This window comes from Rhamphochromis sp. 'chilingali', assembly GCF_963969265.1.
Source record: "Rhamphochromis sp. 'chilingali' genome assembly, chromosome: 1".
NCBI lineage: Eukaryota > Metazoa > Chordata > Actinopteri > Cichliformes > Cichlidae > Rhamphochromis > Rhamphochromis sp. 'chilingali'.
The window spans coordinates 30,245,819-30,534,176 of NC_137929.1; the positions used below are offsets into that span (position 1 = coordinate 30,245,819).

At 41.1% G+C, this 288,358-nt stretch overlaps 4 protein-coding genes across 5 annotated transcripts; 1 reads left to right on the top strand and 3 right to left on the bottom strand.

The window, feature by feature from the left end:
* Positions 1 to 12,027: 12,027 nt before the first annotated feature.
* On the bottom strand, positions 12,028 to 196,098 carry LOC308395135 (glucosidase 2 subunit beta-like). Its single transcript, XM_080879830.1, has 15 exons — positions 195,959 to 196,098; positions 195,509 to 195,625; positions 193,804 to 193,899; positions 189,181 to 189,238; positions 188,137 to 188,254; positions 183,325 to 183,454; positions 174,948 to 175,017; positions 170,568 to 170,646; positions 135,176 to 135,262; positions 119,543 to 119,612; positions 66,170 to 66,239; positions 64,472 to 64,561; positions 39,229 to 39,300; positions 16,262 to 16,361; positions 12,028 to 12,806 (listed from the first exon to the last, which is right to left on the bottom strand). The coding sequence occupies exons 1-15, from the start codon at positions 196,038 to 196,040 to the stop codon at positions 12,669 to 12,671; spliced, it is 1,377 nt and encodes a 458-aa protein (XP_080735956.1). The 5' UTR covers positions 196,041 to 196,098; the 3' UTR covers positions 12,028 to 12,668.
* An 807-nt stretch (positions 196,099 to 196,905) lies between these two features.
* Positions 196,906 to 198,436, bottom strand: LOC308395145 (doublesex- and mab-3-related transcription factor A1-like). Its single transcript, XM_080879843.1, is given in 4 exon segments — positions 196,906 to 197,020; positions 197,022 to 197,050; positions 197,053 to 197,667; positions 197,822 to 198,436. Coding segments are annotated over 4 exon segments (1,233 nt in total). The 5' UTR covers positions 198,300 to 198,436; the 3' UTR covers positions 196,906 to 196,909.
* Positions 198,437 to 236,267: 37,831 nt separating this feature from the next.
* Positions 236,268 to 238,066, top strand: LOC308402750 (fatty acid-binding protein, intestinal-like). The gene is made up of 4 exons (XM_080891840.1): positions 236,268 to 236,594; positions 236,897 to 237,069; positions 237,360 to 237,467; positions 237,554 to 238,066. Exons 1-4 carry the CDS (start codon positions 236,528 to 236,530, stop codon positions 237,602 to 237,604), a joined length of 399 nt encoding a protein of 132 aa, XP_080747966.1. The 5' UTR covers positions 236,268 to 236,527; the 3' UTR covers positions 237,605 to 238,066.
* Positions 238,067 to 244,418: 6,352 nt separating this feature from the next.
* LOC308386805 (RNA-binding protein with multiple splicing-like) lies at positions 244,419 to 285,010 on the bottom strand. 2 transcript variants are annotated; one of them, XM_080866601.1, is made up of 9 exons: positions 284,483 to 285,010; positions 271,078 to 271,155; positions 270,324 to 270,362; positions 267,783 to 267,845; positions 264,491 to 264,641; positions 261,306 to 261,433; positions 257,651 to 257,714; positions 247,292 to 247,411; positions 244,419 to 246,796 (listed from the first exon to the last, which is right to left on the bottom strand). In XM_080866601.1, the coding sequence occupies exons 1-7, from the start codon at positions 284,543 to 284,545 to the stop codon at positions 257,652 to 257,654; spliced, it is 585 nt and encodes a 194-aa protein (XP_080722727.1). In that variant the 5' UTR covers positions 284,546 to 285,010; the 3' UTR covers positions 244,419 to 246,796; positions 247,292 to 247,411; position 257,651. The 2 variants fall into 2 exon arrangements, with proteins under 2 accessions (XP_080722727.1, XP_080722726.1); XM_080866600.1 differs by having other exon boundaries at positions 257,645 to 257,714; positions 284,483 to 285,009.
* Between the last annotated feature and the right edge of the window lie 3,348 nt (positions 285,011 to 288,358).

Genomic DNA, 288,358 nt, shown 5'->3' on the forward strand with positions numbered 1-288,358 from the left:
TCTTTGCTGATCCTCACTCTCATGCTCTGTCATTTCAAGATGTAGGAAAGGGGATCACATACACAAAAATGCTGCCCATACAGCTAACAAATAAAAACAATCCACATTATGTTCTTTAAAAAAATATATCATATTGGGAAACATATAACCCTACTGATTAAGAGCCATGTGACTATGATAGACCTATATCAAGCCAATGATCAACTGATCCATCAATCGGGCTCTGGTACATGTCAGCTGAGAGCTGGAAGATTAATTTGAGATGCAGCTCAGCACTGTGTTCATGTTTGTTTGTTTTTTTAAATATAGGGCAGCTGATTGTAGGCCTGTGAGTTTTAAATGACTACAAATTAAATTTATTGTAATGACGGTGGTTATCCAAATAATAAGCTAAAACATTCCTACGAATTGTAGCTCAATTATGCATGCACACACACGCACATTAGCTAGCTCCAGAGGTGTGGACTCGAGTCACATGACTTGGACTCGAGTCAGACTCGAGTCATTAATTTTATGACTTTAGACTTGACTTGAAAAAATGTTCTAAGACTTGTGACTTGACTTGGACTTTTACACCAATGACTTGGGACTTGAATTGGACTTGAACCGGTTTACTTGAAAAGACTTGATATTTTACCCCAAATATAAAATTTAACATGCATATTATATAGAGATTGAAAATGTGACGTCATTCACGGGTAGAACCGCAAAGGATTCTGGGAACTCGTGGCAAGCGGTACTAGCGCACGCAGGCTTTCAATTGAAATCAGTCACACAGCGATAAAAAGAAACACAAAAATGTCAAGAAGCTGTTGTATTATTAACTACAATAGCCGGTCGCATGACAGCCACGGGAAGCCGACGGGTAAAGAGATCGGTTGTTATCGGATTATGTCGTTGAAGAGAAATTGTTCGAGCCATGTTTCCGAAGTAACAAAGATGCGACGGATGGCCTGGATTGCAGCCATTCAAAGATCAAATATAACGTCCCAGAACACTCCAGCTCACAGGTTAGTCTGCTCCAAGCATTTACACGAAGGTCAGTCTGCTGTTGTAGTTAATGCGTCATTTTTCTTAACATAATTGGTGATATAGGTTACAAGCAAGTCTGGCGCTGAACAGAAATGGTCCGCTATGCTCCTTTATTTATTGTGCATAAATAGTGAATTGTCCTGACACAATATTGCGTTTCGCTTCTGTTATTATGGTACATTGACAAAAACATATACTTTTATTCACAGGATAAAACAGGTTTTTTGTATCACTAATTGTCCAGTGCGATTACAGCATACAATATTATTGTCACTGCTACATTTCTGTGATGGGTACCAGAAATTATTTCCACTACTAATTAATTACCGTTGAGCTCAAAGGTCCTATTAATAAACGGTTAACGAATGTGTATTTATGACGACGATTTGTGAGATTGGTAAACTTATGATACGTACGATGGTCTTTCGTTCTACACGGTGCATTTCAAGGTCCTGCACCCATCCGTCGGTAAACTGTACCTGGGCTTGTTGCAGTGACCTGAAGTTACTAAACTTCACGAGTGTATGCACTCACTCCAAGAACCGTATAATTATAAATATGCATATAAATATGCTACGATGAGATAGCTGACTTCATCTAACTAGCAAATGTTGTCCAGGCTACGTTGGTGATGCAGTTTTTTTAATGTGTATGATATTTTTGTCATGCGATTTTAAAGCTGGTGTTGTGCCAAAAAGTGATTGTCTGCCAAAAAGTGATTTCCGGTATTTGCCAAAAAGCGATTGCACATATTTAAAGTGCTATAAGTAACTTGTTGGGCTATAATATGTTAAACATATGTCAAATGCATCCCTTATGGATGACATAAAGTCATCTTGAGCCACAAACAACATTCGTGTAGCAAGATACAAGCCGCAATCAGTTTTTGGCAGCGACTTTTATATAACCTTTATTTATGCAGTAAAAAAAATCTCATTAACATTAAAAATGTATTTTGTAAGAGTAAGTTGCCCAACAGGACAGCAGAAATGGCAGCAAATATTACAATAGTTCTGTAAAAATATTTTAAGTGGGGATAAAGGACCGGATTGGTTATAATGTAAGTACAAGTTGTAAAGATACTTAAAAAACAGATAATTTTTTAATTCTTTATGTAACCCCTTTGTATCCCCTGTTCACCGAAGTCTATTTACGAACATACGTAAAGATATTACACATAAAAAATACACAGAAACACTGGAAATCACTTTTTGGCAGACAATCACTTTTTGGCACACCGGTCCTACAACCGCATCCAAGAATAACATGCAGCTTATCTCAGAACTGTCGGTGAAAATTATTCTTGGAGCTAGGTTTAATTGAGCTGCATTTTAAAGAGGTGCAATTTCACAATTTGTGTATATTTTCTAAGTTCACTATTTTGTCATGTGTTGAGAAAAACACAGATTTAAAAATTACATGGTCTAATATTTACATTTAGCATAACTGCAACATACTTTTTTTTTTTTTTTTTTTAAAGACTCGAAAGGACTTGAAATTCAAAATTTCAGACTTGTGACTTGACTCGGACTTTTACACCAGTGACTTGAGACTCGACTCTGACTTGCCTGACATTACTTGAGACTTGACTTGAGACTTGAGGATAAAGACTTGAGACTTACTTGAGACTTGCAAAACAATGACTTGGTCCCACCTCTGGCTAGCTCCATCTTATTTTAATATCAGGCTAACCAATGGCAGTGACAATATCTTAGCCAAACTAATAACCTTAACACACATGAAAAATAAGAAGGCAATATTGTACACATAGTTGTAAAACTTCTTACCTCAATGTGTTTTTTAGATTAGACGCTGAAGTCTTGTAAGTTGAAACGACTGTAGAGGTCAAACAAAGTTTGCACTGCATCTGGACGCTGTCTCCATTTCTTCCTCTGTACATGAAAATTCCTCCAGGTACGCGTCCTCCGTCTTTTCTACGTCGTTTTCATGGCTGACAGTGTTGTCCTCTGTCTCCATTTTGGCTTCTTTGTCTCCAAATCTTCCGTCTATAAAGTAGTTTGTACTCCACCATTTAGCAGCTCTAGCCACCTGTGCCTGCTGCTGCAGCGGAGTTTATTCTTTGCTTACGTTTTAAATTGGTGAGGTTGCGATTGCACGGCCTTATTGGCTGCAAAAATGCAGACGAAAGGTTTGAATATTAATTCAAATTGTGGGCGTACTCAGTAGCGACTTTTGATTTTATAAGTAGCGAAGTAGATTACATAGTGCAAGTTGTACTCAAGTATGAGTAAAATTACACACTTGAAAAATTACTCTTAAAAGTACAAGTACCCAAAAAATCTACCTAATTACAGTAACGTGAGTATTTGTAATTCATTACTTCCACCCCTGGTAACTAGTTACTAGGGAAAGTAACTTTGGTTTTACTCAGAATTCTCTTGTTAATGTGTTGCTTCCGTAACTGGATACCCAGCAAGATTGCCAGGCTTCTAGCTTGCTTACTTGCCACAGTGCACTGTGCCACCTACCAATAGAAAGGAAAAAATAATGTGCACATTTCCACGAGAGAAATCCCACGCCTGGACCGTCGTTGACCGCCGCATGATTCTAGCCTACGTCACAGCGTCATGTGCGCCTTTTACATCCAACACAAAAACTGCAGTCGTGGTGCTTTGATTGTACTCAGAACTCGGACATTCTGACTTCCGAATAGGAAGATGTAGGTAACACCAGACTGCAGATGAGCTGCATACAGGGCTGGACTGGGACCAAAAAATCATCCCGGGCATTTTGACTAGAGACCAGCCCACCATTATAGCAAAAATCATAAAGCCTTTGAATGAAAATAAACACTGTTGTGACAGTGATGTACACTGTTCTGATGGTATATATGTATCAATCTATCAATCGTTTGTTGCAAGACTCAGATAATTATTTTTTTAAAAGTGAGACATTTTAAATGAGAATAAGAAAGAAAAGTATTTCTTTGTGCCCACCTCTCCCTGTTAATGCCCTACATGCCCCCCTGGCAACACTTTGCTAGACCCGCCCCTGCACAGTTACCAGCTGTCAGCTACTTAGAAAAGGATCCTGGTGTTATTTGTCTCTCAGAAACAGTTCATAACTTCCCTTCAACTCATTCATGTCACCTAAAAGGTAAACCTGTTTCTCCATCACAGCTCTGATGATTCAGTAAGGACATCTCCTGGTTTCATCTTCATGTTTCCCTCTCATCACATAACCAAACCGACATCATGACCAGCAGCTTTACAGCTGTGGCTCCAGCAAACATCAGCTGATACTAGAAATTAATATTAAATAAATTCTAACAACAACTGATCTAACGTGCTGCTGTTGTTTAGCGCGACATCCGGTGGTTTCCTCTTTCTGGCGCAAAGTGGGCGATAAATAAACAGAGAAAAGCTGATCAGCTGATCATTGATCAGTTTCATGATTGAAGTAGAAACAGGAGAGGGAGGGTGAGAGAATGAGAGAAGAGGAGGCAGCTGTGCAGCAAAGACACAGAATAACTCCAGCTTTGTGACTTTTTCATTGTAGCTGAAGTCCGGGACAAACTGTTCCTTTACACCTCAATAAGAAACGCTTAATATTTTTCTCTGAATACGAGACGATTCCGTTTTTTACGGGACAGTTGGCAACTCTAATAATTAACCTTATGAACAAAATAAAGTTCAACATCATTAACTTCATAGCACCACCCAGCTGTATAGAAACTCCGTCATGCTAGCTAGCACGCAGTACGTAAAAAGTCAGAATAACGAAAATAAACTCCACCTAAACTTGGTTCATATCTGACCCAGAGAGACTGCAGGTCATAACTTCTTACCTGAAGCTCAGTTCACACTTGGACCGGCGGCTGCCTCGGGTCTCTTTTCCTTCTGCGTCCCTTTTCCTTCATCCACCTGCTGGCCTCCACCACTTGCTAATGTTACTGAATCTGTGGAAGCTCCGCGATAGCCACCACACGAAGTAACGAGTAACGACCCTATCTAAATCCCAGTAACGACTAACGCGTTCCTGATTTTGGCATAATAACTAGTTACTGTGCTCGTTACCACAATAATAACGTAGTTACTGTAACGCGTTACTTAATAACGCGTTAGTCCCAACACTGCTGACAACACACGACTTTGACAGCAGGTGGGTGTGGCTTCAGTTTCTTCCTGTGAAAAGGGTGTTTTTCCTCCCCACTGTCACCAAGTGCTTGCTCATAGTGCTCCATCTGATTATCTGATTTCCTGTGGCGCACGCTGTATACAGCGATTGCCTCAAACTTAAGATTAGTCAGCACCTTTAATGCTTATTTCACCCGTCATCGCTCCAGTTTGTCAGATTTCACACCCGTTCGTCGCTCTGTGGTTGACACTCTGTCATTTAGGTTTGCTAATGTAGGCTATAAATACACAGGTACTCCAAAGATTACAAGGTTCCTTTTTGACTTATTTATACCCAATCTGGCACAATGTAAACCACCGATCATGTGCTTTTGTTGTTTTTTTGTTCTGTTACCTCCTGTGATCTCTCCCCACTGCTCGAATAAACTGTGGAAAGAAAAGCAACAAACTGAGAGCGGAGATAAAAATGGGTCTGTGATAACAAAACAACAACAAAAAGATTAAAATTCACTCATTCAAAAAAGCCACGTTTAGTTTCTGCTCCCTGATTACTCTTTGAATAAACTAAATCCCTGTTGCAAACACGGCAACAAAGGTGTGACATTATTAAGTTTTATGTAAATTAGGAGTCGCTCCAAACACCGCTAACTCTGCGATATCCCTGTCGGTTAATTTCAATTTGTAATGTGTGTTCATTCCTTTCTGCCTGTCTTTGTTTGATATATGCTGTCACAGCGCTGACGTGTTCCTCTTTGCAAGTTTAGGTTCCTTTCAGTAATGAAGCTGCACTTTGGGAGGACAGGCTCTGTTGAGCTGGGTTGTTGTTCATTGGGTGAAAACACTCACGTTGTGTGGCAGCTTTCGCTAATGCACTTTTATTGAAAATGATGATTCTATGTGAGTTAGGAAAAGGCAACCATGCATTTTTGGCTTCCCAGGCCCTGAACTTCCTCTCCACCAGCCTCCTCTCCTCTAAGTGGGAGCAGCCAACTGCGGGAGGCTCCTGGTAACCACATGCTATCACAGCTCGGCCTTCCAGCCTCCAACCGCGACACGCTTACACTCATCCACTCCACAGGGGAAGTGTTGAGCCTCGCTCGCCGACGTGAGAGCACAAACACAGAAACATTCACCCTCCACCAGATAGACAGCGCTGCTTATAACCCCCTCCCTCCTCCACCAGCTTCACATCTCTCTCTCTCTCTGCTCCTCCCATTACTATTTGCTACTCGTGTAGTTTGTCTCCTCCTCTGAAAGAGCAGTTTTCCCTGAAGCATCGTCCGGGTCGCTGTCATTTTTATTTTTACTGCTGTTTATTTGACTGCGTATCTTCCTCCTCCCCCTTCTCTGCCCCACCCTCCGTCAATATTAGTCTTTGTTCATCTGCATCTCTAATTCTCTCACTGCATTTCTTACAGTGTCAGTGCAGTTATTGTTTTTCTCAAACACTGTGCAGTAAAAATAAAAAAAAGTCTGACTAGAAGTCACCCTTAGCTTCTCCCAATTGCCAATTAAGGCACAGAGGAGCAAAAGTAACGTTAGACTGTAACGTTCTGAAAGGGGAAGACATTCTGCGTCTTACAAATGAAAGGTAGATTTCATAAGTAATAAACCTACTGAACCCAGTGAGTTCTGCTGTTCCAGCCTTATTTGATCTGCCGTGACCAGAAGCTTATTTAGAACATTTTAATGAGTCGGCTCATTACCAAAAGGAAAGACTTTTCAATACTTGTGCTCGTGCTAGCATTATCATTACAGGTTCAGGCTGGAGCTGATAGTCAGAAGTTTAACGTTAGCGATGGAATGACTGATGTGAAAGCAGCTAAGACAAACGCAGACAACTTTGCTGAGCTCAGTATCCCTTTTTCAACCTTTTAATGGCCTCCATCTTTATTGTGTCCTCAGCAGAGCACTCTACACAACTGTGCTTATTTTATCTGCCTACCACCCAACAGCAGGGGATATAAACTAGTGACTAGCTTATTAACATAGTCTGCAACTGCCTGCTGACCAACAGGCAGCTGGGGACAAATAAGCACTGCGAGAATGAGTGCTGTGAAATCAACAGCTGAAGGCTCAGTGACACGTGCCTAGAGACCTGTCAGTGACTCCCTGTTAACTGCCAACTGGTTGGGGAGTGTTTGCTGGAGTTTCCAACCAATTATTCACCAATTATAACCTCTGACTAACCAGTCAAGGAAATACACATTTTCTCAATTAAATTTTATTAATATAGCACCAAATCACAAAAACAGTTGCCCCAAGCTGCTTTATAGTGTAAGCTAAAGGCCCTGACAAACACCCCCCCCCCCCCCCCCCCTCCAAAGAAAAAAAATAAAAAAATAAAAAATGAGACAACCTCCTATTAGGAGCACATGGCGACAGTGGGAAGGGAAAACTCCCTTTTAACATGAAGAAACATCAGGCAGAACCAGGCTCAGGGAGGAAGACAGGACAAAGTACACACAAGACAACCAGATCCTGACGTATATCTTGATATATCAAGATCTGGATATTTAAATCCAGTTCTTTAACCTCCTCGGACCTGGCGTCCACATATGTGGACGTCACATTTTGGGTTATTTAGACCAAAATACTAAATTTTGCTCTACAAGGGCCTGATATCCACTTACGAGGACATTATACTGCTACTGTTCTATCAAAATTTTAGACGAATACCCTCATTTGGGACTCTTATTTTTCTTGAAAACAAAAATAAGGTAAAAAAAAAATCTGGTAATTCTTTGTTTTTACATTCATCGGGCCCCAATATGTCCAAATATCAAAGAGAAATTAAAAATGCATGCCGTGGAAGAATTCGGGTCTTAGGAGGTTAAACAAGTTTATGCATATAAAGCACACTGTTTAACAGTCCAATGCCAAACTAGTTAGCAACTTAATGTGAAGGCCCTGCACCATCATCCCCTCAGCTGTGATACTATGAAAACAATAGAGGAGCTCTATGGGACAAAGCATCTTTTTCAGAACTGATATTTTTATATTATATAATTTTTTATATTTTCAAAAAATTAGCAGCACATACTGGACAACATACCGATATTCCTGTGACAAATGTGCCAATGAGGATCCAGCTGGTTTGCAACAGAACTTACATATATGCAGTGGGCAGAAAACAAGTATCTGAGGTTTCTTAATGCTTCTCATACCTTTGAACCACAAAAGAAGAGTATTTATTTTCTTGCAGGATTATGTAAAAACTGATTTAAGAAGAATGTACAGTAATGAATGGCAGATTAAATTCATCAAATTAATCGATTAAATGCATCTATTCTAAAGAAGAAATGATCGCACAGACTTGTTTGGAAGTAAAACAGTATCGTGTCAGAGCTTTGAGTTGTATCAGGAAGTGCACACCTGAACACACAAACTGTATTCACTGTACTCTCACAAACACCTTTGTTTGTGCAAAATCTGTAGGCTAGAGGCTGACGGTGAAGCGTCAGTATCGTGACTGAATAGACTGGAGTAAGTGCGGACACGAGGGAGCTGGATGTGACTGTCGCACGCCGACTCAACGCCAAGGCCCTTTTTTTCACTCTCGGCCCCGAGGGTATAACTGGCCTCCCTTCAAAGGAGGAAGCTTAAAAACAATCTCCAAAAGAGTGAAAGCGGTGCTGGGTTGTGGTGGGCGTCAGTCAACCAGTCAGTCAGTCAGGCAAGAGCCCCGCTGTCTCCCACTCCAGAGAACAAGGTACCTTGAACTAGTTTCTACAAAGCTGAGTCGGAGATTTAATGCAATATAAAGCCTCTGGGTCCTTTTAGCAATTTGGAGTCAACACACAAATACGCCCACACTCAACTGGAAAGACTTTCCATCCCTGCCCCTTCATGTGCAAATGTGCTGAATGGAGGTGTGTAAGTATGTGCTAGCAAGTGTCTGTGTGTGCTCAGCTTCCCTACTGAGTCCTTCCCACTACTCCCTCCTTCCCTTTTCTGATCTGCTGCAGCACATCATTGGCTGTTCGGCTATAAAAAAAAAAAAAAAAAAAACAGTACAGAAACACACAGTGCTAGCTTTTTTTTTCCTTTTTTTAATAACTGTCCATTTAAACCGCAATCTTCCAATGTGTTTCCCACCCACGCTGTGTGGGGTGAAGCACGCAAGTAATTTACCACATGATGATCATTCAGCAAAGTGGGGAGTTGTTAATACCCTGCAGATTGTCAAATCTGTTCCTTTGTGAGAACAGGTTTTATCCGTGGAAAAGTTCTCGATGACACCCAATCACATGATCACCATATGGCGATGCCGCAATATAAAGTTTTTCTCCAGATGCCAGAAATGAAATGTTGACTCCTGCAGTAGCAGACAGAGGGCTGCTCTTGACACTGTCTGGGTGATTGGCAGTATTTCCAGCTGCTGCCAGACTTGGGAGCCTGTGAAGGCTGAATGTTGTTATGCTGACATCAGCTTTGGCATCTGTTGCATATTTGAAGTAAGGGAACAGATTAAAATCCTCAAACACTGTGTTGTTTCCTGGAGATTGTAGGGACACACAGTGGATTATCCATCCATCCTATTTTATCCAGTTGAGGGTCACAGTGGGGCTGGAGCCTTTCCAGGTGTGATGGGGCGAGAGGTGGACAAATCATGTTTTTGGTCTTTGGGAAGTACTCAGTGCCCCAGCAGGTGGATTCGAACCCATGATCTTGCTATGAGCTGATGGTGCTAGCTATTGTAACACCATGTAACACCACCATGTTTTGATATAGGAGAATACAATAATTTTACTGTGAGCTGTCAGATTGAGCTGTATTAACATAATGTGTTTAGTTCCACTCTGAATGCAGAGTGTGCATATGTGTGTTACATATTTTACTGGCTTTGAGAAGTTCTGGCAGAAATGTCCTTTGTCTGACTTGTTTTGCACCTTCAATAAAATTGACAGCTATTCTGAAAACTGAAGCTGAAAGCAAATAGTTTGATTCGCCATCAACCAGTGTGTGCGGATGGGAGCCGACGCCGGATAAATAAAAAGCAACAGTCCCTGGGCTACAGAGCCTGAGGCTATTGCATTGCTAGCAGGCAAACAGCCACCTAGCTGCCCCAGCAGGGTAGGAATATATCAGGCAGCCTATTGGATACCTGACAGCTGATTTAGCTCCCCCTTAATGAGCAGAGGGCTCCGCTGCAGAAACTCCACAATCTGTTACATAACAACATCACAGACAGCACACCCTGTACGATGCAGACCGCTGAGGACGGTGGACTCCTTTGAAAACGAGCCGCGCTACGTTCAGTAAAAAAAATAAATCCTACGATAATAAATGAAAATGTAAATATACAGAAAGATGTGTGGCTAATGTAATAAATGCAGTTGGAGAATATACTCCTGTGTGTTTAAGAAATGAGTTTTCAAGTGAGCCAGTTAGGAGGAAAAAAAAACATAGCGATGCCACTATTTTTATTGGCAAGGTTTTTTATTATGTTTTATGATTATGTCAGTCTTCAGTTAAAAAAATACTGGAATGTACACTGCTTGGAGGATATGGCTGACTTCAGTTCATTGTTCATACTGAGTAGAAACTGTAGCCAATAATTATTTAAATCACCTCTTAATACTTTCTTAAATATTGACTTCCACACTCGTTGGAGGCAACGCTAATCTGTAAAAACTGTTTTGTACTCACTGAACTTGGACTGGACCTCTTTTGTTCTCATGTTTTTGTGGTTAGAAACATTCCAGCATTGTAAAAATAGATGGTTGGCAAACGGTTGCTGGAGGTTGCTTGCTGTCGCTAGGCAAAAATGGCAACAAAGAGGTGCACGGTGCTGCAACTAAAACCACCTCACAATTTATTGGGTCGCTGTGGTCGCCAGCAGCATGGAAGATACCGACTTGGTTGCAAACACACAACTATTTGCTAGTTGGTACTGACACTATGAAATGTGCAACACAAAGTGGAAACGGAGACTGTTTGCCTTTATGTCAAAGTTGAAATGTGCTGGTTTCGGCAGAAAGGCACAACTTTTACTTTGAAAGTGAAGAGTTTCCATTTTTAGTTTGTGCATCCAAAGATACGTACACGGGTATTTTTGTAAACTGAGATTTTCTGTTTTTGTTTACATGTAAAAATAAAAAACGAAGTCAAAAGCTGTCAAGGACATAACAAAGCAACAGGTGGTGGTATAATCCTAACTGTGTAGAAAGGTTGGCCAATCAGAAGTCTAGAAGAGGAAACAAAGATGGAGTCTTTCTAAATGGAGGGGCAGTAACTGTGTGTGTATATGTAAGAGTGTAAAAACTGCAGATAGTAAGATTAACAGCAACAGTGTTTTGTTCATATCCGCCAATGTAGAAATTCATCTCATGTACGCACAGCGTCATCATAAAAGGCGCACACCTTTGACGTAGCGTGACTAAATCTCAGTTTTCCTCGTCCACAAGTAAACGCAAAAAACGAGTTTTCTAAAATCTCAATCCTGGCAGGAATTTATAAAAATCTCGGTCTTCAGTGATCGAAAACGCCGTTTACGTGTGGACGAAAGGCCCAAATGCATAGAAACAGCTGTTTTCAAAAATACTTGCATACATGTGGACGTAGTCCAAGTTTCGCTACCGCTTGGCAAGTAGTTGGTGAGTGTTTGTAAACAAGTTGGTGTCCACCAAAGCAAATGTGGAATACACAATCTTCTATAAGTGATCAGAGGTTGCTCGGAGGTTGCCAACCAGTCTCTAGGCCTGTGTGACTGAAGCCTATAAGAGCTGGGTATTGTTGGTTTCAGGAGTAGTAAGATACATTTATTGGGAACTGTTTTCATCTGTGGAACGACACACATTTGGTACTGAATTGTTACAGTAAAGGGACTATAAATTATAAAGTACATGTTTACTGCAATGAGGAAAAATGTCAACCAGAGCGACAACTCTTTTTTGTTTTGTAGTTTTCACAGAATCATTTAGCTTTATGCTAAACTGCACCAGGAAACGGCTGAACATGCAGCTCCTTCTGGGAAGATCATCTGATTTATTTATAAGTTTCATTTGCTCAACATAAGAAACATACAACATATCCTCGATGTTAAGGAAGGCTATTTTTATAAGGCAGTCATTATAATGAAGAGCAAGGACACAGTCCTTTTATTTGTGCATATTACTGAGCAGTTATTTAAAACGGCAATTACATTAGCAGAAATGTGTTTAGACCCTACAATAGATTGGGTTTCACTTTCTCCCATTATTTACACAGTAATATTGCTTATTGCTGAGCATTGAGTGCAAACACTTACAGGGAATACACAGTAATGTTGAACACGTTGCGTTAACTAAATCATTCAGTAAATGCTCTATTTAGATATTAAAGTGTAACAGCAAGAAAGCAGCACTGTAACAATCAATGGAAACTAAAGTGGCTACTGAAAACCAGACTCTGACCTTAGCCAGACTGCCTTGGAAGTATATATGTTCTGACAACACATGTCAGAGGGGACCCTCAGGACCCCAGCCTGTCACCGCGGGCCAGCAGAAGAGAGGAAGGGGTCCAAGTTATTCTGGGCTAGGCCAGTAAGGGAATGGGTCACAGTTCACTGTGTATACCCTGCTGCTTTAGCACCGGCTGACAGGCCACAGGAGTCTGAAAGTCCATGATGTACTGGCATTTGCTGGGCTCTTTCACTGATCGCAAGGCTGTCTCCGTTCCGCATGTCAGTGTGACCTAGAAAAGCACAAAGAAAGAGAAGTTGAGGTTGAGAAGAGCCATTGTTAGCCTGAGTCAAGAGCCGTGGCAGTTTGATCACACAAAGGGAGCTGATTAAAGTTGACCTGCCACTTGTTTTACAACTTCTCTTAAAGTTTTGCGAAGAAGTGGGGCTTGCTACAAATGACAAAATTATACAGAAGGAACCGCTGACTTGTTGTGACTTTGCGTGAAGCAAAGTGTTTCTGTGAGTAAGAGCGAGCGTGGATTTATGGGACACCGCCGCTGTCGTCCCCGCGAGCGAACAGGACAGGGGGAGGATGCGATTACTGCTGTCACGACTTTAATAGGTGACTTTGACGCCCCCTGCAAGAGAACGGAGGGGAAAACAACTTCTTTTACTTGGGAGTGGTTTCCATGGCAACCCCTCTCATCATTCAGCACCCTGAACAGACAATCCCTTTGGCGAACAAAAGCACCTGAAGAGGCAGAGATGGGAACCTGGCAGGTATTGTTGTGCAGAAGTTTCAGGCTAGTAGAAGTGGTGATTTGGCTTTGTCCCGTAGGGAGACTAAAATAGTCTTTTGTTATGTCACTTAGTATCTTGTTGCACTGAGATATTAAGTGGGTGTGCGCTGCTTGATGAGACAAAGTCTTTTCTGTCACGCTTGTCCATGAGTATTAGCGGTCTGGTTTTAATTTGCAGGTGAAGGAGCGATAGCTCAGTCTTGGTGGCGATTTATCCTTTGATACACTACATGTAATAATGTAAGACAGCAGTAGTAGAAAACACATCTTACGAGGAAGTGTGGAAGAATTGGTTGATTAACAGGCAGTTATGCAGCACTGTGGGAAATCCAGATCCATGGATTTTAGACTTTGGCCCATAAAAGGGACCACAGAGCAAGACAGATCGGATTCTGCATTAATTGTCTGGAAGCCCCTAAACCGTACATTTTACAGTGACGCCACAACACGTGATTAGTCACCGGGGCAGCTATAGCTCAGGACGTAGAGCAGGTTATCGATCAAATGAAGGTTTGGTGGTTCGATCCCTCGCTGCTCCAGTCTGCATACCCGATGTATTCTTCATCATATGCTATGACTTGTTTTGGTCAGCTAGTTCTCCTCTGTGGGGATATGACCCTTGAAAGTTTTACAGTTTTCTTCACTGAAAACTTTCCTCTGTGAATGTAAAGCTTACAGCTAGGGCCAGAACAGGTGACCCTAAACTATCCCTATGGTATGCTGCAGGTAGGCTGGTGGGGGCTGCTGATCATGCACTGAGCATTTCTTCTTCACTCCCCATATGTTTTTACATCACTGCTGCTTCTCATTAAATGTTTTCTCTCTACCACAGCTTGTTTTGCCCAGTCTCCCTGTGCTCTGAACCCTCAATTGAATGGGTTGCAGTTTCTAACAGAGATTAAATGTGTTATTCAGCCCTGAAAATGTCAGCGCTGTACTTACGAGTGCTCAAAAATGCTGAGAAAAATAAGTCAAATAAAAGCACTAAAATTTCAAACCATGCTTAAGTACATGCAGGGCCTGTAATCTGCAAAAGCTTCATAGTATGAAAGTTAAATTTTGCAAACTCCCATTAAATATACTAAAAATATTATTCTGGAGGAAAAACACCCTCTGTGCTTTTCCTTTTTGATAAAACTCATAGTTAGAGCTGGATCAGGTGACCCTGAATCCTTACTGTAGTTTTGCTGCAATAAGCCTGGACTGCTAGGAGCTTCCCATGATGCACTGGTTCTTCTTCAGTCACTGTGTTTATACACCACTCTGGATTTAATCATTAGTGTTTATTAATCTCTGGCTTTTTCCTACAGTGTGTCTTTTGTCCTGGCTCCCTCTTCTCCTCCCCAACCAGTTGGGGCAGATAGCCGCCCCTCCCTGACCCTGGTTCTGCCAGAGGTCACGGGGGTCATGTGATTGTCAGGGTTTTTGTCTATATTATTGTAGGGTCTTTGCCTTATAATATAAATAGCCTTGAGGTGACTGCTGTTGTGTTCTTGTTGGCTTAGGTTTTCTCTTCAAACTCTTAAAACAAGTGGTTTGGTCACCTGTTCAGGGGTTTATTACCCACGTATTTAGCAACGCTAACCCACACTCAGAGTTCAGCAGTTCATTCTGTGACTACAATACTGTCAAAATCACAGTCAGTGCCGCAAAAAGCAGATCGCAAATGTAATAATCTGGAATTATCCATGAATGAGTCAATGACCGGAGCTGGTTTAGATCCGGCTGTGGTAGCTGTAGCTCGTGCTTAATGACCACCGACACAGAATTAATAACTGAAAGAGTTGAGTTCACCTTTCCCCACAGACACACAAGATAAACTGTGCACCGCTTGAATTTGGATTACCCCAATATCCACCAGCAAAACAATACATCACTGGCGCCTCTTCTCCAGCATACATGATGGTACGCTGCAATGAAAGAGTGTGCTACCCAAAGCTGAGGTTCAGCCTTTCAAATATAATGAGCGTCTACTTCTGACAAGACTTTATTTATGCCGTCTGCGCAGAGTTAGGGGGTCGTATCAAAGGACTTCAATTTAGTGTTTTCAAAGGGGGGCCTGGATGGCATGAGTACATGCATTTGCAAATGACATTTATTGGACTGATTTGAAGAGGGGGCCAGGCACAGAAAACCAGATGATTAAATGTCCTTTATTTTTAACTGAGCAAATTTCTCACACACAAATGCAAATGGATGTCATAAAGACTGGCTGAGAGAGGGCATGATGCTGGGAATATGTCGAAGAGGAGAATGCTGCAGAAGAATGCAAACGGAGCAGCAACATTAACCATGAAAACCAGTGCAGACTGACAAAGAGTGTGCGTGTCGGGGGGGTAAGTCACTTTCAATCACTTGGCTCTGGACATAACATATTTTTGCCAGGCTGCTGAGCACGCCATGAGGACTGATTGACTCGATCCTGATTGTTGAAATGCTCATGCCCGGGATGAGGCAGACCGGGACACAGATCTCATTTTATTTCCTGGTTAACAGAAGGAGCTCAGTTTGCCTGTTTCCTTTAGTTTTCTCTTAGTGCAGTGTCCATTTACCCCGCTCTGACTTGGCGTCGAGTCAAGTGTTCATCTTGTTGCTTTCCCTAGAACTACAATAAGATTTGCAGCCTTGCCTGCATGTGCAGGGTGGTAGCTCTGCTCCTGGTACCCTGCTTATAAAACAAGAGGAAACATTAGTGTAATTACTAAATTATTCTCCAACTGAATTCAAATAAAATAGGCTCTCTATCCCATCTTTTATTTTGGGTGGAGTTATAATGAGTTGTGCACAGCCTTCATCCTTCCATCTGCTTGTCTGTCAGTGTGTGCGTATACCATTTGTTCATTTGAATATCTGTTATTCATGTCTGCCTCTTGGTTCTCTCATTACTGTAAGAGGGTTTGGGCTGTAAAGGATGATTAAAGATATATACAGTTTGTTGTGCTTACTGTAGTACTGCGTGAACCTCCTTGCCAGCAGGGCTCTCCATTCTCATAGACCATCTGACTGTAGTGGTTCTTTGGCTTTCCTGTCCACATCCCCCACATCCTGAAAAATGTTAAAAATGAAATGACGTAAGACATAATATGTTATTTTACTTACAGGTACAGTGTGTAAAATTTCACCACTAGATGTCAGTGCATCGCCGATTGCATTCAACAGAGTTCTGTTTGCTTTCTCCTTCAAATTTAAGTGCATTATTGTCGTTACGGTGGCTGCTGCAGGACAAACATGTTTTAGTCAGCCGAGAGAGAGAATTATTTAGATTGTACCCCATGTATCCAACAGGCACAACGTGTAAAAACACATTTTTAGTACAAACTATATTTGAATAATATCAACACTTTACAATAAATCGGGAATTTAAAAAAACATCAATTAAATATTTTGCAGTATTTTATGTTTTCACCCTCCCGAGCAGTGATGGGAATAACGACGTTACTTTTTTCAGTAACGAGTAATCTAACTTATTACTATCGTTACAACGCCGTTACCGTTACTAACTAGAAAATGCGGTGCAGTTGCGTTACTGTTTTTCAACAAACAGACGGCTGAAGCTGTGTTCAGCTTACTGCACCTTATATCAGTTGCACGGAAGTCGCTGTAAGTAATCTGGGCGCTACAGCTTTAAGCAGCTGCGCGCGCTCCCGCGGACGGTAATCACGATCACTGCCCCCTTAGCCTGGAGCTAAGGGGGCAAAACAATCACATGAGTGCTGCTGTTGGACTGAGGAAGAATAAAGTAGTCATGGTAAGCCAATCACATGACCACTTCAAGATGACAAAGCAACAAGGTGATATATACCAGTTTTTAAATTGTGTTGATAGGCCACGTCGGGAGATTTGGCTGTTTAGGAAGAGCGGGAAGTTTTAGGGGTGACGGCAAGAGAGAGAGAGAGCGAGTGGACAGAAATATTCGGAGTGGCACAAATAATTTGTGGCATCTTATTGAATGCAGAACAGCTGATTGTTATCTAAATAGTTTGAAATGGTTATTAAAAAAAGAGGGTAAAAGGTGAATGGCTGCAAATAACTTTGTTTACAAAACTTGTGCATATGATTTTAAAATTGACAATTTCTATTAGTTAGTTATAGTTATAAAATATGATTCAATAAACATATTTGTGGTTGTTACAGTGAAAAATAGAACTTTTTCTACTCAGATTTTAAGTTTTTGTCTGATTTTAGATCAATTGTGTTAATACAGTACATCAAAATGAAAACATAACTGTAAATTCAGACACGTGAGGTTGTGCTGAAAAGAATGAGACCAAACAAAGCAAAGTAAATAGTTTTTAAAGGTGAAATGTGGAGGGAAAATCAAAAGTAGTTAAAAATGGCCAATTATACCCTGGACCCCAGAGGGTTAGACTTTTTTTTTTTAAGTAACACAATAGTTACTTTTCAAGTAATTAATTACTTTTAGAATCTTGTAACAGTTACTAACTCAGTTACTTTTTTGAAGAAGTAACTAGCAACTATAATTAATTATCTTTTCAAAGTAACTTGCCCAACACTGCTCCCGAGTCTACAGCTTTGGCCACTGCTCATCAGTAGTGACTGTATTCCAATAATAAAGAGTCTGGATCCACCACAGAGTCTACTGCTTCCTAGGTAGGCTGTCAGTCCACTGTTTACCTCAGCTGCCTATGCCGGGTCAAAAACAGCCGTGTCTATAATGATTGATACGACTCAATGAGTCAGTGACGCTTACTTCTGTCTGATGATATTGATACTGAAGATATCGTGGGCTTTTCTGTCAGTAAGCGCTGCTGTTATTGTCGCTGTTAGCTAGCGTTGCTGAAACGGTTTTTGAAATGGATCTAACGCTGGATCTTAGTGAATGATGCTTGGTAAACTTAGCTGGCTGCTGTTTAGTCAGCTTGCTTTTCAGCTGTCCAGAGATGGGAGGGTCACAGGAGTAATCTGATTTATCTAATTTGGTAATAAGCACATTTTTTGTGTTAGAACTCGAACTTCAGTTCAGGAGATGAGGCCTGAGGTGAAGAGGAAGAGGTTGACATTTTGATGCCAGTGACGTTGTCTTTTTCCTTCGTGTTTTTCCTTCTTTGGCGAAGCGGACCTCTTCTCCATAAAAGTAAAACACAAGTAAGATTCCTCATATTTTGAAGGTTCAGTGAATGTTCCTCCACTACAAGTGGACACCTTCGAGTTCCCCTCTGCATTTCGAATATTACATATTTGACCACCTCTAGTCACATAGGTAAAACACAAATGGGTGGAAGGGCAATGTCCACCTCGGCCACTGTGTTCAAGATGACGGGGCAACATGACAGCGTCTTCAAAAGAGCGCCCACTTGTATGTATTTTTAATAGATGTTTTTGAGAACACATCAAACACTAATCAATGTATATTTGAATATAATATTATTTTTTCTATTAAATAACCTAAAAAAACGACTTAATGCACCTTTAAGTTTGTGCATGTGTGTCTTAAAAATGGTCTTTTAAGAGTTAACCAGGACCAACTCCGTCAAAAAAAACACAACTTTTTTCCTTTTTTGTGAACACCACTCAGTTGGCTTATTGAAAAACACTTTCTCTCAGCGAAAATAAAAAGCTGGCAAGATGGGCAGCCTGGCAGTGCCCTTGTTTGGTTCCTGGCACAGGCAATCACATCCCCTCTCCTGTTCAACAATGGAGGGGAAATATTAATTACCGTTTTGTCAGAATTAATACTGTGTGCAGGAGGGAAGGAGAAGAGGAAAACAGAGAAGCCTATCTCGAATGAGGCTGTGCCTGCCCAGTGCTAGCTAATTACATTCTCACCAAACATTTCAAGGGGAGTTATGAAAACCAAAGCAAACCAGGGTGCCAGTGGACTCCATCCAACACAGTAGTGACAGATGCCATTTCATTATGTTTTTACTGGCTAACTTCCTCTGATCTTTTGTTGAGCTCGAGCAGCTTCTTTGAGGTGGTGTCAACTGTAGCGGCGCTGGTGGTAAGCACTGATTTTTTTAAAAAAAAGATTGTAATCCTGTTGAGGGGGTGGAGGGGGAGTCTCGGTGCATGACTGACTGAAGATTTTATTGAAATATGTCTTGCTCTGATCTCTTGCCTTCTTGTTCCAGCTAGGAACTATTTTCCTGTCAAGACAAAGCACGAGTAATAGAATCAATCTTTGCCTCACTTTCCGGAAAACACACAGCAAATGGGGAAAAATAAACCTGCAGCCCCTCCCCCCTCTAATGGCTTGTTGGTCTTCTATTAATCAGCCAAGATAAAGAGCTGCAAAAAGCTATAAATTCAAAGTATTGTTTTAATTTGCACAAGTGCATCTGTCACCAATCCTGTCACAAGGACCCAGCCCTTGATCAATGTGCTTGCACTGACGCAGGGGATTAACATAGCAAGAGCTGCTCTGAGTATTGCGTTTAGTATTATGAAGGCTAATCTGCTTTATTTCATGACCTATTATAATATTTTTATTGGTGGTCCTAATTGATCTCAGTAGGATATTACGCTGACAGCTTGACATTGAGTAAAGTGCATTGCTCTTAAGCTCAACAACAACAAAAATTTGTTAGTTTTTTCGTTTTTGACCCAAGTTACCATAAATCTTAAACGACACACATGAAATAATAATAATTGTTATTATAGTCATAATGAGAGGCTGTAAACAAATAAAGGACTCTCTATTCTGGGTGTTTAAGTTGTTTCCAAGAAACAAACCTTTGACCTTGACAAGAGAAAATATGGAGTGATCTGATTTCAAAAACACTCTCCTGCTCGTACGGACACACGGCCGTCTTCAGGTCCCCGAGTGTGACTTTTCTGCTCTCCTTGATGCGCATGGCTTATTTAAGACGCCCGAACGGGTCAGTCGAAGGTGAATTGCTCACACAAGTGGGAGCCGGCTCGGGACCGAGCGCCTCGCCTGTTTCCTTTGAGCCTGTTTGATTGGGTTTTAGCACTCAGTTAGCATCAGGAGGCCCTCGAATGGATTGCTGTCAGGGCCGGCAGACATGCCAAGTGGAGAAAGCGACAGCGCTCCTGCTCTCGTTGCGAGTTGACCGGCGATCCCTTGCGCATCACTTCTGCGCCGGCTCATCCATCGCGACCTCCTCCAGCCCCCCAACCCCCCTAACACGCACACACAGCTCATTCCCTCGCCTCACCTTCTTTCACTTCCTTCCTTAATCTCCATTCTCACTCTGTCAGCTCTCTCGTGCCCCAGGAGGCAGCATAGGCCCCCGTCAATTAGGCTTGAGTTATTGCTGAGATATAGCCAACACAATCCAGTGTTCCAGTCGGGAGATGGAATCTTATTGACAGATCATTCCCCGTAATAATACCTACTCGCAGTCGGTATTGGCAGGCCGTTTTATAAAACCATTCCACACTTATCAACAGACTAGTGCACTGCCAGGTGTTCACACCTGTGTAAAGAAGCTTAATTTCAAGACACCAGGGTGCATAAACATTACTATATGTTACTCTGACCCCGTGACAGACAATATAGCTGAACCCAAATGTGCAAATTGACCCCTCTGGCTCAGTGACAACTTCATTTTCTCATCCAATTTGTCACAGTTTGGCTTTAAGCTGCAGCCATGACACAAATCATGCTCGCTCACACTTGTAGCAGCAGGGTCAGTCTCCTTAAATGATCTGCTTTACTATATGTATTTTCTTGTTGGCTGATCTACTGCACCTGTTTGAACAGAGCTACAGAGATTCCAAACATTACTATTCAAACAGCGACGAGAAACAAACAAAAAAACCAGACGTCTTTTTCTGGTTTTAGAAGAATAGCGTGGATGAACATATTTTGAGTATGTAAATAGATTAGCGCTGCCAGCGGAGGGTAGAAATCCATTTCCAACCACAGAAAACGAGGGTCCACAAAGCCAGACTTCCTTTTTAATGATTAATGATGGAAGATATTGAAGCCATGCTCTTTTTCAGGCTTAAAACGTCCACAATCTTATTTCCAGATATCTGCGTTACAATCCTTTCTTTGTCTGGCCTCTCTTAATGCTATAAAAGGCACCTTCCATCAAAGATAAACCTGTAATAGCAGCGTATCCGGCCAGCTAAAACTATTATCCATACATCTAGTTTGCATTGCTGGTGAGATGGTAAGCCTCGGAGAATCCAGACATGCCTCTTACCCGTGCACATTAGGGAGCCAATTTCATTTAATTTGGTCTCCACTAAGGTGTGATATCTATTGATATACTGAAAAGCAGGTGGAGTTGTGATTTCATTTAATCCAGTGCCCACAAACAGGCCTGCTGTGTGTGTTTATATGTATATATTAGAAACGATGGGGGTGGGACTACAATATGTTGTTGATTATCCAAACTGTCACTTCAGGAATTTGAAACAATACTTTATAGCTGTCAGAGCAGTTTGTTTTTTTTTTTGTTTTAATATATATAATCTAATCCTCATGAAGAGTAATTAGCATTAAAAGAGCTGATTAGGCCCCTTTTCTTCTTCTGATAATGACTTGAGCTGATATAAGCTCCTCTTATTTCTCAAAAATGATGTGGTCGCCAGCGATTCTGTTTTAAACTTCATCGCAGTGCTAATCCGTATGCCTCGAGTGATAAATCCCGAAGATCCACGGCTAATCTTGCTCAACAATGACAGGAGAGTTATCCCCTCTGATACAGCCACAAATCAGCCTTTCAGAAGCAATTATCATTTTGGACAACTCTACTCTGGTGCTGAAACACCCTGCAGATACCGAGCGGGAGGAGAATCTGGGCCAGAAGTGTATTTTTGCATGCCTTAATGGGCATGTCAGTGTGTGACCAGGCCTTCACTGGAGAGGACCATCAGGAAGAGAAGACCACGGTGGCCTCTTTTAGAATCTTTCCTCAACTATTTTTGCCTACAGAGGTTTCTTTGTATATATGTAGACATTAGAAAGCTGAAGTCAGTGACACGAAGCATCAACCAATGCATTAAAACCAAACTACCTGCATAGAGTATATGCATTCATTAAACATGCTTCACATACAGTTAAATGAAAAAGAAAGTAACCCTCCTTCTCTATCGCGACATACGTGAAACTTTAATCATAACATGTTACATCATTATTAAGGCAGTGTAGGATCATCTTGACAGAGAACCGAAAAAAAGGCAGAAACAACAACAAGTTGTGTGAAGGTGCGGTCATACTAAATAGAGACTTTTAGAATTCTGTTTTTGTCTACCCATCCATCCATTCGCTTCCGCTTATCCTTTTCAGCCTATCCCAGCTGTCTTATGGCGAGAATCGGGGTACACTTGGAGAGGTCGCAGGGCTAACATATAGACGGAGACAACCAATCGCACTCACATTCACTCCCCCATTCATACTTATGGGCAATTTAGTGTTTCCAATTAACCTAACCCCACTAAGTGCATGTCTTTGGACTGTGGGAGGAAGTACCCGGGGAGAACCCACACAGTCATACAAAGGACGCATGCTTAAATACCATTGGTTATAACAGTTAAAGGGCACATAGTGCAAGTTTCCAGCAAATGACTAAAACCAAATTCAACAGTCGGTTAAATCTCTCGTTAGACTCTCCAGTTTAGACTTTACTTTGATAAGTGGAAGTTCAATCACTTTTTTTCTCTTAAGACAAAATAAGTATGAGTTTTCAATAAAAAACTCATACTGGTATTCTTCAAAATGCAATCCTCTCTTCTACAAATGGCTTTCATGTGAGCGCCGTGATTAAACATGATGACTTTCACTACCGACAGAACGAGAAAGTCTTGATTGAATCTGCAGTGTTTCAGAATGAAGAGTATTTAATGACCACGTGCTTGAAGCCACAAATATTCGCGGCTATTTTAGGTTCTCACTGGGCTTAGTCGAGGTTAGTGAAAGATTGTAGTTCATTAAAAACAAAGTGAACACAAAGACACCTAAAAAAGGACGTGTTTACTTTTACATTTACTCAAAGGACAAGCTACAAAAACGCAGCAGAGACATTAAACAATCAGGTAGCAATTACATCTCACTGCAAGCGTGTCTGGCAACAAGAAACAGTCGAATTAAAACACAACCGTCACGCCAATTTACCGACAGATAAACGGCTTCAGAGGCGACTCCCATCAGTTTCTGTTACAGAGAGCATCGACATCAAGCCCGCTCCTTCAGAAGCGCTCTATTCATTTGCAGCCATGAAGCGACAGGAACTGTCACATCAGATATGCCAGCTCAGCGTCAAATTACTCATAAAAACTTCTTCAACAACCGGCTCCTTACACTGAATCCTCACCACCTGCAGTACTAATGAAATACAGTACCTATGTTAAGATGGTGTAATGTCTGCGCTTATTACTGTCACCTTCCCACTGTAGCATCCACTCATTAGCTGCCGCAGCAAATGAATTATGCCTCACAGCTATGCTTTTTGCTGCTTTAACACGGGGTCTGGAGCAGCACGTTAGTCCCCTCACTATGCAGTTAATTCCGTAATCATTTACAGCATGAGAGGGGCCAGGGCACCGGCAGGTAGAGAGAGTAATTTGGACGCTGGTGGTTTCATTTGGATTTTGCGAAACGGCGCCATAAAATGGAAAAGAGGGGAAAAAGAAAAGGTTTCATCTCGTAGCAAAGCAGCAGAAGCAGCAGCAGGCATTGCTATAACCTTTACTTCCTCATGTCAGGTCACCAATCAGAGAGCAGCCTTCTGAGATGAGCCCATGCACTGTCATTACTGTGCCAGTGTCTCCTCTCACCCTCCGACCACCCACGGTGCCCAGCACCTTAATAAATAATTCATAGGCAAAGGAACCTGTGAAGGGCACATGCTCAGTCAGGGCTTTGCTTTCCATTTGTTTCACATGACTGACACACAAAGAAGACACATTGCCTTTTTTCAAGCATATTTGCGATGCAAGTTTTCAGAACCGGACTGAGATGCATCGTTACGCGTAACGGCGTACGAACGAACTCACCTTCAGCACGCGGGCTACGTGAAGACACGCTTCTTTGTTCTGCCGCACACTTCTCCTAAGGTGGAGCGCGCTGACCCACGTCATCGCTGTGGAATTGTAAAACACGACAGGCGCGGCGAGTTGCGTTTTGCATTCGCCGCACAGACGGCACGCCGAGGCCATTTTATGCGCGGTTATGAAGCAGAGTCGGGGTGCATATTTCATCAACACCTCCTGACAGATATGAATCAGGGCTGATGTCAAACCCAAATCAGTATTCTGTTAACAGCTCACTTGTGCCTCATTAACGACTGGGCTAGATGTTGCCATGACTACCCAGCAGAAAGGCCATCGGGGGTTCACAGTGTCAGCTCCCCACTCCCCATCACTTTAACCCTCTCCTCAGACACACAAGAGTCATTACCCCTTGATAGCGCGTGGGCTGTTAAGTGCAGGGACCATATATCATAAAAACATTAGGAACAGATATATATATTTATATATAGGTCTTTCATTTCTTATATCAGTGAGGGTGTTATATAAATGAATTCCTGTATCTGCCTGGCTGTCAGAGTGGGCTGCACTAGTGTACTATTGTATGATCCTGCGGGCTGCCATGTTTCCAGGTAAAGAGGGCCCCTCTCCTCACTAATGGCACTCCAGCGAATGACCTTGACAGCTTGAAAACGAGCACATTAAGTAGAACACTTAAATGTATAATTATGCACTTGTTCCAGTGGAACTGTCGCTGCTCTGTAGGTTAAATCATTATGGCTTAGATAAGATGAAACAAATAAATAATTAAAATACTTTTTTTTTTTTTTTTTTTTACCCGCTCTCTCTCTCTCTCCTCCACAACTGCCTATCAAAACAATTAAGGGATTGGCTTTGATATGAACACATGAAAGGGAGCATCCCTGCACTCATTAAGTGAGCGCATAAAAATATAGAAGAGCGGAGCAACAGTCATTAGTCTTTTTGCCACGCGTGGATATGCAGCGCGCCTACTTTCCACGTGACGGGTCGACTATTATGCATTAACGCTGAACTCGCTTGCAACAAGAAACTTTGCAAATAATTTAAAAAAAAAAGGGGAAATATTAGCTCTAGAAAAAGGTGAGAGTTCTTCAAAAGGATCGGCCTGCTGTAAATATAACCCAGGTGCGATGTCGAGCGTACGGAGACATTGTAATGCCGCTAAGTTCTAACAATAAACAAGTTATATTTGCTCGCATATAAGCGAACCACCTGCAGCAGCACGGTGGGTGTTGAAGGACTAAACACTATGCCATAACATTAGTCAGAAAATATCGTTTTATGCATAATGCCAAGTCTATATCGAGCCAAAATTTAAGAGGGAATCCGCGACTTGAACGAAGCAAAGCGGCTGAAAGGCCGTTTTTATAAGAGTTATTTGTGTTTATTAGTCTGTGGCGACAATGTGTGTTTCTGCTGTACGGATATCCTATTGATCTAGCCCACCCACTGCCTCCCAAAATTAAACTGTTGATGTAAGCAACACAATTTGTAACAATGCAAATTATACAAAATTTAATCTTGGGGAAAGCAGCCTTTACAGTTTACACTGGGTTCAGTACTGCCAAAGGGCTGGAGCTGTGAAACTGCTGCATTTATAATAATGTTGATTCATTTTTGTTGTCCTCCATATATACATACAGAGAGAGAGAGTATGTCTAGGTGGAGGCTTAAAAATTCCCATGAGACCTAGCCAGTTAAATGTCACCAGTTCAACAGAACAAGGACATGGGTGAGCTGAGGGGCCGTGGCAGTGGGAAAGAGAGTGAATATTGAGTGCGTTAAACATATAAACAACATCTTAAACCCATTAACGTCAAGTGTATCATATTTGGTAGATGAGTTTTTGTGAGCGTTGAGACCTCTACATCATCAGTGTGATTTTTTTTTTTTTCCCCACATAAAATGTAAATAAAGAGTACAATAAAGCAGTAAATGTAGTAGAAATGATTATTTTTAAATACACATTTTCAGTTGGTTGAATAAAGACAAGTTTCAAAAAATTAGACTTTTCTGTCTAATATTTCATGGTTCTGGCTTTGCGTGGCCATGAGGATGTGTGTGGTTATTATAGATGTGGAGGATGTAGGTTATGTCTATGTGCATGCTGCTCCTCTGCAGCCTTTTTGTTGGAGGTAACGTTAAAAATTCAACTAGAGTCACTAAAATTCTGAATCCTAACATTTCTCACGAACACGTTACACAGATTTGTGAAATCTTTGGAAAAAAAAAACTTTCCAAAAAATCAGCTAATAGCACCCTGAAAATGACACATTATTAGATCATATTTTCATTCGTAGCCACCAATCCAAGTAAGGTTATTTCGTCGGGAGACGACGATGTGCATCGCTCCTGTCTCGGGTCGATGTTCAGTTGCTTTGTGCTCATTTGTAATCTGCTAGTGCTCAAGTGGTTTTACAGTAATAATCTTAAAACTCCCTCATGATTGCTGTGCAATGAAATGGCCACCTATCGAGATAATTAGCGACGGTGCTTTTCTCCTGTTTATGCGTGTGCAGCGCTGCAGAAAACTACAAGTGAATAGTAATCAATCTAAAAATGAGAACGGAGCGATATGTTTTCCATCAGGACCTCATTCCTTTCTAATGCTTCTAAAAAGACGTGGCGCTTTTCAGCTGTATTCATGAAGAACTGACTCTTATCGATCCACTGAGCATATTTCATATTACCATGGTCGTATGAAAAGAGTGGCCTCTCCTTTCTTAGGTTTGTGCTAATAAATTTGCTCAAACTAGTGCCTGAAGGCATTTGAATAGCTGCATTTTTTTTGTCAGTATCTGGGAAGATTTTCCTCCATAACGTTCTGGTGATCTTTTGTGTGGTCATGTGGTCAACATGGGGTCACGTAAGTGAGCCTAGCCACAGGTGTGAGAAAACGCTAGCCCGAGAAAACGCCACTCTGGAAGCGGCATACGTACGTCTGCCGCATACCGGCACAAACAGCCACCCTATTTGTATTTTTCACGGTGGCCAGCACATCCCACTCTCTCTGGGGTTGCTCTGCGCTGTCATTTCAACTGCCTGGCTCCTTCGCAGTGGGCATACACAGTCATTCACTGTGGTTTCAATGTTGCTAGGCTACCTCACTTCTCCACTGTTTTCTGTTTGAAAATCTACTGTTCAATAAAGCAGTTCAAGGGAGACCTGTGGGTTTGAATACTGAGCAATATGAACCAGCAGGAGTAACTGACAACACTAATAGCCTTTTTTTTTCTCTTCCCCCCGTTTCACAATACTCTTTCTTTTTCTCCCTTGACTCGATAGCACACTAGCACAATCTGCGCCTACCTCTACAGCCCATGCATCGGCTTCAATCATAATATTCATATAGTGCAACATTTATAACCTTTCCTTATTACATTTCCCTATTTTGAAAGTGTGAGCCTGAGTCATAGGTGTGGTGTAAATCTTCCCTTTGTAGTCTTCCACTGTTCTTTTATGGCTTGTCTGCTTATAGTCGCCCAGCAGCGTGTCTAGGAGTTATTATTATTCTTGTTTTGTCTATCCTGTTTTCAGCTTTGGATGCTGGGCGCATTCCAAGCTTGGACTGTCAAACACAGCGTGTTTCCAAGGGCAAAGGGTGAGCAAGCAAGCTGCTCGCCGGCCCCTGCAATGCTTTTTTGTTCCCTCCCTCCTCGTGTGCTTTCAATGATGATGAGTGTAGAGCGGTCTGACCCCGGCACAATAGAAGGCCCAGCTCCTTGAACTTTGCGGGGCAACATACGCTGGCCCCCATGACCCTGACTGCGTGGCCACCTGATTTCCCCGGAGTCCCAAAACAAAAACTCATTGGATGACCCCTCGACTGATCCCGTCCTCCTTCGCAGATACATTTAAATCATCCCATCCTCCTCTGTCTGCAGGAAAACGCATCTTTATTAATAAGACACCGTCACTCCCTTAATGCATTTTCTTCCTCTTTTGGTTTTGTGTGGCCACACGTTTCAAATCTTTACTAGGATTTGTGGGTTTTTTTACATTGTTTAGAATCTTTTGGCGCAAATTGTTTAATGTTAAGAAATTAGTTTGTGTTTGTTGGTACCACTACAGCTCAATCTGTTTCCGTGTGGTTAGCCTAGTGCGAGTTTAAAGGCACCTTCATAAATATTTCTGATTTATTACAGCCTGACATTGTGATGACGGCATACCTTCCAGAGATGGGTTTTCTGTAACTGTTGTGGATATAAAGAAAAACAGGGGGGTTTAAACATTAGGCTAACTGCTTAAATGTTGACAAAGCACTTTGTGGAAACTCTTTTAAAAGTTAAATATGTTTAATGCAGTAAAAGGCTAAAGCTTGAAGGAATCTTTGGTCCTGATTCCAGTTTTATCAGCAGCATGAAATTAGAAAACAACAAAAGAAGCTGCTAGTTTCCCAAATCCATTTTAATTTTTATATCGTCAAATAACAACAAAAATCGCCTCGTGTCACTTTATACTGTAAGGTAAAGACCCTACAATCATAGAGAGACAGAAGCTGAACAATGAGATGACCCCTTATAAGGAAGCACTAGGTGACAGTGGGAAGGAAAAACTCCCTTTTAACAGGAAGAAACCTCCGGTAGAACCAGGGAGGGGCAGCCGCCTGGAGCAGTGGGGCAGACTGACTTAAAAATGGTAAATGAACTTAATTAGCGCCTTTCTACTCAATTTGAGCGCTCAAAGCACATTCTACTACGAGTCTGATTCGCCCCGTCACATTATTTGATCTGCTATCTAACAAACGCACTCAGATAAACGTACTCAGTCCACTCAGGGTTCGGTATCTTGCCCACGGATACTTCGACACATGGATCAATCCACCGACCTTCATATAGGTAGATAACCTGCTGACCACCTGAGGCACCAAATAGCTCATCACTGAGGGAAAACTAAACTACCTGGTTTACTTAGGCCTCAGTGACACAGGCCCAGAGCCTGTGAGTGAGAGTGTCTCAGACTGCTTGCACACATCTTCTGTGCTCAGTATAGATGACTCCTGCAATCTGCTAATGACCACAGCAATCACTAAGAGATTTTTGGTGCAGAACCCGCAACTACTCGCCAACTGGTTGGGAATACGCAATTTTCAATCAATCAATCAATCTTTATTTATAAAGCACTTTTCATACAGAAAAAATGTAGCACAAAGTGCTTTACATAGTTAAAAGCAGCCCACCCCACCCTCCAACTCACTCCCCACACTCTCAATACACATATATCCCCACACACACGCGCACACTTAAAGAGTAAAAATTGGGCTGGGCTCGCATGAGCCAAGTGAGGAAACATTATAACAGGGAGCCGTCTGCACCGGGAGCCGGTCACAGACCGCAGCCTCCGGGCTGGGCACACAGCAGGAGGGAGGCCAAGGAGCCCCCCAGCCAGGCTGAGAGGACCCCAGAGACCCAGCAGCCACGGTCAATAACAGCCCCGGTGCAGAGAGCGCCCTCCGAGGAAACACTGGAGATATGACGCAATACGATATATACAGGGTAAAATGATAAAATAAATAAGAACAGGATACAATATAAATATAAATATAAATAGAGTAAGAAGATTAAAAAATGAATAAGAATAAAATCAAAAAAATATTAGGTAAATCCTAAATTAATAATAGAATAACAGGATAGAATAAATAAGCATAAAAAATAAATAAACGCTAAGTAAAAGCTAAATTAAAAAGGTGGGTCTTGAGCCTGTTCTTAAAAACATGTACGTTCTCTGCGGCCCTGAGCTCCTCCGGCAGGCTGTTCCACAGACGAGGACCATACCACTGAAACGCTGCCTCTCCGTGAGTATGTGTCCTGACTTTAGGGACAATCAAAAGGCCAGTACCAGAGGACCTCAGGGTCCGCGAGGGTTCGTATGGTAAAAGCAGATCTGAGAGATAAGAAGGCCCAAGACCATTAAGACATTTAAAAACCAACTTTAAAATCGATCCTGAAACACACGGGGAGCCAGTGCAGCGATTCTAAAACCGGTGTAATGTGGGCCCGCCCTCTGGTCTTCGTCAGCACACGAGCTGCCGAGTTTTGCAAGAGTTGTAAAGTTGAAATATTCTTCTTAGGAAGACCAGAGAGCAGGGCATTACAGTAATCAATGCGACTGGTAATAAAAGCATGCATCAACATCTCCGTGTTGGCCCGAGAGAGAATAGGGCGGACTCTGGCTATATTTTTTAGATGATAAAATCCAATTTTGGTTACATGTTTAACATGTGGGATAAAACCAAGCTCAGAGTCGTAAATAACACCCAGGTTTTTCACTTGTAGCGAAGGACATAGTGAAAATGCCTCTAATTTAGACAAGAGTTTCTCTCTCTGAGCCTCAGGACCGACAATTAAAACTTCAGTTTTGTCCTGGTTAAGCTGTAAAAAGTTTTCTACCATCCAAGATCTTATATCCAAGATACAGTTAAAAAGGGCATCCATTGGTCTGGTGTCATCAGGAGACACGGAGATGTACAGCTGCGTGTCATCAGCGTAACTGTGGAAGTTCACTCCATGCCTCCTGATGACACTGCCGAGAGGCAACATATACAAATTAAAAAGTACAGGGCCTAAAACCGACCCTTGAGGCACACCACATGTCATTCTATGGATCTTAGAGGAGCATGTATCCATACTCACCATAAAAGTTCTGTCAGAGAGATAGGAAGTGAACCAGTTGTGTACAGCACCAGAGAGGCCCACCATGTGTTTTAGTCTGTTTAAAAGAATAGCGTGGTCTACTGTATCAAAGGCTGCGCTTAGATCCAGTAGCACCAGGACTGAGAGCTTTTGGGAGTCCCAGTTACATCTAAGATCATTTAAAACCTTTAGGAGAGCCGTCTCTGTGCTGTGGTTCACCCTAAATCCAGACTGGAATATCTCCAGGATCTGTCTATCATTGAGAAAATCAGTAATCTGAGTAAAAACAAGTTTTTCTAAGACTTTACTTAAAAATGGTAAGTTGGATACAGGTCTGTAGTTATTAAAATCATTACAATCCAAATTGCTCTTCTTCAGAAGGGGCCTCACCACCGCCGTTTTAAAGGCAGCAGGGAAGACACCCAACTGAAGAGAGCAATTCATCATGTATAAAAGCTCAGCCTCAAAAAATCCATAAAGTGTTTTAAAGAGTGAAGAGGGGATTGGATCTAAAAGACATGTGGTGGGTCTCACTGTGGAGAAAACCTTCTGAAAGTTCTCAGCATTAACCAGGACAAAGCTGTCCAGTGTCTCCTCAGGTACAATCGAGCCCTCAGATGTGTTTACAATCATATCGCGATTAGATAAAATATCAGATCTGATGGCGCTGATTTTTCCCCTGAAGTGGTCTGCAAACTGCTCACAGAGCGAGTCTGTGGGGTTTCTTTGGGAGCTGTTAAAATCAGGGTTAAATAAATGATCTATGGTGGAAAAGAGGACCTTGGGATTATTTTTGTTAATACTGATTATTTTGGCGAAGTATGAATTTCTTGACTTCCTTAATGTATTATTGTACATTTTAAGTTGCTCGGAAAATATTTGATGGTTGATATTATTTTTAGTTTTCCTCCATCTCCTTTCTGCTGCCCTGCAATTCCTTTTGAGTTTTTTGACTTCTTCGTTTCTCCAGGGTGATGCATGTTTTACGTTAATCTTTTTGGTGGTGAGTGGAGCAACGGAGTCAAGGCTTTTCTTCAGTTTGCTGTTAAAATAACTAAAAATCAAATCGCAGGGTGCAGGTAAAATCACAGGGGGGCATTTGACTAAAACCCTGGTAAAATTTGCAGCCACTTCAGAGGTTAGATAGCGCCTCCTCACAGTTCGCACCGAGGTCTTCTGCTGAATAAAACCGGTGATGTTAAAAAACACACAGTAGTGGTCAGAGACAGCCAAGTCAACAACAGAGGACACGCTGGTGGACAGCCCATGGGTGATGACCAGGTCCAGAGTGTGTCCTCTGTTGTGAGTCGGCTGCGTGACGTGCTGGGTAAAATCCAAACAGTGAAGAATGTTTAAGAATTATTTTGATGCAGGGTCAGAAGGATTATCTATGTGCAGGTTAAAATCACCGGTTAAAATTATCATGTTATATTTTGAATGTATGTTTGTTAAAAATTCTGAGAATTCCTTGATAAAAGCAGCGCTGTCTTTGGGTGGTCTATAAAGTGTGACAGATAAAACTGGAGGGCTGCTGAAAACAATAGCATGGAATTCGAAAGTGGTAAAATGATCAAATAAAATTTGTTTGGTGGTGAGTGTGTTGTTGGTTAAAGATGCAGTCCCACCACCTCTCTTACCACTTCTAATAGAAAAAGAGAAAGTAAAATTTGGTGGGGAGGCCTCAGTGAGAACAACTGGTGCATCCGAGCCCAGCCATGTTTCAGTTAAAAATAAACAGTCAAGTTTATTATCTAAAATTAAATCATTAATAATAAAAGACTTGTTCGACAGAGAGCGTACATTTAAAAGTGCCATACTGATTGAGACTGGTGGATTTTTGACAATAGAGTTGAATGGATGTTGATATTTTTGAAGAGGCCGGAGGTTATTAATGTTTTTGGAGTTACTGGATTTATGATAATTCTGTCGCTCTCTGTTTGTGATTATGACGGGTTTTGTGTTGACTGTGGGAGAGAAAGGTCCTAGTCCAGAGTTTTGTGTATTACTGTTTATGTGGAACAAATATAGGAGCTGGGACCAGGGGAACATCAGTCAGTGGCAGACAGTGGCGATGTGCGGGAGTGCTGTACGCCAAATGCCAAATTGGCGGACAGCAAACGGCGTCCCCAGGCGTTGAGGTGGAGCCCGTCTGCCCCAAAAAGATGCCTCCTCTCCCAGAAGGCATCAAAGTTGTTAATAAAACCCACGCCGTGGGAGATGCAGGCAGAGGAAAGCCAGGTGTTAAGGCTGAGCAGCCGGCTGAAACGGCCTATCCCTCTGCCACAGGTGGGGGTGGGCCCAGAGATAAAAGCACTCACCTGCAACTGACCAAGGAGGCTGAAGAGTTCGAGGAAGTCCAACTTCAGCAGCTCAGATTGCTGTTTGGGGATGTCATTGGTGCCGATGTGGATGATGAGCCGGTTAACCTGTGGGTGGGATGCCAGAATGTTGGGAATTCTGTCCACTATGTCAACAACAGTGGCTCCCGGGAACGACAGCGTGAGCGCCCCCCTTATCCGCACGTTCCTGACGATGGAATCCCCGAGGACCAGCGTGGAGAGAGGAAGTGCCACCGGGGGCTGTTGGCCATCTGAGACGCCCGCGCCGCGACACCGGGGGTGTTCAGATGGAGATGCGCCAGCCGGACTGCGTGAGTGACTCCCAGGTAGCCGCGCCGTGGGTCCTCTTCTCCGAGGAGCCGGGGTAAAGCACAGCTCTCTGCGGTGAGTTTGCACCACAGCGTCGGGTTGCCCGCCGCGGCTCCGGGGGCGTAGTGGTGGAGATGGCGCAGACCTCAGCGACACAGCGGGATGGCGAGGGCTAGCGGTCAGAGGAGGAAAGTCCACAGGATCCAGGACATTGAATTTATTCTCCAATACTACCGCACCGGAGGGGTGAGGGTGCGAGAGACGGATCCTCCTGCCCCCTCTGCAGCCACCGCGCGTCTCAACCATGGTCCATGGCGCTGGTTGGAGTGGAGTGGAGCTGACCAGAGCCTTGGGTCTGGCCCCTAGCTGAAACCAGGAGTTCTCGTCCTTGGCAGAAGCACCAGCGACGCAAGTTGAGAGCCTGTGTTGACTGTTGGCGGGATCTTGGGACACAGCAGCTGGATGGTGCACTGTGTCGGCTAGCTCAGCGCTAGTAGCGGTGGTTTGAGCTTTGCCAAGGAGGATCGTGTCAAGTTTGCATTCAGCCCCCTGGATTTGGTATAGCGTGGATATCCTTTGTTCCAGCTCGATCACTTTTTGGCTCAGGTTGATGCAGCTTTCACAGCTGGATGTTGAGGTAAGTGGTGCCATTCCGGAATCTCGTACCGGCGACAGCGTCAAAAACAAAAACAGACACTGCCACTTTAGCTTACGTTAGCTAAAAAGTCAGTCACACTGTGCTTTACCGGACATGTATTTATTGTATAACACGTTATATAATTTGTCTACTGGTCGAATAAATAGCTTGCTGGCAAGGTGGCGGTGTTTAATCCTGTATTTTCCCCCGTGACCCGTGCGACTGGGGCCTTGGGTCAGCACTAACTGGATGACACAGCAGGACAATAACCTTAAACATTAAAGCAACTCTAGCACACAATTATTTTCAACAAAGAAAATCTGTGTTTTGGAGCGGTCCAGTCAGAGCCCAGACATCCAGCCATTCACACCAGACACACTAAGAATATGGCTAAACTGAAGCAGTTCTCTAAGGAAGAACGGTCCAAATTTCCTCCCACGTTGTAAGGAGTGATCTCAATACCACATTGGCTTTTTGGAAATTAATGTGACATGCTGGTGACAATATGATCAATGTTCTGTTTGTTAACACAGTATTAATTCTCTGCATGTGGTGTTTCTCCATCAAACAAATTGTAACGGCAGTGCTTGCAATACCTCACATAAGCACAGAGGTAGCAAGAGATCTGCCCGCGTGCGTCTCTGTTTGGACTTTTCCAGAAGCATTTAGCAGCTCTGCATTTGCTGTCTTGTCAATGTACCTAGCATGTCTGCCCTTTGAGGAGGAGGGCGGGGGTGGGTACCGCGGGGACATTATGAAGATGGACGACGCTGTCACGTTGGGATAGTGTTTGTAGCAATGCAAGCATTTTCTCCTATTCTATTATCATTATCATGGCTGATGTTAGTGTTACAATAGCCATTTCAGGAAGCGCTTGTGACGCCGAGGCCGAAAGGCAGGAAAGCTAAATGGAAAACAGAGATATTGGAATTCAAGAGGTGAATATGTGTTGTATAATATCTGCGTTTACAGATAATTGGAAGCACAGAGTGACTGCTGTGCCTTATGAAATCTTTGGCAGTGTGTGGCCACAATATAAGAGCGAGCAGCTGCAAAAGAAAGCGTTGCCAGGTTGATTTATTGTTCCTCGCAAACATTTGTGTAGTTAATGGTCTAACGCCAAGCTATGCTGCAAAACCAAGCATGAAGGAAGGTTAAGGCTCAGGGTACAATTTCAACTTTTATGAGCCGTGACACACTTCGCAAACTGTGCAGGCCGTGAGCCGTAATCGAAATTCGGCAGCGGCGCCATCAATTTAATGCCGCGGAAACGTAACACGACTAATCCAAATTAGTCAGAAAATCGTACGAGCGAGTATTAGCAATGTCATCGCCAGGGCAGCCACGCTTCCAGTGGGAGGCCGCGCATGGTAATGCTGTTTCTCTGACACCACCGCCACCTCTTCTCTGTCTCACATGGTTGTCCTTTAGGATGCTGGAGCAGGTGTGATAAATGCTGCCGTTTAAATCAAAGCACTCCCCTCTCCCTCCTCACCCCCTCTAGGGAGAAAGAGGAGGCCTCCATGCAGATTGATATCAGGAGGCTCGGCCACATCCTGCAAGGCCTGACTGATGGTCTGTCTGGATAAAAAAATGAACTTTATACCCACCATGCGAGCTATGATTCATGTGCCTCCCCTCCCCCTTGCCTCAGCTGAAAGCAGTCCACCTTCACTACACGCACTCTGGAAACAGTATAGTACATCATATAGAGCCGCACAGCCCGCCTACACCCAGAAAATACCAATGAGGTACATGTGATAACAACTTATATTAAGCTAGCATTATTATTTTTCTCTGACTTCTATGGAAAAATCCAACATTGTGTTTAGTCTTAGTCATCAGTGTGAAAAAACGCTGGAATGTGGGGAAAAAATAAATAAATATACATTTGAAATCTGTCCCTCGAGTCCTGTTTGGCAGAGATTTTGGCGTGTTTGACCATTGATTTCGTTTAGTCCTTCTGCCCTTCCATACCATGATGAGTGACAGGCAGGCAGAAGCGCTGGGGTCACATTACTCACAGTTAGCATTCTGTTCTTCCTCTTTCCTGCGCTAAAAACATGGTGAAGCATTGCACTTTACGCTCCAAAAGTGAGCATAGTGTGGGAGTTGATGGTGGAAAAAAAGAAAAGAAGAAGAAGAAAACAGCTCTGCTTTAGATTCCAATTAATTTTCCACCTGAAAGGGAAAAACCCCCCACTGTATCTGCACGGAAGAATAATTGCAGTTAAATTATCTCGAGTCTTACCTAATGGCCTAATGGCATCGCATCTCAAAGCAGACAAAATGTTTTGACTCCGTGTCGCAAATTTTCCACGGCCATTTCAGACCTTTTTATTATCCGTCCGCAAAACAAGTTGTTAGTCTGTGTGGTCGCTGAGTGGAAAAAAACACCAGCTGACGTGGATCATAAAAGCTTTTTGCATAGGTGTCAGTGTGGATGGAATAGGTTTTCCATAATTGCAGCCTATAAAAGTGTCAGGTGACGGACAGCCAAGGCTAATGAGAGAGTGGAAAAGGACAGTGAGGCGACATCCCATAATAGGGCTGAACGATATATCGCATTTGCGATAATATCGCGACATGATCAAGTGCAATTTTCTAACCGCAAAGGCTGCGATTATACTCTGGACATGTCCAAATTCATGGGCTGCATCCTCCTGAGGCCGCATTTGTAGACCGATTACGTCACAGCGACGTGCCGAAGGCTGTCCAAATTACTACCATATCCCAGAATTCATAGCGCGGCCCAGCCAAACTCCAGTTTCCAGCAATGGCGGCCGCTACTGAGTTTTAAAATTACTCATACTAATCTTTCTGGGTCACAAAATAAACTTTTAACATATTTTCAGGCGAGAAAGTAGTTGTGTAAACATCAAATATCTGCTCGGTTTATCAAGATATCCCATATTTGCAAAAGTGCTTCGACGTTTTCAGAGGCGTCTGCTACCCACCAGCTCGACAGCTAGCCGGGAGCTCGAGGGTTACTGATGCGGCCGAGAACGGCACAACTCCCGGCACATCATTTTCAGATCACCGCGGAGTTTCGCTGCTCGGGTTAAACGTAATATATAAGTCACTTAGACAACCTAAAAATGTTATTGTTGGGCTTTTTTCAGTGTTTTGTTTGTTCGTGAGTAAATCGGTTTGGCTGAGATTAAAGTTATTAGATTAGATAAAATAAAACTTTATTAATCCCCCGGGTGGGTTCCTCCTTGGTTTTCACACAGCTGACTAAACGTCAAACAGAAAACTTATTAAACAGAAGTATGAGACAGTCGAGAATTTACACCAGTGTCTGGTTATATTTTAGATAGCAAGAAGCAGACGGCCGAGTTTATTAAACTCCACCGAGACAGCGGTGACGCTAATCAGAAGGCTAGACCGTCCAATTTCACGCCTTTAAATTTTAAAGGCGTGTTTGTGTGTGTGTTTATACAATTGCTATTATGTTTGCACTTTATGTGTAATGTTACTGACTGCAGAGATCAGTAAGATGTGTGTATTTTTTATTTATTAGTTTTATTTATTTAATATTATTTTTTAATTGAATGACTGTCTAGTAGTTCACAGATGTCGAAAAACTGAGTGTGGTAAAGCCACTGATTTTTTTTATGTATATTTCTGCAATCTGCACATTGTACTGACTTTCATTTTAATGTTTACACCAGGGTTCCTTGTCAGCACTTTATGCTCAGATGTTTGTAAGCTAAAAATAAACTATTGTGTATGTTCAAATATACTGTTGTGATTGAAGAAGTTAAATAAAAATGTCAGTCATCAATTCATGCATCACCTCATGTCATCATAACAGAGGTCTGTCTTCCAGGAAAGAACAGTTTAAAATTAATCTAATATAGTATTGGCCATACTATATGATGTATTGCTTGTCTTTGTTTAATAATACAGAAGACAAAGACCTTAAAAAATAATCGCATATCGCATCGCAATCGCAATATTGGGGCAAAAAATCGCAATTAGATTATTTTCCATAATCGTTCAGCCCTATCCCATAATTATCACCTTAAATCAAAAATTCATAAGAGAAGAAAAAGTAAGTAAATAAACAGGAAAAAACCATCCGTTTGATGTATGCTTTCTTTTTTCTTCTTGTTTTTGACAGAGATGTTACGGTGAAGAGAAAGGTGAGGTGATGTGGTCGCCGAAGCAAAACTAATGACTGAATAACAGCCAGCGTTTAAAGTCACATGCAAGATAAAAATACAATCAAGCAGTAGATATTTCACTGGTATATACTGCTTAACAGCAGATAGATCTCCAAAGAATCAAAATAAAAACGTTTATGACAATTAAAGGTGCATTTCAGTGGGGACTGAGTGGCTTCTTTCATAGCACACGGCCTTCTTGATGCACACCTGTGTCCAACAGTTGACAAAGACATTCCCCAAGGGTAAGGTAAAAGACCAGAATGTAAACCTTTTGATGAAATTGAAACCCTTGGAGGCTGAGGAAATATAACCCCACCAGTCTATGAAAGCTGCTCCGTTTTGTCATTGATCAAAAAGTATTAAAAATATAATAAAGATCTGTTAGTGACTGATTAAAGGTCATACGAAGCTAACAGAGATTGAATAACAATAAAAAAGAATCAATAGTGCAAATATTGGTCTTAGGGTAACTTCATATGAGCACTGTAACAATGATTAAAGAGCTTTCTGGGGAGTGCAGGGGTGGGATTTGTTTCAGGTCAAATCGTGAAATGAACAATGCTGTCACTGAATTTATCTAATTGGTATAAATAAGACAAAATGCCCTTCTTGGCTTTTAGTGCATGATGAAAGCCCAGGGGAGGGAAAATGTATGTGAATTGTACTAGAAGTGCTTTGTGGCTTCATATTAAAATATTGACTATGCTCTGCTATAGAATCTCAGGCCACAGTACTCAGAGTACTGCTAAGCGCTTTGGAAAGATGTCGTTCTATAAACTGTCTTTAATTTTTTCCCACCTGATCGCAGACATACCCCGGCTGGTCAGTGATTGGGATTTTAACTGTGTGCACAAAAGAAACAGTGATTGAGGTACTTACCCTAATGAGACCTCTACTCCTGCCGTGCTCTTTTGTGTAACTTGATTGAATGGGCACAGGGTATAATTATACCTGCAGAGACAAAATGAAAACCAAAACGTACTCACTAAACTGTAGATTTTAGCTGGTCCCAGATAAAAGTTCAAGTTAGTAACCATCACAGTTCTCAGGACCATTCTACATCAGGGCAAATACTCCTTAGGACAAAAGGAACCTTTGAGTGATGTACTATCATGGCATAAGCAAAGATATTGGTGCAACACCGGCAACCACCATATATACAAAAGAAATTAGCAAGGACATTTTGAAAGCACTCTGGACGATGTTACATTTTATGCAAAAAATAGCTCTAAAGATCTAGAGGTTTTCTAGTAAAGTCCAGGCTTTATTAGGGGTTTATTTTGACTTATCAAAGGAAAAAAACAAATGGCAGCATTTTCTGTGAACTACGTGGGATAGATGAAGATGAACAAAGATTATAAAACAGTAAAAGACCACAGCAACCAAAGAATATCTTTTGTTGATGATGGTAATATCAGCACAAATTATCTGTAAGTCAGGTTTTTGGAGGTTATCAGGAGCAGCAGCAGGAGCTGTAGTGTACCCCTAGGAAGCATCTGTCAAAGGTAAGTCCTTGTATCCTTGTATAAAAGACAGTACAGGTGCTCTTTTTATAATATACTTCACAGTGTCTACTAACAATGGACAAAAACATTTCAACTATAAGCTGCCATCAGTCCAACTTCAGACAAACAACAAAAACCCAGCACACTGTTACCGTATATAACATTGTATATTTAGCAATGTAGAGAAAATAGTGAGATGTTATTTTAAAAGAGCACAAAGTCAGTGCCATTAGCCACACGTCCATTTCCAGTTAAATTGTTTTGCTGAAACCGCACACAAAAAGTACAGAACTCTGAACCCGGTGTTATCTCACTTACATAGCTGTACATAGCTGCTGCTGTACATACTGCCAGCTAGCTAATATGCTGGCATTAGCATACTCACTTGCAGTGTGAAATGAAACAAAGTCCCATAGGGAATGCAATTCTCGGGGGCCCACCTCAGTGGACAGTTACCCTCATGAAGCCCTTGAGGGTGCATATATCTAATTTGGCAAGTTGTTCATGGGCACAGCCAACATACTCAACCCTGCTGCTCAACCCACAAATGCATTTTCCTTATGTGGCACCATTCAAGGGGAAATAAACAGGTCTTCCAACCGTATAACATTTATTGCCAAGAAGTGTTGTTAAAACAAAGAAACCATTGACCAAACTTTTGTGCCAAGTTTAGTTGAACATTTAGCATGTACTCCAGTAGCTGGTGGAGACTAAACCTCTCTGGATGCAACAAAAGAATTACAATTACATAACGATATTTCAAAGTTATGGTTACTCTGAAAAACTTGACAAAATAATTCCCATAGCTGACACAAGCAGAATTTAAAGCAAGTTATAGTCAATACTCTAGAAGTCAACTAAATCAAAGCTATCTTGTCTAGTCTGTCCTGGCTCAATGGCTCCCACCAGTGACAAAAGATGCCACTATCATCACTAATCTACTAACAAACTGATCAAAGACAATCATGGTGAAACTTACAGGAGAAAAGCCGGCCTGGTTTGCTTCCTTGACATCCGAACTATTACAGTGGCTGTTATGAGAGGATGCCCACAGTCGAAACAAGAGGAGAGACAATGAGTGAGGGAGGGTGGAGGGAACGAAAATGGCTATGGTGTAAAAAAAATAAATAGACGTGGGCTGGGAAGTGTAAGGGCGACGAAGAACCGTGTGCGAGAATAGGAAGATGAAAGAAATGAAAACGATGAACATCAGAGACAGCGGGGCAGAAAAGAGGTAAGTGATTGGCTGTCGAGTTCATTTGCTCTTATTTACACTTGCTTGCGGATTGAATTAAATACGGCTCATTTTTGAGACTTTTATTTAGTCATTCATCCTTTCATGTCTGCCCTGTATTTCACAAACATAAGGAGAAAAAATAACGAGCATCTGCAGCATTACTATGATGTCGGCAAGAAATGCAGCCCCACATGTCTCAACAACTCTTGGATTGACTGCAATGGAATTTGGTACATTTATGGTGCATTCATGCAGTAGTGATAATACTTTGTGTTGCAAAATATTGCCTCATTTTTTATTTCTTGGCTGACACAGGGACCTCTGCATAAAGGGAAGCACACAACACTCAAGCTTTACATTAAATGAGATTTATTTATAAGGGTCTATATGCACAGCAGGATCAAGAGTGAGTCAACAAGAGGTCAGACTTAGTGAAGGAAACAATGTTTTGTGATTGAGTTTGAAATTAATTTAATCCTTAAGAGTTACAACACAAACTTTGATGAAAATGTTAACCTCGATTTAGCCTTATGTACCTTCCTAGCTTACCTTTGTAAGCTAGGATGCAAAATAATGACATTCAACAATAACGCCTAGAGTGCATTTCATTCATTGGCACCTTTCTTACGCAGAATAATAAAAACTGTCTGCTGTCCAGGTATTTAGCTGCTAGTCTATTCACGCTGCAGGACTCACGGCCAATTGTAGCCCAATCATCTTTCTGCTCGCCTCCTTTAAACCAATCAGCCTTCACTCTGCATCCTTTAAATCCCACTGTTTGTCTTTCATTCTTCCTTGCAGACTCTTTTGTCCATCCCACCTCCACCAAAGCCTCCATGTGATCCCTTAATACCATCAGGGTCTAGACAGTCCTGCTCTAATTCCTATCACTTCTGGGATTTCATTCTGCTGTGATGGGCCATCAGCATCTAACCACCAAATAGCATAATTGAGTTCTGCAGATCAATAATTAATGTTCAATTCCTTCTAATGGCTTCTTTGCTTGGGATCATTGCTCTGCTGCATGATCCAGTCTGGGCCAAGCTTGAACTATTGGACACACGACCTCACATCTGACGCTACAATACTTATTATTGCATTGCAGACTGTAAGAAGCTCAAGTCCTGCAGCTGCAAAACCACCCAAATCATCACACCTCCACCATCATGCTTTACAGTCAATATGAGGTGTTTGTGCCGTGGTTTGGTTTTTGGCTGGACATCTCCACTTTGGTTTTATCTCTCCGAACGACATTGTTCCACGTCTCGTGGTTTGTTCAGATGTAGCTTTGTTGTTTTAAGGGAGAACAAGCAAACTGCTAAATCATCTGCTCTTATGGTCACACTAATAATCAAGCAAGTGGAATGATTATCAGCACCCGGCTGCTCTAACAAAGGTCTATATTTTTTTTTCCCCATGACTATGTATGACCAACACAAAGTATTTCTTTGTGCTGTTCAAAACCCACATCTTGACTTTCACTATTAACCAATCAGTATTTGACATTCTAACTTTAACCACTGATTGTTTATTCGGACGTCTTCTTGATCCACTCTTTCCTGCTGTGTATACAGAACCCTGTAATGGGTCAATAGCATTGTTATTATCACAATATATTTAAAAATCACAAATGCAACATTAAATATGTTGCCACTTTACATTTTAAAATTAAAGAAATATGTTTAAAAGAGTTGTGGACTAATTTATTAAATTTTTATTTACATAGTTGTCATAAGTGCTGTAGCTGAATGCTTTGTTTGCACGCTCATATTAAACATTAGCATGTGATTATCCCAAAGTTGTATCTAATATGGGTGTAGGCTCTGCTTCCCAGAATCTACACCCAGAATATTCAGCTCCGAAGTCACATGAAAAGTCAGCAGGAGACCTACAACTGAATTAAGTTCAATGAGGACCTCATGTAACTGGTTTCTATCATGATCCGATAAAAGCAAAACTGATTGCCAAATAGGACAATGTGATATGTGCCAAGTAGCTTCCCATGCTAAATAAAATAATAATTAATAAATTTGAATTCCCTCTCGACATTGGCTTCATTGTTCCTTATACAAGCCAGGAGATTCATTAAGTTTGTAAAGCAGGTGTTTCAGCAACAACAAACATCCTCATCTGAACTCTGAAACAGATGGCACCTGATAGACAGAAGCACAGTGAGCACAAAGAAGGGGGTGGCGGTGGAAAAGTACGAAATGAAAACGCTATCAAATGAGTCCCAGAAGGGAGTACCCCTCTATGTCCGTACCTCTTTTCTCCCTCTCTTACCCTCAAGGCAAAGCCATCTATCCCTGTACACTTTTGCTGACACGCCATCACTGTGCCAAAAGAAATAAAAATACGGCCAGGCTATTTGTGTGTGAGGACACTGTGATTTGACCTTGGATGCTCTTCTCCGTGTGGCAGCCTGCAAGAAAACAAAGCAGGCATAGCAACACAGAAAATGTGTCGCTGGGTAAAAAAAAATTGATTAGAGATTAGAAATGCCGAGCAGACTGTGCTGCAGGTTGATTAGCTGCCTGTCTGCAAGACAGACACTTCACATTTTCCCATGTTATATAAATGGGACATAGCAGAAAGGTCGAAGAGGCACATTTACACAAACTGTCTCTGGCTATCCTAAGCAAATGAGCACAGTGTGACATGAAGGAGGAAGTATTCGTGAGATGGATGGGCAGTGACAAAGGCTTTGAGGAGAAGAGACTGACAGTGCTGGAAATATAAGACTAAGAAGGAGCCAGGAGAACAAAGACAGAGGGAAGGGCAAGACAGAAGGATAAAAAGAATAAAAGTGCGCAAAAGAGAGTAGGAGGGAATCAAAGTGTGCTGGTGGTGACGCTCTGCATATGAATCACCAACTGCACAGGCCTCGAATATGACAGATGATGACGTGCAACACGGGAGACTCTGAGTGGAGGATGCAAAAGAAAGAGAGAAGCAAAGGGAGAACACAATAGGTGACTAAATAAATCTTTGAAAATGATTAGAAGCAGAAAATCAGAAACGACAAGACTGATCCTCCCATTAAGGGCCTGAACTCCAACGCCCACCGCTCGATCTACGACCTTGTTCCAATGCAGCTCTGGCACTAGCCACAATAAGTTGGTAACACTGTGTCAAACTTTGGCAGGTGTTCTAGGGCCTGAAGGTACACATTTACAGAATAAATATCTTAGATGCAACCACTTAGCCCCTCAGGCTTTATTTCATGCTTCACCGGATCAGCAGGCTCAGTTCACTCATAAATCTGTTGATTTCATAAAGAAAAACTAGTTCTGTATTGAAATTCTCCCCAGTTTAACTCAATTTACATATAACACACAATCACAAAGATTAGTCTTAATGGTGGACGAATTAAGATATTCCAACCATCACACTAATAAATTAGTGAACCTTTGTATGTGATTGTCTGTTCATCTGGACAACTGGTTATTCAAACTACTTTAAACTTGCCCGTTCTATTGTTAGGGACATGACTAAGTGCATTATTGAGTGTCAGGTTGTTTGCACGATGGGTACACCAAAAACCTGCCTATGGCTACTATGGTTACCAGCAGATTGCCGCAGCTAGCTGTAGTTTGCAAGGAAGGAGCCGATTTGCAACCATTAATCAACTACTGTCCAGGTGGGAGGTATTTGGTGCAGCACCAAATACCTCTTTCACGGAGCAACCTCTGGCAACCACTCACCAAGTGCTTGGGGAGTACACATTTCTAGCTAGCAACCAGTGGTTTCCGGAAGGTCGCCGACCGGTCTCTATATTTCACAGAAAGAGTTTTAAAGAAATTCAATAATAATATATATGCTTGGAATTATTTAGAAAACACTGAAATGTTTACAAACTACCTGTGTAACCTAAATGGAGAACTTTAAGTGCCACTGTAAATTGTGTTCTGTTAAATATGCGCCTTATTTTCATGTCATTTTTGCTAAATGATTGAAGGGGAACAATTAAGCTAATAGGGCTTCACTAGCTTTGTTTTTTCTTCCAGATGCCTCAAAAATATGTGTTTTATCTAATTGAACTTTTTTTAACAGTAGGAAAAAAATACTTGGACTAAAACGAGGTCTGACACCCGTGCACCACCAGGAAATGCTGGATTACACCAGACTTTTTCGTATATTTCGACATTGTTGTGTCAGTTAAGTCGGTGAGCATATTCATAACAAACATCAAAAGTATGAAAAAAGCAACATTGTTAGAAACTGGAAACAACCTTTAACAATCAAATGTTAATTAGCGTTCCGAGACAATCCCTCAACTAGTTCTCACTGGGGATACGCAGGAAAAAAGGTGAGCATATTTATTCCTCAGTCCACTGAGATCCAGAGAAGAGCGAAAGTGAAGGGAGAGAAAGACAGCAATTAAGCACTTCTCCCACTAGACTGCTATGTGACGGTGTGGGTGGAGTTCACTAGAGGTGACACTGCAACACAGCAACATCAACACTAGCTACAGGTAACACTGTGTACACTCTGCTGGCATGCCAGGAGTCAAAGGTGATTCGGCAATATAAAGTGGTGTGGCTAATTGTTTATTAGCAAACTTTAAGGGAAACCAACACTATTCATCTTGATAGCATACAGCAACCTTAGGTCACAGTAAATACAATGTGTTTCTGCAGTTGTGTAACAGGTTATGCTCTAGATAGCTTTATTTACTTGAGTCATCCTAATGTTGTTGATAATATTTTAAAATTCACAATATTTTGTCATCACACAGGACAGTGCAAAGTCTTGAGCATTCCCTCATTTCTTCATATTTTGTTAGAAAAACGAGACATAGATGCTGTGGTTTACTGAGACGTGCGTGCACAGAAAAATGCAAATAGGAGTTTGTAAAATTGTAACGAGATTGAAAGTCAATACTTGGTGTGACCAATTTTATTATTCAACACTGCCTGAACTCAAGCTTTCTCGTAGCTTTCTCTCAAATCTTTTCTCTGGATGTCAGCCGCCTTTTGTTCCATTCTTTGTCAAGATGATCCCACACTGCTAATGTTGAGGTCCGGGCTCTTGGGATGCCAGCCCATGACTGATAGTGCTCCATTGTGTGTTTTTCTATCCAGTTATGCTTTTACTGCACTGGCAGTGTGTTTGAGGTTATTGTCATGTCAAAGAAAGAAGCTCTTGCCAGTCAGATTCTTTCCCGATGTTATCTTAGGTTTCTCAATATGTGACGGTACTTTTCTGCACTAATAATTCTATTAATTTCGATGAGATCTCCAGCAATCCTGGCTGAAATGCAGCCCTAAACCACGACAGAGCCTCCACCATGTTTGACAGATGGCATTTATAAAGTAATGTCAAGTGTTTGGTGGATTTATATTTCCTGTTTCTCAGGGCTATGACTGTCAGATATCGTTTATTTGCTGTAGATTGTTTCTTTTTTAGTCCAGCTGCTTCTTCTTTTGCTTCCACTTATTCAAGTTCCTCAAACATTTTAAGGACAAACTGCACACCATGCATGCCATGATGTGTCAAGCATTTAACTAACAGCTCTTTGGGAATCATCCTGTTACTGTATGTCTGTAAAACTGTGTTACCTTTAGAATTTTTCATAGATGCAACTAAAGAAATGCAAAATATTTTTGAAAAATTCGTTTGTTGTTGTTTCCACAGGTGCACAGTATGACTGTGCAATAACAAGTTATCTTATCTTGTTAACTTGTCTTTTAATCCCATAAGTCAGCAGCCTTTCATATGCTTTAATGATTAATAGGTAATTATTATCTATTAAATGTCTAAACAAACAATAAAAAATGGACTGGACTGAAAATGAGGGAAAAAAACAGCCAATGTCCAAAGAAAAACTTGAAAAACTAGGATTGCCCAAAGAACTAGTTCTCAAGAGCACCTTAAGACATTAAAACAAAACTCTGGCTCCCTGCAAGCAAAATATGAAGACAAACAATGTTGTTCAGAATATGTAATATGTGCCATTTCTTATTTTAGCCAAAATAACAGTCGTATCATTGTCTAAGTGAGTAATCAAGAGAGACAGAAAGGAACAGGGAATCATTACTTTGACTTTTTCCAGAGACTGCAAAATTACAATTGCTGACAGTCACAAATGAAATAATTAATCAAATAATACATAATAGAAAGAGAAAGAAACTAATATAAGCAAGACTTTCAAATAATATCTGCCTCATCCGAACAGAAAAAATAAAGAAAATTGACATGCTGACTACTTTGGGAGATAATTATTTTAGTTTTTTTTTTCTGTTTTACTGGCCCCAAGGTTTTCACAGAGGTGAGTCAATATTGCGTCGTGATAACCTTGAAAAAAAATGAATCCAATTTCAATCTCTACTTAAATTCAGGACAGACTGATGTAACAGATGTAGCGCACTTTTTTCATAACTGATTATCAATTTAGAAAAACTGCTTTGAGTTATAGGTAAAATGGCTTTAAACCACTTAGACATAAATTAGGTAAGAAGATATGAATGGACAGCAGGCAGTCAGCTACAGCTTAGTTAAGAACAAAGACTTGACACATGGGCACTCTGCTAGCCCAGCTTGAAAGCTTCAATGATGGAAATACGTCTGAAAGCTACAGCATACACCTGAGTATTAGCCCTGCATAAATCTCAGATTACAGTGCAACCTAACTTCTTAAACGTTAAGCTATTTTGCTCTTGACTGATACATTTTATAAACTAAGCCAGCAAGACTGTATTGATTGATTGATCTCTCAGTCCCAAAGCAGATAGAGTATAGTGTAGTACGCAGAGTATTTCCCAGGACCAAAAACATGTACATGTTGGCTCACGAGCTGTACAGTAGAAACTTTTCACTCTTAGAAACTTAAGGTCAGTCAAAATCTTTTTTTCAATCACATTCACACACATGAATGTTCATGCAGAATTACATATTTTGTTTTTATTCACAGTCCACAATTCAATCTGACCCTATTGTAAAGTCATAGAGGCAGTCTATCCTGCCTGTCAATTAACCAGCGGCTCCAGCTTTAAGCCGCTTTGTCAACAAGTCTTCACATTGTTGAAGTGTCTTTGGTGCAGGTTGTAGTTACAAATGCACCTCTCTCACCCAGCTGATCTCAACATCAATTCTAAAGGGTGACATAGAATATATTTACCTGCTATATAATATAATGCTACAGTACCGCACAAACACCACATATAGTTGTGTATAGTGTATATAGTGTATAGTTTCAAATAGAGTAGATGGGCACCTGGAAAATTCCCTATTTCCTGCACCAAATTTGCATTAGTAAATTCCTCTCTGTTTAAGTCTAACTAAGTCTAAGTCTAACTAACTACAACCTTACAGCTTCCATAGAACTTTAGAGGGTAAGTAGCAGCCGGGTACTGCTAATCAAATAATCCTGATTAACCGATCATGGCTGATCTGTAAAGCCAAAGTTCTGACTGTAGCATTCTGATGTCTTAAAACAATTCCCAGCTGTGGAAGTCTCAGCGAATTCACCCAAAAGTAAGGCTGCACAGAAACTACAAAAAACCCAAGAGCTATATCTCAAACTCTACAATCCTCAGTTATCATGTTAAATGTTAAACTTCATGACAGTACAGTTAAAAAAAGACTGAACAAGTGTGGCTTGTTAGGAAGGTGAAGAACGCACAAGACTTCTGGAACAACATCCTTTGGATAGATGAGAGCAAAGTGGAGATGTTTGGCCATAATGAACAGCACCGTATACAACACCTCGTACCAACTATCAAACACGGTGGTGGAGGTGTGATGATTTGGGCTTGTTTTGCAGCCACAGGACCTCGAGACCTTGCAGTCATTGAGTTGACCATGCACTCCTCTGTATACCAAAGTATTCTACAGTCAAATGTGAGGCCATCTCTCCAACAGCTAAACCTCACTGAAGTGAAGCAAAATTGTAAAATGTGTCAAAACTTAACCACAATGATGGGAGAGACTGGTAAAGAAGTTATTGTTGCTAAAGGTGGCTCTACAAGCTACTGAATCATGGGTAGTTTTTCACAGCATTGCACAAATCTTCTAATTCTGCTGCCTTTTAACTGGAGAGTTATTGCCTTTTATTCGACAGCAAATCATTATGACTAAAAATGAGTAAAATTCCAGCATTTAACATATGTGCATTATTGATGACTGTCATGATTGATTTTTAATACGTTTCATGATATCACTTTGACAGCTCCTTTAGCCAGAGTCCAATATTCAAATAATAGTTTCACAAAAGTGCAGATAAAAATGTGCAAACAGTATACGACAAACACATAGCATATACACTTTAAATAAGCAAGTATGCACATGATGTTTGTGTAACACTTTAATGTTAAGATTCCAACTGTGACTTATGTTTAATTGATTTGACTAATTAAACTGCTTTGGAACTATTTTACCTCACCATTATATTGTATTATATTTTCATTATATTGTAAGTAGAGGCCTATTCTTACCTTATGAGCTATTTCATTTTCTTGCTATAGTGTTTTTTCTCTCTCCCCAGGACAGCATCTAATATGAGAGCACCTGCTACCAGAGATGAAGGTGGGAGAGAGGCCATTTGATTTATGTCTCGGTTGTTAAAAAAAAGGGTTCTGCAGTGTTTGGGTCTCTTTCCTACAGTAAAAGTTTCAAATTGCTACCATGGAGAGAGTTTTATTTTTATCCTAAATTTCATCTCATCAGCTCTCAAGCACAATTATGGAGTCAGATTCCAGTATTGTAGCTAATATTAGGACTATTTAAAATTCAATTTCCGGGCTCATATATTTTCAAAAAGAGCATTGCGATCACATCGTTTCTCCACACTGTAATCCTGGCAGCCCAAAGAGTCATACTAAAGCCACTTTTGAAGTAGAGACTTTTTCTTCTGGGAAGGTGAATGCATAGTGTAAACCTCTGCCACATAAGTTACCCTGAAGAAACATAAAACAGAGAATGTAAGAGCCTCTTTTGCTTAGATGCCTTACCTCGATTTAAAGAGAAAAAAAGAAGAAGGAAGTATTAGCTCAAAATTGAAGCCAATTTAGTTTTTAGAGCTATCACTGAGGCTAATGAGGCAAATAGCCCCTGGCAGATCATTTAGAGCTACATTCTCCTTCCATGTCTGAAGATGTCACTTTATTATCATTGCTGCCATTTTCCTCTCAAAATAGTTGAAGGCTGACTTATACAAAAAGGGAACAGCATAAAAAAGTCTCTTCTCAAAATTTCTGAAACATTAAGGCAGGGGTGTCGAACTCCAGGCCTCGAGGGCCGGTGTCCTGCAGGTTTTAGATATCACCCTGGGTCAACACACCTGAATCAAGTGATCAGTTCATTACCAGGCCTCTGGAGAACTTCAAGACATGTTGAGGAGGACATTTAGCCATTTAAATCAGCTGTGTTGGACCAAGGACACATCTAAAAGCTGCAGGACACCGGCCCTTGAGGCCTGGAGTTCGACACCCGTGCATTAAGGTGTTCTGAGGGTAAAACAATCACATGTAGATATAACTACATTTAATTACATTTGTATTACATTGGATGCAACTATAAAGTCTCAATGAGGCACTCACATTGACAGAAACAAGCACTTCCTGATGGCTGCAGCCAAAAAAACACCACTACATCACAAAAAGTGCTCAGAAACTGCTTGAGGAACACAACACAAAGCCCAAGGTGCTGACCTGGCCTCAACTCCCCAGATCCCAATCCAATTTAAAATGGGAAAGATGTGGCTCAAAAAGCCAGATTCGGCCATACAGAGGACCCAAAGCATCCGCTACCACAAACCACAGGACACCTCCAGGCATTCTCTGTCCATGCCCTGATGGATAAGAGCTGCTCTGGTGGTATATGGTGGACCTCCACAATAATAGGCAATAATTGTAGCTTAGCAGTATTTATGGTCTTCCTCAAACTTAAGACCTCTACCAGAGATCTGGGATGTATGTCCAATTCTAGGAGTGGAGTCAGACTGAGCCGTAACCTGAATATGCTAGAACCAGGTTTGGAGGTCACAGGCCTTAATGTTCCTATTAAGACTGGGACCACTTTCATCTTCACCTTCCATATCTGTTTAACTTGTCCCTTTAGGCAGTGACACCTTTCATATTTTCTCATGCTCCTTCATCCTGACATTACAGTCAGCTGGTATTGCCATATCAATCACAACTGCTGTCTTTTTCCTTGTCAACCATCACCATATCTGGTTGGCTCGCCACCAGCTCTGAAACCTTGGTTGTTCTTTTGTAGGTATGTCACAGTGCGACTCCATTTTCCGAGTACGCTGTCCTGACTCACATCCTTTACATTGCTGCACTGTGTAAATGGTCTCATGACCCCATTTGCACAGCCTGCAAAGTGAGACCCTTCTGCTTAGGGCTTTTTCTCTCGCTGTCCTGATCAGAAACTCCATGATGTCCTTCAGGCTGGACTTTTGAAGTTCCTGGTAGGATTTCTTGAGGTCAACCAGTTCCTCTATTACGCCAATGATAGATCCAATGAATGGGCTTGGTCTTTTACAATACATCATCTTCATCCTCATCATTCTCTGGTTTTTGCTGCCTGAGGCACTCTCTTGGCAGTTTGTCCCTGGTGCCCATCTTCTTGATGTATTTATGGATTCTCTGTATTTCATCTTGGGCAGTATCCCCCTATCTCTTTCATTGTTTGCCTACTCTTAGGGGGCTGGACTTTGCGTGAAGTGTTGATATTATTTCTAACATTTAACTGGCTTCACAGCACCTGTTTTATCCTTTGGAGGTATTTTGGTGCAACTGAGCTGACTTTTCTTTAGTCCTGGATACAGGCCTGTGAAACAGTCAGGCATGTATCCATGTCTGCTATGCTGCCTTCTGTTAATTCTTGGTTTCTATTAAATTACCATTAAACTGACAATATAGGATAGAATGTATAGATTTATGTTTATATAGACACACACACACACACACAAACAAATATACTCTGCTACCAGAAAACAAAAGAGCCTACGTAGGTGTAGAACTAGTCTTATTTAATAATTATTTCACTTTTCCTCCTCAACTGTGTAACAAACTGTTCTCAACACCAAAATGTGTTAGTAAATCTACTTTAACATGACTTAAGGTGATAATTAGAGTTCCCACATTAAAAGTGAAAATAAAAACCAAGCCTACAATCAGAGGCTTAGAGAGCGACTGTGAAACATCTGTTCTCACAACACTCAGGCTCACTTCATCTAAAGCCTCCCTTATGCACAATAAGGTTCATGTTTAAAGGGTGCACTAAAAACAAATGAGCGTAGTTTGCACTCGTATGGTTTATTCGTATCACACATAACATGTAAACACAATTGCTGGATGTTCAGCATGCTGAACATGTCCAGTTCCAATAGTCAAAGTCAACAACTTAAAGTTACAAAGTTAAAGATACAACAGGAAAAAGGTCAAAATCTCCATCTAGAAAACGGCTAGTCAATAAGCTCAGTCTTAAAATATAACCCACTTCTTCCCAACATACTTTCTCTTTCTGTCTTAAAATGCACATTACCAGCAATGTGCAGTGGGTAAAATGCCATTCATAACCCGCTACACAGTAATAGTAAAAATAATGATTGTATCCATGTTTGCACATGTTAGTTATTGCGTATTTTATTCATTTATGTATTTTTAACTATATTAGGAATTCATATTGTGTCTATTGTCTGTATTGAAGCTGTGACAATTTCATTTCCTGCAAATGATTAATAAAGGATCTAACACGTATAATAAGCTATAAGTGTTTGCATCACAAAGGTTTGGTCACAGTATATTTTTACCATATTACCTTTGGTTTAACTGTGAAATGAAATAACACCATAATGATAACTCTTCTTCTTTAAAATAACTCTGCTTTCTATAATTTTATTTCATCATCTGACATTTAAAATAAAGCAGTTTTCAAATGGATGATTTACAATTTCCATTAACAGTTTGTGTCTGTGTATTTGAACAGCATAACGTGTTTTTTCAGGGTGAAAAGTTAAGATGTGTTTCCTCTGGCTGTTAAATATCCCTCTCACTTACAAGTATCTCAACTCTAGATCCGGTTCAATAATTCAGCCCGATTCATACCAGACCTTTCCCGTTCTCAACGCACATTAAATGGGTCATGTGGACGAAAGTCTCAACCCCATTTCTGAACAAAAACTGCTCAAGGCCAGAAGGTCAGAACTATCAAAGCAAATACAAAGTCTTCAGTAATTTCAGCCCTAAATGTCAAAGAGTGTGAAGAAGAAGCTTCTTTTCACAGTTGGTGCACTTGTTTCTCTTTTTTCCAGTTGAAGTCTGTCTCAAAACAATTTTCCAATGCCCATTTGAACATTGCAACATGCTTTGCATTGTAATGCAGGTGAAGAGCAGGTCATTTTTCATGTATTAAAGTATGTGACAGGAGACAAACCCCAGAGGCTTGTTTCTGTGTACTCTCTACAGTCACATGTAAAACTAGTGTTACGACTGTTGTCGTACTGTTGTTTCATATCTGAGTGTGCAGGTGACTCTCTGTGATTGGTGGATCCAAGGGACGGATTGATTGGCTAACGACCTGGAGATGGCTTATATGATGACACCGTCATGGACGGCCAGTCATTCATCCTCGGCTTACCTCAACCGGCAGACTTTATGTTACCTGTCCAGCGCTGTTTCATGTAGGAGTGGACTACCTTTTTTATTTGATTATCATTTTCTCATGTTTTTGTTAGTTAGGGAGATAAGTCATTGTCATTTGCTTTGATTCTTTTTGTAGGTAAGTTTGGTACATCCTTTAGAGGGGCTCCTTTTGTTTGTTGCTTTGGCATTAGGTCCACCCCAAAGCTATGGTCCACTCCTGTCCTTTGTTAAAATTCACTCACTGTAAATAAGTCACCAACAAATTGTACTTGTTGTGTGATGTGCTGCTTGGGATCAGACGGGGATGGATCACCCTAATGTTATGGCCCTAATGTTATGGTCTGGCCACCCCTAGACAGGCCATAACACTAGCCACACCCCATGGTTCAAAAGCTTGTAGAAGCACCCTTAGCAGCAATAGATTTTGCATGACTTTACCAGTCTGTCACATCATTGTGGCTTTTTGGCTAACTCTTCTTCACAATGTTGCTTCAGTTCATTTACACGAGTTTGTTCATGTTCAGCTCTCTTCGAGATCCCACCGCAGCATTTCCACCAGGTTGAGGTCTTGACTTTGACGGTTCCATTGTGGCACCTTGATTCTTTTCTTTTTTAGCTATTGTGTTGTAGATGTGCTGCTGGGCTTGGGCCAAGTTTTAGCTATCAGACAGTTGAATCTAGAATACTTTATTACTCAGTGGAGTGCATGGTCGCCTCAGGGACTGTAAGGTGCACAGATCCTGTGGTTGCAAAACAAGCCCAAATCATCACACCTCCAACCCCATGCTTGATGGCTAGCATGAGGTGTTGGTTGGTGCTGGTATGATGTTTTCGATTTTCACCAAACATAATGTTGTGTATCATAGACAAACACATCGACTTTGGTCTCATCTGTCCAAGGGACATTGTTCCATAAGTCTTGTTTGCTTAGATGTAACTTTACAAATCTAAGTACATGTTCTTTTTAAAGAGACGAGGCTTTCTTTCAACAAACCGTCAGAACGTCTGCTTTTATAGAGCTGTGCACACTTACTGCTAATCAGTTAATCAAGTGCACTGGATTAACAGCAATTAGGATTAGCAGTAATTCCTACAGAGGGAGTTAGGGTGTACTTAGTTTTTCAACTTTATGGCTCCTTTTACTATCTGTCCTTAGCAGCTCGGGAAAAAGAGGCTATCCTGGGGAAATTCTACTAAAAGCAAACCATTAAAGTCTTAGATTTGTCCAAGGACTGGATTTAATCTTCCATTTAAGATAAAAAATGCATTATAAATTGAACTTTAAATATCACTTTGAATAGGAAATAAAAAGATGGATTTAAAAATGTGTTAATTTGTGTATAACCACTAATACGACTATAGACTATCAGAAACAACAGAGTTTTCCACAAACCCCAAAACAGAAACCTTGGCCTCGAAACTCGAAACAGTCCAAGTGTGAGCTGTACTTTAGGATTCACGTGTAACACTGGAAATATCATATTTTTGTGGAGCTAGTGAGAGACAGCCATTTCTCAAGCAAGCTGCAACCCCAACCGTTAGAGTCGAAACAACTCATTGTAATGCATCATCCGAAGGAAAAATATTTGTGTAGGATGGAAATTACATTTTCACAGGAGTTCTTACAGTCACTGAATTGGATCATATTAGATTTGATTAGATAAGATAAACTCAGTTGATCTTGCTAGGAGGTTCAGGTTGCCACAGCAGGAACTGCAAATGAGACACAGCTTTAGAATGACTGGAAGATAAACACTGCTTTACAGAGAGATTGTAATTTTTATACACCAAGACACTTTGTTGTCTCTCTTTTGGGTTTTATTGATTCTTATGTAATGCTTAATCCTATCCTGGGTCTCCCTGTTAAATGTATTAAAGTTTTCATTGTCAGTTTTAGTTTAAATCATAGTTTCCAGTCCTGCAGAGAATAATTGCACTTTTCTCGTAAGGGTGCCAATACATACGCCAGGAAGGATTTCACTGTTCTGCCTACTTATCAGCTACTTTAAATTTACAATAAAAAAGAACCAGTAGGGGGCTAAACCATTCCTTGGGAAGCTCTCTCTCACACTTGAATATTTACAGTACAAACTAAACAGCTGGGGAAAAACTCATTTTCCAACAAGTTATTCCGTGTGACATATTTATGTGCTGTTCAGTGCTCAGGCTGTGGTTCTCCAAATTAAAAGAATGTGAGGTTGTCTAACTAACAATGGAGTATCCACAGGAATGTGACACACACTAACAAAAAGTAGGTAAATAAAAGCTGACTTTAAATAATTTAATTAATGGAAAATTTCCATGTAATTTTGTTAGACAGGCACAATGTAAAATGCTACATGTAATAGAATATGGTCAAGTTAAATTGACTTGATGGGTATCGACTCAATTTATAAAAAGCAACATTACCAACCTTAACAATTAAGTATTTGAATTAATAAACCTTTGATTTTATATATTTCTCTTCTGTTTTACTCAAAATTATTGCTTCATGTTTACGAGGTTTGGATAACAACTTAATATTTTGTTAGCGTTTGCCTGAAATACCCTGAAATCTGAAAACACTGCACCGCCCTGTGTATTTATAGGTCTGCTCGGTTTGCTATGTGTTGGTAGCAACTCTTCATGTTTTTGAGTATTATGCACTCTGATGTAAGTTCAATGCCAGTGCAACAGCAAGCACAGCTTGCAAAGCAATCACAAGGCAAAACCTATCATACATGTTATATGTTATTGTATCATATAATGATAATGATCTCATAAAGGAGATTAACTTCACTTCAGTCTGCTCTCAGTAAAAACAGGAAGTCCTCTTTTTTTTAAGTGGGCTTAACCAAAAGTCTCCAAGAAGTTGATCCTGACTTTTTAAAGACGACCAGCCCACACACACTCATCGTCCAGTTCACTGGCCATAGATTGGCAACCTGAAGGCTGACAAGGTGTGACAATTTTATGACCACACCAGACACACTCGGTCCTGCTGCCAGCTCACAGGTTTATGGACCTACAGAAAACTCTTGCTTCTTCAGATGGCCACCCCTGCTGTGGACTGGGCAGAATCTCCAAGTGTGTTCAGATGCTTACAGGAAGAGACCAGCATCCTGGCAGCCAAAGTCTTTGTTGATCACAATTGAGCAAGCGAGGCGGTGATTCAACAGCAAAATAAGTTGGCTTTTTTTTTCTCAGCATGGCTTCTAGGATTCAGAAGACTACATCTTCTCCAAACTTACAGAAATATCATCAAACAGATATATTTATTTGAATGTGTGCTTTTGGCCATCTGACGAAACCAAACTCAACATCCCGAACAAAGCAAAGGAAGACAAGCTTTTAGGTTTGTTTTGGTCTGCTCTTCTGGGATAAAACAGCCTTATTTAATATCTGCTAAAAGCTCGGGGTATAGTCATCAGATACTTGCTGAGTTTGTTTTCGTGCTCGGTGATAATGGATGAACGGTGTACAGTTTTTAGAGCTTTTTAGTGAAAATAGCTGTATGGTTATATCAGCTGAGAGACTGTAAAAACTGTAAAGATGCACAGTGAAAACCCAAAACAAGCTAAAGGAATATAACACTTCCTATAACTGAAGGGAGTAACACCCCAAACATCTTCAAATACTGTTCTGATGCACACAGCTAGTATCAGGTAGAACACCTTTTTCCCTTCAGAGCTGCTCTAATGCTTCACGGCACAGATTCAACAAGGTGCTAGAGATTGTGGTCCATATTGACTTGATAGTATCACACAGTTGCTGCACAGTTGCATCCATGATGAGAATCTCCTGTTCCTCCACATCACAAAGCTGCTCTACTGATTTCAGATCTGGTGACTGTGGAGGTCATTTGAGTCCTCGTTTGTTTAGCCAGCAAACTATAGCCTCAGTGTCCTGAGTGTCATCTGCTGCTGCTGTGGCCCATCTGCCTCAAGCTACAAGGTACTGTGCATTCAGAGATGCTATTCTGCACCTTAGTGTAACCAGTGGTTATTTGAGCGACTGTTGCCTTCCTGCTAACTCAAAACATTCTCCTTTGGCCTCTGACGTCAACAAGGCATTTTCTCCAGGACGTTTTCCCTTCAGACCAATTCCTGTAAACTCTAGAGATGGTTTTGTGGGGAAAATCCCAGTAGATCTGCAGCTTCTGAGATACTCAAACCAGCTCATCTGGTACCAACAATTATGCCACGTTCAACCTGGCTGATGATTGTATATTAAGAAGAGTTCTTCAGCTGTCTGCTTAAAGATATAAGCTTTAAAATGCTATCATCTCTGACACTGCATAATGCAAATCTTTAAGCAGACGAGAGCAATCCTTCTGCCTCCGTAGTTATTGACAGTTGGACAAACGTGACCTTTTGAAGTTAATTAACCGCATGAGCAGCTCCCTAAGAGTGATGTTAAATTTCATGCTTTAATGTAACAACAGCATCTGTGGCACATCTATCATCATTTAAAAGCTAAGGGTCTGACGAAGTGCTCGTGCTCCAAGGCATGGACCTGCTTATGCAGCTGTGGCAGCACAAGCACATTTTAACAAGATCCCAATTAGGTTAGCTGCAACTTTTGCCTTTCTGCCCCCTTTATAAGCCGGGACAAACAAGGATTTCATGTAGTTTTTGTTTCTTCAGTGTATCTGCTAGAAGAGCAACAGGCTGCCATGCTTCATGTTAAAGACCGGTACAGTGAATGACTGGCAAATGATTTGCAGCAAAAACGCTTTCTGAAATTAGCTTTTCTGTTTCTAGCATCTCGCTGATGTCCACTGGCAGACGGCAAATAGTTTACTGTCTAAAAAAGCCCACTGGTCCTGTCAAACCCAATTTGCAAATAGACAATATTTGTGCTAAGACGCTATGAAATCTACTTCATAAATCTATATGGCTCTTCATTTCCATGTTACGCTCAGCAGACACATCTAGGACTCCACACCACCCGCATTGCCATGGTTTAGATCCAATTTAAAACAGCTCCCTCTAGGCTATCCTGGTGAATTCCCTTTCTTCACTGGAAGAACCCGGCGAACTGTTAAGGCCATGTGATGTTCTGCAGACAGTTGGAAGTGTCACTTGTGCTGCGTTATCCTTCTCTCTTTCTCTGTCAAAGCTGAACAACAGTGGCAGGCATGACTCACTGAAGAGCTGTACTTTCTAATGACACAAGAGCGGAGGCTGAGTCAATCTGACCTGACAGTCTTGCATAAATCACGGGCCTTCGATTTAAGTTGCTTTGAGGAGTGTCAACAAATCCACAGGAGGAATATTAGGCTCTGCTGTAGGTAGGGACTCCGCCTCTGAGAACTCATTATGGGGTGTCTCCCTTCATGCTGTGCCAGGCTGTGTTGACTGAATTGCCAGGCTTATTTTGGATTCGCTGGCAGAAGCTCGCGTTTTAAATTCCCGGCTTGTGATAAGGCCTCCGACAGCACCCTAAAGACCATTTCAGGGGAAAATACGTGGATTTTTTAATGGCTAAATTTCTGGAGGTAAACTTCAGTACAGTACTTTGAATGTGATGTAATATAAAAAGAGGAGCTTCAGGTATGGAGAGAGGGGCTTGGGAGTGCAGCAATAAAGGCCATTAAATGATAATGCAGCAAGAATAAGTTCTCTTTGTAAGCTTTTATTCGTTTTGTTTAGAGTCTTTAGAGAAACTGATGAGAAGGCAATGTGGAGAGTGCTACTACACAGCATTTAGCTTCCAATCTCACAGTTAATCATTCCACTTGAAAGTGTTTCACAACAAAAGACTGTTTTCTTTTCTCACCTACTTTGAAATCAAAGTAATTATATATTTTTTTCTCCCATAGGGACAAACAAGAAAGGCCTTCAAGCCCTAGTTTGCACAAGCGATTCACACCATCATGAGGCAAGGCGGCGACGATGCAGAGGTCTCAGGAAAAAAGAAAGAAAAGAGGGCCCACGTTTACAAAGACGAAAGCAGAAATCTCAGCTGGCACCTTCCAATACAGATGAGACTCACTTTTAATAACAAGCTCTGAATGCAACATACGAGCGTGACCAAATCCAGTTTATACAGTTTAGTCTCAATGGGGTCGTCTCATCAACTGCTATCATCTCCCTACACAAACCCCGCCCAAGCACCAACTGGATCCCATCCATTTAAATAATGCACAGCTATTAGTCATATTAAAGACAGGCAACATTTCAGCACAGCAAACTTTTATGGCTTCGGGCACTTATCTTCGATATTGGCTGCCACTCAAGAAAGGATGGAGCAATTTAATCAAATGTGAGAGATCTGAACACCAGGGAGGGCGCTTGTAAGACGGTTTCAACTGACGATCAAGAAGCGGGAAAGAGAAGTGTGTTATTCTGCTCCATCATTGGAGAGGAATTGTAGCTTTGCTACTTGAGGGCATGGGAGGGAGAGTTATAGAAAGCTGTTGGTTTATGTGTCTGTCAATGTCATGTCTTTTCAGGATCACAGTTCAAGGCAAACAGCAAGGATAAAGAGGGGCAGGGAGGGGAACTGGTACATTGGAGAGAGGGTGCTGGTAGGTCAACTGAGTTGACGCAAGTAGATATTGTGCTCTTCGGTGGTTTCAAGGATGAAAAATAACAGAATGTAAGATGCCAATAGGCCAGGGAGAGCATACTGTGGGTTTCTGTGCAAAAGGCTGAAGGTGTGAGACTGAGAGAAATAGGCTAACTTGATAAATGTGCAAAGAATTGGAGTCAAAATATGAGCAAAAATAATCCGTCCCATCTTTCTTTTGGCTGTGGGAGCAGAAATTATTTTACCGGTACTGATAATTTTGCCACTGATAATGGCACTGAGGCGTTTCAATGTTAGCAGATGATATATATTTAATGAGAATAGCTCAAAGATATAACATGAATTTGATGGCTACATATGATACACTACAGGTCGCAGGCTGATGTTTGTCAAAGACGCATAAAATAATGATCTTTAGTTGGAGATGAGAGCTAGTTACACCCAATACAGTACAACATGGAACATGGAACATTTATTTTACTTCAGCAAAGTCGACGTTAGGCATAACAAACATGACAGGTTTCAAAATGTACGTTTAATAAGAAAAATAACTAATGCTGTGACTTGAGGATACAGCAAGTAAAATTTAGGTAATTTAGGTAATTAGCTAATGCTACTAGCATAGTAGCATTAGCGGCTTCCATGAAGTGGATGATCTTATTTATTAATTAATTTACATTTTTTTATGTTATTTTAGCTGCAGCAAACAGTATAATCAGTTAAGCTGAGTGATCGTAGAATTACTAAAAGGCAACTAGAGATTAATTTGAAGAAATACACACATTTTTCATTTGTTCCTTCAACCTTTGCTGTTTTATGCAACTAAAAAATGATACCATCCATACAGCCTTTGGGTGTTATGTGACTGATAATCGCCTATTCCATAAACTCCCATGGCTTGTTTCACGTATGTCTTCAGGGCTCGCAAAATCGCCCTGGGGCTAGCGATTTTTCCAGTCGGGCTACCAAAATCTCTCTCTGCCCTTCCCGTCGGGCTATCGCAGGAAGGAAAAATATATGTCAATGCTTTTGCATTCTTTCGGAAATGTAGCTGGGTAATTATGTCATTGGCATCGGTGAGCCACTGTCAATATGTGACATATTGAAATCGCGTTTGAATTTGCGCTTGTTTTTTGCTTTCACTTTGCAATCGCGCGAACTGTGTATAGAGAGCGACAGCACTGATTGGTGAGTGACAATAATTTGCGCACCAATTCCTCTGACATCGTCTTATCAATTGTTACCTTACTATGCAAACATGACAAGTGAAATCTCCCGCAGCTTAAACATGTGAGAGGTTGATCGCGCAGAGAATCGCTGAGCTTATGTGAGTGCGTGTGTAAAAGCAGCAGGATATATATTTCAGTTCTGCTGAGCCAAATAAGACAGGTCAGGGTGAAGAAGTGACAGCCAAAGAAAAGCTTACCACAAAACGGAGAAGTTATGACAAATCAGACTATAAGGCAAAAAGAAAGTGCAGCTTTATGGTTTCATGGACAAAAGAATTTCTGTGGCTGCAATATGACGAGCTAAATAACCAGGGCTGCACATAAGTGGTCCGCAGGTGCGCATTCGCTGTCAAAATAAAAAACGCGCACCAGATAAGAAGTTGCAACGCGTGTTTGCATACATAAGATTTTCTGGAGGAGGACAGACATTTGTTTAGAACTCTTAAAGATGTCGAAGAAGCTCCTTTAAGCAATTACTTTGGTGTTCCTCCACCTCCAAAGAAATGTCAGAAGGAGTCCGAACCACAAAAGAAGCACGTATTCTCAGACAAGTGGTTGCAGGAGGTGAGCTGGCTTCAAACAAATGATGAACGCACAGAGATGTGGTGCAGAATATGCCGTGAAAATCCCACTCTAGGACAAAAACAGCCTTTATATGGACGCAAACGCGCGCTGCACTTCTTATCTGGTGCGCGTCTTTTATTTTGACAGCGAATGCGCACATGCGGACCACTTATGTGCACCCGTGTAAATAACATAATGTTCTGCCGGGTGTGTTGTTGGTTTTCCCTCGATTCCTGAGTCGACAAGCGCCTTTGTTACTGGGACCAGTCATTTTAAGAAAGGCCCCCATTAGAAATGCATTATTGCTCAGTCTGCAATATCTTTCCCAGAACAAACACCAACTGCAAATAACAGACTAAAGATAAACCTGAAAGATCTGTTTAGAACAGCTACTATGTTGCAAAGAGTGAACTACCACTGGCACAATGTAGCCGTCTTTGCAAACTTCAAACAGCAAACTGCCTCGATCTTGGTTCCACTTACCCGTGACTTCAGTGGAAATTTCAGATTCAGGATCTGACACAGACTGATTCATGTCCTACACAGTTCTTACAAGTTCATAGAAATTTCTGTTTAATTAGAACCAAGTGTTTGAGTTGATGATTGTCATTTTTATACAATGTTGTAATTTGTTTTAACTATTTTTTGATTAATGTTTTGTTTCCGTTACAATATTATACATTAAAGTATAATATTGTAACGGAAACAAAACATCAATCAAAAAATTGGTCTTTTTTTATTCGGGCTGGTCTTTTGGTCATTTAGGCTCTTTTGGATCTCCGGTGGTAAAGCTCAATAAATAATATAGGAGCCACCTTCCCATCCCTTTAGCGTGAAATTAAACCATTTTTCAAGCAGTGTGAAATATTGTTATGTAAAACTATCATGTAATGTAAAAACCCTGAGACGAATCTTCTTCTGGCGTACATGCAAGAAGTTCATCTTTGCTTTTCAGATTTTGCCTCCTAAATGGCAAATTAAGCAAACAAATCACACTGGTGAATAAGGGCATGGGAAAACCACTGATTCCAAGGATGTCTGAAAATGTATTCGCAGTGCAGATCTCTTAGTGCAGATCTCAGATAATTTTCTTTCAAAATTGCAACCACCCACAGACTTCTAAAGCTCCAGCTGGCAAGCAATCCTGAGGAGAACAGATTCTACCCCAGCAGGGGCCATAGGGATGCAGCAGGAGAGAGTAAAAGAAGCTCATTCTGTTGATTAAATTTAGTTGATTTAGCTGCTTGGCTTCTCCAGGGTGACTTGGAGCTCACAAATTATCAATCTTAAATGGTGGATCTTTACGAGATGGTTCACATTCCTTATAGACACAATTTGTTTTAATACAGTTGTGCAAGACAAGAAGTTGATTTTTGCGAGTTCTCTTGAAAACAGACTGACTTCCACATCCAGGGAGTTTACGCTCAACTTGAGGCACAGAGGTAAAACACAAGTAATAAAAACAAAGTGTTAAAGGCTTTAATGTTTCAAGTAACAGCCTTTAATCGTGACAAGTGCGCTGCAACAACGAAACGTGATTTTTAATATGTAGCGTTTGCTTTGAGCTTTTTAACTGCAGAGGCCAAACAGATACAACCGGCACAGGTGCAATGACACCTTGTTTCAATCGTGTTACAAAATGTTACAAGCACTGACAGGACACCCATAGGATGGGATGCCACGTTTGGTGTCGACACTGATAAAATAAAGCTTGAGGCTCAAGCCTTAGGATGAAACGACAGCTAGTTTGTTTTTCTGTTACCAGATAAAACGATTCTTCGTTTCGTTGGCAGGAAACGTTATTACAATTAAAAATGGTTGCACGGTGCACATTTTGTGCTTTGTAAAAGGTTGCACGGATCTATGCACCAAGTCTGGTTTTCATACATTAGAGCATGGTCATATAAAAGACCAATACGTGAGTCATATACTCTATGTCACTGATGCTTTCAGTTCACCCTGATCCAAGGCCTCCAACAATAAAAAAGAAGGCACACGGTTTAAAAAGTTACTAGACAAAATCTAAAATCCACCTTCAACCCATTGGCAGCTGGGGCCCCAAAGACTCCAATATAAAAACAATACACACGAGACCAAAGTGGAGATGTTTGGCCATAATGTGCAGCACCACGTTAGGAACTAAACACAGCATAACAGCACAAACACCTCATACCGACTGTAAAGCACGGCGGTGGAGGTGTGATGAGTTGGGTTTGTTTTGCAGCCACAGGACCGGGACATCTTGCACTCACAGAGTCGACCGTGAAGTCCTCTGAATACCAAAGTGTTTTAAGGTCAAATGCTAACTAACGCCCGCAAAACTCAAAGAACAACTGAAGCAACTCTGTAAGGAAGAGTGGGGCAAAATCCCTCCACGACAATGTGAGAGACTGATAAAGCAAGATGACATTAGGCTGCACTTGGTTTTTCACATGACTGTTCAAGAAAAGGCAGAAGCACTCCAGGTCTGTCAGTACTTACTCATATACTTTCAGCTTGTAACACTGGCCGTTCAAAAACAGAAATTCCCAGTCTGTTCCGTAGTCTATGGCCAACTTCTTCTGTAAGTCACTGAGGAAACCAAAATAAACAGAAACACAGATCAGAAGCACATCTGAAGCTAGTTTTGGAAGTTACAATACAGATTACATAAAGTTCCTCAGTTCCATCAGGAAAGACAACAAAACTCATGGTATTTTTAAGCAAATCATTTAAGAAGAAATCCATGAAAAAAAAATTTTCAACTAAACCTGAACAGAATCCTTTTTATGTTTTAAGACAACACTCTTCAATTCAATTTGTTGTCACTCCTTGACAGGCTGCTTTAATAACTTCTGCATGACTCACAACTGTGCTGACAAAGTAGCTTTATTTTCCTTGCTCCTTCTAGCGACTAACGTCTCAGATATTGTGCTGATGAGGTGGCCCGTTAAAGCCCATTTCTATGCAGTGTCTCTAATTATCCGAGCCAGTAAGGGCTGCTCTTCTTCGCTAATCGCAAATAAGGCAAGTGAGCCCTATCTCTAACAGCACACAGGCCCTCATTTCCATATTCATAACCCAGAATTGCTAATGGGGTTAACAAATGTTTAGGGAGGGTGATTGTTCCGCTTGAGGTTGATAAGGCAGGGGGTAGGGGGACGATTCGGGGTCAGGAAAGCGTTGTGGGTTGCGTAACCGTGTGCGCGTGTGATTCTCGGTGGGGCAGGGGTCGTAACATTCACGCGCAGAGTCAATTTTTGTGGAAATTGCTCTCTTCAGCGCAAAATGTATGGACTAATTAGAAGTAGACCTCGATATCATGTGACTTCTAAAAGGTATGAACGAGAAAAATGCGCAAGGCCGGGACACGGGGGAGAAAATCACATCCGAGTCCTCAAACACAAATGACAGTGAGTAATTTGGCTAGAGGCAATTAAAGCAAGGTGGACAATGAATAATTAGAACAAATGAAGTCATGCCAGCTCCTGTCCCCCTGCATCCACCCTCCTCCTCCTCTCTCAAGCAAGTGTTTGGTTGAGGGGAAAAAAGGCTGACCTTTTGGTAAGTGCCACCTCTGTAGTTGGCACTCCTCTCTCCCTACTGTAATGAACAGTTTGGGGGCCTAAGGGCCACAGAAGCTACTTATCAGCAATTGCTGGCTGGCTCTGAGCTCTGTGAAAACATCTGAGAGGGAGCAAAAGAAACTGTGCGTGGATTTTACTCCTCAGCTGTTGTAAGCATGACAGAAGAGCGAGGAGCAGAATGAATCCTATAAAATCGTTTTTTTCTTTACTAAAAAGTAGTTGCAATTTCTCTCTTTAAAAAGCCAGAGAGGGTTGTGGGTAATTCCCAGCCAGACGGAGACTCTTCTGCTCACACTAAGTCAGAAGAAGACCACCCAGCAGAGTACAGAAGACAGCCAATAGTGTTTGTTTTTCTTCATTAGCATTAGCCTTAGGTATCACACAGTGCATATTCACCACAGTGCTTCTTTCCATACTATGTTAGCACAGAAGGATGGAGTCTATTTTAAGGCTTGGTGAAATTACAGTCACGCTCCTGCTTGCGATCAAAAAACAAAAACTGTGAGAGGCAAATGCCTCATCTGCAAAAAGTGCAAAATGTTGAGGATTTAGCCACACGTATGCCGCAGTAGGCGCTAACCTCTGCCTCTGTTGCTTTCTTTTTTAGCCTCACCTTATTTCCATGTTGACTGTCTCGTAAGCTTCTTCCACTTTCTTCAGATTGGTCGCCTCCCACTCTGCAGCTAGATAAAACAAAAGGTCAGACAAATTAACAATGCAGAGTTGTTGCATCTCAGCAGCTGTGTGTTGCCAAACAGTGGGCTCTTGGTGGATCTAAGACTGTGAGAAGAGCAGTGCTGCGCGTAAACAGGGAAATGCTATTTTCAGGTGCGCTAAGTGCCAACAGGCAGGCTTATTAGGCTCTTCACATTGTGCTAACTGAGACAGGGAGGAAAGAGAAGTCAGAGGGAGTGTTAGAGCAGCAAAGGTAGCTCACTTTATCATACCAAAATGTTCCAAGTATGACAAGAATTTCTGGAAAAATGAGTGTTAACAGAATCAGGATGAAGTATAATTCAACTCATGAAAAACAACATGTTTGTATCTGCCTAAAGTGGCTGATCTCTCTATAAAAATATAATTAATTAATGTATTTGTTACCACTTACTCACAGTGGTATATGTCTAATTCCACATTCACATTCCGGAGTTCTCCTTTCAATCATGTTACTGTTACTTTGCAGCAAAATGCTTCAGCATCCTCACTAGTGAATAGCTTAGATTTTCTTTCTGTCAGTTTTTCAGGTGTTTTTCACCGAAAGCAGCCATGTGTTAAAGAAAGGTATGAGACATGTTGAAATAGAACTGGATAGACAATACCTTCCTCTGGGTTTCAGTGCATATCATAATTTTGCCCAAAACATCGGCGCAATCTGGATTTAGGTTACTGTTTTGTATTCTGAAATTTGAGGGTTTTTTTCACATTATCTTTTAGGATAATTGTAAAGTTTAAATAAGAAACCTTTTGTTCTTTGAATGTTACATTTCCAATATGTGACCTGGTAAAACATAGTGCACAAAAGAGAACTGTCAAAACAATAGTGGGAGATAAACATTTAATGACACTGATATAACTTTTTATTGTTAACTTATTTATTGTAATTTGCACCTTGCAGGTATTAGTGACTTTACTTTGTAACACACACAAAAAATCAACCTGAAAGACACTCAGGTTCTGCCGTGACCATGATCAAAACATCCTGTTGTGTGGAGCACTGGTTAAATAATTGACATTTACACACCTCTGAAGGCATCATCGTAAAAGTGGGGGGGGGGGGAATCAACACAGTATAGCATCACGATATTTTGCCTAGCAATATTGTATGGACACAGGGACGCAAAATATTAGTATTTTCTTAAATACATTAAAATACTCTGGGAATAATACAAACATGCACCACTACAGTAACTGCCAACTTGACCCCATATCAGAGTGCAGCTTTTAGTGATAATTCTGTATGGTTGAAAATCTCATTTTGCTGTACAAAAATAACTGAACTTTATTGGATAAAAGAGATATTGGCAAAGTTTAAAATTAAGGACATAATTTGATGGCCACCCTTCCACTGACACCATTTCTGATGAGGCTTCAGTGAACAGTAGATGGATTAACTGTTGGACCAGATCACAGGCAGTAAAAAGACACTGACATAGCTTTCTAGGTGGAAAAATGAATCCAATGGGCTTCATTTTTTCCCGTGATGGCGACAATTATGGTTGGAAATACTTCAATCTGATAGAAATCTATGGGAATATGGCTTTCTGATTTGACCCCTGCAAAAGGTTCCTGTTCAGTTGATAGTCTTAGTCGTTCATTCTGCGTCATACTGAAAAGAAAACTTAAATATATTTTATATATCTTGATCGTGGCATGTCAAACACATCTCCTTAGTCAATGAGCAAATGGTTTCTAATTCAGATCCACTCTTCCATGTCACATCAGTTTTTTTCTCACAACTAAGTATGTGATAGCAAAACTATATCAAAATGGGAATTCAGAAAACAAGGGATAATACAATACCCATCTCTTATCTGCTGTGTCTGCTATCTTTCTTTTTCTCTAAGGACATGACTTTCAGATATTGTTCAACTACTGTAGAGAGGTTTTTAAGCCTACTACTTCTCCTTCTGTCTGCCTCAAACTTTTTTATGGACATAATGGACAACAAGCCATTCTGGTTGAACACCTGGGAATCACCTTGTTGGTGCAAAAATACTATTTCACATTTGTCAGGCTGGATTACATTTTTGTTTCCCTGGAAACAAAATAGAAAAGGGAAAATACCACAGGTAACACATACAACTTCACACACAAGCACAATGGACTCAGTAAAGAAAAAGCTAATTCTGTTCAGCAGGCAGACATAGAAATTGAATTACTACTCAAAAATAAGGAGCTAAAATACACATACCACATATAGAAACGTATCAAGATGAAACAGACTATGACATAACCTTGTCTGAGGTCACTATTTGTCAACTGCCCCTAAGAGTTTGTAGCCTCCCATGGAAATGATAGCTTAGTCACATGTTTAAAGATGTCTGTCTTTGTATAAAGACACGCTGATTGCTCTAAGCCTTTTTGGGAAGGTTTCCAGAACTCTCTCAAGAGCCACGAGGAAATGCAACATCAGCCTCAAATATAATATCTCCAAGAACCCAACTTCATCTTCTTAGGCTCCAGTTAGGATGTTGTTGAAACAAAGCCCATCTTTTCCCTGAAAAGATCTTCTCTCCCCTTTTCAAGGACCGTTTTGCTTGAATAGCTCAGGGAATAACACTGGTTTATCCTTCATAGGAAGAATGCGATTGGAAGTGAGAGTTTTGAGGTTGGAGGAAATTCATCCATCAATTACTGATGCAAAACTGAGACAAGTTTTATTTATGTTGTGCAAACAATGACAACAGTTGCCTCAAGGTGCTTTATATTCTAAGGAAAAGACCCCACAATAATCGTGAGAAATCCCAACAATCAGACCACCTCCTGCAAGTACTTGGTGACAGTGGGAAGGAAAATCTCCCTTTTTACAGGATGAAGCCTCTGGCACAGTTTATCTTCATCCTTTGTCGATCTGGACAGGACAAAGACACACTGTAGAAGAGAGCCAGTGTTTAATAATCTATACAAAGTGAACTGGAACCAAAAGTTCAACACTGAAAAGACCAGAGACACTATCAAAAGTACCAAAAAGAGATTTCAACGTGCCACCAACCTCCTTTTCTTGTGGAAAAGAAATGGGCTGTTTGGAAAATTTGTGAAAATGTATCAAATAACTTCTACTTTCATGCTACGATAATAAAATAACTAAAATAACTGCAGACAACAACAAACTTCTTTTGGTTGCACTGCAACACTTAGAGTGAAAGAAAGTGCAACTCGCACACAGACACACACAAACACACCACACGTCCGCAACTCCTCGACACCACCTGCCCTCCTCCAAAAACACTCAGAGACTTTGAAAGTAGGCAGGTATGTTAATGTGAAGTGACACCTGCTCACTGGCTTCGAGCTACAAGTGAATTTATCAGGACGTGGTTTCAGTTCCAGTCGGATCCTTTCATAAAACGGTCGGTAAAACCCAAAATAACGTGACGATGGGCTGATGGGCACCATGACAACATCTCAAAAGTTTAAAATTTTTATTAAAAATACCCAAAATTGTAGAAATACAGAAATAATATTTCATAGCTTCCAAAAGCCTTGAACAAACGTGTGATGTGCATATAAAATACTTGATTTAAGCCACCAACTACGTTTTGGGGAGGGGGGGGGTCTGTTTAAGGAGGCGCTGACACCCCAGTGAAAGTGTAAGGGAATCATTTAATTAGTAAACCATAGTGTCTCTGACTGAGCATGAACAAAAGGGGCTGAAGAGCTGAAAAGGAGATAAGATGGCAGACAATAGAAGTGACAAGACTCCCGTTTGACTAGTGCTGATGGACACGGGGATTTACTGGGGTTTCTGTGAGTGGACGGGTTCGTCTCTGACGTCGAAGGAACTCTCTGGGGCCCGGCGCCGTGGCAACAGAAAGGAATGTGTATGCAGTGAGGACCGCGTGTGAGAAGCTGTGACAGCCCTGGCCTGAATACCAATTAGGATGTTCCTTGCATGTGGTCTCAGCTGGTTGCCCATGAAGACCCCCCCCCTCCACACACCTCACCTCACCCCACCCCACACACACACATCCACCCACCCCTACACACATAATTCCCTCAGCACCTATTTCTTGCCAAACCTAGTACAGATGTGATGTGTCTAAGAGGCAAGCTGTGATTTACCATGCTGTAATGGCTATTTTTATAGCACCACGATGGGGAGATCTCACTTTGACTCACCCCCAAACCCCTCGGACTCTTTCAGAAAATCGCAGCCTCACACACAAAGCACGGTCTCTCAGCCTGCTCCTACTCTCACAATCTCTTGCCCTGTTTCTCTCTCTCTCTCATACAAACACGCGCAGCAATCATCAAGCTCAGCAATGACAAAAGGAGACGCAGAATCCCGAGAGGGTGACATTTGACCCCCTTGCCGCAGCCCAGTTGTATATGGAGAGAGGAGGGGAAAAGCAGCCAGGCGTACAGAAGCACCCAGAGCAGAAAACACAGGGAGCACAAAGCCTACTGAACGGTTTCTGCACCCGTCAGGCCCGACATCACCTGAAGCCAGTGTACAGTACGCAGAAAAGACCTCAGGTTTAATTATTGCAATGATTAGATCAGCAGTCACATGATCACATGGGTGTAATTGCATCATAAGTGCAAGTCTGAATTTAGGAATTGCAACGCATGGGTACAAATGTGTAAGAAAAAGGGGGAAAAAAGCTTTCTCTGCAATAGAAAAACATACAAATCGAAGCTAAACTGACCGGTGACTGACATTTTTCCACTTCAGCAAGTGTGCTGTACTTCACTAGGAGCTGTCAAGAGGGGCTGTTAAATCACAGAGGCCGTGTACACAAATAGAAGAGGAGGAACGCACTGCATAGTATAGTCTTCCGACCAAACTCTCCCGTGTATTCGTACCTTGAGCCCAGAAGAACGGAGATTTTTTGTTTACATGTGAGCGGCTCAATAGGCAAGGTGTTTCTCCTGCAGCTCTAAGAAAAGAAGCCGGTGCAGCATGCGAGCTGCAGCCGGGCTCAACAAAACAAAGGCGCTGCAGCGAGGCCACCCTTGAACCCCGCGCTCGCGCGAGCAGCCGGCTACTTCAGCGAGATTATCTCGGCTAACAGGCAGGAATGTAGGAGTTTGTTGTCTGTAAAAGTCTGCTCTTTAAAATAAAGACTGGCAGCATGCTTAAGCTCTGGCATTGATTCCTTTTTACTTTCCTTTATAACCTCTTTTGCTCCCCGCCATCTATCATCCAACCCCCCCCCCCCCCCCCCAACCTTTTTTTTTGTATTTTCATTTTGACTTTAACATTCTCCTCGCCTTCAATATTTTCAGCTTGAGCTCCTGAGAGTCTTCCTGTCACCCTCGCTACCTCCCCCTCTCTCCGAGCTCCATTTTTCTCGGTTTTCTCTGCTCGGGTAAAGAACTCGTTCTGACTGCAGAGAGGGGAGGATGAAAATATAGGTTGAGGATCCCTGTAATGAAATGTTTATGGCAGGTTGTAACAATGAACAAGAGACCTTTCAGATACCGTCAGCTGGGCTGTGATAGCACTAATAGCCACCTGCTGGAATTGAACGCGAGCGTCTAGAGGAGCAAATTACTCTGTTTTCCTTGAAGTGAAAATGTTATCAAAGTTAATTCAACAAAGGTAATAAGAGAGGCATGGCTTAATTAAAAAAAGAAAAACCTGAACAAATGTTTGCATTTTAATCGCGCACAGAGCGTGCAGAGCTAACATTTGTAAGCCTTTAACTATAAGTTTAAGTGAAACGCACTTTTAAACGTTATATTTCTCTCTCTTTATCCGTCCAAATCCCACAAATGATTGTGAAACTGCAGCACAGGCTGCTGAGAGTTGAGAAGAGGTCAGTCTCGCCCCCTGCATAATCGTTGTGTTGGAGTGTCTGATTGTATTAGGGTTGAGTGAATAACAGTAGCTGGCAGAAATAGCATCATGTTTTGAACTATCAGTGCAATTCATAGCCTTGTGACTGACTCAGTTTGTATTCATTCTCCCACACTCTCCTGCACCTCTCTTTTTTTTCCTCCGCAGTGGTTGAAGGACAGGCGCAGCGTCACGGCGAGCACGTACTAAAATTAAGAATGGATCCATTCACTGGCCAGCTGTCATCATACCAAACGACTGAAGCCAACACTGCAGATTGATGACTGAGAGGCAGTCAGATGTTTAACTGTAAAGCTGCATTATCTGCTGTACCTAAACAATATGTAATATGTAATATAAATGGATCAGATCGACTTACAGCTTTAATGTAACCGTAAACACTGTGCACGAGTTAGTGCTAAGACGATTGCAGCAGTTTATTATTAACACCTAGTGTATCATAGTTAATATATGAGTTGTTGTGAGTTAAGTAAGCACAATCAGTCCATATACAGAAAAGGCAATGACCTTGTTTGACAGATGAGACCAATAACACTTAGATTAAATCACAGTAACCTAAAAGTCTCTAAGTTATAAGTAGAAGAATCAAACAAAGGTACAAAACCAGGTAAGCCAAGAGGCATTTAAATGTCAAGTCTGCTCAAATACGGCAAAAATCATAATTACTGTACAATTATTTGGGTCATAATGAGATTGTTAGCTATTAAACCTTTTCAAAATAACAAAATTGTCCTTATAATTTAGCGCATTTCCTTAAACTTTTATTACACTTCAACTGCATAAATAAAGTAAATGAATGTGAAGTAAACCTAGCACAGCCTGGCAGGGAGTCAATTTTGATTTTTATGGATATGAGAAAGGAAGTGTGTAAAAAGTACTCCATAACAGACTGTGGGACAATAATTGCTCTGTCTTGATTATATTGCCTTAATTGGTGGAAGGCAGAAATTTTAATTGAAATCAAAAGCCCATTAATTGCACAGCCTTATTAGACAGCATTGCTCTCACAATCAGTATTACGCACGAGTGAAATGGTTAAAATGTACAACTGTACAATTAATGCATTCAAATAGGCCTGCTGCGTTTCCTGTCATATATTTGTATACGTATTCTGCTACAATGGTGGTTGCTGATGGTTAACATGGGCAAAGTAGCCCTTTGAGCCAAAAGCTTCACGCTGCTCTAAACACTCAGTTTACAGCAGTTTTTCCACTCCTGGCTCTTTCTGAGCAATGAATCAGTACGAGCCAGGAGGATACTCAAAAGTAAAAATAAAGAGCTGGGAATGAGCAGAAGGGGTCTCCTTTAAAATCATAAAGGTTTTTGGATTAACAGTCCTGGACAGCTTGAAGTGGAAGCAGGTTTTGCATTGCCTAGTTTAATGGCTCGCATCAGCTAAGCAGTCAATCTTTCCTGGTAGTTTTAGAGCATTCACTGTCAAACCAAACAAGTTTATCACCAAAAAGAGGACTTTTTTTTTCTGTCACTGTAAAACTGCAGAACCAGAAATGAGGAAAGCGTCCGGTTAACAGCTTCATATTCAGCTAAAACCACGACAGTGGGGTCAATCTTCTCACCCAACTATGAGCGAGAAAAATGTTAAATGCACAGCACGTTTTACAATACGAGATATTGATAGTATAGCGTTCGTATAATAGCGCTTAAGTGCATTTAAATGCAGCAATCAGGGTCTGGCGCTCCCATAATCACGGCGATGCGTAATCACTGTTTAACATTTAAACGGAGAAGGGGGCCCAATGAACAGAATAAACAGCCTGTGTGGAGTGAGTTCGCTCTGTAACAACTGGGTGCTGTTTATGAATATGTATGATGTAACAAACGCCTAGGAGCTGACCTACTTCTGTGTCTCCTCTGCTCATGACTTGGTCCCCTTCCGGGGTAACTCTGTCATCTGTCATCCTGTAATAGCAGGAAGCATGCGACTCCCATGTACAAATCAACATCCACCCGTTTGATGGTTTTGCAAGTGATAATCACCGTCTGTTGAGGGAAAACGCTTCAATAGGTGGCTGTGCAGTCGTAGGAATATTCAGGACCTGGCGATGTTGGGTCTTTTTATCCACTCCGCACACACATTAACCTGGGCTTTCACAAGTTTCTGCTCACCGAAATGTGAGCAGAAACATCAACAAGCATCCAAATCGCGTCAAAAATGCAAACGGCTGACGTTTGGATGTTTACTTAAACAGTCGTGTCACGTGAATAGGCGGGAAATGCAGGGAATGGAGTAAATGTGTGACGGACAAGTAAGTACGAGCAGACAAAAGAGAGCTCTCGACATAACTGGGGCTGCACACTGGAGAGCACTTGTCTGCACCATCTCATAAAATATCTTTACCCAGGATCATCTTGGTATGGTGCCAAACGCGGTTAGCTTCAGGAGCTGGGAAAGCACACAAAAAAAAATCTATTTCAGACAACACGAGAGACAGAAAGCTGGCAGCTGCTCAAATCAGACTTCCAACATTTGATAAGTGAAAACGGGCTAATTTTGTGCATCCCTCGAACGGTTGCAGTCCAATACATTGCTCCCGTGGCTATGAAAACGCACGGGCGAGGCCGAGCGAGGGGTGAGAGGCAAATCGTTTCAACCTCTCGACAGCTTAATGGAAGAAGAGGAGAAAAACGCAGTAGTAACTCATTCTATGGCAGAAAGGAAGCCCGGTGCACTTTTTCCACCCCGCTCCTCTCTCGTGTCGATCGAGCACTCGAGGTGAGACAATTACGCCTCAAGGACGCGTCAACCTCGGTTGGGGTCAGAGGTCGCCGCGAAGGCAACCCATCCTCCCCTCTGATTCTGTTTAACATTTCACATCTAATATAGGAAGTGCTGAACAGACCCTTAAATTAAGATCAGCCCTCTGCTCTCTCACAAACTGAACCTCAGCTGCCTCACAAGCCAATTCATTTGCTGAGAGTGCTGAGACGCATTGGCTTTAAAAAAATGAAAATAAAATAACTGGTCACCCCAGCGTGGACCGAGGGACACTGTGAAGCGTTCGCACGTGGGAGACTGAAGTGTAGGAGTGCAATTTATATAAAGAGCTGTTATGCCCGTGGCTCTAACACGCGATTAATGTTAAATAACGAACCTAAAGAAGAGCGCTTGGCGGGTATTGTTAGTGTTTAATAAGAACACAGTCTTCTAGATTTCAGTAGGTATGTGGTCCAAACACGCTCATATTCCTCTCTCTTTTATCGCGCCCGTGAAAGTTTGCTATTTTTAGCGACGCCCTCATATCTGTAGATGCAACCTTTCTAAATTAGATCAAAGTGAACCCTGCCTCACAGTACTCTTATATGTTAAGCTAATTTGTTTACTACAGCTACTAAGGGCGAACATCTAAACAAGTTGACAAAAATAGCACCCTGGATCGAAGAGCTGTGACTTCACGCGCCCTGAGGATGTCAGAAAAGCCTCTCCACGCATTTGAGGTCACGTAACGGGTGATTGTTGAGTTTTCGCAGGTCGTGTGGAAAGCTCTCTCTGAGATTGTGGTTGTTCCAAGTTTTTGGTTGGGTCACTTGGTGGATACAAAGTTTGAGCCCGAGCATGATTCTGCCAGAGGTTTCTTTCTGTTAAAAAGGACGTTTTTCCTTTCCTCTCTCGACAAGTGTTTGCTCATAGGTGGTCATTAGTTTGTTGGTGTTTTCTCTCTGTTATTGTGGGGTCTTTACCTTATCATATAAAGCACCTTGGGGCAACTGCTGCTGTGATTTGCTGCTATATAAATGAAACTGAATTGAATTGAACTGTAATTGAATTGAAAGGAGGAGGTGAAGGAGGATGGCTCACCGAGAGTATTGCCACAGTGCAAGGTAGACCACCTTGTCTTAGCAGCATCTCCACTACCATCAATCTGGGATATAGAGCAACAACATGACACACATTTAATAAAGTTAGTGTCTTGATGTAAGCTAAGATCAACCACATCAAGATCTGGGTTGTTTACAAGCTCGGTTAAACATTTGTGATGACATGAAGTGTTTGAGGTCATATAGATGAGATCAAATAAAGCAGGGTCAGTGGTGGAGCAGTGGCTCTGGGTTTGAATCCACTGAGCAGCTGAGGTCGCTCTGTGTGGATGCTTTTTAGCTTAACTGGTGATTCTTAATCCGGTCGTTAAGTGATGACGTGACGAATCCTACTTCCGGGTCTAAAGTAGTCTGCGTTTAATATGGCTTTTGTGTTGTTAACATGTTTAATGTTTTGTATTTTCTTCTATTTAATCTCAAAAAGCTCCTAAAACAATCAGTGATCACTGTTGACCTCCCTTGGCTTTTATTACCGCTAATCATTTATTTAAGCTCAGTTTTTAAAACCTTAGGATGTAGCTACAGCCCAGCCCATGCAGCAGTATATGAATGACTAACCTCGTATTGTGGATGGATTATCTCAGTTGTTCTCCTGGCTGAAGTTTGGTCCTTTTACAGCATCCTGCCATGCGATTACATTTGTTCCTGACCACCGAGAACACTCACGTTAACTTTTATCGAGTGGAAAAAAAGTTAGCTTGTTTATATTATGCTAACATAGCTGTGTCGCTAGCGGTCACGTAGCACAAAATTATATACCAGCTAGCCCAACTTCAGTAACCCTACAAACGTCACTGCTGTTTAGTTTTCTGTCTTCATTTATGTTGGAAGTGATAACAGAGCTGTACGTTTTAATTTGTTTCCAGAACCCCGCAGTCAGGACATGCTATATTGTATTTAGATAGAAGCTAGCGAGCTAACTCCCTGCTAACTTCTAACTCCGTTAAATGTCATAAATTCCGTTTTCATGGATGCCTGGATGTTAAACTCAATTGTTACACCTGGTAGAGCAGAACGCTGATCATTTTATTAAAGATGAAAGACTTTAGACAGTTTTTCAACTCTCAGTAATGCCATAGTGATCGTTTGATATATGGACCTGCAGCGGAGTTTAGACCCAGACACGGCTAGTGACGTCAGACTTAACGACCGGATTGACCTATTAGAGCACTTCGCTCTCGCTCTGCGGGCCTACTTGTTGTTCCTAGAGTATTTAAAAGTAGAATGGGAGGGAGAGCCTTCAGTTTTCAGGGCCCTCTTCTGTGGAACTAGCTTCCAGTTTGGATTCGGGAGACAGACACTATCTCTACTTTCAAGATTAGGCTTAAAACTTTCCTTTTTGCTAAAGCATATAGTTAGGGCTGGACCAGGTGACCCTGAATCCTCCCTTAGTTATGCTGCAATAGACGTAGGCTGCCGGGGATTCCCATGATGCATTGAGTTTTTCCTTTCCAGTCACCTTTCTCACTCACTATGTATTAATAGACCTCTCTGCATTGAATCATATCTGTTATTAACCTCTGTCTCTCTTCTACAGCATGTCTTTTATCCTGTCTTCCTTCTCTCACTCCAACCGGTCGCAGCAGATGGCCGCGCCCCTCCCTGAGCCTGGTTCTGCCGGAGGTTTCTTCCTGTTAAAAGGGAGTTTTTCCTTCCCACTGTCGCCAAAGTGCTTGCTCATAGGGGGTCATATGAATGTTGGGTTTTTCTCTGTATCTATGAAGCGCCTTGAGGCGACTTTTGTTGTGATTTGGCGCTATATAAATAAAATTGAATTGAATTGAATTGACTGTTGGTGTGGATGTAAGCACGAATGGTCGGCTGTCTGATAGATGGTGATTGTATATGCTTTGATAGTTTCATATCTATTTCAGAGTGCAATGTCATAGCCATGGAGCGAACACTGCTGGAGACTAAAGTTACATCTGGGTGTCTGGGGCCTGGGGTAACAAATTAGCATGTTTTGAACAAAAATGTTTGTTTCCACTGCAGGCAAACGCCGACATTTTTAGCACATTGTTATTTATATCCACAATTACAGCTGCAGCGCAAAATGATGCATTTACATTAAGGTTACCTTTTTCAGGCAGGGCCTGGCTGAGGTGAAGGTGTGACAGTAATAGCTGCCCCATTATTGATGGCTGGGAACAAACAGAGTTTCGTGTTTATTTATTTATATATTTTATATTTATTTCAATAAATATGAAACTAGGTTAGGGTTCAGTTTTAGGCAGAGAAAGCACAGCAAAGTTATTATCCACCCAGAGCAGGAGAGCAACAGCTGCTGTTTTAGTATGCCAAAACCACTTGGAAAAACTACCCAGTGACCCACAGCACGCTATAATAGTGGAACCAGTGAAAATAATGGAAATGTACTCACTTGTGTTCATAAAAATCATTTGCCTGTCACAGCAAAGGCTTTTTTTTAAACATATTGAAATATGTATTACATTAGGATTATGAGTCAATGTGCCCTCGAAAGAGAGATATTGCACTTAGTGGTTTTTCCAGATTTAATAAAGATAACACGAGTGCTTGCTTAAAAGGGAATCTTCCTTTTTTTCCCCCTCCTCCATCAGATTATGTAATGTAAAGTGCCCTAAGATGACTAATGCTGTAAATTAATGCCAGTCAAAAACACAAGTATTAATCTGAACTAAGGAGAAAAGAAGTTTTGTGTAGTTTTGGAGAAAACTCCACACTTGCTCGGAGCACACAGGAGGAGATGGTGCAGAAATGTGGTCAACCGAAACCGCAGCGCCCTGCTAGACTGTCAGCGGCACTCCCCCTGCCGCGGCCCGCAGTGAGCCGAAGTACCGAACAAAGAAAATCCCACTGACACCTCAGGAAAACACCACTGTTCCTGCATGAAGATTGAGTGTGGGAGCTAGAGCAGTGGCAAATCTGCTAACTGATACCCATTTAACTGGCAGGATATGAGCTGGGTGCAAAAAAAAAAAAAAAAAGGCATCCAGAGTGGCAGTTAGCAGTTTATAATCTGTGGCAGACATAGACTCTGCTTGCTGTAAGTGGCTACTGGGCAGCTCAATCGGCAGAGTGGCCCCGAACAAGCAGCATTAGCACTGCGGATCGCACTGCGGCTCTGTGAGAAACAGATGAAGTAGCACAAAGGTCGGCGCCCACAAGAGCGAACGCAGTCAGCTTACAGCTCAGCAAAGACCGACTGAAACAGGCCGGGTAGTGATAGCACCACGGACAGCGCCAGTTTGCAACCGTCTACGTCAGCACCATGGAGAGTTCTCGCTGAGCACACGCCAAGGAAAACAGACCGCGCAACTCGCTGAACTACACTCACAATATAATGTCACTGCAGATAAAGAGTCTAGACACTTCTGGAGTCACACCACATGTGACCTGAACATTTAGGCTGCGTCTGACATAAACAAAAACAACAGCAAAAAATGCCATCCTGTCCTTAAAGGGAGTCATTTCTGGAGACACAACTGCACTCCAAGCGGTGCTGTGATAACGTCCCTCCAAAGGGGACTTTTTCAGGACATGTCAGACAAATCTGTGAACGAAAAGGCGAGCGGGGAGGGGAGGCAAACCATGCGCGCGCACACAACTGAGACAACTGAGGCAACAACAAAGAGAAGCTGCAAGTGTGACAGAGGTAGCCTGTAGAATAACAGCGAGTATGGGGGAAGGGGGGTGTTAGTGTGCGTTTTTCTGGTAGGGGATGGGGGATTGGCATTAAGAAGCCCGGGAGATGTTTTTCTGGAAAGTGGCTGGTTTGGAGAGGCAGCAGCTGCTGTTGGACTAAACTGAGCATCAATGACTGTCTAATCCAAGCGAGGCCACTATCAGCACAGCGAGGGCGCTGCCGAGCAGCAGCTCCACCAGCTCCAACGTGCCCGAGGAGGGGGAGGGAGTAGACGCAGACAAGCCCGGTGACCTATGGTCTTCCTGCAGGCGACAGCTTCTTGCAAATAAGCTATATGCATTTATATGTGTGCTACTGCATGTGTGTGTGCGGCCCTGACACGCAGCTAGCTGCACGCTGCATCGGTCGGTCTAATCAGGGGGAAAGAGGAAGAGGGAAGAACGACAAGTGTGAGTCAAGTCGTCACGCAACGGCTGGCGATACACTCCGGGATAGCTCTCACCAGCCCCGAAGCGCAGCTCTTTATAGCAGCGAGCTCGCTTTTGACACACTCTCACAAAAGCACACAATGAGAGGATGATGACACTGCACCTGCATTTTCATCAGCAGGAGCAGAAATGGATATTTTTGCAGGATGGACATACACCGGCCAGCTTTCAGATCAGTGTTGGAGAACTTTCAGGCTACACTTTATTGATTTATGAGCCAAACAGTAAAAGTAGAAAGTCCTAGGCTTGTACGCTAATGCGGGATTATGTAATTGCTAAACTTTTGCATCATGTTAAGTCTCTGTAACCGCGCCAGTCATCAGTTTCAAAATACACAAGTGCTTTAGCTTAACTATTCTATCTTTACTCCTCAAAGGGGCTTTTTCCCTTTTTTCCAACACAGACCCATCTGCCTCATTTACTTTTACAACCGTCCTCAAACCCCAGTGGGATGAGCGTGTTACCTCCTTCTCTCCTGGCAGTGTCACAATTATGATCAAAAGCTGCCTGTATGTGCGCGTATGCATGCTTTGTGTGTGTGTGTGTGTGTGTGTGTGTGTGTGTGTGTGTGTGTGTGTGTGTGTGTGTGTGTGTGTGTGTGTGTGTGTGTGTGTGTGTGTGTGTGTGTGAGGGACAAGTGTGGACAAAACAAATGGTGAAGCCAACACCAAACCCTCTTGTGTCACTTAATTATTTTCAGTGCTCCAGATGCTGTCTCTGACTGAGTACACAGCTTAAGACTTTGCTCAAGGCAGTGCTTTGCGAAGGCGTCCCGGCCCTTTAAATAATACTGCAACTGAAGGCGAGGGATGGGGCAACAATGATACAGCAGCCACAGCCCTGATGGCAATTATTTAGACGTCCACTTGCTAATTATAATAGAGGATGACAGGTGCCCAAAACAATTTGGGCGCAAACTGCCTGTGAGCTTCTGCGTGTGGTTGTCTCTGCTTATGGTTACAGATAAAGATAGCCAAGCCAGTGTCTCATCAAGCAATCATCTCTTACTTTGAGCCGGGCTGTGCTGCGGTTGATGCTTTCTGATGAGCATCTTGTTACTGAGATGCTGCATGCTGGCATATTCACCGTTTTCCTGAAGGTAATTCAAGAAAACTGTCTTCTGAAATACTGTTTTTCTCGCACCTAAGAGGTGCAAGAAAAGGGGATTTAAGAACCTTTTCTTTAAATTCAATTTAAAATGACACCAGTTTTGTTTGTCTATCATTTTCATGAATAAATATTTAATCACTTGGACTACAAGCTATTAGTATTTAGTATTTATTTAGTATTTATTTATTTATTGTCATTGTCAAGAACAATGAAATTGCGTTTGGGGCTTCCATACAACCCAAAAAAAAAAGAAGAAAATAATAAATACCCCTTAAAACCCAAGTGTACATATTTAACCCAGTGTGACTCCAATGCAATAAGACAATCCTTAGCAATAATGTTCGTAGAAATTCAGACAAAGACCTGAGAAACATGACAAAATACAACAATGCAACCCATTCAATATTATTGTACTGTGAGATATGATATCAGATATGATAGTTATCTATTTAAGAAAGAGGGGGGGGGGGGGGCAGGAGGGGGAAGAGAATAAAGATATGATGCACCAATGCAGACCAGTTCATTGCTATTAAGAAGTTGGATATGGTTATTGTCCGTGAGAGGGGGGCAGAGAGTTCAGGAGCCTCACAGCCTGTGGATACAGGCTGTTGGCCAGTCTGGATGTTCTGGCCTGTATAGACCTGTACCTTCTCCCTGAGGGCAGCAGATGGAAAAGGTGGCGCGCAGGGTGATGTTGGTCCCGCAGGATACTGTGCACCCTCCTCAGACAGCGAGTGGGGAAGATATAACTGATCTCTGGCAGACTTGTTCCAATAATTCTGCCAGCTTCTTTCACCACCCGCTGGAGTGCTTGCTGATCGGCCTTGGTGCAGCTGGGGAACCACACTAGAAATCCATACGTCAGAACGCTGCTGATGGCACAGTTGTAGAAGTTCAACATCAGAGATCTGGGAATGTGTGCGCTCCGCAGTCTCCTCAGGTAGTAGAGGCGCTGTTGGGCCTTCCGTGCAACTGAGGTGATATGGTTGCCCCAGGACAGGTCCTCGGTCACAGTTACCCCCAAGAATTTAAAACTGCTCACCCTCTCCACCGCCTCACTGCCAATGAAGAGAGGCAGATGGTTGTTATGACCCCTCTTCCGGAAATCTACAATGATCTCCTTGGTCTTTTTGGTGTTTAAGACCAAGTTATTGTCGTGGCACCATGACTCTAGTTGTTGCACCTCTGTCCTATAGTTTGTCTCATCATTGTTGGATATAAGTCCGAGCACTGTAGTGTCATCTGCAAACTTAACAATGAGATTGGACGCGCAGGAGGAAATACAGTCATGGGTGAAGAGAGTGTATAGCAGAGGGCTCAGAACACACCCCTGAGGGGCACCGGTGTTGACCACAAGGGTGGAAGAGGTGTTCTTACCCACTCTGACACTCTGTCTACGGTTAGTGAGGAAGTCCACAATCCAGTTGCACAGAGAGGAGTTAAGTCCCAGTTGGTGGAGTTTGGGACGGAGTTTGTATGGCCGGATGGTATTAAAAGCCGAGCTGTAGTCTACAAAGAGGAGCCGTGCATAGGTGTTCCTGTGTTCCAAGTGCTTCAGTAATGTGTGCAGCACTGTGGCGATCGCATCCTCGGTTGACCGGTTCTCCCTGTATGCAAACTGGTGCGAGTCCAGGGATGGTGGAAAAGCAGCTCTGATGTGTTTAATGACCAGTCTCTCCAGGCATTTGGCGGGAATGGGGGTGAGTGCCACAGGTCTGAAATCATTCAGACATGTGACATTTGACTGTTTTGGGATGGGAACGATGGTTGCTGCTTTGAAACAGGATGGTACCAGTGAACAGGACAACGAGGTGTTATATATAGAGGTGAAGACGTCCGCCAGGTCCGCAGCACAGTCTTTTAGCACCCGGCCCAGCACTCCATCCGGCCCGGCCGCCTTCCTGGTGTTAATGCTCCGGAACACACGCCTCAGCTCATGAGTGCTCAGGACCGGAGCAGGGTCGGTTGAGGGGAGAGGGGACAGGACAGGGTCGGTGTTCTCCCTGTCAAAATGGGCATAAAAGAGATTTAGATCCTCAGCCAGAGTAGAACTGTCGGCTGAGGGTGATGGTGTTCTTCTTTTGTAGTCCGTGATAGCCCTGATGCCCTCCCAGACCTGCCTTGGGTTTGTGTTGTTCTCAAACCTGGCCTCGATACGCCTCCTGTGCTGCTGCTTGGCAGTCTTGATGCCTCTTCTCAGGTTGGCCCTGGCAGCACTGTATGCCTCCTGGTCCCCGGATTTGAAAGCGTTGTTCCTTGTTCGAATAAGTTGTTGAACTCCGTGTGTCATCCAGGGTGGATTATTAGGGAACACACGGAATCGTTTCCAAGTTGTTACATTGTCCACACAGAAACAGATGTAGTCCAAGACAGTGGAGGTGTAACTGTCCAATGCGACACGATTGTCAGTGTCCTGCACCTTGAATACATCCCAGTCTGTGCAGTGGAAACAGTCCTGAAGCATCGGAATAGCGTCCTGCGGCCATGTTCTCACGGTTTTGGTTGTAATCCCAGTGCTCTTGATCTTTTGTGTGTATATTGGGTGTAGCAGAAGGGAGAGATGGTCTGACAGACCCAGGTGGGGATAAGCCTGGGCTCTGTACGCATTCGCCATGTTGGTGTACACCTGGTCCAACGTTCTATCTCCTCTGGTAGCACACTTCACATTACGGTGGAAATTGTGAAGTACAGATTTCAGGTCCGCGTGGTTAAAATCCCCAGCCGCAATAAAGACACTGTCCGGGTGTGCTACCAGGCTGTTATTGATGCTGCTGCTCAATTGTGCTAACGCTAGCTTAGCATTAGCATCTGGTGGAATGTAAACAGCGCAGATGTAAACGGCAGAAAATTCCCGAGGGAGTAAATCAAAACCAATGCATGCATTCACATGATTTACGCAAAATGCCGCATTGGATAACAATGGTATCCAATACAGCTGTTTTATTACATGTAATGCAGTGTGAGTCATTTATCTAGATGCAGCACAATATGAGCATAACTAAATAAGAAAGGTAAGTGTCTGTGAAGCTTCTCAGTCATCCAGGTCATCGTAGTCAAAGGAGCTTGTAAAGAAAAGCATCTGGACTTCTTTAAGTTGCTTGAAGATAGGGCTGCTCAATTAATCAAATTTTAATCACGATTACGATCTGGGCTTTCAACGATCATTAAAAATGACTGAGCCGATTATTAGCCCCTCCCTCGTGCTTTACTCTCGCGCTGCTCCGTGTGGCAAATCGAGCGCACCTCTCTGCATTTCGAACACGCATCACAACAATTAAGAGGACCCGAGGGAAGCTCGGAAAGCTAAGCAGAAGTTATTTGGAGAGGAGAGTGACTGCCGTTGGTTGAAAAGAGAGGTAAAAAAAAAAACTTCAGTGGTGTGGAAACATTATGGGTTGGCGGAGTTAGACGTGGATCAAGTAGACAGTGTGTAAACTTTGCTACGGTGTCATAGCTGCACCACAGAGCAACACTGCAAAGTTCACTAAACATAGATGTTTACATTTTTCATTTATTTTTTATATTGCAAACATTTGCACTGTTATCAGTATTTGCACACTATTTTATATTATTTTTTAAAGTCATTATTCAATACATTGTTATTGTTAACCCTTTAAATCCCTGTAGAACCGGAACCGCGTAAGTTAGCGCAATAATTTGTTTTGCATATGAAACCAGAGGAGTTGTACTTACATCTTATGCCATCAGCTTGTCCTGGGTCACGGTTTCCTTCCACATAAAGCTTTGGAAAAATTGCATAAACAGCGCTTGCAGCAACAAAAACATAATATTCCAGAAACACACTTTGCCGATCCGATCAGCTGTTTGTAACACTTCCCACATTGAAAAAGACGTCAACTGGAACTATCGCATGTCCGCCATTTCCTGTCCGGAACCGGAAGTGACGTCATTTTCGCAGAAAATGTAGTTTTTTACTTGTAGGCCTTAAAAGCCTATTCGAGTTCTAAGCATTCCAGAAACTATTCAGAAAAGTATAGAGTCAAACATGACATGTTTTTATAAGTCATGTTTGACTCTATACTTTTCTGAATAGTTTCTGGGGTGCTTAGAACTCAAATTGCACTGCTGGAAATATTTTATTTTGATGCACATGCTGTTTTCTTTGCAAATTTGCATCATAGGATTGTTTTTTGTTTTTCTTGCAGTATATAAAAATTGCTGTATCTCCAAAATAAAACTATGAAGACACTCAAAATAAATTTCCTGTGGTGGGAAACTATTTTTTTTTTTTGTATTTAAAGTTTTGAGGGATAAGCCTCTTAAATTTCCCCAAGTAGAAATATATGTAAAAAAAACAAAAACGATTTTCAATTTTTTTGTAGTTTATTGCACTTTTTTGCAATTAATGTAATTACTATGGACTTAATGCATACATATTATTAAAATATGGGCTATAACAGTTGTATTGATGTATAGCAACTTGAAATGCTCCCAAAAATGGCCCTACAGCATGTAAAAAAAATAATATAAGCTCTGGCGGACTTGGTTCTATGGTAGGTCTTAAAGGGTTAAATAAATATCGTCAAAAAATCGAGATCTCAATTTCAGTGAAAATAATCGTGATTATCATTTTTGCCATAATCGAGCAGCCCTACTTGAAGACATTTCACCTCTCATCCGAGAAGCTTCTTCAATTCAAGACAGGAAAGTAGCCAAAAAGCAGGAAGTGTATTTTACTGCATTTCTGTGTCCGCAGTGGTAAGTCTGGTCAGTCAAATTGGTGGTGGAATTAGTTTCATTGTGTTGACACTCAGTGTCAGGTATGTTGTGGTAATATTATTTTGTCCTATGTCTAACAATTATCTATTTTCCTCTTGCCTGCCTGCTTCTTGTCTCATTTAGGCAATAAACTCACCATAGTGTGGAGGAGCGAGCAGACTTAAAAGGTTTTTTTAAAAACTCTTTGTAGGAGGTTAAACTTAAAAATGGGATAATCATACATAGTACAACATTGACTGTGTGTTCACCCTCTTTCCTTCAAGTACTTCAGAAAATAAGGCATCGATTTTCTCAAACGAGATTACTTCTGCATAGAGCTGGGCGATATGAGATTTTTTCATATCACGATATGTTTTTTTCATTTCAGGCGATAACGATATCTATCACGATATAAGCCAAATAACTATATTTGTAAGATTTAAATGTGCCGTTGCTCACAAGTAAAATGTGAAATAATCAGCAGCTTGTTTTTATTTAAATATTTATTTCCCATAATAAGTTCAACAGGGTAGATGTACTTAAGGAACATGAGACTTTTTCAGATAAATAAAGGCAAATATTGCAAACTACACAAAAGGCAGCCGCTAAAGCGTTTAAGTTTCAAAATAGAACAAACGAAACAGACTAAATTGTCAATTCCACTTAGAAACAAAATATTAATTCTAAAAATAAATCTTAGTTTGTTTTACAGAAGAACAGACAAAACTGACTAACTTTTGTCAATATCAAATAAACTGAGAACTAAAAGGAAATTCTCAATCTCTCCTTGTTGTATAGCTTAGCTTTTCAAACACTTTTAACAGTTACTTTAGTCTGACAAAAGCCGAATGACGAATTAGCGCTTCCAGTCAGAGACTGAGGCTACGTCCACACGTACACGGGTATTTTTGAAAACGGAGATTTTCCGTTTTCGTTTTAAAAAATAATCCCGTCCACACATAAAGGCAGAAATGAAGGAAAACGCTGCTATGAACATGCCAAAGCAGCAGGTGGCGCTAGATTCCTAACCGTGCAGAAATGTTGGCCAATCAGAAGTCTAGAAGCCTCGGTGGGAAAAAGTAAACAAAGCTGGGGCATAGAAGCAGAACCGAGTCGTATGTGTGGACGGACAGTAACTGTGTGTATATGTAAGCATTTAAACACTGCAGAGAGTAGAATTAACAGTAACAGTATTGTAGAAATTCATTTCACCGAAACAATAACGTGGCGCACAGTGTGACGCATGCACCAGTTTATTGTATTTCCAGACTTGCTTTCGGCACAATTTACAGTGCAGCTACTCTGTTTTTTGTCAGACTTGAAATAGCCGAAATACCTTCAAACTACGGAACTTCTATGGCTCTTCCGTTCGACAATCTCTCCGGCATTGGAACCATCATCTGTTTTCTCTTAAGGTCACGCTCGGTTGATTTTTCTAGTCGGCACACTCATTTCCTCCATTACGCGCTGGCTCCATTCCCAAACAAACACACGTGCGCCTTGGCACTTGTGCTGTACGTAACAAGTCACGCGACGTGACGCTGCGGCTGTGATTGGTTCGGCTCTGCGCTACTTAATTTGGATTGGCTGACCTTTTTTTTTTTTTTTTTTTTAAGAGGACAAGAGCGGCGAGGTCTATCGCGATAGCTTAATTTCTCTATCGAGTAAAAGCGATACATATCGTTATCGTTCTATCGCCCAGCTCTACTTCTGCATGAGGGAAAACCTGGTCGCTGGACATTTTCATGAAATGTCTTCAAAGCATGAAAAGAAGGCAGCTGGACCACTAGCGTTTTATTTTGTTTGTTTGCTTTTACCTGAGACTGTCCACAAGTTGTTCTGGAAGTGAAGAAGTCTCTTGGCTGAGAGGCGCTAGAGAAGCCCATCTGCCTTTTTTTCAAGCTATCACGACTACCATGATGTGAATGACAGAGAACCTAGACTGTCATCTAAGAAGCTGGTATCACCATTAGAGGTGGGCGGATAAAGTAACAGTATGAAATTCAGTATTGATACCGGTCCTGAAGTTACTCGGTATTGGACCGATACCAGAATCTGCAGTGTCACACACCACTTCTCTCTGCAGATAAGTCCTGAACAAAACCATCCAATCATTTGTGTTGTCATCATGTATCCCAATAGCCCTCTTGCTGAGACACACCAAGCACCATTAAACACACAGGCATGCAGTCATACACACTAAATTAGCCACACAAGAACCCTTCCCATGGGACAGAAGAAATAGGGGGTGGGAGGTGGCAGAGGGTATATCCAATCACTGAAATCAAGGCAGCTGACTGGTGAATAATGAATATAAATTGAATGCTCTCCACTTGCATTGCCGTGCACGGCTTCAGTGAGTGGGAGACGGAGCTGATACACAGCTATTGACATGATGGGGTGATTGTGGGGTGTGTTTATACATGCTTAAGATAGGACTGTATTATTGTCTGTCATTTTGTCTGCTTCTTTCCTTTATGGCTTTCCAGTGTATCTGTGTGTGTGTGTGTGTGTGTGTGTGTGTGTGTGTGTGTGTGTGTGTGTGTGTGTGTGTGTGTGTGTGTGTGTGTGTGCCAGTCTGAGTGTGCGTATGTGCTTCTCCGTGTCTGTGAATGAGCCCTATTGACATCCTCTACTGTGACCCTCTGACTCCTGACAACTCCAATCAGTAGGATGAGTGGGAGGTGCAGGGAGGCAGTGTGAGTCCACAGCAAACTGCTATGTTGAGGGTGTGTGTGTGTGTAAGAGAGGAGTCAGCGTGTGTGTGCGTGCGTGCGTGCGTGTGCGAGCAAAGATATAAGAGGTTTGCACATAAATTGGTCCTATCCAGGTACAAATTCAGAAAAGGCGAGAAAGTTTGATACTCATGTGATGCACTGTTTTGTACATACTGCAGTTTAAGTTGTTACACTGGAGGTAATGGTGAGTCTAGATTCACTCTAAGCTTTATAAAAATTACAACACATCATTTTTCAGTTTTATCTGACAACCTAAAATCTAAAACGTGGAGATTTTGAAGTAAAGCGGAGCTACCCGCAGGCAAAGTCGTCGGCTCCGAGTCTGACATCATGCAATATGTCACCTCCTATTATGCTGGCAATTATCTATTAGCACCATTGCTTGCACTGGGGTTTGTGAGAGTCACATGCCAAACAGTGTGACCTGCCATTTTCTATCAACAAGGTCCAGATTTAGATTCCACATTAGTCCCTGCATGATGCCAGGCGCCTGTGTGAATGAGGGAGAGGAAAACCGTTGCACTTTGCTTAACACAAACACAATCCCAGATGGTTTTCTTCTCTGCTCAAGAGGAGAGCGAACCTGACGCTGTTCGCACACACGTATGTGTGATATTTAACAAACACCCCAAAAGGGAAAAGAAACACACACTATCATTCTCCTCCAGCCGGATAAACCGTCATTCAGTCTCCTGTTATCCTGGGGAAGATGTGACTATACAGATGTGTCACTATTTCCTTTCTTTTAGTCTGTAGAATGGCATTGGGCTCATTTCAAGGCACAACTCTGACAATGCTGGCAGGATAGTCTCTTACAGTGTGTGATATATCTTTTTGTTGTCGGGCATTACAGCCTCGCTATCAGCACGCTACTATGCTAACTAGCAGGTAGCACTGCATTTGGCACTTTCTAGGATAATTGTTCTAATTCATGCATAACACATGCTTTTACTCAATCAGTAACTATAAACAGGTAGCTTTGCAGTGCATGTCATTGCCAGCAGAAACACTAAAGGACAGTTTGTCTTAAAACCACACAATAAATGAATGAGTCTGCAATCATGTTTTCTGTTCTGTCCCGTTCTTTTTTGTATATGTGTGTTTTTTTGCTGCTGATACAACCAAATTTCCCCTTCTGGGACAATTAAAGGATTATTCTATCTAAAATGAACGTATTTGGTGAAGTTTGATGTCATTATTTAATTGTGTTAACCAAATGTAATTAGTATTCCAAACCAACAAGTTCTTAAACCTCCCAGCTGAATAGTCTAACAAGCATGTTGGCTAACCAGGCCTTTTTCTTTATCCTCCTCATCATCTTGTACTGCCAGCCTCATGCCCGAGCTGCCTAAATCAATATTAAGACTTTTTGAGGTCCTGTGACCACCCTGGGTCTATCTTACTTGTTATCAGTACAAAATTCAAAAGCCAGCATCTATCATATGTACATGGGGGGAATTATTTTTTGAAACCCATCTGAATTTGTATGTTTGCTCACTTACAAAGGACTGACAAGTCGTTATTATGATATTGTCATAGAGAAAGACTAACCAAAACACACTACATACAAGTTATAAATTGTTTTGCATGTCAATGAGTGAAATATGCACTTGATCCCCAAACAAAACATGACTTAGTACTTGGTGGAGAAACTCTTGTTTCCCAAGCAAAGCAGTGAGATGTTTCTTGTAGTTGGTCTTGAGGATTTTGGTCTACAGAAACTCTTTATGCTTCAGGTTTCTTGGCTCAACTCCCTCCACAGATTTCCTATAGGATTGAGGTTTGGAGACGGGCTAGGACACTCCATGACCTTCTTTAGTCACACCTTTGTTGCCTTGATGGTATGTTTTGGCTCACTGTCATGCTGGAAGACCCATCCATGACCCATCTTCAGTGTTCTGGCTGAGGGAAGGAGGTTCTCGTCCAATATTTTAAAGTACATCCAACAGAAAAACAGCCCCAAAGCACAACGTTTCCACCTTCGTGCTTGAATTTGGGGATGCTGTTCTCTGGGTTATAGTCAGCATTTCTCTTTCTCCTAACACGTCGGGTTGGGTTGACGCCAAATAGCTTGATTTTGGTTTCATCTGACCACATCACTTTCTCCCAAGCCTTCTCTGAATCACTTAAATGTTTAATGAAAAACTTAATACAGGCCTTTATATTTTCTACTCTCCAATTTTATCAGTCTGTGTGAATTGTAGTGAACTGGCAAGAGTGGCACATGGTGTGGTCTTCTGCTGCTCTAGCCCATCCACTTCAACGTTCAACATGTTGTGTGTTCAAAGATGCTCATCTGCATACGTTGGTTTTATCAAGTGGTGATTTGAGTTACTGTTGCCTTCCTATCATCAACCTCTTACATTAACAAGGCGTTTTTATCCAGGGAACTGCTGCTCGCTGAATATTTTCACTTTTACCGACCATTCTCTTTGTGTGGGAAAATCCATCCCAGAAGGTCAGCATATTGTGAACTACTCAGACCAACAACCGTATCACATTCAGAGTCACTTAATCACCTTTCTTCCCCAAAGTGATGCTTTTTTTTACCTAACGCATATACAAACGAGTCATAAAGATGATGTCTTTTATGAAAGAAGGCCAGATAAAAGCCACATTCTGCACATGGTACACTTAGTGTGATACATAATTAAATAAATAAAAAATCTGGGTGCTAAACCTACAGCGCTAACATGTTAGACTCCGAAAATAAGTCACACAAACTGTTAAAATCCTTCATCAAGCTAAATCATAAACATTTTGCTTTCAAAACTACAATAGCTGGGCTCTTTAGTCCCCAAGAGCTTACAGTGTTGATTAAAGAGGAGGTGATGCAACATGGTGGTAAACAGCTAGCATTAAATTTTAGCCAATTTTAAAAAACACAAACAGACAAAAAAACAAAACAATATAAGTTTTTGGTTGAAATATTACTTTTTTATATATTTCCAAATAAATGCTAGATTTGACTTATTTCCAAATCACTGCATTGTGTTTTTTTAATTTACACGTTTAAGAAACAGGGCTGCGTAAATCAGCCCTACAGCTACATGTTTTTTTTTTATCAGCCATTTCCTGTTGAAAGACAATTATGTTTATCAGAGCTTTGTGCATGTATTAAACCAACTGAATCAAATATGTAGCATGCTGAATGTTATTCAGACAAATAGGTTTTAGTTTGCACGCACAAAAACAAAAACTTGCCTCTGCTCCAAGTTCTCATTTTTCTCTCATAACACAAAGGAAAAGAATGAGTTAGCGCGCTTGCTGAGCACACAAAAGTCAGGTGGCCAATCTGAGCGCAGATTGAAAGGGCAACAGAAGGTGTGTGATTTATGCTTAATCCAAGCACTGTGTCTCATAAGGCTGTAACTGCACTTTCATTTCAGGGAGTAGTTTGTTAGCCACGGGGAGCCCTGTAAAAACCCCTGCTTGGTGCGATGATATAGTAGAGGTATGCCTTACTCGTGCTACACCTCAGCTTTGCAGGTAGACCCGCTTCACATTTCTACAAGGGCAGAATTAAAATGTGTTCCGCTGCAGAGGTCCTTCATGAGAGGTTTAATATATGTTTCACCTGCATGACATATCAGGCAATAACAGGCTTTCCGTCGTTTACAACCAAACATGATTTTTTTTTTCCTGCCAGCAGTCTCGGGCTTTCAGGCACTCTTTCATAGGCACGTAAAAAGCATCACATTATAAATTCCCTGGTCTATTATTACCTTTGCTGTAATGGCACATCCCACACAGCCGGTGCCAAAGAGCTCCGCTTGGGAACAGGCCCAAGGCACTGTGTTACACCAGTTACACCTAAGTAACTGCATTGTAGTGATTGAAATTTGAAAACCTCGAGACCTCATTTTTCTTTTACTCTGTATGTCACACTCCTGTTCTATCTGTAGTTGCTCATTCGCTGACTAGCGCTTACTCTATCTTGCTTTTTCTCTCTTTTTTTTACGCTGAGGACATGTAGAGTCACTCTGGGTTTGTCGCGGGGTTCAAAAGCGCACTAAAATTTATGAATTACAAACTAAAGACCGGAATTCTCAAGCGCACAATTGTCACAACAATAACACAAACCAACAAGAAAAAAAGAAGTCATAGTTTGGCCTTGAACAACATGCTACAAGGGGGCATAACTAGGAAACAAGTTCTTGTATGTGTTTAGAAAAGAAGGCAAAGGTAGCACTAGGATAGCCAATTAGCGACACAGGCTTTGTTGTTCATAAATAAAATGGAGCCACCGGTTCTGCAGAAGCATTTTAAATGCTGCCACAGCACACTGAATTTTTATTTCCCCAACCTCTGCCGCAGTGTCTAGTATCTCATTTCTCATTCACATGTAAGTACAATCGTGTTTTGAAACATAATATCGGAGTGCTTCACTGTCCCATTGGCATAAGTGCAAACAGCCATGGTAAAATCTGAAGTAATGAAGCGATGCTTTGCAGGGGGAGCGGCGCTGCCCCCTCGATACGCAGCGCTCTGAGACACTACAGTGTAAACTACACAGATATGATTGAATTGTCTAATCCAATTACACGAAGAAAGCGCTGTTCATTTAAAGTGTACATTAAGCTCCAATTTGGAGACTATTTTCTGATTAGCAGACTAATTGTTGCGTCTTGTCGATTTGCGCTACCTAACGTGATCCCGGCGCTGTCAATCAAGGCCGCGACTTCTGGACTGTCAATCACCGCGAGCCCGACATGCAAATCGTACGGAAACACACCCTTCACGTAGACTCAGAGTATCCAAGTCGGTGCATTGAGCTCGCTTACATTTGTTTATCCATAGTTGTATTTAACAGCCTTGACATTTACCAAAATTGATTTCTTTCACAGCCTTGCATTTGTTTGAACATACAACGGCGATGACTCTGTAATCCCATTTTAATTAGAAAGATGTAGCAAGCATGCTAAGCTCACACGCTCTATTCCCTGCAGCGATGCCACACTGGCGAGGAATCAATCACCAAGGCACCGGTTGCCGGGGCAACAAACAGGGGGCTTCTTCACTACTGTCTAAGTGGTAAATGATTGCCAGTGTAACTCATTGGTGGATGTGAGGAGTTTTTATCTGTCTGTCTGCACCCCCCACCCCCACCCCCACCCCGCATATACAGCGAGTTAATTAAAAGCAGCCGACATGAAATACATTTAAATATGAGCAGGAATGAAACATACAGTACAAATTGAATGCCCACGTCAAGGGGGTTTGAGGTTGGGCGTGGAGTGGGGGTGGGGTGGTAGCGGAAAGGCAATAGTGAAAAATGAATATGCAGTGTGAGGGAGGTGTGAAATGAAGAAAAACACACACACACGCTCGAGGAGCCTGGTGAATGGAGCAAGAGAGGGAGGGGTGTGAGGAGCCAGGTGACTCCAGAGCGTTTTCTGATTTTATGTCAGACTGTCGGTTTCAAAACTCTCGAACCAGGCACTGCTCACACTGTTTTTAGTTCATTTTCACCCTAACAGCCGTCAAGCTTTCCTTATAACTGTGCAGCTCATTCTTTGCTGTAGCACAGATTTTACATATTTACTCGCAATGCTCTTAATAGGGTATTAAAATATCTGCATATGGATACTGTACTTTATACAGCTATTTTATAGTATCGTATTGTGTGTTACAGGGTAGGGCTGATGTTTTCTGCCTTTCATTATAAAGATGAAAATCCAGTATATTGGTGTAAATGCCTTTCACACTGGTATACAGTGTTACAGTTAGCCATTTTGACTTTTAACAAGCACTAGCCAATATATCCAATATATAACATACCACTACAATATTGCAAGTATTCGCTTACAATACTTACTGAAAAACACACAAAAAATGAAAATAATGTCACAGATTTTAGTCTTCCTTGTAAAAATTACAAGTATTTTTGGGCATTGGTACAGGAGTCTAAACACAACTCTGAGTCAGTTGTTTGTTTACAGTAACACCTGTTCTGAAATTGCTAAATCATGTCCCTGACCACTCAGATAATAATACAGAAAGATGAAATCTAAATTAAATCTACACATTTTTCTGCAATAAAAGAAATAGCTCTAAACAAACCCATGAGTAACCAGTGAAAAATACAAACCTATAACAACTCTGGTGGCAGCTAGTAGTTTTGGATGTGGAAGCCACCTACTTTAGTGTATTACAAATACTCATGAAAATTAACATATTTTGAAATAGTGGGGAACAAGAGTGCTGGAAAAGTTGATATAGTACAACTCTGCACAACACGGCCACCCAGCACAGGATTTGTTATTTCAACATTTCGACTTTTGTCGGAGCTTCATGCACAGCAGGGTTTGCATGGAGGCTGAATAAATGTGAAGGCACCCACTGCTGCACAACTGCTTGTTTATACTCAGGTTCACAATGAGAAGTTTGCAAAACTAAAACTGATCATACTGACAAACCAACAGCACACCTTCCAAACTCTGTCTCTCATACATAAATTAGAGAGCAACCACATTTCTGCCACTATCTGCCATCTTTATAATTTAGCCGCATCATCTTATAATGAAAAACACACTGTACTGTATTATGCTTACATGACTCTGGCACATATATTCCATATAGCAACCCAATCAATTATCAATTAATTCTACATCATTAAAAGGAAACCAATTGTAATCATTTCTAACAAAACGGTACTTCTGGATCCTACTAGAGTAGCTTTGCATGACTCACAGTTTAATATAACCCTACATGGGGAAAATACAGGGACATCTACACATTACAGCCACAGGAGTTGTTTGAACCCCACGCCATGAAGCTGCCGGCACATTGTTTTTGAGTCACTATGCACCTCAGGACTCTGATGCTTTCTATGGTCTGCCACTTCGTTGCCGTGGTTCCTACATACTGCAATATTATCACTTACACCTGATCGTGGAATATCTAGGAGGAAAGACATTTAATGAACTGATTTGTGTCCAATGTGGCATCCTATCACAGCACCACACTCGAATTCAGTGAGTTCTTCTTTACTGCATGGATAAGTGCTTGATTTTATACACCTGTGCAATGGGACTGAAAAGCAAGGCTTCATGACAGCGGGTAGCTCCGCATGTTTGATTTGGCAGATTTTTTACACCGGATGCCCTTCCTGACACAGCTGGGGCTCTTTCGCTTGTTAGCCGACTGTATAAACCACTACATTACGGAGCCCCGCCAATGGGACTGTAAACATCTGAATTCAAAGATAAAGAGGTACACTATATACACTATATTAACTATGTTCATATAGTTCAGTTCAGTTCAGTTCATTTTTATTTCAAACATTTCAAACATGTGCCTTCACAATCATTACAAAATATCATTCCATTATTTGTTTGAAAAGGAGTAGGCTGAAGTATTTACTTATTTGTCCCTACCCCCTCAAGTTTTACCTCTCATTCATTTAATTTTTTTTTTTGTCTTAAATTAAACAAACAACATATGAAACATATGAAGTAAAACAAAACATAACATACATAAATCAAAAACAAGAAATTAGCAAGCCCCACCACAGTATAGTTTCTTTCATATGAAAAATACAGAATGTGTATATTTGCAGATACACAAGTTATGGAAAAACAACAAACCAAAACAAAACAAAAAAACAAAAAAACAACCAAAAAAGAACCGCAACACCATTACCAGCAACATTACCATCCTGGGTTAACCCCGTTTTCTTCATTCTTATACTTATTTAAAATTAGGTTTTTATATTTTACTTTAAACTGTTTTATGTTTTGACTGTCTTTTATTTCTTCTGTTAGACTGTTCCATAATTTAACTCCTGCAATTGAGATTGACATAGTTCTTAAAGTTGTTCTAGCACTTTGTATTTTTAAATTCCATTTCCCTCTTAAGTTATACCCACCTTCTCTTTCTATGAACAATTTACAGATTTCTTTGGGAAGCAATTTATTTCTGACTTTATACATTATTTGCGCTGTTTTAAGCTTCACCAAGTCTTGGAATTTAATAGCTTGCATTTTGACAAAGAGTGCATTTGTATGGTCCCTGTACCCTACATTATTTATTAATCTAATGGCCCTTTTCTGTATTATAGTTATTGTTTGTGTGTTACTTTTGTATGTGTTTCCCCAGACCTCTACACAGTAGCTCATATATGGCAGTAGTAAAGCACAGTATAAAATGTGCAGTGCTTTCTGATCCAACATATGCTTTGCTTTTCCCAGGACGGCAATGCCCCGTGCCAATTTCCCCCGAACATAAGTAATGTGTGGCTTCCAACAGAGCTTGTGGTCAATGATCACCCCAAGAAATTTTATTTCATTTACTCTTTCTAAATATACATTGTCAACACATATTTCTACTTCGATGTTTTTCTTTTGGTTTCCAAACAACATAAATTTGGTTTTATCTAGATTCAATGATAATTTATTTATATCAAACCACTTCTTTAATATCGTTAATTCCTGTGTGATCATTTCCAAAACCTGTGGCAATTCCCCACCTGCACACAGTATATTTGTGTCATCTGCAAATATTACAAACTTTAAAATCTCCGATACTCTGCAGATATCATTTAAGTACATAATAAACATTTTTGGACCCAGTACTGAACCTTGAGGTACTCCACAAGCTATATCCATCAAATTAGATTTATATTCATTTATTTGTACATATTGTTGCCTATTCCCTACATAGCTTTTTAACCATTCCAAAACCACTCCCCTAAACCCGTACTTTTCCAGTTTTTTTAATAGAATTTCATGATTAACAGTATCAAACGCCTTCTTTAGATCTAAGAAAACTCCGAGCGCATACCTCTTATTATCCATACATTCCGTTATCTTTTCCATTAGATCTATCAGTGCCAAAGCTGTTGATCTGTTGTTTCTGAACCCATACTGACTATCTGTCATTAATTCATATTTTTCCACAAAACTGTCAAATCTTTTTATGAAGACTTTTTCCAGTATCTTAGAGAACTGGGAGAGTATTGACACTGGTCTATAGTTTGTAAAATGATGTCTTTCACCGGTTTTGTAAATGGGAATAACTTTAGCAACTTTCATTTTTTGTGGAAAAACTCCTTTTTGAAACGACAAGTTGAATATATATTTTAATGGTTTTACGATACCATCAATAACTGTCTTTACCGTTACCATATCAATATCATTCCAGTCTGTACTGGTTTTGTTCTTAAGTCCTCTAACCATGTCATAAATCTCTTTCTCTTCCACTGCTCTTAAAAACATTGAGCTACTATTCCTTTCAATATTTTCACCAGTGTCCCTTTCTATTCCATCAACCTTTATTTCTTCTGCCAGTTTTGGCCCTATGTTTACGAAGAATTCATTAAAGCCATTTACTATCTCCTCCATGTTATTAATACTTCTTGTCCCTTCTATAAAGTACCCAGGGTAATCATTATTCCTTGTTTCATTTTTGATTATTCTGTTTAATACATTCCATATATCTCTTGTGTTATATTTATTGTGTTCTAACCTTTTAATGTAATACTCTCTTTTACAGGATCTCATTATATTAGTTAATTTATTTTTGTAAGTTTTATACTTCATTTCAGTTTCTATTGTTCTCTTTTTTATGAATTCTCGATATAAGGTATTCTTTTTTTTGCTGGCATTTTGTAGTCCTTTTGTCATCCATGGTCTTCCTGCATAGTTGTGTTTCCTATTGATTTCAATTACTGGGCAGTTTTTATCAAGTAATGTGTTAAATGTTCTTAAAAATCCTTCGTAAGCTTTATTAACTTCTGTTTGTTCATATACAATATTCCAATCTTGCTTTAAAAGTTCATTTCTAAGACAATTTAAGGTCTTCTCTGTTCTTATTCTTTTGTAAATAATCTTATGTCCATCGTTGTTCACTTTATAATGGCAATTATACGATGCAAAGACTGGTAAATGGTCACTTATATCATTGATTAACAGCCCACTTTTTATCTTTCCTTCTATTATATTTGTAAATATATTATCTAATAGAGTTGCACAATGAGATGTTATTCTGGTCGGTCTTGTTATCAGTGGAAATAAACCGATGCTGTACATGGAATCAATAAATTCTTCTGTACTCTTATTATGATTTGGATTCAATAAGTCAATATTAAAGTCCCCACAAATAAACATTCTTTTCTGATTTATATTTGTAAATAAGTCCTCCATATTATCCTTAAATATCTCAATCTTAGATCCTGGTGTTCTATATATACAACTGACAATTAGGTTTTTCCTTTTTTCTATAATTATTTCCACTGATAAACATTCCATCACTCCATCAATAACAGTTGTCATTCTTCCCATTCTTTTGTACTTTAGGTTTTTATCAATGTAAAGTGCCACCCCACCTCCTTTCTTGTTGATCCTGTCTACATGAAGGAATTCATATCCATTTATTTTAAAGTCTTCTTCTTTTCCAGGAGTTATCCAGGTCTCCGATATGGCTATCACATTGAATGGCTGTTCAAACTGTGTTATGTAGTCTTTGATGGATTGAAAGTTTGCATATAAGCTTCGACTATTAAAGTGAACCATTGTTATACCCTGTTCTACCTTGAATTCCTTTTTAAGTTGCTCATTTGTATAATAATTGCATTCATTTGTCTTATTGTTAAAGAAATTACAATCAGGATCTATGTTGCTGTCATACATCAATGTCTTATTTTCAATATCTATATGAGTTGTTAGTTGAAAATTGTCAGACATCTGCGTTGGTTGTGCACTTGGACGGTCACATCATATTTAGCACTGCTTTGCATTTATCAGTTATATTTTTCTAGTTCAGTCATCTCTTTGATGACTAGAACCTTAGCCTGCTCTGGTGTTCCATTTAACTTAATGAATATTTTACAGTCTGACGTCCAAGTTGACTGTATTTTCTTCTGTTTTCTTAATATTCTTGCTTGTCTTGCAATGTCTGCATTTTTCTTGATTAGGTGTTCATTTAAATAAACATTTGTACCTTTTAGCTTTCTTCCTTGCTTGAGCAGTTCTTTTTTCTGTTTTCTATTAACAAAACGAATGATAATGGCAGGTATTTGATTTTTTCTCGGAAGAGGATGGCATCCTTCAATATTTTTACTGTCCATTTCTATACCTTTGCTTTTAAAGAAGGCCATTACCTGCTCTTCCAAAGAGCGTAGCTCTTGCTCGGGTGGCTCCCCTCTCTCTGCTGCTGCTACCCGTGCGTATGTCTGATGCTTGGTTTCCAGTCCTGTCACTATCACATCATTTACTCTTGAATATTGTTCCAGATCTGACACCCGTCCTTCCAGCATAGCAATCTTCTTGTCCTTTTCCTCGCTCTGCCTTCTTAGTTCTTTAATATCATCCATTAAATTGAGTATCAGTTTTTGTTGTTTTGAAATTGTTGTTATTTCTTCAGACATAAAGTTTAGGGATTTCTTTATGTCCTCCAGTTCCTCCTCATTAACATTGCTCCTCTTAGGCGGCATCTTAACGCTCCTGGGCCTGGTGGAGCAGGAGGATCCTGGGCCTAGTGGCTGCTGGAGGATCCTGGGCCTGGTGGAGCAGGAGGATCCTGGGCCTGGTGGAGCAGGAGGATCCTGGGCCTAGTGGCTGCTGGAAGAGCCTGGGCCTGGTGGCTGCTGGAAGAGCCTGGGCCTGGTGGAGCAGGAGGATCCTGGGCCTAGTGGCTGCTGGAAGAGCCTGGGCCTGGTGGCTGCTGGAAGAGCCTGGGCCTGGTGGCTGCTGCAGGATCCTGGGCCTGGTGGCTGCTGGAGGATCCTGGGCCTGGTGGCTGCTGGAAGAGCCTGGGCCTGGTGGCTGCTGGAGGATCCTGGGCCTGGTGGAGCAGGAGGATCCTGGGCCTAGTGGCTGCTGGAAGAGCCTGGGCCTGGTGGCTGCTGGAAGAGCCTGGGCCTGGTGGCTGCTGCAGGATCCTGGGCCTGGTGGAGCAGGAGGATCCTGGGCCTAGTGGCTGCTGGAAGAGCCTGGGCCTGGTGGCTGCTGCAGGATCCTGGGCCTGGTGGAGCAGGAGGATCCTGGGCCTAGTGGCTGCTGGAAGAGCCTGGGCCTGAGAGAACCAGGAAGAAGGATTTTTCGAGGCTCGCCAAAACTTTGTTCCGTCAAGATCCTCTCCTTCCTCACCCTTCCTTTGTCCAGTTCAGCTTTTGGGATTACTCTGCTGCTAAAATTGTTGTGTTTTTCAACAGAGTCTGGAGTGTCCTGCAGGCAGAGTCAGCTTCACTGTGCACACCAGTGTGAGTGGTGCTGAAACAAGGAACTCCAGCCTGGTATAGTGTATCCTATAGTGTGCAGCTGCTCAGCCTCTGTCTGTAATTAGCCATGTTGCTATCCTTAAGCCAGCTTTCTTCTGACTGGTCGCCACTTTAAAACTTGAGGTTTGAAAACCAGGTGGGTGGAGCTGCTGTGCTCACAGTCAGAGGAGTTGGCCTGAGATGACCATTAATAAAGATTTCTGTTCTCAGTGTTAGAAAACACTGTCTGAAACAGCACATTTATTATAGTACACTCTGAAGTCTGAGCTCATAAGGATTATTGGTAGACACTCTGAAGTCATTATTTAACATTGTGACAGTATATAATGCAGAGATGTAGAAGATGGGAAATAAGGATGGCCCTGATTTAAATCGAAATTGAAATTTTTTACCTAACTTAATGGGTTTGTACGAAGGATGCAGTAAACGGTTAGTTCCACCTAATGTTTTTTCTTTTGGAAACAGAAAACAAGCGTTGCCTGTGCCTAATCCTGCCAGTGAAAATAACATCATTTTGCAGCACTTGGGATGCCCTGGACTAAGCAATGGCTCTCCATCAAGCGCTTTAGAAACAGAGCACAGATCACATTGGCCTGACAATAAAATGGTGTACACACCAGCAAACTCAGGTTGTCCATCTGGCAGCAGGCGCTGCCTGTCTATCCACTGGGATCATTCCTTCCTACTCTTCTGCCTCCCACCACTGTCTCTCCAATTAAAAGTTACACATCAGCCTCAAGTCTGAGCCAGACTTCCAGATGGTTGGAATGATAGAGCAAGCTTTTTCTTCTGTTGCATTGTCAGCGGAGAAATCAGTTACCTGTGTGTCTATTTTCCAAAAGTGCTGTGCAGTTGGGTGGTTGGCGGCTGCTTTGGGAATTGAGCCGAGTTCTCGTGCTTAGTTAAATCTCCAAACTGTGCTCTGTACTTTCAGACACAGAAGCTCGGAGCTGAGTGAGGAACTGCAGATTTCAAATGCTAATGCTGAGCCACATTTTGTTCCCTTTTAGGTTAGATGAGACTGTTTGTTTTTCAGTTTTGCTTTCACCGTTTCTCCTGACATTAAAAGGGACACCGAGACTTTTGTTGAAATGTGAAGAAATGCCAATTACAACTCTGCATTCTGACATAATAGGTTGCAATTTAAGTTGCACTCCCAGCATACGGTGAAGCAAACGTTTCTCTATGATCGGCTGGAGTGAGAAAGCTGAATATCACAAGCACTCATCCGACTGTCTCCATTTATTTCCTAGCTAGCTTTCAGACGATGATGTGCATTAAGCTGTCAGCGACCAAATACCGCAGATATATTATATATATATTTTTTAACCATTACTGCATCCACCGTTTGTTATCTCGCACGTGTTTTAAACGCAGTTGACAAGTAAATCCCACAGCTCAGTATTTGTGCTGCCTCCTTGTGAAAATCTTCCTGTGTATGAACAACGAGCACATCTCTTAAGACCGCAAGACTGCAGCCCTCACAACACAGAACCTTACTTAAACAGCTGAGAACTTAATCATAGCAAGCACAGGTAGAGCAAAGACAGCACAAAGGAGAATACGCCATGCTGGTATGGTCAGCATCTTCTCAGTGTATTCATACCAAAGCCAGCAGAGCATCATCAGTTCCAACTGCATCCTGCAGCTCACACAATCCCGTGTGGGAGACAACTTATGGTTTCTGTGTATCATTAACAGGCTGGCAGCCACCTGTCTTCGTGATGTGCTATGCTTGGATTTTTTAATTCCTCAATAACTGTGAGTTTTGATCCAATGTCATCTGACAGGCACGTCTAATGAATAACAGATCCCGCCAACAGCCCAGTTTTTAAAGCAACATGGGACTTTAGATGAAATCCATCCAACGGTTTCTTGAACTGTTTTACAGTCGGCTGGTGCCAGGATACATTGTAACAGAACTTGAAAGCCTCACGCAGTCAAGTTGAATATCACTGTAGTAGATCAGAAGAAAACAGAAGAAGATGGTTGTGTATATATCCAATAGGTAATTTCAGTTTTAATTTCTCCTTTTTCGAAAGAAACCAATTCAATTGGTTTAAGCTTCTGACCAGGATCCCTCCTGGTGAGGTGAGGTGTTCCGGGCATGTGCCACTGGGTGGAGGCCTCTCAGCTGGGAACGCCTCTGTGTTTCCTCGGATAAGCTGGAAGAGATGGATGGGGAGAGAGGTCTAGGGTTCTCTGCTTAGACTGTTGCCTCAGTGACTTGGCCCCAGATAAGCAGAAGAAGATGGATGGATGGATGGAATTTCAGTTTTAAAATAGAGAACATAAACTTTTATTAAGGTCCGAACATAAGCCTGTTTTAAGTCAATTTCATCAATTTTCATGCAAAATGTAAAATTAGTTTAATTCCTTCAAACAACACTCACACCTAAGACTGTTAGTCTGCTGGGGAAAAGCTGATTACAAACAGGAAGCTAAATGAAAAACCTCCTTGTGATTGCTTTGGTTGATAGCAGATTGCTGTGGTTGCCCGTCGTTTGCATTGAGAACGTAGGGCTGTTCGATATAACGATATATTTCGGATCACGATATAAAAACGTCTACCGTTTCATTTTACGCTATCGTTTGTTTCGTGGTGTCGCAAAATAAACCGTTTACAGCAATATTTTTCATCATTTCGATAGTCACTCTAGAATTTCTTAAAGTTCTCTCTGTCTCTTATATTTAATATAAACACACTACGGACAGACAACCGACTGTTTTTATGCGTTGTCGTTAGCAACAACGACGGAAAAACACGTTGCGTGGCTCCACCGTCCACTTGTTTATTTCCCACATAAACCTTTCGCAATAAAGCTTCAGATGCTATTGAGATTTTTCAAAATAAACGGAATCGAGTGAAATAGTATGCAGAGTGTTTACGGACGAGAAGCTAAAAAGAGCTGTCAGGTGCTAAAAAATAAACCTTAGAACAGCCTTTTCCCCGCATCACGCCATGTAATAAATACTCACAAAGAAAATTGCAGCCGTTTCAACCTATCTAACACTTGGCTCCAGGTACACGACGCCCAGCTGAAAACACTTCACGCAAGTTGAGTTGCCCAAGATTCACAGACTTTACAGAAAAAGTAAACTTTTGGTGATATACATCGTTGTCGGGACGATAATTGTCTTATATCGGGATATGAGATTTTGGTCATATTGCACAGCCCTAGGAGGATGCTAACCTCTCTACAATTGCTTGTTAGCTAGACTGAGCAGCAGTGAAACCTGAAAAGGTGTGATGCAAACTGGAAGCAACGTTCAAAGTAAAAGATTTGCCGTATCACTGAAATCGACATGGTTACTTTGAACAGGAGCAGTAGCCTTTTGCGGTTTATGTCACACTCTTTACAGTTTCTCTACCGCTTAGCAGGCAGTTGGCGAGTGTTTACGCCGTCTTCCAATGCAAACTATGGGCTCGTGACCAAACGCAAACTAAAGATTTTCAGTGCAGCCTATTTACATCGTTGCACCCAGTTTCACCTAGCAACAGCAAGCAATCTCTAGCAACCACTCGCTAGCCAACTGGGAAATACACATTTTTCACTAGCCGCCTAGAGACCAGGTGCCTTACACTTTTATCCAACTAATTATGGCTGTCAACCTTAATTTGTTAATCAACAAATGAGGAAACACAAAAAAACAGAAGCTAAAAATTGTTCCTGTTTTTCAAATATGCAGTCTTGCTGCTTTCTTTTCTATGTACGATAGCCAATGTTAGCACTCATTAGCTTAACTATTGTTTGTCGCTAAAGTGCAGCAGTCGCCAAGCAGTAATATTTCAGGGAGGTTATTTTCAGTGTCAGTTTAAATGACCAAACATTATGAGCTGCTGTGGCGTTTGGCTGCCTGTATGGCAGGAATAGAAGTAAGGGTGTTTGCATGCAGTGCCATGCAGTATACTAGCTGCTGTGACAAAAGGGTATGCACTCGCTTTTACATTATAAATAACAGAACGGAAACTGGCAGAAGAGCAAAAGAAAGCCTGTTGTTGTTGTTTCATGTTCAAGCTGGGCAATTCATATAATGATGTGACATCATGAATGAAAAGGTGCCTTCCAATGCAATGCTTTTGCTGACTGAGCTAACCAGATCATCAAAACCCAACAAAGAAACAGACGCCAGTTATGCAGCAACAAAATCTTCCAGAAATAATAGGAAGTAAGGTCACATGATAATTAAAAATGTGTATCGTTTCATCTTTGCCATATTTTCAGAGTACAAATCAATACAAGCCACCACGCTGGCATTCAGCAGGGTCACCACTCAATGATCTATTTGTGTCTTCTTCTGTCTCCTCCGTCAAGCTCATTACCAGCAAAATGTGGGCTGAGGGTGAACTGTGTGGCTGAGCCTCAAGTATGTGCCCCTAATAAGTGCTAAAGCAGTGTGGTGGGCAGTGAGGGAGAATGCAAGGTGATAATTGAGAGCACAACAGTCATTTACAATATGTGTATGGGCTCAAAATGTGGTCATAAATATTTTGTACTTGTAAAAAAGATTTGTATGTGTAAAAAAGATTTGTGTGTGCGTAAAAAAGATTTGTATGTGTAAAAAGAATTTGTGTGTGCGTAAAAAAGATTTGTATGTGTAAAAAGAATTTGTGTGTGCGTAAAAAAGATTTGTATGTGTAAAAAAGATTTGTGTGTGCGTAAAAAAGATTTGTATGTGTAAAAAAGATTTGTGTGTGCGTAAAAAAGATTTGTGTGTGCGTAAAAAAGATTTGTATGTGTAAAAAGAATTTGTGTGTGCGTAAAAAAGATTTGTATGTGTAAAAAGAATTTGTGTGTGCGTAAAAAAGATTTGTATGTGTAAAAAAGATTTGTGTGTGCGTAAAAAAGATTTGTATGTGTAAAAAGAATTTGTGTGTGCGTAAAAAAGATTTGTGTGTGGACTTAGAAAAAAAAACCCTGCAAGTTACAAGTACGGATTTTTGACCCTATTTTTCTTCCCTTCATCTGATTGGTCAATGTCATGTCAATCACAAATGTAACAATCCAATCAGAGAACAGATGGGTTTGGCTGTCGGAGGGGCGCTGTTTTGAACTGCAGGTCCTTGAAGGGTGATACCGTTTGAAGCTGGAGGATCGCTATATAAATATCCGATAGCAGTTAGGTCCCCTAACTTTCAGTAGCTGTTGAAAGGATAAAGTTGTGGTATATCAGTGGTTAGAAATAACATTATTACTTTAGGATTAATTTAACACAAAGTCAGGGCTGACCCAGGACCATTGCTGTGAGTCACAGTGCGCAGCATAAAAGTCCTTTCATATCGGACGCAGGATGTGCTGCTAATGCTAACTGCTAACTAAAAGCAAAGGATCCAGAATTTGTTACGCTGGCTGCTGGGCTCTGTGGGTTTTTGCAGCAGCTCTACCTGTACTAGATGCACCTGCTCCTTGTCTTTTCTATCTCTGACTTTATGTCCTCTACAAGAGTTTTTTTTTTTGCTAGTTCTTCAAATGTTCAATAAAAACATGTATGCTAATTCATAACGAAGAAAGCTTTGTAATGAAGACTGTCATTTCCAAAACACTGCCCGCCCCCACCCCGCGGTCCGCAGCGCTGTTGAAAAGGCTGTGGAAGTCCCTGTATTAAACACGTAGACCTGTGACACAAAAATCACCAAACTCGGACGACCACAGACTGTTTTCCTTCGTGGTGATGAAGGAAAAGGCTGGGTTGGCATGTAAAAGGGCATTTATTCCCTTCAAAGACCTGCAGTTCAAAAAAAGCGCCCCTCGACAGCCAAACCCATCTGTTCTCTGATTGGATTGTTACATTTGTGATTGATGTGACATTGACCAATCAGATGAAGGGAAGAAAAATAGGGTCAAAAATCCGTACTTGTAACTTGCAGGGGTTTTTTTTCTAAGTCCACACACAAATCTTTTTTACGCACACACAAATCTTTTTTACACATACAAATCTTTTTTACGCACACACAAATCTTTTTTACACATACAAATCTTTTTTACGCACACACAAATCTTTTTTACACATACAAATCTTTTTTACGCACACACAAATTCTTTTTACACACACAAATTCTTTTTACACATACAAATCTTTTTTACGCACACACAAATTCTTTTTACACACACAAATTCTTTTTACACATACAAATCTTTTTTACGCACACACAAATCTTTTTTACGCACACAAATCTTTTTTACACATACAAATCTTTTTTACGCACACACAAATCTTTTTTACACATACAAATCTTTTTTACAAGTACAAAATATTTATGACCACATTTTGAGCCCATACATGTGCACCCTTTGTTTTAAATGTAGCATGCATTTCAGGCATCCATAGTAACAGTAAGTACTACATGCATATATACATACATACTAGGGGTGCAACGATATTCGTATCGATATTGAACCGTTCGATACAGTGCTTTCGGTTCGGTACGCATATGTATCGAACAATACAACATTTGTAATTTATTTTATCAACTTTCCTTCTGACGATGCTGTCTGTGTTGAGCGCTCAGTGAATCTGCGTTCGACTACTCCGCCTAGGCTGCACTGTCGAGCGCAGATCCACTGAGCGCTCAACACAGACAGCATAGTCAGAAGGAAGAGCGCAGGGCAAGCTAGCAAGACAGAAGTTAAGCTCTCCTTGCAAGATGGACCTCCCCCACTCTCATTCAGATCTGGTGTTTGGAATTATTTTGGTTTTCATGTGACGTATGACCCTGAAGGTAAGCGAGTCATGGACTAAAGTAAAACAGTATGTTGGATGTGCCACGCAATGCTTAATTACATGGGTGGGAACTAGTGTGTTAGCGCAGTTAGCTCGTTAACATGTTGGCCGTCTAGCCCCATGCACGGGGCGATCGGCGGTAGCTCGTTAACGGAGATTTGCCGTGTTGTGGCGTTAAGGTCATTTCAACGAGATTAACCTGAAAGCACTAGTGGGAACACAACGAATATGACTGCACATTTACGCCGACATCATCCTAGTGCAAAGACAAAAACAACAAGCATGCTACTAACTTTAGCCGAGTCATTTAGACAGCTGTTAGCACATGATTCTCCTTATGCTGCTGAGAATATAGCCCAGAAGAAGCGTATAGTATAGCTTTTATTTTGGAAAGAGACATTTCTCTGTAATAAACTCTCTTTTCCAAAGATGAGTGATTCCTCAATCAGATACAGGGCTTGCAAAATCGCTAGCCCGACGTCCTGGGGCTAGCGATTTTTTCAGTCGGGCTACCAAAATCTATCTCTTCCCTGCCCGTCGGGCTATTGTAGGAAGGAAAAATATATGTCAATGCTTTTGCATTCTTTCAGAAATGTAGCTGGGTAATTATGTCATTGGCATCGGTGAGCCACTGTCAATATGTGACATATTGAAATCGCGTTTGAATTTGCGCTTGTTTTTTTGCTTTCACTTTGCAATCGTGCGAACTGTGTATAGAGAGCGACAGCACTGATCTGTGAGTGATGATAATTTGTGCACCAATTCCTCTGACATCGTCTTATTAATCGTTAGCTTACTATGCAAACATGACAAGTGAAATCTCCCGCAGCTTAAACATGTGAGAGGTTGATCGCGCAGAGAATCGCTGAGCTTATGTGAGTCCGTGTGTAAAAGCAGCAGGATTTATATTTTAGTTCTGCTGAGCCAAATAAGACAGGTCAGGGTGAAGAAGTGACAGCCAAAGAAAAGCTTACCACAAAACGGAGAAGTTATGACAAATGAGACTATAAGGCAAAAAGAAAGTGCAGCTTTATGGTTTCATGGACAAAAGAATTTCTGTTGCTGCAATATGACGAGCTAAATAACCAGGGCTGCACATAAGTGGTCCGCAGGTGCGCATTCGCTGTCAAAATAAAAAACACGCACAAGGGTTAGGGTTAAATTTAAAAACTGTACTTTTGAGTTAAAATATATATTTATAATTTTAATAAGTGACAAATTAAAAAGGCATGAACATTTTTTTTGTATCGAAAAAATATCGAACCGTGACACCAAAGTATCGAACCGAACCGAACCGAACCGTGAATTTTGTGTATCGTTGCACCCCTAATACATACATAATTAAATTACCAGTACTGCTAATTTAAGGTAGCTGTGGCATAAACCTTACATTTGGTGGTGGACTAATACATCTTATATATATACATAAACTTAAACTAAACCTTACCAGATTACCAGACCTCGACAGATTTCTAAACATATTTCAACACAATGTTGAGCAGAAATGCTGACAGCCAGAAACGAGGAAAAACCAAAAATTATGTTACAATTTCATATAAACCACACGTACAAAGATACTGGGAACCCATCTCAATTGAACAAATCAATATAACAATGTAACAACCTCAATTATATCTTGCACACGGGGAGACGAGACCGTTTTGGAGGGAGATAATCTTGACTGAATAGATCAAAGTGAAGGGAGTAGATTGAGTCCACAAAGGTTTGACATGAGTTTGCGTGCATCTGAAATCTCAATTACGCTACTTTATTAAATTGATCTATCAGTAAACCCCTCCCTTATAGAAGTGCCTAATAATAGCTAAGCAACGATGGCAAGTATGTCTCAGTTTGGTTACTTATTTTAGTGCATTTTCATTTAGTCCACTGTGACCTTACTTGGGTAGTGCATATGTTTGGAAAGGTAGCACTGTCTCAAACTGAACACAGCGATTAGGGCACTTAATAAAAGAGACATTTATAATGAATGAGTGTGCTTGTATTGCTGGCTACTGCAATTTGCGAACATTTGCAACATGTTGTGCTTTGGAACAAACATATTAACTTAAATGCATAACCACTGAATCACTTTACATCATAGTCAATATGAGGTTTCAACTGCAAATCTGCTACTGCTAGCTAGCTAGTGCTGATGACGTATTGTCCTGAAATTAGATAAATGAAATAGTCTGATGGTGCCGCTTTTTCTGCTGCATGTACAACACGGTGAACAGAACAGAGAAGTGTTTAGCTCTCAAATTTTTTGCCTGCATCCAGGTACTCTCATAGCACTCAATGTAGCCGTACCTGAGAGTGAAACGAGTGCACTAAAAATAGCAAATGTAAGTATGGATGCATGCAATCTGATAATCTACAGTAATGACAATATTTAAACTGAAATGCATGTATATTGCTTAAAAGTATCTTCTTAACGAGCCTTTCCGGAAAAAAAGCACAACATTATAAGAAAATGATCAAGCAATGTATTTATCTGCTCTATTATAACATGCTGTCATTAGCATATTCAGTTATCTACCCTCCTTAGGCACTTGCAGTCCCCAAACAGAACTGCGATGCTGTTAATAGTAATAAGCTTTTTTCCTTTGTTCTTCTGTTGCTCCGTGATCGTTCAAAATTGTACCGAAAACTGAAGAAAATGATTTCAGACAAACAAAAATATATATAAATTTATCTAAGCTTAGCAGAAAGACACACAATACCAAATCCAGGTAATCGCTGCTACCAAATCAAATCATTTCATACTCCAAATAATGAACTGCCACTTTTAAATTACAGGTATTTACAGTACTTTTCTCCCAGAATAGCAAAGAGTCTTTGTTGTGCCAGCGAACAAGGGAGGTCAAAACAAAGCCATTTATCTCTGTTGAGTTGGAAATTAACTTCTGCCTCCGAGCAATTCGACCTAGTAAGAACCCTGTTATGCTGCTGACCTCTCGGGCAACGTGCGAGTGTGTGCGTGTGGCAAAAATAGCACGGTGGTGGATGTATAACTTCAGCCGATTAATATCACATTGTTGACATGACACAACCGAGAAACAACGAAACGATCTTTTAGTCATTCAAACTGCAGGATGAAGAAGGGACATGAATAGCATGTAAAATATGAAGGTACAGACAATACAGACAATAAAAATGTGTCGCAGGACTTCCTCTATCAAAAAATGAAGCAAATGGGCAACAGTAGCAGTGTGGCACTCACTAACTGTGTACACACGTATGTGAAATGCATATTTGCACAGCGATATCTCTTTACACATTACATAACCATGATATACTGTGCATATAAGAGGAAAGTGCTGCTTCTAAAGATATCCCTGAGAAGCCTAGACAGCACTTCTTGCTGGAAAAAAAAAATCAATAAAGCATGTCTGTGGTTTTGTGTTGAAGCTTTAAAAATTGCAAGAAACTAAAAACTCTTTTATAAATCAGAAAATTATAAAGAATACACATGGGGACTGCCCACTCACAATTTTCTGAATTACTTGTAGAAGATACGCACAAGGATTTCTGCTCATCTAAGTTTAAGAGAAGGCAGATAAGCCTCTGGATTCTCTGTTCAACACCTGATTATATTTCTCGGTCTTTTCTCTCTCTCTTTTTTTAGCAAGTTCTTCATAGTTCACAGGCACACGTGTAAAAATCCCTGAAGGTGTAGCCAATCTGATCTAATACCCTAAGACTCAGAAGTGCAAATGTCTTAAAAAGACTAAAGTTCTTCTTCTGGGATTGATTAAACCCCTAAATTCTCATCTGTGTCTCTAAATTCTATACTAGTGCTATTCCCATAAAAATAATGCCTATGCACAGATCTATGATCGTGCCGGCAGCCCTCATTCTCTTACTGACAGGTTTAGCAGCCACGGGGAAGGAGACATATGATTGTCCACACTGTTACGATGTGTGCATTTACTGCTTAATTTGTAAACCAAGAGGTCAAGTACCAGAGAAGGTGCTCTGGATTAGTTGGGCAACTTTCAGCTAGAGTATCTTAATGAGTTCCCGTCAACACGTTGGAGCAGAGGAAGAGCAAAAGACACAGACGAGGTGAAACAGAGAGCAGAGAACAGCAGCAAAACTTCATGAGGAGTCGCACACTGAGCTGAAACAAAACAGGTGGGCCATCAACCAATTAGAGAGGTTTAGTCAACAAATCAAAGCGTCCCAAAACTGATCCCAGTGGATCCATCGGCATGTGAGTGTGTGCATACAATAAATGATGTGCTACATAAGCATCAGTCCATTAGATTACATAAACCAGCGGTCTCCAACCCCTGGGTCTCCAACCCCCAAGGCCACCAGTCCATGAGTCGTTTGGTACCAGGCTCAGGTGTGAAATTAATGGTTTTCAGGGTTTTTATTGTTATTTTTTAATGGTTTTTATCATTAAATCTTCTTCTTTTTTTTTGGTACCGGTACTGGTTTTATTTTGCTGTATTTATCCGCGACACCTTAAAGGCCGGTCCGTGAAAATATTGTCAGACATAAACCGGTCCGTGGCGCAAAAAAGGTTGGGGACCGCTGACATAAACAACATGAAACATCCTGTGGTTTATGTAAAATGTTAAAGGCTTTTGCACAATCATTGTCTCTGATACAGGTCTCATTTCTCAGCGTCAAAGTCAGAACAACCTGTAAATATAACTACAAAGTTCGACAAGAAAAACTTGCATACTGTAGCTTTAAGATATCACCAGTTGTGGTGGCTTTTGTCTGCTCATCCACTTTACAGCTCCGCAAGCCTGAAGAGATCAATTTTCTGAGCTCTGCTCCCTTTTCTGTGGCCTCAGAGATTCTGTTATAGGGGATAATTGTTGTCTCCCATACATTCATACTAGCTGTAGGGACCTACGTGGAAAAGTACATGAAATGCAGTGCAGAAAAATCAATACAACCATGCTAATTGGACTCTCAGCAGGGAGGGAGGAAATGGCTGCGACTCGCACCCATTTCTACAATCCAGCGATGATGAAGAGCCAAATTGCATGTGACACATTAGACAGTGTACTGCTTAGTTACCAATAAAAAAATTAATTGTTTTAAGATCTAACTGCTTCCCATCTTAGCGTCAGATCAAAAAAAAGCGCTCACGCAGTATTCCCATTATAAATGAACAGATTCAAAAAACAACCTATTCTACTTTTCTATTCTACGCCGGTGTTTAGACAGACCGTCTACTTCCTTACTTTGTTATATTAATATAGCAACACAGCATATAACCTACTTATCGAACGCTCTCAGTTTGAAACCCCCTGGAATACGTCCGCACCTTGTTACTATGCTAAACATGTGATGTCCTACCAATGAATTACATAAAACAAACAAATCCCCTAAGAACAGAAAATTAAATGGATAAATACGTCTCAGTGATAGGAGACATGGCTGTAACCGAGAACATAATGAAAACAATGGCAGCGCATTGCAAAAGCAAATGTAAGATGCTAATTAAATCCCCTGAGTAGGTTGTGAAAGCGTCTAAATGACGCATAGTTTACCATCCAACGGGCATTAGTTTAACTATCGGTATTATTGTAATACATCTGTGCTCTAATAGTAGAGCCAGGACAAATATTTGAGGTTTGGCCACAAATGACAAAGCAATAACATTTTCTTGAATATATCTGTGAAGGTTCTCAGTCATCCAGGTCATCGTAGTCAAAGGAGCTTGCAAAGAAAAGCGCCTGGACTTCTTTAAGTTACTTGAAGACGTTTCACCTCTCATCCGAGAAGCTTCTTCAGTTCTAAGGTCAAATGGTGGAGAGTCCCAGATAGGTCCCACTAGGTTTATATCTGGGACTCTCCACCATTTGACCTTAGAACTGAAGAAGCTTCTCGGATGAGAGGTGAAACGTCTTCAAGTAACTTAAAGAAGTCCAGGCGCTTTTCTTTGCAAGCTCCTTTGACTTTCTTGAATATACTTTATTAAAAAGTTTCTTCTTGATAAAAATAGCCAAATATCTCACCTGTTTAAGCTCAGTCCCCCTAAAGCCCCCGGTTGTGGTATTTATTGTAAAAAAAACAAATCTGGTGCCATTTTCTGGAAGGTTGTCAAGCATAGCACACTCACAGAAGAGGCCACCTACTATTACTACGGCTCAAAACAGATGCTGGATTTGTTTTTCTCCTGTTCTGTTGCAATGAATTTGGTAGATTTGGAGGAATTTGTAAAACAGGTTTAAAAACATGACTGACTCATAGATTTATAGCCTTTAGTTATTCTCATATTCAGCTTTAATTAGGCAAAAGTACATTTTTGTAACATCGTTCACAGAGATCAGTGGTTTGTGGAGGGTTTTTGTCCCGGGTAGAAATGGTGAATAATGGCCTGGTTTGGAGAAAAGCACTTAATGAATGTATTAATACACCTGTGATAAAAGTCAAAAAGGTTTAAAATTTAAAATGACTGAATTCAAGAATTTATGACCAAATCATCGGTCGCTCACTAAAATTAAGAAATTAATCAAGTATAATGTTCAACCACCAAAACAAATTTAGAAATTCAAGCAAATAACTGTGATTTGACATCATAATAATAATAATAAAATAATAAAACATTTTTTTCTCCTTTTCTATAAGTTAACAACAGTAACAATATTTTAGCAATAAAACTATCATTTTGATTAAAGAGCGTGGACATACTGGTGGGTTAACCGTTACAGAAACAGATATTAGTCATTTCTAATTTAGGTCAACGGTGGCTCAAAGCTTACATTGGGTGGTGATCTAATGGATTTGTTAAGCACTGTAAATATCTAAAACAGTAGAACTGTAAAAAATTGTAAAAATCTTGACGTACCTCAAATCAAAAAGTAATCAAGGTTATATGTGACCATATGCCAGCTTATAGTTCCCAGTATTCTCGCCTATAGATACAGAACAACACTAAAACTGTATGTATTTCCTAATAAAACTTGGGAAATGATGGTAACCTGGGTATTTTGAGTTCATGCTGTATATGTCACAGAGCAGAATGCACATATTCAGTTCCTCTGTAAACAAGCCAGCCTCACCAGAACACATTTAATGGTTTTAGCAGCTATGAAAGAACCAAGAAATCGCCCGACATCCCTAATTTTCTAAATCTAAAGAAAACCGGTAAAATGACTGGCTGTTGGCTGCCTTTGTGCATCCACTGTATGTTGGCGTCTGTGGTTCGGATTGTTTCTCTCGCTCTCTTTCAGACTCTGAATCAGCAGGTCCCTTCGGTAAACAAGGCAGAGTGATTGTTGGATTTGCATATTCCTGAATAAATTATATTTCATTTCTGAGATAAGCGGTGCACTACTGTTTGGTAGCTTTTCCTCCTCCTTCTCTTCTGCCTCCTCTCTACGCCATTCACGCATGCTGCCACGAATTAACCCTGATCATGAGGGACCGTGGCGAGTAAGAAAGTGCTGCTCAAAATTCATGTTTTCGGCGGAAGGAAAATCATGCCATTGGCCCCCGGTGGGGCCCAGACTGCCAACTACGTGTATGGTTAATCAGGGCTGATAATGATTCATGCCCATGTCTGCCACCAAGGAGAAGGATGGGAGCCACGCTTAGTGGTGTGAGATGGGGCTAGAAAGCCAGGGAGGAGAGGAGGTGGAGATTAAAGAGGCTGAAGCTACAGTTGGAGATGGAGGTGGAGAAGAGAAATGGGAAGATAAGGACAGTAGTGGAGAGGAGGCGACTCCCAAAGACGAGTCCGTGAAGGAAGGCAACGAAGGAATGCAAAAGAAGTCTAATCCGCTGGATTAGGCTGTTTAATGTGGGAGCAAATCACTATTTTGTGTGTGTGTGTGTGTGTGTGTGTGTGTGTGTGTGTGTGTGTGTGTGTGTGTGTGTGTGTGCGTGCGTGCGTGCGTGCGTGCGTGCGTGCGTGCGTGCGTGTGTGTGTGTGCAGCCAGACCAGCATATGGACATGTGTGCATATTCACAAAACTGTGTCTAATGGGCCTGGGTGAATGAGGTTCTTCATATGAACACATCTACAGACTGTAACCCCTTTTTAATTACAGCCCTGGCATGCTGAAGAAGCGACCACGAGGGAAGAAAAAAAAGAAACCTTCCATTAAACCACATGTAGGTCCAACACCCACCTCAATCGGTTCAGCTGATGGCTGCTTTTTTATTTCTCCCCCTAATTCCTCTCACTTCCTTGGGAGAATTGGGCTGGTGGTATTTTGGCTGTGAAAAGGAAACCATCGGACGGCAGGGGCATGAATATTCCAAATGACTAATGTTGCACATGCTTATTTTTGACATATCTGGCTTCCGCAGGGAAATAAAACACTTCTAATGCAGGGGGACCATCTGTTATCTGTTGCTGGTGTTTCAGAGCAGGCGGATTCGGTGCTCGCTCTTGTACGTGCGCGCACACACACACACATTAAGGATACACACAGGCATACAGATACACGCGCAGGAACGCGGGCAGACAGATCGACATGTTCTCACGCAGCGGGAGATGTGTCGTGCGTAGCCGGTACGACACATGCGCACACACACGTACTAACAGCAGAATCCGTCGGGAGCATGCACAACAGACACGCTCTAAACTCCTATACAAATTGAACACTCCTTTTCTTCCCCCTTTTTTCTTTTATTCAGTGTGTTTGTCAAATGCACTGTAAATCACGGGGTGTAGGTGACTGGGAATGCACACAATTTTTATACTGGCCATAAATATTCTGGCCTGTCTCTTCTCTGCAGCTGGAGCAGGATAATATGCTGGCAGTGTAAAGGGGGGGAGGATAGACTAGATGCACTAGATTCTCTCTTAGATTGGTTTGAAACTGTGGTCAAAGTAATAGTTGCAAGAGGTATAGTAAACAAAGCTCTTGCATGCATGGATTACCTGTTTGTTATTTTCAGAAAATAGCTTCTGGGTGTGCCATAATACCCCTGTTCAGGCAATAAGGCGTTCTGGATAGCTAGATTTGCCTCAACAATATGTGATGTGTTTGAAAAGAGTCCACAGCACAGCTAACAGTGCAAAGATTTTAGATAAAGTGCAAAGTAACCACTGAAATAATTAAATTGTAACACAGATATTGTTAAAGGTAACCTGGATTTTTTATTTAAATAAAATAAATATATTACATACAGTAACATAATATATAAATGCATATTCTATACTGTATATAAATGATGGCAGGACCCACATTGCTGTCACTTATTTATCTGTCCTGTTGGGGGCGCTGTGTAAGACACTCAGACCTATGCTATGATTGTTTTTTTAAACCATATTGGAGTCCATGCTGTTATCACATAACGCCTCTTAGCTTTATTAACAAGATGCACCACACAGACACAGATACCTGCTAATTGGTGTGAAGATATTAATTACATTTAAACTGAAATTTCTCTCCTGTGGAGGGTGTTAGTAGAATTAACCACAAGTTTATTTTAAATTGGTAGAGCAAAAAGATGTTTGCAGGATGGGTTAGCAAAGCGCAATTATGTCATAGACACAGGCAATATTAACTACATCATTACCAGACATTATCTGGGCTTCCTTATTAGTAACTCATCTATACTACAAGCCTCTGAAACTGATCACTTCCTTCTTTGTATACAAAGATGTGACAGACGTGTTATTCTCCATATATGAAGCTTTGTGGAGTTACTGCTTACAGTCCACTAAATACCCTGATGTAAATGAAGGCCTTGTTTGTCTTGTGAGGTTCATTTGTATTGTCTGCGATCGCTGCTGTTGTGTGCTCCTCGCTGTTTGCAGTGTTTGACATAAAACTGATAAATATTGGGGGCTTAGTTCTGACGCTATTTGGACTCCCACACCTGGTTCAGCTTTAGAAGGATTTTAATTGGCTGTGCATCACTGCTGTAATGTTACACTCTCACCCCTGGTGGAAGTTTGCGATTGGTGATCCCGCGTTTTTGTGTTTTGTCTGATTAAAATCCTGTTGAAGGTTTGTGTGCTCCTATCGAGCTGTTATGAAGTTGACAATTAGATACAGACAGCACAACCCTTTTTTTCTACCAGGGCACAAACATCCTGACTTCTGCTCTGAAGTCGGCAATTTTAACAAGAGCGTCAAGAGTGGGAGTTGACTCATTTTTGGAGCCGACTTTAAGTGCCTGTTTTTTTATTTTTGGCACTTCCACATCGGCCTCATTTTTTCAGCCACAGATTCTATTAACATTTATAAAACGTACCAATCGTGACGTTTTCGGCTACAGACATGGACCGATTTCGGTTAAAGCTGCTGAAACGCGTGCAGCACACATTTGACTTCCAAGAAAATCAAGACCAAACAGAAAAAATAAATATTTTTGTCTTTGAAGAATGTGGTTATTATGAATTTTCCAGAGCACACCATGATCTTTTTTAAATGCTTAGTTTTTAAATGTACTTTAACAAGTGTGTAACGCTGTAAAAACAAGTGCAAAGTGCAGGCTTTTATTATATGCACTGTTGAAACACATTTTAATATACTTGACATAAATTTGAGCGTAATTAGTTTATTTATGTGGCTACAGTACATGTGTATTATTCATCTCATTGTTTAGGCAATTTATTTTAATGTTTAGTCAAAAATATATAGTGAAAAAAATAATTTTTTTTTTAACCGTAGGACACTATCGGGTGATTTTCACCCGAGCAAATATATTTGATTTTCAATATGTCTTGTTTGTCTGTGTCATGGATCCTTGTGTAGCTTCAGCATTGTCTTTGACATCTTCGAAGGCGTGGGTGTTTCCCTAACCCAAAGCCCACTTTCTCCTACAGGCATGTGTTCGGGCGATTTTTACCCGGCAATAGTGATAGAGGATGAAGTAGGTTTTGGGTGGATTTCACCCAGTGATAGTGTTAGTGTATAAAATCAGGTGATCTTGCCGCATCTCAAGTCCCGATCTGTAGCGTGCTTGACATCCCTACCGCGGCACACTTGCAGGTGAGGCCAGACCAGTGGCAGCAGTAAGCAGTAGCCCCTTAGGGAGGTGCGCTGACTGCCCTGCAGGAGTGGACAGGAAGTGTGTCCACGCCATTACTACCCTGCGTCTATTTACTGCATGTAAGGAATAGGTAAGTAAGAGTGGGCCTGGAATTTGCATGTCATACTTATTTAGTGCAGTGATTATGACAAAATATCACAAAGTGGTGATTTCCAGGGGAATTCATATGATGAAAAAAATATTTTAGTCAACCGGTCATTTCCTCATGACTGGTCATTCTCCTGCAGCTGTTCGTGTGTCGAGACTGTGCTCAAATGTCCCAGGAATGGGTGGACCAAAGACCAACTTTCCAGTGTCATTATTTTTTTGTTTAGGATTTTTTTTTATTGTCAAATTCCTAATTTTTCAGAAATTTTTGAGCATTTTTTAGGCCCCCCCCCATGACACCACTTCTTCATTTTGTTAGACATGGCACAGTTGAAAATAAAAGAAGACCACTCCAATTTGTCATGTGTTGTCAGATTTTGATATATTTTGATGCCAAGTACTTTTTGGGTATATTATATTGGGTAAAAACCACCTGGCGTTAATAATGGTGTTACGATTTATAGCGATAGTGTTCTAGGGTTAAATGAATGCTTATTCAGGTCAATTTTAATTTGACTTATTTGTAAGTGATCCAGTCGTCTGAAAAGTGTCTCCTCTCCGTTAGTCGAGCCCTTTTTACCATGAACAAGTATCTGTGATTGCACCTTAATTTCAGGGAAGCTGTGCAAATCCTCTAAACACAATGCAATTACACACACCCTGTAGTTGATCCATTGTGGATACATTGTTAAAATAGTATCGCATTAATTAAAATAGGCCAACAAACCTGTCAGCTCTTGTGTGGAGGGTAAAAATCTAACAGAAAAAGAGATTAATGTATTCTGAGAAATCAACTCATAAGCATGTGCAGCACTGAGAGGCTTGCTACGAACATTATCTTGTGGCTACTTTGTGGTGAATCTTTAAAAGAGGGGTTTTAAATTGTGAGGGGAAGGGGCGAGGTCACTAGAGCAGTGGTAAGGTTTAATAACTCACCTCTGTCAGCTGCCTTTAAGTGAGGATCTTCACTGGAAAGACTGCCTGGAGCACCCTGCGTGTCTTTGATCTACAAGCACATAATGGAAGCAGAGAGGGGAGAGAAAACAAGGTCAAAGATCTGCACACTTGTGAGACCTTGGGTATCACCTGCGTTAATGTATAAAGCGACAACAAAGGCGCCCGTGGATGTGTGCGTGTGTAAGACATGAGAAGCTATTTTTTTTTTCTTTTTTAAGATCATTTCAACTCAGGTCCATGACTCTAATATACACCTCCCACCAGAGAGAGGAGACACTTGTTTTAAAATACATGGTTCCTCTCTGTGCTCAAAGAGGCTCCCGGGAGCCTCTGCAAGACAGTTTAATGATGAAAGACAACATGTCTGGATGCAAGTGTTCGCTTTCAGATCGCAGGGGAAAAACAGGAAAAAGCCAAAACTATTTTGGGTCTTTAATTTTCTTTTAAAAGATGCCACGTTCATTTCTAAAGATTCAAACCGCGTCGAGGAGCCTCACCTCACGCAAGGTAGGTTTAGATACAGTAATCGCCTAATCCCTCCCAGAATAAATATTTTTGGAGTATTAAGCTGTGGCAGCAAAACATATGAAAAATATGAAATCTCAAAATATTTATGTTTATCTGTAGCTGGGAATCTACCTGAGGTTAGGAAACGTGGATTATTTCAGTCGAGCTGTATTCTGTTGTTGATGCTTGTAGGCATTCTGTATTAAAAAGAACATTTTGCAAAACACGCACTCTTTCTGGAGCTATCATGATGTTGAGGAGGACTAAATATGACAAGATTCCCACATATGGGATGGAGGAAATATAGGTCTGATTTGATGACTTGTCGCATGCTGCATGCTGTCACATTTTTTTCCTTCACTGGAAACCAGACTGTAAACTCAACTGTGCGAGTGAGAGGCGTTGCCAAATGCAGTGTGACTCACCACCTCTGAGGAGAACAAAAACCTGCTTAAGATCACGGTGACATCGCATGCAGTGTTTGCAGTTCCGAATATTTTTGACAGATTGGACTGAATACAAATGTGAAAATTGTCATGCAAGAAAGGGAAAAAAGAAAAAAACCTTAAGAGAACATGTCACCGAGTAACTCTGTTTGACAAGCATTTTAAAGAAACAACACACAACGTTACTCCCATGAAGCTTTGTGAGCTCAGGTTCTGAAATCTTCAAATCTGCCAGGGAATTTGTACTGAACCTATTCGATTGAAATTATGCTATTTTATGTGTTAGAAATCAGCAGGGATAGCATAAAGCAGGATCGACAGACGCAGGAACCTGTATTTTGAAGCCTTGATAACAGCTTTCATCCCACTGCCATCTTTTTTTTTGTTAGAGCCAAAAGTGACCATATTCAGAGAATATGCTGGAGTGCTAAATTATTTGCTAATGCTTGTGACCTTGGTTAACAAGGTAAGGCTTAAGACATAGATCCCTGCTTATTGCATTTCAGCTACTCCTTTGTTACCGCAGCAGATAGCTCCACATGTTTGATTTAGCAGACTTTTACACAGACACCCTTCCCAAAAGAAGGTTTGGAATTGAACCAGCAGCCTTTCACTTGCATTTAAAGAATGTTCCAAACAGGACATTTATTAAAAAAGGAAAAAAAAATACAATAGACACTATAGACACAAACGTCAATGAGCAACACCTGCACTGGTTAGCAATGTGTTAGCACAGTTAGCACTGTGTTAGCACAATTAGCACTGTAGCTTCACTGTCGCTAGCAGGTTCTGGGTTTGAACCTTCTGACTGGCAGGGCCTTTCTGCATGGAGTTTGCATGTTCTCCCCTGCACAGGTTTAGTCTGGCATAGCTAAAGCCCCGCCCCCACAGTCCAGTCCAAGCACATGCATATTAGGCTAACTGCTGATTGTGCTATGATGTCAACTATGATGACAACTCGTTAGCTAATGAGTGTGCCGTTTCACACCACAGATAATCCTTCATTCAATCAATCCTTCAAACAACTTTTCGATTAAATGACCTGACATGATCGACCGATTTCATAAACTCAGCAGGTTTGTGTCAACTCAGAAAGCAGTTTCACCATCGACTTCTATAGGACCGGAAGTATTTTTGTAACCACAGCTATCACCATCTGGTGGCCTTTAGACAGAATTCAGGGAGGGACTTCTGCATTAGCATCTATGGGCAATATGGACCCATTCCCTGACGCTAAACTTAATAAGCAGTCAACAAACCTGAAAACAGATGGATTAAAACCATTTATTCTACCATGCTATATTTTGGGTATTTTATCGTGCATTTTCAGAGTCAGCCTCTAGTACCTTTTTGATAAACTGCAGTTCTGGTCAAACATTTCCTACTTTTTTTAAGCCTCTGAGCTGTCAAACTGTGAACATACAAATGCCAGTACAAAAGGAAAAATACAAAAAACAAAGCTGAAATGATAAAAAAAAAACAAAAAACACAAGGTCAGCCAAGTAGTAGCTCACCCAACTCACCATGAAATGACAAACGCAACACTGATGTTGAGAGACACTTTGAACATCCATTAGGTAACCATTGTGCACATGTTTGATTAAAGTCTGACCAATAACTGTGAACTTTGGACGGACAGGTCGATGGATGGACCAGTCATTTGACTGGATGTGCTAAAAATCCCCAATCTACAAATCCCAATGAAGTGCATCGGTGTTTCAAGGACACAGGAGCTGATGCATTTATTATCAACACATTTACAGCTCACTAAACAGATTACTCATTAAAGTTTTCTCATTATGCTAACAGGAAACATAATTCAAGCACTATTATGTTGTTTTTAGTTGCATACAAATGCAATTTCTAAAGAGTAACAGTTGAAAACACAAAATAGCTGCTTTAAATGATTAATTCTTCTTCGTTCACCTTTTTTCACTCCCTGTGTGTTTATGCATCACTCTGCATTTAATTATGAATTATTATTAATCTCTTGGTCTCTCCCACAGCGTGTCTTTTGTCCTGTCTCCCTCCCCTCACCACTAACCTGTCTCAGCAGATGTCTGCCCCTCCCAGAGCCTGGTTCTGCCGGAGGTTTCTTCCTGTTGAAAGGAAGTTTTTCCTTCCTACTGTCACCAAATCCTTGCTCATATGGGTCGTCTGACTGTTTCAGTTTTCTCTGTATTATTGTAGGGTCTTAATGCCTTAATGTGTTATCTAAATAAATTGGAATTTAATTTCTTAAAATGGTTCAGTATACAAAAAGTGAGGAGAGCTTAAATTTTAGAATCGCAATACCAAACATGTTGGCTAGTTACTACAATTAAATATTATGTGGGGACAAAAATAATTTATGCTAGCTTGCTAATATGCAGTATGCAATGTAAATGACATAACATACTGTGCTAGTCAGTAACTTGGTCTAGATGACCAGTGAATATATCCATGTATGCTTTATTTTTATTGAATATATAAAATATATTTCAATCCTTTATCCTTTTCCATTCATTTAAAAATCCAGCTAGTATTGCGGAGTTATAAATAGATACAGTATCTTCGTGACAATGGTCAAGGTTCGCCTAACCACAAAGACCTCAACAAGACAAGTTTCCTGCACGTAATGTGGTATTACCACAGGCAGAAATGATGGAAGCTTCACTTCAAGTGCAGTCTTCTCATTCTACCTATCTCTTCACATCCACATCATTCTCCAGTTGTTTGTGTCTGAGAGTGAGACACTGGCAGAGTAAAGCCTTCAAGCAGCCAAATACGCTGCTCTCAGAAATCAGCCGGCACAAGAAAACAGAGGCTTGCTCTTGAAAACTGTCTGCCTTTGAAGGATCTTTATTCTCCGCTCCCCAGCTGCTGGAGATGCGTGTAACTGCTTAGACATACAATGGGTGCATCGCGGGTATTTGTCCATGGAGAGCTGGGCCCAGTAAATGAAAAGAGGGGCACACATACCCAGGAAGCAGCTAATTAATTGACAAGCAGATATTTCGGAATTTATAATCATCAAACAGACTTCATTTTGTTCCCCCACCACCATCCTCGCCAACCCGTTATCCCAGGCGACTTACTTAAGAGACTTATCTTATAAATACAGCCCTAATCAAAATAAATGACTAAAAGCTCTGAGGGAGTTGAAGGCTATACACATTTACATCAGAGGAACTGATGCAATTTAAACAGCCGCCTCAGCACCGCTGAGTTAGGTTCAAATCACAGAGAATCCTAACTTATGTAATACTTCCACTGTTTTTTCTTTTCTTTTCTTTTTTTTTTGGTTGTTGTTGTTGCTCAGTTTGGCAGACCTATATTCATGACAGCCAACTAGGAGAGACAGAGCCTCCCTCTATGTGTGTGTTACACTGAATTCCCACAGCAGCATTCGTGTGCTGTGAGTGTATCATATTATAAAGATTTTTTTTCTCACATGCTTTTGTGTCTATTTGACTTCACCGTGTGTGTGTTTGTGCTCGGTGCACATCTGTGGGATTGCCCATCTCTCAGCATTGGTTCAATGCTTAATATTCTTCCTTCTGTTTCCTACCGGGTATACATTTCTTGTAAAATGTAGCAGTGAGAGCGTTTTAACAGCCAGTGGCTTACAGGATCATTTACAGCTGGTCATTGACTGTCTGGCTGAGAAGCAGAGTGGCTGATGGATAGATTGTCAAAGTTTCACCTCGGTCCAAGTTTTGATGGATATGTTATAGCCACAAAGCCCAATATAACAGACTGCACAGACTGTGAAGCCGCAACTCACCGAGTATAAAAGCCCAACAGCTTTCTGTTGATTTAAAGGGAAGCTGTTAGAGAAATTTAATACACCAGCTTCATCTGTACCGAAGTCATGTTTAGGATTAATGTGGAGACAGCAGTGTTTATGACACGACGTGTATCTTTGCACAGGAACCGAGGGGCAACGGCTCAGTGTTTGCACAGCTCCTCTGCCTCTTGACACTGTTGATAACACAAAGTGAACATGACTGCGGCATTTGTAGAATCAGCAGTGTGGAGTAAAGGAGGATCGACGTTGTCACGACTTAGAGTCAGCAAACCCATTTTACCATCCGACCAACCGAACTCAAGTCATTGCACTCTACTGGTAAAATCGGTTGTTTTTCATGTGTTGTCTTACAAAGAAGGACCATAAGAAGAAAATAAGAACGTCGGCTCACAGCACATCACAGTTTACAGATTACCGTCCTGTGTGAAGCATAAAAAGAAACAATCTTAATCTTGAGCACAGTTTGGGTGAAGATCCATTAGCTGACTAAACTGTGCTAAGAGTAGTGACTTGTGAATTGTGGGTGGTATGAGCCATGGTACGAGCTCAGTGGTCCATCAGTGAGATGAGCTAAGAAGATGGATTGCTAAATAGAGCATTTTCTGATTTGTCAAATCAAAAGCGCAATCAAATCTTAGAGAAAGTAGCTTCAGTCTTAAAACAAATCCAAATTTCTGCTGGTTGGGCTATGACAACCAATGCAACCTCTTCTCTAAGGATGAGGATATACAGCAAAGATCCTTTGCAAAGGCGACTCTAGAAGCCTGGAGATTTGTTGAGATGACAATTCGCAGATCATGCCCGCTGAATTCAGTTTGGTTTCTGTAATTACTATGGAAAACATTTGTGTATCACATTTAAAGCTGAAGATCAAATCAGCACGTTTCATTTACTTTGACCCAACAAGTTATGCACAGTGAACTCAATGCAAAAGCTGCAATCGTGACATTTGCTGAAATCACGTGATTCACACTATTGTTCAGTCTGCTGCCTTATGACTTCGGTGCCCACTAGGTGTCATACCATAACCCTCAGTAACCAGATGTCCTGTTGCTGTAAATTATACATGGAACAAAAATGCTAATTTTATACACAGTTTATAACCTAAATGATGCTGATTCCCTGTTGACATTATGTGGCGCTGAGTTTGATCAAATATTTGACGATTAGATTAAACGCAGCACCAGGGATGCTACTGAAATTTTGTGGGTGGCACCAATTTGCCAAATCCACTAGCACGACCCATAAGATATGAAAGTCTTCATCACGTCGGATGTGTGTGTCAAGTTTCATAACTTCTCAAGCTTTCTTGGCCCCTCAGCAATAACTTCCTCTTTCATGGTGATTCATCATTCCACCAGGTGGAAATGAAAATTCACAACTTTCACAGAGAAGCATCGTCAAGGTCTGAAGTTCATTTAAATCACTTTTGAGGTGGATGTGGTAAACCTCTCTACTTTCAAGGTTAGGCTTAAGACTCTTCTTTATGATAAAGCATCTAGTTAGGGTTGGATCACGTGATCCCGTATCTGCCTTTAGTTATGCTGCAATGGGTCTAGGCTGCTGGGGGCTTCCCATGATGCACTGATTGTTTCTTCATCACCACCTTTTGGCAAGCTTTTTGTTTATACCAGTCAAAGCAGATGGCTGCCTATACCTATGGCTGGTTCTGCCGGAGGTTGCTTCCTGTTAAAGGGGAGTTTGTCCTTCCCACTGTCACCAAGCGCTTGCTCATGGGGGTTGTCTGATTGTTGGTGTTTTAACTGTACTGTAGTGTCTTTACAATATGAAGCACCCTAAGATGCTGTGATTTGGCGCTACATAAATATAATAGAATTGAATTGAATGGAACCTATAAAGAGAGGTTCATCAAAGTATAAAAGGCCTCCTGTCAGCTTTGTGGTAGTCTAACTATTGCTGGCTACTGGTGTATAGGTGTGTTCAGGTAAGGCAAAGGTGAAATTTGTTGAAAGTTACAGCAATTTTGTGCTTTATGGTAAAATATCGAAATCATGCTATTTGATGCAAACTCACTGTTTTCAAGAATAAGTAATCCAACCTCCTTATAGCTTTCCTGACCAAGTTTTAGATGGCCCAGGTCAACCTGCTTAGATCAGTGCATTAAAGTTCAAAACATGTCATTTCCTGTCAGTAGGAATTGCCACTGACCGTTATCAAACATGAAAAGTCTGGTCTAGATTCTACAGTTTAATGATGACTGAACTTCTTTACCCGCACCAAAAATATTAAAGTGCTCTGTCTTTCCGTTCATTCTGTTTAACTTGGCCACATTTTAGGATCTGATGCTGGCAGAATTTAAGAGTAGATCAAGGCAGCACAGGCAGTGTGTGCTGGTGGAAGAGTCCATATGTGTGTCTGAGAGACAGCGTGTGTCCTCTGCAAGAGGTAAAATAATGACAGGCGAGAACGGATGGCTGGTGACGCGGTGACGAGGAAAGTGCCACATATTTTGGGCCTCAGGCTGGGCAGATGTGAAAAATCTTCCCCCCGGTTGCCTTCTCCACTCTTCCTCGCACCACCCCTCCCTGCGACGCTGCTCAAACAAAGGACACAGACGCCCTAAGTGGTTTTCTTTTTCCGATCCCATACGTGTCTGCTGGCGCTTTCGCTCTTCTGTATCTCGAGCTCGCAGCGAGAATAGTGACAGAATGAGTCACGGTGGTTTTTTAACAAGCCAATCTTTTGATTAATTTTAATGGCACTTGCTAACAAAATCTTCTTTCACTGGGAGAGAACGTTCTTATTATCACACGTTAAGTTGTGTTTTTGCATGAGATGAAATTATCTTTGACAGAGAGAAATATTACGATTCCAGATGTGCATTTTGCACCTTTTACTGTGTGAGTCATGCCTTCTGGGAAGTGGCACATAGTGTCGGCATACAGTGTACAAGCTACTGCGATGAACTATTAAAAAGAAAAACGCGGTGCAGAATCCAGAGACTCCAGGTGAGATAACACAGACTATTAAGGTTAGTTAAACCCGCATTTCTCTGCACGTATATATCAGAAGGTGATGGCTATCAGCGCTGAGAAAAACAGCAGCTTGTGCGACGCACTCGCACTTTCAGGTCATGCCAGTTGGCTCCTCAAAAGCGTGACAGCGATGAGATCCAGACAGAACAGGAACAAGAAAGTAAAAGAGCAGAAGGGGAGAACATGGCAGCCAAGAACTACCACTTCAACATCAAACGAATGTTGTCACAACAGAGCAACAGAGCCACCCCTTTTAACTGTGACACCATTCAGCTGCTCATCACGCTGAGCGGGGCAAGGCGGAAAGCTACTGTAAGTCAAGCACAAGCACGGTGTTTATTAAATCAGAGAGCTGGGAGCGGAGAAAAGTGTGCATACTGTCTAAGCGGCGTTAGAAAGGCGGCCTTTTTCCTCATCCCTCCATGAAAATGAAAGTTGGGAAGGGAAATGAAGTGTGTCTTCCAATGACGGTAACGGCGATCAGCGAAGCTTGAGAAATATGGTTTTGAGAGCTTGGTGCTGGAGTTTGTAAGAGCCAAAAGAAACAATATATGTGATAATCTAGAGGCATCATTTAATGGTTTCAGATTTCACAGAACGGTGCGGCTTTTTCGAAATCAGAAGGGAGAAACGGGGCTGTGAAGGTTGATGACGTAGCCATTTATGTAAATGTGTAAGTTGCTGAAAGAAGCAGTTAAGTTTCTCTATAATCTTTAAGGCGGGTAATCGTATCATTTAGTGCTATAAATGATTCAGCCTGTGGGAAGGGAAAAAAAAAACAGATTTTTATCCATATGTTGGCATTTTAGCTAACAGTGTCAGATGGATCAGCAGAAGTTCTGTAGTCATGCTAAATTTTAAAGAAACAGCTAAATGATCAGGAGCCAGACTCTCAGCTGAAAGAACTGTTGTATCTCTGACAGAAGGAAAACGTGAGGCAGGAAAAAAAGAAGAAGTAGGAGTGTCGGGGAGGCAGACCGAAAAGAAAGGCTGTCTCCTAGCGGACGCCGGCGTGCGGGGCTTGTCAGTCGTCATCGCGTGCCACTCTCCTTGTGAAACTGAGGCAATATACCCCATGAAATATTCACCAAAGTTGTTTTTGCTTAAAAAGGAGTGGCGAGGGGAGGGGGTGGCGGGGAGATGAGGAAAATGTGCTACTATAGATAGATGGAGAGTCCCCCAAATGCTTTTGATGTCAAGCTTGCTCAGGCTTTTTTACATGGGGTGCGACGGGGACACCAGCAGGGGGTCCATTAAATGTTCACACAAATGTACCCTTAACAGCACATCAGTCTCCACAGCCTGAGCTCCCAGTCCCCGACATAGTCTTCTAATTCTGCTGTAATCTTTATATATCCAAAGCTTTTGCTACTGATTCTTCTTTTTCTTTATTTGCATTGTGATGTTTGATAGATGTGGCACACTGGGAAAACAAGCACTGTTAGTCTATTATGGGTAAATTACATACTGAGGATTTATTGCTTTTAAATATTTCAACTCAAAAACTGTACATTTACTGCCAGTCAAATCAGTGATATCGAACTGCAGTTACCACCAGCTTTAAACACAAGTGTTCTTTCAAATCCAAAACCCAGAAATACAACGAAAACAAAACAAATAAGTAAGAAAGTTGATGTGCGAGCTTTTAGTGGGCTGCACAAATTCCTCCTGAAATGTTATTTACTGTAACTAAGGCCAGCAGTGATGTTGCAATTCTATGAAAAGACAAATGAGGGAAGGTTAACGTCATTTAAAAATGTACAAAAAAACAAAAAAAGACTGAATAATTAGGTCCTAATTAGGCTTAGGAGAGTTGGTGATTCATTAGCCGTGTTTGCTTTCGACGCAGCAAGTGCTGTCACGGCTTTTGTATCTGTGACTACCTCCGTTGCCGGGATGAGCATTGTGCAGGGGACGTAAGCATGGCGTGGAATAACAACATGCCATTAGCTGCTGCAGCTGCTGCGAACGCTTTCAATACAACACAACTGCACACGGTCCCTTTGTGTGTGTGTAATAAGGTCAAGACTGTCAGTTTTGACGTAGCACATTGTATAACACACCCCTCTCCTGATCAGGAGTTTCAATGTGGGCGTCTCAGGAAAATGAAAGAAGGGTAACATATGTAGTTGGGTTTTAGACGTATCTGGACAGCGACAAAAAATTATCTGTATTCTGCTGATGCTTAGCCAAGCTGCTGTTTTCAGTTTGAGGGACCTCATGCCGTGATCACACGTCTCTCCGTGTTCCTTTTTAACTTGAAGCCGGAGTTTCGGAGTTTCAGAGTTTCAGATATCACACCCCAGTTGTCCGTGTTCCAGTACTAGCAGAAAAAGCTGCAGCAGGTTCATGGAGTTAAGCTGCCCAGGGCTCTGTGTACAAGCCCAGCTCCAAAAAAGTTGTCACGCTGTGTAAAGCGGAATTTATGGTCCAGCAGAGGTAGCACAGGGACGGCCTCTCTGCCAGGTGCAGGCGGGGTACAAAGTATGCCGATGTGTGTGAGCCACTCTTGCTTGTGCTGTTGTTGGTCCGTCAGCCAACTGTGGAGGAAATCGAAGCTATAACATAGAAACAGCTGAAGTGGAACCAAGTGTTAAAAACTATGAAGTGTCCACTGCAGCCACCGTCTCTGCTTTTCCTGCTGTATTTTTTCATCTTTTAAGTTTTTTTGGCGGTTCTCCTGTTCCCAGTGAACTCTGCTGTTGGCCCCTCCCCTCCCCAGGCCCTTTTGTTAACCACTCATCATCCGTAGACCCTTCATCTGCTTCCACCGACGTGCAGTCAGGATCTTGGAGGTCTGAGGATTGTGGTTAAAATGTAAATAAAAGCTAAATTTAATAATGTGCAAATCTCATAAACTCACATTTTCTCAATACCAGAACATAGAAAACATATCAAATGTCCCACTTTCATAAAAAACACCGGCTCATTTCAACTTTAACGGCAACAACACATATTATAAAAAGTTGTGACAGGGCCATGTTTACCACTCTGTAGCATCCTCGCTTCTACTGGCAAACAGTCTGCAAACATCTGGGAACTGAGCGGACCAGCTGCTGGATTTACAGGAGAGGACTGTGTCCCATTCTCGTCTGATCCTACTGTAGGTCTTGATCTCCTTTTTTAAAATTTTTAATTTCATGTTGCTACAACTGGTTTTAGTCAGCAACTCGACACCCGGGGTCTTCTACTATGGAGCCATGCTGTTGTAATAGGATGGTGGTGCTTTTGGATCATGTTTTTTGCATGTCAGAGCCTTTAGCCTGGATTTGTGGATGTCGTGGTTAGCTCTGTTCATGCACAGTGATTCCTGGGCCCATGCAGTTGCTTCCATGAGAGACTCATGCCTGTTTATAAGTGCTGCCCTTACAGCTTACCAGTATGTTTTTTTGGCCACACCTAAAGAGCTGTTTCTAAAGGCTTGGTTTCACTTCTGCAGACTGAGAACGGCCCGAGAGCCTCTCGGACCCCATGCTGTGGCTTCACAGTAGCAGCTTCCAGATGCAAATGCCAGCCCTTTTAGTTGCTTAATTGATGAAGACACATCAAAGGAATAGCCCACACATGTCCATAAAAAAGCTTTTGAGTCAATTGTTCAATTACCTTTTGGTTCCTTGGGGGGAAAAGGTAGCTTCATATTAAATTAGCTGTATTTCCTTAACACTTTCTCCAATTTTGAAGCGAATAGCCTCAAATTAAAGCTGAGAATCTGCACTCCAAGCCCACATTCATCATGTAACTGTAACACGAATGCTTCGGTAAGCAGCTGAAACTGAGCATATGGCTAGAAGGTAATGGCTGTGACGGAGAGGCTTGATTGCATATTGAAGAGCCGATATGGAAACTCAGATGATTACAGGTAGATCGCAACCTCTTGACAATCTAAGTATCATACTGATGTTTAAGTGGCATACAGAAGCTGTGAGCTTCCAACGGCAAAGCATCTTCATGAAAATGCATTACGAGATCACAATCAGTCCACGCGCACATTTGTAGCGGTTTTTCAGATATCCGCAACGTCACAGCAAGTAAAATACTTTGAGAAAAAACAGTGGAGAGGTCAATAAAGAGTTCCTCTCGCATCTCAAAAAGAGGAAAGAAATCACTTAAACTGTAAATCAGTAGCACAGGAGGACAGTACAGTAAAAAAAAAAAAGTCATTCCTACCTAATAGCACATTAGCACCTAAGCACAATGAACAGAAAGCAGCTTGTGCTCATTTAGTAACACACACACACAAAAAGCTTTTGTGCGCCACATACGGTTGTATTTATAGGTACAACGACAGTTTGTAGGATGGCCTCGACCTTTTGGCTATCACGTGCTCTGTGGCCGTGGCCATGAATAAATATTATAATACCCACTAGAGTACTAAAATCTCAATGTTTATGTAGCTCTTTGTATTCAGTGAAAGGTAACAAACACTCATCATCTTCAGCATCTTAGGGTTCACAGAAAAATGAACATCTGCATAGCTCGAGGGCCATATCTGGACACTTCTACCAAGCAAGACTCTCAATGTCTGCTTGCCTGCATTGTGGCTGTATAATAGTGAAAGGAAGGGATTGGACTTAATAGAAAGAGAAGCAGGTATAAGAGGTAGGAAACCTTTTCACTCTTAGCCTAGCTGGTCTTTACGTTCGGCTCGTTTTTGCCTTTTCTGGTTATATTGATGCGCCGTGGTTTGTTTTGTTTGAAGCTAATGGCGATCCAACGAAAGAATGAACAGTAAACAAATAGACAGACTCAAAACTGATTGAATGGGAGCTCACATATATTACAGCCATTCCACGTCCACAGTATAGAACCGCAAAGTTGGGAAGTTGGGAATTCAGTGCTTCCTGAGCACCAAGTGAATCTCGTCTACATGACCATCAGTCTCAGTAAGCATAACGTGTACAAAGACGAATGCGTTGTCAGAGCGACAGGGTTGTTTATTCGCTGTTCGGTAAAGTGCTTCATCATATAAAGCGTTACCGCACCTAGCTGGCATAAAAAATGTATTCATTTGTTATCAGCCATGGAATTCCTTCTTTTATCAGTAATGATAATAGAGTCGATTTTAACATTCAGATAATTGTTACAGGGGTAAAATAAAAGGCTGTTCTGGTAACTTTTATGGCACATCAACTTTTCTGCTAGCAATAATCCTGCAAATAAAATGAATCCATTTTCAGTCTGTATGTGTTTCAATGGTGTTTTAATGAAAAGCGGCGAGGCAGGGGTTTGCCTTATAATTCATATTCTGTGATGGAGCAACACCGAGATAAGCCAGGCGGATGGTGACATGTAATCTGAACCCCACTGTTTTTTTTTGGGGGGGGGAGTTGTCTATGGAAATGACTAGCTTCTTATCGGTGGAGTGGGTTATTTGAGCAGATTCTCGCTGTGGCTTAGTGAAGGGACTCAATCACCACTGCCCAGCGATATGCCTCACTTTCGTCCCCCGTCATCCCCCCTTCATCTTTTTATCTGAGGAAAGGAAATGAAAGGATGGTATCTGGTACTCTCCGCGTCCTCGGTTTAGGAGATGGAGAGGAGCGGACATTTTCTTTTAGGCTTTAACTCGCTGATGAAAACATGCGGTCTATAAACCTGCGCTCTGAAAAGAAATACACTGGCAATTTATTGACTCTGGATGTGCACCGACTCAAAAAGGAAGTAGTTATGAGGTAATTTGTGGTGTGACAGCTGCATTTATAACTCTGGAGTAATCAAGCTTTTACACATTTTGGTTAAAGGAACACCATTTTTCCTCATTTTCTGATTATCTTCTGGGCTTTTTCTCTTGTCTCCACATTTTTCTTGGAGGTTATTGCACACAGCCACTGGAGATGATGCTTTTGTTTTTCTGTGTACGTGTACAGTATGCGGTTAATGTAGGAAAATGTTTTTTAATTTGCAGGTAGAAATGGGTTTTGGGTGTGGAGAAGAGCAAAAATGGGACAGACAGAAAGGCTTGAGAAGTTTGCAGTCCACAGTAGGTATATAAAGGGAGGGCCCAGTGACAGATGTCAGGGCTCGGTCATGCATCATTTATTAGTCGGTAAATTTCAGGGGAATCACAGCGTTCGCTGGTTTCTCTACAAGAGGCAGAGTAAATGTACCCTGTCCGACTACTTTGGTGAACCTTAAAAGGCGACTCACACTATTTTGCCTCCTTGACAGTTTTGTCCTAAACTAGGAGAAACTATTGCAATGCCTTTATGTCAGGCTGGAATTGGACTTCTGTAAAAACACACAACAATTTTGAAGGTTGCAGAGCCTCCAAATCTCACCTGTGTCTTACATCAGAAGAGGTTGTGACAAGAAGCCAGACTGATACAGGAATAAAGCAAGGTTAAGGCTTTACAGCTTAAGTTGGGAGCTCTGTTAGGGCATCATTCAGCACCGTAATGATTCATCTGAATGATAACATCAGCACATTAGCACAAGTATAAAATCCCACTCTACTGTATGATTTAAAAGCACCAACATTAGTTAACAAGGATTAAACCTGTCTGTGTGACCAAATCTGGTGTATTTACATGACAAATTTAAGTGCTTATGTTAATTAACGTGCGCTGTCCCCTTTAAAGAAACATAACCAAGGAGCTGAGCTGTGTGCCATTAGTTTTACAGGGTTTTAGGGGTACTGCAGGAGAATTTCTAGAGTCCTCCTTGTTCCTGTGAGCTGATAGGAAGGCAACAGTCAGTCAAGTGACAAATAACCACGTAGCCAAGTTATGCAGAAGAGAATCTCTGAACAGATCATACCTTGACACAGATGGGCTACAGCAGCACGAGACCACACTTGGCTAAGAACAGGAAACTGAGGCTACAGTTTGTACATGCTCACCAAAATTAGAAAATAGAACAAAAAATGTAATCTGGTAAGAAGAGTCTCAATTTCTGCTGCAAAATCCAGCTGGTAGTGTCAGAATTTCATGTAAACAACATAAAAGCATGGATCCATCCTCCCTTGTAACAGTTCGGGCTGGTGTTGGTAGTTTCACGGTGTAGGGGATGTTTTCTATGTGAAGTTCAACACATAGACAACACATCCAAAAAGATATAGTCTGCTGAGTTTTAGTGTAACTGAGACGTAATATACACAATAAAAAGGTAGAATATATATATATTAGTGCTGTCAAAATTATCGCGTTAATTGTTAAGATCAACGCGAAATGTTTAATGCATTAAAAAAATTTAACGCTGATTTTGTTTTTTTATTAATTTCCTGTAATCTAAGACCTCTGGAGGAGGGGGCAACAGTGTGCTATGCTGGCGTTTGGCCTGACAGAAATGATTAGAAGAAGAAGAAGAAGTGACACCATGCTACTATCTAGCTAACACTAGCTAACACACGCAAGCATGGACGAGGGCGGACTTTTGGGTGGAAAGTTTCTCTTTAAGAAGTTGCCTGAGAGAAATGTGAGAGAAAAGGTAACCAATTCCTTGGTTGTTTGGATAGCTAAAAACTGCCGACCAGTTAGCATAGTAGAAGATGATGGACTGAGAGAAGTCATTCGTGCTGCATCAGGAGATGAGTGTTACAATCTGCCCTCGAGAGGAACCATTGTGTCGAGACTGCACACTTTGTATGGGGACCAGAGGGCTCAGCAGTCCAGCAAGCTTGTGCAAGTAAGGAATGTCGCTCTCACCGGAGACCACTGGACTTCGGTGAACAACGATAATTACTTAAAATATAAAGAATAAAAAAATGTAATTGGAGCCAGGCTATTAATAAAGTAATTGAGATTAATCGCAATTAATAACAGAAAATTGTGAGATTAGTTAGTTAATTTTTTTATTTCTATTGACAGCACTAATATATATATATTAAGAAAGATAGAAAAAAGATGGCTGATAGAATTAAAAAAAGAGCTCTTACTTTGACAGTGTCGCCTCTCGTCAGGACGTCCCAGAGTGTGCTCTGAAACTTGGAGAGATCCATCCTGTGACCTCTGTCCAACAAAGCCTGGGAGTGAGAGGAAAATCAAAAAGGTGAATCAAAGCGTGACAAACATGAGTCTGAGCACCCGAAAACAGCTTTCCAAAGACATTCAATGTGCAACCGTATCATATAAATTAGTTGAAAACAGCCCACATTACCAGCACTCAGTATATGAAGTTCCTAATAAATAAATAAAAAATTCAATATGACGGGCACCGCAAATATGCACATCTCCCCCTAAAGCACATATGCATTCTGACAGACCTCAGGTTGCACACAAGCTGGTAATCTTGCATCTGTTGTGCAGTGTGCCTGGTGGCCCCACAGGTATAGGCTTATAAAAAGTGCCTTACATAACTGATAATAAACTGCACATCATCCATCTCCCATTCAGCTCACCTCCCAATAATCCCCGCTGCCATATCTGCTTATCTATTCAAGTCACCCTCTCATTAAATCAGCTTTTACAGCCAAATGGAAGAAGTTTACTACTCATAGAAGTCAAATACCATTCATCATGAGGAAGGCTGTAGTTATACAGATATAGACTGCATGTTTTAATTCACTGGAGGACAAACGCATCCTTCCTCCTATCTCAATAAACATAGACTCCTGCAGAAATAAATAAATAAATAAATAAAATAAGGTGGGGGGAAAAATTGACAGGCGAATTAATCTGCTGCCTTTTGCCTGCCGAAATGGAAGTCAGTGAGGCGGCGCATACCAGTGGGTGCCCATCAGTCACAAGACCTTGTGCGGGGCCCGAAAACAGCTGAATGTGATGCCACTGCACATTGGGAGGTAAAGGATGGTGACAGAGAAGTTGGTACAGCTTTCAGTGTTTATTCATCTGAAACAGTGTCCCCTGGAAGCCATTTTGGCAGCAATGTATCACAGCAGGCGCTGACCTTTAGATGCTATGCACAATTAAGCTAAGCTAATAAACACAACTGCGGATCTGGACTCGTGGAACGGAAGGCAGGTGGCTGTGAATCACGCTGGACACGTGAATGGCAGAAAGCTCACTTGGGTGGTGTTTTCAGAGCGAAAACTGAAATGTGTTTGTTATGGAGGAAATGAGCTGAATTTCGAGCTTTGTCTGGTGCTGTAGAGGCTTTCTGATGTTCCGGGTGGCCTCTACGCAGAGTACAGAATTGTCCACGCGCTCAACTGAAGCAGTCCTTCGCTAACACAACATACAGTAACCTTGCCTTGACAGCTTAGTTAGTTAGTTAAGGTTTTAGTTAATGGTTCTTGTAAGAACTGCATTGGGCTGTCTAGACATTAGTATTGTGTAAGAAAAGGAAACCTGGCAAGTCTTTTTTTTTCTCTCAACTTTTTGGCTTCAATAATATTCATATTGTCAGTTACCTCATCATATTAACCACGACAAACAGATGTACTGACGAAGTGTACACGTGCAGGAACACAAGTGCCTGACTTTTGCCATTTTCAGAAGTTGCCCTTTCTTGGCACACACCAGGTAATGATCTTCTACAGAAGCATTTTCACCACAGGAAACACTATATTTGATCTACGTGAAAGCGTTTCCTGCAAAGCATGTAGGAGGGGGTGCACCTGCTACCAGATCCCTGGTACAAAATCTGCTTAATATCCAGGTGTGCACATGTAAGAATAGCGCAGTTAGCAGTCAGATTAATTCACAGCACACAATTAGACAAGTGTGGGGACATCATTTTTCCTGCCTCTTACAGGAAAAATGATGTCCACACACTAGGTGGTACTCCTGTCTGAACTAAACACAGTTGAACAGAAAAATTTGCTATCATGTGCAACATGTCTTCTTCTACTTCTTCTTTCAGTTAATCTCTTTATTTATTTATTTATTTATTTATTTATTTATTTATTTATTTATTTTTTTGTCATGGCATAAATGATTAACAATACAGAAGAAGTTTGCAATCATTTAACAGTGACTGAGTCTTAAAAAACAGATTAGGGTTGCAACAGGGCTTCAAGTGTCAGGGTTCTTGTAATCTATATAAAATATAGAGATAATTGGAGATTACAGAGTTTTATAACATATGTGAATACATTTCATTAGTAAACAAACAAACAAACAATCTTTGTCTCAAACTGAGTCTGTTGGGATCTGGTCACGCTTCACGCTCTCAAAATTTCTGCAGTGCATGTTCTTTTTCTCAACATCCAGCTTTGCAAGGGTATCTGTAGGATGCAGACGTAATTTCATGTGTCTGTCTTGTTTGTGTCTGAGTGTTGGGGGAGTTGGTGTTGTCTGTATTTATTCAGTTACACGTCTGATTCCAGGCTGCGGCCGTTCAATTTAAGACTTAAACGGCTCGCAGCCGTGTGTTTACCTGCTTTCTTTCACGAGCAGATAGATCTCCTTCTAGGTTTATATGGGTAAAACTTGCTTTACTGTTTCTGCAAAGACTCAAGAGAGTCCTTAGCTCACAGCCTCAATAAGCATGACCAAAAGCGTGCCTGATTGCCACTGGGACTTTACATTTTCTTTTTTTTTCTTTTTTCTTTTTTTTGGCCTGTCCCGTTTGGCTCTTTTGCCATCAGAATTGTTGTCTAAAGGCAAAGAAAGATGCCCAACGGATTTACTTTACCAAACTGACCATCCCAGCCTTGCCGTAATGGTCCATTTGATTCACCTTTTATTGTTTATTTTATTTTCACTTAATGAATACGGGACAGACTTGACTGGGGGAAAGAAGGGGAGAAAGAAAGAGGGAAAGAGAAACAGCTGAGAAGAGGGACGGGGGAGAAGGGCAAAAGACAAAAACCAACAGAACGGGCAGAGAAAAAAAAAATGCATATATCAATCACCTGGATCACCTGCTGAGAAAGAAAAAAGAAAGCAAGCAGAAGAGAACAAGAGTAATAGAATAAACAACATCACAATGATATATGGGAATATGACAGTAAATACTAAATGTTAAACATTATTGTGCAGCACATAAGATCAACAGAACACAGTGTGCTTTGAGGTAGGAGCCAAAAAGGGTGTAGTTTGTGGGTGTGATCACCCGTGTGTACACCTGTGAGCATGGACGCGCTTGTTTTTTGTTTTTTAAAAGGTTCCTTCATGTAATAATCTGCTAGAGGGTGTGGGGGGGCCACAGCCCCATCCTCCAGGGCGTGAAGCAGGTGTGGAGGAGATCAAAACTCCAGACATCCAGAGGCCCCCAGAACACAAGAGACCAAGGAAGACCAACAGAGGGGCAGCTGCGCCACTGTCCCGGAAAGAGCTGAGGAGAGTCCCAGATGAGGGCTCACTCAGCAGCCGCGGAGCAGAAGCCAGGGGGAGTTGCAGTGACGCGCCCGTGAGCTCCGCCGGCAGCCAGCTGCGCCTGAGTGACCGAGCCCCAGGCCGAGAGGCCGGGGACACCCCACCTCCGAAGTGGCCCGAGCGAGCCCCAGGCTCCAGGCCCCGATAAGCGGCCGCCAAGGAGTGAGCCGGTGTGTACCTGGACGCCCATCCCCAGACACAAAGAACCACCAACGCACCGATGTCTGAGGGGGTCCGCCACTGGCAGGGGAAGTGGTGGTAGGGGGAGATAGGCCTCCAAACCTTGGAGGGCCTGAGATGTCCCCAGAGAGGTGGCGCCTGACACCCAACCTGACATATAGACACAGACATACAGGCACACACAGATACAAACATCCATTCCCACCCTCATGCTCTCATATGCACTTACTCCACACTCAACCAACGTGGAGACAGACATAAAGAGACGTTGTACACACGATCACACTCCCCAAGCGTACTCTACAAACCGGGTCTAGGTGCCCCCGCCCCTGGAGGGGGGAACTGCACCCAGACCCAGGTGGTGTTTCCCTTTTCCCTGCGGTGGGGGGAGGCAGACCGCCCCGACTCCGCAGCAGCAGGAAGGCTCCACACTCCAGACCGCAGTCGGACGGCCAACTCCTCCTCCTAGTCCTAGCCCCCCTGCTCCAGCAGGTCGCAGAGAATGGGGGTGAGAGAAGACTCCAAACCTCCCTCCACCCGCTCATTGTAATGTTGATGCATGTGTGTTCTAAGGTGCATTTAAAACCCAGGAGGGCTTGGAGCTACCTGCCAGAGAGCAGCAGGTAAGCGCATGGTCCCTCCTGCTAGCCCTCAATGTCTACGTGTATTTAAAATTGAGAGGTGGGCAACGATGCCAGGGGTGGGGTGTACACCCTGATGGTACTTTGGACTCCGTGTATCGTGCCCACCCCCAAGATCCTATATGTATGTGTAATGAGAGTGTGAGTAATGTGAATGTCTAAGTTGTGGGATAAAATTGAGGCAGAGGCAGCCAGAAGGGGACAGAGGGGGGGGGTAGCCTCCTCTGCACCCTGGTGACATACCCCTACTCCAAGGCCCTGCATGTGTGGGTGGTTGTGGTGGAGCGGGAAGAGGGAGGCAGCTGGAGATGGGGAGGGAAGGAAGGGAGGGGCAAGTGACCCCTCCCTGGGGCCAGCTCCCCCGCTGACCCCAGTAGGCACCCCCATACTCCGCGACCCGCCAGGGAAAGGGGGCCCAGGCCCATCCAGACCGGGCCCAGTGCAGCAGCGCCGCCCGGCCCCACAGAGCCCGGGACAGTCCACCCAACCCCACCACAGAGAAAACTGCACCCACCCCACCATCCACTCATCTTCCAGACTACATAAGACAATAAACACCCAGGCTGAGATCTTCCTCCACCTCTCCTGTATCTCCCCCTCCTGCAGAGGGAGCTCCTGAGGAGAGGAAAGCTCCTGCAAGATGTGACAATCTCCCCCACCAGTTGAAGAGCCCCCCAGGTGGCTCGACGCACCGGCGGCACCCTGCTCCAGGGCTGGGCCCCCATGCACCCACCCGCCCACAACCCCGGCAACACACCAACCAGGACCCAAGCCCCCGAGGCCCGGTCCGGGTCCCAGCCCAGAGACGGAGCGCCCCCAGAACCTCACGCCCATCCCGGACCCACCCAGGGGCAGCCAGGCTACCAGGTCAGTAACCCACGTCCGTCAGCACAGACCCTCCCCTAGCCCCGCTGCACGCAGCCGCGAGGAAACAGTCACCTGAGAGCCAACAGAGCCCCTAACCGGACATGACCGCTACCCCGGGTTGAGCCCCCCAAGGAAGATGCCTCCGGGGAACCCCCCGACGCCCTAAGCCTGTCCCTACCCCCACACCAATCACAACAGTGAAGGCGAGACCAAACTATGACCCCCCACCCCCACTAGGTGATGGAGCTGATCAAAGGAGCCCAGAGCAATTGATCTGATGTGGTGGCAGAGGCTGTATCAAGACTAATGTAATCTAATAGATAATTTCTATATTGGTTAGAATTAAGATTATTTTTATTTTTCCAGTTCATGAGGACTGTTTTCTTGGCTATGCATAGGGCAGTGAAAACCATATGGGCGATATTCTTTTCTGAAGTGACATTATCTAAGCTGCCCAACAAACACACTAAGGGGGAAGTTGGAATGTTACATTTCAGACACTTCGAGAAGTCTTCACATATCTCGCGCCAAAACTTCTGAACTGGTGGACAGAACCAAAGAGCGTGGATATAATTGTCCGGTGAATTGGTTTGGCAGTGTGAGCAGTTGTTGGTAGACGAAAAGCCCATCTTGAACATCCGATGACCTGTATAGTGCACTCTATGTAATATTTTGTATTGAATTAATTGAAGACTGGGATTTCTAATTAGATGAAAGGTTTTTAAGCAAATCTGAGACCAGAAGTTTAGGTCTAAGTTAACTGATAAATCCGCTTCCCATTTTGCAATAGGAAGTGATATTGATTCATCTGTTTTAGAAAGCATTCTGTATATTTTGGATAGTAATTTGGGGGGTTTAAGAGTAAGAAATTGAACCACACTTGGTGGTGTTTGTAGTTCAACTTGACCCGGTTTAAATTTCTTTTTTACTATGGATTTAATTTGTTGATATTCTAAAAATCTTTTCTTGTTGATCCCATATTGTGTAACTAGTCCGTCAAATGAAATAAATTCTGTTCCTTCTAGTATATGTTCTAAATATTTGATTCCTTTATCACTCCAATCTGAAAAGTTTATCATATTATTGTTTTGTAATATGTCAGGGTTGTTCCAGATAGGTGTACGTTTGCATGGGATTAATGAAGACGCCGTCAATTTTAGAAACTCCCACCATGCTGTCAGAGAAGAGCTGATGTTGATGCTTTTAAAGCATTCATGTCGTTGGATGTTTGAGCTGATAAATGGTAGGTCTGAGATCTCTAGATTATTGCAGAGTGCTTGTTCTACATCTAGCCAAGGTTCATCTAAGAGGGTGTGTTTTAGCCATCCTGAGATAAACTGAAGCCTGTTGGCTAAGAAGTAGTGCTGAAAGTTAGGCAGTTCTAGTCCTCCTTTATCCTTGGTCTTTTGTAGTGTTTTTAAGCTTATACGTGGGGGTTTATTTTTCCAAAGGAATTTGGACATACATGAATCTAGAGATCTGAACCAATCTTGTGGCGGTTTAGTTGGGATCATTGAGAATAAATAATTTATTTTTGGTAAGACCATCATTTTTATAGCGGCAACCCTTCCCATGAGTGATATGGGTAGACATTTCCATCTAGCCAGATCATCTTCTACCTTCTTTAAAAGTGGGATATGGTTTAATTTAGTTAGATCTGCAAGCTTGGGAGAAACATTAATACCTAAATATTTTATATTTCCCGATTGCAGTGGTGTAGAAGAGGAATTATGGAAGGAGCAATTAATCGGTAGGACTGTAGATTTTGACCAGTTAATTGAGTAATCTGATATTCTTGCAAAAGAGTTTATCAATTCAATCACCCCAGAGATATTGGTTTGTGAATTTTGGAGAAAGAGTAACACATCATCCGTATAAAGGCTGATTTTATGTTCCACGTTCTTGCATTTTATGCCCTTAATTACTGAATTCTGTCTAATTGCTGCTGCTAGTGGTTCAATAAAAATTGCAAATAGTGAAGGGGAGAGTGGGCATCCCTGCCTGGTGCCCCTCAAGAGACAGAAGCTGGAGGATGTCTGGTCATTTGTTCTAACACAAGCTGTTGGGGAATTATATAATATTTTTAACCAGTTTATGAAAGAGGATCCAAAACCAAATTTGTGTAAAGTTGCAAATAGAAATTTCCAGTTAACTCTGTCAAATGCTTTTTCTGCGTCTAAAGAGAATATTGTAGTTTCTAGGTTTTTACTGTATGAGTAGTCTATCAAATTAAGTAATCTACGTGTATTTGTTGATGAGTGCCTACCTTTTATGAAACCAGTTTGGTCAGGATGAATTAAGAGGGGGGTTATTTTCTCCAGTCTCTTTGAGAGAGCTTTGCAGATTATTTTAAGGTCTACATTTATAAGGGATATTGGACGATAGCTTGAGGGATATACAGGGTCTTTGCCTGGTTTTAGCAGGAGATTAATGTTTGCAGAATTCATATTTGATGGAAGTCTGCCCTTTTCTTTAATTTCCAACAACGTTCTGTAGAAAACTGGTGCTAGAATCGACCAGAATTCTTTGTAGAATTCTGCAGGAAAGCCATCTGGACCTGGAGCCTTATTATTGTGCATACTTATCAGGGCTTCCTGGAGTTCACCTGGTGTCAGTGGTGAATCCAGTGCCATTGCTTGAGTGTCCAATAATTTTGGAAGAGTTATGTTGTTATGTTGTCCAAAAACTGATCAATTTCTTTTTTAGATCAATTTTCAGTTAATCTCTTTAAAGGTAACCACAGCAGATCATCTTGCTCCATCTCACCTTTTCCTCAGCATCCTCCTCTGTCACACCAACTCTCTGCGTGTCCTCCGTCACTATATCCTCAAACCTCCTCTGAGGTCTTCCTCTTTTCCTCCTGCCTGGCAGTTCAATATATCCACTATCCCTCTTCTGCACATGTCCATCTCAGCGTTGCTTCTCTAACCTTTTCCCCAAACTGCTTGGCCTAAACTGTCCCTCTAATGTACTCATTTCTAATCTTGTCCATTCTGCTTGCTCCCAAAAATCTGAACATCTTCAGTTCGGCCTCCTGTCTTTCTGTCGGTGCCTCCGTCTCCAAACAACACACGACATCAGGTCTCACTACCAACTTGTAAATCTTCCCTTTTATCCTGCTATCCTTCTGTCATAAATCATCCTTGACACTCATCTCCACCCTGGGTGCCTCTCTTCATCACCTCTCTTGTGTGCAGTACATTGCTTTGGGTGGTTGACCCTAGGTAATTAAACTCAACCACTGGTACACCTGTCTCCCTCTCATGAACACACACGTTCTGTCTCATTTCTACTGACTTTCATTCCTCTTATCTCCACAGCATACCTCCACCTCTCCAGGCTCTCTTTCACCTGCTTCCTACTATCACTACAGATCACAATGCAATCTGCAAACATAATAGTCCACAGAGACTCCTGTCTGTCACTCTTACCACACACTCCTGTCCTCATACGTGTCCTGCAATACCCTCACATACCTCTCTGCCACTCGTGACCTCCTCACGCAGTACCACAGTTCCTGGCACTCGATCATATGTTTTCTCCACATCCACAGAAACAGAGCTCAGCTCCTTCTGACCATTTCTATACTTCTCCATCAACTCTCTCAAAGCAAACATCACCTTTAGTGCTCTTTCTCACTCATCGTGACCTTTTTCGCAACCTAGCTTCAACAATCTTTCCCGTATCTTCATGGTAAGGTTCATCAGCTTTATCTCTTTGTAGTTCCTACAGCTCTGCACATCACCCTATTCTTTAAACTCAGTACTAGTACACTTCTTCTCCAATCCTCAGACGTCCTCTCACTCTCCAGGACTGTGTCAAACAATATGCTCTCTGACCTCTCTCCTACACAGGCATGAGCTACAAGTGAGGTAGAATATTCTGACCTGAGAGTCTCGACATTTTCAGAAGTTCACGTGTAGAAACATCTGGATCCAGGGTTCTCAAAGAGTGAGAGGCCATCGGTAGCTCCCAGTAACAACTTATGAGCCCCATGATTGCATCAAAGTAGGAATGCACATAACATTTATCCGCGCTCTATATGCCATCACGTCGTAGCGCGTAATCAAATTCAGGGAAAGTATCTTTCCACTTCAACACCTTTCCATTAGTCATCACGACAGAGTAACCTTGAAACGTAATAGCGAGACGCCCATTACATTTCCCTCCACCAAATACAGCTGCACAAAGAAATGTAAGATTCATGGTTATGTGAAAATTCGCCAACAGTTCTGAGAAATAAGCTCCACACTTCATATAGTCAAACGAACGCACGGGCTGATGAATCAGTATGCAAAGATATTGCCTTACAAGAGAAAAGAGCTCAAATAACATGGTTACATACTTTGCTATGTTATTTGATAGATCCAGCCGGTCCCAGAAGCACAGTTCTACAAATACCATTTATATCTACCTGGCAAGAGAATATTGGGTTTCTAGTCAAAGTTATGAAATGTATCACCTTGCAAATATGTGAAAAGAGCACAAACAAAAAGATGAGACATCCATTACCATGAACCCACACAACTGAAAATATTACCACTCCCACGCCGTATTAGTACATAAGGCATAGAGGATTGTACACATGCATGAGTAGAAAGTCACACAGGTAATAAAGCTGCAGCTACTTTTGTTTATTTGCCTCATGTACGAGTCCCTCTCCCTTCATTTAGGCTTTTATCCTTTGCTCAGTCGGGTACCCGGCAACAAATACACAGACACAGTACGTTGTTCAGACAAAGCAGTACTTACAAGTTAGGCGCCACACCAGCTTCCACAGTTAGCATGGTGAAATTTTCAGCAGTAAGCAATACCACTTAATGTTTTAATTATCATTAAAAAAAACTGTGTTTGATCATCAAACTTTTATCAGTCACGGAAAACAGTGTCCTCATTTACCCAAAGGCAAGTGCACAGGTGCAGCATGCAACGTGGGTTTGCTTTGAATCTAAAAAAACACAGCTCAAGGCAGTGAGGGAGCTCTAGAGATTTCTCAGCCTTCTAAGAGGACCAACCCCTCTTTCTCTTTTCTCAGACTGTACATCCTCGATTCCTTTTCGCGTGTTTTTAGCCCTTGCCACTAGAGATGGAGGCGGGGAGAGAGAGGAGTCGGGCAACAGGTATGTAACAAAATGAGACATCCTTGCTTCGGAGCCATCGTTTTAAAAGCAGTGTCAATTAAATGTGACATGTAGCACACAGCTGCATTGTGCTGTTTGCTTTTTCTTTTTTGTGATCGCAGATGTCAGATAGGCGCGACAGTGTTTGTGACAGCATATATATATTTAGGCCCACTTTTAATGAAATTCCCAATGCAGCACAAAGTGACAAGAGTGTACAGACACACTTTTTTTTTTTTTGGAATCACACACATATACAGTGAAGGGCAGAAAGTCTGACAAGAAAAGACACATCTGAAGTTTGGCTGCAAGCTGGAGTTTAAAAGAGCACTGAGGGCGACTTGAGCTAAGATGGTCACCCTGTCTGCAGAATGAAAACAGCTTCGTGGCCACAACCGCAGGCTTTAAAGGAAATGCAGGCTGAGTTCATGTTTAGCCGAGTGCACGATGTGGGGACTTTGGAGCAGGGGAAGAATGTCAGGGTTTGTCTCTTTAACTCGCTAACAGCTTGTCAAGTATGTAAGCGGAAGCTCTCGGTGTCTGCGGACTAGTTATGTACATCAAACTGCTTCTAAAATATCCTCAATGAGAGAGACACACTGTAGACCCATGGGTGACAAACTCTTTTTATGACGTGGGCCACAAACAGCCCACTTTGAACTTAAACGGGCCGGACTGGTGAAACTCCTGTATAGAAGTTTAACTACGCATTTAAAATCCCTGATATATATTAATATAAGATAAAGAAGTGCAGTTCCAGCAAATGAAGGAAATCTGTCAACACAAACAAATAAATGTGTGAAATATGACTTTTTTTATATATATTGAGAGAATCTGAAAATTCTACAGCAGAAAGTGAAAAAACATGAACTTTTCTGTAATTTAATCTATTACTTCATTACTTTGATGCAGTATGAATGGCAATGGGAGAGCTCCCTAAACCTGTGAAAACACAGTTAAAAGTCCAAAATCTATGCCAGGAACGTCAAACTAATTTTACATCGTGGGCCACATAACAGATCACTTTGATCTCAAGTGGGTTGGACGAGTGAAATTCCCCCTTTCGATCATAAGGAAGATTAACCACACATTTAATCTCAGAGTTAATATAAGATTTAAGAAGTGCAATTTCAACGGGACGTCACAGTTTTTATACAAGATGATGAGATCGTGCCGGAGTAAATGAACAAAATCTGTCAGCATGACTCTTTTGGCTTTAATTGTAAAAAATCAATAAATACGTAAAATTACAGAAAAACAATCCTGATCGCTCATTGCACAGACTGTGATGTCACTACAAAACAGCTTGCTAATTCATAGAAAATGTTGTTTTTGTACAAAACAATAACAAAAACAGACATTTCTACAATAGATTCTAAAGAACTGGAACTTTTCAGTCATTTAAATGTTTATTTATCACTTCAAATTTTCCAAAGCCACACAGCAGGCCAGACTGGATTCTTTGCTGGGCCAATTCTAGCCCCCGAGCCTTATATTTGACATCCCTGCTGTTGGCTCTTATATACATGTCGGTTGTTTGGGCTCCTTGTCCTTTTGGGTACTTTCTTCTTGACACTCGAAATGCAACTTTCTGTTTTGGTTACTACAGGCGTTATGAATAATTGCTGGTGATCCCATTCGACAGAGATGAGCAGGAACGTGGAATAAAGTAGTGAGCAGCAAATTGCCCGAGGCATCGAGAACACCGGTCATCTCAGCCGTTACTGCAGTGTAGGGGTGCACCCCCCCCTCCCGTCTCGCCGTTCAATCTGAAGCCCAGATGGGTTTCACTGAAACCTTCCCCGGAAATAATCAGCTCTGACCATACTGGAACAAGTAAGTCTGGATTCAAAGTTAATTTGGTGATCAGAGATTATTCAGGCAAACCTTGAGTGATTGCATCGCACTGCTCTGTGAAATTACGCTATTATTCTACCCCAGCAGAGGGGGGGGGAAGGAAATTCTACACTGTGAAAAAGTTATTGCCTCGCCTTTTGAGAAATAACACAGTTGTGTGGAAGATAAGGTGAAAATGAGTCACAAATATGAATAATTTCGCAATATCAGGCTGAATTTCTTTTTTAAATTTTCAACATTCACTGCGTGATCCTCTCTGTTAATCCAAGAAAATGGAAAGGGAATCAAGGGAGAGTGATAGCAGTCAACTGTGGGAAGAGACGGCAGCCTATTTGTTGACAGCTTATTAAAATGTAACTAGTTCAGGGGAGCTTTTTAAAAACTAAATGCTTGTTTACAGTAATTGTTACTTAAGCATCAATTGATACAGCTGAAGCTGATAAGCCATATAATAATCCTGCAATGTGCCAGGCTGATTAGACCACCTGAGGCACAGTAATTAGGTAAAGGATAATCAAACTTAATACTCTAAAGCTTTTTGACTAACTTCTGTGAGGCAGGATATTTTAGAGACATACTGATGTAGTACAGTTTTGTGTTCATTCCAAGTCTTTGCTTATTCAAACTGTTGATCTTGAATTTAATGTTATCAGACTTCTGTAGGTTCAGCTTGGAACATGTAAATTGAGGGATAAAACAGTGCAAAGCAAAGTTTCTTCTTTACACTGACAAACTATTTTAGATTTATTTCATTTCCAGTCAAAAGTCCTGATTGTTTGGGTTAAAAAATGGTGCTAAGTTAATCATTGATTTGTAATTTAGTCAATTAACCCGAGAGTGTCATTGACTGCAATTTGGTTTAAAAAAAATCTCTCCTATATATATCTCTCTTTTTAGATATTACAGACGATTCAAATACTCAACTTTAAAACTAGGGATGGGTATCGTTTAGGTTTTATCCGATACCAGTACCAAATCGGTACTTTTGAAACGGTGCCGGTGCTTAAACGGTGCTCAAACCGGTGCTTAAAGAATGGAGAACACAAACTTTGTCCAAAAACCTCTCATGTTCAGCTGTTTTTTTGTAAAAAGATAACAATGTTAGCCTTTTCTGCAGCTATAGGGCATATATGGTATCCCTCTTGGCTGGAAGCAGTGCTTAAACAATGGAAAAAACACAAACTTTGTCCAAAAACCTCTCATGTTTAGCTGTTTCCCACTTTTTCTTTGGTCATTTTAGCCTTTTTGGCCAGGGTGAAGGGAGTATCTGCCATCAAACAAGAAGACAGCCGCATGTAATTACGACGGTGTTTGCTAGTTCACCTTACATGCATTAATGTAATAACGTGGTTAGCCTACTCAACGTAAATTACACACGAACCACATTAAGCTACTCACGCAGAGAAGAACGGCTGCTGCTGCCATCATCATCCGTCATCATTTCTGCTACACTGGCAGGGCTAGGGGCCAGGACTCTCCTCTTCGGGTTTTTGGGGGATGTTGCTCCGGGTCCGATAACAGGCACCACACCCGCAGAAGATGTGCTCGGTGTGAGGTCTTGCAGCAAGCTATCAAATACGGTGCATTTCTCGGCTTTTAACAAAATGCTATATGTTGCCAGGTGTTTCATCAGATTCGAGGTGTTACCTCCTTTGCACATTATCAGCTTAAAGCACTTGTTGCAGGCTGCTGAGTTTGCAGAACGTACATACCTGGGCCCGCCTATTACGCTTGCAAAGGTAAAATGATTGGCTAGAATCCAAAGTGTATGACATCTCAGGGAAAAAAAGCACCAAAATGTGCGCTGCTTTTCGGTCTGGTTACTACCGTTTATGTCAGAACCATACCGGTACCCATCCCTATTTAAAACTGAAGTATTGATCAATAATGTAATATCACAGTATATATATACACAGAAGAGCGCCTCTGAATCCACAACAAACAATGAAGCAGATGGGCTATGGCAGCAGAAGACCACACCACAAGCCTGTCAGCTAAGAACAGGATATATGCTGTTTTCAACCAAAACTGGACAACAGACGATTGGAAAAACATTGCCTGGACTGATGAGCTTTGATTTTTACTGCAACTACGACATTCAGGTGACACTTCAGTCAGATTTTGGAGTAAAGAACAAAAAAGCTTCAGGTTGGTGATGGTGGTGTAATTGAATGGGTCACAAACTGTGTGATGCTATCATGTTAACATGGACCAAAATTGCTAACAAATGTTTCCAGCACCTTGTTGAATCTATTTATACTTTATTAGCTGTACCTAATAAAGTGTCCACAGATTATCTCGCATATTATCTACAATTTAGAAACTGTGCTCACTAGAGATGAAATAAAATCCTTCCGCTCAATAGCAATGCTAACTAAATGTATTTGCTAGTGGCTCATTTTAGCACCCATAGCTGTTAAAAAGCTAAATTTAGCTAGCTTTGCAAACTACTGTAAAGCACATTGTTAGCATTAGCAATATTATAGCCTAAAACTAATACAGATGCTAGCACAATTGGCTAAGAGGCAACCCTGCACGATTAATTGTTTCTCCCTCCTCTACGGGCAGAGAGCATTAAAAAGGACAAGGTATTTGTTGCATGGTCTCCATGACCCTTTTCTACTTGCTAACACTTCACATTGACCAAAAAATAATAACCATATTCATTATGAAAATAATTTTTAATTGAAGACCTAAAGTCTATACTGCACAATGAAAAAAATAACCTTCAAACTTTAAGGCTATAGAAAAGTATTTTCTTTACATCAGGAATATTGCATTTCTCTTCTGCACTAACTTGTCATCATCAGCCCACCTATGCACGCAATTACACCAGGCATATTTCCAGCAAAGCCTGATTTCAAGCTTTAATCATAGGGAGAGAAAAAAGGTGTTGTAAGATTCTTTAATCATGTTAATGAACAGTTCCTCTTTTCTTAAGATAAAAAAAGACGGGCAGATGGATCGATATATAGCATCACATCAGTCCATATTCTCCTCAGTATCTGGGCCCGGGGAACATTTCATAAAGGCCATAGGGTCGGCTTATCACGGAGCTAAATGCCAATGTAATTATTAGTGTCTGGAGATAGTGGAAAGGGAAGCACATCCTGCGGCAGTACACCATATTTAATTAATAAATGTCACTCTGTAGAGGGAGTGAAGGGAGTGAAGGGAGTGCGTGAGAAACGAGAAAAGAAGCGGGGAGGGAGAGAGTCAGAGTGACAGCAATACTGATCCTGACTTAAGTGCACAAGCAAACAGCCACATCTGGTACATGTAGAAATGCACTGGGTAACAAAACACAGGTTGCTGAGATTATACAAGCGCGACAACAAGAGTCACATCGGGTCCAGTGTTAAGTCGCTGTTATAAAACATGCGACAACAAGCTGGAAGAAATACTCGGCATACCCTTTCTTTCACAACCGCTTACATATTGCAGCTAATTGGCGACACTGATTTGCAAATAAGGTGTGATGTTCTTACAGCAAACAGAACATTAAAGGTACGGGAGATGGCTCCCGAGGTGGGATCACAGAATACTTCACTTTCTACATTTTTGCACTTGAACTCTGGACAGCGTTGCGAGAATGAGGTCAGGAAATGGTTCAAACCTGCCCTTTGACACATCTATGAAAGAAACACAATTACCTGTAGCATACTCGGGGGTATTCGCAGGGTACAGACTAAGGAGCTACCTAACAATTATTTAGCTACTGTCATTAAGGAGCTTGGAAAGAAAAGTGTCTGGACTTCTTTAAGTTGTTTGAAGACATTACACCTCTCATCTGAGAAGCTTCTTCAGTTCTAAGGTCAAATGGTGGAGAGTCCCAGATTTAAGGCCTATAGGAGTGTCCCCCAAAAGGGACAAAGGACCTCCTAATGATCCTCTACCTAATCACACGAGCCAAGGTGTGAAAACGGGTGTAGGTCACAATCAGCCAAGGTTTCGGGTGAACTCATTGTGAAGCCTAGCCCCACCCTGTCATGTGATTTCCTGAAGTCAGAAGGCCCAGGACATGAGTGGGAATTAAGGCGTCTGGGAAGGGATCTCAAAACTGGGTTATAGATGTAACCAACGCCTATGTTCAAAGATGGTGGTTCACAGTGGACACAGATGGCTTCTTTCACTCCTCTTTCAAATCATAGGTGAAACCAACTAACTCCTCACATACACAGTCTTGAAAAATCTGGCCCCATCATAGCTTTAAATCTCATAGGACCATACTGTCACAATAAAGCACTTTGCTCTCAGACTGCAGGCTTACTTCTGGTTTCTCGAGTTTCTAGAAGTAGAATGGGAGGCAGAGCCTTCAGCTTTTTCCTGTGGAACCTTCTCCCAGTTTGGGTTCAGAAGGCAGACACTCTACTTTTAAGATTAGCCTTAAACTTTCCTTCTTGATAAAGTTTATAGTTAGGTCTAACTCAAATGTGTTTGAACTACCCTTTAGTTATGCTTCTATAGGCTCAGGCTGTTGAAGGCTTCCCATGGTGCACTGAGCATTTCTTCTCCACTCCCCTCTTTTCACTCCTCATGTGCTTACACACCACTGAAAACATTTCATTTAATACAAACCACACGTTGATAACGTTTGATATTACAGGAAAATAAGCTCAAAACTGTTGACAACTTCTAATTATGAACATCAGCAAAATCCAGAAGGCATTTTTTTAATGTGTTAATCAAAAACACAACAGTTTACTCAGTTAAATAAAATTAGCCTTACAACAAATTTGTGGCAGCAAATAAGATAAGATAAGATAAGATAAGATAAGATAAGATAACCTTTATTAGTCCCACACGTGGGAAATTTGTTTTGTCACAGCAGGAAGTGGACAGTGCAAAAGTTATGACGCAAAAATTAGAATACAATAAGAATAAATACAGTACACAGCTGTACAGAATAGAATAAAATAAAATACTATATACAGTAGAATAAAATAAAATAAATATACAATAAGATAAAAATAGAATACAAATACAAATACTATATACAACTGAGTAAAAATACAACGATGACAGAAAGGATTATTGCACTTAGTATTAAGTCGGTATTAAATATGGTCGGAATGAAATGTGACGGGAGCTTTTTCAAAATATAATGAAGAAATATTGCTGTTAATGAATGTAGGTGCAAACTGAGACACAAAATATCCATACAGAACCACTTTAAAGCAGCACTTGGCTCGCATTCAGGAAAGATTGTCATTTAATACAGAGCAAGCCCAGAGGAAGACACAACTTGTTTAGTGATTACAATTCTGTCAAAGTCACCACCTTTCTCTTAAACAATTTGCCTTTTGTGTCTAAACGACACAAAAAGATTCAAACCTCAGTCTTTGGTGTCAAATTCTGCCCCCTGGCAGCCGCCATCCACCAATCAACGCACATAGCGGAAACACTTCCTACTGTGGAGGAAAATGTTGCCAGGAAACATAATTCAAGCTGCAGTTTTCCCTCAGCAATGTCATTGGGAAAACAAATTGGTATTATTAGTATTTCTAGGAGAAAAGGGTTGAAATTGTCATCATTGACACTTAATTCTCAGGAGGAAAGAAAAGGGAAAAAATCCAGTTATGAAATTCTGGTCTTCGCTTGCTCTCGCATGCCTTGCGTGATTGACAGCTTCATTAATTAGCTAGTTAGACTTGAAAGAATGGCAGAGTCCTAGCAATGAGATGAGCGTGGAATATTACAGGAGTAGACGGCAATTTAGCTTCATTTTTCATCATAAAAAGAAACTGAGAGAGCATTTGTATGCAGTAAACATTTCAGCCAGGCATCTAGATATACTGAGCTTGGTAAACAACAAGTAATACACAGACTGGAAATAGACCTGTGTTTGACATGTATGTAATAACATATTATGAGAGGTTAGGTTAGATTTGACACACTTTCTAACAATATTCTAACACAGTGGTTCTTAACCTTGTTGGAGGTACCGAACCCCACCAGCTTCATATGTGCATTCACTGAACCCCTCTTTAGTGAAAAATAAAATGTGATTTTTTTACTGGTGCACAAAATGAGCCATGCATGTCATGGCGAAGGCTCTGCCGAACCCCTGAGACCGACTCACCGAACCCCTAGGGTTCGATCGAACCCAGGTTAAGAACCACTGTTCTAACACTTATATCCACTATAATATACCACTATCTGTGTAGCAAATCAAACATTAACATTAATTTGGATCAAATAATGAATTCAGTGCTAATAGCAATCCTTTCCAATGTCTACCATTCATATTACTTAGCTCTCAGACACACAGGCCTAGAGATTGGCCAGCTAGATTACTAGAGAAAAATGTTTGTTCCCAACCAGTCAGCGAATGGTTTGTAAAGTTTGCTGACTGTCACTAGGTGAAAGTAGTATATGGTACTGCACCAAAGATTCCTTTGGTTACTATTTGTTATGATTGGTAGTTAAACTTGAAAAATGTTAGACGTGTTGAATGTGTTGTTTGTAGCACTACTTTTAACCTTCTAGGACCTGGCGTCCACATATGTGGACATCACATTTTGGGTTGTATAGACCAAAATACAAAATTTTTCTCTACAAGGACCTGATGTCCACTTACGAGGACGTTATACTGCCACTGTCCTATCGAAATTTAAAGCGAATGTCCTCATATGTGGATCTCATTTTTCTCAGAAACAAAAATCAGGTAAAAAATAAAAAATAAAGAAATCGCGTATTTTTTTGTTTTTACATTCATCAGGTCCCAATCAGCCCAAATAGCAAAGAGAAATTAAAAATGCATGCCATGAAAGAGTTCGGGTCTTCGGGGGTTAATGGGAAGGTGAACATTCTTACATTTTCAGCTTCCATCAGACGATTTCAAGTTTTACTATCATTCGTCAAGTAATTAGTGTGATTTTGCACACAAGCTGGTGTCTTCCATTCGAACCGCAGCTATCCGCTAGTAACCGAACCAGCAACTGCCAGGCATTCAGCAACAGACAGCAACCTTCAAGAACCACTCGCCAACTGGTTGGGGAATATGTGTTTCTGTCTAAATTTTCTGGCACTTTTGCCAAATCTTTAAGTCTTTCGGGGTAGAGTACTCAAAACATGTCGTTTGGGCCTCTCAGCGAATAATTTAAACCTGCGGACGGCAGCCGTGAGGATGACAGATGACTGCCAACAATTTAGCCAACACTGAAGAGGACAGCTTAACAATTATCCTAAAATTAGAAAAGTCTAGCAAGTTTTTAGGATGTTAGGATGCTTTTATAACACTTTTCCTATCTTATGTTTTCATAGTACTTCATTTTATACAAGTTATGAAGTTTTTGTAACATTCCCCCAGGTCAGGAAAATCTATTGAACATTTTAAAACTTTTCTCAGAGCATTTTAAGTTCTGTGCCCTGATCTAGTTTTATTTTACATAATTTTCGCTTTCCTTTGATTGAATTATGCATTAATATGCTTTTTGCCTTTGAACGTTTTCATTTGCTGCTTGCTGAGGCACTTTGTAACCCCGGTTCTGAAAAGTGCTGTAAAAATAAGCATTTATTTTGCTTACCGCTGAAATAAATGCAGAAGCTAGAGACGCGCGCACTGGTGCCACTGCTGTTGGGAAACAAAAATCCGAGTCCCCCCCGTCCTACTTTGGTGAAGGTCGTAGGGGGTCAGGCGTCCTGTCTCTTTGCTTTTCCTGCTGTCTGGGACTCAGGCAGCGTGTCAAGCAAGACGCCAGCTTCCATGTTGCACCCCTCCCAACCCCCCTCCGCTGCTTCCTTTGCCCCCTTCAATCAGCCTGGAGTGCTACCTGAGTCATGACTACACCTGGGACCCTCTTGCCTCGCTGTCATTGAATCAGCTGCTGACACCAAGCCCATATCCTGCAGATTTTGTTTTCTGCCCACATATTAACGCTGAGCAGTCTGCAGAATAGAAAAAGTAGATGAGAGAAAATAGATCAAGGTCCTGGAAAGCCGCAAAAAAAAGAAAAAAAAAAGATGTCTCTAAATGTTTCGTATGCAACAATTTCTATCCCTCTCACACATTTCTTCTGAAGGCGACACTCCTCGGCACACAGAAGTGGGTATTCTTGTTTGGAAACAATAGCAGGCGTGCTTCTGAGGCAACTGTTAAGCTATTGCAAAGCAGATGCTTTTTTCTCTCGCCAATCAATTTAACACCTACACCTCCCCTCTCCTCCCTCACGCTGGCTTTGGCTCATCAGTTTTAAATGGCACAAGGCATTCTTGCATTGTTCTTTTGACTTACTCAGAGGACGAGAAATGCCTGCGCTGAAGTTACAGTCCTATCAAGACTTAATCACCAATAGGTCAGGTCAGCGCAGGCAGGAAACATAAAGCACTGCGAGGCAACATCAAAATCATTGCGGTGTGTGAAGACTTATATTTCTGAGTGTCTGTAAAAACAGGAGAAAGGTTTGAAACACCCCCCCAACCCCCACCCCTTCTGAATCTTATGTGAGACAGAATTGCAAAGGAAAAAGCCATCTGTGTCTGACTCTTATCCCTGGCTTCTCCAGAGCCTGGATGAGCCTGAGCCAGCAAATGTCAGTCGGATAAAGACCGAGCCTGACAGACAGACACAAGAGTTTTGTCATTCCGTGTGTCATCCCTTTGCTAGCGAGCCCAATCTTTGCCGGTCTCAAAAACCCCCAAGATGATGGGGGAAAGAAACATTCTCAGGGTGAACGTCAGGTTGTGTAACTCCTCCAAGTGCCACAGTAGCTGAAACATCGAGGACGTGAGCTATTCTGGTGCCCCTGGGGCCTTTAAGAGCTTTCATTATTGTCTTATGCGCTGTGCGGCGGGGTCACCATGGAAACACAAAACACATCAACAATTTCACCACAAAGGATATGAGGTTCTTCAACAAGACGTTCTTCCAGGAGCCAGTGGTCTGTCTCGAGCACAGGATATTTGATGTGACTTGATATGTAGAAATACAAAAGCAGAACGGTGCAGTTTATTTTATGATTATATGACCTGCAGAATGTGTTTAAAAAACATTAAAAGTGAGCTTATTATTCAATACTATCCTTTATTTAAGTGCAAATACAGTGCACTGAAATTATATACTCATTAAATTGCCTGGGAGTCTGTTTTTTTTTACTTAATAAAGATAAGTAAATTGTCATGAACAACTTAAAGTAAAGGAGTACCGCACGCTGGATTTAACCTCATTATTTTATATGGATTTTGCATTAATATACAATATTGCAATGCATATTAAAATTGAAACTTTTCTTATTAAAAGGAGGTTCTGTAATTTTAGAGCCTTGGGCACTAGTTATTGAAGGGTTTTTTCCTACATTGGTACTCAAAGAAAATGTGAAATATACAGTTATTGAGGTTTGTACAATATAGATTGCTTTGAATGAGTCACATTTCCAAATCCCTGTGTCTACAATCTCTAAAATAGATTGGTAAAAAAACCCAAAAAAAACAACTTATCACAGATTTTTTTTCTACGCAGCCATTAAATCAATTGTGTCTTCAAATTAGGTCTTTAAAGCTAAGATTGTAGTAAGTATTCAAATCAAATCAAATCAAATCACTTTTATTGTCACATCACATGTGCAGGTACATTGGTACAGCACATGTGAGTGAAATTCTTGTGTGCGAGCTTCACAAGCAACAGAGTTGTGCAAAGTACAATAATGTAAACAAGCAAAATACAAGAATGGCTACATCTGAAACTAATAAATAAATGTACAATATATAATAGTATATGCATTTCTGGATGTGTATACTAAATATTTTTCTACGTGCGTGTGTGTGTGTGTGTGTGTGTGTGTGTGTGTGTGTGTGTGTGTGTGTGTGTGTGTGTGTACACATATTTTACAAATTAAATAGAGTAAACAATAATCTATTAGTACCGCTCCTACAGAAAATTGAAATTGTCAGCACAAGCAGCATTACTTTTTCTAACTTTACATTAGTTTTGATTTTTACTTGTCACTCACCTAAGGCCATACTAACAGAGCTGTTATAAGTTACTCCTGATGCAAACCCAATATTATGTACTGCTTCCTACCGGGTGGCTTTGAGTGTGAAGCACAATGCAACACACTAATTGAGATGCATTGTCATGTACAGTACTTAGTGCTTTGCTGACAGCGAGTGTTGGTAACCAGCCTAAACCTGTACTTAACAGAAAGTGATTTGGAGGCAGGATGTACAGCCACGTAACTAACTGCCGCAACCAGCACAGAGCTCTTCTAAGAGTGGAAAACTATTCAGCTTGTGGCATTTCTGTGGTTGCACTACACACAAACACACCAGTGTTTGATAATGTAAGTAGTATCTCAACTAACTACTAGCCTCGAACACAGTCAGCCGACATGACCCAGAGCAGCTATAGTTGGGAGTGGGAAAGTCCAAAGGCACTTTTCTGTCATTAGCTAACCCTTTACAATGTTACTTATTATTTAGCATATCCTCCTACTGGTAAAACATTCTTTTATGGTCTGGGATCAAATCATGTGCAGGTATAAGCAAGTCAAATGTAAGACTTGAGATCAAATTGTTACCGTCATAAAATAAATTCAGGACCTAACTATAGCCCATAGAAAAGATAAATGTAGCCACGATGATGTTCCCCACTACACTGTGAGTTGAAACTGTCATTAGCAAGTCTTGGATAACCTGCCTTTGTGACTCCAATAATGACCAAAAGTTGCAAAATGATCTTTACATTTTATTTAACATGACTTGAAACCAGTGTTGGTCAAGTTACTCGAAAAAAAGTAATCAGTAATTAATTCCTGATTACTTCCCCCAAAAAGTAATCCTGTTACTTTACTGATTACTTATTTTCAAAAGTAATTAATTACTTAGTTACTTTTTAAAAACACGATTTACAACCTGAGTAGGTAATAAAGCGATAGATCTTTCAGCCCAATTCTACTTTTTCTGCATAATCCATCATACAAAATGTAATCAAATGGAAAAATCTCTTTTTAAAACTTGTTTTATCAGTTTTAATCTTTTAACTTTATGCATCAAGCAAAAATTCAATTATATGCAACATTCTCTGACTAGAAGAAATTTGTTTAACATTTAAACCTATTTTCTGCACATTCCAGCACATAAAATAAAATAATTATATTTTTGTGTTTACACTCAGTCTTTCAAATAGATGCAAGTAAAACACAGCAGAAAATAAATAAAGTCAAAGACTCAGCGGTCCTGTTGCTCTATTTTCACCTGTAAAGCAGGACTGACGTAGGCGGAGGTTTACCCTGGTGCAGGTGTGCTGCGGTCAGTGGAAGAATCCGTGAGTTTCTCTGTGAATTTCCCATTACGTGGTAGCTACTCGGTGCTTGTTTGGAAGTTTAGGGGTTTTTTTCGCTGTAAAAAGAAGTTTTCTTCCCACGCACGATGGATGCTAATGTTTTTGTCACTTTTTATGGAATCAAACTCAAAGTAAGGTCAGTACTTCCACGCTTTAAACGCTGCACGCTCATACTCTCTCCCACAATCGATATGTGATCCATTGTTGATCTGCACACAGCTGTTGTCACGAACGTCGCACTCGCTTACGTCACTGTCGTGAGACATTCTCGCAAAAAAAACACGGTTTTAGTAACGCAGTAACGCAGGCGTGCTTATGGGAAAGTAACCGTAATCTAATTACCTTTTTTGCAATAGTAATCCCTTACTTTACTCGTTACTTGAAAAAAGTAATCGGATTACAGTAACACGTTACTTTGCTGCCCATCTCTGCTTGAAACTAACGACCATAAAGTCATTAGCAAAGTGTTTTCTGAGTTTAAAGAGTAGGGCAGTCGAGGGCTGTTTTCCCATAGACTTCATACAACCAGAAGCCGTTTTGCAACCAGAGGGGTTGCTTCTCAATAGTCACTAAAATTATTGCACATTTGAGATGCTTTGGCATCAGCTTGGCTCTCAAGACCTGCCTGCTACAGCCATGCCATCCACTTGCAAGTATTGAGCTTATTTTAAAAAATGATCCCAAATGTCTTAATGTGAAATGACAACAAAAACGTCATTGCTTTTCAAAACCTTATCCACCTTATAAAATGTGCATTTTGCAACAAGTTGGGGAGTGGTTGCTGGTAATCGCTAATGTGAAACTCGTCACCAAGGGGCCTAATCTTTGTCTTGAAAGATGCTATATAAATACAGTTGTGTTAACTTACTTTTGGATATGGTGCTGCACCAGAAACTTCCATGCACTTGCATTGTTTGCCAGTAGTTTGCATGCAAGACACTGACTTGTCTGCAAACACTTGCAAACTACTCAACAGGCAATAGTAAAACTTTCAATACTTTTCAAAGTTGCATCTTTTGAAATACGTTGGTAGCAGTGATACGGCACAATTTATCTATTTTTCTATCATTTGTGTTGCAAACTTTTATTTTTCAAGTTTTGCAACAGCTTGGATAGTAACTAGCGAATGATTGCAGACAAGTTGGTGTCTTCGACAGTGGCAATTTGATAGTGACCAAAGAAATCACAAGGTTGTTTTTGGTGCAGCATCCTATTGACTGGCGATAACCAGTGACCTCCAGCAATTATTCACCAACTGGTCAGCAGATACCATAGAGGGTAAAAAACAAACAAATCCTGAAGTCAATGCAGAGAGTGCCATTAAACTGCATTATTTAGGGCCACCAGATGGGGACAGCTGCAGTTGCTATAGGAAGTCTATGGGGAAACAGCTTTCTGACTTGACCTCTGTAAACACTTTTCTGATGAATTTATGAGCTCAGTTACTTTTTTTGGATCACGCTGAATAAAAATGTCTACAATGAAAATCTTGGTCATACCATACTGTATACCCAAATGGATCTGTGTTATGAAACTGCTCACTCATTGGCTAACAAACTGTTAACTTGCTGGCCAAGTTTCAAAGCCAGTTCCACTCGTCCATCCATTTTTTTCTTTATAGTGGAAAGGCTTCAAAAACCTTCACAAACCAACGTTCAGCTACGTTCAATTTGGATAATATGGGGAACATCCTTTTTTTTTTTGAGCAACTGGCAGTTACCAAGGGGTTACCAACTGGTCTCCGAGCCTATGTCACTAAAGGCTTAATGTAACTTATCAGCCTACTGTTTCAGACATCGTTTTTACACACAAAAACAGCAGGGAAGGTTTAGGTGAACCAAAAATCAAGGCGTTAACAATCCAGATGCACTGCATAGTTTAAATACTCAGAGCAGAAATAACAGCATTGTGTGCCGCAAATTCTTGCAGCGATGCAACTGAAATTGAGGACAATGTGGTAATTTCTAAGACCTTTTATTAGTATTGCAAATTAGTATATGTAAATAAGATATTTTAAAGAGTTTTTAAAAACCTTGAACACAGTAAAAGACAGTAAATACAGTAATCAATGTGTTCACATAGGAGACACAAGCACAGATCATCCAGTTGGAAACAGAAGTCTATTGTCTTTGTACTCTGCTGACTGGCAACTGCAACATTAATAGTATTTGTCAAGTGGATAAGGCTGATAAAAATTCAAATGATTGCCTTGAGCTTGCTTTAAGGCTGGTTTGTCAGTACAGCTTGTAAGACAGCAGTACCAGTGTTGGAGTCAAAGTGATACAAACACAGCTGTGTGATTCAAATATTTTAAATCTGACTCTCTTTTTTTGTATATATAAACATAAACCACATAATTTTTTTCTTTTGCTTTTGTTAGTTTTTATATTTTGAGAGAGAAAAAACTGATTTGATTGTTTAAAAAAAAGCAAACTGGCAAACAGATGCAGGCGGTAAACACATGGACTCAGGCACACAGATAGCTCTTGATATAAGACACCTCTGTCAAGACTTGTTGGATCTGCACAAAAATGATGCCTCTTCACTTTGCTCCTTCCCTCTCTTGCCTTTGACCTCCCACTGGTTCCATTACCTGTATCACCCGCGCGACCTTGAGCACATCCAATCTTGGCAGTTACATAACAAAAGACGAATGCGGAGGAGATTAAAGGTGCAGAGGGAGAGGGCAAGGCAAGAGATTGAGAAGTGCCAGGTGTGCAGCCTGAAACAAATAAAATAAAATAAAAAGTCTTTCACAGTTACCAACTAAAATCATTCGACATCCCAACCTCCTTTGAAGACCCTTGCTGTCCTCCTATTTCAAAAGAACATGACACATAACAGCACTTTTTTCCTTTTCCTAGGAGGTAAGTTTTCTCTACCTCAGCTCTACAAACCACATATCAGTCCACCTGTGGTTACAGCTTGTCATTTTACATTATATAACTTGAAAGCACTCCAGCTGGGGAGCAAAAAAACGTGATGTGTTCGATGGTAGATGATGAACGGTACGGAGAGGGGAAAGGTGTACACCAGCCTGCTACGGTATGACTTCATACATCTAGCTGGCTTTTTAACACGGGACTGTAAGTACTGTTTTGGATGCACAAGCGGAAATGGAAAACCTGTCTTCAACTGCTTGTTTACTACGAACACATTGCTTGCTTCACCATAACGCAGCGTAAGCCGCGTACGGTTTACCTTAACAACTTTATAATCCCCAAGCAAACACTGCATGGGATGGTAAGCCTGTGCATACAATGACTGTAGGGATGTAGACCCACAGTGTTACTGTACACTTAACTAAGAGCGGAATCCTAAGCACAGCTTAGGTCTGCAGATATTAGACTTCTAGGTTGTGCTCAGTGACGCAAGAGCACACATTGCTCCCCCCAAAAAAAGGCATTTTGACAAAGTTAAATACAAACTGTAAAAACACAAAAGCTCCCTTACAGTCGCATCCAGATTCGAGAATCTCCTCTGAACACACACATTTAATCCTGGAATCACTGCAAGCTTATGAAACCACCATCCAAAAGGATGAAAAAGGAAGTTCTTGGAGGCAGATGAGATTTTTCTGAGCAGGAGGGATCTCTCTCCTTTTCGAAAGAGGAGGGAGCAAGGCAAGAAAACAGCACCAGAGGCCCAGCCCATGACAAAACAAAGAGATTAAATGACCTGTGAATGTGACTTTCCATTTTGCCATCAGCTCTTGCTCAACTTAGAGGCCTGCTGCCCCCTTCTGGTGGCCAGGAAGACATCCCAGAGCAAATAAAACTCTGCTTTCCTGTTCACAAGTATTCATATGCTCTTCCTGTTCGGGACTCTTCACTTGACCAAATGTGCAAAAATTACCATCACGATGATATGCAGACCCCTGATGTAATAAGCCATTTGCACCTAGCACTGTATGAAAAGACAAAAGCAATTACACCCTAAATAGCCTAAACATGTATTCAGTACATGTCACAGTCTCTCACTTCACCAACATCTAACATACATTTAATAAGATGTTATCTTGTGGATTTGAGACGAAATCTAAGTGAAATCTGCCCTCTTGACACACAATACAAAAACAGAATGCAAACATGCCGGGCCCCCTCTGAAGTGAGATTTAAGCGTTGGCCGGGGCCAAATGTCAACCAGCTCAAACAGATGGTGTTAAGAGCCGAGCTGAGAGGCTGACCTTGGTTCGGGACTGACTAGGGGTGGAATGACAACGCAACACCGGCATCCGGTGTTTGTTTTCAGTGGATGTTGTGAACATCAAGAGAGCCGAGTGTTGTTGCCAAGATGGGGAGGTAAAGTCACGTCAGGGCTGCTTGCTTTGCTTTGCAGGTGCTTTTAGGCTCTGTGGGATGTTGTCAAGCTGCCACCATGACAGAAAAATGTTGGGATTGGATGAACAGCATAGGAATGTTTTTGATATTTCTATGGATAAACAGGATATATATATCATTTTAACGAGATTAACGTGTTATATATATATATATATATATATATATATATATATATATATATATATATATATATACATACGTCAATGTGTTAGCGCGGTTAGCTCCTTAATGCGTTAGCGCCATTAATGCGGTAATTACATTAACATCATTTAATGACATTAACGCTGACAGTACTAACATATCGATAGATCGATAGATCGATAGATAGATAAAACTTAATTAAGGTAAGTTTAGACTTCAATGAAAATGTTGAAATGTTAAAAATTAAATCTAGACATTTAATGATTATTTTTAAAATGATGAAACAACCACAGAGATAAAAATCTTACTTGAAAAACTTAGTGAAGGTAACCCAAAGAGCTCTGACATCTTAAATGTTGCCCCCCCCCGGTTGTCTACGCACTGCTACCTCCCAACTACACCACAGCGTCATAATTTCTGCCTCGTTACCACCAAGGCAATGTCAGCTCGTCTACTAGGGAACCCTAGGGCATGGTCAATATTATAAAACTGTGAAACAAGCAGGATTTCCATACACACTAGGCAGGCCATTATGGGGAAACCCCCGACCTTTCCCAGCTACACACAAAAATGTGAAATTTCCTCAACTTTTCTCTCTTATCACCACCAAACAGCAACTGACTTTTCTCCCCCCCGTTAAATCCGGGGGGTTTTGTCCTCATGTTCAAAAGAAAAGGAAAAACATGTTATTTTCTCCATCTCTTTCCATTTCTGGTAGACTGAGTACGGGGCTTTAAGAGAAGCGAGTGGGTAGTAGATGGATAAGTGAAATTCACCTCGGCACAAATGTCTATAGCTTGAGAGAAGGCAATTTCCTCTAGCTCTAGTTCACAAGCACATTGCTGGAGTCCAAGCTTGGTTACACACTGGTGCTCCTGAAAATGTATTGTCCTACAGGTAATACCCAAAGAAATAACAGTTCCGTCTGATTTAGTGCAAATGTTTCGGTTTGAGTATTGAAATCATTTCTGTTCAGACGACGGCTGCATCTGACGTTCAGAGAATAGCAACAGCACAACATAAATCTCAGCTGCTTTTTTTTTTTTATTTAACAACATAAAACATTCTCCTTCATCAGCATGATTACCTTTCAAACACGAGTGGACCTACATTATCAGCTCTTTTTTTTTTTTTTTTTTTTACAGGAGTGGACGGCTATAACATAATGACAGAATAGCGACAGAGAGCCACTTCAAAATATCCCTTCTCCCTCCCGAGCTCAGCGCCTCCTTTGATCATCAAATTGTTCTCCTGAAAATCCTCTCTGTTCTTGAATTATCTGGGCTGCTGAAGTGGAAGTTGAATTTTCTGTGGAGACCAAAGCTTCTTAAGAGAAAGGGGAGAAGCGGGGAAATAAAAAGATGTGAAAATGACACAAATTGAATAAGCGTGCCAAAAACCTATACCGCCCCGACAGGAGAAAACTTATCAAGGTCTTCAGACGTTACAGCCGAGAACCGACAAGGAGGAAAGTTTTCTTTTGTCTTAGTTCATATGGAGGGAGGAAAACAGGTACTTTGGTGTTATTACTTTCTTTCTTTGTCGTGAGGAAACACATTTAGAGTACGCACAAGCTGTATAGTGAAGTAACGGCAACGTTAAAGTCGCCAGAAAATGTGTTTCTAAGACAGAAACACCAAAGAATCAATAAGAGGGTTTAAAAACAACACCTTTTACTTAAACCCGCACCAATACACGCAATTAACTTTTAAAGGCACACCTGTTGCTGCCCCTGGACCTTGATTAAGGTGCTAACGTGGGGCCGCTTGTCAGTTCTAGTGTAAATTGCCCGGTAACCACTGTCAATGGCACCCTACTTAATTTGCCCAGCTTGATCACGGTTTGTTGTGGTTGCAGTTAAGTACACATTTTCATATTCATGCATATTCAAACTGATTCATCCTCTTCAGATGCAGCTGAATTCATTAGGAATGTCTCCCCGTTAGCAAGCAGGGGAGAAAAACGTGAGAAAAAAAACCCAACAACAACAAATGAGCACAGATTTTTTTTTTTGAGTCCTTCATGTTGGTTAAAGCGCTGGAGCTGCACGGGTTTGTTTTCCGTTGCGTGCCGACACAACAAACGTATAACGGTAGAATTTTACAGAGGCTAAAATTAGCAAGCCAAAGCAAAAAATACACATCGTCACCCCTTATGGAGTGGAGGACAGTCCAACTCCAACTAAATACAGACAAACTAATTTGTGAAAATATCTGTAAACACATTTTCGGCCTAGTGAGAACCTACCCAAAGGCTCAACTCCTCATGCCCTGCAGTGGGAGAACCCAGCAGACGTGCTTTGATTTTATTTTTATTGTAATTTGCATGTTTGTTTATTATTGTGCATATGATTTACAGGAGGGAAAAGGCAGAGGAAAATTTAAGCGTTGGCCATTTTTGTTTACAGCCAGAGATTTTTAGTATGTACTGCCTGGTAAGAGGGAGGCTCAACAAGTTTAGAGTGAAGCAGACAGCCGCGTTCTCGCACACAGCAGCTTGAGGGAAAATCACTGTGCGCTTCCTGTTCGGAATTCAAATGACTGTGGAAGGAACCCTGTTGTATAAGTGGGGGAAAAACATCGAACCAGTCAGGGAAGCGCACAGCTGATCGAAACCAGATAGCAAACTTGCAGACAGTGCAACAGCAGATTAAATCAATATTTGATTTTGAGATAGCGCTATATAGTATACTAAGATAAAACTACTAAACTACTATTTAGACATAAAAGGGATATGTTCGATGGTGTTCTTATGCAGTAGGCAGGTTGACAGGTCTGACATTCCTACCTACGGTCCAGATGCTATAAATACTCACCAGTGCACCAGCTGTGCACTGATCCACAGATGAAAGTACTCCCAAGTAAATGCAGTACTTACTCCAGGTGTTTTGGAAAACTACTTATACCTTTTTCAAAATGTTATTAATTGATATAATTCGAATATATTGTTGTAGTTTATTCACATTTACAAAATAGCACAACTACTTTCTTGCAACCAAAAGAGAAAAAATGATATTGCCTTGTGACTCCATTGAATTCTTTCACAAATGGCAACTGATTGCAGGTAGCTGCAGTCTGACTCAGACTGATTTTAACAGCTGGCTGCGTCGACAGAATGGTGAAGGTTTGTAAATAACTGCAGTGCAGTTTGCAACATTTGCAATGGAGGACTTGATGCAACTAGTTGCCAACTGGTTGTATTCTGGTTGTATTCTGATTTCATGCTGATTGTATTATATAAGTGCCTTTGCTATCCTGCAGAAACTATGTCACTCTTCCTGGTGGAATTTCAGAATTTCTGTTATTAATTTGTGAAGTTCTGGCTGGACTGTCAATGTAACTATGAAGTATGATGATTATGGACTTTTGTGTATTTAGACAACAACAGATTTGCAATTTATTACAGTTAATTGCTATATAACAGTTTCCATATAATTACCAACTTGAAACCAGTCAATCACAAACTGATAGCAGACTGATTTGATCTTATTGCCATTTTACTGGCATCCCGACACCCTGACAGTTGCTTTGAAGACAGCAACCAAAGGCTGCGAGTGATCATGGACAAGGTTCCCATCTTTAAACCAACTAACGGAGAGAGTGCGATTGCAAATTCCCCAATCATAATCATTTTGTTTATGTGGCAGTCTGCAGCATGACGTCAGTAATAATAACTCATTTTTAAAACTGAGTCATACATATAACAAGAAACTTTACAGATTCACAGATTTTCTTTCTGTCAAATCCCAAATAACACGGAGTGTGTATCTACATGTGTTTTGCTGGAACTTTAGCAACACTGTGCAATGAGAAAAAGCAGGCTGCTTCAAGAGTCTGGATGATAAAGAGATCGGTGAGAGCAGGTTAAGCAAGGTTGTGTATTTGTCAGTGAGAACTGGAGGTGAGATTTGAACTGCAGAAAGAGAGTAGAGGTCTGTGGCATAACTTCAGACTCTTTCAAGGAGCATGTAGGGGGGAAGAAAGCCTAGATTATACTCTGTGGCAGACATGGAAATGGACAGCTGGAGACATGTTGGCTGAGAAGTAATTCCTGCTTTCCTATACTAGTCCACTAGCCTGGAGCGTCCGCAAAGTTGTAAGTGCACAAAAAACAAGCAGGCACGCGGACATCCCCATGGACGCTTGCACTCATCATCTTAGGATAAAATTTCTGTCATTCAGACTTGAGTGGACCCTGGCGGATGCGGAAATTCAATTCAATTTTGTTCAATTCAGTTTTATTTATGTAGCACTGTGACAAAGTGGGTGACAACACCGTTTGTCCATATTCTTAGTTAACATTCTTGTTTTGATTTAACCATATTTCATATGCAATCTGCAACAGGCAAACATCTACTATCCCGGGTTTGTTTACGTTTTGCACTTTTACAGATTATATAATATAACATCTTGGTTTAAATCAATTCCTACAAGTTTAAGTTAACATGTTATTTATTTCAACTGTTAATTTGTATTATTTAGAACCTTACCTACCTGTCTTCTAGAAACAAAAGGAGGAAATGTAGTTTTACTTCCTGCTTTATAGCTTCTGGGTTCATCTGAGGTCACAGGATGAGACCAAGTGCAGAAGGGGAAGAATTCTTGTAATTTCATAAAGTTTATTTTAGAGTGTTTAGGGATAAATAGATTTAATGATGTAATATGTATTGATTACACCATAGAGTTTATGTTGCCAGTAAAGAGTAGCAGTAGAGGTTTGAATATAATCATGTTCATCTTACCTACTGAATGGAATAGTCCAGAGGAGAGATTGTTTGGTTAAGTGGACTATTTAAGCAGAACTCAGGTGTTTGAGAAGAAAGGTTCAGGTCAGTGTAGCTGTGCGCAGTTTGACCTTAATTTCCGTTGATTTAACTTCAGTTTTATTTAGCTGAACTGAGTTAATTTAGAGTTGAGTTTTTTATTGGTTTCTTTGTAAATATTGTTTGGGTCACAAAATGGTGAATAAATCACTTGCTACACTGGACAGCATCAGTCTCATGCTCTTCTTTGACCGCTTAAGTCAAGTCCTGCCACAAGCACCAAATCACAACAACAGTTGCCTCAAGGCGCTCCAGCAATACTGTTTAGAGATATGGAATAATATTTCCTCATATATGTATTTATTCATATGTAATGGATTTAATGACGTAGAGAAATACACAACCCCAAAATTATATACATTCACATATCCATTGATGAATCATCAAAGACAACTGGCTCAGATTGGTAGTAATTAGCAATAGTATCCAAACACAACATTAGCATCAAAGACTAAAACGCTTATGTTGCTTCACATTACAGTCAGCTGCTCTAGAAATAACTTGAAAGTCTTTGAGAGTCTCTACTAAGTTGTTCAGCTTGCTCCATCTCTGTCTTCCCAAAGCACATGAAGACTACCTTGTTGTTTCACTTTGCCACTGTTATTTTCACTGTCTGCTGTGTACATGCTGAAGCAATTATATGTGTAACAATCAAGATTGTAACGATTAAACATCAAACATCAAGACAGCCCCGATGAGTCCAGAAGCACTTTTGTAGGCTTTAAGAATGCTTCTATAAACCCTACAAAGTACCAGATAATGGGTCGAACATCAGCACTGACGGGGTCCGGACTCACATTTGAATGTCGGGATAAGGAAAGGAATCAAAGGCAAATCTGCTATAAAGTCCTGTAGTCTGACGCGCACTAAAAGGGTAATCTCTTCTGGCAGCAAAATTGACGAGCGGTAATTCAGCAGAATATCTGGATGCAAATATGCAGAATGTCCTGTTGTTGATGGTGTAGACACGGTGTGGAAGCTATGGGTTTGTCTGTGTTTTCATGATGGTTTTCAGTAATGTTGAGGAGTAAAGTGTTTTTGTGCCACTTAAGTTTACTAATTAAAATGCAATAACTTCCACTTTTTTTAAAATAACTTCTTGAAAAATGAATGAAAGTAGCATAAAGCATGTTAAAACCAATCATAATAACAGAAATCAATTAGATTAGATCAGTTAGCATTTCCTCAAACATTACTTTTAACACACTGTTACTTTTTCCCCCAAATTAAAATAAATCAATCAATAAATCAATAATAAATATATCAAAGAATAAAAAACAACTCCAGTATGTGCATAAGTTTCAACCCACCTGCCATGCGGTGAAGTACTCATTAGTTTTATCATAAAATGAGAGGGTGGGGCTTACGTAGATGTCCTGTGACTGTCTACCTGCACTCTCAGATACTAATTGTTACAAAAAAGTATCCATTTGCAACATATTGTTGCAAATGGATACTTTTTTGCAACAATATTGAACAGTGCCGTGTTTGCCTCTAGCTGACACACAACCTCAGCACCCTGCATACAGACAGCTCACAGCCCCTCCCCTCACTAGCAGCTGAACACTGCTTGAAACAAACTGACACCCTCATCTTTATGAGGAATTTCCTGTTTCAACAACACTAAAGTATTAAAACATTATCATAAACATTAACCTGGCCACCGCACACCTTGGCACATTAAGTCATCTGTTGTTATTAAGGTAGTAGGTACTACTACTGCTACTGCTACTGGGAGCTAAGCAGCAAATGTAATCAATTCCTCCCATCTGCAGAATCAATAAAGTGAATTTCATAGCATTACAAAGTTATTTGTGTTTGAAAATTATTACACTTCTCTTAAAGTCCCTGACTGAAGCTGAGAAAAGGCTGTTTGATCAGCAGAAGAAGTACGGTGAGAAGTCACCAGACACATAAACAGGACTGTAGCTGAATACAAAAAAAGATGCTTTTTAATGTCTTAACTTCTATGAAAAATTATACTCCTGGGTGCCACTATTGAGTGTGAAATTCCAGTGTTGTGACAACCCCGGTGCACACAGAAAAGCCAACAAAGACTGCATTAGGAGGTTGGATGGATGGATGGCAGTGGCACAAGTCATAAAAGCTGCTCTGATGAGACTTGGGTTAATTTCCTGTATATTATTATCATTATTATTATTATCATCATTTTCACTCACTGTTTAATCAGATTAGACAACAAAATGTTTTAGTTAGTATTTAGGTTAAAGGATACTTCTTTTAAAACGTCATACATGTTAGAAAAGCTTTATTTTCCAACAAAGAAAGAACGGGTACAAAGCAAAAAAAACCCCAGCTAGTTTATTTTTGAAAATACAAAATTTTATTGCCAACAATAAATGTGGCATACTTTGGTGTGAGACTAGGCAAAAGATTCCAAGGTAACAGTTTCACATAAAAAGCCTCAGACCCTCATTAACTTATTTGGCCTTAATTAAGGGAATCATCAGCTGGTGACAATTCAGAGCTGATAAATCCTCCACACTCTTCAACTCTTGTGTTAGCACTCAACAACCACGGGCTTCTCTAAGAAACTGCAAAGCTAATTGAGGCTTCCAGGATTGGGCTAGGCTATAAAAAGATATCAAAAAGCTTCCAGCTGTCATTAGGAAATGGCAGTTGAAGGGAACTTTGGAGAGCCGCACACGATGTGGACGACCAAGAAACTTTTAGTTACACAGGTGTAGCACTGGGCTGTTTCCCCATCCAGCATCAAATAATCATTAAAAAATATTACCTACAGAGTTGTAGCATAAACTATGAATAAAGATGAACTTACCAGTGCTTCACCCTCAGAGAGAACACGCTGCTCATCGTGGACAAGCACCACTTTAGCCTTGATTTCATCCACTGTCAAACTGCAGAGGGTACAAAATCAGGAAGCATTTTAGTATTTATCCCAATATTGGTTTTTTTGCCCAATATAATAAGTTGATTTCATCATGATCCACATAACATGTCATCAGCACAGCATTCACAAGCACCTGAGGCCCACTGAGTCACATTTCAGTCTCATTTCCTGTGGCAGGGATTCAAAGTTTGCACAAAAGAAACAAATACTAAACTTTTTGATCAGATGCACAACCAGTCAGTAACACAAACCGACTGCATTGAACCAACAATACATTTTGCGATCAAGGATGTTCTGCTCTGAGCTGAGCACTTCTCTTTCCTTTTACCCTATCGCAGTTTAAACTGCACAAAACATAAAGCAGCACACAGTGCAGTCAAAATCTCTCATGCCACCTATTATCCTACAGCATTTAGATCTTTTTTCTATGGCCATTCTTCACCGCTGGTGTCTTCCTTCCTCAGGTTTTACGTAAACCAGCACTAAACTGAATGGAGATAATGACTGCATGGCCAGGATCAATCCTAGGAGTCCATCAAAAGCGGACGTGCAGGCAAACATACAAAGCAAATAGCTTGTTCCACTACAGAGGATCAATGCTAGGGGTAAGTGCTGGAGAAAAGCAATGATCTCTCTGCATTGTCGAGCTGCACACAATGACGCCTCTAAAAAATAAAGAAATAAATAGAATTTGGTGTGAGGAAAACCGGCTTTGCCCCCAATCACTGAGGGCAGATGCAGACCTGATCTTGAGAGCAGGTGCTTTGCTAGGTTTCCCTGAGAAAGACAGTAAAAATATTGGTAACTCACACACATGCACTGATGAATCCTGACAGAGGGGAGGGGATAAAAAGCACAACCTGTTCATGGGCCTTTGGGAGGCTCCATCATGGTTCATTTCCTGAAGCAGTTGGTAGACTCTATTTATAGGCCAGCATACTGGTACCAGTTAATCCTGCACTGGGCTGCCAACTGCTTGCCAGCTGGCACAGTGGGTTGCACTTGTGTGTGGTGCTCAGGAAGGTTTGGGTTGAAATAATCGTGAGGAAGGCAAGAATCTACCTTAATGAACAAAGTGTGGGGGAATAATTTACCCCCCTATAATGCAATATGAATCTGTGAGACTGCAGATATATAAACTTGAGGTGTGACCGAAATATTGGAAATGCTGCATGCAAAGATATTCCACGACGTTAGCCTGCTGCGTAACTCGCAGTAGCAATATTTATACAGAATTAATATTAGTATTAAGTACAAACTGTGGTGATAATCAGCGACATCTCTACCACTGACAGGTTCCTTCATGCACATCAGAGCAGATTCTAAACTTTAAAGGAAAAAAAGGAAGAAAAAAAAAAACAGGTTGCATGAAGCAATTACTGGTGACACAAAAATGAGATTAGCTCACAGTATAAATGAGAGAACAATTATCTGTGAATCTGCATTAAAGATAATTAGCAATTCCAATCAAGTGGATTAAGAATGGGATAACATTTCGCTAAGTGTCATTTGGGACAAAGCCAAGAGCTTTTTTTTCCCCTGCTTTGTGCACGATAAAGAGCCTGTAGTGTGCATGCTAATCTCGATCAAAGTCCCCGGCAACGTGCAAGCGTCAGGTATACCAGCAAATTTGCATTTATTATAAAACGGCGACTAAATCAAGCTTGACACTCGGGCATGTGAGCCGCAGAGCCACACGGGGAGGGTGATGTAGCACACAAGCGCAAAGCCTTCACCTGCTTTATTCAAATGGGCATCAGGACACGTCCTGCATCAAGATAGCCAGCTCACCGAATCCACATGCTGACAGGCTGAGACAATGGCTGGATAGAAATGAGCGACACTTGCAGATATTTCAGCTTAGTAATGTGTTTGTTTAAGTGCGAGGCGGTGCTTTGGCTGGAGTGGATGGATGGAGGCAGAGCCGGGGAAGGAAGGGACTGTGGCTGGGAGGGGGTGGGCAGGAGGGCTTGAATAATGGTTTGCATCCAATTGCAGGAATGCATAAGTGGGCATATAGCGCTCTGCCAGAAAATCGCTGCACAAGCAGTTCGTCCTCGATGCGGCCATATGTTTTATAGCACTTTCAGTTTACTATGCTTGGGCCAGCTTGCTTTCCAGAAGAATATGCCCAGTTAGCTTAAGAAGTATCGATTTTGTTTTAACTTCAAGCATGTTGTGGGAAAGTGAGGATGTGAGGGTGTGGATGGCTGTGGAGAAAAAGCATGAAGGGGGACAGGCTCATTGGATATCATGGACTCCGTTTTTCTGCAAGCCACTAGAAAAATTTACATATCTTCCCTGGCAGCAAAACGGATGCCATTCCCTTTAAAGCTGGCCGCCGTCAGACGCCGATCCTGACAGCAACTTAGTTCGTCTGTGTAGATGCAAGGAAGGCCGGGAGATTGGAAAGCGGAGCAACAAGTGAGCCTGCTGAGACTTGAAGATTGAACAATGCAAATAAGGAGAAGAAATACTTTTTGAGGCTTGCTGGAGAATAAATAGGTGTAGGAGTTCCAGGGAATGAGATGCGCGCATTCGACTCAGACTGATGAGACTTCACTGCTCCACAAGTTAAGGTGGAACTAATGAGTGTAATCCATATTCATATTGATGTGAACACCCATTTATTTTATAGCACGAGTAATGCAAGACAGAATAAATGCGAGTGACAACCTATAGTTTTAATCCAGTGTTATGGATCTTCTTTATCATATTTCATGTTGTTTTGGTTTCACTCTGCTGCATTAGCAGAATTTCTCTTGAGGGTATCTGACATGATAATATTTCCTAAAACTCTCCGATTCAGTCTGCCGGAATTTAAAGGAACTTCTTCAACAGTATTTTTTTTTTGTGGTTGTTATTTCGTGTTTTGTGTTACAGTTTCATTTGACTGCTAGTGGCCGGTAAATTAATGACTGGCTTTTGTCACCAATCAATTTGGAGAGAACAATGTTCAAAGACAGGCGATCATTTGTCAGGAAAAAAAGATAAAATGTAACAAACGATTTAAATTCAGCACTTAACTTTAGCTCTCTTATGCAGCTTTCTTGTCCTTTCTGTAATTACAAGAAATTACTATTTCCCCAGACTTCTTGAAGGACATTCAAAGCTCTTCTTTGGATCTTGGCTGCTAGATGATCCCACACCGCTCCAAGAATGCAGTGGTCCGGGTTCTGGGGGAGGCCAATCCATGACTGATAGTGTTTCTATCCAGGTATGGTATTACTGCTTTGGCAGTGTGTTGGCAGCCATAGCGAATCAGATGCTTTCCAGATTGTCTTACAAGGTGTATCGAACTCTAACCATGCTTTTCCATGGTCATAATTTCATACATTTTGACAAGATCCCCAACACCTATTGACAAGAGTCATCACTCCGTTAGACCTGTTGCAATGGATCTTCAGTCCCGTTCTTGTGTAAACTGGCATACCCTGTTTCCCATCCTTAAGAATGGCCTTTTGGATCAGTTGAAGGGCCAGATACATCACTCACATCCTGTATCAGGTCTTTGCTGAATTTGTCCTATTTCTGAAGTCTTTATGAATAAGCCTTGAAATATTTTTCAGAACTGAGTGGTTTCTGTTATATTTCAGGCCTGTTTATAGAACAAGATAACTGGGTTTGCATTAGAAGTTAGTCACTGTAGTCGCTGCCTAGGCAGCTTCTTTTGGAAAAACCCAGAAAGTATTGCAATGGTAGTCAAACCACGACTTTACTGATAAATCGTGAGGTGTGAAAACCCATCATTAAGTGTACAGGGGAGGTCGCAGGGAGACACCACACACCATTCCAATATATCAAGTTTCTGTTTAATAGCTCTTCAGAAAGTCTGAAGAAATATTGCACATGGTCACTTTAAACAAATTACATTGAAGTCTGGCTCCTTGGAAGCAATATATAAAGAAATAAGGGGTGGCTGAAGACTTCTGCAGAGTGCTGGATGACGACATAATATTTTTTTTTGTAGTATTAGATTTCTTAGCAATGAAATAATGCGACAAAAAGCCCATTCACCCTGGCAAGAGCAGAACCCAACAAGGAAAAACTATTTCAGTATAAAAACATCACTGGTAGCCTTCAAAACCTGAATCAGTGGATCTTTATTATGCAAAACTTTGCCTGCGTAATCAACAAAGTATTAATAGAATATGGTTCTAGCTTGGGGGTGGGGTGGGGTTAGCATTATAAGGCTGACACTTCATACGCATATGAGTGCAGGTTTCTGGACTCACTAGAATGGGCAGCACTGGCCAGAACATGAAAACAAAAACAGGACTCAAAAGAGTCTGAATACAAGTTATTTACCTGCCATCTTTATTGGTGTCCAATAAATGGAAAATGCTGGTAACGGAGCTGTTCTGATGTCTGATGAGACCTAAAATAAAAATAAAATAAAAAAATCACGTGTTACTGTAGAATTATGAGATTGTTTAAATAGCAACCACTTCCATCTGAATGCAAACTGAGAGGCAGGAATGAAGAAAAGGATGGAGCTGGATTTAAAAAATATGGGGTGTGGGGGGGTGTGGAGGGCAATCAGGCAATGAGTCAGTCACGCTGTGCAAGAACATTTGGTTTCCCTGTAGGAAAAGAAAAAAAAAGAAAAAAGCATGGCAGAGTCCAGAATGCAATCAGGAGGCTTTGTGCTGTAACGGCTGGTATGACAGTGATTTCCCTCTTCTCCATTCATGTACACAGGCAGATGAAAAGGAGACGCAAAAACTTCCTCAACCCCCTTTTTCCAGCGAGCATGTGACCCCAACCGATTCATTCTGTGAATCCGCATTCACTGCGAGTGGAAAGGAGAGGAAGTTCTCTTATGTTCAGCACTGAGCATCTCCCGTGTCATCGGCAGAGCAGAGAATGTACGAGGGGTAAACTGATTGGCCCCTAAGTCTGGGGAAAAACACTTTACATAATGCTAATTGCACATCCGCCGCAATTATCTTTCTGTACTAATTACAGAAAAGCTCATTTTGAAATTACCATTTCTTCCCAGTGTACAGTAAAGCAACTGTGTTAAGTGTGTGATGCAGGGGGGTTTAAAAAAATGATCCCTTTTCTCAAACCCATCTTTGCCAAAATAAATCCATATTTATTAAGGCATGCTGTTTGTGGGATTAAAAGTTTTAAAAGATGCTAGATCCTACGCCACTCCTTGACACCCGAAACATGACCAGGAGCTGCAAACGTCTACGGAGAAGCCAGATTCCCGTCACCCCACCCTCTGTTTGTTGACTGTATTCAACCCCGGGAGTTAAACAAGATTTGCTAATATTCTCCTGCAATACACACAGCATCTGTCATATTAGTGGCTTATTCCTTTGTTTGAACAGCACTCTATTCCCAACCTAATGCTTGACATTCTCAACCCATCCTCTGGCCGCTCTGTCTCGCAAAAAAAAAAAAAAAAAAGTGAGCGCACTAAAGGAGCAAGAGAAATGGTCTCATCCCTCGCTCTACTGCAGAGCCATAGCTATGAAAAACAACCATAAGGAGGATGGATGGAGACGAAGGCAGGGGAAGAAAAAAAAGATAGAGTGGATGCAGGGGATTGGAGGGCGGTGGGTGGGGTGGGGGTTGGTTGGTAAAAGGTAAGAGGAAGAGTCGAGAGGAATGGGGAAAATAAAAGAGGAGAGAGGAGGGAGAACAAACAAAAAAAAAGAAAAATTGGGGAAAGAGGTTCAAGACATTGGCTCTTTAGGCCGACGGCACATATAGGGGACTATGTTTACTAATGGACACCATCAGTCATCCACCCATGTTGCTCGGGCAATATCACGGCACACTCGTAAAATAAAAGAGAGGCACAAAGAGAACAGAGGGAAATGGAACATATCAGCGGGAGACTGCAGATCTACGCCTAGCCTACAGATCATGTTATCCACACAGAGCTTTGTTATTGTAGGCTCGCGCTGCACTCCAAGGCTAAGAAAACACACATTGTCCTGTCTTTTATATACCATAGGCAAGATTTCCAAGAAGGGAAATTACAGTTTTCTGTATGAAAAAAAAAAATACTTTGAAATGGAAATAGATCAAACGCTGCAGGTAGAATCTTTTTTTGTTTTTGCTTTATCGATGGGATGACAAGACTGGAAATACTGATAGAAACCTGAAAATAAATATTTGAAGCTAAACGGTGCGTTTAACGGTGAGCATCAGAATGAAAAAATTAAAAAACACTGCAGCACAATGAGAGCGTTGCAGTGTACAAAATCAATATCTTACTCATTAGAGTTTGCTCATAAATTCATCAAGGTTGTGATTACAGTTGCTGAGCTAATTGCCTTATTCCCAGAACTCTTTTCAAGGTTCCCACATGGCTGTGAGTGATTTTTCCAGGAAATTTTTTAACAACCTGAAACTGATATGACACGCAGGTTTTACAAATGAGATAAATGATTGTGCTGCAAGGAAGCTCGGGTATTCGTAACTCGAAAAATCAACTATTAAATTACAAGGTACAATTAATAAAGATGAAAGAATAAAACTAGTCTACATTCTCTGTGGAGAGCTTAGCAGAGCTACCATCACTCAGTCCTGCTTTAGGACTAAATTACCACAAGAATACTTTAAAAATATATCAAATTTAATGGAATTTCAGAGTGAAGCTCTGTTTTCAGTTTGGGCTTTTGCTGCTTGACTGAAAATGTCAAGCCTTATGGGACCTTCTGAACTCTTTTATGTTTGACACTGTTTGTTTTGCTCTACAAGGACAATCAAGCGTTTCCTTATCTGGAGAGAAGACGTATAAGCGGGGATATGAAGCGCTCTGTTAGAGTTCAGAACAAGAAGACAATGCCTGCTGCAACACGTGTTACTGCATTATTTCAAGAAGACATAAGTTGTATAAAGTCTAAAGTCAGGTAGACAAGAATTTTTGTTATTTTCCTTTGTGCAAATCATGTTTTATTAGAAATAAAGATCAAGAACTTGTAGTCTTTTGAATTCATAATGGACCCTGGTTTCCAGAGAATATGATGTAATAGTACAGCCAATGTTTATGACTGGATCTGGTCCATATAGGTTAGCTCAGGGGAACTACTCGAATCCTCAGAGGCAAGATAGCAGACACTCTAAGTGCTTAGTACATCCTTCATATACAAAGATACAGACATTCTCTATATTAATATATTCCAACAATACATATTTTGTTGGATTCAGTTAATCTCTTCCTATTCTAACCTACTATTAGTATTTGCATTTACATGTGAATGCACATTAAAGACAGGGAAGCGTAATCATATATGGCTAAAGGGCTTATAGTCTATTTCTCCTTCAAACAATTTTTATACAGAGATTTCCTTACATATACAGTACTGTGCAAAACTCTTGAGCGACACTCAATTTCTTTATATTTTGCTTGGAAAATGGGAAAAGAGTATATCAGTTTATTCAAATATGTACAAACACACATGGAAATACAGTATCTAAACCAAAATTTGTAAAATTCTAACAAGCAAATACTAGTCCTACATTTCCTCATACTTCATACAATAAGCCAAGTTTATGGCTAGCAGTTCTTTATGAATGATGCTGTTAAAAAAATTAGTTTTTTTTTTTACTGTTTTTAATACTACTTACTGCATTTTTCAGAAATTCAACTAAAGAAATGTGAACAAATAATGAGGTTTTTGACGAGATGTTGGTAACAAAGTGTTTACATTTGGATACAAAGATACAATTTACATTTGGTTCTTTGATGAGCTGTCTGCTATGTGTCGACACGACACTGGTTTATCCCTTGAGTTAGGTGCCTTTTTTAATCCTTCAGTGATTCATAAATCTGTAAAGCTTTAAAAGACCTTCGTAAAGTCAAAACAACTGTTTCTCAAGGAAACTTCAATAAAAATAACAGGAAATTAAAATACAAAGAAATGAGGGGTGGCTCAAGACTTTTACACAGCAAGTCAAAGTCCACTTAAAAGAAATTAAATAAAGGATACTGAATCCCATCTTTATTTGATGCCTTCAGGAATAAAGACAATAAGCTTGTATCACACACATACTATGCTCTATATTAGCCAGAGGTCCCTTTATTATGGTTCGGAGCCACGGACATGTTTTAGATACGTGCGGAATAGTTTTCTATATGAGATCGCTGCAAAAAGTGCTGCCTTACCTAATGTCCACCCTACTGTTACTCATTTTATGTTAGGATTTAAAAATCTAGTTGGTATTGGTATGGCGAGTATCCATTTAGTAATAGCAATAAATCACACAGCAATAGTACATTCATGTAGTTGTAAAAAGCATGATAATATATTAAGTAATCCAAAGTATTCAGAATATGTTACTCTTATTGAGTAACGTAACGGAATACGTTACAAAATACATTTTGGGGCATGTAATCTGTAGTAAGTAACCTTCCCAACACTGCATACTATGTTCATGTTAAGCAGATATGGTAGAGGCGATAATATTTTGGATAAAGCAGCAAACTTTTTTTTTTAAATTCAACATTTACACCATCCTAACTTCTCTGAAAACAATCCTAACACTCTATTTTAGTTATAAGATGCAAAACTGTAAGTAGCTTTGGATGTTTGCCTCTTACAAAGATCACTTTCGTTGCTCCAGATTGACGAAACGTGGAAGAGCAATTTTGAAAAAACAAAACGACATTGAATTGGTTGAATTTAAAAAAAAAAAAAAAAAGTTAAATAAACAGAAGAAATAACTGTTAGATAAAGTGATTATTAAAATTATCCGTGTTACAAAAGTTTGGGTCGTCCTTATGTTCATGGCAGCTGTACAAATCGCTGTAAAAAATAGCTACGCTTGTTGAACACATTATGTGTATTTTTTTTTTAAGATGTATTTAGCAACTAATGTATTCAGGTACGCCCACACATCAAACATCTGAGTCGACTCTGTTTCAATATAATTATAAAGTGGGTTGAACTGCGTGGTCCAGAATATTTTCCCCATTTGGAGTTTTACTGTTTACAGCCAAAATGTATGAGTGTACTTTTTAAATATAACCAGCCTTTGATGAACTCTTTGAATTACATGTGGAAAATGTGTGTGGTGTGCTATAACGACAGCAAACTAAGCCTATTTGGCCGCCTTGGCATTCTGCAATCTCTGTATTCATGCTACAGGCCATCCACAACTGCACACGAGCAGAATGGAAGTGGTTTGCAAAGCGGTCTGCTAGAGAAATCAGGTCAACCAGTGGATTACCAATGAACTTGAGGAAATCCCCTCAAACTATGGATGAACTTCAAGTCTGCGTAGCTTTGCATTACTGGATGTACAGTAAAAGAGAAAAACTAGCACGAGTCGTACACTGTGCCTCTATATGATGGAGTTAATATCAAGCAAACATCATTAAACAGGGAGGAGACCTCGACGTGAACCCAAGGCTTATCATGGATGCCATTAAGACGGAAAGAAAACAACCGCACACGATCAGCGTCCTTTCTCATTAGCTGGGAATAACAAAGTCTTTGCTATTTAGTGAGGATTTACTCCTGATTTCCCAACATGCTCGGCAAAATGGGGAAAAAAAGGAAAATCAAGCCCACTGCTTTGCTAAAAGAAGAGCACTGAGTAACCCAGCTGTGTCTAGGAACAAGCATATTCCTAATAAAAATGGGACATATGTGAAGGTTGGACTCATTGACTGAGTTTTAGTTCCTTAACAAACTAACTTGATAATTTAAAAGAAGGAAAAGAGCAAATGCACGGTGCTTGTTTAGAATCTAATAAACGCATGAACTATATACCACACATATCGAAATCAATACGACTTAGAATGTTGTCCTGTCACGTCTGAGACCCGCAAAAAGTCCTGCAATATTTCTTTCACTGTATCGCACACAATGTGCCACAAGAAACTAATTTTCTTTGAGGGTACAAATAACCTGGCCCTTTAAAACTTCTCAATAACTGCGCGTGAAGCCCTGGAGACACGTTTGAGCGACAGGCGCTGTAAAGGGAGAGACTGTTAAGTTCTACTTTGCAGGCTCAGCTGGTTGTTCTTCTGGCTTTTCATTCTTATTTTGACTCATGCGACTGACAGGTCAGAAATGGAAAGACGAGATATTCGTGGAAAAAAAGTGTCTGTCTCGTTGTGATGTTTCTATATTTGTTTGTAACTCAATGCGTGTCCTCACGAGTACAACGTTAAAAGGTCGTTTAAGGCAATTGTTTTATCGACTGTTTCTTGCGACTCAAATGCATAATTAAGGTAACTAACTGAAGAGGCTTTCTTAATTATTATTTCACAACTGTGACACTATTGACAAACATGCTGCAGAGTTACAGTGACATAAAAGAAAATGTGGTAATTTAGTTCATTATGTTTTGCAATTTTCCTGTAGACCTGAGATTAACCCTATGTAATGAAAATGTGTTTGTAAAAGTAACAATTGTAAAAACAAAACAATGAGTAATAATGATTTAATTTGAAACTGGAGTAAAACTGGTGACCCTTAAATTACATCCTAGAGTTTGTTTGTTTGTTTTGTTGTTGTTTTTAAAGGCAGGTGGTTCCTGAAATGTTTTAGCCAAATCATAGCCATCAAGTTATAGATCAGTAGTACAAATTACAAAGTGAAGGCCATCACACACGGAGCCTGTTGGAAAAACATGACAGGAAATTCTGGATTTTTCAGATCCAAACTTGTTGTGTAACATATATACATGCCAAAATGTTGTATTTTTTGCAAAAATTTGTCTTCAAGAAACCCTCTGTGAAAGAAATGAAGTCTGCACCAAGCGATGATGAGCTAGTCCTAATGTTTCTAAACAAGAAAAGGAGGAAACGGAGATTCTGGGTATGTCCAATTCTTAAAAGAAGGCAGCAACGGGGGGAAATTTCATTGTTTGGTCCAGGAGTTGACACTGTATCATGGCCACTTTTGTACTCTGAACTCTTGTTCAAGAGTCCAAGAGTGTCTAAGGTAAAACTGAACCATTTTATTATTTCTATATTCAGTAGTGGTGTTCATTTTGAGCTACAGGCGCACTACCAAATGCAGCGGTTTGACTGGTCAGATCTGTTTATCCAGATCTGATCATTTGTAAAAAGCGAGCTTGGTTCGAAAGAATAAATGTCGCAAATTTGTCATGTGAATTACATAGTTGGTGTGACCGTCTGCATTAAGAATTTACAGAATTTACATATCCGGTGTTTAAAGGCCTTAACTCATTATACAAATACTATCATGATATTCCATAATAATAACAATTATACTGCGATACAGTAATCCTGCAGTACGTCGCTACAACATCTGAAAAACGCCACTAAAAAAGGAGAAAATAGAGCTGGTTGCATGCATTGTCCTAACTGTCCTCCATGAGTTCCTTCTTCTTTAGCCCGAGTTGTTTAACTTCTGTTCACTTACACTCATTCATTTAATAAGCACCACCTCAATGAGTCATAATGCAGTGATTCAAGGAGTTTAACTGCTGTGGGAATCCATCTAGAGCACCTGCAATCTTTAAATAAAGATATCAGGATTTGGCAGCAGTGAATCCACACCACAGCGAAAGAGAAAAAAGTCAATAAGATACACCGTCACATCAATACATTTTTCAGCTCCTATTGTTAGCAGATAAATGAACATTCACCAACAAGTAATGTCATAAGCAGGACAAAGACTGGAACTTTGAAGAAGCCATACACACACATGAACTCACACATTTATTAAAACTGCAAAATAAGACCCCAGATGGATGACAAAACATAGACAACACCTGCCAACACGACCACAGAAATGAAAACTGATGGTTGCAAAAACTTGAAGATGAGCAGTAACGGAAGTGAATGATGATGGCGCAGGGAACACGTGGGGGGGGGGGGTGACGACTAGCAAAGGTCAGCTTGCACACCTTGGGAGCCATGATGGATGTGCGCTCTGAGAAGCTCCAAAGTCAAATGACCTTTATTGCAATCAGAACTTTTATTTTGAACACACAAGGCAGAATCAATTACCAGCACTATACAATATCTAGGTGTGTGCTGTTTGATATATGGATGAGCAAAGAATAAGACAGAAGTTTAAAACATTAATAAATCCTATTTCTGTGTGTTATGAGGCATAACATGAAGGACTGTTTTAATATCTGTGCTGCAACAAGCTAGAAATCTAAAACTAAATCTAAAATTAAGCGAACTTAACCCAAACGGTCTCCATGCCCTGCCTTCCCAACACAGACTTAATGATTCTAAATCCACGTGGACTACAGAGCTAAAAACGACTGAGCCCGTTTCCCATCCAGCCTCACTACTTTCAATACGTTCACATACACAAGTCTGAACGTCATTTAAATGCCGAGCCAGCTTGTGCTCTTCCAGTGATAAGGGAATTTTCCAGTGAGTCATAAGCAACTTCTCTCCGAAGGCTTGTGGAACCTAAAAAGAGAGCTGGGGGAAATGCAATATGCTGTTGCTCAGCAATCCTCTCCCAGTCCGCTTATTTCAACGACACAGGCATCTGTATTTAACCCTTCCAGCTCCTCCCTATCTTTTACCATTTGTCATCCTGACCGTGTGACCTGAGGTTCTCAGGCCAATTTACTTTTGCTCAATGCAAGATCGAGCTGAAATGAAATGAAAGTTGCCCTGCAGCTGCTAAAATTGCCTAACTACTGTCCACAAACTGAAGCAATTTGGTGAAAGGAGCAAATAGATTTAAATGACTCCGATTAAAAATGGCACGACCCTTACCACCGTTCCCTGCTTCCAGTGCCTTTAATGTTTGCTCTTTGAGTCGGTCGGCTTCGTGTTTTTTCCTCCTGTGTTCCTCCAACTTGACCTGCAGGTCTTCTGCCACCTGCTGGAGCTCTCTGAGCTGGGCCTAATGAGATGAAATGAAAACAAAAAATAGAAAAAACATGGCCAACTTTGTCAAATTTATAGCTATTTATAACTATACCTTACAGTCAGCATGCAAGATAGCAGCAACAGTTTGCATTGGTCTTAAATCTGATTGATTACAATCTTGAATCTAACTGTGGGGTTTTTTTAATCAACGTCCTTTGGAAATATAACTTTCATGCAAGCTGCACTAGCCCAAAGAACATTAGCGTTCATATGTGATGTTCATAAATTTGGCTATTGTTCAGTTTAATAAGTCTTAAGTATTGGATAGTGGCTGCAGAAAGACAACGCACAGAAACAAGCCCAGAAAAGTAAAGCGACATTACAACATTTCGTATTAGGCTTGTACTGTTGTTACAGATTGGGACAACCTACACAGTACTGCCACACTTTTTAAAAAACAGAGACCGTTTCTTAAGTAATGTTAATTTCTCTGTCGTTTGGTTGGCTCATTACTTTATTATACAATGTTTCCAGATATCGACTCTAAACATTTTGGAAACAGGCTGTTTCTGTTTAACTCAACCACTCTCCCACTGAAAACGCTACGTCCAGATGAACAGACTCAACTTTTTGGTACATGGAGCCAACAGTTGCAGTTTAAGGTGAAATGTTTCAGCAACTAACAGATGCGTTGGAATCAAATTTGACACGGACTTGAACGTCAACCACAGAGTGAGCATGAATAAGTTGTAATAATGTTGATGATCCACCGATGCATATCTAGCAGCATCATCGAATCAAAGTTTTATTTTGCTCAGCATTTCAAATACCTACAGAACTAATGAGAATGCCAACACCATCCAGTTTTCGTGCTTAGTCCTTTAATGGTAGCATGGAAAATACAATTATAAACCTCCAGAGCAGTAAAACGAAGCCAACGCAGAAATGCCAAAAACCGCAGTTCATTGAATGGCCACTTGAGGGCATTTGAGTCAACCATCTTAAAAGCTTTAATAATGAAATTAACATATTTATAGATTAGTACATATAGCCCTTTTGCTCTCTATAGCTAATTATAGTGTGATGTGTTAGAACTCAAATTCTATCGAGGCATCGAAATAGGATTTCACAAACCAGTGGTTAATGTCAGAGCAGCTGCTGTATGTCCATAAGAAAACCTCCCACCTGCTTGATAGCAGCATGTTAGCACTGTTGAAGCAAGCATGTGTGGATGTTGATGTTTAGCACTCAAAACCATTTCATTCCTGTGTACACTGTGATTATAGACACTAGCAGACTCGTGGCACTTTGTAAAGTTCTTCATCCCGTATTTAGCTGATACATGTTTTGGAAGTATATGTTGACAGTCGCACATGAAACAAACGCACTAACCTAACATTGTATAAATCAAAAGAACTGGGATTTGTAATAAATCTTTTTGAAAACATATAAATGTTAATAATCACTATTCATGTGACTATGATCATGCAAAGTTTCACTGATATTGGCCCACCAGTTAAGGAGGCCATAGGCTACACGCAGACATATGCTAACATCATTATAATAACATTCTTAATGATAAACAAAGCACAGAGACTATTATTGAGAGATAAACTGACAGACAAACAGAAGCACGAGAATTTCCCTGTTCTCTCTTTCCGTTTCCTCGTCTAGCTCCGGAAGAGAACCAACCAACACCGTGTATTTACAAAAACTTGTACCGCAGCAGCCGGGCCTGCACAATGGACTATTTAAATCACTTGCATCAGGAGGTGTTGCTGTCGCACCAAATACGACAGCTTTTGACAACCAAGCGTAACCTATCATCACTCTCTGTAATGGACCAATTAATATGAAAGAGCAGCAGCTCCTTGTTCGCGTGCATGTGTGTGTGCACATGTGTGTGTGTCAACTCTGCCTTCCAATCTGTCCTCAGAGACTCTCATAATGCAGTGATGGATTCTGCGAGGTTCAGCTAGGGATGACTACCTTTCTAGGCCATGCTGCTTGCTTAGACACCTTCAGCTTGCAGCGGTGATTTATGGGCGCCATTATGAGGAGTACAAGAACATATTTACTTGTGGAAAAAACACCCATAACATGCCAAAAGTTCTTCCATTGTGTAAGAAAAGAAGTAGAAAACACCAGAAACTAATATAAAGCTTCTCGCTGTTGCAAATTCTTCAAAGAATTAAAAACAAAAAAAGTAGAGAAAAGTGATTCTGAGGATAAGGAACGGCTGACGCTGCACTTCATTTCCTGCTTTAACATGTACTTTTAAGAGTGGGCCAATAAACAGCAAACATCGTGAAATGGGTTTTATTGAATACCAATTTGTATTCAATTAACAGCAGCATTCCCATTTCTGCTTGTTCTGTGGCACGTGAGGCTACAACGCCACGCTCAGCTTCTAATTTGATTTTTTTTTTTGGTTAAAGTTTGATCGCAAGTGTTTTCTTTAACAGTTTCCTCTTGAACCACAGGAAGGGTTCATTTTTGAGTCATTGTGTAAGGTTTCCAACACGAGGCCCCGGAGGTAACCCTGCCATATCAACAGAGACACGCTGAGAAAAGAGGATCGCAAAGTGCGGCAGGGCTAGGAGGACCGGGTGACACTTCAGCCTCAATCTGCCAATCAGCTGCCACCGAAAAGAACACGGAGAGGGGGGGAAAGGAAAAGAAAGGAAAATAGAGCAGAGTGCAGGGTAAAAACCCAGGGATCACCAGCTGGCAAATCAGACATGTGTGAGCTCGCACATGTGAGTGTGATAAAAAGTGGCCTTCAGACAAATCTGTGCTGTAAACAAGTGGTTTCTTTCTCTTTTCTTTCCCTGACATCTTTTATAAGCGCTGCAAGATTTAAACAGCTGTATCCTTCAAGATACCTTAGAAATGAATAATCAGGGCAGGAAATAACAAGGATTCATAGCAGCCCTGAAAAAAGTCAGAACAGTGTAAATGTGCTGCATCAACAAATAGTCCAAAATCCAAATAATGATGATGAACAACACTCAGTTGCTGCCATTTCAATCGCTAATACACTTAAAGCTGTAGGTGCTGCAGTGTTGGAAAGTAACTTGTAGTTTCTAAAGGCCACTAATGCATTAAGTAATGAGACCACTGAAGCGTCCTCGGAGATCCGCAGCTGCCAAATTTACCATATAATTTGCACAAAACTTCAGGAGTCCATCTCTAAATTGGCTCAGTGCTCGCTGAAGTAAATGTGCAAATGGAGAGGAAAAACGGTAAAGCAGTCGCTGCTCGACCCCAAGTTCTGCAAAGGAGTCAAAAAGAGAGAAAAAAAAGGCCTGATTGCTCACGTACTTGTTTACTGGTGCTGATTTACACCCAGCCATTTACTCCTTACTGCTTTAAAGCGACGGCAAATGAAGTATAGTCACAGCTGAATTCCTTAAGAGACACAATAAAATGCAAAGTAAGGTGGCAGGAGCAGAGCATGATGATGTTTATGGGTTACAGATAACAGTACGAACTAGAATTCGAATCTGAGACGTGACACATTATATAGCATAGTGATGTCTCTTGTGCTAAAACTGGAGGCCACTCAGCAGGAAATGACATGAATTGATCAACTGAAACGACACGATCCAAGTAACATAATGGAGGGAGGAAAATAGCAGGGCTTTTTTTTTTGACAGCTAGGAAGCAGCGGGCTTCTTACTGTGATAAGGCAAAAAGTACCTGCACAGCAGGCTAAGGCTGGTGCTGGAAACTGGTGCTGGGAGCACAACAGACGCCTGTAGCAGCAGGTGCTGCGAACATGTATGATCAAAACGGCATCACAAGCTGCTCACTGCTCAATAGCAATGCTCTGAGCGCAGCATATATGAAAGCAAATTAACCTTTCCGTCAACTGTTAGCTAAAAAACGCTGTAGAAGCCACTGTATGGCAGCACACGCAGAACAACACTTAACCAAGTATCTTTATATCCTAACTACAAGCACTGTACATTTACCTTTAGTCCCCTAACCAGAACTGCTTTCCTGTACGATATAATCCACTAGCTTTTCTTATTAGAGCCACCACATTCATCTTAGCCAGCTGTTGGTTCAAAGCGCTTTACAAATGTGTCTCTAGACTCGTCTGAAGGTTCTCAGTCATCCAGGTCATCATAATCTATGGAGCTTGAAAAGAAAAGTGTCTACTCTTGTTTAAGTTTCCTTGAAGATGTTTCACCTCTCATCCAAGAAGCTTCTTCAGTTCTAAGAACAACTGGTGGAGAGTCGCAGATTTTAAGCCCTATGAGGGTCATGCACCCCCTATTGGACCCTATAGACTCACGGTGGTGCTGAAGCCACCAGCTGGGGGCCTTCTTGTGTGCATGTGCAATTTCCCTCCAATCACTCCAGCAGTCCAAAGACATGCATGTTAGGTTAACAGGTGATTCTCCAATTCCACTTTGATGCTGAACTAGACAGGTGAGAGAAACCAACTCAGTGTAATGTTACCCTGCTGTATCACTAATTTAACTCTTTGCTTTGAGGAAGACTGCTTCAAACCTGTTAATCAGTTCTGTAATAGTTTTGTAACCTCTAAACTCGAAATCACAAAAGTTCTCCAAGTTTTCTCCTGACGTAGAGGCCGTGCTTAGACGACGACTTAGTTCCAGTGTGAACACGAATTGATCTACTTTTCGGGTGGTTTTCAAACACATGCCGTATAATAGCTGGAACTTCTACAAGAATTTTTTTTACCTGTTTCTCCCTCCAGAGCAGCACTCCCTCCTCAATCAGCTGCTGCTTGAGTCGCAAACCTTCATCCAAGGTCCTCATCTGGCCCTCCACGTACGCCCTCTCTCTCTGTCCTAGATTCCTGGAGGAAAGGCGAGCGAGAGAAAGAGAGGAAGCACAGTCCCATCATTACTGAGAAAACGCCAGCCGCTCCTGTTATGGTCACCGAGATGGCGCAATCCAATTTTTAAGGGCCTGCGATGCAGCAGGAATCCAAATGGGAAAATAGAAGAGTAAATAAGATGGGGGCCGATGCTCCGCGGCTCAGCTAAATTGTTTCTGAAGCCTGGCAAACACAATATGAGTGCGGACCTTGTGAAAACATAATGAGATACACTCTGCTTGTACGCGGCTTCGAGACGAATGGCGCGGTGAATGAAATAATAGAGGACTGTCAACAAAAGAAGTGGGTTAGCGACATATACACAGCGGGCTGCGTTTCTGCGCCACAGCATCGTCCATCTTTGCAGCTCAGCTCAGAAAAACATGATAAATACATCGCGGCAGGAAAATGAATTCTTATAAACATCTGTATTCAGGGACCTTCCACCTTTGCGCCGTGTAATTTATAACTTATCTAAATTATCTCCCAGGAACAAAAAGTCTCTGGGTGGTGGGAGCAGTTTAAAGCAAAAAGGAGGAGGAGGAAAAATTTGCAAGAAGGTCGTGAGTCACATTTGCATTTAACAGATGAACTCTTCAATACAATTTTGTGATGCACACACAGCCCTGAGTTTTTAAATCACAGTGACACCATGCCCCCTGGTGGCACAGTAACCGATTCACTGCAGAGTCCATCATACTGCTGCTACGATAAGCAGCTTTCTATTCAGATGATGGTGAATTCCCCTCAAAGATCTGTTTTATATCAGACCGCATGAATATCTTTTCACATTTGGATATTTGTTTTTAAATAACTGGACCCTCTGGCGTCTGGCGACATATTTCGAGTCAAACTGCACACGTGTTAATACATAAATACCGAATCTCAATTTTGAATCGACTGACCAGCAAGTGTTCTGGCAGCGAGTGTGGCTGTTGTATTCATCGGAAGCATCGCAGCAATCTGGCAAAGACACACAGGAGAAACCAATCCAATGCACACAGACCAAAACAGGAAAAGCATACCACATTGTCAGAACGGAGATGTTTACAATGTCTTACTCAATTACTACACAACAGATCAAAGTTTGTTTGTTTTTTAAACTCATACACAACAAAAAAAATACAAGATGCTTTCTGCAAAAGCAATATTTTGCTTTCCCACATATAATACACAGTTTTTTTCATTAAAACGATAACAAACAATAAACACAAATATGCTACAGGAAAACTGAGCTGAAACTTTAAGCCAATGAATTCTTGTAGTGAGTCAAGAGAAACTTCGACGGCATCTTTAACACACCCTGAACCGTCTTAGGCAGCTTTCTTGGAATTTCTTTAAGTAGTCTTCAGGAATAGTTCTCTAGACCTCTTAAAGGACATTCAAAGCTCGTTGGATGTTGGCTGCTGTTTATTCTGTTTTCTGATCCCACTCTTCTTCAATAATGTTGAGCTCCAGACTCTGGGGAGGCCAATCCATGACTCGTTTTACTGCATTGGCAGCATGTTTGGGATCGTTGTCATGCTCAAATATGAAGCTGACTAGTATCATCAGATGGTATTGCACAGTGAATCAACATCTGATGATACTTTTCTGTGTTCATAATACCATCGATTTTGATCCCCAACAAAACTGGCTGAAATACAGCCCATAACAGAGCCTGTTTTACAGACAAACACTCACTATTATACCAATTATTCAATTGACCTCTTCTGTACATACTGGAGGACAGAAGACTTCTGCACAGTACTGTAGCTTAGCACAGCACTAAGGCTAGAAACCATGGTGATGTATCCACTGTGACATCTGACAGCGCTTTGTGAAGCTCAGGTTTAAAGCTGTTGGGGGGTTTTTGGAACCAGAAGTGACCATGGCTGAAAACGCTGGTTAGAAAAGTGCATCAGCTCAGTGTATGGGTGCAGCGCAGACACTGCTAAGCAACATAAAAATAAAATAGAATTTCACTTGCTGAAGCACAGACATCTTGGATAGGCTGTCAGTTCAATTAACGACACAGCAATGCATGTTATTGGATAATATAGCTCAGACAACTCCAGTAATAGAGCTCCAAAAAGCACCAGCACCATAAATGTGGTTGAAAGGTCAAGTTCAGCGACTTCAATTGGGTGTAGATTATGTTTATGGAGCAAAACTTTTTTTCTACCAGCATGTAAATATGATTTTTCTTTCTTGCTTAAGTACAGTTGCCTATTTTAACATGAGACTGTTTCAAGAGTGACTTCATTTTGGATGCAGCCCCATGTGGTGCCTTGAGGATTGCAGGTTTTTGCCACCACTAACTCAAAGAAGTGTATCTCCCAGAGTGTCAGACAACGCAATATCACGAGTCAATATTAGCTCTTTGCCTTTATATAAGCATCAGCATTTGACACAAAATTCAAATTTAAAAAGTAAAGAAGAAATGCCCTTCAACAATGTTAGAAGGGTTGCAGTTGCATAGCTTATCCACAAGAGGGCACCTCTGGAACTTTTCTATAGGCAAGACCAAAAACAATCAGACGATCCCAGCAAAGACGAGCAGTGCAACGGAATATCGCTACATATAACAATGTGCTATTGTTATGTGTAATTATATTGTTACATTTATTGTGTGTGAAAGAAAAAAAAAATTAACCAGTGCATCAAAATATCGGATTTTTAAATCACCAAATATCGGTGCGCTTTTTAAAAATCCCATATCAGTCGTGCTCTATCAGATTATCCTTTAAAACTTCAACACACTGCATAAAACAAAACATTTCTGTGTAATGACAGTAATAATAATAATAATAAAGTATCGACGTCTGAGCTGAAGCCGGATGATTCACATTAGCAGCTGTTGCAATGTTTTTCTCGGTTTTCATCATTCTGCAGCTTGTGTTGTGTTTTGAGGCAGTTGAATATGACAGTTGTGTTGCTTTGCAGTAATGGCCTTTTATCTACAGTATATCACTGCGGTCAAGTGCATTTGGGAAAGCTCGTGCTGTGCGGTGCAGGGAACAGCTGTGATTGGCATAAGCAGGCAGGTCATCAAGCGATGATTTAGGGCGCGCTTTCCTGGCTTTTGCTTTGTGTTCTTCTGGTCGAGCACACATTTACAGCATCGTGTTCATTTAATCACGAGAAGCCACACGATTAAAATTTAATTAATTATGCTGACAAATGTATACTCTCTTTCATGTTGAGCTACCCAGGAAATCTTCGTCCTTAAAGTTGAAGATTAAATCTTTAGGTCTGCGTGACATCTCTCTGCGCTTCGAAGAAGGTCTCTTGATTTCAGCCACTTATAACATCAGCTGCATGGTGTTTTGTAAGTGCTCAGATCTGGCTCTTTCTCTGATGTTTCACCCAAGAGAGTGGGCACAGTGTGAAATCTCTCAATTATCCAGAACCCCATTGGTGACCCATCGAAAGAGAGCATTACAGTCCAAAAAGGGAAGCCAATGAATGTCTCTGAACAACCAGTCAAAGAGGAAAAGCGATGATGAATTAGCTATTAAGTGGCTCCATTCAAAGCAGAGAAGGTATGAGAAGAAGACAAGTGGGAGCAGAATAAAAGGAAAGAGGAAAGGGTGAGGGCGGCTTTGGGAAATATTCTCCTGCCGCTCTATCATGCTTCATTCCTTCAGCTTTATTTCCTGCGATGGTTACATGCCGTCTATTGCTACTGCTGCAGAACGAGCTGGTGACAGAGCAGAGATGTCAGCAGCAGAATGTATTGAATTTATCCAAAGTGGCGAGCTACTAGAGAACAAAAGTGGAAAAGAAAGGGAGGCTGAAAAACTACCCGATTAGGCAGCGCATGTGGCAAGAAAGAATGGAAGAAAGCCTTGAGAATAATAGAAGCAGGATGTTTTTCAAGGAAAGCTGAGCGAGGGAAGTGACTGTATGGATGCATCTGCATTTGTGTGAAGGCAGCCATGTTCTGTTTGTTGAAGCTACATCATTTGTTTGCGCTACAAAAAAGACTGAGAGTGCGTACATCCACATGTCAGCATCTGCACATCGAGCAAAACATAAATTCCTGCCCGTGTCTGCAAAATGCACAAGAGGGAAAGTAAACAACAAGTTTTTACTCGGTAAAATCAGGACTTTAAGTTATTTTGATGAAGACCCGACAGCGTGTTTATGATTACGTGGTTGTGATGCTATTGCATTAACAAAATACACAAAGAGACGTAGAAAAAAAACTTGAGAGATAACTCATATAGGGCGATCGTGGCTCAAGAGTTGGGAGTTCGCCTTGTAATCGGAAGGTTGCCGGTTCGAGACCCGGCTTGGTCAGTCTCAGTCGTTGTGTCCTTGGGCAAGACACTTCACCCGTTGCCTACTGGTGGTGGTCTGAGGGCCCGGTGGCGCCAGTGTCCGGCAGCCACGCCTCTGTCAGTGCGCCCCAGGGTGGCTGTGGCTACAACGTAGCTTGCTATCACGAGTGTGTGAATGTGTGGATGACTGGATGTGTAAAGCGCTTTGGGGTCCTTAAGGACTAGTAAAGCGCTATACACATACAGGCCATTTACCATTACTTTGGTACCAATAACAATGCTAAGTTTTAGGGAGTTAAAAAAAAGTCTATCTATGATTTTTCAAATTGGACAGACTTCAGCCCCACCCACCAGGGACCAACAGTCAGGTAAGTGGAAGACCACAGCTGGATGGTAAACAGACTAATAGAGAGATGTCCTTTCTAACAACACATCGGAGAGCAACTTGCCCAAGGACACTTTGACATGCAGACTGGAGCAGCCAGGGATCAAACCACTAACCTTCTTAATAGTAGATGACCTTCTGTAACACTGATATATCACCCAAACTCACTAACATCAGCCATGTATCAGTAAATAAGAGGAATTTAATGATGGAGGTTGCCAACATTTATCTGTTGTATTCACAGCTCGACCGTGTTTTTGAGACCGATATTTTGTGATATGAAAATCCGATATTCCAATTTTTTTTCTTTCAGACATATAAAACATAACGAGATTTCGCTGTTTGTTTTGTTCAGTTATGTACTTACCTGTTTCCCCTCAGCATAGTGTTTGTGTCTGAGGCATGCTAAAGTTGCACAGTGCCCTCTGGTGGATAAACTATGTAACATCAACATTCATAACATGCCTGAAGGGCGTTTCTCCCATCTGTTCTTTACTGTTTTAATTTTCATTTATCATCTATTTTAAATGCCTAAAGTGATCAACGACAAATAGAGAATATCAGCCTGACAATAAATCAGTCAGGCTTTATTCTCCTCAGCTATAATATGTCCAACATGTGAAAATAAAAGTATTAACATATCTTCATAACCAAACAACAGATACATTAAAACTGATATACAGTATCTGTGATAGGACAATGTTCCCTGTGCTCTATGACGGCTGTAGGCTTTAATCTATGAATACCTGCCAAGTTACTCAACCCGCCTCTGCAGTAGTTTCCACTCAGAGGGGATTTCCAGGACCGCAAGTTGACATCCAATCAGAAAAGGCGGCTACCAGCCGACAGTAAGACACAATATTAAACCACAGCCTTACCACAGATGCCATCATTGATTCTGGATGATGGGATGTAGTGCGGGCGAAAACCCAGATTGGTGCAGTAGAATCGGCCATGAGGACAGGCTGAAGTGCCTACATGGAGCAAGGAAAACTGGTCAGCACTGCATTATAAACTAATGTGCAGAAACAAATGAATTTACCTTAAACTGTTCACAACGCTTGCAAAGACATTAGCCACTGCACCTGATTACTGTTTCTAAAAATTCAAACTTTTAAACATTTATTTGTATTCTTGATGGGGTTTTTTTTGTTTTTAATCATTATTTTGTGTGTCTTTTTAAAATTTCAAAATCTGGTTAGTGTTGGCAGAGGTTAGCCGCAGCCCTGTGCCCCACATACAAACTGTAAATGATGTGTGACTTTGATTTAAAGCATAACGATAAAAGCCACAACTGCATAATGAAATCGGGGATGTGTCTCCTCTGTCTTTTCCCGTTTTTGCTACACAAGAGAAAATGCCATCTATCTTTTAATATTTAAACCCTGCAAAATATCCAGTAACTATGTTTGCTAAGGAGGGTATGGTAGAGTTTGCATATCACGATAGCTTGAAAAGTTTTGAGATAATTCTGAAAAAACTTTGTAGCTATGTAGGGCAGGGTCATGTTAACAATCTATTAAAACTTGGTTTACGTCCACCAAAGTCTTCAAGATCAATTTAATGATTTATTGGTCGAAAACTGAAAGAAAAAAAAAAGTATAACCTACAAACTATGATTCTTCAAGAGTGCTGGGTGTTGTCAGCATATAAAGTAGGATTTAACAATTTAAAATATCATGTCACATTTGATCTCTGACCTCTCCTTCAAAGGTTAGTAGATTAATCTGCAGGTAAAGTGATAATAATGCTATATAAAGCTATTTAAAATAACAATACGTTTTCAGACTGACAAAAACATGTTGTCAAGAGATGCTATTTGACTTTAGCTGAATAAATTTATTCTTACTTTTCCATTTACATCACAATAATAGATTGTAATTATGTAGATTGTAATCATTAAATACATAACAATTTGACTACATTACAATGTATAATTTTTATTTTTTTAGGGGGGAGGGGGGGGGGGGGGGCTTTTGACACTTGATATTTATTATTCAACAAATTTCACTAAACAATGGCATAAAGGCTGCACACGTCCTGTGGGCATATAAATGTTTAAAAAGTATTGCAATCAAAATTACGCCAAGCATATTAAAATGGGTTTCAGCAGGGCAAACAACAAAAGCCTGCACTTTGCACTTGCTTTTACTTAACTACAGACTTCTAGAAGTATGTTTAAAAATAACATAGAAAACAATATGAATATGTACAAAATACAAAGTAAATACTTCCCAGAGAGTGAGCTGCCTTGGTGGGGGTTCTTGTTCTCATGGCTTCTTGTTTACATGGTTTATTGTTTTGTCCACGCAGTGCACGTCTTCGGTATTGACAGTCTATGTTTTTGTTGTGTACAGTTTTTCCCCTCACACTTCCCAGGATGTAAAAGCATGCACTTTTAAAATCGGCGTCTGCTTTTTGCAGATCAGCTGCATGTGTTTTGCCCCCAAAACACATGCAGCTGATCTGAGCGCAGAAAACTTCAAAAGTCTTTAAAGTAAAACACTGATTTTCCAACAGAGTCACAGTGACCAGACAGACTGACAGACAGAGGCCCGCTGGCCCCACTGATTAACCTTTTACCTGGTTCATCTGAGCCATCTTCACAGTCGCAGTAATCGTCGTTCACCTGCTCAAATGGGATCATTCTCGACCCATCTATGCACAGAAACGACTTCCTCTCCCTGTAGAACCTTTTATCTGTTACAAAATAAAAGCAAACGCCCACTTTTGTAATCGCTGCTGGCTCTGAGGTGCAACCAGAATTGTAGCCAAACATTGTGCATCAGTGTGAGCGCTTATAGTGTCTTAGCACGGATCCTCTGGGGAGGGTAAAACAGCAGGTTTGTGTTGTGTTGCTACTACACACTCATGTTGTGTACCATTATTATGCTGTGTACTCTGTTATCACAGCTTGTAACGTGCTGCCTGCGTCTGAAACCAGGAGCTGCCAAAGCTTCAGCACCATGTAGCTGTTTCTGTATATATTTGGCAGCTACCTAGCTGGAAGCTAAAAGGGAAGAATGGACTTACAGGACGAGGATATTCCTCTTACTTTCCGCGAGTCCACATAACCACACCAAAACACAGCAGCGACAATAATGTAGACACGCATGTCAGCGCCTCCTGCCTCATAAAATCCCGCTCAAGGCTGTTTCAAACACTGCACCGCCAGCATCTCAAACTGCCGTGTCCCGACTTCCTGAAACACGCGGTCTCGTGGCGCTTCTGAGGCTTTCTATTGGTTTCTAGTTTAAGGTTCGTGTGATCATCCACCGACCAATCGCAGGGGAGAACGGCAGCTGAGGCGAAAAAGAGGACGAATTTGATTAAGATTTACTGCACTTACGGCTTTATTTACATTTTAGAAATGGGAGTATAAAGTTGAAGCACTTTAAGTGTAGCCTTTTTTAGAGAGCCAGCAGACATCTTTTGTAGTCAGCTGGAGCTCCTTCACAAGCACAGACATCACCAAGGTCACTTCCACATATAACATATTTACGACTACTGCACTTAAATAAGCCTGAACTAAAATGTGTGAAACGAAACAGGGAAGAAAAAAAAAAAAAAAAAAAAAAAGATAGTAGATTTCCTTCCTCCCCTCCTAGTGTTTAAAAAAAAAAAAAACAAGAAAGAAACAGAAGACTTATCGTGGGACAAAGTCCGGTTTTTGTTAGTTTTGAGTGCTACACATGCAGTTGTTTTTCCATTTTCTTTTTTTTATCTGCTAAAAAAACAAACAAAAAACACATCGACAAAAGACTCACTTCATCATTTTATATATCTGCACGAAATGAATACAAAATGTGTAAAACGAGAAAAGATAACTCTTCATAATAAACAATCTGCAAAATTTACATTAAGAAAAAAAGCATTTAGTCGTCAGATTTTAGTACACCATTGTGGTTCGAGGCACTTGAAAAGCGGTTATTTAAAAGCTACAGTTAACTTTTTATTATTTATTTATTTCCATGTGTCCCTTTTTTATTTGGTCTCGCTGTTTAGCCGTGTGTACAGGCCTGCATTGCATAGAGACTCCTTGCTTTGGATGTAAGACAGGTCTCGGATCATGCCGGGGAGGGAATAAGAGTCCAAGGGTGGACGCAGTGGGAACACTGGCATCAGTCCTGATGTCATGTATGGAGACATGAAGCCTGCCATGCCGCCGTTAGCGGAGGGATAGGCCAGCCGCAGGGGGCTGACGCCCAGGCGAGGGCTGAGGCCGTACAGGCTGTCTCCTCCTGGGGACGCGGGTATGTGCAGCGGGGAGAAAGCAGACTTGGCCCCCAGAGCACCGAGCCCTCCGGGCAGTCCCGCAGAAGGCCTGCGCGCGCTGTCAGCGTCAATTTTGTTCTCTTTGGAGTTCAACGCCAGCTCAATGGATTTGACAATGTCACCTTTGCACGTTCTCACCATAGACTCCAGAGTGTCCCGTTTCTGATGGGGGAAGATCTTAGCCATGATGTCGGTGGGGTCACGGTCCGGGCTCAGATACTCATTGGGCTTCTCCGACTCGCTCCCCGACTCTGGATCCGAGGAGGGAAGTGACCTCTGCGGGCTCTCTGTGTGGTCTGAGCGGTGATCCATCGCAGGGGATTGACTTCCGCCGCTGTCCTTGCTGGAAGACAGCTCTTTCTTGTCACTTGGAGAGGGCAGCCGTGGAGAATGGGGTGCAAACAGGGGTCGGCCCATGAATCCGTTGTAAAAGTTGTATTTGCGTAATTTGTCCTCTGAAACTGTAACTAAGGATGAAAGAAAAGGGACAACAGCTTTTAAATTAAATGCGCACGGGGTAATCAAAGTTCACCAAAGCTGCAGAGGAACCAAAAAGAAGAACATTGTTGTGTATTAAAATAGTTATGAAGACAAAGTATACAGTCTCACATTTCAACTCACCGTCTTTCTGATTCTCACTCCCAAAAACATCGAAACAGGGAGCTGCAGGAGTAATGCTGGCAGATACGGGTACCCCGGCGCTAATGGACGATCTCTGAGGGATCCCCGCTTCCCCTCCGATCCCAGTGCAGGGGTACAAGAGCCGAAGATCCCGGGCCTCGCTCTCTTCCTGAGCCTGCTGCCTCCTCAACGCCACCTGCGCGGCCATCACCCGCTGCCTCTCTGCAATCAGTGTGCACTTTGCGCACACGCAGTCTCTCCAGCGACAAAACCGCTTGTGGCCTTTGAGCGCAGAGACCACGCCGTGGTTCCTGCACCTGGCACACTTCGGGGTTCGGGGGTATCCCCTCTCCAGCGTGGGGTTGCAAGTCTGGAGGAAGAGAGGCGGAGGACGCAGAAGGGAAGGGGGTACCGGCAGGCTACCGAGCGGGCCGGAGGTATGATCGGTCAGACCAAGGGGTCGGATCCTATTTTCCATCGCTCAGAAGAGAGGGTTAAAAAAAAAAGTCTACGAGTCCTGCAAAACTGTTTACGGTGAAATCATTAAGGTGTTTTGGACTTCTCTGAGCGACTGGTGTCTCTGTAATGCGCCAGCACGCTGAACCTGCGCGCCTTAAGTGTCTCCTCGCCAGGTGGTTTGAGTTGAAACACAACACCTTCGTCACACCCCTTTCCGCTCAAGCCTCTTAATGCCCTATCATGTTTATTTGCATCCCGGATGAATGGGCGGGGGTCTAATCTGCAACTGCATGCGGCCATAGAGTGAAAGGACAAATAAAATTTCAATAAAAACTTGAAGCTTATCAAGACCAGATAAAAAAAAACTCTCTTTTTGGAAATAAAATCAAAACTGCGCTCTGTTTGAAATGACATGCAAATTCGCACAGACGTTATAATAACATAAAGTAGTAGGCACAGAAGGTGGATCGAACAAGGCCAGCGTGTTACAAAACAAGCATTATTAGAAAATAAGAAAGAAAAACATGTTGCCTCAGGCCAGCTTCCATTCGGTTGCCCTAATGTGTGATGAATATTCACTATTAGGATGTTTTTCCCCCCCTCAACACAACAATGGGCCTAATAGCCACAAAAGAAACAGGTAATTATCTGCTTGGTTGTTCTGTTGAACAAATTACTCTGACAAAAGACCCATCTGTCAACAAACACCCAGCGAGATTGGCGAATACCTAATCACACCTTGTCACATGTTTCATTCATTTCCCTGCATTCAAACAGGATCCGGTTACACGCACCAGATTGCTTTGCCGTTATGACAAGAGAAGCAACTTGAGCATAATGTGACAAGCGCAGTGTCAGTCACCAAGGGCAACGCCACGAGGAAAAAAAATATCGTTAGGCAGAAATTAGCAAATATGTGTGTGTGTGTGTGGGGGGGGGGGGGGGGGGGGTATCATGATGCGAACCCTATTGTTCAGTTCAGTACTCTATGAAATGAATCCAGTCATGTTATGTGTGTCCAAAACAAACATAAGGCTCGGGGGGCCAGACTCGGCCGGCAAAAAGTCCAATCCGGCCCACTGGAAGGATTTAGAAAATGTGACAAAACCTTTTAGCTGTGTTGTCATAAATTTTACAGTTTCCACTGACAAAGATTCAAGATTCAAAGTGTTTATTGTCATGTGTCACAAAAGAAACGGCATTTCTCTGTGCAATGAAATCCTTTCTTTGCTGTTCAACCACAGATGCCGATTAATACATACACAATAGAAATAGAACATATAAATACAAATAGTACAAATAAGTGAAGACAGAAAAGGAGACAAAATATGGAGATTTGAAACAGAGATGTGTGCAGAAGAGCTATAGCTTAATATGTAAGATGACCTGATGTGCAAAAAAACAACAACATTATTACTGTTCAAAATGGGTCAGCTGTTCAAGAGTCTGGTAGTGGGGAAGAAGGAGTTGTTGAGGCTGCATGTTCTGGATTTCACACTTCTGAACCTTCGTGTGAACAGTCTGCATTGGGGGTGTGGGGTCTTTGAGGATGGAGGCAGCTCTCCTCTGGACTCTGCAATGGTAGATGCTCTGCAGAGAGGGCAGCGGAGTCCTGTTATCACTCTCTGCAGGCGTTTGCGGTCCGTAGCAGTAGTGCTGCCGTACCATGCAGTCATGCAGCTGGTCGGTGTGCTCTCCACAATGCAGCTGTAGAACCTGCTGAGGATCTTGGCCGACATACCAAATTTCCTCAGCCTCCTCAGGAAATATAGCCACTGCTAAGCCTTCTTGACCAGCTGGATGGATATTTTCTGTGAAATCACAAAAAGATCTTCATGTAGAGAAAACTGAGAAAGACTTTGTTTTCTTACACTGAGTTTAAACTACTTAACACTGACTTTACGTTGGTCCGTGTGGGACGTATGTGGCCCGCGACTTTGACATCCCTGCTCTAAACTACTGCTAAACTGCCTTTCTTCAAGGTGTGTCTCTTACTTTGTCCATACTTATCTGCGCAAACAGAGTGAAATGATGAATCAAATGCCACACATGATACCATCCCCTGATCGTCTACAGACTTGCTCTGCCTGTAGTTTTGACTCCATCTGAATAATGCATGTGAATCAAAGAAGAAAAACCAACAATAACCTTGTGGATGGAAGCACTTGGTCCCCTGGCTTTTCATTTAAGATAAAGATTCCCTGACGTGCATCTTTGAGGCAGATCTACCACGACACTGGCATGGGAAATCGCAGACATAACTAACGGTGATTAATGTTAGTTATCACAAATGGAGACTCGTAGGTGTTTCAACTTGCTGATAAAAGAAGATAACTGTTTTTGAAACTAAATTATCTGAGTTACTGGGACTTTCTTTTTTTCCCCATGTCTTCTTCACACAGTTGCCTCCTTTGTCGTTTCCCAAGTGATGGATCTTATCTGAACGCTATTTTGCTGTGCGGGGAGAAAAGCTACACGCACACCTGCACAGCGGCCATGCTTGCGTAAAAGCTAAGTGCAGACATATTGTGCAAAGGCTCTGACTTGTATACAGGCTTTGTCTTGTAAACTGAATAAATAAAGCATCCAGATAATGATTTGTGCAGATGAGGCTTTGAGAAGTGAGTCTGCTATTTGCAGAAAGATGTTCCATTACTTATGGGCCTCGATAGATAAGGGCTGGTGCACGCTCACTCCAGCCGTGCAGGACAGGAAGGTAATCTGAAATGCATCCATCAACACAGAGTGAGTGTGCTTAAAGCATAAATAAATGCCGGTGATGCAGATGCTGTGTGGACGCACATGCAGTTTTTTTCTTTGCTTGTTTTGGGTTTTATTTCTTTATCATTTCATCCACTGTGAAGTGGAATTTGATGTTTGGATTTGTGGCTGGCAAGTTTATCCAGACACATTAAGCTGCTCCCACCTGGCTGCTTCTTTTCTCTTCTTCTTCTTCTTCTTCTTCTTCTTCTTCTTCTTCTTCTTCTTCTTCTTCTTCTTCTTCTTCATTCTTTCACTGCACAGACCACTTAGGTGGTTTATACAGACCACTTACAGCTTTTTCATGGATGGAGGCTGGAAGCGGCGCTGCATCATGCCTGTGTAAATGCACGTCACTATATCTTGAGCTTTTTGTAGGGCTCTGTTCCAGTCCTATTTTGTAATTACCCAGAGGAGGAAATGGGGAGGGTTAGGGTTAGGGGTAAAAGCCTCCATAAACTGGATTATGGATAAAAGCTGTAGTGTTATATTTACTGCCTCTTCTGTTTGTCTGCGGATCACAGGATTACGAGGCTAAGCCAGGCTGGTTATTTAAAGTGCCTTTAAACTACATCATCTAAAAGAAAGAGTTTCTTTTTTTCCCCCTCCTCCAAGTAGTTTAAATCATAATCTTACACACAAGAAACTTGAATACACCGCTGTTATCTCTGCCTTGTTTTAAAAAAACTTTTTTAGTCTAGTTTCACATTTGTATGGATCATCTGGCTGTATTTGGAAATTTTCAACCTCATCACCAACACAGAACGGAGAGATCGGCAGGGATAAGTCCCGTTAGAGTAGATATGGGTAGACAGTGTCTTAACTGTGTTCTTAACAGATCTGCTCCTGTCAGATATGGTGTTTCATCACAGACATGTGCCTTCCAGGACAGGCTTTATCAGTGCAGCTTCTTATCTGAAGCAAGGTGGCTGCTAATCTACTCCCAAATCTAGCAAAACCTGATTATGTCTCCCACTGTCAGAGAGAAGTAGGGTGGGGGGAGTGTGGGTGGAGAGGTAAGAGGGTAAAGCTCTGAGAAAGGGAAGTTCTGACTTGACAATTTCCATATAATAACATATATCCTCAAAGATCCTACTTTGTATACTTGGATCGTGTCCACAGGTTGTGAGTCTTAATGCACAAAGGGAAGAAAATCAGGTCGTGTTACAGCTGCCAGCTATGAATCAACATCACCAGAGAGATCATGACGCGGCCCGAGTTTCCGTGAATTCGGCTTTAAGACAGCGGCATTGTTTCTGAACGCACGGCACTCGAGTTACAACAAATTCCCCTCTCCTTCAGGAGAAGAAAGGTCTCGACCTTCACGTGTTTGTTTTCTCATGTGTCACTTCACGCCCTTGTTGCCGAAGTGGCGCACAGCAACCTCCGCTTCACTCCACTTTGGGTCGAACGGTTGCCGGTGATGTTCAGACTGCTTGAACTTGTGTGTCGCATTCTCAAAATGAAAGTGTGTTCCCTTTTTTTGTGTGAACATAGCTTTCTCTTCACTTTAGCCTTATATGCCACTGACACTTTTTTGTATTAAAGCCCCGTGGAAGTAAAAAAATAATAAATAAAAAGAAGAAAAAACGAAGGGGAAAAAAACACTTATTCGTGTGACGTGTGTGGCCTCGGCGGAGTTCAACTGGCAACTTTGCTTTTAGTGGAGCTTTCAAGACTGTTGCCTCTGTTTTTATTTTTGTGCCAGGGGATGTTGACTGTTGCTGTGCTGTTGGACTTGGTGTCTGTGTTTACAACGCCTGGGGCATAAGTTACGCCTTTGCCAGCGCCGCATCCTACGGAAACATTCTGACACAAGTCTCTCTGGAGATCAGACTAATAGCTCACTTCAAGGTGCAAAAAGAAAAATCACACTGAAATATGTTTGGAGAGCTGCTGCAAAATAAATCTTATATCACTCTGCAAAATCACTCATGGTTCCATATTAAAAGTACAATATTACATATGATTGCAGGTATTTAGCCCATTTAAAAAAATAAAATAAATGAAGCCTCCAGCCTGAAACGTGAACCTGCCTTATATTTAAAAGCCAGCAGGGGGTGACTCAACTGGTTGTAAAAACAGAGTTCGACTGTACAGAAGTCTATGAGAAAATGATCCTACCTCTCACTTTATTTTTTACTTCAGTAAACATTATCCTAATAAGTTTATGGTCTCAATCACTTGTTCCAAATCTTCTTTAATATTGCTTGTTGCTTGTTTTGTAAGTTTTGGTCATATTTCGTGTAAAACAGATGATAACCCAGGGCATGTTTTAGGGTGCGGCTTTTCTGTGACTGTAAAGTGGCTACCTTATGAGCATGTGATGTCATAAGTAGGGTCGAGTACCTTTTGCTTTTAGAGTACTGATACAGGTACCGATACCTGGAAATTGATAGCGGTACCCAACAATATCTATTTTTTTGGGTACTTTATTTGACCTGTAACAATAGCTGCAAAGTAATTCTCAAAAAACTGTTAAATGAATGAAACCTGATATTGTCATTACTGATGTCATCAGTCAGACAAAGCCTCTGTATCAGTGCTGGTATGGAAAGAGGAAACAGGAAGTAAATGAGTATTTTTTCTTGGGTTTTTTTTTCCTGTTGTTGTTGTTTTGAAAGTCTCACCTTTTCTACCTGTTATCACATCTCCCTCTCTCCCTCTCTCCCTCGGGAATATCTGAGTTGATATCAGTTGATATCGTGTAAAAAACAACACGATCGCATATTTGTGTAACTCCAGCTGCACAGTGCATGCCCGGCTGAAGTGGCACAAAAGTGCAGAATGTGCCAGCAGTTGTTCCAGCTACACAATCGTTCACAAGGGCACCAACAGCGGGTGAAAATAACTTAACCAAAATTATTAATCTATTGCAAATGAGTAACTAGTACCTACCATTACCCTACCATTTCCATTAGTACCTACTTGGATCACCACTGCGCGGCTCGGATTGAGTGGTTTTCCATTACAAACGAGTACCACTTAATGTGCGTGGTTGTAGCAATGAAGGCGAGCGTCCCATGACGTAATTAGTATGCAACATGAAAGCTACAACAAAGGTAGACGTCAAGGCAACGATATACCTGCTGCTCGGTCTGTGGCTTTTGTCAGACTCGGGGACCACGGCGTTGGTTTTTGTAGCAATCTCTCTGTTTGCTGGGTTTCAAAAATGGTGGTTTTGATTTTTGTGAACGAGACGCTCTCGTGACTCATCGAGTGACCAACTGACCAGCCAATTGGTGGCATGCAGTCTGACGAAGTTGCATTTTACTAAAAAGTACCTGGTACCAGGCACTCTGACCTAATGGAAAACCTTGAAAACTGTGGTAAACCGAGTAGGTACTACTGGAAAATGGGTGTGAGACTAGGGTTGACCTCACCTGACGGTTGGGGACTGAGCTCTAGTCTTAGTCCTAGGGTTGTTATTATTGGTTAGTTTCTCAGACCCTGCCCATAGGTTTTAAGCGACTAAGGAGCTTTTGAAAGACTTTACAACTCAAATCTTCCAGCTCGAAGTTTTCAGAAACTCAGTTTCTGTGTCTACATGTGGACAAGGAAAATGCAGATTTCGTCTCGCAACATCAAAGGTGTGTGCCTTTAACTCCTTTTTGACATCACACCGTGCACCCTGTTACGGTTTGTAGGCTTCCAGTTGGACAACATTTTCTTTGAGCTTAGGGTCATCTCACCATCAGTTTTGACATGCTCTTGGCAGCGACTGACATACTTTTGTCCTTTTATGACAGATGGATAGATAGAGATCATTTTCAAAACAAAAGCAGGTTTGGTAATAACCTTGGTCAGAACTACTATTTAATTGTTCAGAATTAGGTTGTAATAAAGAAATATAAAGAGTTAGATGTTCAGTTCTCCTAGGAAATACCTTTTATTCTGGATTTTTTTTCCCCTCTCTACCAAAAACTATTCAATTTAATTGAATTTTCTTTATATATTACAATCTATAAGGCCTACAATAATACAGAGAAAAACCCCAACAATCAGACAACACCCTGTGAGCAAGCACTTGGCGACAGTGGGAAGAAAAAACTCCCTTTTAACAGGAAGAAACCTCCATTAGAACCAGGCTCGGGAAGGGACAGCCATCTGCCATGTTAAGCAAAAAGGCAATGTTGAAGTAGAGAGGGTTTCTGTCTCCTGACTCTAAAGTGGGAGCTGGTTTCACAAAAGAGAGGCCTGAAAGCTGAAGATCCTGTCTCCTATTTTACTTTTAAATTACCCCGGGAACCACAAAGAATTTGTTGTGATTTGGTGCTATATAAATAAAACTGAGTTAAATTTAGAAAGTAAGCCTCCAGTCTGAGAGCAAAGTACTGAGGTCAAAAACTAGGATTCCAGCTAAATGTACAGCGAATAATAACTGCACCCTGGTAACAATAATACCTTTTATATTAATTTCCCTTTTTATTTAAATTTTCACACTGCTTACAGTTGCTAAGCTAACCTAACCAGTACCAAGCAAACCTCACTGTTTTACATTTAGAAACAATTATTTCAGCCTTTATTGCAGTGAGCTGAAATATTCCACTGCTGCTTTTTTCACAGAGGAAAAAAAAAAAATCTATGAAATGTCATACGATACCTGTGTTGCACCTCAAAAATCATACAACCCAGATCAGGGTTTCTGTTCTGTAAAGATAACCGGAATCTGATTTCACATATACGCAGCGAGGAGAAGCATCCATATTATACTTGTATACACACCTGTGCATTTGAATACATGGAACAATAGATTTTCTTTTCACTTCTTTTCACCATGCCTATCCCATCAGAGTTTACATGCTCTTATCTCCTACCATCTTCTAGTCCCCTATTCAATATTCCTCCATTTGCTCCTTGTCTCCTCCTCTCTCACACCTTTATTGGTGGTCTGAGCCTGGTAGGTATCTATCAGGGCCCCTCACTTAGCCCAGCAATGCTTCAGTGCCAATGAACAATAGTGGGCCAAAGACAGTCAAGTTTGCTCATGGGTGTGAGTGTGTGTTAGTGTGTGTTTGAAACGGGGTGGGTGGGTTGTGTGTGAACCCCCTGGCTATGTTTTAAATCATGCATATTACATCTGCATCAACATGATGTTTGCATAAGGAAATGCAGGTTCACTTTTCCATGCTGGTTCACTCCAAATGCTTGTATATACATTTTATAGTGTTATTGTTCTGCGTGTGTGTGTGTGTGTGTGTGTGTGTGTGTGTGTGTGTGTGTGTGTGTGTGTGTGTGTGTGTGTGTGTGTGTGTGTGTGTGCGTGTGCGTGCAGTAGTAGTAGTAGTGGGGTGTTGGGGAACATTAGTACCTTGAAAGGTTCGGGTCATCTGCCAGTGAATGCAGCTTAAGCAGGTTAGGATTGAACCCAGACAGCTCCTTGTTCTAGTGTGCTTACTCTGGCTACACTCTCTGTTTGTTTCCTGTCAATGGCACTTCTTTACTCAGTGATACACTTGCAAGGAGTGCTCAGCAGCTCAACAATGCATAACTCAGTGGCAGATGAGGAAAAACCCTTTCAGAGGGATTTGAAGAATCGGGTTTCTGCAAATGCTTTTTAATTAAAAAAAAAAGTGAAATTTGATAGAATGTTAAAGAAAAACGTATCAACAAGAACATGAGTGCACAAGTAACTCGCTATTAGTGCTTCATGATTATGAAGACTTTATAAGTTCTGTGCACGAAGTTGACTCTAGAGTTCTGTATGTATATACAGTAGCTCTCATTCAAGCTAGGCAGAAGAGTTGCAATAGTTTGTCTTGTCTCTGAACTGAAAAGGAATTCAGCCTGCACGCCTCCAAATCAGACCTCCAAAGCGTTGTTTGCTGCGCCTCGAGTGAAAGGATCTCTCGTCGTCCTAATGGGAAAGGATTCTGGGTAATTTCTGTTTGTCGAAGGGATTTGCTTCCAGCTGTGAGGGCCTTCACATGCCTTTGCTATCAGATTAGGGAGCTGTAAACATCCTCTGTGTAAACAAAAGCTATTATTCGTACTTAGAAATTAAAAATTGATGACTGACAAGAAATTTAATGATATGCAAAGGTGTGAATAATTAGTGCAAGGAAACTGGTGTTAGACAAACAAATGTTTGAATCTTTTTGATTGAGTTCATATAAATAAACATGCTACAAGGAAATTTTGACTTTTCAATCATAAAAAAAAACATTTACCCGACCACTCTTCCAAGCAAAAATCCTTCCTTTGCAAAATGTACTCTTCCCATTTGGTCCAACACTTCAGTGGGATTCAGATATGACCTTTGGGTCAGTCATTCCTCTTGTTGGTTTTACTAGTTTGATAAGGATTCACTTCTCCAATTAAGCACAATTCATAATAGTTCCACCACCATGCCTAGCTTCTAATGATGAATGCTGTAATGAATGAATCTTGTTACTGCAATCTCACGGATCCTGAAAAGCAACAGTAACTAAGCGTCTCAGTGTTGCAATACCAGGGAATACTGAAACAATGTTAAACATGTCCACTTTGCAATAAGCATATTAAAAGTGCAGGGGAGCGTTGAGAACACAACGACAAACAAGGAAAAAGGAGGTGAAGCAGAAAGAAGGTGATTGTGCTATCAGATGAACGTCGAGCACGGGGAGAGACATCAGTGCTGTACATCTCTGCCAGGGTGCTATGGGAAAATATTCTGGGCTTTCAGAAACAGACAATAACAGATTAGAAATTGTTAACATTGTCTCTGATAGCAACCGGCATCCGTAAAAAGATCAGATGGGAGCTGCTACTCAGAATAGAGGAAAAATGAAACCACAAGAGAAGAAGCTTCTAGATGTTAGTTCATGGGGATGATGTCCAGCTATGTCCAGCGTGCTTTGTTACATATTTCCTGTACATGCATTAAAAAACAATTCGATATCCAATCATCTGAAAAGCCATAGTGAACAGGACAGTTGGTAAAATAAATTAAGCATTACATGTGGTTTAAACCTCAATGAAAAGATTTTGAAGCCTGCATTGCCTTCTTTACACCCAGCATGCTCAAGCTGTTCAAGTTTCACATGAACTCTATCCATTTCTCACAAAGGAAACCACTGAGACATGATAAATCTGTTACAGATGAACAAAAAGATCACAATGCCTTATTTTATCTCATCGTGTTAGTTGGCATAAAATCAAACGGTGGTGCAGAGAAGCACGTATGCAAACATACACTGTCTTAAACTTTTCACATGTGACTAATCTAAACAAGTTGGTGGAAGTCTCCATGGAGACACTAGAAGAGATCTTTGCTGATCGTAGAAGAAACGTTAAATTAAGTCGCCCCAACTTTAAATGGCTGCTGTCTGGATGGATCTCTGATTTGATTTTATAGTGATATTTATGTGAAAGCTGGAGCCTCTAAACTGATGTCACCTACAGGTGCACCACGGTTCACCACGGACAAGAAGACAAGAAGCTAACTAAGTAATTATGTGGGGATATTCCTTAATCATAAAAAATGAATTCAATTCTTATAATTATAATTTCTTTATATGCAGCATTGTATAAAGATAAAAGAAGTCTCATGTTTCTCATGCTTCTTTGTCCAAATGACCATATTTGGACTTTAGCTGCTACTGAGAATAAGGCTACGTCCACACTAGCCCGGATAGATTTGAAAATGGCGTTTTCATCTGAAAACGCTCCGCGTCCACGCTAGCATTTTCAGTTGTTTTCACAGAGTTGTGCGTCCACATTGAAACGGCCGAAAAAGCTTACGCTCCAGTACTGCACATTCGTGAAACGCAAGAAGATTTGACCTGCCTCGTTTCTGTCTGTCTGCCGCTTATTTACTTTCCGGCTCTTTGAAACGTTGCGGCAAAATGTTGAGGAAAAGCACCAAGTTTTTTAAATGGACTAACAATGAGGTGGAGTTGTTGCTGTGAGAGAACACAAAAGTACAAAGTTGCAAAAGCGAGTGAGAATTAAAGAATTTGAAGAAAATCTATCTGAAGCATGTACGGAGTGATATTAATCTTTAAAAGGGCTGTCAAAATTGAGAGCAAACAAAACAGCTGCTGTATAATGCCCTCCGCTATCTTAGTTTAATTGGTCACATGACTGCATCATATGACTAATATGCGTCATCGCTTTAGAAAGTCTGCCTTTTCGCTGTCCACACTGCCACAGCATTTTCAAATGAATGCGTTTTCGAGAGCGTTTTGAAAACGCTGCGTTTTCCATGAGCGAAAACGCTGTCTCAGTGTGGATGGGAGGCCAAAGTGGAGAGAAAACAAAAACGCATTAGTGTAGACGTAGCCTAAGAAAATAAAGAGTGATTTTGTTGTTTTTTCTGGTAAATTAACGATTTTAACTGCCATATTAATCATACACCTTGGCTGTTGGTAGTGATTTTTACTACAGTTGGCTCGTTCCGCTATTTTGGGACTCACAGAGTTAGGCTTACTGTAAGTAGGGCAGGCAAAAGACTTTAATGTGTCACACTTCACACGCTTCCATGATTGCCAAATGAGTGCCTGCTATTTATTTCAGTTGTTGTTGCACTCTGATAAATGATCACTTTTATTCGTTTACAGTAGGAAATCTTCAGCACTGGGCCAAGCTTGTCCAATATCACTACCCGGTCGTTAAGTCTGACGTCACTAGCCGTGTCTGGGCCTAAACTCCGCTGCAGGTCCATATATCAAACGATCACTATGGCATTACTGAGAGTTGAAAAACTGTCTAAAGTCTTTCATCTTTAATAAAATGATCAGCGTTCTGCTCTACCAGGTGTAACAATTGAGTTTAACATCCAGGCATCCATGAAAACAGAATTTATGACATTTAACGGAGTTAGAAGTTAGCAGGGAGTTAGCTCGCTAGCTTCTATCTAAATACAATATAACATGTCCTGACTGCGGGGTTTTGGAAACAAATTAAGACGTACAGCTCTGTTATCACTTCCAACATAAATGAAGACAGAAAACTAAACAGCAGTGACGTTTGTAGGGTTACTGAAGTTGGGCTAGCTGGTATATAATGATGTGCTACGTGACCGCTAGCGACACAGCTATGTTAGCATATATAAACAAGCTAACTTTTTTTCCACTCGATAAAAGTTAACGTGAGTGTTCTTGGTGGTCAGGAACAAATGTAATCGCATGGCAGGATGCTGTAAAAGGACCAAACTTCAGCCAGGAGAACAACTGAGATAATCCATCCACAATACGAGGTTAGCCATTCATATACTGCTGCATGGGCTGGGCTGTAGTTACATCCTAAGGTTTTAAAAACTGAGCTTAAATAAATGATTAGCGGTAATAAAAGACGAGGGAGGTCAACAGTGATCACTGACTGTTTTAGGAGCTTTTTGAGATTAAATAAAAGAAAATACATAACATTAAACATGTTAACAACACAAAAGCCATATTAAATGCAGACTACTTTAGGCCCGGAAGTAGGATTCGTCACGTCATCACTGAACGACCGGATAGAGGAATTATTTACTGGTGTTTTACATAAATGATAGGCAAAGTGAAGACCCTTCTTTGAGGTAAGACTGTTTCCATCACATTTAGTGTATTTGGCATTAAATCATAGCGATGTGCATGTACACGGACTAGCACCTGTTTATGGTTCAAAGCCACTGGGAACCACAGCGAGTCAGGTACAGAGGCAGAGATAACAATGTGCACTGGAGTCTATTCAGAACTATAGACTGCAAAATGCTGGCTGCATGCAGATGAAACTCTGATAAAGGTAAAATACAAAATACAGCACTGACCACAGGTGTGAACAAAGCACTATTTTCAAAAACACTTCCAAATGGGGGACTGCACTGATGTTAGGGGGGAACGTTTTGAAGATCCTACCCCTTCTCATCTACAAACCTGAAGATAAATGGAATCTTTTATCAGTTTAGATGTTGTATAATTGTACAACTGGAGTTCCAACATCAATGCGGGCTTCAGAGTCTAAGAAAAGCAACCATAAGTTCACAGGCTTAAGGGAATTTATCTGATCATGACATACAGCTTATCGTTGTGATCGTTCGCATTTTAGTAAAGATCTTCCTCGTTGAGCTTTAGGAGGTGTGAGAAAGTCCTCTAACTTATTTGAAGTTGTGAAACTGTTTGCAAACTACGTAAAGCTTTTGGTAGATTGCAAAGTGTGTGAAATGAATGGTGTGCTTAATTAAAACTCGGCTGTGTTAGCTAGAAATGTAGAATCAATGAGGAGCGCAGACACTAATGTGTTTTCATTGTTGGTCTGCAGTCGGTGAGAAACTTTAGTGTCAGACAGGAAGGATTAGGCAACAAGGTATTTAGCAGTCAGTGTTTCCTTTCAGACGAGCCTCTGGTATGTATCAGTGCTTTGTGTTCCAATAAGGGAACCAGTTGGTTTTATCTTGTGGGAAACACAAATGAACTTTGTTGTTGATGTGAAAGTTAAAGATGACTTGACAGATTGGGATGTTTTGATTGAATTAAAACAGAATGTGCAGTGTTTAAAGTGAAACAACGACACACTATTAGTCATGCATTAAAAAACATAACCTGTAAATACTGAAACAACACCGTGACCCAGAGAACACAGGCTGATTGTTAACAGGCGCCTCTTAGTTTACCCAGAATACTTAGTTTTTTTTACAGATGACAGAGAAAGCTGAAAAACAAAACAGCTCCAGTGTTCACATCTAGATAGTTTTCTTCATTAGTATTCATTTAGAAATTAAATAACCTTTTTTTAATCGTTCTATATTTTTTATATAGAACGATTTTTTTATAGTAAATTTTATAAAAAATTGTAAATAAAAAAATGTATATAAAAAAAACATAGTGACTCTTTAAATATCCCTTTAATATGGAAACTGCAAGCAGCAGTGTGATCCATGTTGTGAGTGTTGATCTGCTTTAGTATAGTGGGTACCGATCTATTAAAATATGCTTGAATCGTCTATTTTCCTGCATTAACAAGAAACAATAGATTATTTTTATTATCAGCTTTTCTTAAAATGCAAGCCAGTTGGCTACTCTTCCTCTGCAGCCTTCTGCCAAAATGTTACAAACACAGATTAATAAATATAAACAAAAATAAATGAGTCAAGACAGAAAACAGCCAAACACAAATAGTAATGCAGCCACAGATAAGCTGAAACCAAACAGGACTGCAACAAAATCTGATTTTCGGCTCATGTACAAAATGACATTAGAAAACAAAAAAAAAAAAACAACTTCATCGACTGATTTCAATCTTTGTTTTTGTTGCTGTTTCATTGGTTCAGTTCAAGTATCTGCAACTATAAGTATACGAAAATACATTATTTACATTATTATTAACGCGCAGTATTAACACAATATTTATCAAAAGCAGGATTACTGCATTGTTAATGCTGTTATGCAAGCAATGCTAGCACTTACTTACATGTTACTTAACTGCGATTAAGTATGAAAGTTACTGTGACAAGTTACTGTATTTTAGCCTTTATTTTAACTAGTATCTGGTTTCTGTAGACCAGAAAAAAAGTGTAGCAAAAATGTGGACACAATCCAGGACACAATCAAGCGTCCTCCAAAGTGCATGTGGCAGAGCTCTCCAGCTGACTATAAACACTCTCCTGGGGAAACAGGTTGGTATACCTGTCACCGAGACATCTCGTTGTCTCTTCCTTAACGCGAGGTCACGGCAAGGTCACGCGTGCTGGCTTTCGGAGGAACTTTTAATTTTGCGATCAGAGTTTAAAGCGAGGACGCGAAAACAGCCTGCTGGTAAGAACGAGGGGGAAAGGATACAAAAGACAGCTTAACAGGCTGCTGATGTCACCCCAGCACCATCAGAGCGTCCCACTCAAGCTAAAGCACCTCTGTTGTGTTGCTTTTGTCTGTTTCTTGTCAGGCCTGCGCCCCTTCCTATAATAATGAGCTCTTTGGCAAGAGATTAACTTCGGTGTGGTGTGTACTCATTAAATTTTTTAAGAGCTGTTGCATTTGCATTTTACCGTCCGTTAAGTAGTATTTCCTGACTTAAGTGACTACATGAAATTGAGGGTAAAATTCACCCAATGACAGAAAAGCTGACAAAGAAACAATAAAGAAACACAAAACTTTGTTTTGGAAGTGTGTACCACATCTCACCGTCTTCCTGAGCAGATGGAGTTTATTCAAAACTGTAAGTGATAAAATCACCAAATACCAACCTATCTAACAATACTAGACACAACTGTTGTAATTATCTTTTAGCCTGTTACACTGACAAGCTAAAGCTTATTTACTGTTCTAACTCTGAATAGCAGGATTTGGTTTTCACCTTACAATTTGACAAATTTCTCTCAAGACCTGGCTTTGATCCTATCAGGCAGGCAGGGGGTACAAGAGCTCCCAAAGGGATGACTGCCCCCTGATGGGAGAATTGCTTTTACCCCAGCTGTGATTTGCTTGTACTGCAACATCTAATCCCAAATACTATTTTGTTAAAATCAGACCGTAGACTTTGTGTGATTAAGGCCAGCCTGGTTCCCTACAGCAAGACAGGCGCTTTTCACCCCCCAGTGAGGGAAACAAGCCAAGCCTGCCCCCACACAACAAAACAACACCCTACTCAACAGCAGCGTGACATTTCCTCAACCAGCAAATGAGATGAAAGCTTTAAACCATGAAAATAGTGGTTTGAAAGGCTTCTGAAGCCCAGCTACCCTGCTAGCACAGAATAAAGATGGGCAGTCCACATGCAACAAAGGCCAAACACAACAGGGAAAAACATCAAAGTGGGATTTTCGTCGAGGGAGGGAGACGCCAATTTGTGCCCACAGAGAAAAATGCAGGTGAATTTTCAGGTAAATACCACATAGCTGGTAAGCGCTACAGTTGTCTCTAACTCCTGAATGCAGAGTGTGATACTATTCACAACAGTGAGCTGAGTGCACTCTCACCTATTACACCGTTTGCAGTGCTTTGGTCCCACTTTCAGCAACTTTTTCAGTGGTTTAAAGTAAAATCTGCTCCACACTGCTGCTTGTGTTTCCTAATAAAGTAAAATTACATTTTGTTCCTACATAAATTTTGTACATCTCAACGTTGATAGCTGATACTATCGAATTAGATATTTATACACGGATATGCAAGTATACATATACAAATATCTAACCAGGCAATGACATGGCAGCAACTCAGTGTATTTAGGCATGTAGACACAGTAAAGATGACCTGCCATCTTTACTGTTTCTTCAAACAGAAATTTCAGTTATTTTTGTTGCTTTTTACTGGTTTTATTAGGCAAATACAGTGAAGACTGACAGGAAAACACATGCGGTACTCAAACCGGGGCCGGCCGCTCTCAGCCACGCAGCATATGGTTGCCTGCTCATCCAACTGAGCTAAACTGGCACCCCAAAAGAAAGGTGACTTTAAACGTGGCATGGCTTTTGGGGTCAGACAGACGTGTCTGAGTATTTCAGAAACTGCTAAACTGCTGGGATTGTCCTGCACAACCATTCCCAGGGTTAACAGATGATCAGAAAACAGAGAAAAAAATCCAGTGAGCAGCTGTTCTCTGGGTCAAGATGCCTTGCTCATGCCGGAGGTCAGAGGAGAACGGCCAGGCTGATTTCAGCTGATAGAAATGCAACATCAACAGGAGATTTATGCTTCTGTGTTAACTCTGTGGTGAAGGTACGTCGTAACCACAAAACCCTATTACGTGCGCATAACCTGACGTGCACCTCCCTGGAAGCTTCCTGTCTCTTAAACACAGACCACAAGTATTGGGGTGGATTTCACTGGACTCAAACAGATCTCAGTCCAATAAAGCAGCTCTGGGATGTGGTGGAACTGGAGATTTACATCATGGATGTGTAGCCGACAAGTGTTCTGAAGGCAAAAGGAGGATAACCCACCGTCAGCAAAGTGTAATGAAAAAAGTATCTGCCTAATTTAACAAGGTGAATAAAGTACATATTATAAGATTTTTAAAAAGATTGTTTTACAACTACTAAAAGTCATTAAACGAGAGCTAAATAATCGTCCTTGCCAAAATCTCCTGTCAAACCAGATTGTTTAACAATTTCTAGGTTGTTGCAGAGCTTTTGTTCACTTTTCACAGGTGGATTTACCTGACTGTGAAATCTGATCGCTCCTTAGTCCACGTGAAACTTTAAATGACGAGCTTCTGTTAATAAGGCAATAAAGACATTTCCCAAACAAGGATTGTTTGAGTAAACGGGGCTCCTTTTTTGCACATGAATATAGGAAGACGACATCCTAAGACAAGATCAAATGCATTACAACGTATTAAGTAAAACAAACATGTAAAAATACCAAACAACAAACAGTGAAATGACACTTTAATATAAATATATAGTTTGCGAACCAAGTCACTACTGAAAAATATGCTAAAAGACAGTAATTATTGTAAAAATACACAATGCTAGCAAATCTGTAGAGGTTAATAGCGCCAAAAAAAAGTAGACAGCGCAGAAAATAGATTGCACTTAATCCTATACTGGAAGGAATTCAAACGTGATCTCACAGTGAAATTCCAGAGACTTACAGAAGGAGTTAAGTGCCTCGGGTAATCAGATTTTGCCATGCACATGAATGCTTATTAATGGGCTGCAGTGAAGTGTGGGAGTCATACTGCAGTACATTCCCCAAATTTAGCAGTGTATAGGAGTGTCAATACAGGCATGTGATAACAACAGTAAAACAATGCTAATCTCAATTAGACATCCACATTAGTTTAATCATGGTCAGATTTTCCAGCACACACTGCATAACGAGGTGGGATTTTTTGTTTAGGCCCTTGGGAAATGTAAGCATCTATGTACTGAGGGTTCCTTGACCATGTTTGACTAAATTCTGCTCAACACAGATGAACAATAATTGCCATTCATGTCAGTATGTGCAATGTCACGAAGTGTATGTATGCAATGTGAGTTTCTAAGTGACACATGCTCGAGAGATTCCAATCTCATGAATAATCCACAGCTCAGAGGAATTGTAAAGCAGAGTCATCGACAATGAGAATTTGTGTGTGTGCGTATGTGTGGAGGGTATCGTATCATTTCTGGCTAAAGAAATGTGAAATTACACCACAGCACAATAAGAATAATAGGCAAGTTATTCACTACTACTTTCCTTTCTTGCCCTGCATATCTGAGCAACAATTAACTTATGTCAGTTTGCCAGCTATTGTGAGGGGATCTGGAAACGTGAGAACGGTTGTTCCACTTTTTTTAATCCTCGGGCATGTTTTAATTTACATTCTCAACTCCCAGCATGCCTGTATTCCTTCCACTTGGCTGTGTTCTTTGGTCAGCCCTCTGTGCCTAAGTGACCGTATATTGGTTCGGGCACCCATTCAGGGCTCTATTTTCTAGGTGATTGACTCTGAAAAACTAACGTTGTAATCCCCAAGTGTTTCCTCTGTGTTTGAGGAAGGTTCACAGTTGTATGTGTGTCATGCTGTGCATTTAAAGTGGTGGGAGGAGCAGGGTTTAAACAGGTGGAGAGATACCGCTGAAGCAGGATTGACCAGATCTGCCAAAAGGGAAAACTGAGCTAGCCTTCTGTCAGTCAAACCAAGGCCACATAGTTCCCCTAAAGGATCTACAGATTCTTTAATTATATGATTATTGCTGAGAAACTCTCTCTCGCTCCAGGATACCCAAATAAAATAGTTCCCTAAAAATCATTTCAATCATCTCAGTTCAAAGTCGTATTTAGTGAGAAAGCTGAACAAGACTCAATAGACTACATGCAACACTATTCTGCATGAAACGAATAAACCTATAAGAATAAACAAGACATACACATTAACAACTATCTTCAAACCATTTTAGAAATGGTCTGAAAAAGTCTTCGTCTCTTTGAATCATACTGAAAGAGTCATTTAAAGGCTATTGCTCATGATTGAATCTGTTCCGTCTGTCACTATTTCACATCTTCAAGATCTGAATCATCAGCTTGTCATGTCAGGCCTGAGTAGGTTTAATCTTTTTGTCAATATTTGATGCAACAAAAAGGAAATGGATTTTTAAAAATCACATAAATGAATCTACAACTTCAGCTTTAAAATAACAACTAATGGTCACTGAACAAAGCTTTTACATTCGTTTCATGAAATCTCTCTCCTTAATGAGATTCGCTCTGCTCGTCTTCTTGGAAGAAATGAGCAATGCCATGAGCAATAGCAGCAGTTCCATCATGCTTCGGTGCGATTGGTTGCAGATAAGGACCACCACCCACATTAACACGCTAGTAATTATTTGGATTTCTGCAAGCAGGTGGTGATGGAAGTAGGGGAGTCCGTGATCAGACTCCAGAGTACCTCGAGATAATCATCAGGGACACACCTACACCAGTCTGTACAACGCTCATCAGGAACCACCATGTCTCTCCTCAACCATGCAATTATACACTACATGGAGCTGGCGAAATAGTGTACTCTGCTCTGGGTTATGACTTACACCAGCATAGGAAAATAGAGGTTTTCTTTCAAATTGGAAGCATTAGTGGAGTGAAAGGGTAAGTTTATTCTGTAACAGTAAAACTGGTGTCTGTTAAAAAGAAAAAAATCACACTAGCTCAAGTCTGAACAACAGCTTAGAAGGTTTGCAAAAATGTTGGTGCACGACTTGCCGGGTTATTAATGTCATATCTATAAAATGATGGCAGATGCAAGTTAATTTTTCATTCATAAACAAAAAGAACTTGGATTATGGATTAAAAACGTTTCTCTTATTTGACAAAATTTAGCATCAGTTGACTGGTATGGTGGTTAGCTCTGTCACCTGGCAGAAAGAAGTTGTTGGGTTTGATTGCATGTTCTTCTACTGTCTGCATGGGTCCCCTCCAGGTAGTCTGGCCTCCTCCCAAAGACATAGAGAACATTAGGTTGACTGGTGATTCCAAACTGGCTGTTTTTGTTATTTTTCTCTCTTTATTAGCCCTGTGATAGATTGGTGACCTATCCACGGTTTACACTGCCTCTTACCTCCTGACCTTATAACAGTTGGCATTGGCCCTGTCTTGGCCCCAAAGCTGAAAGTAGGAAATGCCATTTCCCCACACAAGAAACTGGACTATCCCAAAAGCACATAATGCACAGTAGTCTTATACCACTGCTACCACTTGGTCATACTAGATGGTATTACCCTCTATAAAGCAATGTTTCTGTCTGGCATGGAGGCATCTGACAGATGGACACCTTTGTCTCTTTACTTCCTAAGCTTTCCACTATGTTCTTTAGTTTGATATATATGTTTATGATATTTATGCCAATGAAAGATGCTAAAATATTTGTAAATGAGGACCTCTCTCTATTAGCATCAGATCAAGCATAGTCATCTCAATCACTGTCAGTATGAAAATTAATGTGAAATTATTCATCAGTGTCTTTTGAAATATTATGTAATATGATAGCTATAGTTCGTCTTTACTGTGAAAAACATGAGAGTCCAAATATCATAGTGAGGACCAGCTTGACTTTTAGATGATCAGAGTGAGGTCATTGTGGAGAAGTGAAGACCTTTTGGTTAACCCTTACTTTCCACACCACCGTCTTGTTTTAAAGTTAACTCTGGGCTTAATCTTTTGTTAATATGTAATCCTGTTTACGCCGCTAAAATGAAAAAAAAGTATCCATAATTTAAAATTTAGTTAGAGTTATGGATACTTATCTTTCTCGAAATTTTGAAAAGTAACTCAAAATTTCAAGTTAGCGCTGTCAATCAGTCATCTATGTGAATGACATCATTTTCTTGTTACCTGGAAGGATATAGCGCAGAGGAATCAAAACCGGATCGTGAGCTACCAATGTATGGCAACAAACTGGCACTTCCAAGAGTACGTTTGCTGATAGTAACGCCACGTGATTCATCTAATAACACAAAGATTTTATCATTTGTGAAGCCACGCTGAAAATACTTAGTAATTTGTGCATTCATGACTGGCTGTAATGCTGGTAGCTTGGCTGTAGCATTTATAGCTGAGGGCTTCAGCTTCTGGGTAACAAGGAAATGATGTAATTCATGTAGATTACTGATTGGCAGCGCTGACTTGAAATTTCAAGTTAATAAGTCGAAATTTTGAGAAACATAACTCAAAATTTCAAGTTATGGATACATTTTCTTTTTTTAGTGGTGGAAATGGGCCTCCAGAGGTTAACACTTAAATCAGGTGGTCATTGAAAGAGGCTTGGAACGGGTTATTTCAATCAATGTACTCACATGTAACCCCAGATATACGTGTGTGTCTACTTGTATTGCTTGCGTTGTGGGGACCAGAACCTTTTTTTTCACAGTCATTCATATTTTGATTAAAAAAATAACTATAAAAAAAAGGCAAACACTCAATACTGTGTACATACTTTATTTTAAGGTGGAATAACTACTGTTCCATAACACACAGCAAATCCTAGACTCTGCAGCGAATGACTTCTACCATTCTCAAATGTAATCAGTTTCATTACAGTTGTGTTTATTTGTTTAATACCAGCGTTCCATAATTGCGCTCATATATAATTTGCTGTTCATGTTGTGTAGTAAAACATTTGTTCTCGATTGTAATCAATACAAAGGCGTGTTTGTAATATTTTTTGTGTGTTGAAATAGGGGAGTGGAGAGAAGATAGGAAAGCTGGAAGAAAGACTGGGGAAAAATATAAAAAATAACCTGAGGGCAGATTCAAACTCAGGCCTCTGTGCTAGATTTACAACATATGGATTGCCTGTTCAACCCAGTGAGCTACACCAGTGTCCCACATGGTATTTTCTGATATCTAGTGCTCATTAAACAACCTGATTTTTGCAGGTTTAAACATTTCCATACTAACAGCGACTTCCAACATTCAAAGATTACAGTTTTTTGATATAGGACTGATATCACAGAGGTTCATATCATACAGACTTGTAGTTTCTAATGGAACATATACCATTGTTTCACAATGTTGTCGCTCACCTGATGTTACTTTCCATAGTTAGATCATCATTGCTCATAATCGAAAACCCTGTGAAACTATTTACTGGGTTTCTACATGCAGAATCTCACTGTTGGCCTCTACAGAGTCCCCAAACAATTGGGAAATTTTAAACATCATTACCAGCTGGACAGAAATGTTTTATCATAAGAATCTCTTTGTTTGTGATCATTGTATGCAGGTGATTTTGTCACATTTTTAGCTTTCTAACAACAATATGTATTTTTTCACTGTACAACTTCGACTAGAAGTGGAATAAGTACATTTTGTTTTAGGCCTGTCTCTTGCTAGCTAAGAGGCAGGAATTCAGTTTGCTATCATAGTAGATTGCAAATATACCTTGCTAACTAGCTAGCCAGCACTAGCTAACTAACAACTTCCTGGTCTCTCACTATGGTCATGTCAGGCTTATAAAAAACAAACATTGAAAAAATTTGATGCTTCAAAATACTTGTCAACAACACAACAGGTATTGTTGCAGTGACTATGTCTATTTTTTTTTATACAGTATGAAGACTATGGTGAACATTTGGTCTCATGCTAGAGTTAGCAAGTACTGGCTATGATTAGGTTAAAAAATAAGTCAACATGATTTTCTTTAACTGATTTATTTAACTGATGAACATGAATTCAATTCTTTAGGATAATGATTCCCAAAGTAAGGGTACTGAGGTACTGCAGGTGGGTCACAGAGATAACAGAAATTCCGTTTGAAATTTCCCAGCTACATTACATAATTCCAGATATCCGTTTTTCTTCACTTATCCTAATCAGGGTTGCGGGGTGGGGAGGCTGTGGCCTAGCTACTAGGCCACCCATCCAGTACCCCACTGGGAATCTGTAACAGAGATAATACAGAGAGATGGGCAACCATTTTACACACACTCACATCTATGGGCAATTTTAGATTCACCAATTAAACCCCAATTAAATTAACCCCACTAATTGCATGTCTTTGGACTGTGGGAGGAAGCCGGAGTACTCAGAGAAAACCCACGCAAACGCAGTTTATGTCCCAGTGGCAGGTGGGTCACAGGTTATAGCATGTTGTTTATGGTTTTTGAATAAAATGTTCAAGGAAGTGCATCACTATCGCTTGTATTTTGGTTAGAGTGAAGATTTAAGATTGCGTGGGCCCGATGAGATTTTCTGTTTTTCAAGTGGACTGCGGCGCTCTTGACTTTGGAAAGGCTGCTTTAGAAAAAGTTGAGAGAATCTGTCAGGAAAGTGTCCTATTTTATACATAGTAAAATAGGTTTTCCATCTTCTCCTTTGGTTTCACACACACAAAGATAACCTTTTACATCACGTTGTGATCAGAACTGAAAATCTGAAAAATTGTTGCTGTACATTGTTGGCAGATGCTGTACATACGTGACAAAATCCATATCCTCCGCAATCATCTAATCTCATGTTCTTCTCTCCCTGGGTGTTGCTGCATTTGTATGGAGGTTTTAATCACAGATAAGGAACATTTTCACACTGTTAATCAGATCGTCCAGGCGATCTGCTCCCATGCAACATGCATACTTTGCCATGGTGTTTTCCTATGAGACATTTGCCTCAGATCTAATCCCCTTCAGCTCTCCACTCCATGTTCACTGAACTGATGGGAGGTGGAAGGCAGCTGTGGATGAGCTACAACTGAAAGATTATGATCATGTGACGCAATGTCAAAGAAAGGGGCTGAGGTCAAAGAAAGCCTGACAGCAAAACGTCCAAAGAAGCTTTGGTTTCCTTAAAAAGTCATGTCACAACACTGTAACCTTGCAGCAGCTGATTTAAATTCATTTGCTCATTTAAATTCAATCCAAAGGAAGTTTGCTTGTGTTTGCTCTTCTTTGTCCCTCTGCAGCCTGCTTCATATTCATCCTCTTGAAGCAAAGTTGGGGAATCGGTGCTTTGCAAACAGGTGCAACTGCAGGGACACAACACTGCATAAAATCAATAGTGCTGCTGTGCACCCTTTTAAAATGCTCAAAAATGATGCTGTAATTTGAGAATATATGTAGATTATCGAGAGAGTATTGATTAAAAGTTTTAGATGCCAATGAGAAAAAAATAAGAATAATTTTTCTTTGTTTCAGAAAAAAAATAGCCTTAATTATCCATTGATGTGCGAAAATGGCTCCTTCAGGGCACCGGTCCTCCATCTTGCCTGCAGTCATTAATTAGATCTAATCAACACCGCAGGGAAAAGTTACTGTCAAGACTAATTAGCTAAAATGGAGCTTCTGTAATGGGAAACAAATGAACAACAACAGTTAACTGTAGCAGCCTTCGCCATGCGGTATGACTCATTCAGTCTCAGTGGGAGAGATTTCCAGAGCAGCACTGCTCCGAATTATATTAGCACTTGATTACTGTTTTGAGGGAATGTGTGAGCATTTAGCGCGCTAATAGGTTGTGAAAGATAAAATGATGTTAAAGGGAGTTAGATTTGTAGGTATCCATCTTTGGGTAATTTTTCAGCCAATTTTGACAGATGTGTGTGTGCGTATACTCTCACGTACACACACAGTTTTTTTATTTATTTTATTGTAAGTGCTATGCCGGCTTCCTCTTCAACCCCAGGCCTCAGAGGTCATGAGAAATGTTAACTTAATCCTTTCTTCATCCCCACACTACTTCTGAGAGTCAAGGCAGGGAGTAAAAAGAAGAAAAAATAGGAACCTTTGTTTCTCCCACAGCGATGGGAACAAAAGGGGTTGGGATTGGGAACATCGTACCCACACAACCACCTGCAATTAAGAGCTTAGACTTCATCCTCTCGGCACAATAAAAAGAAAAAAATAAACGCCTCAGCGGTCAAAGAGAGAAGAGGAAACGTCAAGATTAGGTGGGAAGAACTAAGAGAGCATTATAAACAACTTGTGAGAATGCTTGTGACAGAATATTACTTACACAATGTTGGATGACAGTCACCTTATACCCCGTGGAAGAGTAATTGTGGAAAATCTGCTAAATAGGGGTTATTGATGACAAAAAAAGCGCTCAAACAGCGTGGGTTAGAGGTTTGCACCACAGTCACACAAAACGTGAACAAGCCCCTGTTTGTGTGCCCATATGCTGGATCAAGTCGTTATTACGTGGACGTCAGCTGAGGAGGGAGAGGTGTTAAGTTGTCATGAGAAGCACAAGCACAGTGGTGATATTTAGAAAGTTTGAGCAGTTAATTTGTGGTAAAAATCTTTTTAAAAAAAGCTACAAAACCTCCCGACACAAACCAGAAAGTTGTCCCTGCCAAAGCATTTCAGGCATGTGAACTTTGCTGAAAATGCCAACTTCATTAGAACAAAATTGGGTCAAATGCACCGAGTGCAAATTAAAATCAACCAGAGGAGATGAGATGATTGTAATCAACATCTCTTCAATCAAGCAGGAGTGTGGGAATCATAGCGCCGTGTTTTATATTTACAGCTGAACTCCGAGGACCTTCTCTGGTAGTACAATAAGACTTGTGCCATTTAAAAAAAAAAAAAAAAGCTAGTTTGAAATACGGCCGCACTCATGGACGTTTTGGAAAAAAAGAAGAAAAAAAAGCTTCACAACTTTGCAAACTTTTTAATTAGGACACACTTGTCTGGGTGCACAGTTTCAGCACTTCTCATCAAAAATAATTTCTGGTGAGGATTCAGCCACTTGCTAGGAAAAAAATCAAATAAAACACACAAAAAAAGAGTAAATTTAGTGGTTTATGCAGAATCTGCTGCTCTGCAACGACTCTGCTGTACAGAAAGAGTTCGGCATCAAGCGGATGCCATTTATAGACACGCTCCTATCTCCACAGTCCATACTCATAGACTTTTACAGCTTCATTACTGGAGATAATTACAACACTCACCACTGCATCTTATATAATAAGGTCAGTTAGTCCTCCCCCACAGAGATATCCAATAACCAGCAGTGTTTACTGTACAGGGAGTGCAGGATTATTAGGCAAGTTGTATTTTTGAGGAATAATTTTATTATTGAACAACAACCATGTTCTCAATGAACCCAAAAAACTCATTAATATCAAAGCTGAATGTTTTTGGAAGTAGTTTTTAGTTTTAGCTATTTTAGGGGGATATCTGTGTGTGCAGGTGACTATTACTGTGCATAGGCAACTTAACAAAAAACAAATATATACCCATTTCAATTATTTATTTTTACCAGTGAAACCAATATAACATCTCCACATTCACAAATATACATTTCTGACATTCAAAAACAAAACAAAAACAAATCAGTGACCAATATAGCCACCTTTCTTTGCAAGGACACTCAAAAGCCTGCCATCCATGGATTCTGTCAGTGTTTTGATCTGTTCACCATCAGCATTGCGTGCAGCAGCAACCACAGCCTCCCAGACACTGTTCAGAGAGGTGTACTGTTTTCCCTCCTTGTAAATCTCACATTTGATGATGGACCACAGGTTCTCAATGGGGTTCAGATCAGGTGAACAAGGTGGCCATGTCATTAGTTTTTCTTCTTTTATACCCTTTCTTGCCAGCCACGCTGTGGAGTACTTGGACGCGTGTGATGGAGCATTGTCCTGCATGAAAATCATGTTTTTCTTGAAGGATGCAGACTTCTTCCTGTACCACTGCTTGAAGAAGGTGCACAGCAAATCCAGCATGTCCAAATTAACACTGTTGGATTTGATTTCAACACTATTAAAGTGTCTATATGGGTCCACACCAGAGAGTGTTAATTTAACTCTTTTTGGAGAGTTGGTACGTTAACTCTGATTTAGTGTTAAACACCAAATCTGTCTGGAGTTGATAATTTAACACTTTGTGTTAAGAGTTTATATATTAACTCTCAAAGAGTATTTTAGTTTAACTACGTAAGAGTTATCTTCTAATTCATTCTAAAAAGCGGGAATTTTACTGTTCTGAACTTCTAGAAATTTTTGGAAATAAACATTTACTAAAAAGATGCAATGGTTTTTGAAAAACATTTATTCTGAACTGTGCACCACAATTTCAAAACATTTTCTGAAATATGTAACAGTATACATGTTCTCACTTTCATTAGAATTTTGTTTATCAAAAAGGTCTGACATGGTAAATGCAAATAACAGCATTCTCATCACTTATTTCTTCAATACAATATGCATGTCCTTCATTCATCCCTTTGTGGAACTTCAGCACACTTCTGCTCTCCCCCATATTCCATCTTCACAAGCATATCCTGTGCGGAGATTGAATAAAAATTTGTTGACATTAATTAAATGGCACAAATAATCCAGTAAACAATTGCAGCACAATAAAAAAGAAAAAAGAAAAAAAAGGAATCCTCTTTGAGCCATTACTTGTGTAAAGTATTTTCCCAAAAGACAAGGACACAGGCAACAGGTAATACTGAACTAAATGTAAAACCTCAACCTTTTTCATTTTTACCTAAACCGTGTGCACCAAACTCTGGAGGGATCTATGCTAACGTAGAACCCAGTCAGGACGTCTGCTACTGCTGTTTGCTCGTTTTTTATTTTTTATTTTTTTTTAATGGGCGATCGTTTTCAGGCTTCAAGCAGCACCATTATACCAACATTTCACACTCTAGACATTGTTTTAGGTGTATTTGACCAAAAGTTTGACTGAAAATTCACATGCAAGCTTTTTTCAATGCTGTGGTATTTGCCCGCAAACAATACCTTTCAGCTAGCTAAAACAGAATATTATGCTATCACCGAGCAACATGGCTAATGCCTTTCACACAGCTTTGTCTCAACTCCAAAGAGCCACAGAAGTAAAAGCTAATAATAATAATTGAAACAATCTTTGAAAAAATGACTTACCAAGCATGGCAAACAACTCAAATATGTAGAGCAAAATGTTCTGAAACGGCTTCATTTCAGCTTTGATTGGAGCCGTGCTGGGGGCGGAGTCTGTGAATTTACTCTATTGGTGTCATAGCCCCTGTAGGAGTTCAGAGTTAAGAGGTCAAGAGTTAATGTTTCCATTGTAACACCTCCAGATTTGACAGAGAAACACTCATTTTTAACACTCGATTTTAACTACTATCATTTTACACCTCAGAGTTACATTAAAAGAATGTGACTCTGCTTAGAGTAAAATTAACTCTACTTTTGCAAGAAGACTACTAACACCAAAACATTTAACACTTTTGAATTTGCTGTGGTCTTCCAGAAACTGGCAGTAGGACTGGGAGTTGAGCTTGACTCCATCCTCAACCCGAAAAGGCCCCACAAGCTCATCTTTGATGATACCAGCCCAAACCAGTACTCCACCTCCACCTTGCTGGCGTCTGAGTCGGACTGGAGCTCTCTGCCCTTTACCAATCCAGCCACGGGCCCATCCATCTGGCCCATCAAGACTCACTCTCATTTCATCAGTCCATAAAACCTTAGAAAAACCAGTCTTGAGATATTTCTTGGCCCAGTCTTGACATTTCAGCTTGTGTGTCTTGTTCAGTGGTGGTCGTCTTTCAGCCTTTCTTACCTTGGCCATGTCTCTGAGTATTGCACACCTTGTGCTTTTGGGCACTCCAGTGATGTTGCAGCTCTGAAATATGGCCAAACTGGTGGCAAGTGGCATCTTGGCAGCTGCACGCTTGGCTTTTCTCAGTTCATGGGCAGTTATTTGGCGCCTTGGTTTTTCCACACGCTTCTTGCGACCCTGTTGACTATTTTGAATGAAATGCTTGATTGTTCGATGATCACGCTTCAGAAGCTTTGCAATTTTGAGACTGCTGCATCCCTCTGCAAGATATCTCACTATTTTTGACTTTTCTGAGCCTGTCAAGTCCTTCTTTTGACCCATTTTGCCAAAGGAAAGGACGTTGCCTAATAATTATGCACACCTGATATAGGGTGTTGATGTCATTAGACCACACCCCTTCTCATTACAGAGATGCACATCACCTAATATGCTTAATTGGTAGTAGGCTTTCGAGCCTATACAGCTTGGAGTAAGACAACATGCATGAAGAGGATGATGTGGACAAAATACTCATTTGCCTAATAATTCTGCACTCCCTGTACTTATCTGCAACCCTCATACTGAAAAATCTTACACTTTATTTTTGCTGCTCTTACACTTCTTATTATATTGAACTCACTATTAATTAGCCGAGGCTTCAGGCATCCTGTACAGGAAGTAATGGAGAAAAAATAGCTGTAAAGCTTCATGTTGATTTCCAGCGGTGTTCACCTACCCCTGTCTTTTGAATTAGAATTTGAATCTAAAGTTTATTTGATCAGCTGCATGGATTTTTATGGATTTTGGCATTTTATTTTGCTCATTTTGGGGCCCTTTAGAGATCATCTCTAAAAATAATTCCAAAGTGCAGCTGCAGAACTTGGCCTCCTTCCTTGTTATTGTGATTAAACAAACGTACACAGATGCTGATTGAGATCCTTATCAGTATGACTAATGAATGTAGTGTCATGGAGACCTGGCTGCAATGGCGAATTCAGTCGTGTACAACAAAGAACCATTGCAGACGATTTCTGCGATATGCTAATTCAAAACCCGGCGCTAGGTCTTCTCATACTACTGCCCCGGATTATAAATATCATGAGATTGTAGCGAACTATTTCTAAAGTTGGTTCATTGACTAGAGTAAAAGTTTGTCTTGTTTTTACTGGTGAGAGTTGCTCCACGTGGTTAATAAAGTGTCTTATTTATTGACATAAAATGTGAAACGTGTCCATATGGCTGCTTTTCTCTTGCTTCCAAGCGTTGACATTTTGACATTATGTACCGTGTCTCGGGGGCAGATCAACTTTACTGCACATGGAGACGACTTCTGATTGGATCTCATCTCTGCAGAACATTTTCATCTCATTTTTATTCGTTGGCGAAAGTGGCAATATATTTCATCATAGTTTTTGTGTTACTTTCTTTTTTCTTGTTTTCATCAGCAACAAATTAAAGGTTATTTCATCTGTTCCAGCGATTCGCTTTCTTCTGTTCCTCCAGTTTAACGTCGTAACGAGGGAGGGGGTTGACGTAGGATGGAATACGGGGCCAACACAGAGAGACAGACAACCACACACTCTCACAGTCACACAGCATGCACGTTTTTGGTCTGTGGGAGGAAGTCAGAGAGCACCCTGAGGTAACCCACACACACAGATATGTAAACTCCATAGAGAAAGGTCAGTGGGTTCAAACCCAGAACCTTTTTTCTGTTAGTCGACCGTGCTAACCACTGACCCCCTATCCCAACCTGCTTGTTCATTTAGATGTTGCAACTCACTCGATATCTGATTTTGTTTTTTCTCTCATTTGAAACTAAAACAAATAAATGATAATGGGTTATTCTTGTTTTTTGTTGCTTGTTGACTGAATGTGTAAAATTCCTTGAAAGATTTCATCACATATTCTAATTTGACCTAAAAAACTTACATTTCATAGAGAACGTTTAAATTTTTGAAAGAATGAACTGGTTGGCCCGTGTACCAGCAGTCAGCTCACGTTCAAAAGGAGACTGACAGAAAATAACTGTGTATAACAGAATACACATGTTGCAGCTAATGTGTGTGTGTGTGTTTAAGTTATGCAACTCTGTCATCCAGCTGGTGTCAACATGTGCACTCTTTACAAGCCTATCGGAGGTCTTTTCTTTAAGGAGCCTGCTTAAAGGGTGGCACTGCATGGCGCCTCGTCCTGGATCATTTGCGAACCCACACCCCAGCCATGCTGGTAGCCCCCCGGAGCAGCCGAAGTCCTGTGGTGGGTGGCAGCACTAGTCTCAGCAGAGGCTGTAGGATGTAGGCCAAGCCGTGCGTGTAATCCCTCACTCAGAGTTGGAACGCACCGTCAGCGAGGGAAAATAAATATGGAAGGGTGAAGCGTTGGATAGGGGATGCACTGAGAAGACAGCCAGCAATTAAGATTACAATTTTGTTTCGTGATTTTGAGGACTTTGATTTGATTATAGGTCTGATTTAAGATGCACTAAAACACTGAAATAACTGGGAAACCATAAAAATTAAGTGTCTTCAAGAGGTGGTGCTGAATTTAAATTCATTCGCTCCTGTCACAGCGTTGTATGGACCTGGAGACGTATTAACACTGCTTACGTTCTGCCTTTCACTGGCCCTCGCTTTAGGTCACTCTCTCCTAATTTGGATCAATTATCCCATTTCCTCTCACAGAAACAGTGTTTCTCTTTACGCATAATGCGCTGGCTATTTGACAGCGCTGGGTCACGTGCCCGCTTTTTCATCATCTGTGTGCACTCCTGTCTGTGTGACTGAATGCTTCCTTTCTCTACTGTCTGAGACTCATTTGAAATTCAAATATTGCCTCATTGCTAAGCCTCAATAATATTGACTTTCAGTTACTCTCCAGAGGTTCTGGGTATATTTTTAGGCCAGGGATTGTGCTTACACTATGTATGCAGACATCAGGAGATTTGGCACAGCAGTGGTTGGCTTTCAACAGCTCAGGCGAAATGCCAGCCAAACCTGACTGAAATTTAACATTTACCTGTTGTTATAATTAATGGAGAAACTATTTCTTATGGGACTGCTCTGTAAATATGCAAACCTGACATCTACAGACTAAAAAAATGCCAATTATTAGTTTTTTATTTTAAAATTCAGTCTGAAAGAGCAACTTCAGAAATGTTTAGAAGCGCATTTGACTTGTTGATCAGTCTCGGCGTGAGCAGTCTGCCTACAGTAAAGTGACACAGCAGCTCTATCAGTGGTCCACTAGATGGAGCACTGCATCACAGATCTTTCTTATCAAGTTTGATCTTTTTTTCTTTTTCTTTTTTTTTTCTTTTTGCCTGTCCCGTTTGGCTCTTTTGCCATCAGAATTATTGTCTAAAGGCGAAGAAAGATACCCAACGGATTTACTTTACCAAATTGACCATCCCAGCCTTGCCGTAATGGTCCATTTGATTCACCTTTTATTGTTTATTTTATTTTCACTTGCTGAATACGGGACAGATTTGACTGGGGGAAAGAAGGGGAGAAAGAAAGAGGGAAAGAGAAACAGCTGAGAAGAGGGACGGGGGAGAAGGGCACAAAACAAAAACCAACAGAATGGGCAGCAAAAAAAAAGAAAGAAAAAAAAATGCATATATCCATAACCTGGGTCACCTGCTGAGAAAGAAAAAAGAAAACCAGCAGAAGAGAACAAGAGTAATAGAATAAACAACATCACAATGATATATGGGAATATGACAGTAAATACTAAATATTAAACATTATTGTGCAGCACATAAGATCAACAGAACACAGTGTGCTTTGAGGTAGGAGCCAAAAAGGGTGTAGTGTGTGGGTGTGATCACCCGTGTGTACACCTGTGAGCATGGACGCGCTTGTTTTTTTTAAAAGGTTCCTTCATGTAATGATCTGCTAGAGGGTGTGGGGGGGCCACAGCCCCGTCCTCCAGGGCATGAAGCAGGTATGGAGGAGATCAAAACTCCAGACATTCAGAGGCCCCCAGAACACAAGAGACCAAGGAAGACCAACAGAGGGGCAGCCGCGCCACTGTCCCAGAAAGAGCTGAGGAGAGTCCCAGATGAGGGCTCACTCAGCAGCCGCGGAGCAGAAGCCAGGGGAGGTTGCAGTGACGCACCCGTGAGCTCCGCCGGCAGCCAGCTGTGCCTGAGTGACCAAGCCCCAGGCCGAGAGGCCGGGGGCACCCCACCTCCGAAGTGGCCCGAGCGAGCCCCAGGCTCCAGGCCCCAACAAGCAGCCACCAAGGAGTGAGCCGGTGTGTACCTGGACGCCCATCCCCGGACACAAAGAACCGCCAACGCACCGATGTCTGAGGGAATCCGCCTGACATATAGACACAGACATACAGGCACACACAGACACAAACATCCATTCCCACCCTCATGCTCTCATATGCACTCACTCCACACTCAACCAACGTGGAGACAGACATAAAGAGACGCTGTACACACGATCACACTCCCCAAGCGTACTCTACGAACCGGGTCTAGGTACCCTTGCCCCTGGAGGGGGGAACTGCACCCAGACCCAGGTGGTGTTACCCTTTTCCCTGCGGTGTGTGTGGGGGGAGGCAGACCGCCCCAACTCCACAGCAGCAGGGAGGCCCCACACTCCAGACCGCAGTCGGACGGCCAACTCCTCCTCCTAGCCCCCCCGCTCCAGCAGGCCGCAGAGAACGGGGGTGAGAGAAGACTCCAAACCTCCCTCCACCCGCTCATTGTAGTGTTGATGCACGTGTGTTCTAAGGTGCATTTAAAACCCAGGAGGGCATGGAGCTAGCCTCGTCTGCACCCTGGTGACACACCCCTACTCCAAGGCCCTGCATGTGTGGGTGGTTGTGGTGGAGCGGGAAGAGGGAGGCAGCTGGAGATGGGGAGGGAAGGAAGGGAGGGGGAAGTGACCCCTCCCTGGGGCCAGCTCCCCCGCTGACCCCAGTAGGCACCCCCATACTCCGCGACCCGCCAGGGAAAGGGGGCCCAGGCCCATCCAGACCAGGGCCCAGTGCAGCAGCGCCGCCCGGCCCCACAGAGCCCGGGACAGTCCACCCAACCCCACCACAGAGAAAACTGCACCCACCCCACCATCCACTCATCTTCCAGACTACATAAGACAATAGACGCCCAGGCTGAGATCTTCCTCCACCTCTCCTGTATCTCCCCCTCCTGCAGAGAGAGTTCCTGAAGAGAGGAAAGCTCCTGCAAGATGTGACAATCTCCCCCACCAGTTGAAGAGCCCCCCAGGTAGCTCGACGCACCGGCGGCAAGTCCATCAAGTTTGATCCTTAAAGGCAAGCATGAGGGCAGGGAACTAAAATCCGACGTTCCAGCAAAAAAACATTTCACCTCTAAATAAAACTAAATACATTTTCTAGTAAAATTGTAACATTTTCAACATATACATAGTATCATTTCTAGGTTTTTCTCTTCCTCCCTTTTTACTAAAAAAATTTCTTTATCTGTACATGTCTGCCAATAAATCAATTTACATCGAGCAAACAGCTTTGTACAGCCCGATCCGGCGGGGAGGTGTGGGAAGCCAGATTAAGTGCCCCCCTTCCAGTTCTCCTCTCTGTTCTCTCCTCGCTTGTCCCCTTTGTCTTACTTGTCTCTATCACCTTTTCAATCCCTTTGAAGAAGTGAGGCTCCATAAATGTTAAAGAGGTAAATATTATTTCTCAGTTGCAGTGAATAGATCAAAGAAAATAAACTGTAGAAAACAAATAACTCTCCAGGGCCTGATCAACCCTGGCAGGGCCTCCTTGGATGAGGGTGTCTAGTGATAATGGCCGAAACACCCGGTGAATCCAAGGTCCACTACTGACGATGTGTCCCAAATTTGAATATGATAATCTAGATCAGATCTCTAATCCCTAAACTTAACCAAGGAAAAAAATGGCAGATTAGCTCAAGTAAAAGACCGAAAGTTGAGGCACACAACAATGTGCACCACTGGTAAAGTTTCTGGGCTGCCTCATAACAGCCATCCCTCGAGATTTTCGCCATTTAAAGCAATGGAATTTCAGGGATTGTAACATCTAGTCCTTTACTGAATCAGGTGCACCTTGCTATAGTACTGGGTTGGACACCATCTTTATCCTTCAGAAATGTATTAACTCTTCATGGCACATTCTCAGAGAGTTTGGTTCATGTTGACATGATAGCATCACACAGTTCCTGCGGACTTGTTGGCCGCACATCCATGATGAGGATCTCCTGTTCCTCCACAACCCAAAGGCGCTTTATTGGATTGTGAACTCATTATGTTCAAGAATCCAGTTTAAGATGACATGGTGTAATCAGAAGAAGAGTGCACTGTGGTTATAAAGGGATGGACATGGCCGACAACAATATTTAGGAAAGCTGTGGTGTTTAAATAATGCTCAGTTGATACTAAGCAGCTCAAAGTGTGGCAAGTAATTATCCCCCACACATTACACCACCTTGTTGATACAAGGCAGGATGGATCCATGCTTTCATCTTGTACCAAATTTTACACGCATGAAAAATTGCGACTCATCAGATGTTGTCCAGTCTTGCATTGTCCACTTTTGTCGAGCATTTCTAAACCTTGGTTTCCTGCCCATAGCTGACAGGAAGGTTTTCTGCTGCTTTAGTGTGTTTTCAGAGTTGCATACCTTGGTTATAATGAGCAGTTATTTAGTTTAGTTTTGCCTTCTTATCAGCTCAAAGCAGCCTGGCCTTTCTCCTCTGAGCTCTGACATCAACGAGGCATTTTTACCCAGTAGATCAGCAGATACTGAATACTTAGACCAACCCATCAGGCACTTTCAGAGTCACTTAAATCACTTTCTTCCCCATACAGATGCTCAGTTTTACCTTCAGCAGGTCATCTTTACCACATCTTTTTGTTTGTGTTTTTAAAGGGATGCCAAATGCTGTCATTTTTCTGTAAAGCAAATTTACCTTGCCTTTGGGTATAAATAAAGTTACCTTGACCTACCTTGACCTTGACCTTGACATCTATATGTCCAGTGAAGTTGATGCCGTATGACTGGCTGAACAGATTGAGTGAACAGTTGTACCTAACAAAGTGGCAGATGAGTACATTTAGGCTTACCCTATTGCACTGCTATCTACTTACAGAGGCCAGAGTTCAGCAACTGGTTCCAAAGTTCATGCCTCCTGTTTAAAGCCTAATAAATCATCACAAATCACCATTCTAATCAATTTATGTGCTGCACTTTAAAAAGTGACCCCGAACTCTTAAGCACTAATAAGAAAAATATAAATGAAAAAACCTTGATGTTTTTGTAAAAACCCCCAAAATTTTAATTTTTTTCTCTTGATAACGACCAAGATGATGTCATAGATGCACTGACACCAATCAAAATAAAGAGTTTTTTTTGTCCCAGCACTGTGAATCAAATCTGATAAGAACACATACACACACACACACACACACACACACACACACACACACACACACACACACACACACACACACACACACACACACACTGAGGTGTTATTATATTCATCTACTAGTATGATGTAGGATTATTAAGAATAACTGAGGAAAATCATTATGAAAAATCATGACCAAAATATATATATTTAAAAAAGAATGGAATACAATACCCTTTTACTAATTTTATAAAGGAGTGATAGTACAAACTCACACAGTAGATGCAGAGATATCTTCACAGAAAGATCATTAAACACTGAATGCATTACAAGTTGGAAAGAAAAATTTGTTATCTGTCACATTCTCACTAGTTATCACTTCAATTTACCAGAGGCATCGTATCAGGTCATTACAATCAAAAGTCAAAGTACAAACTGTCTTTTATTGACTGCAGTAAAGGTGGTGTGGAAGTAATCAAGTAACAATGCTGTAATTACCTCTTAGTAATATTTGGAGGTTAGTAAGATAAATTGCAAAACTATTTAATTGCTGTTCATGTTATGAAACTATAGCAGCCAGTTAGGCCAAATAAAGACTTGAAACAGGGACAAAAGGTAGCTTTGTCAAAGTTAACAAAGCTAGTGCTAATGAGTGCCTTGTAAAATATAAATTACTAGGATTATATATACATGCTTTGTTGTAAATTACAATTTAGCAGCAAATTTACAACACTGGCACCGCAGTTGGTAGATTATTACCACAATTAAACACAACAGCAGCGAGCAGGGCTTAAAGTGTGAGGAGTTTTTGAGCTGACGCACATACCGCTAACATTTGGCCTTTGCAGCTGCTACTGCTCACATTTTTATGTGAATCCTGTAGCTTCAACCCCAGCTGTATTTTGGGCCAAGGAGTGTGCAGTGAATATGGAAATGTCACTGATACTGACACTGACTGGTGAACAAGATCTAAAATATGATCTGTGTTATTTCATCATCTGTGTCTTTCGGTTTGGATTTACCCGCTTCATTGTTAAATGGAAGTGGCATCTCTTGGTGACTGAGAGGAACTCTAGAGGTATACAGAGAGTATTCAGTATTCATGTAGTGAGCTGTGCAGCTCCGAGTGCAGCTTTACCGCTCAAGAATGCAGCTATAGTGCCCCATTGTCCATGGACACAAGCTTAATGACAATTAAGGACAATACCCGCAGTGTTTTGTCCTCTATCTCGTCTGCTCTCGTCTGCTCTCCCTAAGAATGCATCTTAAACATTGTGCTAACAGTGCTATTATGTTTGAAAATCCATTCATATTTATCATTTTTCATAATATTTATTGCATGAAAATGTTTTCTTGGTGGAGTAAGTTATGTCGGTTATTCATGTTGTCAAAAAAATCATTTAGAAACTAACTTGGTCTCCCCTAGCAGACTGGGGACTTGTGACAGCCTCACATGTACAGTAAAAACTAAACTACAGTTTAAAACTACAGTCACCAGCCATAAAACACACATGTAGTTTACTGCAGCAGGTACGTTCACATTAGGCAGATGCCATACAATAAAACTATCACAAGTGACTGAAAACAAGTAACATAAAGATCTGTAGCAACTCTGAACAGGTTGGATGAAAAAATGTTAAAAGTTAAGCAAGGGTAACGGATAAAATGCAGGAAATAGACAAACGAGAGAGTGCTAAGACAACAGAACGTGTTTGATAATTATTCTAGGTAAACCATTTAACTTATTAGCTAAACATTACTGATGAAAGCTTGATTTGTTTCGCTAATGCTATGGCTAGCAGTTAAACGTTTAGCTAGCAGTTTTGGACGAACAATTGAAACAATGCAAGCTAAACTGTTAAAGGTGAACATGAAACAACAATGAATGGTAAAAACATAAAAATAAAAAGTCTAAATAAAGCTTAAAATATGTTTAAATGAACACATTTTACCTCGAGAAGTCTTGTGAGGTGGTTTTTGGGCTTGGGTCCATCTGACAGGGTTGTGGGGCTACAGATGGTGATAGTTTTGGAAACATTTTTGGTAAAGGTAACATTATTTTCATCTCTAAAGCTCATAAAAACATACATCCAGTTTGTTTTTAATGTTATCCCACAAGTCAGTTGATGGAGACCTAAAACAGACGGATTATATTTTTAGTCAACAATACTTAACAGTGACAAAAACTCATTCTGGTGGATTGCATGCATGCCTATGCAAGTTTTGGTTTTTTTAATACTCATAAACCTAATGTTTGAAAATATAAATAAAGTTAATAAAGTTTTACAGTTCTGAAACTTTGCTGACACTAACATTGTCCTCAAACTGTCCTAAATAGAAAGTTTGGGGTCCTCTATGAGGCCACACTAAGGATGCATTGTTAAATGGACCATCATTTTCATGCTAGGCACAAACTGTGTGACAATGAAAAGATTGAGCAGTAGAAAGGGGCACCCATTCAAACAACTCCCTCCTTTCTTTTCCCCCTGCAGAACAGTGCAACAGTGTTTAACTGTGCCAGATTCGCAGAGGGGAGTTGCCCTCCTGTCATTTATCAGCGTATCCTTGAGGTCATGCAGCTATCGGCCTACATTTGACACCGTCTTTAAATGGCCACATCAGCAGACAGATAATCAGTGAGATAAAGAACAGCATCTTCCATGCCAGCTCAAGGAGGGGTGGATGTGTATAAATTGAAGCCTTTGGGGAATCACAATCTCACGGTCTGCTGTAGCGCTTCATCATCAGCTGCCTTCAACCCGACGAGCCTGCAGCCATGTCCTTTAATGGAACCTGGAAGATCGACCGCAGTGAGAACTATGTCAAGTTCATGGAACAAATGGGTGAGTGTGTGTGAGAGCACTTGACAGTGTTTAGCTCACTGTCAAGCCATGCACTTAAACTCTGTTTTTTCTGAGCCTGGCCGTGTGAATTTATGAGGATAATGTGTGTAACTGTGTTTCCATAGAGTTCAGTATGGTTGTGCAGGTTTTAATGTAGTTGTTGTAACAGCATTCATCTTAGGACTGATTATAACACTAATCACTATCATGTGGCTATAAAATCACCTCAAGGGGTTAATGACCAATAACTATTCATTCAACAATCCAGTTTCATATTTCTATGCTTTTTTGTGTTTTACAAGGTGTTAATCTTGTGAAACGCAAGGTGGCAGAGCACGACAACCTGAAGATCACCATCGAGCAGAACGGGGACAAGTTTCACGTCAAAGAGTCCAGCACTTTACGCACCAAAGAGGTTGACTTCACTCTGGGCGTTCCGTTTGACTACACCCTGGCTGATGGCACTGAAGTCTCAGTGAGTGCGCTAAAGAGAAACATTACTGAAGCACAGGCACTTGGTCAAGGTGCTGTTCCATAATTGCACAAAGGCAACCGGAAATGGTTTGTTTTAGGCAAATCTAGCTTGTTTTTAAGAATGATGGATTCTCTGCTAATGGAAATAGTGGAAACCAGCTGCAGTTAAAAGCAAAGGAACAGTTTCCAGTGAATAATTCACTCTGCGGTGAATTAAAAGTCGCTTTTATGCAAATGTAAAACAGTAAGGGAGAGTGTTAAAGAGTGCTTTGACTGTATATTTTTAACCAGGGTGCATGGGAGATGGAGGGGGACATGATGAAAGGCAAATTCACCAGGAAAGACAACAACAAGCTCCTGACCACTACTAGAACTCTGGTGGGCGGAGAGCTCGTGCAGGTCAGTAGGTCCAAAGGTGTCGATCCCGAATTCAGTCCCAATAAATAAACGTCTCCACAAACCATTGACACTTTTTGTCTTTGCAGAGCTACAACTATGAAGGGGTGGATGCCAAGAGGATTTTCAAGAAGCAGTAACCTGGATATTGAAGTTCAAATTTTATTTTTATATAAATCACACAGCCCAGTGAACTGTATCTGAAGTTATTGTTGGCATTTAGCTTATTTTACAAGAAGAATTATGGTCACCATGTTCATGAAACACTGAAATGGTCACACAGCGCAGTTAAATTTGCATCCCTTTTCCTGTGAAAGGAGAAAACAAACACTAAACAGCATCCTGGCAGTGGATATCTATCTGTAGCAGTAGCTAAACATTCAAATGGGTTTAGTTTTATTTGTCTTGGAGGGGTTCGGGATTATCCGCACATCATAGTTTCAACAAATTTCACAGGACTCATTCATTGGTATGGTGTAGGTTATCCACAGTAATGGCTGTTTTCAGGTAAAGCTCCACAGCAACATGAAATACATGAAATGTTATTGTGTGTGTTCAAACAGGGGGAAAAAATCAAATTGCACTAATGGTTCTCATGTATCAGATTGTCCTCTACAATAAAGCATGTTTATTATGTCACTTGAGTTTAGTGTTGGTGTTATTAAATGACTGAATTGCATGTGAATTAAGTCCGATAAATATAATCAGTCAAGATTGTCTTAACAGATGTGATAAAAGTCTATAATCTTAGTCATATTGCTTCCATGACACAAGCACAAAGCTCATGCCTCTACGATATCATTTTTTACGAGCATCAAAAGTTCTTCATCAGGGATTTAAGTGAAATACCACGTTACCATTTCAGACTGCTTTCCAGTCACTCTTATAGCGCATGATTGGAGTGTGACCTTCTGCTGTCATGTGGCGGCCCTTATGTGCTATGTGGAGAACTAATGGTTCATCACATGGTGGTTTTCTAGAAAGTGAACAATGATTTTCATTCAGGGACAAAAAGCTCATGGCTGTTTTTAGCCACGAAGGGTGTAAAGAGTAAGAGCATGTATGTAATGAGGCTGTCTGACCACAAGAGGGAAACCCGTGCCTCCTTTAATTTTACTGCTGTAGATACAGCAGCACAATACGAATTCTAGGACCTGCCAGCTTCAGAAAATGCTAGATAAAAATGTTTTTTATGGGTTTTTTCATTATTTGTACAAAAACACAAGAAATGGCAAAGATAATTATTTGATCATTCTCGGCATGTGCGCAGTATTGAACAAGAGGGGTATAAAAAAAGCAAAAAAAGTGGCAAGCCTAAAAAAAACTGTTTACAGAAGATGAAAAGTATCATGAGATTTTGAACCACTATACAGTTTGGAAAGCTCATTGGTAACTGCTCCATTTTACAGTATGACGATGATCCTAAACACACTCCTAAAGAAGTAAATGCAAACCTAGAAAGAAAAACACAACGACACACTTTCAGTCATGCATTGGCCTCCCCAGAGCCTGGACCTGAACATTGAAGCAGTGTGGGATCATTTTACAGAGTGTGCTGCACAAGGCAGCCAACATCCAAAGAAGCGCTTTGAATGTCCTTCAAGATGCCTGAAGATATTCCTCAAGATAACTTAAAGAAATTACAAGAAAGCTTGACAAAGTACAAACTCTGTTTTTGTTTCTATAAATCTCAGCACCCATTCCCATTTTCATAGTAAAATATAACAAATGGTGGCTCAGGACTTTTGCACTCTGCAGAGACAGTGCCTGATGGACAGGTTCGGTAAGTCTTCACGCCTGCGTAGTTTAACTTTTGTGATGTTCATCATGTGCAATTTAAGCAAAATTAAGCAACAGGTTTCCAGTATTTAGAACTTCACACTGCTCAAAGTGCTTGAGTTTTCCAGTCTTTGGCAGAGCAGGCATCAACATGACACAGATTTCCTTACATGGGCATCTTGGCTAATAATTATCCTACTGAAACCCAAACTCTTGTTTTGAGACCCGATAAGTATAGAAACTAAACTGCTTTTGAACAGGGAGTCATCAGATGTTACATGCTTAAAAAGAAGAACTCCTATGAGTTACAATAGCTTTATTTTACGGAGCCCCACAGGGGACATGGGAGAAATAAAAAATTAAGACGGAATTTTGCGGGATCTCGCAAAAGTTTTGCGAGATCCCGCAAAAGTTGAATTCCAACAATGGCGGCAGCTACTTAGTTGTAATATTACTCTTTCTGGGTCACAAAATACATTTTTAAGATATTTTGAGGCGTGAATGCAGTTGTGTAAACATCAGATATCTGCTCGGTTTACAAGATATCACATATTTGCAAAAGTGCTCCGATGTTTTCGGATATTGTATGAAACTTTTGCGAAATCTTGCAAAAGTTTTGCGAGATCCCGAGTTAGTTTTGCGAGATCTCGCAAAAGTCCGTCTTAATTTTTTTTTCTCCCATGTCCCCTGCGGGGCTCCGTATTATTTGCATTGCAAAGCAAAGCAATAAATGTTTTATTGGGCTGAATGAAGTATATGAAAAGCCAAAACATAATACCAACAGTACATCATCATGGTCTCAGGACTCTGTACTGTATAGTTCTGAGGTTTGTATGGACGTGGTAGGTGATGTCTTTAGATATAAACCATAAGTCCAAATAAAGTAAAACCAATAAAGTGTTAAAGTCTTATTGGCTCTACAATGATAGACTGAGAAAGAAAGAGTCTAATATCAATCGATGGCAACTTCCCACTGAGTCCTGAGTGGCACCCTTTTTCACAGAGGTAAAAGCCCTCCACGAACAAGGCTAATCTGGCAGGGGCTGGGCTGCTTTGAACACCAGTTTTCCGCTGAACCCTCCTTAGGGAGGAAAGTCCCCGGAGACCTGTCAGATGCTGGAGGGCTGAACAGATTTCAGTGCAGGGAAAAAGTGGGCCGCCAGGGCTTCTTTTCTCTGTCAAGATGTGCAGTCCACACTCATTTTATGTTTTTGACGTTTAAATCAGCAACATTATGGGATGCATCTCCATCACTGATTAGCCTGATACAAGACTTCCATGCAATGGATAGGTTCACCTTATAAAGTGTAAAGTTCAGATTTTACAGCTGTGGCAGTATTACAAGTTAAAATATTTTTTGACCTGTATTAGCAAATGAAGGCTTTCATTTTGTCCTATTGCTATGTATACACATAGAGAGAGAGAGAGGATTATTTTTACCATAACGAAGATGTGTACTCTTTATCTGCCACTGGTTATGTGTGAATCATAAATGCTTTGTAATATCTGTACCACTAGGTAGCACTGTGGAGCTCTTTATTGTCTGAGAAGAAGGTCCTCAGCTGCTCTATGATGTCATCCTAAGCCAAGTTACCATATGAAACACACCCTGTTTACACAGACGCACACACCCACGTGCATGCACACACAAAGCCCCACTACATAATTATTGGATCTCAACTCAAATTATTGGAATAATATCTCTGGTACTTATCTGGCATCCAGTAGAGTTAGAGTGAAATCAGTGGGAAACAGGAAAGTCGTGGGAGAGTTAGCCTTTAGTGTTTTGATTGCTGTGAGACTGTGGGCGCAAGGGGCCCACCCGAGGGAGGTGGAAGCTGTGGATGAGAGGGGAGGAGGAGGAGGTGGGGAAGGAAAAATAATAGGAGGACAAGAAGAAGTGTGTGTGTGTGTGTGTGTGTGTGTGTGTGTGTGTGTGTGTGTGTGTGTGTGTGTGTGTGTGTGTGTGTGTGTGTGTGTGTGAAGAAGAGGAGAAAGAAAGGACAACACAGGGAGAAGCCACTCCTCGCCCAGCTCAGCCCCTCTACCGCAGTGAAATCAAATTCACTGACTCACTCTGAAGTCGTCAGCTCATGTGAAAGACTAACGATCACAAAGACACTGACGGCGTGCTGGTGAGCATCGGGGCTATTAGTTGGCCAATGCTTCCAAGAAGACACGGCCCAGCTTTAGCCAATCACTGTTTGGACAGTGACTCTGCAGGCCTTTGTAGAGACGCATGCAGACTGCTGGATGATGAGTCAGTAGACAGTCAGCACAGATTCCAGTCTTACTATAAACAATTCATGCCAGCATACATGCTCAGATGTGACTTCAATTCAGTTTTATTTATACCGCGCCAAATCACAAAATCACCTCAAGGTGCTTTATATTGTAAAGTAGATCCTATAATAATAAAAACAGAGAAAACTTCAACAACCATATGACCCCCTATGAGCAAGCACTTTGGTGACAGTGGGAAGGAAAAACTCCCTTTTAACAGGAAGAAACCTCTGGCAGAACCAGGCTCAGGGAGGGGCGGGGCCATCTGCTGGACCGGATGGGGAGACTTGTGCCAAACATGTTCATTTGAAAACATTATTGTGTGAAAAGTATGATGATGATGATGGAGCTGAGACAGCTGGCCATTGGCTGGCCTTTATGAGATGAGACATTAATAGGAAATATATCATCAAGCCTTTATAATTTTTCATCCATAAATCAGAATTTCTATTAGTATTATTAGTATCATTATTAGTAGTATTAGTATCTCAAAATCTTGAGTTACTCAGAAGTCAGTTGAAATTTTGAAATAATTATTCGAACTTGCTAGTTAGCGCTGCCTTATGTACATTTTTATTTTCATTTTATTTATTTTTATTTTGTTTTTACATTTCTATTTATTTTTCCATTCATTTTCAGTAGTCATAGTCATTAGCATAACACACACAATTATTGTCAATATGATTTAAAAAACCATATATATATAAAAAATAATTAGTAACAATAAAATCAACATCCTAGTATTATCAGCATGAGCGTGTTAGCATGTACTTATTAACTGTAAGCTCAGTTGCTAGCATGTATGCTAACATGGCAGTGGAAGCTTTTTCGCTGTTTTCTGCGGTAGCTGATTGGCTTATTCTCTTTGTGTGTCTACAACTAATAAAAGGGGCACAAATAAAACCCATTAGAAACCAGCTAGGAAAGTATTAAATGTGTTAAACATCAGTTTTTAGCTGAATGTTTGTTAAGCAATGCTAATGTTTGGTCTGTATTTTACAGGCACGATCCCAAAAACGAATTCAAGTATACAAAAACATACATATTCAGGTAATGTATTAAACCAAGGAGAAGATTTTTAATTTACCTGAATTTTGACTGTTCACTTCAGTGAAATAAAATAAAAATGCTTGTCAGCAAGTCCATTTGTCTGACATCCTGCAGCCAGAACAGCATGAGACAGAAACACCTCTTTAATGGGCTTGTCAAATGGACTAACACCATTACAAAGTGTTGCCGGTTGGGCGTATGCATGCATGCACCAAGATGATTACGTACCTTTGCACAAGCATTTTCGTCCTTCACTTTGCTCTGCACCGACACCCTGCGTGAACGCCACCGGGCACGGACGAGTGTGTGTCGTGTGAGAAGCTGTTGTGTGCCACCTGGTGTGACTGAGCTGACAGGAGAGTGGAGACAGTGAAGAGAGAAACTAAATTGGCTATGGCCTCTGTCTCAGGAGTAGCCAGCCCCTGGGTTAGGCGGGCTATTCTTATAGAGGGCAGTGAGAGGTTTCCAGCTCTCCTGATACACAAACCATTTTATAGAATCCCACATCATGTTTTGATGGTCTACTGGGATTACGAGGGAGGTATTATCCAATGAAAAGTGTAAGAATGGAAGAGGAAATGGAACTATACGAAGGTGGATTTCTCTGTGGGTACAAGGCCACTTCTAAGAGGAGCCAAAATTACCAAATGCAGTCTTGAAGTCTAAAAATATCCTATGATGTAAACCATGGCCTGTAATATAAAGGCCCAGGTAGTACCAGTTATTTACATAGTTATTAAAAGACTAAACATTGGCAAGTTCACAGGATACTGCGCTTCAGTGAGCCTGCTCAGATTGTTAGCACGTAAGAGGAACCAGTTAGCTTAATGGTTATTAGGTTTGCTATAATTATCCTGTGACCAAAAAGCAAACAATCAAACAAAAAAATTTTGATTTCATATTTTCTCATCAAAAATACTCTTGTGCCATTTCATTAGGTATAATGTTCTACTGCTCATTAATGCTACTGTCTAATCAGCTAATCAGTGACTGATGTAGACATGGTTGAAACAACCTCCTGAAGTTCAAACCAAGTAGAATGAGGAAGAGAGGTGATTTGTTGATGCTAGACATGCTAGTCTGAATTTGAATCCAGGAACAGCAGATCTGCTGGGATTTTCGGACACTACCATCTGCTCACTTAGCAGTTTTCTGGGTGAAAATACCTCATTGATGAACATTCAGAACCACATTCAGAGAGTAGGGTCCACATTTGGTGTAAACATGAAAGCATGGATCTATTCTGTCTTGTATCAGGCTAGCGGTGCAATGGTTTGAGGGGCATTTCCTCTTAGTAACATCTGAGCATCATTGAAACACTACAGCCAGCCTGAGTATTGTTGTTGACCAGGTCTGCCCCTTTATAACCACAGCAAACCCATCTTCTGATAGTGCGTCATCCTGCTGGAAGGACCCATGTCACAAAACTCAAATCATCTCAAACTTGTTTCTTGAACATGACACTCAAATGTCCTCCACAGTCACCAGATCTCAATCCAACAGAGCACCTTTGTGATGTGGAGGAACAAGAGATTCTCATCATGGATGTGCAGCAACTGTGCGATGCTTTCATCCCCTTGGATGAATAAAGACAAAAATCTCTGAGGAATGTTTCCAGCACACTGATCGATCTGTGCCACCCCCATCTGTCCAACCCAGTACTAGCAAAGTGATATATATATATATATATATATATATATATATATATATATATATATATATATATATATATATATATATATATATATATATATATATATATATATCAGAGTTTTATCAGTGTCTTCACATTTCAGAAAACTTGCACACTCTGAACAAATAAGGTAATCATGACAGCACAGATAATGTCAATCTTTAATGGCAGATGGCCTGAAATGTCTTCATTTAACATTTTCATAAAAACGTCTCATTTTGATCATCTCCTTTTTTTTTGTTTCAAACAAACAAACCTCTGCAATTCACTGAAATACAGTTTCTCCTTACAGCGGCTAAAGTACATAAATATCAACAGTACTGTATGCATTAGGAAAAAGGAAAAAGAACACGCACACACACATGCCGTGAACATGCACTGAACACACAGCTACACAGGCGGTATACTAAAACAAGTAAAGAAATGATTTGTCACTGACAAAAGGAGGGGGAGGAGTCGTCTTATTCGTTTTTTCAGGAACTTTTGTACGGTACCGCTGGCGAAACACAAAAGACCCATTCGTTCGAGGAGTATATCTTCTTCTTCTCTGGATTTCACAGTGAATGATGCAGGTAAAACAGTATTCACATGTTACATACAGTATGCTCCAATCAGACCGATACAAACGAAGGAAAAAGCTCTAGTAATTCTTACCAAATGAAAATACAATTAAACTTACAATAATACTTACAATGAATTATATGATGGGCGTTTTCTATGAACCTTAAAAAGACAACACCCATTAAAAAACACACATAACATTCACGCACGTTGTATAAATACTTGTTCTAATAAATCTGAGTGCCACACTTGGCTTAAAAATGTCTGTAAAAGCAAAAATAAAAACCAAAACAAAAAAACCCTTCAGCTGATTTAATAGATATGATGCATATTATCATTAATTACAAACACTTGGCTACTGTATGATTCAACCAGTCCGATATAAGTGTACACAGAGGGGCTAAACATCACAGGGGACACTTGTCTCCTTACGGCGTTTGATTGTCACATCAGCGTGAAATGCGACTTGGCCTTCGGAGACTGGTTTCGTATTAGCGAATGAAGATTTTGGCGTCAAGATGTCACAGAAATATGATCACTCGATGATATGTCATACAGCAAAGACGTTATTGCAAGATTACAAAAGACTGTTTTATCTTTTCCTTTTTTTATACATCTCACTCCAATCATTATTATGTAAATTCAAACTTTACAAAAGCAGGTTGAATCACAGCGGCTCCCTAAAAATAGACAAAAGACACAAATCGCTTAAAGTGAATATCCTTTCAGATGCAGAGTGGCTCTTTGGAGTGACACCAAAAGGGACATGCTGCAAAAATAATGTCATACTTCATAAGAAATCAGACTGAGGACTACAAAAGTAGTCAAAAATGGAATAACCACTAGCCTAGATAGCTCTCCAGTGTAAAAAAAGAAAAAAGAAGAAAAAGCTTTGGTCTTGTTTCTCTATACTGTGCTGCTGTCCTCCTGCTACACAGCGAAGGAGCGATTTCCTAATTATAGCAGAGCTCAGTTTGCCGCGTATTGCCATCACGCTATACGTGACATTGGGGTCACGCTACCTTCCACCGGCGATGGCTTTTTCCTGTCAGTGCCTCTTTTCACACATCTGATTACCTCAAACAGCCAAACTACGAGCTGGATCAGGTGCGTTTTGTCACTCAACGTTAAAATCGCTTCAGACAAAAGACTTCTGTGTTTCGTTTCGTCGGGTAAAGACGCCACAGAGGGACAAAAACCCCCCCAAAAAAAACAAAAAACACAACACATATGAGCGAATCAAAATTCCTTTTGGAGCAGAGACAAGAGCAAACTGGCAGGACTGCTTTGGTATAGCAGGGCGACTTGTTGTTTTAAAATGGCACCGAACAGAAAGGGAACAAAAAAAGAAAAGGTATAAAACGTCCTCACAAGATTTAGCACAACATAAATCAACCCAAACAAAACCGTTTCAAACATCGTCTTGATTACAAAAATACCTTTTTGTATTTCTTTAAAATATCTAAAAATGTACAGCATTGTTTTTTCGTTGTTTTCTCTCTCACGCTCTATTTTTTTTGTTTTTTTTGCAAAGTCATGCGTCAACATGTAATTTCATAATCATAATAACATTAATATGAATGATATACAGAATAGTAATAATTATAGTCATATAATAACATTACTCAGTAGCACTTTAGCCACACTTCCGGGCGTCTGCAAAGTGGCTGCATAAAACAACGTTTGCACTCCTTTTAGGTGGCCGGCTTTACACCCGCACGTAGAGGATGCAGAGACCAGCTAGGCGGGCGATGCAGTCAGTCGGTAAACAAAGAGCGCGGACGCCTTTGTTGTGCATGCCTGGTACCTTTCACGGAGGTGTCAGAGGAGGTGTAGCCAAGCGCTGCCTGTAAATTTACGTAACAGTATAAAAAAGATTTGGAGGGACTTTCGGGGAGGGGGGGGACTCGATGTGTGATGGAGGCTGGGGTCTAGTATGTCCTGAGGCCCATGAGGCTGCTGCTGCCTGAAAGAGAAAGACAGAACGACAGCGGGGTGAGGCTGAAGTTCGCAAATGTATAATGGGAACACCGGGGATTACGTGGAAACACTAACAGCCGTAAAAGTCACACAGATTTTTTTAAATCCCCACCCGATCCAGTGCCAAGACCACACCCACATTCAATGCACGCGCGCTCTATCTCACGCTTAAATTCTGGTGTATTTGTTCAAAACATTTCGCAAATCTCAAACATGCACAGATGAAAGTCGACACGGTGTCAGTACAGTTTGGCGCTGCTTCCTTCATTCAAGTGGATGTTTTTGACTGATGCTGTCTCTCAAATTTGTATTTTTTATTTTTAAAAAAAGGATTTTCACACCTTTTCCTGCAAATCTACACTTTCAAAATCCCCCCTCTCCCCTGCAGGGGCCCGCTACACGGGCGACGAGGTGCGATCTACACCTTTTGTCCTCGCCTGTTGGGATCAACGGTTGTGACGTTCCGAGACGTAGAACTCACCGACGGTGCGCTGCTCCAGCAGCTGGAGTTAGGTCGGTCCTCCTGGTTTCTAATAGGACACGAGAGGCAATCGGCAACGCCCGTCACAGCCGGCCACGGCCACCATCACACATCAGGAACCTGAGCACACAAAAGGAGACAGTTGGAATAAATCCTTTTGATGATGTTTCAGAGGAGTGAATTTTGGTTTTATTTCAACAAAAATGTATGATTTTTAAATGTTCTCAAGCTCTTCGATTACTGGTATGACAAAGTTCAGCTGCATTGAACACACTGGTATATGTTTGAAGGGCAACGCAGCAGCTTATTAGTGTCAGTTTTACAAAGTTACAAAGTTGTTAATCGCATGATTTTGTTACTTTCACTACACAAATTCTCTATTTATTTGCAAAAGAGAGAAAAAAGATAAACACAACTGTCTAACCTCATGGAGCGAAGACAAAAATGGCAGAGAAGTCAACAACTTTCGAATGGTGGTGATTACGTGGTGGACATTACTTAGAATTTGTTGCACAAAGGGGAAATCATTTCTGACAGTAAAGGGACCCATGCCCAGGAACGAGATCCATTCTTTCCGATTGCCTGTAAAGGCAACACAATACACAATATTACAGAGCAGGTATCAAAAGACCCCTGGATCCAGAGCGATAATTAAGCTGATTGTACAGTGTGGTGCAAAAGTCTTGAGCCTCCCATAATTTCTCTATATTTTACGTCTGAGGAACAAGACTTTCTAGTCATTTTTAAAGTGGTCTTGTGCAATAGTTCTCCAAGCTTTCTGAAAGTATTTCAAAGTTTTTCTTTGAACACTGGCTGCTGTTTCACTCATTTAGTCCAGTTCTTGACCATTTCGTTTATTTGCATATCCATGTAACACTGACCTATCAAACATAGAAAAGGCACAAAAATCAAGGGATGAACTAGAGTTTTGTCTACATAACTTGTTCTCGTTTATTTAAATAAATCTACAAAAATGTCAAAGATAATAATTTTGAAGGGTATAAAATAGTTATTTCTTCATTTTTCAGCATCTCAAACACACTTTTACAGAAACATACCTAGATGGAAAAACACACAATGACACAGTATCAGTCAAGGACTGGCCTCGAAGCAGTGTGGGATCATCGTGATAGGAAACAGAACAAAAGGTAGCCGACGTCTAAAGAAGAGCTTTGAATGTTCTTCAAGAAGCCTGGAGAACTATTCCTGAAGACTACTTAAAGAAAATTTTAAAAAGCTTTTCTAAGATAGTTCAGACTGTGTTGAAGAATAAAGGTGGTCATACCAATTATTGAATTTCAAGCTTGTCACTGTTTTTTCCTTATATACTGTATTTCCATGTATTTTTGCACGTATTTGTGCAAATTTCTGTGCCTGTTTTCAATTATCCTGGCAAAATATAAAGAAGTGAGGGGTGACTCAAGACTTATATATGTATATCAATCTGAAAGACTGATTTTAAACAAATACAGAGATATGCACTGGTTCAGACATAGTAAAGGAAATCTTGCCTATGTTATACTACTATAGTGACTTCTGTGTAACATCCTTTCTGGCTGGTTTTCCTGTGTTGACGCTAAAATAACAACACAAAAAACCAAAAAAACCCCACTATCACCTGTCACTTTCTCCAGTTTTGAACTGAATATGTTTGAGCTTGGTAGCAGTCATCCTGTTCTTTGTGCGGTGATCTACCGTCCACCAAAATATAATAGGAACTTTGTTAATGACTTCTCTGAGTTCTTGGCTGAAATAATGCCAAAGTATGACAAGGTTTTAATCTTGGGTGATATGAATATTCATGTGTGTTGTCCTACTAAACCATTGGCAAAGGACTTTTTAAACCTACTTGATGCTTTTAATGTTTTGCAGTCTGTCACTGGTCCCACTCATAAATATGGACACACTCTGGATCTGGTTTTGTCTTATGGTTTACCTGTTTATAATCTTCAAATTTATGATGTCGTCTTTTCTGATCATATGCCTGTATTGTTTGAAACTTCTCTTCCCTGTAATATCACTACCTGTGGCCCTCCTACTGCTTCTCGCATGTTTAAACCATCAAGTGCCGTCCAGTTCTCTACCGCCTTTAATAAGGCCTTAAATGTTGACTCAGAGCTCTCAGTCTGTGCCGACACTGAGGTGCTGACTGCAAAATTCTTATCTACTTGTCAAATCATTCTGGATACTGTTGCTCCTCTGAAGGTCAGGCGGCCTAAATTGAAGTCTGAGCCGTGGCTGAACGACATCACTCGGGCTGCTCGAAGAGAGTGCAGAAAAGCAGAACGCAAATGGGAAAAAGACAAGCTACAAGTGTCTTATGATATCTTAAGAGATAGCTGGCATAGATATCAGAAAATTGTCAAGAACCAGAAATCCGCCTATTTTGCAGGTGTTATTAATGACAACTGCCATAAGCCCCGTGTCTTATTTAGTATTTTAAGCTCTGTTCTTAACCCTCCCCAATCCTACTGTATAGAAGCTTCTGCTGAAACTTGTGAAGCTTTTTTAAAATTCTTTGTGGAGAAGATTTTATCTATTAGAGCACATATTTTACTCCCTTCTTATGACCCTTCTGTTATTTTTACGCCTTTAGCAATTTTTGGCCATTTTGAACCTGTGTCTCTATTTAAACTGGGTAAAATTGTCACCCAAATCAAGTCTGGCTCTCCCAGTGATGTTCTTCCCCCTCGCTTTTTTAAAGAAGTTTGGGGCACTATTGGACCTTATATTCAAAGGCTTATAAACAGCAGCCTGACTTTAGGCCATGTACCTGCAATTTTTAAACAGGCAGTGGTCCAGCCTCTGCTGAAACGCCCTGGCTTGGATGCCTCTTTGTTGAGTAATTTCAGACCTATTTCAAAGCTGCCTTTTGTTTCTAAAATTTTAGAAAAAGAAGTGTGCTCACAGCTGCAGACTTTTTTAGAGAGTCAAAACATTTTTGAGGTATTTCAATCTGGTTTTAAAGCACTTCACAGCACAGAGACTGCACTTTTGAGAGTTTTTAATGATATCTTATTAACTGCTGACTCTGGGAAGTCTGTCTTACTTGTGCTTTTGGATCTCACAGCAGCTTTTGATACAGTAGATCACAATATTTTGATTTATCGTCTAGCACATCATGTTGGAATTAGAGGCACTGCCTTGGAGTGGTTTAAATCATACCTCTCTGATAGAAGTTTTTCAGTCTCACTTGGTAAATTTCATTCATCTTCCGCCCCCCTCCCATGTGGTGTACCTCAAGGATCCATCCTTGGGCCCCTTCTTTTTAGTATTTATTTACTTCCCCTTGGCCATATTATTAAAAAACATAAAGTCTCATTTCATTTTTATGCAGATGACTGTCAAATTTATCTACCGATGAAACACAATGACCTTAACCCCCTCAGGCCTATTTTAGAATGTCTTAAGGATATCAGAGCATGGTTGGCTCTGAATTTTTTAAATTTTAACGAAAAGAAGACTGAAGTCATTATATTTGGGCCGAATGGACCTGGTGTCCCTCCATCTGACTTGGGTCCTCTTACATCGTGTGTCAAATCAATTGTCACCAACCTTGGAGTAAAATTTGACACAGCTCTTAAAATGGACAAACAAGTAAATACAGTGGTGAGAAAAAGCTTTTTTCAGTTGAGGCAGCTCTCTAAAGTAAAACCTTTTATTTCTTTTTGTGACTTGGAGAGAGTTTTGCACGCATTTGTGACCACTCGCCTTGATTACTGTAATGGACTTTATATTGGTATTGATCAGGCTTCACTATCACGCTTGCAAATGGTCCAGAATGCTGCTGCTCGCCTGTTGACAGGGACACGCAAACGTGAGCACATTACCCCTGTTCTTGCCTCCTTACACTGGTTGCCTGTCCATTTTAGAATTCATTTTAAAATTTTATTGCTTGCTTTTAAAGTTTTAAATGGCCTGGCTCCTTCTTACCTGTCAGACCTTTTACACCAATACACTCCACAAAGGTCTCTCAGATCATCTGACCAGTCACTCCTTGTTGTCCCCATGTCGAGACTTAAACACCGAGGAGACCGAGCTTTCGCTGTTGTGGCCCCCAAACTATGGAACAAACTGCCCCTCCATATTAGGCTGGCCCCAACACTTGAAATGTTTAAATCACTTTTAAAAACACACTTTTTTTCAAAGGCCTTCTAGGAGTGTTATCAGAGCCAGTTTGTAGTCAGTTTTTAGTCAGCTGTTGGTCATTCTTAATCTTTTTACTTTGTTAATTTTATTCATTGTATATCTTATTGTTTATTCTACTCATGTTGATTTATTTTTTATCTTCTTTTTCAATTATATATTTGTTTTGTTTATTGATTTCATTGTATGCTTAAAGTATGGGTTTAACTGCTATCTCTGTTTTATTATTGGAAAGCACTTTGGTCAACTTTGTTGTTTTTAAATGTGCTATATAAATAAAGTTGGATTGGATTGGATATGTCTGCTCTACACATTAAATCAGGGATTTATGCCGGTATGTGTGCACATGAAAGGCTTAATGCTGTGTCATAACCTGGCACTTATGTGGAAATGTATCCTAGGCAATGTTGTGGAGTAACACGACAGTGATCTAAGCAGCAGTGTAACTAATTTCTTTGTTACAGAGGAAAAATCAATAGTGTATCTTGTTTCTTTAAAATCAGTAGCTCAAAAGAGACGAAACCAAGCAGCAGAAGACATCTTAAGTCAAGACTCGAGCCACATACAGAAGCCCATTGTCCAGCAGTTTTGTCAGGACGTGTATTACACAGTTTTATTTGTGAACTATTATTGTAATATCATGTCCATTCAGAAGTCTTTCAAGCTCAAAGTTTTGCATTGTCACAGGATGTCTGCCTGACATGATCTTCCACAAACCCCCAACCTCCACACTTCAAAGAGAAAGGTCAACCATGCAAGCTCCCACACCAGATGGATCACCAAAAATAGGAATTTGAGTTTGGGGGGACTCGGTGGAACAATAAACAATTACTAATCCAAATATGACCTTAAGAGAAAGAAGGAGCTGGATAGACTGTTGCAGGGAAAGAAGAGAGGTGGCTTAGGAAGTGTTCCCTGTTCAGAGAACAGTGCGTTTTTGAAGGGGGATGGCTGGCCTAGCTAATGCCCCATTGCGTGTTCAATCAGGGATGAGGCAATCGATGCGTTATACAGCCGCTTGGCTAAACTGATGCGACGCATACTTCCAGAGCACCCTATTTGTTCTGGCTGAGACACCAAGGTTAAAGATTGGGTTGATCATTGAACATGTCTGTGCGGATTAGGGAAAGGTTTAGTGATTTGTCGGCTTAATGTGTTACATCCAATAACTCGGCCTGGGCGCATGATGTGAGATAAGTAAACAAGCAGTTCTGAGTGTGGGAGGTGACTCGGTTTCTCGTGAATGTGTGGGTTGTTTCCTTTTTTTCCCAAAATTTTCAACCAGGTTTCGTGTCGCAAATGTTCGTCCCGGTGTTATCACTGACACGGTGCTGCAAATGAAGAAGAGAGGACCTTTTTGTTCTTTCTTTTTATGTCTGTAAAATTTCTCTTTCAACATGTCTTTGTAAACTTTGGGTTTCAGATGAAAAAAACCTCCCAAAAATGTCCCTCGGATTCCTAATCTGCCTTTAAAGGGGTCAAAAAAATCTACAGTTTACAAAATGAACTCAGGCTTGATGTCAGTTTTTGTGAAAAAATGATGAAAAAGCAACAGCAACAACAAAAAACTGTAAAATATATCTAATATCGAGCTAAAACTTCAAACACACCCCTGTGGTCCTTTAAGATCTCTACCTGCGCAGCGTGGCCATGAAAAAGATCGCCGTCTGAAACCCCTTTAATCCGGGGAAAAGCCTTTAGGCCCTGGCTGTGTTTCTCACATACCAGCAATAACTGCTGGAGCTGGGTGGTGATGAATGCAGCTGCTGACATGTATCCAGCTCCTACAAGCTGGTGCCACAGTGCAGCTACACTGTACTATACACTGTGTGTGTTTGTGTGTGTGCGTGTGTGCATCTGTCAGCAGGGGGTGGAAGAATAAAGTCCCACTTCCTTATTAGAAAGGGCCCCAGCTGGCCCTCAGCTCTCCTCCAGTGGGAGTTAGTGCAACATTGTGCAGGAACCATGGGTTTTGTCAGGCTATTGGCCAAAAAAGCTCCTGAAGGCAGGCAGCCAGGCTGCATACACACGCACATTTGTCTCTTTCAGGGTCACACACAGGCATGCATGATAGGGGTTTTACACCCCCCTACACTTCCTCACCATGTCTTGTCAGATGGAAAATCCGGATTACCTTTCCCTCCAGTTCACTGGGCATTAATGTCCACTATTAGGTTGTCTTTGGAACCTAAGACCAGAGCACGAATGTCAAATATAGTTCAGGTTCTCAAACAGCCAGACGACTGACCAGACAAAGCCTCCTGGGGGGATCACAAGAACAAAAACTTAAAGCCTCTAATAAAAACCAGTAGCTGCTTAAACTTGCATGAGGTGCTGTAAATAAAGTTGTTGTTTTGTTAAACAGCACTTTCCTAGAGAGGCAGGAAGCCAGGTGATTGGGACAACTCATTACCAGTCACGCCTGAATGCTACCTCACTTCCAGCTGTTCACACATGCACATTCAGGCCTGCAGTTACGCTTCCTAAGTCGCATACTCAGACAGTGAGTGGTCTCCGTTCGTCGACAAGTAGCGACCGACCACAGGCCTCTCTGAACCGCAGAGCTGCGGGCTTTTGTGAGCGTGCATCTCTCAAGTTTACCCAGTTAGCTTTAGCAACAAATTCACAAATCTTGTCCTTTCTGCTGTTTTTGTAAAGACAATATCAGACAGATTGCACAACAGTGGTGCAACACAGACGCCTTCTTTCCCTAACCTCTGTTCAAGTTTATTCTTGTAGTCATGCAGCTAAAAATATTTCACAAGTATTCTGCCCAGCAGATTACATTGCACAAATCAGTTATACCCTCATCACAGCCAGCTTCGAGACATCGAGTGCAAGTTGACTGCATTTATTTGAAATGCGACGAAGGCCTAAAGACACTTGTATGGATTAACTGTTTGTTTGCTAAGATGCAAAATGTCAGGGGCAGCCTTCAGTAGTAAGGTTAACTCAACAAGGCAGACACTGAGCTACATAAGTGTCATTCAGTTTTACTATGGCAACATGGTTACTGGGGAGATGTGTTTTAGAGCATCAGTAATATCCCTGCAGCTCTACTTTGAACACAAGTAGCACATGTGTAACATAAGGTACTCTTAATAGATTTATTTATGAGACTGCTTTTGTCCACTGTAAAATCATCTCTTCTATCATTTTAATTAATACTGTAGCTTGCATTATGCTGCAATACACCTGTATATAATATATATTCTTGCTTCCCCACCTATGGTTTAGGATTGTGTTTAGGAAAGCTTGTCTTTCTAGAAACCAGATTGAGGATCGAGGGAAAGAAACCTTTAGAGGTCCCACGTAAAAATTTGTGTTTAGTGATTCTAGGAGGATGTTAAAGTGTTTATTTAGAAGCATTCAGGCAATATTGGAAGCAATATAATTGGAGTGAAAGAAACAAAAACAAATCCCCTTAAAGCCGAGGCAAGTAAATCAAAAAAGTATCGGTGTGAATAGATGCAAGTAAGCGTGAGCTGTCTTCTGTAATGTTGATGAACCGAAGCTTTTCTTTTGTTTGCATACCGTGTGTGCTCGTCTGTCTGAAGCTTTATGTTTGAACATGTAGTAATGCTGCACACTGCATAATTTGTGTGCTCCTGCACCAGTCACCTGTAATTATAACAATATTCTGACTGGATGTCTCGGCTGCACTTTGCCCTCCACCGTGAGCCGGATGTGGGGTCGTTGTTGTTTCACTCAGGGCCTAATATCCACTGGGGCAGCCTGACCAGCCAAACGACTTCCTTCTGGTTTGATAGAGAAGTAATTATTTCCTCCAAGCCCCTCCCTCCTTCCTCTTTTGTACACCCCACCCACCCCCCACCCACCGCAGGCAGAGAAGGAGTCATAGAAACATCCAAATTACTCAAATGGCTCGTTTTCCTCACACAGCATGTTTACATGTCAAGAAACGGACATGTAAGCTATGATGTAGGCTTCGAAGGAGGTGATGGAGGAGTAGCACCAATCAACAGCTTGATGAATGTTAGGCTCCACACTAGCACCTCCATCACCACCCACCCACTCCCTGCTGACTCCCTGTGGGGTTGGGGCAACATGTTTCTTCCTGTCCTGAGACTGAAGGGAGGGTACTGGTGACAGTGCGACTGGCGCCACATGCACACACACAGAGTCAGAGCCAACAGAGATACACAGACTAGCAGGGGATTTGTTTTGCTTTGTGGTTTTGTTTTTCTGCAAGCACAACAGCGTTCAGTTTGTCTGAACCCCCAAGCAAAGCGCACGTGCTGCATTGCTCATGCGTGGTTATAGCTGACTCATGTACTTATCAAAGCACTTATTAGAAGCCATCGGCCCTGTGTACCGTCTGCCGCTCCACTAAAATTAAGTCATCTGTAATTTATTTGAAATAAAGATCCCACGCTAATCAGTTTCTAATAAAGATTCATAAAAACGGCCCTTCCAGCAGTACCCAGGTACCTCAGTGGTTCTGGGTGAATATTTCCCATTTACGACCTTTTGGATCACGTCCTCCGTCTCCCTCGGCCCCATCTTTTTTATGCTTCTCCACTGTGCACTTTGTCAGAATGCAGAAATGCCAAAAACAGGGTTTTAAATTAAAAAATGTATTTCATCCTGCCAGGGTTTGACAAAATGACAAACAGCACCTAATATCTGTGCTATATAACTAACAACATTACACAACAATATTCCGTGTTTATTATAGCAATGCAAGAGCGGGTGCATAATAATAAACTTTCCCTCACACACAAGTATAATAAATATCAGCCGTCTTTCCGCTAGGCAGGTCTAATTTCCTCTGATCCTCCATAGAAAAACGACTGAGCACATGTAATCATATCTTAGAACTATTTCACTGCAGAAACCTGATGCTTGTCCTGAAATTGTAAAAAAATTGATCCTCATTAACTAAGGATGAAACACAAACAAAATCCAACTGTGTGGCTGCTTCAAAGACAGAGACCAGTTCAACTCAATTCAGTGTTATTTATGTAGTGCCAAATCAAGGTGCTTTATATTTTAAGGTAAAGATACTACTGATGCAGAGAAAACAGAGAACTCCAACAATCATATGACCACCTATGAACAAGCACTTTGGCAACAGTGGGAAGGATAAACTCCTTTATAACAGGAAGAAGTCTCCAGCAGAACCTGGCTCAGGGAGGTGCAGCCATCTGCAGTGACCAGGGGAAGAAAAAAAAGATTTCTTCCTGCTAAAAAAAAGAGTTTTTCATCTCCACTGTCACCAAAGCGCTTCCTCGTAGGGGTTGTCTGATTTTTGGGATTTCCTTTATATTATTGTAGGGGCTTTACTTTAAAGTTTTAAAGGATTCGTCTGTCAATGCATTTTAAGGTTTTCAGAGCTTTATTCCCACTGTGAATGGACAACTTTGAAATAGCTTAGAAAAAATAGCTTAGCAGCTTTGGTCGAGACAATTTGAGCACTTGACTTTACTTTTCAAATTAACGGTTTAAATCTTGTAAATTTTCTTCTGAACTTTGGCTGGAGTAGAGCTGATGTAAAAAGCAGCACAGAACAGAAATAGCCAGGTTAAATGTCTCAAAACTGTAGTGCGAGTAGTGAAAGAACTGAGTGACTTTCCCTGCAGCTGTGTTGCCTTTCAAAGCAGCTAGCATTAGCATTTTAGTCATATTTGCAAACCTCTTCTCGGTCTGATTTATTAAACGTTGGCATTGGCACTCATTGTATATTCTGTTTGACTTGCTGCTTTTGATGCCTGAGATCAACCATAACATCAATGGGAAAAGTCGACCCTCTGTACCTTGTGACCAGAGTGGGGAAAATAATGGAGTTCCCCTTTAGATCGCACCTTTCATCTCCTATGATCATGTGTGAGGAGCGTGTGTGGTTTCATCGAACCACAGGCTGTACTTTTGTTAGCAATTAGTATATATGTTTTTGACGTCTACTAGAGGAAACGTGACTAATTAGCCGGTTAGTTTGGCAGTTAGCAGGATGGACGTTTTGTGAGGTTTGAGGGCCAAAAGAGGTAAACACGCGTGAAGTAACACCCCGTGATATTCCTGGCATGTGTTTAAGATAACTCTACTCCTGTTTATGCAAAGTGTCATAACATTTACAAAAGAGGTTTCACACCAGAGTATGTACACTTCTTTGACGCAGCAGGGCAGGGAGCTATGTGTGCGTACGAGTGTGTGAGTGTGTGTGTGCATGTGTGTGCTGTTACTCACACATACTTCAGCAGAACTGCCTGGACTTCCATCCCTGAGGAGTTCCATCTGCAGGCGGGAGCCAACGAATCTAAACACACATAATCACATATTAACATAAAACTGTGGAGCCTAAAAGGTGAGCTCATGTTAACAGAAAGTAGATTGACCATCTCGCAACATCACACGGCAACGATCACTTTGCACGTGTCAGAATGTGTGCGTGAAGGGCGGCTCAGTCGTGGCCGCGGAGGAGACTGCTCGCCCTCTGTTTCTTTTGAGAGACAAGAGGGAGATCATAGTATTTAAAATTATACAAATACAGATCGTCTCAAAAGTGAGATCTGCAGGGAAGAGGCAGAGGGTCAGTCAGTGTGGGGTCGTTGGGGTCAGTCAACTGGCCTGACATGAATATACGACTCGATGTGTGCCATCTCAGGTAAGCAGATGCACACAAAAAAGATGCATTTAAATGAGTATTCGCAGTTTCTGTCGCTCTCTGCAAGCTGGTTCTGCCAAAGGTTTCTTCCTGTTAAAAGGGAGTTTTTCCTTCCCACTGTTGCCAAGTGCTTGCTCAAAGGGAGTCAGCCGATTGTTGTGGTTTTCTCTGTTTTATTGTGTTTACAATATAAAGTGCCTTGGAGTGACTGTTGTTGTGATTTGGCACTATATAAATAATACTGAATTGAATTGAATAAAAAAAAAGTGATGCAGCTAAAAGTGGCTAATGCTGCCAGCTGGGAGCAGAAGCTACACTGCTGTAGCTCAAGATCAGTCTCAGTGAATGTGTGTGAAGTTTTTTTGTACTTTTGTTTGATGCCTCAGTTTTAAAATTGTTTGAATAGAGTATCTCCCTCTGTGTTTAAAAAGTATTACAATGGCTCGTTCTTACTCATAATATCGTACTCATTGTTATTTTCGTCTAGCGTCTTTACTGTTGTGGTTATTGATTATCTCCACTCATTACACTCATATTTCAGCTGTAATTTACTTGCAATTAAAACATTTAATTAATTGACATAAGTAGTTTTATTTATTTATTTTCGAAATCTCATTAAACATCACAATAATAAGATTAAAGAGAATTCTTTTGGCTAGATGTGATTTCTGATAGCCACATATTGTTTTTCCTTAAACAGCAGCCAGGGTAAGGCAGCAGAATTAGCAGTCTGATGGTTTGCATGTACAGAGTAGTCTGAGAGATGATGTCCCAGCCTGAATTATAGCCTCAGTTCGCCACTGAGTCTGACGTCCTCAGGGCGGGACCTCTTCCATTAATTTAATACACTTTGGCTTCGTTCCTACTACTCTGTTAGTGAGCAGAACACGTAGCATGATGCTCTAAAGGAGGACAACCTCAGCCAGAACATCCACAGTAAAACACTGACACTGTGTTCTTCCACTCGTCAGATCTCTTCCACTATATTGTACAAACGTGATTAACTTCGTGACATTTGATTTGGGTCTTTTGAAAAAAGTGCAGGACATATAGAATTTTCCCCATTTCATTTCTCTTTTTAAAAATCAAGCAGTAGCTAGATACTTGCACTAGCCAGTGGTAACATTAAGGCAACCATGAAGGACTAGCATAGGAAATAGATTTGGACTGGAGTGACTGGATCCCGTTGGGCAAAGGGTAGAGAGCTCTGCAGTGATGGCACAGCTTTAGCCCTCATTGCTTAAATGGTTTGGAATAAACTGACTCACTAAAATCAAAAACATCTTTCTTGTCGTACTTATTATTTTTCCAGTTTTCCCGTTTAGCTCAAGGTCGGTATCTGCGGTAGTGATCACGGTATCACTAATGTGCACAAGTTTGACCGCTCTAAACATCAGTAACTATGAAAACATGGCAATATGTAGGCTGGTAATTAGTTAACTAATTATTTTGGTGTATTATTATTGTGGGCTTCACAGAAATGCGCACTGCTGTCTGTCCCTCTGGTCCATTTAAAGGGCCAGTTTCTTCAAAATGACCAAAGCTGGCAGGCTTCAAAGAATACATACATCATTCCCATCCAGAGCACAGGCACTGTTTTACTGCTTCACCACAAGAAAATGGAAATATACTAACTATTATAACATAACATGAATTGATTTTCTCGTCCGTCCTCGTTTTTTCAGTTATCAGCTGCCACTGGTGTGAATATACTCGATGCATGTGGGAAAATGCCAGCTAGGCAGATTCTTGCATTCATTTCAAATGCTGACATCATCTGAGCTTCAGCTAGTGTTTTCGCCCGGAGGCCTTTATACTTAAATAACCTTAGTATCTATATTATAAGTGGAAATGCTCAATTTTCCCTCGAGCAGAGAAAAGCAACACCACATGACTGTATAACACATTGAGTTTGAAACACTGCAAAGTGAGCAGTGAGAGCTTGCATTCAAAACCGTACATACTGTATGCGTGGCATTAAGACTGCATGAGGGCCTGCCTGCATCAAACGCTCTTCATGAGAAGAATTTCAAGAGATCGATAATGAACTTTAACATGAACTCACAGCAGAGCTGCGCAGATTAGAAGACCTCAATAAACTGGATCATGGCTGGTTGGAAAAGAAGGATTTGCTATAATTAATGAGGTAGATGGAGGTAAAATGATCCAAACCCTTTGTACAGCTGCAGATTTTAGCTGTGCAGATTAAGCAGCTACAAGATCTGAAAACTGCGTCCTGTGATGCCATTTTTAACATTATCTTGGTGTTGAATTCTTTATTTCATACTACCTGGTGGTGCAATGGTATCACTGTCATCTCATTGCAAGAAGGTGTCTAATTTGAAGCCAGCTGTGACCTCTCTGTGTGGAGTTTGCATGTACTTTCTGTGTGGAGGTTGTCACACAGTCCAAAGACTTACACAGTGGGTTAAGTGGTGATTCTAAATTATATGTGGATGTAAATGTATCCATGCATGGATACATTCAGGATTTTAGTCTAAAATAAAAAGCAAAACAGGACAAATCAGTTTCAGTTTGAGAAATTTATTTTTTACTGATTTAAAAAAGTATCATTTGGAATTTGTGGAAGAGTTATTTTTCCTGCTTGGACCTCCTAAAACTCAGCCCAAACCACAGGCTCCATTATGTGACATGCAGTTTGAGAGTGAGGTGAACAGCTAAGTTTACTTCGATTTCTGGAAGGTGCTGGGATCGGGTAACAGCTCCGCTGAGAAGGGTTGGTGAAAATGGACTGACAATTCAATTATTTATAAACTCACTAATTTCAGCACCAATGTAACAATTAAATTATACCAAAATTCTGCCTTCACTGTGCTACTGGTGCAGCAGATGAACATGACTGATCAGTATCAGCGGCAATAGTTATATATATGTTTGCACTTGAAAGTGCTTCAATAAAAGTCAACATGAAAACCTGCAGCCAAAGAAAATGTGTATTTAGATGCTTTTATAGAGAAGCAGCTTGTTTACACTGATGAAACTGAGTGATGCTGGGTATACATTTCCTTGTCTGTAAGGAAAATAACTCCCCAGCCGCAAAAATAGATAGACATTTGATTTAAACATGACTGTGTTTAACAGTGACAATGGGTCATGTGTGCTCTGAGGTGCACCTGTGGGATGAAGCAGAGAGTGATAACAGGGCTGACGGCAGCAGGTCTTTGTGAGGTGGGCTAGGTGACTGAGGCGGCGGTGGCGGTGGGGGAGGGGAGGTGGGTTTACCTGAGCGTGGAGCGAGGAGGGGTAGGTGAAAGCGGGTGGAAGGGCCGGCGACAGCTCCGCCGGGTACAGCGGGTATGAGGCCCACACGTCTGGGCTGCTGGGATAGAGAGCAGGCACTGTGAGCTCATCTGTGGAAAGAAGAAGAGGAGGAGTGGAGTGAGGAGAGTGGCAAGTGGATGGGTGGGGTGGCTAGAGAGACAGGGTGGAGGTGGCGGTGATGGTGGTGATTGTGAAGGTGGGTGCTGGGGGAATGTCAGTTGTCTGAAGTCGCTTCCTCTTGTTTAAACCAGAGACTGGGAGACAGACAGAGATACTCAAAAAAAGGGTTTTTTTAGAGGTAGGAGTAAAACTTCTGAAATTTGAGTTCATTTAGATAAGTTTTAAAATAACTACCCAAATAAAACTAGCCCAAATGCCGTTCTACACAACAGACCTTCTTCACAGTGGGTACTTTGATGTAATATGGTTGGTAAATACTGTTACAATAATCGTAACTGCAATCACATTACATATATCTACAATATTGTATGTTAAAGGCTGCTGTTAAAGGCTACATAAAGCTTTTGTGTTTAAGCATCATTCAGGCATCGAATAACTTCAAAATACATGAGAATAATAGTTTACTTTTTTGTTCATGATCTAATTATGATGAGGTGGTCAGGCTTTTCACAAAATGATTTTATTTTCTCTTTTTGATTAATACCTCCTGAAGAAACACAGGTGTTACTACTCACTGTAATTAAGGCTGCGTACATAAACAGAACAATGCCCTCATTACTGACATTAGTAACATCTGTGTTTATTTCATGTCAATACAGCCGAGAAAGATTTATTTTCTAAACTTGCAGCTTAACTACTGTCACGAGACAGAGACTGTCTACATAACTTTGAGTGTTTTTGTGGTTTGCTTCAGGCTGGAGTAAGAATGATCCATTCATTTTTCCGTAATAGAAAAAATGTTTCTCTCGTCAAAGCTAACGTTAGCTTTGAGGAAAGCTAAAAGCTAACAGCAATTAGCTGTTAGCTTTACTACCTACATGTCTAACCCAGCATTGCTTAAAATGCTCAAGGCTATCAGAGGCAGCTAGAAAACCCAATACTATCAGCCACCACTAAACTTCATTTACATGTTCCTACATACGAGTGTTTCCATATTATAGCAACGAGTCTGGTTCCAGTGATTGTAAAACACATCGTTAAGACGCTTGAGGCAAAAGGATAATTTACATGAGTTAAGAGGCTGCTCATCTCTGAAATATAGTTATGTTTTAGACAGAACTATGATGATCCTCTTAACTCAAGCATCGTGAACAAGCAATTAGCTAGAAAAGCTAACAGCTAATAAATACTGCATTTATTAGCTATAGCTAATTGCTACAGCTAATATTAGCTGTTCATAATAAATACAGTATTTATTTGCTATAGCTAGTATTAGCTTGTTGCTGAACTTGATGAAGTTTCTGCTTTATCATCCCAAGCCAACAGTACCTATGAAAGCCTTGCTTAGCTTACAACATTATTGTGAACGTAGCCTTAGCTTCCCATATGGAAAAGAAACAGAAAAAACTTATAAAAGACTTGCATCAGATGTGGCCTACCTACTTGAATCATATAAGGCTTATATGATTTACTAATGAAAGTGGCCACTTTCATATATTTTTTAGTAAGTATCCAAAAAATACAAGTTTCATTTATATAATTTTTCTGGGGATCTTATATCTGTTTTCACTCTTGTATGCTTTTTATACAAGTTTCACACAAGACAGATACAAACGTTATAAGATTTATATATATCTTTTCCATATGGGTTACACTGTTTGATTATGAAATTTTAACCCAGAGATTTTTAGCCTTAGTATTTAGAAAAATGTCTTTACTATAAATCATCATGTAAATATTTAAAATGCCTTTTACAGAACCAGTATGGTCTAAAGATGTTTCTTTTAACCAATGCAGTGAACTAATATTAGCTTCATTAGCTTCATATATAGATAGTTGGACCTGCCATCGCTTTAGCCAGGAAAACTGATGTCCATCAGCCACTAATGTTATTATCTAGTCGCTTCTGAAATGCAGGACCTTTAGTTTCACAAATTAAAAATTTCAAGGGGAAATTTTATTAATTCAAAATGCACATGTATTATGCAAAAACCTTGACAGTATCTGAGAACGGTCATTGACACTACATGATTAGATTTCATACTTTAGGAGAGGTTGAGAGGAAACAATGTCAGACATCATGATTTACTTGCTAAATCAAGTGCAAAGTGACTGTGAAAAACGAGCATCGGTGCATGAGTTAGGAGACGGTGCTGAGTCGTACAGAGCGGGTGAGCATTTAAAAATGCAGGGAAAAAAACACAGCAGCTCATTGGATAATTAGCAGATAATCTCGAGGAGCATTCCCTGTGCTCTCCATGTCTCCTGGTAACCATTTATCCAAGCATGATCACAAAGATGGCTGGTTTAAACATCTCTTATCAGGAAATGACAGCAATTTCTCTCCTAGTGATTACGTCACGGTTTCATTAATCGTTTCCTTCCATTTTCCTCCGGGGCCTCATGCACACACCCTTTCCCCGGCTATAAAAAAATAAAACGATCTAAGATAAAAGCAGCTTGGTCATACAGGAAGAATGTACTACCACAGCTGGCCTATGTTTAAACTATCAATAGCTGATTCTTTCAAAATCCTTAACTCTTGGAAAAATATTTAACCACAAGAAAAAAGAAAAAAAAAAAGGTGGAAAGTCGCATTAGCAAATTATTATACACACATTGTACTTGAAGACCTTGAGTCCAAGTTATTAGAGTAAACGGTTAAAGCTGAAACATGCTCTGTTAATGAATCACTAGTCTAACATCATCAGTTAACACATCACAACGACAAACAGCATTACACGCCCGCACAAAATTAACGTTTCACAGAGGGACAAATACGTAATGTTTAATTTAGGGGCAAACAAAACAGCATTCAATGAAAGAGACCTGCAGCAGACTCAACAGTCTCCTTTTCATGCACATTTACAACAACAGCACAGAAAAGCACCTCGATTACAAAATAATATCCTAAAAGGAAACAGCTGTCCAGTCCAGTACAGCCAGAGGAAGTAGCAATGCAGACGGACAATATGTAAAAGTAAGACAAACTCAGCGACAGGCGGGTAAACAGTCGGCGTACTCACATGGGTCTCTGCTTATGAACTGTGGCCCGGGGCTCTGCTGGGAAGGAGGGGGGTTGGGAGTGCCAACCAGCTTGTTTTTGGCCATCTTGGTGTTGGCCTTGGCGAACTCCAGCCGCAGAGTCTGGGGAATCTCTGGGTCAAATCGTACCCCCTGAGATTAATGAGACAGATATGTTAGCACAAATATTGTTTAGTGGAAAGCTTTTAGGACAGGTGAGTCAGAACTGAGGGAGCACACTGACAGGGGTAATGCATATGGACAAGTCTTTAAAAAGGAAATATGAAGCATTTTAGCCGTGAGATTGTATCCATGTCTTAGCACTGAAAGCAGGTGTCATGAGTCATTCATCCCCAACCCCCGGGCCACGGACCGGTCCATGAGTCGTTTGGTACCGCGTCGCAAAAGTTGAGTCTCCGGTGTGAAATTTATGGTTTTCAGGGTTTTTATCGTTAACTCTGTTTCCCTGGGTGTTGTAGTTGTGTGTCTTATTTTGAAAGAAATATTTACACGTTATCAAAGCGACCAGAGCGCATTAAGGGGCAGAGAGGAGGATGTTACTCTCAATGTTTTTGGCGTATTTCAGGAGGACGCTGCTAATAAAGTTACACAATTACACAGTGAATTCGCGTTTATTATTATATTTATAAAATACCAAAGTTTTTGTCTTGGCAGTATAATTTTATTCTGTTGTATTTATTCACGACACCTCAAAGGCCGCTCCGTGAAAATACTGTCTGACTACTGTCTGACATTAAACTGGTCCGTGGCGCAGAAAAGATCGGGGACTGCTGCATTAATCAAAATCTGAGTTCTGCCATATCTGATATTCAGGGGTGCTTGAATTATGTTTTCATTATTATATGCAGTTGTGTTGAGGAATAATATTTCCTCAACACAACTGCATATAATCAGATTTATTGTTGTGATTAAATCAAGTTCATTTTCACAGCTACTATAACTTCTACATGCATGTTGTTGAATAGTAGACAGGTTGTTGTGGCACAGACAGAATACTGGAACCATGGATATTTCAGTTCTTGCATTTGGTTTCAACTTATCTTAAATATCGACCGTTTACATATTTAAAATGTTTTTTTCCTCACATACTGCTCCCAGTCGAAATATAAGCACAGACAAGCTGTTTATAACGTTCTTATCTGTCTTTTGCTTTCCTGGAAGGTTTAGTGAAGTGAAATTAGCGCATGATCAGCATATGATGACGCTTTATGATGTTAAAAATGCAACAGCTAATACCTTGGTTTGGCAACCGTGCATTAAAGAGGCTGACCAAATAAATAAGTCTGCTCATCAGTGAAGCGATGATGTTATAAATAATAGGGAGCGACTGACAGACGTGCCGCCTTGTGCCTTTAAGTAGTGACGAAGCAGACTAATTTAGCCCACAGAACTTATTAGATAACGCGTACAGTTTCCATTGCTGCACTTCCTGTCTTGTTATCTGTTGTTTAGCTTGATCTGGAATTGTCACTTTGTACAGTACAATTTACTGCTGAAATCTTGGCGTGACGAGAGCGTTTTCATTTGTTTAGCCTTTGAAGCTGCTTATTCTGAGCGACACATGCAATGGGAAATCAGAACTTGATGACACAAACCTGGCTGGCGCATGATGTCATTTACAACACAAGCAGACAAGCCACAAGGCCCTCACTCTGTTCCCCACTGAATGCAGTGTAATTTAATACCATGACATCAAATACCCTGACATACGTCAGGCATCACCGCTTAGAGTGAGCCAAACATTTTGGCGAATTCTTGAGATGCCACTGCTCACGACAGGCCAAAGGAAAAAGCTGCCCTGCCATCAGATCTTCATCAAACATCTCCACATATGGGGATTAAAAAAACAACAGGAATGTGGCATCGTCAAAGTTGCTATTCATTTACTCCGCTTGGACACATTTTTACCAGGAACTATAAACGCCCTGAAATTAACCTCATTTGATTGCCTGTAAACGATACAGAAAAGCACGAAGGTCAGATCAGCGGAGGAGAAAAGCAGCCAGGAGTGCAAGTTCTCGGCAGCAAACGAGAACTTGCACTCATCCCTGCAGGCTCGGGCGAAGCAAGGCTGAAACAAGCAAGGGATGACTCTTCTCATGAAGGGGAGGGAATTAACTGGGATTGCCTCGGCTCAGCGCACTCGCGGCTTCTGCCAGTAGAGGCTGCAGAGGTGTAATAAGCTACATGGCAATAATGAGGCCCGAGCACACCTCTGCTTGAAATGTGTTGGAATATCTACCTCGAAATGTCTTTTTATAGCACCTTCTCCATGTAGAGCTTTGATTCTGACTGTTGGAGGTAATTCAGTTTTTTGTTTTCGAGGCTCACAGCTTGGAGGGAATATAAGAGAGCTACTATGATAGGAAACAAATCCCCAAATTCTCCCACAGTTTTCTGCGTCTTGCCCATATTTCAATATGCAGATGGATGTTTGCAGAATCTGGCTTATCTCCATATGACCCCCCGGGACGTAGCTTTCCCTGAAAAACAAGAGCAGCGTTGAATTCTCAGCCCCACTGAGCCCTTCTACGGAAACAGTCTCGCTGTTGTTGGCTCATAATAAGATGATAATTTTTATCCTTTGTTCAACTCTCTGCTCTACCTTTGACGAGCACCGATATCTCGACATCTGAGAAAGCTGACACACCGCTCGCGCTGTCACGGTCCCACTTAAGAGAAGGGCCGTTAAAGTGATCCGCTGCCTTGATAAAGACATCAACAAAAACTTAAGAGGCAATCGGAGGAGGGCGGTGCATGGTGAAGACAAAAACAACAATGGAAAAACAAAGGTGTAGGAGACAGGCGGCGTTCATTACCGTCCGTCTACACTTTGTTTCAAGAGAGTCGAATAAAAACCGCGTGAGAAGATGAGCTCTGTTTTGTGTTAGAGTCTGCCTCATCAAGGCTTTCTACTGAGCCACATTCTGAAATACGAGAGATTAAAATTAAACCCTAGATCAATATCTTCTATTTTTATGTGGAAGAACAGCTAATTTTCTTCTGACCTTGCAGGATCTCTCGCAGAGCTTAAAGTAAAAAAAAAAAAGACTTTATTTACTCAAACAGAAACATTCAGACACACGCTATTTTAGAGCAGCTGTGATATATTTGCCTTCGCTGCTTCACTTTTCAGCTTTTTCCTCATGTGATAGAAAACGCTTTTCCCCCGCTTTCAAATACATTTGCACTAAAGGCAGTAAAAAAAAAAAGATGAGATTTCATGAGAAACACTAGAGCTGAGCTGGAGCACAACGAGGGCATGACACTTACGTTCAAGGCATTCTTAGCAGCCTCCGCCTCTGATCGACTGTCAAAACTGACAAACCCCACTGGCTGGGGAGACAAGGAGACAGAACAAAAGAAAGAAACATGGTTTAAGGCAGAAAACTGAGTCGGCATTTCTGTCTGAGTGACAAAGACATGTTTTTATATATATATATATATATTTTTTAACATCTTAGCATACCCCACCCCCTACCTCTCTGCCTCCCTCTCCCTCTCTCCTGTTTATAAAACCATTGCGACAGAGCGGGGAGGGGGAGGCGGAGGGCGATTGGAGGCTGGACGCACTTTCATTGTAGAGTTCATCATTCGGCTCCCCTTTGCCCAAATACGGGCAATGCAGGAGTGAGAACAAGCATGTAAGAGTTTAGTGTGAGACAGGCAGAGAAGGGAGTAAAAGCTGAAAAAGGAGAAGAAGATAGAAAGGGAGGGGGGGGGGGGGGGGGGAATTTCAAGGGTTAAAGGTGAAAATGAAAGCAAGTGGGGCAACGGGTAGAAAAAGTTGGGGGGTTTTTTCTTAAAGACCTCCTCAAACAGGCCTGTCAGTGCAGCATTTTCTCATTCGCATCTGTTTCACCCACACTTGTTTTATATTCCAGCGACATCGCTTCAAAGCCAGTAGTAAAGGTGAGGAGAAATAAAACAGGAAAAAAAACACACACTCACAGGGGTGTAGGTGCGGCTGCAGGATTTCTGACTGCAGATATGAACAGAAAATACATATTTTTGTCTTGTATGTGGATGGGGACGTTGGGAGAAGGTGGTGGTGGTGGAGGTGGTGGTGGGGGAGAGATTGCAGAAAACTCTAAACATGTTATTCCCATGGGGTCACACTGCTGCGTGTGATCTGGAAAAGCAGTCTAGGGTTATGGGAATTCTGAAGAAGTGCAGTGGAGGAGGAGGAGGAGGATGTGGAGGAAAAGAAAACCCCCGAAAAGTAACACAAAAAGAAAAGAAAGACTAAGTGAAGACGTCAGGAGGAGGAAGCATAACAGGAATATAAATAGAAAGGCTCTGAGATCAGGCTTTTGCTATATATGGACATGGCTGGGAGTTCTTGGACTGGACATGGCTGGGAGTTCTTGGACTGGAAGAGAGAGACGGAGATCGATTGATTTGCGTGGCCATTGTCATTAACATTAACAAGGAGGAGAGCTGCTCCAAACAAACCCTGAGGAAATGGGGGGCAGCACTTTGTCTTAACATAAGCATCAGTTCACAGCAGTTCTCTCGCTGAAGATGCCACTTAGGCTGGAGAAACATCGCTCCGAGTCACAGTTTAATCACAAAGGTAAAACAGGTTGTGAATTCCATCATAGTCTAAAAGCCAAATATTCTCCAGGGGCTGAAAATTAAGCTAGTGCAGTTTCTCTAGTGACCACTTGAGGCTGCCAACAAAAGCGAGTCAATCCCCATAGACTCTCATGTTAAAATGTCCTACTAAACAGCATTAAATAGCATCTTACAGCAAGCTGTTCAAGTCTCGGTTCATAGTTTCTTCCTTCATAACAACTATATCATACATGATGTTTTTAATAATTGATCCGTCTCGATAGGGTAAGGCTGAAACTCAGGGGAGAGGCTGCTTCGACTGGCAGGTGTCCCAAAACAGGTAGCTGCAGCTTGGCTAACTTAGGTGGAACTATCTGACAAACAACACAGTCTGCTGTGAACAACACCAAAACAACAAAAGTATCGAGCCACACCTTTTAATCTTTGAATTCGGCCACTTTCAGGCCCACTGCCACACGTGTATAAACCTTGACTGTAAGAAAATAACTGGCAACAAAATCACCAAACAAGTGAGAAGAACCGTTAATGCTAAATTAGACTTCAATCATAGATACATACATTAGAATGAGTTTTTCTGAATGCACGCAATAGCAGTGAAACAAAAAGAGAGAGCCTAAAGCTTTCCTTTGTACTTGGTTTCAGGAATAGTTTTAAGGTATTACACTCAGCAAGTTCAACCCAAATCGCTTTAAACCCTTCTAATGAGCATGTCATGTCTTTATGAGAAACAGTGTAAAGTGGCAACAAGTAAGCTGACATGAAGCTAAATTGCTCCACTCTGGACGTGGACACCTGCCAGCTGGGCTCATTTTCAGTCCCGCAACCCTGGAGGCAAAACTCAACCATCAGTGCTGCTCTTGTCAAAACGCTCACTTTGACACCTCGAAACTCTTTCCCCGTCTCTCTTCCTCGTCCTCACACAGCCCACCAGTCGACTCGCTGTAACTACAAGCACTACATCCGACTGCCAAAGGCAAGTTGGTGCAACACTTTTCCCCTCCTATCGTTCTCCCTCCCCCCGGAAACCTTTGTTATTTGTTATTTTCTTTTCTATTAAAGGCACTTCCTGCTAATCCTTCTTTCTCAACAAGCTAAACACACAAAGAGAGAAGAAAAAGATGCAAAGGTGTCGATGAGCAAGAAGTAATGTGGACAGTAACAGTGTGACCAGAGACTGACCGGCTTCATTCAGGAGTTTCTTTGAACACAACACAGATCCAAGACTTGTTAGCATACCTGTTTAGAAGTGAGCTTTATCAAGGAGCCTTCATAGCCCTGAAAAAAACAGAAAACAAAATGTCAGAAATACACATAACAAAGCAAAAATTCAACTTTAGTGGCTAAAAAGCTGCAAAACACGCAGGCTGCTTACACTTACAAAAGCTTTTTTGCTAAATTACTCAAAAATGTTGGCATGTTGGGGTCACGGAGGACTAAGCTTGGCAGTTTCACAGGTCACGGCGCTCTTATGAAGACCATATGGACTAGATTGTTGTGTCTTACCTGATTAAGCAAGATTTACTGCTTTCAACACTCGTGATGCAAACCATTTACTCAGAGCACATACCATGAACATTGCTTAAGTGAGCGATTAGATGCATTAATCACTTAAACAGCGCTGCTGCTGCTGCTGCACCATTAAGGCGCGTTAGTCTTGGTCGATAGTTCAAAAAGCTTGCAACATCTACATGTATTCACCTGAACTAAACTCTGGGGGTCTGTGTTCTTGCAACAAAGTTGGAGCTTCTGAGGTGAAGCAAACAGCTTTGTTTTTGTTTCGCAGGCATTGAGCCATTTTTCCATGAGACATAAGCTTCTCATGGATCAAGATGTGATTGAACGTCGGCTTTAAGAACACAGACACTTGAACCTCGCGGGAGAGTTTCCATTGCCGTTTATTTCATCACCATTAATGGAGGTCCCATTGACTGCTGGAAAGTAAGCTGCTAAGAATAGCAGCAGGCCATCCATTTAAAACATACAAACATACCTTAAATGGTCTGAAGAGGAGATAGAGCTCCCGCGGTTTAATATCCAGTGGTAGCCCACTGACAAATAGTGTTCGGACCTGAGGAAGACACGAGAGAGACAAAGATCATGTATTTTTCATTAACCTCCACCAGTTATAAATAGCTACATTGCCTTTCTGACAATAACAGATGAGGTTAGGAGGAAAAAGAACAATGAGCATGAGTTAAACAGTTACCGAGGCTGGCTTTACACTGAAAGATAAACTTTTTAAATCCAGATACGGGTATCTTTCAGCTCTGCAAACACACTAAGACACACAGTGCGTTCTACAGTAAGAGCATTGTGTTCTCCTGTGTAATCTACAACCTGCTGTGTTTTATGGTAACCCTCCCTCGCAGCTCTAGCCTCTGTTTTACATTTGAACTTTTCAACTTTTCAACTTGAGCTGGCATTGCTGGGGAATTATAATGTAAATGTTAGCTACAACAGACTAAATGGAAATGTAATTGTTGTGGTCCACAGCCCATAGTCAGAGAAGGTGCAAAACCCTCAGGGTGCAAAATAAGAATAACTACAAAAGTGCTTTCAGGGAAGGACGGGGTTCTTATGTTATTACATGCGATGATGATGAGGAGGAAATGCACGCAGCGTGATCGCTGGAGGTGTGCTGAAGGTAAAACTTTTTAAAGCTTTTCATTTCAAGTGTGGAATCTCTAGTGTTTTTTAGGGTTTTTTTAGAGGATACAAAGTGCATAAACCCCCTAAGTGTCAAACCTTAGATGATAAAAAATAGTTAGGTGACGTCAAAGAAAGAGATACCAGACATGCTTGAGCGGGGGTTAACTCACCTGCACAGAGACTAGCAATAAATCTGGAAGTTACACAAGAAGTTTGGTACTGCTGTCAGATCTGTATAATATATGTAAAGCAAACCTAAGCAGCAAGTTAGCTTAGCTTAGCATTAAGACTAGAAACACAGAGTACAACCTACTATGTGTTTGTCTGCAGATTAGGTTATTAATACTTCTGAAGCCACTATATTGATCTCGTTTCTTCTAAATGCTTTGCATGGCTTGACTCTTGTTCAGTTTGTAAGCATGCTAAAACATACCAACGAGTCCAATATTGATTTCCTTGCATTCCTTTCACAAGTTAAATGTTTAGTATGATAAGGTGAGCACCTCACCAAGGCCTCAGTCACACAGGCCTTTGCTTGCTGACAGAACATTTAACTAAACAATACTTCGTAGAGATTTCCTTCCTTTCAAGATTCATGAATAATTAATACCATCCTGGTTTGGCAAAACAATAACAGGAGTTACCTTAAGTTAATTAGTCAGGCTCGCTATACATATCAATTATCCCTGACATGGAAACAGTATTGATCGAATGGTTGGGTGACAGATGCATTTGTTCCACATTATTGTTCAAAATAATATTTCTAGTGACGCAGAAGGGGTGTAAAAGCACAAATCCTTCAGTTATGCAATCGGCAACCTGGCTACCAGATCTAAAAAACAGATGAATACAGCAGTAGCCCTGTAACACACATTAGCCCCAGCCGCAACATTTATGAAACGCAGAGCAACACTATAGGATGCAGATGCTGGGATGCCCCACCACAGCCCGTGAATGCAGATCCCGTTACACTCTGGAAGCAGCAAAACAGTGAAAGTTCTGTTAGTTGCATGTAATTGTAGACACATCTGCCCTTAATGAAGGGTCAGTCCAGGAGATGTTACACATCTGTCTCCTATTAATGCAACAGCTGTACTTTTGCTTTTAACCTCCATCAAGCTTTACAAAACAACAAGCAAACAAGAGAAAGAACTCCCTATTCTAATAAAATGTTACAAAATTAACTGGCTCATACGGGGAATAATGGGTACTTTTAAAACTGTTTAATTGATTGAATGACATCATCGGCCAATACTGGCCTGTTGTGAATGTATTGGTATAGGTTATTTTTCTAATATATATATATATATATATATATATATATATATATATATATATATATATATATATATATATATATATATATATATATATATATATATATATATATATATATATAGGTGTGCCAGCATGCAATCTAAGAAAACAAATCAATCCTGACTCATACCTGGAACTTTCACCGAATGAAAGATCTTGGTTCAGGAAGACAAATGCTTCAGCGCACAGAAGACAATACAATCAAACAATGCAAACACACACCCCTGCAAACGTCACAACATCCCACAGCATGATACTGTAATCTGATTCTGTACAGGGCCCAGTTTAGAATAAAACCGTAGCTATGCAATTACACAGAGTATATTCAAAGCTCCCAGATTCATTAGATAGTGGATTCACAACTCAGGGGACAAAGGAACTGCTGAACTCACACGGCACCTCATTCCCACATGTAACCTGATACGCAACAGTGAAGCCAAAGGCAGAGCAACACACAAACAAAGGAGCTTAGCAACTAGGAGAGCGAGAGCTGGCGAGTGCCAAACCACCCATCCATCCGGAAGAAGAAAAAAAAGAGAAAAATCTCACCTCAGCGACTTTCTCACCTTTGCTCTTATCTTATCTGAGCTGAGCTGAACCCTGCAGGGCCGTCACTGCGCTCTGTCTCTGGCAGTTCTGTTTAAGTAAACTCAATTGAAGGTCTCCTTATATGGAGTTACATGGGAACAAAGAGTCAGAAAAGGATGGTATCAATCAGACACAAGCAAGGTCAGTCTCTGACAGCTGTTGAGGCTGATAAAACTAATAATGCCGTAGTAAAAAAAAAAAAGTGCTGTAAAAATAGAAATGGTGCTCAAGCTCTAAAAATCTAAAAAGAATAAGAAAAACTCTTTGAGATGAAGACAGATAAGTCAAAAGAAAGACACCAAAGCTTTCAGATTTGAAATCTCTATCAGGGACGGTGTTTGTTTTCTCTGTCAGCTTTGCCGTTACAGTGAGCATTACTCTGCACACGACCGCAAAAATAGATGCCAAATTCATCCCAAGTGAACGACGTCGGGCTTTCGCACCGACGCGGTTAAGACGACAGATTTATACGACGCTCTTTTTAGGAGTTGTAATTTTACTCTAGGTGGAAAAAAGCCAAGAGTGAACGTCAGAATTGCACACGTTAAGAAAATCTTAGTCGTCTAACCCTTCCTTGCCAAGCTTCCTAAGATCTTATCTGTGATTTAAGTCCTGTCTTCAGCCTTGATAATAGCCACTTAGGAGCTGGATGTGATGCACGAGTAAGACAAACACAATGACTCCTGTGCACACTCGGAACAAAAGGACATTCTTGGCTGTCTTGAACCTCATTCCTGAGACTTCCTGACGTCAGCTGTTATGATATATGATCATTTTTTCCGGTGTGTGTGTGTCCAGCGTGGAGCTGGCTGCACACACGCTGGATACAGGATGATTCACAGGTAAATCTATCAGCTGCTCTCTTCTTCAGACATCTGCTGCTGATTATAATATCAGTCTATATTTATGCCTCTATCAGGTTGGCTTAAAAGAAATAAATAAATAAAGGGAGGGAGCTGTAAAGATGCTCCCACCAGGTAAAGTGAGACATCAAACTTTCATGATGCAGTAAACTAAAGCGAAGGTCAAGCCGGAGGTTGAGCAGATTGTGCAGATTTGTAAAAAAAAGCAAAGACAAACCTTCGGCCGCTGTTTTATTGGGTCTGTTTTTATTGGTTCCCCGTGAGTCACATACCTATATTTCCATAGTGCTGAGTGGCCTGGTTTAAGCCTTTGAATCGCTGACCATTTATGGCGTGCTCAAACACTATCACGCAGGCAGGTTTCGATCAAAAACAGCAGTCCCTACCTACCACAAGCCAGCTGAGTACTTCCCAGCCGGCGTGCCAGTGCAGTTCCCTGGCAACGCCTTAGCGGTGCACAGCAGAGTGCAGAGCCCCAGGCCAAAAACATCAGATTCTATTAAGGCCACTTCTGCAGCAAGTCCTAGGGGATCTGTGCACCTCTAATCAGAGATCTTTGACTCAACAAGCACCGGGTGAGGTCATCACCCTATTGATATGCTATCATTGCCGTTGTTGCATCCTATGGATGGAGGGAGGAGCCTGTGCTCATAATAAGACTCAAGTGCTGTGTTGAAGAGGAAATCTGTTTTGTTGTTGTTGTGGGTTCAATCATTATTTCACTATGATTTGAAAGTCTTTCAGCTGGCACTAGTATTTCAGCATCAATCTATGACAAGTATCAAGGCTAGCTGGATCTCTGTGAGATGTCAGAAAACAGTAACACAATGAAATCACGATTTCCTAGATCATACGTCAACATGTGCATGTCCCTTATTGAAACAACAAAGATATACTGTATCTGTGTCTTTGTATATGAAACTGGGAGATCTGGATGGTCGAGTCAGGTTATTCAGATTTATTATTTCTGTTAACAGTGCCATGCATTGGGTTAAGCCCCAAATAAATACTTTATATTTTGCTACTCTCAAAGAATTTTCACTTTGCTTATATTCCATAAAATAAAGATGGGCAGCTCAAGAAAAGATCACTGCTCACCCGACCCCAAATTACTCTGAAATAACAATTTATTGGAGACTTGTGGCATCCTAGCTTGCATTTGGCAGATCTTGCACTGGACTTCATTTTTGTTTATTTTCTGGTGGCGATCCACGCAGAACTCTGTAACAAACTCGGGGAGCATTTGCATTTTTTCTACTGTTAGTCTAATCTCACACACAGTTTTACTCTACTAAGTAGTTAATAGTTAAACTGCTGTTGGAAAACAATGGAAATACACACTTTAAGACATGAACTAGGTTCTTTTTGATGATTTATGGAGTTTTCAAATATTAGGAAATCATAAAAATAATCAAACCTTTGCACACAAGTTTTTTGAATCAATAGTAATAATAAGAAGAATGTTTTCGTATGACTGAACCAACAAAAGGCCTCAGACGTACTTCCACCAAACAGCCACAATTTTATGCAGATTTAATCACCAAAGCCACATCTGACACCACAGCTGTTTCACAGCCATAACCATGACTGAAGGCAACACCAGTCGAAATGTGTACAAATGAACGTCAAATTTTCTCCAGTGAAGACGCTGCCGTTACGAAGAGGCCCGATTTGTCTAAGTGGACAACCCCGTAACGTATTAATGTGTCATTTCTATTCAGCTTACGTTGTAGACTGTTAAATTTGTTACAGCAATTGCCTGAAATGCCTCATTATATCCGGCTGCACTATGTGGCTCTCTCACATATTTGCCCTGACTTTAATTGAGTGCTTTTTTGACCGCTCGTTCTGGCTGAAATGAGGGACGCGACCTTGGTGCAATGTGAGAAGATTACTATGTGTTTCGTTCTCCCTCCCTGCGCGTGTGCGCGTGCGCGCTCGACAGCCAAGTTAATAAACGGAGGTCCTTCGAGCCAGAAGTGGCAGGACACGGCTCTAACCTTGAGGAGAGGGTACAATAGCATAACGTAGCAAGTGTGCATGCAACAGTGAGGCGAGTACCTGCACATGAAATAATAAAAGAAGAAGGAGAAGAAGAGAAAAAAAAAAGCTCAGAGGAAATGTTTCATTGCCCGTCCACCACGCGGCTTGCTTTCAAATCCACCCGAGTCCTTGTTCTCTGTGACCGAGCTAAAAAAAAATCAAAGTGAACCCGTAAGCCCACGTGAGCACAGGGCAGGTTGAGTTTTCTTGCATCAGATGAGCACGGCGTGATTAAAACCCAGCCCGACTGACAGACTCCCACACCCCCTGAACTGTCACTGCTCCGGCTTGACATCACTCTCCATCATCCTCACAAGTTTTTCCTCTTCATCTTCTATCAGGGAATGTGAGGAGTGAGCGACCGCAGGCCCGGGAGGTGTCAAACAACCATTAATGGATGACTCGGTTTTGCCTCTTAATCGCCAGGGTTCAACGGGTCAAGTTTCACATTTGGGGTCGGAGGTCACAGATTAGCCCGGGGTTACTGTGCACGTCTGGGGTCAACTGTGAGACTGAGCACACTCCTAACGGCTTTGTTTTTCCTCTGTCTCTCTCTCTTACTCCCACAAGTGCTTTGGACGAGCACTTCCTGCTCAGTAAGGGTCTGTAAATGTTCCAACAGGTTAACCTTTAAAAGACATTTAAAACAAACGGCCTAGGAAAAGCGAGCAGGCGCCCGCTTCAGTTTTTCCTTCTTTTGCTCTTTTCTTCCTCCCACCATAACACTTCCACTAGCTTTTAATCTAACTTAGAAAATAACCTCTTCTCTTGATCATGCACAGATGTCTTTTATTTCTCATCAACCCAACAAACGACCCATTCAAAGAGTTCATCAAAAGTCTTTCATACAAACGCCATTCTCGTCTTTCCCTTTGTTATCTGATGACACTCGCTGAATGGACTTTAAATTCCTAAGTGCTCATTAACGTGAACTAATCTCCGCATCAGCCTTTCCCGGACTTCCTTTGTTGTCGCCTACCTAACAAGGATACCTTAGACTGTTTAGTGTTGTGGTTGGTTGGGTGGGCAGAGGGTTAAAGCGTCTTGCGCAAGCGGAGGAACAAAAAACAACAGGAGGATACTCAGTCATCCTCGGCGTCACCATGAAGAAATCCTAGCCTACTGCTAACAAGTCGTTTCCTTTATGCGTTGCAGCTGTTTCTTTTGGTTTGTCATTGATGGCACTAAGTGATCCCATATTTTCATCTGCAAATAATGACTGCTTTTTATCCATCCGTCCATCCATACAGCTTCAGCATTTTTGGTGCAATTCATTGTTTTGAGAATCAAAGGTCAAAAAAGGAAGGCATGATCGCAGAATATTACCCTATAATAAAAACCACAGCAGCTTTTCTTAAATCTTTCAGCAACTCTTTACAATTTTTTAAGCATTTGGACAACACAAAGGGTTTGGACGTGTCAGATATTGGCCACTAACACCGGTAAATGGTTTTAACCAACCAACAGAGAATGTTAAAGACTCATATAGGCTTTCTAAGACTGATACCAGTGATTTAAAATTATAATATAATAGATGATTTTTTTTCTTTCAGGTACATTAAACAAACAGATTTCCATATTATGTGTAGTTATTTATGAGTATTTACTAATTACTCACAAGTAGGGCAGTTGCAGAGCGCCCTGTAAAGGACAAACTATGCAACATCAGCACTCATAACATGGTTGAACTGTGTTTCTACTTTTTCTTTTTTCATCACTATTATAAATGTCAGTGCTAATATTACTGGCAAATAACTACTATTGGCCAATAATATTGGCCTGCCAATAATCAGTCAGGCTGTTGTACATGGCATCTTATTTTCCAAGATGGTCAAACCAACAGGGCCACGGTGTTATCAGCCAATGCAGATATTTAGCTGATATCTTGGGGATATCTAGTAAAAACACACAAAATCCCAAACATAATTAGTTTGCTAGCATACACAACAAAACAAATAATACATTTTAGAATCTAGAACTAGAAAAATACCATTATTAATTATTAGATAAGTCATTATGTATTATATTATATTATATTATATTATATTATATTATATTATATTATATTATATTATATTATATTATATTATATTATATTATATTATATTACAGTAAATTCTGAAGTCCTACAGTCAGCAGCTTTACTGTGACAAGAGAAAAAGCTAGTTTGCTATGGGTAACATTTTCTCTAGTTTTTTCAGGTCTGACCTTGGATTGCTAATTCTTGCTGGTCAGCCAAAGGGCGGCTGGCACGCAGCTGCATAGTCAGACTGGCACGTTTCTCCCTGGCTAGATTGTGTCTTTAAGGCTCTTCCATGTCCATAAATGGTCCCTATGTTCAGAGATCTCTGCGTCAAGAGTCCATGGCCCTGAGAAGGGATAAGGAGTTTGTCTGGTGGGACTAAATTGGGTGCACGGGAGGGGGGGTAAAAAGAACGGAGAGCTATGAAAGTGCAGAAGAAGAGAGAAATTATAAACAGTTACTGGGGTGGAGGGAGGGAATGTGGGAGGAAATGAAAAGAGTACGATAAGGAGGTAGCAAGGGAAGAAAAAGGGTGGGACATAGAAAAGGACGGAGGGAAGGAAACAGAGGGGAAGGGAGATAAAACTGTAGAGAGGGAGCAGGAGAGGAGGTGGGGGGGCTGGTGGCTGGGCACAAAATAAAGAAAAAATGTAATGCGCTGGGCCACCATGTGCTGCCAGCCTTGGCATTGGTTGTACCAGTCTCTGGAACTCTAGTGAGGGTATCAAATGCCATTCTTGACTTAATTTTCATCATCGGCAACCCCTCGCGGCCTGTGAAGGAAACAGACCACTGCCTTCAGGATAGAAAGGTTTCATCCCAGCATAAAGGTGATCACTCAGAACAACTTTGCATCGATTGGGAACGACCCTTCCTTTTAAACTGGATCAAAACCATTCCAGCAAAATGCGACCTACTGCAGAAAAAGCACTGGACGGCCTCATCGTACGGCCCTAATTACTTTTGTTTCCCTTTAATTTATCGAACACCTGAGCTGAGACAATGTGGAGAGCATAAAAGGAGAGCGAAGGCAGGTGCAAAGAGACAAAGATGGGATACTGTATACAATAAGGCAGATAATTATAGCTCATGAGTAAGCAATATTAATCAGAGGTGACAGATGAAGTGCATAAACACAGTATTACCAAGCAGAACAAAATGGCTGGCGCTGTCTAGGAAAAAAGCGCACGCTTCCTTCCGCTGTGCAGCATGTGATTTATTTCAAAGCAAGTGACAGGTAAGGTTTTTAAAGAGGAGTAATATACATATAGAGGTATGTATAATTATCCACCTGGATACAGTTATTATCTCTGACTTTTGTCTTTTCCCCTCACATCTGTTTTTCAGGCTCTTTTGCCAGCCGGCTGCTCCTGACGCTGAGCCTTGTTGTTGTCTTTTCAAATACCTCTTGTCGCGCAGCTGACAAACGGCTAAGATAAGATGACAATTCCCTTGGCGCTTTTATAAATAAACGCCAAACTATCAGACGGGTAGATAGAGCAGGGTTTTACTGCTTGCCTGAGCCTGTATAGGGATTTTTTATCGTGTATATGTCTATATATCTGTCTGACATAGGCTACTTCACAGACAATCCTTTGGATGTTTTTTCCCTATCATGGCCACTTTACCCTCTATACTCCCCTCTGGTCATGCTTCTTGTCATAGAGAGTTAATATATCCTTGTGCCCTTTTCATAGATACATGCACATGTACAGACCACACACATGCCCACGCCACCGCGCTTACAGACTGGCACCGGCCTTCATCCGCTTCACCGTGCTTCTCCAGCAGCGTAGCTCCCCACCTACATCTCTTCATGGAAAAGGTCACGGTGGCCACATGACCTGCTATTTGAAGAGGACCTGCTAGATACCCAAAGCAGGCCAAGCACAATCCAATTACACCCCAGGGAGATACGCCACATTTGCTGAACTCTGCTTGAGTGATATTCGGTTTCTCTTCGGGCACTTGTAAAGATCCACTTAAATGTTTATGATCAGCTGGGAACAAGAATCAACAGATGTCTGACAAGTTTCATACTTCTGCTGCCTTTGGAGTGTTACATCCGGGGGAGAGACAGCTCCGCTTTCATGTAAACTACGATTTCGAGTAAGAGACTGTTTCACCTTGTGGAGGAACAAATAAAAAGAGGGATGTTCTGTGCTCAGTCATTTGTCAAAAGGCAAGAGGTTGGCTGGTGGACCTCCAAGTTTGGTGTGGGGAGATTCAACTTAAGTAAATACACTTTAGCTGGAGGGCAACTGACATCAAAGAGGTGAAAGGTCAATCTTCATTGGGTGAATCGGTCAGCTACAAAGCATTCCATGTAGTCATACATACACCTTTTCTCTCTGTAGTGAACTGCCTACCAAGTGCTAGAAAATCCAGGCGAAAGATCCCCATCAGACCCCAGAGCCAAAGGTTACGTGTAACAAAGAGAGGATTTTGTCTCATAAACTGTCTATAAGTCCAAACATGGTCCTTTCTCAGTAACAGAAGACCAGAAGACTTTATTCAGTTAATAGCCTTAATTACTAACAGATAATCAGTGTTGCAAATCACTAAAATGTGCTCATTGTGCTTACATGTGGTTTTCAAATAGGGTTGCACACAAATAACTGCCTCACTTCAGTAAATAACATGCCATTTGTCAGTATAAAGATTTTTTGCATTGCCTAAATGCTCAAAAACAGCAATTAATAAAGATTTAGTAACGTCTCCAGAAAATTTCACAGTCACTGGATTCCAACTTCTATTTATTTTCCCAGCAATCAGGTATCCGACTGATCAATAAATCAGCTAATCGTTTATAAACTGATGGGATTAATTTGAGGTGAACTGGGTTGTTTCTTCAGTGTGCCCCCGTTGTCATGGACCGTCTCCTTCCTGATAACACATCTGGAATTAATCACTTGAACTCGGGGTTTTCTGAGTACACTCCACATCGCTGCCGCCGCCGCGGTCAAGACTACAGAAAAAACACGCTAGGCCGATCTATTAAAAGCATCTTCGAGTCAAGCTTTGGAAAACCCGCTCCAGGTGTCTTGTCCATACAAGGTCTGGAAACCGGACCTCGTTCAAACTCTTATCTTTTGACATTCACCAATAAGGCGACGGCGTGTCACCTCGGCAGCATCGGCGAAGTGAAGTGCCACAGTACGCGAAAGCATCCAGAACACCTGATAATGTCGCTTATCAGAGCGGCTCATGAGATTAGATGCTGCCAGGCCCCCGAAACCTGCATACCTTTCCTGCAACAAGACCATGTTTGGTGAGCGGCGGTCCGCAGAAGATAAACATTAAGCATCGTCGAGCTTTCGTGTACACAGACGACGGCATGCGGGGTTGAGCAATGAAGCGGGCACGAGGAGCCGAGCTCGCTGCAGTGCTTTACCGGTGCGAATCAGTGATCCATTGAGTCACATACTACACTGCCCAAGAGGAGGGGCGGAGAGCTGCTGCTGCTCAGCATGTGAGAGTCATACCAGCAAGGCTGTTAAACTTTGGCTCTCTTGAGGTTATAGTTTATGGTTACCTCTGTGGTGCTGTTGCTGGCATTTTTATGCTTTCTGCATCAAGTGAAGGGACATTTGTGCAGACCAGACTTTCATGCAAACCCCCCCAAGACAAGTGAAACTAAGTCAAAGCGTGAATTAGTCTGAGTACATCCGCACGGGCCTGCAAAAAGCTTGAATATGTATCTGCGCTTGTGACAAACTCCCTGCTCCTCTGCATGCAACACACACCGTTCCACAAAAGATAAAGTGGTGCTGTCTGACCTTAACGTTAATTCACCCAAGTAAATGTAAGTCCCTGCCGGTCTGGATGGCTTCCAAACATTTCCAAAACCATTAGATCTGTCTGGCTATTAGTCTCCTTTTAAGGTCTCTGTCTGCCTGCCTTTTACACAACCTGCACCTCATCTCTGAGCTTATGGACATCACAGAATTTTTAATAGCTGGGTAGAAGTTTGAAGCCTTGTGTCTTTGGCGAACTACAGCTGCAGCTAACACAGCTTATTTCCTCGTAGACCTATCCTGCAGTTGAGATCTTTGAATAATCTGAAGTCCTCATTTAACTGTTTGGTCTTAGAAAAATGATCCGTAAGCGGCGTGACTGTAACCGAGTGTCACGAAAGCAAAAAGAAAAGAAGCAAATCCTCACATTTTGAAAGCTTTCGTGCTTTAATATGATCAGTCGCTCATGAGAATGAGCAACTAAACATTTCAGCTACAAAAAGCTTGTGTCGATAGTAACAGATCAAGTGCTTTTCTTGTGTTTTGCCCTATTTTGGTTTAATTATAGCTGTGTTGTGCTCAACTTAATTCAAAACAGGCAGGTGCTTAAGAAGGTGCTTTAGACAAAAAACTCAAGTATTTCTCTGGCGTCAGCTTCTGAAATGTGAGTATTTGCCACTTATGAGACTTTTAATTGGACATATTTGCAGTTTGTACAGTTAGATGGTCATACACAGACATCTTTTGGTGCTGAGTAGTCATCTTTCTTTTGTTGAATATGTTCATTTTACACGGAGTAGTTGTTTTTTATTAGATTCAATAACAAGAATACCCTCAGGGCCGTGTACTGGTTACAGAGCCCTACTTGACTGACGTGTTGTTAGTAAAAGGAGAAGGTGACACAAGCTTTAAACTCAAACTCCCTAACTTCAAGAAATCAGCTCTTTGGTCTTTACCTCATCTGTGTGGTGCTACAGCAGTTCCCCCGCATCCATAGCAACCTCAACAGTGGACCAAATATGGTATTACAGCAGGCTGGCTACATCTCACTATTCAGTTACAAAGTGTCTAACGCTACACTGAGACCTAATCAAATTGCTCCAAGAGAAATATCTGATATAATCTGATACACCTTCCTTACATCACTCGACTGCGGATGTGCAGAGCTCTGAAATAACAAGTCTGTCATTTGAAGAGAGATTCATCTGAGCCAAAGAAAATCGCCTCATGCAAGGAGAGCCGTTACAGGCTTATTTACCAAAGAGGAGATATTGTTGGGCCGGATTGTGCAATGTTTACAGAGGAGAAAGGGAAGAAATGAGGCTATTATAGAGATAGAGAGGAAAACATACTTTGAGAACACGTTAAATGGATTTCCACCAAATGTTTTTCTTTCTTTCTTTTTTTTTGGGGGGGGGTAAACAAAGCCATTCTGTTTGTGTTTAGATGTAATTAGAAGAGGCTATTCTTGCTCCACTGTAATGCAGTGGGCTCTCTGTTACAGCCTGCTATTACCTACATGTTGCAGCGGCAGTTGTTTCAACTTCAATTGCTCCCTCAGCTTCAGTGAAAACTAATTCGCCCTGGCTCTGAATTCCCTTTACTACTGCTTTCCAGTGCTGTGTGAAGTCTGGCTTTATTGTACAGTAAGACACAGCTAGCAATGCCGTAGCACAGCCAGGAAAAACACAATCCTGACTTCAAAGTTATTCGAGACTTGCTAGTTAGTGATTCATCAGTGCTTCGTGCCCTTCCCTGTTCTTGCTGCTGTTTTTAAATTAAAAAAAAAAAAGACGGCTAACTTCAACAAGGCTACAATACAATTTAAAGAAAAGTAGAGGAGAGACGTAAAAGTGAAGACAGGTGAAGAATTCAGTGCAATAACAGCGCATTACCTGCAGGAAACCGGTGATAGATGCTGTTATGAGCGAACCATACAGTCGGTCTAATAATGTAAACAGCAACACTGGAAACTTTTATGAGGTAAAACCAGATTACGGCACAGAAAACAAACAAACCAGCATACGAGCTACACCTTAATGAATACAGGAGTGGAGGAAAAGAAGCAGTCGCTGTTAGCATGACTCGGTTTTTATTAAGGATGTCATTACGGGTCAAGGAGCCACCCACAGTATCACAGACAGACGCTCGAGCACCTCGGGCTCGCATACGTACCTCCTCCTCGTGGTTGGTGAATTCACTCGGCTCGTTTTCTTTCTCGGGTTTGTTGTTATTCATTCTGAGCGGGACTCTTTCTCACTTTCACTCGGACGGCTCTTCTTTTCTTTCCTTGTTTCCCCCTCCTCCTCTTCTCTCGCTCTCTCTGAATCTGCTTCGCGCTGCGCTTCTTCTCCAGGACCCACAAATTCAAAGCACCCTCCAACAGTCCGCGCGCGAGCCCGCTGTCCCCCTACTGACCCGAACTTCCCACTAATTTGGCCACATCAATGATGACGGATAAACCTCATTAATTTTATATATATATATGTACATATATATAATTACAATAATTCGCTGCGGCTGATGTTGCTGTTGAGTTGGATATTCCTCGGCATTCTCTGGAAAGCCTTACTTTTCGTCTTTTTTTAATTAGTATTATTTTTCCAGAGCCTCTTGCTGTTGCTGTTCCCCAAATGAAATACAGTAATGTTCACCGGACCGCGCCGCGAGCAAACTTCTCTACCCATCTCCTGCGTGCGGCAGGGGAGGGGAGGAAGAAAGGGAGGCGGAGAGCGGAGGGGAGGGAGGGGTTTGGTGTTGGTTGGGTGGGATGCACCCTCTGCTCGGCTTTATCAAGATTTATCAAGTGCTGCAGGAGCTTCAGTGGAAAATCTGTACCAATCACCCTTTGGACCACATGAATGTTATATCTGTCACCACAGCACATATTCTTATATGTCCTGGTTTTATCCTTTGTTTTGTTTTTCATCAGCTGCTCTGGGCCTTTATTACACGTGCATGTTCTTATAGTGTGTGTTTCTTATATATTTACTCAATGTCAGAGGTGTCAAACTCATTTTACATTGTGGACCACGTACAGCTAACTTTGATCTAAAACTCCTCTTCCTGTCAGCCTATAGAAGTTTAACCACACATTTAACCCCACTTTTGTTTTAATAAAAGAAAAAGAAATATGTGAAAAAATAAAAATTACACAAAAGGTTCTGTTAGCTACGTAAGAAATGTGGTTATGTTTGTATTTATTTCTTTGTTTGTTTGTTTGTTTGTTTTTACTGTGAAAAAACATAGGAACTTGAACCAGATTGGAGTCTTTGGTGGATCTGTTCTGGCCCCTGGGCTTTATGTTTGACACATCTGCTGTATGTTTAAGTTGTGATATTTTATATGAAACCAATTAAGCATAAAGCCAGGAAAAAGTAGAACTATTCCCTTCAAATGAATCTAAATTGAAAAACTGATTTTCCTCACATTGTGTATAAAGAATATTTTTTTCAAAAGTCTTTCGTTTGGTAATGTCCAGACCTTTATTAGACCTCTTGAGAACATTCATAAACAAAGTATGGACACAGTTAAAAACACAGTCAAAGTATCTGGGGAAATCACAGACTGTATATAAAAGATGGCATCAAACACTGTGACATCACACTTTGGTTCGTCGGCTTTTGTTATGAAGCATAATCCTCCACTGCAAAACATGAACAAGGTTTACAAAATAGTCTTAATTTATTATTCAATATGAAGTGAAGCGGGTGACTTAGCCTATAAACTCAGAGGTCAGAGCAGAAAGCTGTTTTCTGATAAACGTGTGTATGACAGGAAGTCTTTTTGCAACTACAGCTATCACCACCTGGCTTCTTTCAATAGAAAGCAGATTTAACTTTCTGCACTGGCTTCATTTGTCAGAGACAGAAGCTACATTCATGTTTATGGGTGCAGCCACAGGTTGTAAGGGATTAATCACATGGACACAGGTACTTGTTAATTAGTCCAAAAATAACATACAAAAGGCTGTACAATTAAGATAATCCACACTATCACTGGATAAATGTATAAAAAATGCTCCAAAGGCTCTAAACACTACAAACATGGACAAAAGGTCAAAAGGAGTTCATGGAGCCTGGCTGACACCTAGCAGCCTAGTCAACCACACACTTAACTTTAAAACGATGTAAACTGATCAAATGTATTTAAAAATTCAGTATCTGTACAGTTGTTATGTAGGGAAAATATGTTTTTTAAACTATGTGTTTAGTTTTGTAGTAAACTTGGGCCATTTGACTAGAAGTCTACAGGGACTGACTCACGTTTGAAATCAGCCTCAAGTGGACATTTGAGGAACTGCATTTTATGACTCTAAAATTTGACTTCAAGGTTGCTGTTGGGGATTAAATTCAGCTGAAATGATTCAGCACTCAGCAGTACTACTACATGCATGTTTATTGTTTTTCTTCCCCCCACACACATCTATACATGTGAGATGTTCTAGTCACTCACGGTGACCAACACTTTTAAGTCTCACTCACATTCGCACCTACAGGTGCTTTTAGGACTGCAAGATGAAAACTCATATAAAAATGAATCACCAAGGCTCAAAGCCAAAACTTTATTGCAGTGGGGAAACAGCACAAATCAGCACACTGCTGTGCCACTGAAAGTATACACGAGGCGTGTGAGATTGTGAGACAGTCTTTTATACTGAGTCTTTATATATTGGTACTCGACACATGAGCAGCCTTGTATAACCGTTAAACCCTGATCAGTAAGCAGCTATTACTCGTAGTATATTTTTCAAATGCGTCTTCATGTTGCCATATAGTTTTATGCACCATAGTTTCAAAGTCACTGATTTTACTGTATGTCTATAACCTGTTGACTTATTAACCAAGTTGCACTGCAAACATGGTGAGCATAAAGGCATGCCCACTCAGGAGTATTTCTCCCCTCTTGAAACGCAGAAGTCAGCAAAATTCATTGTCTGCAAAGCAGGAGTTACAGACAATTATCAACCTGACTGCTTAATAAATTTCACGTGGCTCTCAGTTCATCAGTTCAAGGCCTCGGAGGGCTTCTGCCGTTTCACCCGAACGGTTCTTCTCAGAGTTAGAGCCCGTCTCCGTGTGGATTTACAGTGAGCAGGTTGAAAACAAAAGAGGAACTGGAGATAACACCTGTAAAGTGCTCAAGATTGGAGCGTGATTAGTTGCGTCACTTCACGGTGAGCTCACTTATAACCTCAGGGTGCAGGGGTAAAAAACAACAACAACAAAACAGCTAAACCCTGGAGGTGTGGGAATAATGTTGCGACAACAACAACAGGAGAAATACTAAAAGTTAAAATATTAAAAATGTCACTGGTGTTGCCTGCTGTTGTCTACGGTGAGGGCTGCAGAACAGCCTTAAAAGCGGCGATCAGGTGACAAGGCAGCCTCGAATTGTTTTTACCGTTTCAAAACATTTATTTTGAGCAACTGCCTCACTTTGTATTCCGCCGTGAAAAGTTCAGGAGCTGACAGCAGCTCCGTCGTGGGGACTTTGACTATATGTTGCGTGACACTTATTGCACAGGACAGGAGCTCGCTTTTTTATGACAGCCTGTGCAGAAAAGAGAGAGAGTCTGTCTTTTTTTGCTGAACTTGCACCTCAAAGGCAACAAAAGAAGGAAAAAGCAGTCGTCGTGGATGGGTCGTACAGATTTCTGCTCTTTCCCCTCCCCGATCACGTCTGTATCAATTACGCCGCGTCTGAAGCGCGCGCGCCGAAGAAGGGACACGGCAGAGTCTTTTTATGCTGATGAGAAGCGGCTGATGGGAGAGGGAGGAGGGTCTCGGAGCCTTCGAAGCAGATAAAAATGGAAATGTTCCCCTTTGCTTCTCGACACCCCTGTATCAAAGCTTCCAGCCTGAGTCTGGGGAGCAAGGAGGGGGAGGAGAGGTAGGAAGGCGGAGGAGAGGATGGGATAGGAGTTGAGGCGGGGTGACGGAGAGAGCGGGGTGGGGGAGATGTCCCAGCTGTGTTTGACAGGTCTCAGGGCTGAGCTGTGTGGTCTGATGTGTGTGTGTGTGTGTGTGTGTGTGTGTGTGTGTGTGGGGG

Excerpts from the sequence above, each read along its gene's own strand:
- LOC308386805 (XM_080866601.1), bottom strand. The coding sequence starts at position 284,545 with ATGAATAACAACAAACCCGAGAAAGAAAACGAGCCGAGTGAATTCACC. Across the intron at positions 270,363-271,077 it reads TCCTCTTCAGACCATTTAAG|GGCTATGAAGGCTCCTTGAT; the intron begins GTATGTTTGTAT and ends TGTTTTTTTCAG. Across the intron at positions 257,715-261,305 it reads CCTCCTCGCTCCACGCTCAG|ATTCGTTGGCTCCCGCCTGC; the intron begins GTAAACCCACCT and ends ATGTGTGTTTAG.
- LOC308395135 (XM_080879830.1), bottom strand. The coding sequence starts at position 196,040 with ATGCGTGTCTACATTATTGTCGCTGCTGTGTTTTGGTGTGGTTATGTG. Across the intron at positions 193,900-195,508 it reads AGATGGCTCAGATGAACCAG|GCACTTCAGCCTGTCCTCAT; the intron begins GTAAAAGGTTAA and ends TGCTCCATGTAG. Across the intron at positions 189,239-193,803 it reads AATCAATGATGGCATCTGTG|ATTGCTGCGATGCTTCCGAT; the intron begins GTAAGGCTGTGG and ends TGTCTTTGCCAG.
- LOC308402750 (XM_080891840.1), top strand. The coding sequence starts at position 236,528 with ATGTCCTTTAATGGAACCTGGAAGATCGACCGCAGTGAGAACTATGTC. Across the intron at positions 237,070-237,359 it reads CTGATGGCACTGAAGTCTCA|GGTGCATGGGAGATGGAGGG; the intron begins GTGAGTGCGCTA and ends ATTTTTAACCAG. Across the intron at positions 237,468-237,553 it reads TGGGCGGAGAGCTCGTGCAG|AGCTACAACTATGAAGGGGT; the intron begins GTCAGTAGGTCC and ends TTGTCTTTGCAG.